At 41.7% G+C, this 272,320-nt stretch overlaps 8 protein-coding genes across 16 annotated transcripts; 2 read left to right on the top strand and 6 right to left on the bottom strand.

Moving 5' to 3' along the window:
• Positions 1–13,980: 13,980 nt before the first annotated feature.
• Ppil4 (peptidylprolyl isomerase like 4) lies at positions 13,981–45,045 on the bottom strand. 2 transcript variants are annotated; one of them, XM_090337971.1, is made up of 13 exons: positions 44,901–45,045; positions 41,131–41,198; positions 40,732–40,796; positions 39,438–39,555; positions 35,151–35,293; positions 34,151–34,247; positions 33,297–33,413; positions 31,818–31,942; positions 31,071–31,137; positions 28,639–28,750; positions 25,468–25,564; positions 20,155–20,302; positions 13,981–16,163 (listed from the first exon to the last, which is right to left on the bottom strand). In XM_090337971.1, the coding sequence occupies exons 1-13, from the start codon at positions 44,968–44,970 to the stop codon at positions 15,912–15,914; spliced, it is 1,479 nt and encodes a 492-aa protein (XP_090194097.1). In that variant the 5' UTR covers positions 44,971–45,045; the 3' UTR covers positions 13,981–15,911. The 2 variants fall into 2 exon arrangements, with proteins under 2 accessions (XP_090194097.1, XP_090194098.1); XM_090337972.1 differs by lacking the exon at positions 44,901–45,045 and adding an exon at positions 44,365–44,513.
• Positions 45,046–45,162: 117 nt separating this feature from the next.
• On the top strand, positions 45,163–60,531 carry Ginm1 (glycosylated integral membrane protein 1). 2 transcript variants are annotated; one of them, XM_090337977.1, is made up of 10 exons: positions 45,163–45,251; positions 45,429–45,625; positions 47,486–47,766; positions 48,854–48,913; positions 49,417–49,513; positions 50,694–50,836; positions 51,698–51,854; positions 53,296–53,426; positions 55,320–55,483; positions 59,363–60,531. In XM_090337977.1, the coding sequence occupies exons 3-10, from the start codon at positions 47,650–47,652 to the stop codon at positions 59,472–59,474; spliced, it is 981 nt and encodes a 326-aa protein (XP_090194103.1). In that variant the 5' UTR covers positions 45,163–45,251; positions 45,429–45,625; positions 47,486–47,649; the 3' UTR covers positions 59,475–60,531. The 2 variants fall into 2 exon arrangements, with proteins under 2 accessions (XP_090194103.1, XP_090194102.1); XM_090337976.1 differs by having other exon boundaries at positions 53,293–53,426.
• A 2,537-nt stretch (positions 60,532–63,068) lies between these two features.
• Katna1 (katanin catalytic subunit A1) lies at positions 63,069–89,841 on the bottom strand. Of its 2 annotated transcripts, none has more exons than XM_090337975.1 (11): positions 89,772–89,841; positions 82,855–83,029; positions 81,744–81,901; positions 79,334–79,514; positions 75,676–75,797; positions 72,921–73,026; positions 71,637–71,795; positions 66,182–66,308; positions 65,622–65,756; positions 65,240–65,366; positions 63,069–63,446 (listed from the first exon to the last, which is right to left on the bottom strand). In XM_090337975.1, the coding sequence occupies exons 2-11, from the start codon at positions 83,014–83,016 to the stop codon at positions 63,248–63,250; spliced, it is 1,476 nt and encodes a 491-aa protein (XP_090194101.1). In that variant the 5' UTR covers positions 83,017–83,029; positions 89,772–89,841; the 3' UTR covers positions 63,069–63,247. The 2 variants fall into 2 exon arrangements, with proteins under 2 accessions (XP_090194101.1, XP_090194100.1); XM_090337974.1 differs by lacking the exon at positions 89,772–89,841 and adding an exon at positions 89,559–89,705.
• A 6,765-nt stretch (positions 89,842–96,606) lies between these two features.
• Lats1 (large tumor suppressor kinase 1) lies at positions 96,607–128,273 on the bottom strand. Of its 2 annotated transcripts, XM_090337969.1 has the most exons (8): positions 127,899–128,273; positions 119,975–120,465; positions 115,886–116,033; positions 112,267–113,777; positions 109,359–109,941; positions 103,750–103,932; positions 103,450–103,556; positions 96,607–101,094 (listed from the first exon to the last, which is right to left on the bottom strand). In XM_090337969.1, exons 2-8 carry the CDS (start codon positions 120,320–120,322, stop codon positions 100,585–100,587), a joined length of 3,390 nt encoding a protein of 1,129 aa, XP_090194095.1. In that variant the 5' UTR covers positions 120,323–120,465; positions 127,899–128,273; the 3' UTR covers positions 96,607–100,584. The 2 variants fall into 2 exon arrangements, with proteins under 2 accessions (XP_090194095.1, XP_090194096.1); XM_090337970.1 differs by lacking the exons at positions 112,267–113,777; positions 119,975–120,465; positions 127,899–128,273 and having other exon boundaries at positions 115,886–115,904.
• Positions 128,274–132,392: 4,119 nt separating this feature from the next.
• Positions 132,393–148,316, bottom strand: Nup43 (nucleoporin 43). 2 transcript variants are annotated; one of them, XM_090337624.1, is made up of 8 exons: positions 148,149–148,316; positions 147,826–147,948; positions 145,920–145,997; positions 144,128–144,308; positions 142,831–142,966; positions 140,367–140,518; positions 137,421–137,543; positions 132,393–133,446 (listed from the first exon to the last, which is right to left on the bottom strand). In XM_090337624.1, the coding sequence occupies exons 1-8, from the start codon at positions 148,266–148,268 to the stop codon at positions 133,220–133,222; spliced, it is 1,140 nt and encodes a 379-aa protein (XP_090193750.1). In that variant the 5' UTR covers positions 148,269–148,316; the 3' UTR covers positions 132,393–133,219. The 2 variants fall into 2 exon arrangements, with proteins under 2 accessions (XP_090193750.1, XP_090193751.1); XM_090337625.1 differs by lacking the exon at positions 145,920–145,997.
• Positions 148,317–151,904: 3,588 nt separating this feature from the next.
• Positions 151,905–194,233, top strand: Pcmt1 (protein-L-isoaspartate (D-aspartate) O-methyltransferase). Of its 4 annotated transcripts, XR_016536459.1 has the most exons (10): positions 151,905–152,157; positions 167,687–167,791; positions 171,126–171,157; positions 177,862–177,966; positions 180,628–180,748; positions 182,960–183,045; positions 184,260–184,429; positions 190,099–190,179; positions 190,660–190,882; positions 194,101–194,233. XR_016536459.1 is itself a non-coding variant. In XM_090337978.1 (8 exons), the coding sequence occupies exons 1-8, from the start codon at positions 151,920–151,922 to the stop codon at positions 190,670–190,672; spliced, it is 870 nt and encodes a 289-aa protein (XP_090194104.1). In that variant the 5' UTR covers positions 151,905–151,919; the 3' UTR covers positions 190,673–191,460. The 4 variants fall into 4 exon arrangements, 2 of the variants coding, with proteins under 2 accessions (XP_090194104.1, XP_090194105.1); XR_016536458.1 differs by lacking the exon at positions 194,101–194,233 and having other exon boundaries at positions 190,660–191,460; XM_090337978.1 differs by lacking the exons at positions 190,099–190,179; positions 194,101–194,233 and having other exon boundaries at positions 190,660–191,460.
• A 920-nt stretch (positions 194,234–195,153) lies between these two features.
• On the bottom strand, positions 195,154–220,595 carry Lrp11 (LDL receptor related protein 11). The gene is made up of 7 exons (XM_090337967.1): positions 219,648–220,595; positions 213,983–214,140; positions 209,738–209,879; positions 206,642–206,767; positions 203,940–204,149; positions 198,396–198,488; positions 195,154–197,313 (listed from the first exon to the last, which is right to left on the bottom strand). Exons 1-7 carry the CDS (start codon positions 220,279–220,281, stop codon positions 197,159–197,161), a joined length of 1,518 nt encoding a protein of 505 aa, XP_090194093.1. The 5' UTR covers positions 220,282–220,595; the 3' UTR covers positions 195,154–197,158.
• A 2,948-nt stretch (positions 220,596–223,543) lies between these two features.
• Positions 223,544–240,632, bottom strand: LOC150059535 (UL16-binding protein 3-like). The gene is made up of 5 exons (XM_090337746.1): positions 240,443–240,632; positions 228,833–229,084; positions 228,075–228,350; positions 225,296–225,385; positions 223,544–224,170 (listed from the first exon to the last, which is right to left on the bottom strand). Exons 1-4 carry the CDS (start codon positions 240,630–240,632, stop codon positions 225,297–225,299), a joined length of 807 nt encoding a protein of 268 aa, XP_090193872.1. The 3' UTR covers positions 223,544–224,170; position 225,296.
• Between the last annotated feature and the right edge of the window lie 31,688 nt (positions 240,633–272,320).

Raw genomic sequence — 272,320 nt, 5'->3', positions numbered from 1 at the left:
TATGGGACTTACAGTCAGGGTCTGGGCTCTGAGCGTTTGTGCTCAAGGCTAGCCTCTACGACTTTGAACCATAGCTCTACTTCTGGTTTTGGAGTGGTTAATTGGAGATAGGAGTTAAGAGTCTCATGGACTTTGCTGCCCAGACTGGCTTCAAACCATGATCCTCAGATATCAGCCTCCTGAGTAGCTAGAATTACAGGTGTGACATCTTGGTGCATACATTCTGGCCTCCAGAATCTGATATAGCGGATCTCGTTGTGTCAACATCTAGCCTGTGTCATTTGTTCTGGAAGCCCTGGCAGATAAAATGAGCTCCTGGCTCACAAGGGAAAATGGGCCCGCTAATGGTGGACCCTAGCTAATCTCCGCACTCATTCATGTGGGTACTGATTATTTCAGTCTGGGAGAAAAGGACAGAAAGAAAGACAAAAGACAGTAACAGACTTTGGGACTGTGAAAGTATATTTGGTGAACTTTGTGGTTTGCATATCGCTTTCACACAAATTCTCTTGCTTCAACTTCCTTTACTCCTGGTGGGAGGACAGAGACAAGGGCTTGCCTTTCATGAGAGAGGAAACTGAGGCACAGAGCAGGGGAGAGTAAAGATGACAGCTTAGCAAGTGGTAGAGTCTGATAATTGGTAGGACCCCCACACACACAAGTAATCCATCACTTTGAGGTGCTCAGAATAGAAGCAACTGTTTGTTCTTCCAAAACTGGAAAACTCAAAAACAACTAGGTGACTTCTCTTTGGTCACAAAAGAACAGCTATGAGTCCATGCTTATTTTGTAACTGCATTCAGGTGTGACAGAAACAGGAGCATTTCTGAAATGAAAAAAGACGTGGGTGTGACCAGGGTTGGTCACAGAGTGGCTCCTTCTCAGAGGTGACTTTCAAAACGTTATGTGTGGGACAGGACAGCTGTTTTGTACAGAGAGCTATTTTCATACAAAGTTAGCAGGCTTTTTCTAGTTCAGACTCATTTGGTTTTTCTCCTTTAGAACTTTAAAGTCAACTTTGAGCCAGGGTTGGTGGTTCATGTCTACGATCCCCGCTACTCAGGAGACAAAGATCAAGAGGAGGGCAGTTTAAGGCTGGCCTGGAAGAACAGTTAGCAAACTCCTTAATAAACAGGTCAGGTGTAGTGAGTGGTTTGCCCCTGTAAACTTCTGGGCTAATGAGGCAAAAAGTATGAAACCGTATCTGAAAAATAACTAGAGGAAAGAAAGGATTGGGGGAGCAAGGCCTACCAAATACAAGACACTGAATTCAAACCCCCAAAACATCAGTAAATAAATAAAATCAACTTTGCTTTCTTTTAGAACAAATTCCCGCTGGGTATCAAGCCCTACCGGAATGGGATGCCCTTGAGCAGCAACACCCCAGCTGCTTGCTTCGCATTTCTATTTTTAAAACCTGAAAGTCTAAACAACTTCATCTCAGTGTTCTTCCTCAATCTTGACTGGAAGTCACCAGCAGCAACCATTAGTAATAAAATCTGAAAAAGGCCTCATGAGCTCACGAGATGGTCAGCACGCCAACTCTATACCCTTGGGCTGGCAGTCACGATGGCAGTCCCAGGGGAAGACTTTCTGATAGAGTTCAAAGTCAGAGGCCAAGGCTGGATGCCAGTGGCTCACGCCTATCATCCTAGCTACTGAGGAAGTGGACATCAAGTCCAGGAGACTCTTACCTCCACTAAACTACCAGAAAAGCTGGTAGTAAAGTTGTGGCTCAAGTGGTAGAGTGCTACACTTGAGCAAAAAGAAGCTCAGAGATAGCACTAGTCCCTGAGTTCAAGCCCCAGAACCAACACACACAACAACAACAAAGTCCAAAGTCAGAACCTACTTAATGGAACAGAAGCCAGGAAGGAGAAAAAAAGGGTTAGATAAGGAAATTACATTAGATGGACTCTTTTGAAATCAATCAGCCCAGGATGAAGACCCCAGGCCAAAAGTCTAGAAAATTCTGACTGGAAGATCCCCTGGGAAAGTAAGAAAGTAAAGGAAGGGAAGATTGGGGGAAGAACAGAGAACAGTGGCCATGCAGTATTTTCACCAGTGCACGAGTTCACAGAGACAAGACACTTCCTACAACATTGTCTCTGGAAATCCAGCTCCCCCCCCACCCCAAGTGGAAACTGGCCCTTCATTCCTCATGTGTGGGGAAAAATGGAGAAAAGTTTTCGTGACTTACCCAAGTTCCCAGAGCTACTCCAGAAGAGACCCACACTGCCTGTGACCTAGGCCAAGCGGCGTCTCCTAGTGACAGCCTGTGAAAGGCCTCAGAACAGGCCCCAAATGCACTGGTCACCTTGTCCCTGCCCCCGCCCCTGGCCCCTGGGGGGGGTGGGGGCTGCTCTGGGTGCCAGGTGCCTACTCCACAGAAAGCCACTGGGAGTGGACCGGCCGAGGAGAAAGGGCTCCTGGCTGTGGCTCACCAATTCAGCCATAAATTCCCCTCAAACCTCCAGCCCCCTTTCCCAGATGTCCTGTCTGCTTGATTTCTTTTTTTCCAGTTAAATGTACAGTCACAAAGAGATAATGATTTCAGTCTATGAGATTCCCATTTAAAAAAAAATTAAATGGGCCTGGAGCCAGTGGCTCACACATGTATTCCTAGCTACTCAGGGGGCTGAAATTTGAGGATTGTGGTTCAAAGCCAGACTGGACACTAAAGTCCACAAGACTCTTATCTCCAATAAACCACCAGAAACTAGAAGTAGCACTGTGGCTCAAAGTGGTAGAGTGCTAGCCTTGAACTGAAGAGCTCAGAGATGGTGTCCAGGCCCAGAGTTAAAGCCCCACAACTGACAAAATAACAACGATAATAATAATAGTAATAATATTATTTAAAATTGCGGTAAAATACAGAACATAGAGTTTTAATCACTTTCACTGTATAGTTCCAGAGTGTCAAGTGTGTTCACATAGCTAATATGGAGCTACGAAAGTTTATATCCCTTAACACCCCTCCTTTCCCCTGACCTCATCCCTGAGCCAAATCTCAGGTTCTGGAATCACCTTTCTACAGTCTCTAGGAATTCTTTTCTGTGTGCGCCATTCTGCAAGGCTTGAACTCAGAGAAGCCTGCTCTCTACTGGCTTCACTCATCTGGTTGGCATTCAACCACTTTAGCCACAGATCTAATTCTGACTTTTTGCTGGTTAATTGGAGATAAGACTTTTCTGCCTGGGCTGGCTTTGAACTATGGTCCTCAGATTCTCAGCCTCCTTGGCAGCCAGGATTATAAATGTGAGACACAGGGTCTGGCCTGACCACTCTTACCACCATGTATGAGTAGAATTATACAGCAGTTGTCCTTTAGTCATGGCTTATTTACTTGGCACAATGTCCTCAAGGTTCATCCATGTTGTAGCATATGTTGAAGTTCCTTTTTATCAAGGTTGAATAATATTCCTCTGGCTATATACTACACTACTACACACATTATATTTATCCATCCATTTATCGGTGGGCACTTGAGTTGTTTCTACTAATGGCTACTATGACAAGTGCTAGTAAGAACATGGCCCTTTGGGTTTTTTTTGTTTTTTGGGTTTTTTTTTTTTGCCAGTCATGGGGCCTGAGCAGTGTCCTTGGACTTGTCTGAAGGCTAGAGCTCTATCATTTGAGCCACAGCACCACTTCCAGCTTTTTTCTATGTATGTGGTACTGAAGAATCAAACCCAGGTCTTCATGCATGCTAGACAAACACTCTACCATTAGGCCAAACTCCCGGCCAATGACCCTTTGTTTTATTCTCACACTTGTCCCCTGGTCTTTTCTTCACTGCTGTGGGTCACTTAGGGTTACTAGGGGTCACAGATATTGACACTCTGGATCGTGCACGTCCCAGAGTGACACTACTATACATTCTGACCTACTTATACCAACTCATGTGTTGGCACTCCATGGTGGCACCATCTGGCCTTGAGAAAAGTCCACCATCTGAGGGTCAAAGTGGAGGTCTTTTATAACAGCAGAAAATTGCCCCAAATTATCTTTACCACAAACAGACAGAGACTTAGCTCACTTTCTTCATTATTCTACTCAGTGCCTGTGGAGCCCATCAGAGGATGGGATGTGGGGCCACTGCCAAGTGTCTCTGATCTGCACTAAAGGAGACCACGTCAGACTAATTAGGATATGTAGACCTGCAGTCACAGGGCAAAATGAAGTCTTCTTTTTTTTGGTCAAACTCTGGGCCTGGGTACTGTTCCTGAGCATTTCAGCTCAAGGCTACCACCCTATCCCTGGGCCTGGTCATTGTTTCTATGCTCTTCAGCTCAAGGCTACTGCCCTACCCCTTGAGCCACAACATCACTTCCGGTTTTCTAGTGGTTAATTGGAGATAAGAGTCTCATAGACTTTAGTGCCGTGCCTAAGCTGGCTTTGAACCACGATCCTCAGATCTCAGCCTCCTGAGTAGCTAGGATTACAGGTGTGAGCCACCATGCCTGGCTGGTAAAATGAATTCTGGCTTAAACTGAAGAGGTCACTCTTCCCCACCCCAACAAAATCCTGGCTAAATTTAGGGGAAAAGAAAAGTCAAGATGGCATCTAAAATTATTAAAGATTCTTGCCTTATTTATGGAACTCTTCAAATAATTTCAGGTTGGAGAAGTCAGTTTGTCCAGGAAAACCTTCCCTCCAGGACTGCTCTCTAATCTGCCCCCTCCCACCCTGAGGGTCCGCCTATTCCCTGCCACCCCATGGCGGAAGTCTGCAGTCCTGCCACATTGACTAATGGCCTGCAATGAGCACTCACCAGCTGGGAGTCTTCAGTGGATGCTTGCCTTCTGGTGAACGTTCTCCTGCCAGGGGCCCCAGGCCCCTGGCGGGTGGGGGTGAGGAGGCAAGGAGTCAGGGGAGGCTGCAGCTGGGGGAAACCAGCCAGCCTGGCACACTCCTGTAAGAAGCCACTTCCTGCACACAGAGTCACGTTTGGTTGTAAAGGTAGTTGGGCTTTGAGTTAAAAATAAAAGGGAAGGAAGCAAGCAACTGGCTGAGGACGGGAGGAGACGGGAGCATGAGTCACCAAACCAAAGTTCAGCAAGCACAGTAAATGCTCCTGAGAAGGTCAGTGTGGCCTCCATGACAAGCCCAAGAGAAAAGCGGGCAGAGATGGGCAATTCCTATGCCTGCCCGCGGCTGAGCAGGGCATCCATACGAGAAAGCCAGAACACCAATGTAGCATTATAGTGGATCTGCCAGTAACAACTGCCATTTGTCTACTACCTACAGCATTTATTTGATAGCTTGCATCAAAATATCCCAAGGGGAGGCTGGAGGAATGATTTAAATGAGCCTGCCAGGCAAGCGCAAGGTCCCTAGTTCACATCCCTATCGGTGCTTGCAAAGAAAAAAAAAAAAGTCATGAGCCAAAATGTCCCAAAGGAAACCGATTCCCATGAGAAGGCTAACGTAATTATCCTTTGACAAGTAGTGAGGCCACGTGTTGACATAGGGAGGCTCATCAGGAAACAACCAAGTCAGGATGGAAACCACTGACCCCCCGAAACAATGGACTCTCTGAGAAAGCTTTTAGTTTTCAAGAGAAGTATTTTTCTGGGGAGAAATGTGTGTTGGGTTGTTGAGTTATTGTTATATGATGTCTGGTCCTACAGAAGACACAGCAGGGGCCTCAAGTGCCCATCTGTCTCTGGCAGCCCCAGCAAACAGTATCGTCTACCTCACCTCAGTGGCATTTCCACCAGGAAGTAAACCAGCATCTTCCGGCAGCCATGCTGTCTAACTACATTAAGCCACAGACCTATGGAAGCACGCAGCCATCAGGCAGTGATGACCCCAGGTCAACTCCCCCACCCCACCCAACCCACCCCATGAGGGCCGAGGTGGCCTCCAGCCTCCTGGTCCACTGGCCCTTCTCCCTCTGCAAAATGGATGCTGGATCTGCTGTCCTGAGGTCACTTCTGAGGCCCCAACAGTGGTGGGACAGGGGTGCCTTCAGGAAGTGGCCTGGAGGTGCTCAGACAGGGGAGCACAGTGTGAGGGACACAACCTCACCAGGGAGGAAGCACGGACAGAGCATGTGACATAGGAGCTCTGGACACCAGGGACGGGCCAGGAACCTCTCCTGGGCCACTTGCCTCCTGCTACCTCCAGCATCAGTGGGATGTCATATAATCTGCCTCTTCCATGAGCTAAAACAGCTAAGCCAGAGTTGTTTATACTGCAGACAGGATGGGCCTAGGCATAGCACTACCTACTACTACTTGGCCCCAAAGGATCTGCCAGTAGTGGTGGAAGTCCCCCATTCTCTGGTCAGCCATTGCACATTCTGCCCACGTGATGCGTGATCTCCCTGGCAGCTAGTAAACTGCAGGATCTTTTCAAGTGGCTCCTACAATTTCCTTAAACTTCTCCCTCTTTTCCTTCCACTGCCCATTTTCCTATCATATAGACTTTCCCCTTTTGATCTGGATTAGCTTTATACTAAACCCTTATCATTTTGCACAGGCCATAAATCTAACATTGTAAATTTAGCTTCGTTACTAACACTTAGGGTCCTACAGACATTTTACTTTGGTGTAATCAAAAGAATTGATTTCTCCTTAATAATTTTCTTGTTAAAGAAATCCTTAAAGGATGAATAAACTCAGTATTTCAGGTGAAGAAGTCAACCCTCTAGGACATTCCAGGGAAAGTGAAATCTAGGCGTAGATTCAAGGCACAAGGAAACAGGACATGATGAGTCCTGTGATTGGCTATGGAGAAAGAACTAAGTCAGGAAGGATTTAAGTCTTTTTTTTTCTTTTTTAATTATCTTCACTTGATCCAGTGTGGTGATTTATGCCTGTAATTCCAGCAGCTACGAGGCTGAGGGCAGTACTAAAAAAGCATTTTTATCTACAATAAATTGAATTATTGTCACACACAAGTTGTTTCAGTAAGGTTTAGGAACAAAATTACTTTCCATTGCAGGCCATCAGACTGAAGCCAGAAGCTTGGGGAAATGGGCAGTCCCCTGATGCTAAAGGGCCCCAATGTCTAGGTCCGGCCTTGCTAAGACTGGCTAACCGTGCCTAGAAGAATCACAGACCTTCTCATCAACCAATGGGAAGGAAGCAATGATTCTCCAGGGTGGGACTCCCTATCAAGTGCTCTACTACAGAGCTACATCCTTTGCTGACTTCTGACTGCTGCAGAAGCTTTCCTTGATCTCTGCCTGCAATTTATCTCATAGAGTGAGTTGAATTGTGCCATCCCCCATACCAAAAATATGTTCCAATCCTAACCTTCCATAATCAGGGAGGTGATTGCAGAAATTCTAGTCTTCATAGATGTAACCAAGGGGAGATGCAGTCATACTGGGTTAGGGTTGGTCCTAAACCCAATGGTTGGTGTAATATATAAGAGAAAGAGAAAGAGATTTGGATAGAATGAAATTTACATGGGAACAGACATAGACAGGAGGATCAAGTGGTAAGAAAAGGAATGCAGCAGAAACTAGAAGGCAGTAAAGAAGGTTTCATCCCTAGGCCTTCAAAGGGAGCTGCAGAGAGCTGTGCAGAGAGCAGGATGCTTGAGGCCTCTGAGAGATTGAAGCAAGCTTCATGGTGAAATGCTTTGCATTATTTCTCACAGCACATGTGAGAGGAAAAGGCGGTGAATGTGTTTGGGCTTGTTCTCAAGAGTGAGAAATAGATAATTAACAGTGTAGTAATGCACACTGTCACCTGCTGAGACTGCAATGGAGTCCTTTTCTGCTTGTTGTGAGGTGCTCCCCTGCATGCCAGGTATGCAGCCATTTAACATGGGCTGGGGGCAGGGGGTGTGCTAAGATCATAATCTAGTGGTAGAGTACTCACCTAGCATGCACAAAGCCCTGGGTTCTATTCCTCAGTACCACATACACAGAAAAAGCCAGAAGTGGTGCTGTGGCTTAAGTGGCAGAGTGCTAGCCTTGAGCAAAAAGTTTTTAAGGACAGTGCCCAGGCCCTGAGTTCAAGCCACAGGACTGGCAAAAATAATAACTACGACAACAACATGGGCTGGCAATGTGGCTTAGTGGCAAAGTGCTTGCCTAGCATGCATGAAGCCTTGGGTTCGATTCCTCAGTACCATATAAACAGGAAAGGTCGAAAGCGGCTCTACAACTGAAGTGGAAGAGTGCTAGCCATGAGCAGAAAGAAGTACAGGGATAGTACCCAGGCCCTGAGTTCAAGGCCCAAGACTTGCAGAAAAATAAGTAAATATGTAAATAAATAAATGGTTCCCCAAGGGAACAGAGATCACCCTAACGTGGACCCTTATTAATAGTTCATGTGGGGAACAGGTAAGACTGAAGATGGTACCATCAACAAGAGGAACCGGTTGTTTGCTTTGAAAAGAACAGTTCTGAAAATGACGGGGTTCTCCACATTCTCATTTAACAACAGGAAGCAAAAGCTTCTCAAATTTTCCCATCAAAACAAGGTTTCATAGCAACAGCCACTGAAAGGTAGGCTTCTGTGATTTCAGTTTTACTCTCTTATGCACTCTTGGTGACTCAAACTAGAGGGGGAAGAAATGTCAAATTTAAGATTAAATGTTTTGTATGTATGATGAGTGGAAAAACAGACAAAATATACCAACCAGTAGCTAAAAAACAATTTATTTAAAAAAATTCTCAGAGTAGGATTGCTGAACCTATAACCTATGCAAAGGTTCTCTTTAACTTATTTATAAAGAACTGGGGCTAGAGGTGGAGAGTCTACCATAAACTATGAGGCCCTGACTTCACTCCCTAGTACATATATATATATATATATATATATATGTATGTATGTATATATGTATATATATATAGTGTGTATGCATACTCTAGTGCCACAATATATATACATGTGTACATATGTAGATATATATATATATATATATATATATATATATATACAATATATCTAGAGCTGAAAAGCTATAGGAAGGAAGATTAAACTTTACAGTGAGGTATAACTGGGTAAATTTGGGCTCAAAAATGCCATTACTGGGTCTTCAACTTAGGGCTCAAGCTTGACTTTATTCATAACTGTGCTCTACCACTACTTGAGCCTTGTCTCCAGCCTGGCATTTTGCTGGTTAATTAAAAATAGTCTTTCAGACTTTTCTGCTCAGACTAGCTTCAAATCACGACTCCCAGATCTCATCTTCTGAGTAGTTAGGATTATTGACAGGAGATACAACTATCTGGTCAAAATAACTGTGTGGGTGTGTGTGTATTCACTGTCCATGGTATACCCATTTCCCCTCTCCAATTCTAGCCAGACCGTAGAAAACATCACCGAAGTCTGGTGTGAGTTCACCAGGGGCTCGGGTGAGGCTCAGTGGTAGAATATGTGCATATGTATGCAAGATGTTGACTTCAATCAAAAGCAGAGAAAGAGTGAGTCTAAAATCTAGAGAAGCAAAACTGAAGGAATCAGAAAGCTGGGCTCTTTGCCCTAGGTGAACACAGTAGTTTGTAGAGCAAATCCTACACTGTATGTAATCAAGGCTCTCTGAGGAACACTTAGTTAAAATCACTCTTTTGATAAGTGTGCCTCCTGCTGCTACACATGTGCCTTTTTATATACCTTCTCATTAAGAACCGTGTTTTCCTGGAGAAGCTAGGTTCAGAATTTCTACCACTTTGACCCCCCCCCATTCTAATTAAACACAACTCTGTTATTTCTTCTCATTTTTCCTATCACATATAATTGACATTCCTCTTATTCATTCATTTTTTAGTTTAGAATAGGAAGGTCTATATTTCTACATTCATGTTAATGGTATCTTGCATAAAATAATTTTTTACACCATTGAGTTTGGAATTCGAAGTCTGGAAGCATGATCTTCCAATCTCAGCAGCTCTACTGTTCCTACTGAATAAGAGGAAAGGCAAACAAGCTCCACTGAGGGGTGAGAGAAAAGGGAATAGAAATGGTGAAAGAGGGGCAATGCTGTTTAAGAAAGGAATGGGGATAAAGGAGAGCGATGGAGAGCATGAGGCTGACTGGTGTATACTACATGCATGTAGGGAAATGTCACAATGAAACTCTCCCTTAAACAACTAATAAGAGATAGCAAAAATGTGAAGAAAAAAAGACAATCTAGCTATATGCTGCTTATGAGGCATATTAAAACATGCCATTCATCAATAATGTAAAAATAAAAGGAAAGCAGACATATACCAGATAAAAGATAAGCATCTGTTAATACATGAAAAATTCCCAGTAAAATGTATTAATCCAAATAAAAAAACAGAAAAATTAACAATTCTATAATTACTGAAATTTAGTCAACAGCATTTTTTTTTGTCGGTCATGGGGCTTGAACTCGGCCTGGGTGCTGTTGTTTTTGTTTTTGGGTTTTTTTTTTCCTGTATATGTGGTACCAAGGAATTGAACTTGGGTTTTCATGCATGCTAGGCAAGCACTCTACCACTAGGCCAAACTCACGGCCTCTCAACAGCATTTTTTTTTTTCACACATACAAAATACATCCCCAGCTGCATACTGGTGTCTCACGCCTATAATCCTGGATGCTCAGGAGGATGAGACCTGAGGATTGCAGTTCAAAGCCAGCTCAGGCTGGAAGCGGAACTGTGGCTCAAAGTGGTAGAATACCAGCCTTTGGCTAACGAGCTCAGCAACAGTACACCTAAACCCTAAGTTCAAGCCCCACAACCAACAAAAACAAAACAAAACAAAACAATAAGATCAGTAACAAAAAACATTCCAAGCTGGGAGCTGTTGGCTCACACCTATAATCCTAGCTCCTTAGGAGGCTGACATCTGAGGAGCGAGGTTCAAAGTCAGGCCAGGCACTAAAGTCTGTAAGACTCTTATCTCCAATTAACCACCAGAAAATGGTAGTGGCACTGTGGCTCAAATGATCGAGCACTAGCCTTGAGCTGAAGAACTCAAGGACAGTGCCCAGGCCCAATGTTCAAGCCCTATAACCAATAACAAAAGAATTCCAGATATGTAGTAGGTATATGCAGGTAGATCATAGTTCCAGGCCTGCACTAATAAAACATAAGATTCCAAGTAAAAAACATAACTAAAACACAAAGGGCTGAAGGTTTGACTCAAATCATAGAATATTACTCAAGGCTCTGAGTTCAAACCTCAGTACCAATTTCCCCCAAAGAGATGATTTTATAGCCAAGTTCTACCCACCTTTAAAGAAATGTTGACCTACATGTTTTCTCTAAATATCCAAGAAAAAGGATGGCTGAAAACATTTCCCAACTTATTATATAATCTGGACATCAAAATCAGGTAAGAGTAACACAAAAGAGAAAATTTACAGGCCAATTTCATCACTGTACTAGAAGTTATAGTCAATTCAAATAATTTTTCTACTCAAAAGTATATTGGAACGTTAGGCCAGTGAGTGCTACCGCAAATAGGTATATGGCAGATGCTTGGTATCTGTTTCCAAGGAGGATGCCACTGAGAAACACCTATGTGTACTCAGGATGCAGGGAATTCAGTGCTGGACTTTTCAGCCTAACTTGTTTTTCTCCAAAGGCAGTCCAAGTTCCACTAACAACAAAAAAAAAGAATGCTGGCTTCCCATTAATGTTACATGTTCACTTTATCACTTCACTTAAACACATCGATTTCTATCTTGCTTGGGGGTTACCACTTGCTTTCTGGGGAGGTTTATTCTCACAAATTAAGGGCAAGCAACCATGCAGCATATCACATTGATTTAACACAAGTGACAGTAACACAGGGCTGAGGGCTTGTTTGCACCCACTGAGCTGCAAAATACATGCATGGGAACTTAGAAATTTTGTTTTTAAATTTTCTTTTGATTTTTTTCGCTGTTTGATAAAAACTCTGTGTAATGCACCTGCAAATACGGCAGATTTATTATATATTTTTTAATTTTTAAAATAGGAAAGAAAGAAAACACACTAAATTGCAAATGCTACTATTATCCACCTAAAAGACCCCCAAATGCTACAAGATTTAAATATAAAAGCTTAGCAAGGGGCTAGGAATGTGGCTAGTGGTAGAGTACTTGCCTAGAATATAAGCCCTGGGTTCAATTCCTCAGTATCATATACACAGAAAAAGCTGGAAGTGGTTCTGTGGTTCAAGTGCTAAGACTGCTAGCCTGGAGCAAAAAAAAAAAACCTCAAAGATAGTGCCCAGGCCCTGAATTCAAGCCCCAGGACTGGCAAAAAAAAAAAAAAAAAAAAAAAAAAAAATTAGCAAATAGCTGAATACAAAGAGTCACTTAAACACATGCTCAAGTTCCAATTATAGTGTCCTCCCTCCCAAGAGAGAGAGCAGTATCAAAACTATAATTTCTTAGGTCAGTATACCAAAAACGGTGCTTTTACAAGGTGCCATTTACAATTCAACATTTTTAAAAGAAAAGAAACTAGAAATAAATCCAACAAAGAATATTTAGAAGCTTTATTAGGAAAATTCTAAGAACTCAATGGAGAGATATGATAAGGAATAAGAAGATTCAGTACTACAAAGAACTTCTTTTTCTTTAAAGTAATCGACTGTTCCAATACTCATACAATTAAAATCTCAACAGAATTCTTTGGGAAATGTTACAGTTTCATTTCCAAAGCTACAAAGAACAAAGAACCAAACCATTCCTAACAAAGAAACGGATGAAAGGACTCGTTTAAATATAAAAAGTTTTCTGTAAGCCACAGAAAGGCAGCCAACAGAATCACCAGCCCAAATTACATATACAAAACCTCGCATATGCCTGGGCACCAGTGGCTCATGCCTGAATCCTAGCTACTCAAGAGACTGACATCTGAGAATTGTGGTTCAAAACCAGCCTGGGCAGGAGACTCTGTAAGACTCTTAAATCAAAATAAACCACAAAAAAGGCAGAAGTGAAGTTATAGCTCAAGTGGTAGAACACTAACCTTGAACAAAAAAGCTGAGACATGCTCAGGTCCTGAATTTAAGCCCCAGGACCATCACAAAAAAACAAAAATGAAAACAAACAAACAAACAAAAAAACCCAAAACACCACTCCTTATGTACATTAGATAGAACTGCAGATGAACAGGGCTTTGGACATAAGTTTAAAAAGAAAGTAAATTTGGTAAGTGAAGTAAGCCAGACTCAAAGGAACATAGGCTCAATGGTTTTCCTCATTTGTCATAATCAATAGAAACCTTGGGCTCTCCTAGCAGATTTACAATAGAGCAAAAGGTAGATACAGTATGACGATAAATGAAAGGACCTCTAGGATATAGAAACAAAAGCCATATCATGAGTGATTGTTGTTCTTAATGTACTATGTTATCTCTCATCTCTTTTGCTGTCCCTTGGTTATCTCATATTGTTACAGTATTTTACCTTGTTATCTGATAAACTGTATATATGCTTATTTAGTTATTTGAAATAGGATAGGGAAGGGGGGAAAACAAGAGGAGGGGCGTGGGGTGGGGGGAGGGAGATGGGGACCAAGACATGAGAAAGGTTATCAAAGTTTGTGAAGTAATGCACCTTTTATCTGGTGAATATAATGTAACCCTTCTGTTAATTACAATAAAAACTATATAAAAAAAGAAAGTAAATTTGGATATACTTATCATGCCATATAACTATAAGCATAATATTCAATATGGACAAAAGATTTAAATGTGAATATATAAAGCTATATATTTTTTTAGAATATAGACTATAATCATTATTTCGGCCCAGATTTTTTTGGGGGGGGGGGCCAGTCCTGGGGATTGAGGTCCTGGGCATTGTCCTTGGACACATTTTACTCAAGGCTAACACACTGCTACTTGAGCCACGGTGTCAATTCTGGCTTTTTCTGTGTATGTGGAACCGAGGAATTGAACCCAGGGCTTAGTGTATGCTAGGAGAGCACTCTACCACTAGGCCAAACTCCCAGCCAATTATCCCAGATCTTGATGCTAGGCATCAAATCCAGGCTTGTGTACCTGCTAGGCAAACACTCAACCACTGAGCAATGCCCCTACCCATAGCACATTACAAAAAAGTTAAGTGGTGGCACACAACTGTAGTTCCAGCTCACAAGACATAAAGGCAAGAGGGCTTCAAATTTCTAGCCAGCTTAAGGTACAGGTCATGACCCTCTCAAAACAAACAAGAAGGAAAGAAATACATTTTCTATCTCAAATGTATAACCTAACTCTAATAAAAAAAAATACAGACCTTTTTTTTAAAAATAGGAAATACAGACTAGAGGACACCATCAAACTCGCATCAAATAATTTCAAAATGTAGAAATTACAATCCAATATTGAGGTGTGGGCAAGGTGGGAATCAATCAATAGAAGCAGACCCTACATAATACAGATGGCAAAGAGATGGCAGATCTGCTGTGCTACAGATGCTCCCCTTACCCTCTGCCAAGACAAAAAGAAGAGTAAAGCTGGAGTTTGTTAAGGAGAGAGAAAAAGGCCCAAACAGTTCTAAAGACTAAACATATATGTTGGGTGGCACAAAAAGATTAGTCCCTTCAAAGGAAGGCCATGAGTCACAGGAGAAAAATAAAAAGTTACAATGCTGAAGGAGCATCCATGTGCTGAGACAGTTTCCAGCAGCTAACTCACAAATAAGTGGAGCACCAGGTGGGGAGGAAGCAGCGCAGAGGGACAGAAAAACCTAATTGAAAGAATAAAGCCAGCTGGGCGCCACTAGCTCACACCTGTAACCTAGCTACTCGGGAGGCTAAGACCTGAGGATCACCGTTCAAAGCCAGCTCAGGCTAAGAGTCTACAAGACTCTTATTTCCAATTAACCACTAGGAAACCAGAAGTGGCGCAGTAGCTCAAGTGGTAGAGCGGTAGACTTGAGATGAAGAGCTCAGGGGCAGTGCCCAGGCCCAGAGTTCAAGCCCCATGACCACCAACACCACCACTCCGCCCCCGCAAATTAAAATGCCAAAAAACAAAATCCCAAACTTGATGAAAAACATAAATTTACAATGGAAAAAAACGGCATCAAGCCCATCCCAATCAAACTGTTTAACTCCAGTGACAAGGAAGAACATCACGACTCTAATTCTAGCAACTGGGAGGGTAAAGCAGGAGGATCTCTAACCTAAAGTCTGCCAGGATGACATAATCAGCCCTTATATCAAAAATACCAGAAAACAAAAAACAGCAACAAATCTACAAAAATCACTAACGTCTAAAACTGACAAGTGTTGGAGATGTGGCAAGAAGATCCACAGTGAAATATGGTAACTGATACAACCACTCTAGGGTGTGATTTGGCATTATCTTTTAAAGATAAAGAAACTTAAGCCATGTGACCAGGCAATCAATGCCAGACAGGATGCTCATAGTTTGCAATAACAAAAACAAACAAACAAAATGTCCATCAACAAAATCATGTAATACTTCATAACAATAAAAATAAAGTAAAAAAGAAAGTCTCAGGAGTAAAACATACATAATTTATATAAATTTCAAAAACATACAAAATTACCAACCCATTTGGGGATACATACATATGTTGAGAAACTAGAATAAGATCATAGAAAACATAAAATTCAAAATAATTATTACTTGAGAGAATAGAGAAGACTTCTAAAATATAGATGATATCCTACTTTTTTTAAATGACTGATGGGTACAGATATTTATATTTATTATTCTTTAAACCATATATACATGTTTATGTATTTTATAGTATGAAATATGGCATGTAAAAAAACAAAAGACATTGAAAATGAATTCTGCCACTTATGTGTAAAAACAAAATTAGTATTAAAAAAGGATACACAAAAACTGTTAGCTTTCAGTCAGAGCCCTATATTATCAATGTAAAAGGGCCATAATCCTAATATGAAAGAAAAACACAACAAGAAGCAGACTTAATAACTGCTTTCACATACATGTGGACATGCTTCTGGCTTCTTAAGTTAGGCAAGAGAGCAAACTCCACCTTTCATCTGTATTTAGATTTTTCTTTGTCTTTGGATTTCTTTGGACTTCTGCTTCGTTCTCTCTTCTTACTTCTTTCTCTCTCATGTGGATCCGTTTGGTACTTAGGTTTGTGGCTGTGGCTGTAGTGCCCATCCCTCTCTCGAGATCGGCTACGACTACGCTTCTGAGGCCGGTCTCTCTTCTCGCTTTTTTGTTTCTCCCAACAGGCTTCTTCTTCTTCATAGTGGCCAAACCCCATTTCCCTGTAGATATCCTGTCCAAGATATACAGAGTTACACATCAACCACTAAAACCATCACCCTATGGGGCTTGTTTAATAAAACCTAGCAAAGGCTACTGTCAGCAAATTGTTGTAACTCAAATGTGTTTTTGTTTTCTTATATAACCCAAGCTGGCCTTGAGTTCATAATCCTCCTGCCTCCGCCTCCTCAGTGCTGCAATTATAGATATGCACCATCACACCAAGCTTCAACTTTAAATATTAAGGTCACAAATTTCATAAACTAAAATACAAAATAGAGCAGGCACAATGGCTCATACCTGTAATTCCAGCTACTTGGAAAGTGAAAACAACAGCATGAATTAAAATCCTGGGCAAAAAGGCAGTAATCCTATCTCAACAAACAAACTGGGACTGGTTCATGCCTCTAATCCCAGCTACGTAGGAGGTAAAGGTAGGAAGTATCATGTTCTGAGGCCTCTGCAAGCAAAATTGGAGACCCAATCTGAAAAAACTAACTAAAAAGGGCTCTGGACATAGACTCAAATGATACAGCGCTTAAGTGGTAAAGTATCCAACTATAAGCAGAAAAAACTGAGGGAAGCCAAGAGAGGTGGCTCATGCCTATATTCCTAGCTACTCAGGAGGCTCAGATCTGAGGATCGCAGTTCAAAGCCACAGGGGCACTAAAGAACCTGAGACTCATCTCCATTTAACCAGTAGAAAATGGGAAGTGGGGCTGTGGTTCAGGGGTAGGGTGGTAGCCTTGAGCTAAAGAGCTCAGGTACAGCATCCAGCCCTGAGTTCAAGCCCCACGACCCATACAAAAAAAAAAAAAAAAAAAAAAGCACAAAGCACAAGATCTCACATTCACATCCAGTATGGGATGGGGGGAGGAAAGGAAGGATATGGGGCTAGGGATATAGCTCAGTGGTAAAGCCCTTACCCTTGCCTTCTATTCACACACGGGGAGAGGGGGGGATTGGAAATCTTGATTTTATTTATTTATTTTTGTCATCGTTGTGGAGCTTGAACTCTGGGCCTGGATGTTGTCCCTGGGAAATCTTATGTAATACTTGCTGCTTTTAAATAAAAGAAAATCAAGGAAGCTGAAAATCTGAAAAGGACTGAAACTTTCAAAGTATTCCATGCAAAGTAATTTTAGAAGTTATACAAACTTTGAAGGTAAACATAGCTGAGTTCAAATGGTCCTTTGTTAGATTAAATAGAAGATGAATGGAAGCATAGTTACATAAATCTTGAAAAGCAAGGAAGATGTAGCCCTATATATATTCAAAAGGAAAGATGGCTGGATAAAGCCAGTTAGAGTTGACCTGCTAATAATATTGTACGCACTAATACAGTGCTAAGAGCTTCAGTAGTACATTGCCCTCATTCTAGAAACAGGGGCCAAGACTTAAGATCTGCCTAGTTTAATATCATTATTTACTGATCAGTAACTTGATGAACAAAACTGAAAGTAAGGGGAGGAGTGGAACGAGGGTAAAAAATGATGAAAAGAGAGGGTAAAAAATGATGAAAAGAATGCCAACATCTAGTCAGATGCTGGTGGCTCATGCATGTAATCCTAGCTACTCAGGAGGCTGAGATCTAAAGATCACAGTCTGAAACCAGTGGGGGCAGGAAAGTCTACGAGACTCTTTATCTTCAAGCAGCTATTCAAAAAAAGCCAGAAGGGGAGGTATGGCTCAAGTGGAAAAGTTATATAGCCCTGAGCAAAAGGAGCTCAGGTACAGCATCCAGGCCCTCAGTTCAAGCCACAGGACTGGCATGACTTGACTGAATCTTATCTAAGATGAATGAAATAAATAAGGTCATTTCCAATATGGACTTTATATTTTATACACTTACATTATAAGATATGGTGAATAGCATAGCATGTAACTAAAAGGACAGACACACACCCACTTAAAGCAATTGACCCAGCAAAATATTTGCTATAAAGCAATTTAAAAGTCTAAATACTATCTTTGCTCAGGGCTTTGAATTTAAGTAGAAAATTCAACTAAAAAGAAAAAGAATTAAACCTAAGCACTAAAAGAACATTAAATCATTAAAGTGACAACAAGAATAGAGTGTCAGATTCTTCACATAGCAGGAAAAGTCCAGTGGAGAACTGATATCCAGAATGAGTATCTCCTGGACAAGAAACCAGCAGCTGAACACACCTATAACTTCAGTAAGACCCAACCCTCAACCACACAAAAATCACATTAGGTATTAAGACATGAGGTGGAAAAATTACACAGGTTTTCAAATTGAATCATAAGGCTTTCAAAAAAAAAATTAAAGAAATAAAACATCCTTAGGAAACTGGACTCACTCAGTAAAACACCAACAAATAGGAAAATATGATCTACACCTGAAATTTAGCTAGTACTAAAAATTTCCTTTAACTATTTTGTCTCTGCGACTAAGGATAATTAATGTAACCATGCAATTATTTAAAAAGTCCTGGGAGATATAAGAAACTATAGTTCAAAAGTTAGTGATTTGGGCCAGGAGTTTGGCCTAGTGGTAGAGTGTTTGCCTAGCACACACCAAGACCTGGGTTCAATTCCTCAGTACCACATACGTAGAAAAATGCTGGAAGTAGTGCTGTGGCTCAAGTGGTAGAGCTCTAGCCTTAAGAAAGCAGGCCGAGAGCTCAAGCTCGAATGGCAAAAACAAAAAACAAAACAAACACCAGCCTTAGAATTTTGTAGATTTCTGATTATCTCAAACACAGCACTGTTTATCTCAGGCCTGGACTTACTTTAGACTCTAGGTTGTAAAGGTGGGTAGAGAGCTATAGGTGAAAGCACATGAGGCAAGGACCATGGGTTTTTAATGAATATTTATAGGACCATGATAAAAAAACATTACAATAATTTTGAACTCAATATAATATAGAAATAAGGAGAAAGGAGAAACTCCTATACATCAATCACCATGGAATGCCAAGTATGGCTCCCTCCCTCCTCAACCTAAACCTACCCAAATCCTCATCCATTTAGATTCAGCTCAAGCGTGAGATAAAGTAAAAGTACAGGGCTGTAGCGTAATTTGCTTTTTATTTAACGGGAAGTCAAAACACAAGATAGATATTATTTCTTCCTGCTGGGCATTAATTGTTCATACCTGTAATCCTAGATATTCAAGAGCCTGAGATCTGAGGAACATGACTCAAAGTTAGCCCAGGCAAAAAGTTCTGGAAACTCAGTCTGGGAATGAGGCTCAGTAGTAGAGTGTTTGCCTAGCATGCATGAAACCCTGAGTTTGATTCCTCAGAACTATATTAACAGAAAAAGCTGGAAGTAACACTAGGCACAAGTAGTAGCCTTGAGCAAAAAAAAAGCTCAGTGCTCAGGCTCTGCATTCAAGCTCCAGGACTAGCCAAAAAAAAAAAAAAAAAAAAAAGTTCTATAAACTCCACCTGCAATTAACCAGCATTGCTGGACTGGACTGGTGGTGTGCTTCAAGTGGTAGAATAGCAGCTATGAGTGAAAAAGCTGAGAGTGCAAGCCCCAATCAAGGGAGGAAAGGAAGTAGGGAGGGAGAGAGTAAATAACTTCTTCTCCTTAAAATAAATTTACTTTAAGAAAATTTTAGAAAATTTTAGAAAATGCAAGATTCAGAACTTTGAGATGACTGCATTACCTATTAGTACTACATTTATTTCATATATTCAATACAAAGTGCATAAATGGTTTACAGATCACAAAAGTTCTAAGTGCTGCATACAAAACCAAAAACCAGTCTTCGATGGAAATAATGGGTACCCAACAGGTGGCAGATCACTCTTGTGTCACAATATGGAAATATGATTCATTAAGTTACTTTGAAAGCAATCTTTTTTATAGCTTACAATACATAGTTTTCAAAATTAAAGCCCATTAACTCTATGAAGCCATCCTATATTTTAGAGTTAGGAATTACTTCTCAGACCTGTCCCTTCTCTCCTATATTATACCTTTAAGATGCAACTTACAAAGGGACATCTACATAAAAATATTAAAAGTACCTGGTTAGTATTTCTGATTGGCATATAATCTTCATCTTCTTTTTCTTCAGAGCAGTGGCGTGTTTTTTTCTTGTGTTTTTTGCTTGTATGTGAGTGACTTGACTTCGAGTCTTCTGCCTGCTCATCGAGTATAAGATCATATTTTGCACTAAGGCAATTAGTTAAGGACAAATATAAAATGACAGAATAGAAATCAAAATGTAAAATCTGCTAGGCAAGGGAGATCATAAAGCTAAATGTAATTTTCAAAAGCAAACAGGATCTCAAAAGCAGAGAGTGCATATTTCTAAAACTAAGATATATTCTTTTATTATGTATATAGCAGAAAAAAAATAAAGAATCCTAATCTTATGCAGATAACAACTAGTAGGCAAAAAGAAAGGAGAAACACAGCATCCAAATAAAAATGCAAGCAGCATTAAGAAGTAAGGAAATATATTTGGCAATGACACGCACACACACACACACACTCCATCTTTTTAATATACAACCAGGCACTGGTAGCTCATGCTTGTAATCCTGGCTACTCAGGAGCTGAGATCTAAGAATTACAGTTCAAAGCCAATCCAAGTGGGTTGTATCTCAAAGTGGTAGAGTACAAGCTTTGAGCAAAAGAGCTCAAGGACAGTGCTTAGCCCCTGAGTTCAAGCCACATGACAAAAAAAAGGGAGGGGGTTATGTGTATGTGTCTATCTATATATTATACACAAGACACACACATACACAAAACTTTGGAATAGGAGAAAGCATAATACTATTAACAACCCTTGCTAAAAATAATCTCAACTTGTAAAATGGATTTTGAGGAAGGCTAACACAGGCTTGACCAGTAGTATTCAAAGGAAAGCATATGAGAAAACCCAAAACACAAGGAGCCATTTTTGCTGCAGGTGGGACTAAAACACAAACCACTTCCTTAAAACTCCTTTTCACAATACCACAGCTTAAGCTTTCCTCAGATCAACTAGGAAGATAAAGATACTGGCTAGCTCTCCACAAGATGACAGAAGGTGGTGGCTAGTCTCTCACAGCCTCTCATTATTACTCCATTCCCTCCAACTTCTTTTCCCCCTTTTGATTATGCCATCCTGTGTTATTCGATGTCCTTAAAACCAATCCAACATTTCAATCGGCATTTTTAGCATAGATAAAATAGGAAAAAGGAAGGTAGCTCAGTGGTAGGGTGTTTTCCTAGCATGTGCAAGAGCCTTATTTTATGAAATTCTCTTCTAATCATGTGTGTGAGAGAGGGGTAACTGAATTATGACTACTAGATTTTAAAAAATGATACAGTTGTCAGGAGTCTGGCCTAGTGGTGGAGTGCTTGCGTAGCATGCATGAAGACCCGGATTTGATTCCTTGGTACCACATACATAGAAAAGGCTGGAAGTGGTAGAACTCTAGCCTTGAGAAAGTCTAAGGACAGTGCTCAGGCTCTGAGTTCAAGCCCTAGGACTAGCCAAAAACAAAAAAAAAAGATACATTTTAGGAAGAAAAATAGTTTCAGTAAGTTGCCAAGGCTATCCTTGAGCAAGACTGGAACAATGCTCCTGCCTCATCCTCCCTCTGAGCAGCTGGGGCTTCAAGTGCACCTTCTGTCTCCTCCACTCTCTCCAATGGTAGATTTAAAGAAACCAGCACCTGATGCAGTCCTCTTCCATGCTGTATCTGAGTTGTAGCTTGAACTTTAGCGCCTATAGTGCTACTTAGGCTATTTCCTAACCTCTTGCTCCTACTATAAGTCTCATATCTCCTAACTGTACTTTTCTAAATACTCTTGACATAATTAATATCTCACATAATTACTTTATACTAGCTCCTCCCTCCTACTCCTGCAGTATAATGTAAACCCTGGGTAGGTAAGGACAGCAGCTTTCACTCTTAACCTGGGTATTTAGTATCCAATGAGGACATATGATTCTCTTTCTTCCTTGTTTACCAACCTTTTATGGCATAAAATCTCTCCAAAATCCTTCATATCGAAGGATTTCCTCCAGTTTCTTCACAGAGGTCTAAGCTCTTTCCAGCTGCTTGACCTTTCTCATTAATAATCTCCATTCACAGTAATTTTTCTTTCAAGATCAATAAAATGTATTCCCCCGATGCCTTTTCATTGACTTAGACATCCTCTGAATCCCTTCCCTTTGCCATAAATAATATAATACAGATATTACAAATGCCTCTTAAAATGAAGTCTGTTAACTACCAATATTCTGCCCATCATATTTGATAGTGGGTAGCAGTGCTTTGCACAAGGTCACATCCATTTTTTTTTTTTTTTTGCCAGTCCTGGGCTTGAGCTCAGAGCCTGACCACTGTCCTTGGACTTTCTCAAGGCTAGAGCTCTACCACTTGAGCCTCAGCACCACTTCCAGGATTTTTCTATGTATGTGGTACCGAGGAATGGAACCTGGGCCTCCGTGCATGCTAGGCAAGCACTCTACCACTAGGCCAAACTCCCGGCCCCTTCACATCCATTTTTTTACATCAACTTCAGAAGGCAAGAAAGCTTTACTGCTCAATATTAGCATTATGTGGTCATTCAGTTAGAATTTCATAAGCTCAGTTCCTAGAACAAATCATGTTAAGTGAGGTAAGCTAAGATCAGAGGGATAAACAGTACATGTTCTCCCTAACATGAGGAAGTTAGATCTAAAAATGCAATGGGACATGACAAATCATACAAAATTCTAGATACTCACATACAGTGAGATCAAAAGAAGATAGTCTTAGGAGAAAATCACAAAGGTGTAGTACCCAAGCACCTCTTCATATACATATAAAAGAAGATACATACCAAAATGAACCTCAAAGATGGAAACAAAGGACTTTTTTCTTAAATTATTTTTTTCTTTAAAAAAAAATAGTTCAGTTTCTCAGATGTTTCACTAACTCTATGTGGGCAGTGGAGCTAAAGCACATTTTCATCACTGCAGAAAGTTCTACTTAACAGTCCTAGGCTAGACAGACAAGATAGTGATTCCCAAATAAAGGAGCTTCTTAACATTTAGTACTCTTGGACTTAAGACATTTTGATACTGTAAAATTCAAATATTCTTTTTTCTGTTTGTTTTCTGAGGATAGAACCCAGAGTATGCTGCATGGAGGTAAGCATTCTATCACTGAGCTACACCTTAGTCCTACCGAGTCCTTCTCCTTAGCCTGAACTACACAGGGAGAAAGACAGCTTCTGATTTGTGCTCTACAACTGTACTTCCTTCAATTTTTTTTTTAAATTTAGGAGCAACATTTATTTTTTTATTATCTTTAAGTAGTGGTACAAAGGAGTTCCCATAAAAATGCAATGTATCTTGATCAGTGTCACTCTCTTGTAATTAATTCTCCTCCATCCCCCAGCCCCTCCCTCAATTTTCTTAATTTTGTAGAATAAGCATTTAATTTTATGATGTAATTCCTCTTATTTATCCCATACACTCTCCTTCTTCCAGTTGCACTTATTAGTGCTTAGGCTAAGTTTACCTAAAAAGATGGTAAGGTCCAGGATACTAGCTATTCAGAAAGTAGAGATTGGGAGAATTTTGAGGCCAGCCCCAGTATAACATTATCAAGTTTCCATCTGAACAAACAAGCAGGGCATGGTGGCACATGCCTGTCATCCCAGATATGTAAGAAGCTTAAGAAAGAGAATCTGAAGTTGGCCCCAGGTAAAAATCTGAGACACTGTGTGAAAAATAGCTAAAGCAATAAAAGAGCTGAGGATATGGTTCAAATGGTGCAGCACCTGCCTAGCAAGTACAAGGCCTTGAGTTCAAACTCCACTGTCACCAAAACCAAAATAGTTGGATAGAAACCCAAGTGTATTTCATCCCGAGCTTTTATGATTTTAAACTTCTAATCATATACCCCAATGTTGCTCTTTATAGATCAAATATCAGCTTGTGGGTCCAGCTGCCTGTGAAAACCTCTCCTTAGGCTGATGTCAGAATTCTTCAGACTTTATCTAGCTCTGCCTCACATGCTTTGTACATAGCAGACATGCAGCACAGATTAAAACAGGAATATATAAAGGTCAACTCGATACACATCTCTCCTTGATGAAATCTTTGAAAAAAAAAATGCCCATATAACATAGGAAGGGAAAGGCTCTGCAACAGCAACCGAAACTAGGAAACAAAGACACCATTTATCAGAAATTATCACCAAAGAAATAACCTCTGTACTGTGTGGAGTGATAGATTTATAATAGGAAAACTCATTTGAACAAATTGAAATGACATAATATGAACAGTATGCTTCACTGTTTCTTACTTGTCTCAGCTGAAAACTTGGAAGAACCTGAATTAAACAATAAAGGATATCTCTGTAATCCTATAAAAGTGAACCTTTAGGTAGATGCCAGTGGCTCATATCTGTAATGCCAGCTATTCAGGAGGTAGAAATCATGAAGACTATAGTTCAATGCCAGTTCAGCCAAAAACTTTGCAAGACTCCATCTCAATCTATGGCTTAGTGCAATAGTATGCAATACAAGTAGCTGAGTTCAGGAGAATCATGGTTCCAGATTAGCTTGGGCAAAATGGTTCATGAGACTCTTATTTCAACAGAAAGAGCTGAGTGCGGTGGTACATGCTTATCGTCCTAATTACAGTGGGAAGTGCAAACAGGAGGATCACAAGAGTTAGGCTCAGTATGAACCCAACAAACCTGTGCTGCTCAAATCACAATGTATTATGCAAAAAGACCCAACCTAATTTGTAACAAAGATCTACAGGGTTTTCCTATTTAGATAAGGAAGTTAGACACAAAAGAATGATTAGCAATAGGAGCTGCTGGTGGCTCATGCCTGTAATCCTACCTACTTAGGAGGCTGTGATCTGAGGATTGAAACCAGCCCAGATAGTAAAGTCTGTGAGACTCTAATCTCCAACTAATCACAGAAAAAGCCAGAAGGTATGCTAGCTTTGAGCGAAAAGGGACAGTGCCCAAGCCTCAGGATTGGGGGGAGGGGAGAAGATTAGCAGGAGGAAATTTATAATAACAAGTAACCTAGAACATTACTATATGCAGAAAAATCTTACCTGATAATCTTCTGGACATATGGTTAGTAGGATGGCACTTAACCCAAGAGCAAGAAGGTAAAGGATTTAAGCTAAAAAATTTTTTTCAAACCTAACTTTCTCTAGACTATAAGGCATAAGAAAAAGGGGAAAAAAAGTATGTGGGACATTGAAATGCAGAGGCAATCAACTCAGTTATTTCCTCATGATGACTGAGATTTAGGAACCTTGTCTTTAGAAAACATCACAGGACTGTACAATGCAAATGATGAACACACATTCTTGTTAAGGATACTCCTGTTTGGGCTTTACTTTATCTTTCAGAACCAAATTGGATGACTTGTCCTGCTCCTTTTCATACTCCTTAAAATCACTCTTCGTGTATTTCCCACCTATTTATTAAGGTAAAAACAAAAACAAATATCACATAATTAATCAGGAAAACTGCTACTTTGTAAATGGTACATACTGAGGGATTAAAAAAAGGAAATAGAGGGCCAAGAGTTTGGCCTAGTCGTAGAGTGCTTGCCTAGTATTCACGAAGACCCAGGTTAGATTCCTCGGTACTACATACAAAAAAGCCAGAAGTGGTGCTGTAGCTCAAGCAGTAGAGATCTAGCCTTGAGAAAGCCCAAGGACATTGCTCAGGCCCTGAGTTCAAGGCCCAGGAAAAAAAAAGAAAGGAAAGAGAAAAGAACAACAGCAGTTCAATTTCTATGAACATTTTAAGTGAAACCAGATATCCACTTTGCTAGGTTGTCATATGCTGCCACCTAATGACTTACGTAAACATTACATCAAATTTCAAATTAAGTCCATGAGAACATTAAGTCCAACAAAAAAACTGAAGATTTGATCAGTGGCTCAAACCAGCAATCCTAGCTCCTCATAAAACTAAGATGAGAGGATTGCAGCCCAGACAGTAAAGCCAGTGAAGCTCTTACCTCCAATTAACTGCCCAAACACTTGGAAGCAGAGCTGTGGTTCAATTGGTAGGGTACTAACCTTGAGTACAAGCTCAAGAATAGTGCCCAGGACCAGAGTTCAAGTTGCCCCAGGACTGGTACCAAAAACAAAAAACAAAAAATTAAAGAAAAAACAAAAAACAAAAAAACCAAAACCCAGAAACTTCATTAAAACCACAGGACATATAGAAATGAATGATATAAAAGGAAACAACCTAAAATTGCTAATAAAGGTTAATATTACACATGGATAATTACCAAAATGAAATTCTTTTAAAACACTGCATTAAAAAGGAAAAAATAATACTTGACTGCAGGGAGGATGCAGTTTAGCATATTTAGCCAGTTAAGAGATGTCTAGTAGTACCAAAAAAGAAAACAAAATTAACAATTTACATTAAAAAAAAAAGACTAATGCAGAGGTGTGGTGGTATACACCTTTAACAATACCTGCACTCAGGAAGCTGCAGCAGGAAGATGGAGAGTTCCAGATAAGTCTGCTCTATATTTATGAGACATCTCAAAAAATACCGCCCCCAAATAGGTATGATGGCACATATTATAATCCCAGCTACTTAAGAGGCATGAATAGAAGGATCCCAATCCACATCTAATACCAGTGGGGCCAAGCCCAAGATGCTACCTGGAAAATAACCTAAAAGCAAACAGGGCTCAATATAGTAGAGTGCTTATTTAGGAAATACAAGATTTTATACACAAACCCCAGCACTACCAAATAAATACATAAAAATTTTAAATAAAAGACAAAACATGGGCCGGGAGTTTGGCCTAGTGGTAGAGTGCTTGCCTAGCATGCATGAAGACCCAGGTTAGATTCCTCAGTACCACATACATAGAAAAAAACAAAAGTGGTGTTGTGGCTCAAGTGGCAGAGCACCAGCCTTGAGGAAAGGCCAACGACAGTGTCCAGGCCCTGAGTTCAAAGCCCCAGGACTGGCAAAAAAAAAAAGTCTCCCAGACTTTAGTGCCCGGACTGGCTTTGAACTTTTATCCTCAAATCTCAGCCTCCTGAGTAGCTAGGATTACAGACATGAGCCATTGCGCCTGGCTCTGTGGTTTTTTTTTTTTTTTTTTTTTTTTTTTGCCAGTCCTGGGCTTGAGCTCAGGGCCTGTGCACTGTCCTTGGAGTTTCTCAAGCCTAGAGCTCTACCACTTGACCCTCAGCACCACTTCTGGCTTTTTTTTTTTCCTATGTATGTGGTACCGAGGAATTGAACCTGGGTCTTCATGAATGCTAGGCAAGCACTCTACCACTAGGCCAAACTCCCGGCCCCGGTGTGGTTTCTTTTTTAAAGGAGGAAAACAATGTGTGTGCTTGTGTGTATTCAAAGAATGCATGTGAAAAGTGATATAGGAAAAGTAACAGGGCTGGAAGTGTAGTCTAGAGACAGAGTACTTACCTAGCATATACAAAGACCTGGGTTCAATTCCTTGATACTAGAAGTGGTGCTGTGGCTCAAGTGGTAGAATGCTAGCCTTGAAAAAGCTCAAATAGTACCTAGGCCCTGAGACTAGTCCCCAAGACTGACCCCCAAAAAAGTAACCATTGAATAGGCTACTTCCAACTATGAAATCAAGGAAACCTGTTGGGGGCACTATTTCTTAGAGAGAGGGACACAAGAATCTCAGATTTCAGCCTCCTCAGTAGCTAGAATTACAGGCATAAACCATCAGCACCCAGTCAAACTTTTTTTTTTTTTTAAGTTCTGCATCTTGAAAACTAAACTACCAGCTGGGTGCCAGTGAGTCACAACTATAATCCTAGCCACTTAAAAAGCTAAGATATGAGGATGGAGGTCTAAAGCCAGCCACTGGAAACCAACCCAGGCAGACAAATCCACAAGACTTTTTTTTTTTTTGGTTGGTCCTGGGACTTGAACTCTGGGCCTGAGCTCTGTCCCTGAGCTCTTCAGCTCAAGGCTAGCACTCTACCATGTTGAGACACAAAACCACTTCCAGTTTTCTTGTGGTTAATTAGAGATAAGAGTCTCATGGACTTTCATGGCAGGCTGGTTTTGAACCATGATCCTCAGACCTCAGCCCTTCTGAGTAGCTAGGATTATAGGTGTGAGCCACTGATGCCAGTATCCACAAGACTTTTATCTCAATTAACAAGCAAATGGCCAGAAGTGGAGGCATGACACAAGTAGAGTCAGCTATAAAGAAAAAGCTAAGCAAAAACATGACACTTGAGCCAGAGCATTAAATATGAGATAAATAAAACTACCATAAAGTCAAATTACTTTAAAACATATTATGTCTTACAGTAATTGTAAATAATTGTTAAACGCAGAAAATACAGGCATTTTTTTTATCCATTTAAAACACACATACATATACCTTAGAAACTAGATAGCATCCTAAAAAAAACATGGCAGGAATAGTATCTATTAACATTTCTCCTAATTAGCAATACTAGTCTAAGGGCATATGCAAGCATGCAAAGCAGGACAACAATAAAACAAGATAAATCAGCATACCTTTTCCTTTCCACTTAACCTTTGCAACAGACTGGCTAAAATCCACGTGTATTCTTCTGTCATCTATAAGTACATTATCCATTTTGAAGAATGCTTTTTCACAATCTTCTTCCTGATATAATTATAAAAACTCAAGCATTAACAAGGTATGGAAAATATATCTACAGCAAGAACGAATACTGAAAATACAATTTGTTGTTACAAAAATGAATATTGGAGTATTTACTGCATATATGGTCTGCTATCTCAGGTCTGATAACCATTCTGTTAGGTACTATCTAATGGAAAAACAGCAGCTTAGCACAATAGCAGCCCAAGGTCAGTTACACAGTAGGCACGGATCACAGACAGAATTGAGATAGCCTGATTGAAGTGCCACGTGAACTCCTTTTTATTCAAATCCAAAATAAGAGGAAGATCTGTGGGAAGGGAGACAAAGATGGTAATGGAGGGGCATTTATGAATGAAAGCCAATGATAGTATGTATATTGTGACCATATCACAATGAAATTATTTAAAACCATGTTGAAAATGAACTATAAACTTGTGAGCAGGGACGGGAGGGAAAACCTGGGAGAGAGCAAGGGAAGGAGTAACACTGTTCAAAAAGAAATGAACTCTTGGACTGGGAGCAAAGCCTAGTGGTAGAGTGCTTGCCTAGCACGCACGAAGCCCTGGGTTCAATTCCCTGGAACCACATACACAGAAAAAAACAGAAGTGGTGCTGTGGCTCAAGTGACAGAGTGCTATCCTTGAGCAAAAAGTGTCCAAGGACAGTGCCCAGGCCCTGAGATTAAGCCCCAGGATTGGCCAAAGAAAAAGCACTCTTCTTTTTGCCAGTTCTGGCTTGAACTAAGGTTCTGGGCACTGTCCTTGGGCTTTCTCAAGGCTAGAGCTCTACCACTTGAACCACAGCACCACTTCTAGCTTTTTCTACATATGTGGTAACCGAGGAATTGAACCCAGGTCTTTGTACATGCTAGGCAAGCACTCTACCACCAGTCCAAACTCCTGGCCCCAAGAAATACATTTATTACCTGACTTATATAACTATAGCTCCTCTGTACATCAACCTGTTTCTGCTGTTGCTATTAGTTGTGGGGCTTGAATTTAGGGCCTGAAGGCTGTCCACTGAGCTCTTTTTGCTCAAAGCTAGCACTCTACCACTTTGAACCACTTGGAGTTTTCTGGTATTCAACTGGTGATAAGGGTCCCATGGACTTTTCTGCCTGGGCTGGCTTCAAACTTCAAACCTCGATCCTCAGATCTCAACCTTCTGAGTTGCTAGGATTACAGGCGTGAGCCACTGTGTGCCACTGTACCACCGTTTTTTGGGGAGGGGTGAGGATTTGTTTTGTTTTGTTTTTCTCGATTGTGGATCTTGAACTCTGGGCCTAAGTGCTGTCCCTGAGCTATTCAGCTCAATGCTAGCACTCTACCACAGAAGCCACAGTGCCACTTCCGGTTTTCTGGTGGTTAATTGAAGATAAGAGTCTCACACAGAGTTTTATACCTGGACTGGCTTTGAACCAAGATCCTCAGATCTTAGCCTCCTGAGTACCTAGGATTACAGGCATGAGCCACCAACCTGGCTTGTATGGTTTTTTAAATGTTTTTTAAATGTTGTTATAAAGGTGTATAAATCAGGCACTAGTGGCTCACACCCGTAATGATAGCTACTCAGGAGACTGAGATTTGAGGATCAAGGTTCAAAGTCAGCCAGGGCACTCAAGGCCATGAGAGCCATATCCAATTAATCACTAGAAAAGGGGAAATAGTGCTGTGGCTCAAGGGGTAGGGAGGTAGTCTTGAGCTGAAGAGCTCAGGGACAGCACCCAGGCTCAGAGTTCAAACCCCATGACTCACAAAAAAAAAAACAAAAAAAAAAACACAAAAAAAACATACAAAAACAAACTAAAGCCAGGCATGGGCATAGTAGCTCACGCCTGTAATCCTAGCTACTCAAGAGGCTGAGATTTGAGGATCGGTTCAAAGCTAGCCTGGCATGAAAGTCTCTTATCTGAGACTCATCTCCAATTAACCACCAGAAAACTGGAAGTGGTGCAATGGCTCCAGGGATAGGGTGGTAACCTTGAACTGAAGAACTCAGGGACAAACGCCCAGGCCTAGAGTTAAAAGTTGCACAACTGACCGCCCCTGACCCCCCTCCCCCCGCAAAAAAAAAAAAAAAAAAAAACCTAAAGGAAAAATACCAAAATAAATAGGTAAATGAAAACCCAGACACTCAGGTAAGGAGGCATATACGTGTAATTCAAATTATCCAAAAGACTGAAGGAGAATCACCAGTTTGAGGTCAGCTTAAGCCACAAAAAGAGTAAAGCTCCATCACACACACACACACACACACACCAAAAAAAAAAAAACAAAAAAACCCAAAAACCATCAAACTGACAGACATATTTATGACATACCTTTTCAAATTCAATAAAAGCATAACAGAGGGACTCTCCTGTCTTCCAATCCCGGATAACTTCACAACTAAAAGGAAAAATTTTAAAGTGACTTGAAGAAAACAAACAATTCACTCACATTCTTCAAAACTGAAGAATAAAATAAGCTGGTTATTAAGAGCAAAGCTAATAATAGAGTGCCTTGCTAGATAAGCACTTACTTTCTCTCTTGCTTTCTCTCTTGAGCTCCTTTTCCTTTTCTCCTCCCTACATCCTTTCTCCTACTTTCCCTTCCCCTCCCCCTCCTTTTCCTTCTTCTTCCTTCTCCCTCTTCCTATCCCCCTATTACTAGAGCTCTCACACTCAGGGTCTAGGATCTCAGTTCAAAGTCAGTCCAGACAGAAAAATCCAGAGAGGCTCTAATCAGTAATTAACTAGTAAAGAGCCAAAAATGGAGAGCACCAGCCTTGAATGAAAAAGCTAAGGAGAAAGCAAGGGCCCCAGTTCAAACCCCATTACAGGCACAAAATAAAAACTTAAAAAAAAAGAAAATCACCCATCAGTACTAGGGGCATGGTTCAAGTGGTAGAGTACCTGCCTAGTAAGCCCAAGACACTGACTTCAAACTGTAATACAAAAGACAGACAGAGAGACAGAGAGAGACAGGGAGAGACAGGGAGAGACAGGGAGAGACAGAGAGAGACAGAGAATACCATTAACTCAAACACAGGTATTGCTAAAAAATTTCTCACTACTTGTAGGGATTACCTTCTTATTGGCCCAAATCTTGAGAATATGATTTCCAGATCCTCATCTGTGGTCACTGGATTCAGCTTACATACAAATAGCACATTTTCTGGAGGTTTAATATCTGCATCAGGTAGGTCTCCCACCTAAATGTTATATAAGCAGTGACATAAATAAATTCCTTTATTTAGCTTTCATTTAAAATACCTTATCTAAGTAGAGCATTTGCCTAGCAGGCCAGAGGTTCTGGGTCTGTTCCATAGCATGTAGGTGGGGAGAAACAGCATGGGAGAGGAGGCAAAAGTATATGCTTGCAGATGTGACATCTATGAAGGACTAGTATGCACTAGCACTTGGCTGTGGTACATAACCATAAACAAAGCATAAAGCAACAGAAGAAAAATCTAAAGCATATTTTAGAGTGCTCAATTTCAATCTAGGATTATTTTACCTTCTATTACTATTCTACTCTTAATCTCAATATTTAAGTAGCATGATGAAGAATTATTCTTTAACATACATAAAATTTAGTCTAATAAGCACTCTAAAACTGAGATGAATAGGGATAGGAACATGGTTCTAATGGCACAAAGCCTGCTTATCAGGCACAAAGCCCTAAGTTCAAACCCCAGTACCACTATGAAAAAAAGCCATATCAAACAATTAAAATTCAGTTAATAATCATAAATTAGATGCCCACTTTCCATTTTTAAAAAGACACTCAAAATGGAACCAGATTTGTTTTTTCTATATGGTTTTTTTTTTTCCTTCCTTGGTGTATTTTGTTTTGTGCCATTACTAGTGAGGGCTTTGAGCTCCCACTTGGTCTTTTTGATCACAACCCATACTTTACCACCTGAGCTACATCTCTACTTTCTGGTTTTTTACTGGTAAATTAAGAATCTCTTAGATTTATCTGCCTGGGCTGGCATTAAACTGAGCTGCTCAGATCTGAATAGCCAGAATTATAAGCATGAGCCCACTGATGCCAGACTTTATTTTCACGTTATGTGATATAAAACTTAATTCAAAAGAATTTCTCTTCAGACTATCACAAAAGCCAAAAGAGAGATTGAGAATAAGAATGTGTTAAATATGTTATAAACAAATACATGGGGCCGGGGGAGGAAAATAGGGACAAAAACATGAGAAGGGATAGCAATGATTATTAAGTAATGCATCTTCTATCTGGCGAATATAATGTAACCCTTCTATTAATTACAATAAAAAAAAATACTTGGGGCTGGGAACGTGGCTTAGTGGTAAGAGTGTTTGCCTAGCATGTACAAAGTCCTAGGTTTGATTCCTCAGAACCACCTAAACAGAAAAAGCCAGAAGTAGCTCTGTGGCTCCAGTGATAAAAGTGCTAGCCTTCAGCAAAAGAAGCTCAGGGACAGTGCCCAGGGTCAGGAGTGTTCAAGCCCCATGACTGGCAAAAATAAAATAAAATAAAATAATAAATAAATAAATAAAACCCTAGGCAAAGATAATTTATCTTACCATTTCTAAAAGAATAGCTTGTGTTTTGGCCTCTTTTTCTGCCTTTATTTCTTCTACTTCCTCAGCTGATCTCCCCTTGAAGTCATCAATTTCTTCATCTGCTCCTATTCGACCACTCTATAAGGCAGAAGTCATTGATATAAATATTTAAAAGAATACAATATAAGAGACACATGGAAGACACTGTGTTTTAGTTTTAGAAACATGTTAGAATATTCAGGAACTGAAACAAACATTAAACTGGTTCAAATTAATTCTACAATATTAGCCAGATTGTGCTTAGGACATACAAAACCAAAATAAATACTTATATAGACATTACCATTTTCCAACTAAGAGCTGAATGGAAAAGCTAATTTTAGAGTGAAGCACCCATCTCAATCATAAATTCAGCTATGACGAAACCTCAAAAGCAGAAATGTATACCTCAAAATATCTAGAAGAACAGTCTGTGCTATTCCACAGAAATTTCTGGGTACTGGCCAGGCTCCAGAAGATGCCCAGTTGAGAAGTATCCCCACATGATAACAGTTTAATTTGGCCTTGAATCTAGTCTCCCAATTAGGTTAGTTGATAATAAAATTTATCCAAAGGTGTTCATATAAGCTTCCAAAACTAAGAATGTTCATAGGACACAAACTAAGGAAAAGAAATTACAAAAACGACCACTTCTATAGAAGAGGAAAAAAAAACAAACTCTAAACTTGCACTAGTATAACTGAACAAGAAAATCATTATGAGGAATTTTGATAAACCCATGTAGACATTACTATTATGAAGAAATGAGTTTTAAAAGACCAGTAAGCCAACTCACATAGGTATTACTATTATGCATGTACATTCAATCTACTTACATCTAACTGTTCCCTTGTAGGTTCTGGTGATCGATCAGGAATTAATAAATCAGGAGGGTCATCAAATGGATCATCTAAAATCACTGTATGATTTATCCTTACAAAATAAACCAAAATCAAATGTTAGATTTAATTCATTTCAGAACCCATATCTTACCTTTATAGATTATAATACAACTTAAAAATTTCTATTGCTGGGCTGGGAGTTTGGCCTAGTGGTAGAGTGCTTGCCTAGCATGCAAGAAGACCCGGATTCGATTCCTCGGTACCCAACATACATAGCAAAAAGCCAGAAGTGGTGCTGAGGCTCAAGTGGTATAGTGCTAGCCTTGAGAAAGGCCAAGGACAGTGCTCAAGCCCTGAGCTCAAGCACATGACTGGCAAAAAAAAAAAAAAAAAAAAAAAATTTCTAGTGCCAAAGAACACTTATACATGTTATTACTGGGCTGTAGTATACTTTTATAATGAGTGCTACTATTTTTCATCATTTGATATTAAATTATTATTGTATATTACCTTAAGATCTGTCTAAATCTTAGTACTTCTGTCATATTTCTCAATATTCTGCCTTAAGCATTAATAGTCCTCTCAATATTAGCCAACTCTAAATGATTAGTACAAGTTTCCTTTTTATAAGAATTTTTATCGGGGGCCGGGAGTTTGGCCTAGTGGTAGAGTGCTTGCCTAGCATGCACAAAGACCCGGGTTCGATTCCTTGGTACCACATACTTAGAAAAAGCCAGAAGTGGTGCTGAGGCTCAAGTGGTAGAGTTCTATCCTTGAGAGAAAAAAATCCAAGGACAGTGCTCAGGCCCTGAGCTTACGCCTAGGACTGGCAAAAAAAAAAAAAAAAAAAAAAAGAATTTTTATCATTTGTATTAAATCGTATTTTGAAATTATGCATTATTCTACACATATCAGTTCCACCAATCCTCTACAAGTGACCCACCACAGTACTTAAACATTCTAGTATCTTCAAGATGGTAAATTGTGCTCATACCTGATATCTTGGTAAGGTACAAAATCTTTGTCAACAAAGGTCTCATTAATTTTCTTAACTATGTCCATGCCTTCTGTCACTTCACCAAACACTGTATGAACACCATCAAGATAATCCAGGTTTTCTCCTGTAGTAATAAGAAACTATATAGAAAGACACAACATAAATACAATTACAACTGAAAATCACTTAAGACTGTCAAAACAAGTGACTCTAGCTTTACTGCACCAATTCTTATACTTGTTACTAGAAGTAAGAGCTGTAGAATTCATTTATACAAACATCAATATGTACACAGAGGTCCCTAATTGTTTAAAAATACTTGAACAGAGCCAGGCACAGTGGCTCACATCTGTAATCTTGGGCTACTCAGGACACTGAGATCTAAGGATCTCAGTTCAAAGTCAGCCCGGGCACTAAAGTCTGTGAGACTCTTATCTCCAATTAACTACCAGAAAACCGGAAGTGGTGCTGTGGCTCAAGGGGTAAGGCAGTAGCCTTGAGCGGGACAGTGCCAAGGCCCAGAGTTCAAGCCTGATAACCGACCAAAAAAAAAAAAAAAAAAAGCTTGAACAAACTATAGCTCTATTTCTGAGCTGGTATAAGGATTGAACAATCAATGCCAGATACAAAGTATATGTTTTGTAGTAAGTAATAGATACTGGAAGGAAACAGGCTACACAGTGAACTGTGATGATAATGGATAACAGGATTATGGGTATTCATATTTTACTCTTTGCACTTCCTTTTTGGAATCACTCACAATGGCATAAGCCTGAAATTCTAGCTTCGTGGGAAGCAGATCTCGGGTGATTGCCATTAGAGGCCAGGACAAGCCTCAACTCCATCTTGATCAAAGGCTAGGTGTGGTTGTACGTGCCTGTTGTAGGGCAGTTATGGGGAAACACAATGGCAGGGTGTAGTGGCACACAACTCTTTTTGCCAGTGACATAGGAAAGCACAAATGTTAAGAAAAAGTGCAGTCTAGCCTGAGACACTATCTCAAAAAAACAACCAAGAATTATTTCTCACTGAATCAGAAAAGTCAATCCAAAAATTCATTTGGAGTCATAAAAGACCCTGAATAGTGAAAACAAATCTAAGTAAAAGAAGTAACACTGGATATATCACAGTAGCCGACTCTACATTATACTACACTGTCACAGAAACAAAACCAGACCTGAAGACCAACAGAACAAATATACAATTAATCAGTAAAAACCGAAGTAGCTGTGGCTCAATTGCAGAGTCCCAGCCTTGAACAAAAAAAAAGCTAAAAGACAGGGCTAGACAGGGCTATGTCCTGAGTTAATAAACCTCAGTGTTGGCACATACGCAAGTATGCATGCACAAGCACATGCCCACACGTGCATGCGCGCAAACACACACACACACACACACACACACACACACACACACACTATATATATATATATATATATATATATATATATATATATATATATATATCCTAACCACTAGGTGCTGGTGGCTCACACTTGGAGACTAAGATCTGAGGATCACAATTCAAGGCCTGCTGAGGCAGGGAAGTCCATAGGACTCTTATCTCCAATTAACCACCAGAGAAACAGAAGTGAAGCTGTGACTCAAAATGCTAAAGCAAAACACTTGAGCTAAAAATCTTAGGAGGGATGGGAATTTGGCCTAATGGTAGAGTACTAGCCTAGCATGCACGAGGAACCGGGTTTGATTCCTTGGTACCACATACATAGAAAAAAGCCAGAAGTGGTTCTGAGGCTCAAGTGGTAGAGCTCTAGCCTTGAGAAAAAAAACAAAAACAAAAACAAAAAAAACACAAGGACAGTGCTCAGGCCCTGAGCTCAAGCCCAGGACTGGCAAAAAAAAACTCAGGGATAGCACTCAGACCCTGAGTTCAAGCCCCACAACCAACCAAAAAATAAGTAAATAAACTCCAAAAGATTAAAGAACTCTAGGTAAGACCCACTACAAATATAGGGAAAACCTTAGAAGTTATAGACATATATTCTAAATAAGATTCTAACTTCCCAGTGGAAGAGAGCAAAGATTGACAAATGAAACTATATCAAACTAAACAGTTTCTATATAACAAAAGAAAGAACTGCCTGAACAAAAATAGAACCATGGAAGAAAATCTTTGTTCAACTGATAAAGGATTAATAACCAGAATATACAAATAACTCAAAAAAGTAAAACAGCTCTGTACTGGTGGCTCATGCCTGTAATCCTAGCTACTCAGATGCTGAGATCTGAGGATCCAGGTTCAAAGCCAGCCCAGGCATGAAAGTCCTTGAGACTCTCATCTCCAATTAACCACCAGAAAATGGGAAGTGGTGCTGGGGCTCAAGTGGTAGAGCGATAGCCTTGAGGTGAGAGCTCAGGGACAGTGCCCAGGCCTAGAGTTGAAGCCCCAAGATGACAAAAAAAAAAAAAAGGAGAACAGACATCAAATGAATAAACCAATTGATAATGGCAAGACACCTAAACAGACAATTCTCAGAAGAAATACATATGACCAACAGACACATGAAGAAATGTTCAGCATCCTTAGCTATGAAGGAAATGCAAATCAAAACCACAATAAGATTCCATTTCACCCCAGTGAAAAAGCTACCATCAAGAAAATATCAACAAATACTGGTGAAGACACAGGAATTGTAAAAACTGGTGAAAACTGTTGGGATTGTAAACTAGTATGACCATTATGGAAGTTAGTGTAGCAGTTCTTCCAGAAACTAAAAGTAGACCATCTTTATGATTCTACCATACTATTACCGTACATATACCTGAAGAATAAATCAATATATCACAAAGGCACCTGCGTATCTATGTTTATTGCAACACTGTTCACAATAATCAAAGGAATGAATCAGCCAAGGTACCCAAAAATAGATAAAGAAAATATGTATGTATAAGCACACATATGAATACACACACATGGAATATTACATAGCCATTTTTTCAAATGATGTCATTTGGAAAAAATGGATGGAATTAGAGGACAACATATTATGCACGACAAGACACACTCAAAAAACAAGATATGCATTGGGTTGGGAGGACAATGATGAAAGAAGTGACATCAGTCAAGATGCATTATACTTATGATTTGTTATATGAATTGTTGAATGGTAACTGTTTTACACAATTAAAGACAATTAAAATATAATTCAAAAGGATCGTATATTTAGATATATGTGAAAGCTAGATTTACATATTCATGAAGATGTATATACATATACTTATATAGCTATATACATAATTACATATACATGGATAAACAGAAAATATGTGTCTCACTAAGGGACTACCTAGGAAGAGAAGGGGAAAGAGAAAAAGAAAGATAAAGGATGAATAATTTTGAGATACACTGAAACTATATTTGAAAACATTAAGAATCTCAATGAGGGCCAGGAATGCAACCTAATGGTGTACAAAGCCCTGGGTTCAATTCCCTGGATCCACATACACAGAAAAAGCCAGAAGTGGCACCATGGCTCAAGTGGCAAAGTGCTAGCCTTGGGCAAAAAGTGCCCAGGCCCTGAGTTCAAGCCCCACGACTGGCAAAATACAACAATAAAATATGTTGAGATTGTTTTAGAAATGAGGGTTGGGAGGGTAAGGGAGAGTGACAGAATGGGATAGATTGAAGACTATATTACATACATGCATGGAAGTGCTCTGTTGCATAACTAATATATACCAATAATTTTTTTAAAAAGAACGAAAACTAGGGAAATAAGGCAAAAGACGACTAGGCATGGCTCAGGTGACTGCCTGCCTTACCACCATGAGACCCTGAGTTCACCCCTTTAAAAAAATATTATTCACAATGGGAAGTAGTTTACATTTAAGAGAACAAAATAATGTGTGTTGCATGTTTTCGTGCTAAAGCTTGCCCTCTACCACTGAACAACATCCCAGCTCCCCCCCCCCCTTTTTTTTTTTACCAGTCCTGGGCTTGAGCTCAGGGCCTGAGCACTGTCCTTGGATTTTTCTCAAGGCTAGAGCTCTGCCACTTGAGCCTCAGCACCACTTCCGGCTTTTTTTTTCTTCTATGTATGTGGAATTGAACCCAGGTCTTCGTGCATGCTAGGCAAGCGCTCAACCACTAAGCCAAACTCCTGGCCCCATCCCAGCCCTTTTAATACAGAAAAAAAGCAGTATATCTTTTTCCTCCTAATGCCTCTGCTGCATTCTTTTATCACTGAATAGTTCAAAAGGGTAATCTCATAGGTCCTTCTAGTCCATTTCTAAGCAAAGGTCCCCTTACACCCATTTCCTAACCTGAGATCCATGCTGACCACTGCCGTTGTTCACCATGGACACGGTGCCTTTCTTCTTGTGCTTAATTCTTGGCACTTTTTCTGCCTCAAAGAAGCTTGCTTGATCACCATATAGTTGGCTGAAAATGAAAAGTTACAAAAACATAAGTTCTCTCAAAATGAAATACAGGACTGAGAATGTGGCTTAATGGTAGAGTGCTTGCCTAGTACCCATGATGCCATGGGTTTGATTCCGCAGTACCACATAAACAGAAAGAACAGAAAGTAGCACTGAGGCTCAAGCAGTAGAGTACTAGCCTTGAGCAAAAGCAGCTCATGGACAGTGCCCAGGTCCTAAATCAAGCCCAGGACTGGCAAAAAGAAAGAAAGAAAAGAGAAAACAGTGATGCTATAACATAGATTTCTTTATAGAAATGCCTGTATGATTCAAAACACTTCTCTTGTGTGAACCACCAACACCAGCTTCACGCCTCTTTTTTGATATAGACAGTTATAGAAATGGTTTGGAAAAAACCCTACATTTGAATCATCTTTTAAATTGAGAACTGAATCTGAGCTGGTGGCACATGCCTATAATATCAGTACTTAAAAGGCTAATTCAGGAAAAACTGAGAGTTCCAGGCCATTCTATGCTACACTAAAGTAAAATAAAATAAAAGATTTAGCCACAAGCAGTTCTCTTCTTCCTTTAAATATAAGAGAACTAGCTGGGCACTGGTGGCTCATGCCTGTAATCCTAGCTACTCAAGACTGAGGATCACAGTTCAAAGCCAGCCTGAGCATAGAAGTCTATGAGACTCTTCTCTCCAATTAACCACCAAAAAAATCAGAAATGGAGCTGTGGCTAGAGTAGTAGAGGCCAGTCTTGAGTAAAAAAGCCAAAGGAGAATGCTTAGCTCAAATCAGTTCAAGCCCCAGTACTGCACCAAAACAACAAGAGCTCAGGGACAACGTCCAGGCCCAGAGTTCATGCCCCATGACCATTCAAAATAAGTACATACATACATACTTACATAAGTAAAATAAGAGAACTTTTTTAAAGCCAGGCACTTGGTGGCTTATGCCTGTAATCCTAGCTGCTCAGGAGGCTGAGATTTGAAGATCACAGTATGGAGCCACTAAGGCAGGAAAGTACATGAAATCCTTCTCTCCAATTAACCATCAAAAAGCTGGAAGTGGAGCTGTGGCTAAAGTGATAGAGGCCAGTCTTGAGCAAAAAAGCTAAAGGAGAATACTCAGCTCAAATCAGTTCACACCCCAGTACTGCACCAAAACAACAACAAAAAAGAACTTACCCAAAAATAGACTCTCCTCCACGGCCAGTCCCTGTAGGATCACCAGTTTGTATGATGAAATCCCTCTAAAATACAGTGTTGTTAATTCAGTTTGCTAAATGGCTATAAGAACAAAAAATATGAGGATGGGCGCAGTGGCACTGGCCTATAATCCTAGCTACTCAGGAGGCTCAGATCTGAGGATCAAGGTTCAAAACCAGCCAGGGAACAAAAGAACCTGAGACTCTTATCTCCAATTAACTTCTAAAAAACGGGAAGTGGGTCTTGGCTCAACGGTAAGGTGGTAGCCTTGAGCTGAAGAGCTCAGGGACAGGGCCCAGGCCGAATTCAAGCCCCATGACTCACAAAAAAATAAATAAATAAGAACAAAAAATATGAATAATATCTTCAACAACTCACCTGTACATTGTGAATAAGGCAATAGTTGTAATATTTCATTTTGCATAACTTCAAGAAATTCAAGCAGGCTAAAAGAAAGAAAAAAGAAAATTTATTATAGTAATCCACAAATTCAGTTTTACATAAATTAAAGCAGTTAATATGAAATAATCTCTCAATTCCTGTTTTTAAAAAAAATACTGATCGGGGCTGGGAGTTTGGCCTAGTGGTAGAGTGCTTGCCTAGCATGCACAAAGACCCAGGTTTGATTCCTCAGTACCACATACAGAGAAAAAGCCGGAAATGGTGCTGTGGCTCAAGTGGTAGAGGTCTAGCCTTGAGAAAGCCCATGGACAGCACTCAGGCCCTGAGTTCAAGCCCCAGGACCAGCAATATATATATTGATGTGACGATCATGGTTCAAAGCCAGCCCCAGCACTAAAGTCCATGAGACTCTTATTTCCAATTAACCACAAGAAAACCAGAAGTGGTGCTGTGGCTCAAGGGAGAGGGAGGTAGCCTTGAGCTGGAGAGCTCAGGGACAGTGCCCAGGCCCAGAGTCCAAGCCTCACAACAAAGAAACAAAATACTGAAAATGGCAAAAACAACCAAGTAGCAAAAGTTATAAAATAAATAAATGGACAATAAGCCTTAAAAAGACAACATATTTTAGATAGGGATGGGGATTCTGTGTGTGTGTGTGTGTGTGTGTGTGTGTGTGTGTACTTGTGTGTGTATACTTGTGCATGTGTACGTGCATACGCTACTCCTGGGGCTTAAACTCAGGGTCTGGGCACTCACTATCCCTGAGGTTTTTTGCACAACACTAGTGTTCCACCACTTGAGCCACAGCTCCACTTATGGCTTCTTTCTTTCTTTTAGTAGCTTACTGAAAAGAAGAGTTTCATGGACTTTCCTGCCCAGGAAAGCTTCAAACCAAGATCCTAAGATCTTAGCCTCCTGAGTAGCTAGAATTTCAGGCATGGGGTACTCATGTCCAGTTTTTTTTTTTTCCCAGTAGTCCTGGGGCTTGAACTGAGGGCCCAAGCACTGTCCTTGCACTTTCTCAAGCTCTACCACTTGAGCCACAGCACCACTTTCATCTTTTTTTCTGTGTATGTAGGAATTGAACCCAGGTCTTCAAGCATTCTAGGCAAGCACTCTACCACTAAGACAGACTCCTGGCCCAGCTTGTGAGTCTTTTGGTTTTTTTTTTTTTTTTTTTTTTGGCCAGTCCTGGGGCTTGAACTAAGGGCCTGAGCACTCTCCTTGGGTTTTCTCAAGACTAGTGCTCTACCACTTGAGCCACAGTACCATTTCGAGCTTTAATCTATGTATGTGGTGCCGAAGAATCAAACCTGAGTCTTCATGCATGCTGGGCAAGCACTCTACCACTAAGCCAAACTCCTGGCCCCCAGCTTGTGGGGTTTTAAACATATTTTTCCTTGGAATTTTTTGGACATCTGACCTAACAATGCAGGGTATTAACATTTTGGATAAGAATCATTTATTGATTGATTCATTTAATTAAAAGAAATATATATCAGAGCATTCAAATGAGAGATTGTTTCTAGCTTAGGAAATTCATGGAGGCTTACGGTAAACATTAAAAAAGCTAGACTGTATCACAGCCAGCATCACATGGCATACCATGAATATGTATAAAAATATGGGTGGAAAAAAAAAAGGCCAGTCACCAGTAGCTCATGCCTGTAGTTCTACCTACTTAGGAGACCCACAGCTGGGCGTACTGGTACACAAATGTCATTCCACACTATGAGGGAAGCTGAGACTGGGAGACTCAAGGCTCCAGGCCTGCAGGAAAGCCAGTGGGACTCCATCCCGTGAAGGGAAACTAGGCACAGAAGCAAGTGCCTGTCATCCCAGCAACTACAGGTAGACTAAATAGGTAGATTGCAGTCCAGGCACATGCTCAGGTAGTAAGATTTTATCCTAAATATACTAGTAAGACTACAGGGCTAGAGGTGTGGCCAGCAGTGGAAAGGGGCCAACCTAACAAGTAATGAGGCCCTGACATCACATCCAAGAAAATATAAGGCCCCGAGACTAAATCATTCAAAATCAAGAAAGAATGAAAACAGAAGAAACTACAAAAACAAAACCAAAAACCTGGCCAGGTGCTTGATTCTAATTTATATTACCACATTTAAAAATACTTATGACATAACAGGAATGTGTACATGATACTAAAGAATTATTAACGTGCAATAATGATTTGTGGTTTTGTGTAAATTTGAGGTATACACTGAACTAATCCGCACCCCCCCCCCCAACCAGGGTTTAAACTCAGAGCCTCTAATTCTGGTTCAGTTTGGTTGTTCATTGAGCTGGCATCTTACCACCTGAGCCACACCACCAAACTGGTTTCTCGAGATTATTTTAGAAACACAACCTCACAGAGCTTGGCGGGCTTGGAACTTGGGAGGCTCCGATCTCACTGTCTGGAGATGTTAGGATTTCAGACATGAGCCACTGGCCCCTGGCCTGAAGTAATTTTAGATTAAATAAATTTAGTGCAGGTGGGGGTATTAAAATGAAAAAGAAAACCCCACAAATGAACCAAAACAACAACAAAAAATAAAACAAGATTGGAAAAGTGTTGACAACTTCTAAATGAATAAATGAAGCTGGAAACAGGTATATCCATGACTCTCTCACCTGATGTGTGAGAGAGAGAGAGGAGAGAGAGAGGAGAGAGGAGAGAGAGGAGAGAGAGGAGAGAGAGGAGAGAGAGGAGAGAGAGGAGAGAGAGAGAGAGAGAGAGAGAGAGAGAGAGAGAGAGAGAGAGAGAGAGAGAGAGAGAGAGAGAGGGGGAGAGGGGGGAGAGGGGGAGAGGGGGAGAGGGGGAGAGGGGGAGAGGGGGAGAGGGGGAGAGGGGGAGAGGGGGAGAGGGGGAGAGGGGGAGAGAGGGAGGGAGGGAGGGAGGGAGGGAGGGAGGGAGAGAGAGAGAGAGAGAGAGAGAGAGAGAGAGAGAGAGAGAGAGAGAGAGAGAGAGAGAGAGAGAGAGGCGAGCTGCCTACTGTTGTCCCCCATTATGTCAAGCTTCAATCCCACTTTTTTAAAGCCTTCAAGGACGGATGGCTCACAGAGCACACGAGGCCTCACGGTATCTGACTGGGCTCAAACCCCACCGTTCCACCCTACACCCACTCCTGCCAACCATGACCAAAACTACTTTCCATTTCGAGAAAAACCCAAGCGGCCCCCTAAAAAACAAAACAACAACAACACAACCTTAATTCAACTCATCGGTGAAAGAGCGAGTTCCATAGGTTCCGTCTTTCCTGGCCGGGCTTCTCCCCACCCTCACTAGGAAATAATGACGCCCGTCTGTTTCCACAGCAACCTGCTCCGCTCCTCTCGCACCACGCGCAGTAAAGACAGGCTCTCGCTACGATCCGAACAGGAGACCCTTACGAGGAGGGCTCGGCCCGGGACCCGCAGGCTCTGCCCCAAGCGGCGTCCGCCTGCTTCCTTCCTCCACCCAGGCGGGACGAGGCGCCACGTACATCACCCTCCCAGCTTCCCCGCTCCCGGCTCGAGTGAAGGAAGCACGGGAAAGCCACAGCGATCACAGCACTCGATACACAGCCACCCGCCCCCCCACACACACACCCCTAAAGGCAACGAACGTTCGGACTCGAGTGAGGAGTGCTCACAAAACTTTCCGGAACCACAGTCCGATCATGGAACAGCCCGTGGCGGGCACCAGAACCTGGAGCCAAGGGCCACCCGGAGCGGCGCAGGGAAGGGCGGGGAGAGGGCCTCACCGCGCGGCCGCTCCTCCGTGTACAAGTCGATGACCACGTCGCCCAGAGTGGTCTCCAACAGAACCGCCATGGCGCCGGCTCCTCCACAGCTCCTCCACAGCCCGCCGGGGAGGAGCGGGTGACAGGCACGACGCCTCGTCGCTCACGCCTGACGTCAGCCTCCAGGCGACGCACGTTGGCGTCATGTCCGGCGCCCTCCGCGCGCTCTTCCGGAAACTCTCCCCGCTGGCCTGGTTAGTACCGCCCCCTAACTTCCGGCGGCTGCTGCCTGGGCGCGTACGTTTGAAATGAGGAGGACGGATGGGATTCTGCTGGAAACAGACTTCACCTTCCCCTGCTACCTTTTCTTGTGTTTGTACTTTGCAATCCTGCACAACATAGACTACTAAGTTAGGCTCTACGGAGCCATATGTGTCTTGTTTTTGGACATTCACTTCAGAGGGGGTGGAGTTTGAACTCAGGGCCGTGGGCCCTTGAGCACCTGCCGGGGTGGGTTGACTTTGTTTTGTTTTTTTGTTATTTTTCTAGGTACGCTCTCCTGCTTTTTTCTGGAACCATGATTCTTCTGATCTCCACCTTCTGAGTGGCTGGGACTAGAAGAGCCAGCATGCCAGGCCTAGATTCCAGAAGACTAAAACAAAGTGAAAAGGCAAATGGAAATAGAATCCAGAAGTGGTTCCGGCTTCCTTAATGACTTGGAAGAAATGATATAGAATACGCAAGAAGTTAGTTGAGCAAGTGAATTTCTTGGCTAAACCTTTTACTATACACTAGTGAGGGGAAAAAGCAGGCATGGGAAGGATGATAAAGGAAAAGGGATTTTAAAGGGAAATTGTAGCACTCTACCACTTGAGCGACACCTTCAGGTCTAGCTTTCTGCTGCTTAAATAAAACGTATCAGTTTTCTTTTAGGGCTGGCTCCAACCTACCATCATTAATATCTCAGCCTCCTAAGTAGCTTGGATTATAGGTTCAAGCCACCAGCATCTGTCTTGTAATTTTTTTTAATGTCAAAAGTTGTATATCAAAGATAGACTATGAATTAGGTGCTTATATCTCATACCTGTAAATCCTAGCTATACAGACTGAGATCCAAACTGTCGTGGTTTGAAACCGTCCAATGCAGAAAAATCCTCAAGACTCCATCTCCAAAATAACCCAGCAAAAAGACAGTCTGGTGGTTTGGCTCAAGTAATAGCGCCCCAGCCAAGCAAGCCCAGCAAGCATGAAGCCATGAATTCAAACCCCAGCAGAGCCAAAAAAGAATATAGTAGTTATTGTCTGAAAAGGTATGAAATCAGTATGAAGTCCTGTTAATAGAAAATGCCCCCTATTTTTTTTTTTTTTTTGCCAGTCCTAGGCTTGAGCTCAGGGCCTGAGCACTGTCCTTGGACTTTCTCAAGGCTAGAGCTCTACCACTTGGGCCTAGCACCACTTCTGGCTTTTTTTCTGTGTATGTGGTACCGAGGAATCGAACCTGGGTCTTCATGCATGCTAGGCAAGCACTTTAACCACTAGGCCAAACTCCCGGCCCCTGCCCCCAATTTTTTGATACCCTCTGCTCAGCCAGTTCCATAGAAGTCGAAATAAGTTGAAAGGTGGAAGATGTCTCTATAACTTCATTTTCATTTCAGACTAAGGTATTTCCTAGAAAGGCTCCTAGGACCTGAGGGATTAGCTTGTGTTGGAGGGCGAGGTCTTCAGGCAGCACCGTGGTTGGCTGACCAACTGACACATAAAGGCGTGGCTGGTCCCCTAGTTTGACAATACAATGAATTACAAAGGCGGGGCAACCAGGAATTTTGAAACTATGGGGGTCTCATTTGCAACCCAGACAATATTAAATTACAAACTTGGGTTCCCAGGGAGACCTCTGTAGTTTTTGTTTTGTGGTTTTCTTTTTTTCCAGGTCTGGGGCTTGAACTCAGGGCCTGAGCACTGTCCTTGGGCTTTCTCAAGGCTTGAGCTCTACCCTCTGATCCACAGCACCACTTCCAGCTTTTTCCATATATGTGGTATGGAGGAATCGAACCCTAGTCTTCGTGCATGCTAGGCAAGCATTCTACCAGTAGGCCAAACTCCTGGCCTCTCCATAGTTTTTTAAGTCGTTCTAGTCATTTCTATGAGCAGACAGGCATGGAAACTAAAAAAAATTCTGGAGATGTTAAGCAAAGTAACCCAGACTCAAACGATAATAAAGTTTTGTTTTGGGTTTCTTTTTTTTTCCCCTTGTGGACTCCAGAGGGAAAAAAATGAAAGTGGGTCTTTTGGGGAAGACGAGAGTGTAATGGGGGAATTAATAATGAGCAAAACACACTCAGGGTATATATGCAAGTGTCACAATGGTGCCGCATTATTTTGCAAGGAAAAGTAAAGATTTCCCATTAAATGTCAAATGTTTTATTTCTAACGAAGGCGTGTTCCGAAGTATTACCTCTGATTTCCATTTTGTAGAAGGACCGAGGCCAGCGGCCTTTGGGGGGGGGGGGGATCCTGGCTGCGCTGGGACTTCCTCTCCAGGGCTTGGGGTGGTGTAAACGCCGCCCCGAACCACCCCCAACCTTGACTCCGCCCCCTTTCTGCAGGTGGTGCGTGCGCAAGCAACTACGCCTGCGAAGCCTCTGGGAGTGTCCGGGCCCTTCCTGTGGCCACGCCCTTCCTGTGGCCACGCCCCTGGCGGTCCGCCCCGCCCCTGCCCTCGGGCCGGCTCCGCCCTTTCCTCCCCAGGCTCACAGCCCTGGTGTGGAAGATGGACCGGGCTTCGCAGAACGTGCTGGCCCTCCTGCGCCTGCTGTTCCTGGCGCTGCCGGCCGTCGGGTGGCTGACAACCGGAACTCCTTCGCCGCCTTCATCCGAAGCTCTGCAGGTAGAGGCGGCGGGCGGGGGGGGGCGATGCCGCCCCTCTGGGGGCCTGGTGGTCCGCAGGACACCGCCTCCCTCGTGCAGCCGCCACGGAGGTCTCGGGGTACTGGCCCCCCGGGAGGGAACGGGAATGGGGCGGCGTGGGAGGGAGAGGCGGGAAGGTAACCGAGGAGGACAGACCGGACCCCTCGACGAGTGGCCCATGGGCCATGAAACTTGAGGCGGTCTTAGTGGGGTCCAAACTGTTGCTCGTTCTGCTTGGGGTTGAATGTCAAAAACTACGCGATCGCCAGTGAGCCCGGGCTTTTGTAATGGCGCCTTCCTCGGCTACAGCCTGACACTTGGGGCCCAGAAATGTTTGTGTGCCGGGTAATGTGGAAGTTGCCCAACTGGAGAATGCTTTTCCAGGCTGTCAGAGCTGGCCTGGGGCGGGGGGGGGGGGGGAGGAGCGTGGAGGAAGCAGGGCGCCTTGCAGTGCAGCAGAGGCTGCAGTTCAGGACAGTCTCCACTTGGTCCTCGGGTGTAGAAGGAGGGGATGGCAGCCCATAGCCTTGGAACTCCGTTTGGCCCCTCTAGGGGCGGAGTCCAAAGTGTGGTTTCCACAATCCCACCAAGGTGGCACTGTAGCTAAGTGAAGTATGAATTGCATCACAACTGAAGGCTGCTCTTTTATGATAGCACTAACCTTTCTTCTGTGATATGATAGGGAAGAGTTTGAAATTTTTTTTCTTTTTTTTTTTCTCCAGTCCTGGGCTTGAGCTCAGGGCCTGAGCACTGTCCTTGGACTTTCTCAAGGCTAGAGCTCTACTACTTGAGCCTCAGCACCATTTCTGGCTTTTTTTTTCTATGTATGTCGTACCAAGGAATTGAACCCCGGTCTTCGTGCATGCTAGGCAAGCGCTCTACCACTAGGCCAAACTCCCAGCTCCTCAAATTTATTTTTATGTCAGTACTGGGGGTAGAACTCAGGGCCTTGACCTAGGTGTAACCTTTTTTTTACTCAATAAAAATTGTATTATAAAACAAACTTATTTGAGTTATTGTCAGTGTGTGATATGCATACTTGTTCAATTTATGTATCTATTTTTCAGGATGGTGTAAGAATTAATGTAACTATCCTGAAAGGTGATGGAGTGGTATTGAAAGAACAGGTTTGTCTCCTCTTGATTATGTTTTTACATTTAGCCAAATGGTATGCAATTTGCTTTAGTTATTCTCTTAGTCCACTTTTTGTTACTATAACAAAATGACAGAAAGCAGGCTTCTATTTAGCTTTCAGTTCATTGAGGAGGTTCAATGGCAAGTTGCTAGCATTAACTTCCTGGAAGGTGGCATTGCAATGGCAGGAGAGTAAGAACAGATTAACCTGTAAGAACAGATTATCTTGCCAAATAGGAATCCAGAGAGGGACTGGGTCCCTGAGTTCCTTTGAGGGCATGTTCCCAGTCACTAGGCCCGCATCCTAAAGGCTCAGTTGGAACACCTTAGGACCTCCACACTGAGGATCAGGCTTCCAGGACTGAACTTCTTGGAGGACAAACATCCTCACCACGGCACCTACAGCTCTGGCTTAGTAAGATAATATATATTGACATGAGAACTGTGTCATCATTTACGAACCATTGGAATTAATATATGTGCTGCTTTATTTTAGGTTGTTCTGAACATAACCTATGAGAGTGGAGAGGTATATGTAAATGATGTACCTGTAAATAGTGGTGTAAGCCGAGTAAACTGTCAAACATTGATAGGTAAGTAATACCAAACATTGATAGGTAAGTAATACCCAAGTCAAAATTTTCAAACTTTTTCCATTTTCTTCTAAATACTAAGTTAGTATTGGATGTTATATAGTTCCATCTTAAATAATATGTATCATTTCTATGGAATATGATATTTGTGCATTTTACATTACATTGGTTAGTGGCAAAATACGTTTTTTTATGGGACTGGCATGGATGGAATGATAGACATTCTGATAGTTGGTGTCACTGAAGATTCTGCATAGATGGATAGAAAGAGCCAAAATCTTAGACAAATGTAGAAAATAGAAAGTGAAGTGGCCAAGCACTGGTGGCTCACACCTGAAAAGGCTGAGATCTTAGGATCATGGTTTGAAGCCAGCCTCAGCAGACAAATCCAAGACTCTAACTTCCATTTAACCAGCAAAAAGCCAGAATTGAGTGTGTGGCTCCTATAGTACAGCATAAGCCTTGAGGGAGAAAGAAAAGGAATAGTGCAAGGCTCTGAGTTCAAGCCCACACACATACAGACAAAACAGCCCAGAAATGAGTATTGTTTCCCTTCTGTTAGGATTTTTCAATGGATGGAGGAATGTGCTTATTATTATAGAACATGGTATAGAACATGGTGGTTTTATGGCCTGCTTTGTACCTAGTTTGTGTTGGCTCCTTATTATCAACCTGAGGAAAAGGGTAGAGAAGATGTTGCTAGTGTATTGCTTCAGAGGAAATCTAAAAACCATCAAATAGTTCCTTTTTTAAATGACTGTAATCCATTGTAAGGACATGTCATTTTTGTTGTTGTTGGTGGTGTGAGACTTGACTCTGATCCTGGGCATTGTCCTTGAGCTCTTCAGCTCAAGACTACTGCCCTACCCCTTGAGCCACAGCACCACTTCTGGTCATTAATTGGAGATAAGAGTCTCACAGACTTTACGACCCTGGCTGACTTTGAACCTCGATCCTCCGATCTTAGCTTTCTGAGTAGCTAGAATTATAGTCGGGAGCCACCTTGTCCAGCTTAGTCTTTGTTTTTATAAATCTGAAAGTTATTAAGGTCAAGGATAAAGAAAGCCAACAAAACAACTTCTCTACTATCTTTTTCCACATAAATGTCATGAAAATAATCATTCAGTAACAGATTTGGTAGCACTTTTTGTTAAAGTTGTCACTGCTATTTTTTTTATAGTGAAGAACGAAAATTTGGAGGAAAAAGTCTATTTTGGAGTTGTCAGTGTCAGGATTTTAGTTCACCAGTGGCCTATGACATCCAGTTCCAATATGCAGCTAATTGTCATTCAAGAAGAGGTAGTAGAGGTTGATGGATGGCAGGTAAGATACTCTACTTGTTCACTGAGTATTATATGATACAGTTGAGTTTGTGCTGGGTATACATATACATCTTATTTTATTTGTTCTGACTTAAAGAAGATAACACAATATTGTCTATATCCAGTATTGTCTGTACATTTAGAATTCTCTTTACTTACTTTAGCATTTAGAAATTTATTAATTTTAAAAATTAATTTGTTATAAATTTCCCATATTTATATCACTTTAAAATGTCATTAACAAGCCAGGAGCTGGTGAATCACGCCTGTAATCCTAGCTACTTCAGGAGGCTGAGATCTGAGGATCACAGTTCAAAGCCAGCCCAAAGCCAGCTTGGGCTTGAAAGTTCATAAGACTCTTATCTCTAATTAACCACCAGAAAACTGGAAGTGGTGCTGTGGCTCAAGTGGTAAAGCACTAGCCTTGAGCTGAAGAGCTCAGGGACAGTGCCCAAGCCTAGAATTCAAGCCCCACAATCAAACCAAAAAACAAAACCAAAACAACAACAACAAAAAAACCATGAGCATCATTGAACAGAGAAAGTAAGAAAACATTAAATTTTGCTAGTACTTCAGCTAACATTTCCTCTTAGTCTCTCTATATAAATGTAATGGAACTGATATCAAGTGTAGTTGTGGTTTCCAGAAGAGTTCTAGCCTTGAGCAACAAGCTCCGGGAAAGTGCCCATGCCCTGAGTTCAAGCCCCACGACTGGCAAAAAAAAAAAAGGAATATGATTAAGGTTGCGAATTAAATGCCCTGGGGAAGTGAAGATGAATTATTGTCAGCACAGGACAGAACAAGGGTTTTAATTATAGAAGTCTGGGAAGAAAACTTAAGACATACTATTTTGCCTTCACAGGCTCAACAAAAGGATGTTACTGAAATTGATATTTTAGTGAAAAACCAAGGAATACTCAGACATTCAAACTATACCCTGCCTTTGGAAGAAAGCATGCTGTACTCTATGTCCCGAGACAGTGACATCTTAATTACCCTTCCCAACCTCTCCAAAAAAGGTAAATTGAAAGACTGTTATTTCAGATACAGAGAGCAGTGTATCTTTAGTAATTTTATATGCTTTTCTCCTTTTTACGATGCTGGAATTCAAACTCAGGCTTCCTACTTACTTTTAGCAGGCACTCTTCTACTTGAGTGTCACCCCCCCAGCCCTTATATATTCATTTTTTGTTTTGTGGGTTGTGGGGCTTCAACTTGGCCTGAGTGCTGTCCCTGAGCTTTTCAGGTCAAGGCTACCACCTTGTGAGGCAAGCCCCACTTCTCCTTTCTAGAGATTAATTGGAGATAAGGGTCTCAGGTCCTTTTGTGCCCAGGCTGGCTTTGAATCTTGATCCTCAGATCTCAGTCTCCTGAGTAGCTAGGATTACAGGTGTGAGTCATCCATGCAAAGCTATTTCAGAGCCCAGCTCCCTTATATAACTTTTTTTTTTTTTTTTTTGCCAGTCCTGGGTTTGAGCTCAGGGTCTGAGCACTGTCCTTGGACTTTCTCAAAACTAGAGCTCTACCACTTGAGCCTCAGTACCACTTCTGGCTTTTTTTCTATATATGTGGTACCTAGGAATTGAACCCGGGTCTTTGTGCATGCTAGGCAAGCACTCTACCACTAGGCCAAACTCCCGGCCCATAACTCTTAAGCTTTATAAGTTTTACATTGTTTATTAAATGTGCTCTCTGTCTAAATTACAGTTGTTTTGTGTGTAAATATATTTACATTAGACATATGAGAAGGGGTGTGGCTTATGGTAGAGCACTGGCCTAGCATGTGTGGGCCCCAATCAGTGTGTGATCAGCACTGATTGTGCAGTGACATGTGCAAGTATTTACGCAGTCTATTTTCTGAAACACTTCACAAAATATATAATAATGATACTATAGTGCTCGCTTCTTCAGCACACATACTAAAATTGGGAGCCATACACAGATTAGCATGACTTCTGCATGAGAATGTCATGCCAATTTCTGATCATTCTGTATTTAGGAAACAAAAAAGGACTTCTGTAGCTCCTTAAGAGGACTTAGTGTATGTCTCCCTTTTGATGGATAAGTTAAACAATAGGATCTTTTTAAAATTTTATTCTCCCATGGCAATATATCCTACCCTAAATGTAATTGCTGTAATCACCTTAGAACCAGTAGAGAAGCTGGGGGTGGTGGCTCACACCTATAACTCTAGTTACTTAGCAGGCTGAGATCTGAGGATTGTCGTTCAAAGCCAGTCCAGATACAAAAGTCCATGAAACTCTTATGTCCAATTTACCACTAGAAAACCAGAAGTGGAGCTGTGGCTCAAGGGGTAGGGCAGTAGCCTTGAGCTGAAGAGCTCAGGTACAATGCCTAGGCCCAGAGTTCAAGCCCCACGACTGACAGAAAAAAAAAAAAAGTAGAGAGCCTGAGACATGCTGGGAGCATATTGGTAACCATGTTTTTCCTCCTCAGTAGACAGTGTTAGTTTGCTGCAGACCACCAGCCAGTATCTTACCAGGAACATGGAAACCACTGTGGATGAAGATGCTTTACCTGGCAAATTACCCGAGACTCCTCTCAGAGCAGATCCTCCTTCCTCATACAAGGTAAATTAGGTATCCAGTGCTATCTTTATCTGGTGTTATTGTAAGCATTTCTGGTTATGGAGACAAAGATATTAACACTTAAAACAGGTGCAGTGCATGAAGATTAGATTAGAATTGTGGAGCATTAAGAATGAGCTCATTGTGATAGTGTGTGTATGTGTGTGTGTATGTTTTGGTTTTGTTTTTTTTTTAATGTTATTATAAAGGCAGTGTACAGTGGCATAACAATTACATAAGTCAGGTAAGAAGTATAGTGTGTGTGTGTGTGTCCACATGTATGGTGGTACTGGGGCTTGAACTCAGGGCTTCACTTCTAGCTTCAGTGATTTTACTCAAGACTGGTACTCTACCACTGGACTCACACCTCACCTCCCATGGTTTTAGTTTAATATATGCAGCTATTCCTATTTTCTCCTATACATTCCCATATATATATATACACACACACACACACACACACACACACATATATATTCCCATATATATCCGTATATTCACAATTTGATTTGGTTGGGAATCTTCAGTCCCAGAATTTTTTCCTCTACCTACATTTCTCTTTCCTTTGCTATTCCTACCTCAGTCTTCCTACCTCAGGATCTCATATGCTACTTTAGGCACAGTGATTAAAATAAGACATTTTAGACTCCTTACTGTCTAGGTTTGAAATAGGGTCTGCCATTTACTAGTTGTATGATTTTTGACTAATTACTTTAAGCTGTTTATCTGTGCTTTGTGCTCAATCTGTAAAGTATTCAATTAAGGTGATGTAAGGCTTCAATAAGATGTATATTACAGATAAACATGCAATGATAACTACTATATACTCACAGAATAGGCATGATAGTTCTACGAATGACTAGAAAGATAATCACACTTCAGAGAGTATTGAATATGGTTCCATCCTAGCTATGTCCCTTACCTTATTGAAGTGAGTAAGCTCTGTGATTCATCAACAGGAAGAAGTTCTAACATCCACATTATTTAGGGTTGCAGTAACCTATCTAGCCCCACCCTAACCTCCCGGAACACTGCCGAGTTTGCCTGTCTACCTCATGCCATCAGTGCCTCACTGCCTTTTTTTTTTTTTTTTTGCCAGTCCTGGGGCTTGAACTCAGGGCCTGGGCACTGTCCGTGGACACTTTTGGCTCAAGGCTAGCACTCTTCCACTTGAGCCACAGTGCTACTTCTGGCTTTTTCTATATTATGTTGTACAGAGGAATGGAACTCAGGGCTTCCTGCATGCTAGGGGAGCATTCTACTACTAGTCCACACTCTCTGGGGCCCTCAGCCTCACTCTTAAACTATGGAAACATTTTGTATACAATGAACCTCCCTGCCCCTCAAAGCTTCTACTAAGTTTGTCTTTCCCTTCCTTCTCATCCTCCCACTATGTGACAGTTGACTCTGGTCCATTTTATTTTTAATGGGCAAGCCTAACTAATCTCGCATCAGTTAGCATTTATTTTTAACTTAATGTGTAATTTGACAAGTGTAAGTTATTTCTATGCCTCTGCTTTTATAATATTTAAGATGGTAATGGGCCTCATTAAGAGATATTTTCACCCTTCCTGCTTTAGTCTCCTTAACTCTCATGAAGGTACATTTCAAATTAAAATGCACCTCTTTAAAATACACAAGTTATAGGATGGGCTTTTAGGATTCTCCACATCCCCCTCAGGAACTGGACCTCAGGAATGCAAGATACTCTACCACTGAATTATGATTTCTTCTCCCATCCCCAGTCCTGAAAGCATACTTTGTTTTAAGACACATGTAACTACCATCATATTCATGATTCAGAATATTTTCATCCCCCCAAAGCTAAAACATGAAGAAATGTCATGATTTCAAGTGTATGAGAGTTGCATAACTTCGTCACAACCCCTGTTTCAGGCAATGTGTCTGTGGATGGAAAAGTTCAGAAAAGACCTGTGCTTGTTCTGGGGCAAGATTTTCCCAGTGATCTTCATGCTTCTCAATGTTATGGTGGTTGGAGTTCTCGGAGCAGCTGGGATCATAACCATGTTAAAGGTGCTTTTCCCAGTTTCTGACTACAAGTAAGTGTTTCTTGTTTTTGGTATTTTAACTATTAAAATGTGAGTTATATTTACTATGTTTTGCAGTAGAATGTACAGTTGTTGGGAAGGTAAGAAAAAAGGGAGAAATAAAATAACACCTATTTTTTCTAGTACATAGATCAACTTTAAGAAAAGCCTCCTGAGTAGCTAGGATTATATTCTTATAGGGTACTATACCTAATGTTGGAACTGGTATTACTTGTAAAATCTCTTAAAATTTTAAATCTGTGCTGGCTCTATGTAAGCCCAAGGATCTTTGTACTGTTTGGAAACCATGGACTTGAAATCTTTTCCAGCAGTACACAAATCATTTTCCACCAAACTTGTTTTGTTAGTATTTTGAATCAATTCAAAACCGTATACAACTTAGTGTGTGTGTGTGTACTGGGGGCTTGAGCTCAGACCTGCATATCATCCTTTAGCTTTTGCACTGAAGGCTGGCACTCTGCCATTTGAGCCATTGCTGTTTTTGGCTTTTTGGTGTTTAATTGGAGATATGAATCAAAGACTTTCTTTTCCTGACTGGCTTCAAACCATAGTCCTCAGAACCCAGCTTCCTGAGACGCTAGGATTAGAGATGTGATACCTGGCTGAAATTCTGTTTTCTTAAACTTTTATTATTTTACTATCACTTCAGAATGTACATTAGAACTCTGGTTTTGTTTTCCAGAGGCATTTTTGTATTTTTGTTTTGTTTTGTGCTGGTCCTGGAGCTTGAATTCAGGGCCTGAGCCCTGAGATATATTTTTTTTTTTCCTAAAGGTTAGCACTCTACAATTGAGCCACAACTCCACTTCTAGCTTTTTTTTTTTTTTGCCAGTCCTGGGCTTAAGCTCAGGGTCTGAGCACTGTCCTTGGATTTTTCTCAAGGCTAGAACTCTACCACTTGAGCCTCAGCACCACTTCTGGCTTTTTCTAAGTATGTGGTACTGAGGAATCGAACCCATATCTTTGTGCATGCTAGGCAAGCACTCTACCACTAGGCCAAACTCCCGGCCACTTCCAGCTTTTTGATGGTCAGTTGGAGACAGTCTCAGGAAGTGGGGCATTAGTGACTCATACTCCTAAGAGGCTGTGTACCTTTTTATCTCCAATTTAACACCAGAAAACTGGAAGTAGAGTACTAGCCTTGACGAAAAAGCTCAGGAACAGCACATAGGCCCTGAATTCACTGTGACAGATGAAAACAAGTCTCAGGGACTTTCTTGCCCTAGCTGGCTTCAAACCATGACTATCAGATCTCAACTTCCCGAGTAGCTAAGAAGATTACAGCATGTTTTCAGAGAGATTTCTAGTTTGACTTCTTAATATAGTTAATTTCTTTATATATTAATTTATCCTTAGACTCTGTTCTACTTGTCTAATCTAATTCCAGCAACAATATTAATACTATTATTGATCTTATCTATCACTTAGTGGTGCTGCTGTTAAACATGGGGCCTGTTCCACACTAGGCAAGTACTCTATCACTAATGTGTATCCCTAGGATTTTTGTTTTGTTTTGTTTTTAACAAGGTTGAAGAGCCACAGGGTTCATAGGCATCTCACTAAAGACAAGGACAGAAAGCTGACTCAGCTGTAGAGTCAATGCCTGCTATTAGACATTTACATAACAAACAGTCCTAGAACGGTTTGAACACAGGCTATACTCACCTTGTTTTGTTCTAGAACAACTGACCTCTGTTGATGTCTTAAGAGTCACATCGAGTTTAAAATACACCATCTTGATTGAATTCAAGCCAGGTGCCAGTGGCTCATGCCTATGATCCTACTAAGTCTTCTACTAAGGAGACTGAGATCTGAGGATCACCATTCAAAGCCAGCCCAAGCAGGAAAAACTATGGAGAAAAAGCTGAGAGTAGCACTGTAGCTCAAGTGGTAGAGCACTAACTAGCCTTGAGCACAAAGAGGCTCAGAGACAGTTTCCAGGCCAAGTTCAAGCCCCAAGACTGCCTAAATAAATAAATAATGAATTTAATAGAAATACCTGTTCTCTGGCCAGATATTTTAATGGGAAAATGAAAAAAGGAATGGAGTCTAAGGATCTAAGATTATGTTTTGGTGGATGGAGAATACTAGAAAGTTGCTTGAGATGTCTTTTTGCCAAACCTATGAAATCAAGGACCAAAAATGTACTGAAGATCTAGGCTTAACCTGTGCTTTCATTTCCCATACTATCAAGGCAATAAAGTACCTGTGGTTAAAGAATTTGGGGCTTGCCAGGCGCCAGTGGCTCATGCCTATAATCTTAGCTACTCAGAAGGCTGGGATCTAAGGATCATGATTTGAAGCCAGCCCAGACATAAAAGTCTCCATGAGACTCTTATCTCCAATTAACCCCTCAAAAACCAGAAGTGGTGCAGTGGCTTAAGGTGGTAGAGCACTAGCCATGAGCAAAAAGAACTCAGGGACAGTGCTCAGGCCAAGTGCAAGTCCCATGACCAACCAGAAAAAAAAAAAAAGAAAGAAAAAGAAAAAAATGGGGGGGCTTAACATGTAAAGTGAAAATCCCTTTGTACAACTACTTAAAATATTTTTTTTTACTATCACAACAAATAAATAAGTAACTTTGGGCTCCATTGGCACAACCATTAAAAACAGTGAAGCAAAAGCATCTATTGAATGAAAACAACCCAGAAGCCCTATAATAGATGAATGGATCCAAAAATGGTGTCATCTATATACAATGGAATTTTACACAGCCATTAGAAAGGATAAAATAGTGGTATTCTCAGGGAAATGGGTGGAACTAGAACAAATCACGTTGAGCAAGGTAAGACAGAGAGACAAACAGTCCCCTGTTCTTCCTGATATGCAGATATTAGATTTAAAATGCAAGGAGATATAACAAAGTATACAGGATTCTAAATGTCCATACACAGTGAGACCAAAAGAGAGCAGTCTTAGGACAAAAGCACCAACCTAGCTGGGCACGGTGGCTCACGCCTGTAGTCCTAGCTACTCAGGAGGCTGAGATCTGAGGATCAAGGTTCAAAGCCTGCCTGGGCACAAAAGGACCTGAGACTCTTATCTCCAATTTACCTCTAGAAAACAGGAAAGTGGGGCTTGACTCAAGGGAAGGGTGGTAGCCTTGAGCTGAAGAGCTCAGGGACAGCACCCAGGCCAAGTTCAAGCCCACAGGAAAAAGAAGAAAAGCGGGCCAGGAGTTTGGCCTAGTGGTAAGTGCTTGCCTAGCATGCATGAAGACCCGGGTTCGATTCCTCGGTACCACATACATAGCAAAAAGCCGGAAGTGGTGCTGAGGCTCAAGTGGTAGAGTGCTAGCCTTGAGAAAATCCAAGGACAGTGCTCAAGCCCTGAGCCCAAGCCCAGGACTGGCAAAAAAAAAAAAAAAAAAGAAAAAAGAAAAGAAGAAAAGCATCAACCTTCATATGTATATAAAATAATTTACATACTGAAAGGAACTCCAAAGATAACAAAAGACCTTTTCTTAACTTGGCTTATCATTTTCTGATGATGACTGTACTATTCTCCGTAGTCTTTACATCATATACAAGTGTATGCATGTGCACATTTGAGGGAAGGTGGGGGAGAGCACAGAGACTGAAAAGCAGGTGAAAATTACAGCAGCTGCACTGGACATTGATGAAAGTGAACCATGCAACTCATGGGTGAGATGAGAGGGAGGGAATAATCGAATGAGGGAACAGATGATACTAAGCAAAAGGAAAGAAATGTACTTATCACCTGACCTATATAAAGGTAACCCATTATACAGAAAATTAAAAAATACTCTAACCCAATATATAACTAATATTTGAAGTAGTCCTAATCTTTTATACCAAGCAATTAAAGAAATATATAATTTTGGTTAATAATTATAATCTTCTATTTCAGAGGTATTCTTAAAGTGGATAAAGTGAATGTTGTACCAGTGACAGCTATCAACGTCTATTTAGACGTCTCTGAGAACAAAGCAGAAAAGCTTGAATATAAAACATGTATTTAAAATACTATCTCAAATCATGGATTCTGAACTACTCTCTCCAAACTTGCCACTTGAATATAAATTTCTTCAAATCATTGTCAGTTTTTTCGTAAAGAAATTACCAAACTCCTAAATCTGCCTGCAAATTGACCTGCACACTGCCAAGTTACAGTTGGCCTTTTTGTAGGAGGGCTGATGTTCCGATGAAATATTAAAGAAAAGTTAAGTGGAAGATCGATGAGGAGATTCTGAAATCACTGGAAAGAATTAAAAGGTGAGCCAGAGTGCCATGTGCCAATAACTTTCCAAGGTGCCTTGACTAAGGAAATTACGTCCACTTAATTAACTGTAAAATTTTATAAAAAGCACTTTATGAAAATTTAATTTAAAAGCTCAAGAACTTAACACTTATTTTTTTATTCAGTACCATGTGCCTTCCTATTAAGCATGTGACAGTATAAAATTACTGAGGGTATTGTGATTTGCCTGTATCTTGTACAAGATCACTTTATCTTTAATGCCCCAGGACTTAAACGTTGTAGTGATATGTTCTCAATATAAAATAAAGTTGTTTTTGTTTTGTTTTGTTTTGTTTACAGAAAACAAGTTTTAGGGGCCTGGAGTTTGGCCCAGTGGTCGAGTGCTTGCCTAGCATGCATGAAGACCTGGGTTCGATTCCTCCGTACCACATACATAGAAAAAAGCCAGAAATGGTGCAGTACCTTATGTGGTAGATCTCTAGCCTTGAAAAAACCTAAGGACAGTGCTCAGGCCCTGAGCTCAAGCCCAGAACTAGTAAAAAAAAAAAAAAAGTTATAAATTACAAAATATATTACATCAAAATTTTGCCCAGTTGAGAAATATACAGACATACAGATATAGGATAATGTAATTTGTTTCACTCACAATAGCTGACACCAACAAAAGGCTAACATCAGCAAGTCTGTCATTATGGAATTAATGTGCTTTCTTGAAACTGTGGTCCTAGATATAATGTTGTTTATAAGTGTTTACCTTTTTTTTGTCTGTTCCTATGTTTTCCTTTTGACCTGAATATATGTAACTTACCATTACTCAATGCAATGCTTCTTATTTTGTTTCATTAAGACAATTTTTATGCATCCTGTAATTGCAGTATTTAGTAAGCTGAGGTGGAATGATCAAAAGAGGCTAGCCCCAGCTACATAGTAAAAGTGTCCATTTGAAAACACAATTTAAAATCTTACATCATTTTATAATTGGTATCCAAAAAAAGTAGTAGCTGGGGCTGAGAATGTGGCTTAGTGGTAGAGTGCTTGCCTGGCATGCATGAAGCCCTGGGTTTGATTCTTCATTGCCATGTAAACAGAAAGGGCCAGAAATGGTGCTGTGGCTCAAGTGGCAGAGTGCTAGCCTTGAACAAAACACAGCTCAGGAACAGTGCCCAGGCCCTGAATTCAAGCCCCAGGACTGGCAAAAAAAAAAAAAAAGTACTGGTTGATGTATATGTACTGAGCCTTGAACTCAGTTCCTGCTTGGCTTCTTTGCTCAAGGCTAGTACTCTACCACTTGAATCACAACTCTACTTCCGGCTTTTTTCGATTAATTGAAGGTAAGAGTGTCTCAAATTTGTCTGTTCAGGCTGACTTTGAACCATGATTCTTAGATCTTAAGCTACTGGGATAGCTAGAAGCGTGGGCCTTGCTGGTTTTTTAAACAGCTATATTTAAGCAAAATAGATACAACCAAGGGGAGGAAGGATATCAATTGTGAGACCGAAAGAGGGTATTTCATGTTGCCTTTTTGGTTGTAGCAAGCACTTGCCATGGAAATGTTCTGTTCTCCATACTGCAAAATAACTAATGAGGGCTGGAAGTTTGGCCTAGTGGTTAAAGTGCTTGCCTAGCATGCATGAAGACCCGGGTTCGATTCCTTGGTACCACATACATAGAAAAAAGCCGGAAGTGGTGCTGAGGCTCAAGTGGTAGAGCTCTAGCCTTGAAAAAGTCCAAGGACAGTGCTCAGGCCCTGAGCTCAAGCCCAGGACTGGCAAAAAAAACCAAAAAAACAAAAAAAAAACTAATGAATGGTACCCTCAGGGAACTAAGTCCAGTCTAGACTACATAGTGAGAACATCTCTAAAAACTAAGAAAAGCATAAGAGAAAAACAATAAAGTCTTTAGCAGTAAATGTTTCTTCATACCCTTCCTTATTCTCTATATTATTAGAAAGCAACAGTTCTAAGATTATGATCTTATTTCATCCATTAATCCTAAACTTACAAATTCAAATCAGAAGAAAACTTGAGACCACACCATCTGTTGGAGAGGATGGGCTCTGCATTCTGCAGATTTTATATCCCATCTTCTTTCCTTTCCAGAAAAACTTGGACCACAGCAAGCAAAGAACCAGTCTCCTTGAGTCTGTTTTCTTTTCTGTGGTTAGGAAACAAGAACTTGTTTTCCTTTTTTTTTGGGGGGGGGGGGGGAGGCAGTCCTGGGGTTTGAACTCAGGACCTGGGCACTGTCCTTAGCCACTTTTTGCTTAAGGCTAGCACTCTGCCACTTGTGCCACAGCACCCCTTGCAATTTTTCTGTGTATGTGGTACCAAGGAATCAAACCCAGGGTTTTATGCATGCTAGGTGACACTCTACCACTAGGCTACACTCCTTGCCCAAGAAGTTGTTTTCTTGAATACATGGGAATCTTACCTAAAATGTATACCATTAACTTGTATTTCATTTACTACCTCTCATTAGGAATTTTCCTTTTCTTCCTTTTGGTATGCCAAAAGAAAGCTTCATGCTTGCCAAGCAGGTTCTCTTTCATTTAAACCCATACACCAGGCCATTTAGTAACTACTTTAAAATTTTTTTATACTACGGGTTGGTATGTTTGGCTATCCCCACTATTATAAATGGATAGTTTGCCTACAGTGTGATATAATACATATTTGTGCACAGCACAACCTCTTATATAGGCAGAATACTCAGACAAGACTGGACCTATTTTCCTTCTTTAAATTCACACTGAAGTGAAGATTCTTACTTTACCAGAAAGACAGGGAAGCTACCATGACACCATGTAGGAAGGAGGGATGGGAATCTGTGCTTTATTTAGTAATTTTCAATTAAAAATGAGACAGCTTGAGCGGGGAGTGTGGCCTAGTAGTAGAGTGCTTGCCTAGCATGCACGAAGGCCCGGGGTTCAATTCCTCAGTGCCGCATACATAGAAAAAGCCGGTAGTGGTGCTGTGGCTCAAGTGGTAGAGTCCTATCTTTTTTTTTTTTTTTTGCCAGTCCTGGGCTTGAGCTCCATGGCTGAGCACTGCCCTTGGATTTTCTCAAGGCTAGAGCTCTACCACTTGACTCTCAGCACCGCTTCCGGCTTTTTCTATGTATGTGGTACTGAGGAATTGACCCGGGTCTTCATGCATGCTAGGCAAGCACTCTACCACTAAGCCAAACTCCTGGCCCTTGAGTCCTATCTTTGAGAAAGCCCAAGGACAGTGCGCATGCCCTGGGTTCAAGCCCCAGGACTGGTCAAAAAAAAAAAAGACACAGAGTAAACACATCATCTGTGTTCTAACCCCTGATCACTGACATGGAAATCAAGCAGTGCTAAAAGTAAAACAAATTTACTGCTTAAAAAATTGCCTTTATTCAGAATCATAAGAAATTTTTAAATGTTACCATTATGAAAGTTTAAAAAAATATAGCCCTCAAAAAAAAATATAGCCTTCAGTGCAATGAAACACTACATTTAATTTTTCAGAGAAAGGTTTTAAGGCAGGTTTCTCACGTACATGTGAGACGTCAACATGATCCAAACTCAAATATCCATTTCTCATATCTCTCGATGTCTGCAGCAGATACTGACTTAGACACCTTTTTTAAAGCCATTTCAAAATCCTCCATAGTTGTAGGCATGTGCATTTCTTCTCTTGAAAGATTTCGGATTTCTTCTGGGGTCAGACCCTCAATACGCCTTCTCATTGCCATCAAAGATGCATCCCTATGTTTTAAGTTAAAAAAAAGCCACAAACATTATTATTTTGACAGTCTTGGGGCTTGAACTCAGGGCCTGAGCACTGTCCTTGGGCTTTCTCAAGGCTAGCGCACTATCATTAGAGCCATAGCACCACTTCCAGTTTTTTCTATGTATGTGGTACCAAGGAATCAAACCTGCGTCTTTGTGCATGCTAGGCACACTCTACCAGTAGGCTAAATTTGCGTCCCCACAAGCTTGTTATTTTGATTGAACAAAAATTATGTATATATTATAAGTGACAGATAAAAGAGAGAATTAGAAAATTAGATATTTTCTGTAAATGAAGGAAAGATAAATAGCTGGGAGTGGTAGCTGTGTGTGAAGTAAAGAACAGGAGGACCCTGGTTTGAGGCTAGCAAAAGTAAAAACATTACAAAGAGCAAGCTGGGTATGGTAGTCACTATAGTCCCAGCTATGCTGCAGATGTAAGTAGGAGGATCTGGGTCCAAAGGCCCGAGCAAAAAGTAAGAATCTATAAGAAAAAAAGAACAAGTACAATTGTACAGGGCTGGGAGTTTGGCCTAGTGGTTGAGTACTTACCTAGCATGCACGAAGACCTGGGCTCAATTCCTCGGTACCACATACACAGAAAAAGCTAGAAGTGGTGCTGTGATCCAAGTGGTAGACCCTTGATAAAGCCCAAGAACAGTGCTTAGGCCCTAAGTTCAAGCCCAGGACTGGCCAAAAAAGAAAAGAAGTGCAATTGTACAGCAATTGCCTAGCAAGCTCAAGGATCTGAGTTCAATATTCATACCATTAGAAAAATGATATATGATCGAGTTAGGTGATTTCTCCTTTGCCTCACCTACTATGTAACTAATGAGTAGCAAGGCATGTAATCCCTGAGTGCTGTAATCCCTAAGTCCAGTGCACTCAAGCATGTCTTCCCTTTATGTCTCATCTTTAACTGTAGCTACCACGTTTGACAAGGGACAGTGCACAAGTTCTCTGACCTAGTGCTCAGTTCATGTTAGAGACAGGAAGCTAGCTACTAGTGTTAAGAGGCTTTTGCCAAGGTTTAGATTAGGAAAAGCTAGTTGAGTCAACGAGACTAGAGACAGTTTTTGTTTCTTCTGTTCCCATTACATTAGATATGCTCACTGCACACAAGACTGTACTACTGTGCTCTGTGGATACGCTAGTGTACTAAAGTCATTATCCAAATAACAGTAAAGTGTTCTTCACAGTCATCCAAATAACTTTAAATCAAAGATAATTCTCTTTTGCCCAAATTGTTCTAATATTACCTCCATGAACACACAGCTTTCAAATAAACTACAGACACTTTACTCACATTCAAGATAATCAAATATCTTACCAGCACCTGCAACCCTAACTGATAGCCTACAACATGGACTTTTGTGTGTGTGTGTCGGGGAGGAGGGAGGGGGGAGGGGGGGACAAAGGGCTTGAACTCTGGGCCTGGGCAGGTTAACTGAACATAAGAGTCTCGGGTCCTTTTGTGCCTGGGATGGCTTTGATTTTTGATCCTCAGATCTCAGCCACCTGAGTAGCTGGGATTACAGGTGTCAGCCACTATGCCTGACTTGGACCTTTTTTTTTTGAATTTTAAGACAGAGCTTCATCATGTAGCCAACCTATCCTTAGACTCCAAATCCTCTTGTCTCAACTTCCTGAGTGCTAGGCTACAGGAATAAACCACCATTCCTGGCTTTGTTCTTTATCTTATTGTTGTATAAAAATTTTGTAGTCGAAGTTTAGACTCACAAAATGTTTAGCTGCCACATAAAACATACCTGCACACATTGGTAATGTCCGCACCTGAATAGCCCTCCATGTTTTCAGCTATACTTGTGAGGTTTACATCATCAGCCAGTTCCAGCTCACGCAGACTTATTCGTAGTAACTCTTCCCTGCCTTTTGCTAATAGAAACACATTTTAAAGTGTAAGTCATCAACATAAACACAAGTATATTTTTTTCTTCAAGTCTATTATGTGTAATTTATTTTCCGATGTTTAGAACTCATTTATTTAAAATGTCAAGCACTATATTTCTTCCTGCACTTTCAATTACTTAGTAATACAAGAAATGCCAGCCTACATTTGTCTTTTCAAGGAAGGATTATTACCACAAATGGATTAACAGGAACTTCTGGACAAGATTTAGATGATGATACCTGATGGTAGAGGAATATAGATTCGTTTTTCAAGACGTCTTCTTAAAGCCTCATCTATGTCCCAGGGAAAATTTGTAGCTGCCAGAACCATAACCATCTTGGAAGGGTCATCATTTTCAGAGGCACCTCCAACACCTGAAATGAAGAGCAACGAGAGATATTACAGATATGTCCATCTATAATCAAGGAAAAAGGAGAAAAAGGAGTGTTTGTAGTATATAAGGAGTCAAGATAGATTTAATCAAATCAGTAGCTCAATTTAACTTTTCTCAAATACATACACAACCTTTCCTAAGGCCAACTTATCTGCATGCATTTCTCCTTCAATTCCATGGCTCAAAATGAGACCAGTGCTCAAGGATATCCTAAGTTTGACCATAATATCTCATGTGTCACTACTGTCAGTGTACCAAATTTACTTGCATCATTTTCTAGGCACTCTGTGATCCATCTGGAGTTATGAACACTGATTAAAAGCACTGGACAGGTTACACTTGGCATAGAGAAGAACACACTACCCTCCCACCCCAGGGTCAATCCATACAGAGATTTGTATCTACCATCCATCTGAACCAGCAGCTCTGCTTTCACTCTTCTACTAGCTTCATGCTCCTCAGAAGTCCCTCGGCGACTGCAAATGGAATCTATCTCATCAATAAATATGGTGGCTGGAGAATAAAATCGAGCCTAAAGAATGAAAACATGCAATCTCAGGTTGTTTACCTCAACTTAGAAACACAATGGGTTACTCCTTAGTGTCTGGAGCAGGGCACTGGTGGCTCACACCTATAATCCTAACTACACAGGGAGGCTGAGATCTGAGAATCATGGTTCAAAGGCCCCAACAGGAAAGTCTGTAGGATTATCTCCAATCGACTACTCAGAAAAAGTTGGAAGTAGCACTGCGGCTCAAAGTGGTAAAGCAATATAGTATTGGATGAAAAAGCTAAGCAACAGCACCTAGGCCATGGGTTCAAGCCGCACACCTAAAAGAAAGGAAGGGAATGGGAAGGGAAGGGAAGAAAGCAAGTGGCTAGAAAAGCTACTTTGCTCTTCCTCTCTTGCCCCAATAATGAGGAACAAGGAAAGAACTAGAACCGCTAAAGTACAGCTTCTCATGCAGATTTATATTTACAGATGATAGGACAATTTGCTTCTTCCAACTGTGGGAGGAGAAGCCTCACAGATATTGGTAAGTGTTCTAAAGCTCTATAAAAAATTCTAATCAGGGGCCGGGAGTTTGGCCTAGTGGTTAAAGTGCTTGCCTAGCATGCATGAAGACCCGGGTTTGATTCCTCGGTACCACATATGTAGAAAAAAGCCGGAAGTGGTGCTGAGGCTCAAGTGGTAGAGCTCTAGCCTTGAGAAAGTTCAAGGACAGTGCTCAGGCCCTGAGCTCAAGCCCAGGACTGGCAAAAAAAAATTCTAATCAAACTTTTTTTTTTAATTTGCCTGTCAGTCCTTGGGCTTGAACTCAGGCCTGGAAGTAACCTTGAACTTTTTATCTCAAGGCAATCACTTAGAGTCACAGTTCTATTTCCTGTCTGGGCTGGCTTGATTTCAGGATCCTCAGATCTCAGCCTCCTGGGTAGCTAGGCTATACAGTTAACTAGAAGAGTCAAATATATGTGTAAATAGGTTTTAGATAATTCACATGTCAACAAAGTTCACAGTATATTCACAGCGTGTCACATAACTAGCAGACCATTTTCATTGCCCTAATGAGATAACCCATATTCTATCCTGCACACATAAGAATGAACTGTCTATGGATCTATGTATTTTACATAAATGGAATCATAAAATAAATGTCCTTTTGTATCTGGTTTCTTTGATTTAGCATGTTCTTACTGTAGCATGTACTTCATTGCTGTTACTGTTTTGCCAGTCCTGGGGCTTGAATTCTGGGCCTGAGTGTTATCCCTAAGCTTCTTTGGCAAAAGGCTAGTGTTCTACCACCTAAGCCACAGCACCACTTTGGATTTTTCTAAGTAGTTTATTGAAGATAGTCCCACAAACTTTCCTGCTTTGGCTGGCATTGAACCAGGATCCTCATTTTAACCTCCTGAGTAGCTAGGAGTACAGGTGTGAGCCACTGGCACCTGACTTGTTAATTCTTTTTTATGGCTAAATAAGATCCCTTAAGTTTGTTTTGCACAACTGCATTTCTTTTCTTTTTTATTTTGTAAGGCATGGACTTGAACTTGGCCTAGGCACTGTCCTTGTGCTCTTTAGCTCAAAGCTGCCACCCTATCCTTGAGCAAATCCCCACTTCCTGTTTGCTTGTTTTTCTAGAGGTTAATTGGAGATAAGAGTCTCAGGTCCTTTTGTGCCCGATGGCTTTGAACCTTGATCCTCAGAGCTCAGCCTCCTGAGTAGTTAGGATTACAGGCGTGAGCCACCACGCCCCGCTCAACTGCATTTCTTGCTCAAAATAACGCAGATTAATCTGACCCATTAACACAAGTTGACCTATTAATCAACTGACAGCTCTTAGCTAAAACTCGGCAGTATCACCCTTCTCTTGAAGACATTATGGAAAGTTGCTACAGTAACTGGAGTTTATTGTGAATCATTATAAAAACAAACATTGAGAGCTAGGGAATCAAAACACAAGGACATTCAAACCGAAAAAAACGATCAGAATGTCTAGAAAACAACTTAGATGAACAAAAAGCATTTCAAAAGTCCACAGAGGCAAGTGAACATGAGACATGAACATATAGTCATAACAGGTGTATCAATTCTTTATTAGTATCAACTGTACAAAGTAATGGATTTCACTATGACACACTCATGCACACAGTACTTTGGTCATATTCACACTTCCATTACCTTCATTTGTTCCCCTACCCTTAGCCTATCAATTCTTGGAGCTATGAAGTATCCTTAGAGTCCCTTCAGAGGAAATAATTGAAAAACTCCTTCTAAACTATGGATTAAGTTTTACTTTAATGGAAAAAATTAAATGTTTAAATCTTACTCTCTTTTTCTAGTTGAAATTTGGAATTCTAAGTCTTCAATTCTCTCCAAATTCAGTTTGGTTTCTGTTTTAAGACAGTGTCTCATTGCTCACATCAGCTGACTTCATATCTGTGATTGATCCTGTGTCTCAGCCCCACTAAGCTTAGTTTAATTGCTTTTTGTCCAAGTCTGGGGACCTAGCTCTTTTGCTCAAGGCTGGCCCTCTACCAGTAGAGCTACTGCTTCACTTTTTTGGTGGTTAATTGGAGGTAAGACTTTCCTGCCCAGGCTGGTTTCGAACTGCATTCCTTAGACCTCAGTCTCCTAGGTAGCTCGGATTATAGGCATGAGCCACTGGTGCTCAGCCAACTGCATTTTGAATAAGGGAGTCATTACTTCAGTTTTACGTACCATGTATACATTTTTTATTCTTGGGCTGGGAATGTGGCTTAATGGTTGAGTGCTTGCCTAGAATGTATAAAGCCCTGGGTTTAATTCCTCAGTATCACATAAAAACAGAAAATGCCACCAGTGGTGCTGTGGCTCAAGTGGCAGAGTGTAATAGCCTTGAACAAAAAAACTCAGGTACAGTGCCTAGGCCCTGAGTTCAAGCTGCAGGATTGGCCAACAACAAAAAAAATTATTATTCTGAAGACATGGAGATAATGAATTTTCATCCAAGAAAATTCTTAAGATTATAGCTAGGAACCATCTACCAAAATAATTCATATCAACAAAAACTAAATTTCAGGGGCCAGAAGTTTAGCCTAGTGGTAGAGTGCTTGCCTCACATGCATGAAGACCTGGATTTGATTCCTTGGTACCATATACATAAAAATAAAAGAGCTGGAAGTGGTGCTGTGGCTCAAGTGGTAGAGCTCAAGCCTTGAGAAAAGCTCATGGACAGTGCTCAGGCCCTGAGTCCAAGCTCCAGGACTGGGAAAAATAAAAAAATAAAAATAAAAGCTAAATTTCAGTTTGTTGCCAGACTGCACCAAAATAAGATTAATTTTTTTCAAGTACTGAGAATATAATGGTTTCAGTACAGACAACATGATATATACCAAGTTGGCTTGGACTGACAGGGTTTCTGACAATCAAAAGATCTTGACAATGGGGTGCAGTGGCTCATGCCTGTAATCCTAGCTACTTAGGAGGCTGAGATCTGAGGATCAAGGTTCAAAGCCAGCCAGGGCACTAAAGGACTCTTATGTCTAATTAACCTCTAGAAAACTGGGATGTGAGGCTTGGCTCAAGGATAGGGTGGTAGCCTTGAGCTGAACAGCTTAGGACAGCGCCCAGGCCAAATTCAAGGCCCATGACCCCCCCTCCAAAAAAAAAAAAAATCTTGACAAAACAAAAAAATTAGATGATTACATCTTTTGTGTATGCTTGTTACCATGTCCTGTGGAACCTTCAAACTATTCACAAAATTTAAGCAGTTGCATTTAAAACATATCGGCTTCAGTAGTAGTTCAGCATTCACACAGAAGCAAATTGACAGAGGTACCACCTATGTCATGCCATTAGTGCTCAGGTATACAACGCAAAGTACAGACTGCTGAGGAATTGTGATTTACTCCTTAACAATGGTTAAATGTGTTCTCTGGAGGCTCCAGGAAAGCCAGTAAAAGTGTTGTCTCTTTCGAAACCTCACTATAAAAAATATCCAACTAGGGATACAGCTCATGTTTAACTTGCTAAGGCCCTCAAAACAAAGAAGAAGAAAAAAACTCATAGTAGGTGGGACACCTTTTCCTACAGAAAGTATTTTCAGTAATATCAATCCCTATGGAAATCTAGGGCTATATTTAGAAAATATACCAAATGTTTCTTAAGAGGTAATACTAGTAAGACTTTGTGACTCACTTTGCATTAAACAGGGAACTAGCTTGTTTTACCTAACATTTCACAGGCAAACTGTTTATTAATGGCCTTTCAGAGCAAGCAGGGCTCAGAAAAGGGGAGGATAATAGACTATTGATAAGCTATTGAAAATCTGTCTACTGGCTTATAACTTGTCCAAGAGGAAGGAGAAAGAAAATGAGACCTGAAATAGAAGCTTTTTTAGAAATAGATAACCCAAATGAAGAATTTAGTTCCCTTCTTTTACTCTGCATGTAGGAAGGACAGTCTGACAAGAGTATTAGCACTATTCACTACAATTAGTCCATGTCTTTGTCACTACATGATAGTGTTACTCTGTTCTAATACAAAGACACTTCTTAGAGGAATCACTGAAATCATCAAGGACCATTACCTATCTGCAGTATAAAAGGTGGTTGAATTTAATCCAAATGACTACTAGAAATTAGAAATTACATTTTTACTACTGATGCATTTGTGGGGTAAAATGAAAAAACTCAAAATAAGATGCAAAGTCATTTGTATTGTGGTCTGGAGGTGATCTAAATTCCACAACTACTTGTGATTCTCCTCTTTGGGCGATTACAGCATTGTATCTACCATATCATAACTAAGCTTACTTAAAAACATAGTAAGTTCAGACCCACAGGTATTAGCAATTAGTAACGCCACCCCCCCCCCTCTCTCTTTGTGCGACATGGGGCTTGAAGTCAGCCTGGGCGCTGTCTCTGAGCCTGTCAGCTCCAGGCTATCACGTTACCCCTGGGCCTGGGCATTGTTCTTGAGCTCTTCAGCTCAAGTTCCTCATGTTTATAAAGTATGCTGACTTCAGGGGCACAGGACTCACTCAAATAGAATGTCATCCTGCCTGGCCAACATTCTGGAAAAAGTTCCATTAAAACTCTTTCCTCAGCCAAGAGTTTGGCCTAGTGGGAGAGTGCTTGCCTAGCATGTATAAAGACCTGGGTTCGATTCCTCAGTACCACATATACATAGAAAAAGCCAGAAATGATGCTGTGGCTCAAGTGGTAGAGCTCTAGCCTTGAGAAAGCCCAAGGACTGGGCTCAGGCCCTGTGTTCAAGGCCCAGGACTGGCAAGAAAAAAACAAAACAAAACAAAACAAAACCTCTTCCTTCCCCTTATAGAGGCAATGAATCACTCTCAGAGCAGCCTCACACACTTACCATTTCAAACAGAAGACGAACAAGCTTCTCAGACTCCCCTCTGTATTTGGAAGTCAGAGTTGATGATGAAACATTGAAGAATGTTGTCTTACACTCCGTAGCCACTGCTTTAGCAAGGAGAGTCTTTCCTGTTCCAGGTGGACCAACCATCAACACTCCCTGTTGGGAATATACTAATGTAAGCCATTCTTCTTTTGGGGGATGTGCCTCTAAATGGGAACACTACCACTTGAACCATGCCTCCAGCCTTTTGCTGCCATAATGACTTTTTAACTTTTTCTAGGTATGATCCTGGGGTTCTAACTTAAGACCTCATACTTGCTAGATGGACACTCTACTATCTGAGTCATGCCCCAGCCCATCATTTTTACTTTAGCTGTTTTATGGTTAGACTAGTCCAGGCTAGTCTGGGTTATTAGTACCTCTGGATATATTACCTACGAATCTTTTTGATCTGATAAAAAGAAATTATGGCTGGGCATGGTGGCTCACACCTGTAATCCTAGCTACTCAGAAGGCTGAGATCTGAGGATCAAGGTTCAAAGCTCAAGGGTAGGGCAGTAGCCTTGATCTGAAGAGGTCAAGGACAGTGCCCAGGTCGAGCTCAAGCCCCATGCTCCACAAAAAAAAAAAAAAAAATTTGTCTCAAAAACTATTTGGAGGGCCGGGAGTTTGGCCTAGTGGTAGAGTGCTTGCCTAGCATGCACTAAGACCCGGGTTCAATTCCTTGGTACAACATACATAGAAAAAAGCCAGAAGTGTTGCTGAGGCTCAAGTGGTTGCGCTCTCTAGCCTTGAGGAAGTCCAAAGACAGTGCTCAGGCCCTGAGCTCAACCCAGAACTGGCAAAAAAAAAAGAAAGAAAGAAAAAAAAAAAAACCCAGAAGTGGTGCTGAGGCTCAAGTGGTAGAGTTCTAGACTTGAGGAAAAATCCAAGAACAGTCCTCAAGCCCTGAGCTTAAGCCCAGGACTGGCAAAAAAAAAAAAAATATTTGGAACTACAATACTCCCATCTTAGTCTTCACACAAGATAGGATTACAGACAGACAGCACCGCATGTAGCTTACACAACTTTTTGTTTTTTGACCAGCTGGCCTTCAACCACAATCTCCCAATCTCTACCTTTCAAATAGCTGAGATTTGAGGTATGTGCCGTCATGTACTCTTCAAATGGTTTTTGAGGCAAACAAAACAAAACACACACATTTAAATTTATTTTCCTTATTCTGCTTTCCCAAATATGAAGAAATTGTTTACTCAAGTGGTATCTAAGATTAAGACTTACTTTCCATGGCCTCCTAATGCCCTTAAAGAATTCTGGCATCCACATCGGTAACACCACAGCTTCCTTAAGCAACTTCTTAGCTTCTACTAAGTCAGCAATATCATCCCTGAAAGAGAAGATACTTTATCAACTAAGATTGTAAGTTACATATTTGACCCTATTTTGTGTTCTCTTAAGAACCACTGCCTCTATGATTTATACTGCTGACAGAATGTGCCTCTTTGAGTATTAGTGAAGCACAACACTGTGGTGTAACCAACCATGCACCATGCCCTCCAGTATACACCAAGAGCCATACCTCTGCCTGCAGTTCTTGGCAATAATGATGTTCAACTTAGTTCATGAGAACATGAACCTAATACACATCCTTCTCCTTTTGTTTCTGCGCCCGCGTCCCCCCCCTCCCCCCGCCCCCCGTAGTATTGGGATTGGAATTAAGGGCCTTCTGTTCATTTGGTTAGTGTTCTACCAGCTAAGCCAGGGCTCCTGCCCTGCTTTCAGCTAACCCCGGAGCATTTCAGAGTCAGCATTTTGGACAAGGCATTTTCAACATATATTACCTTAGCGTCTCATTTTAAACTCTTGCTCTTATGATGCTAATTCTATAATCCTCATGATTTAGAAATCTTTCAAAAATGAAGAAGAGTAAGATTACAAAGCAAAGATAGAAACTCTTTTGTTGCTGGTTTATTTATTTTTTTGGGTGGTGGGGGGGGGGGTTGTCACTGGTCCTGTGGCTTGAACTCAGGGCCTGGGCACTGTCCTGGAGAACTTTTGCTCAAGGTAGGCTCTCTACTGTTCAAGCCACAGCTTCACTTCTGGATTTTTGGTAGTTAATTTAGAGATGAGTCTTACACATTTTCTTGCCCAGTCTAGCTTTGAACCATTATTCTCAGATCTCAACCTTCTGAGTAGCTAGGATTATAGGCATGAGCCATTACTGCCTAACTGAAACTCTTAAGAGATAAATACTGAAGCTAAAACTCACTAATTAGAATGAAGTCACCTTAACCATTAGAATACTACTACTGACATGTGTGGCAATTGTGTTGCAAAAATGTTTCATTGTTGGGCTGGGAAGGTAGCTTAGAATTAAGAGTGCTTGCCTAGCATGCATGAAGCCCTGGGTTCAATTGTTCATTATCACATAAACTGTTAGCCTTGAGCAAAAAGAAGCTCAGAGATAGTGCCTCCCTGAGTTCAAGCCCCAGGAATGTCAAGAATAAATGAATTTTTTTAAAAAGGCAAAGGATAGTACACAGGCCCTGAGTTCCAGCCCTACTACCATCACACACACACACACACACACACACACACACACACACACACACACACATAAAAAATTTAAAAAAAAGAGGGCCGTGAGTTTGCCTAGTGGTAGAGTGCTGCTTGCCTAGCATACAGGAAGACCCGGGTTTGATTCTTCAGTACTACCTACAAAGAAAAGTCAGAAGTGGTGCTGTTGCTCAACTGGTAGAGCGCTAGCCTTGAGAAAAAAAGCCCAAGGACAGTACTTAGGCCCCAAGTTCAAGCACCAGGACTGGCAAAAAAAAAAAAAAAAAAAAAAAAAAGGAAGGAAGGAAGGAATTAATTAAGCCTGGCATCAGTAGCTCACACCTGTAATCCTAGCTACTCAGGAGGCTGAGATCTGAGGATCACAGTACAAAGCCAGTAAGGCACCAAAAGTCTATGAGACTTTTTTTTTGGGGGGGGGGGGGCGCGGAATTGGGGCTTGAACCTCTGGGCCTGGGCGTTGTTCCTGAACTCTTCAGCTTAAGGCTACTGCCCTACCTGTGAGCCATAGCCCCACTTTCCATTTTCTAATGATTCTCAAGGCTTTGTAGTCTTTGTAGTGCCCGGGCTAGTTTTGAACCTCCATCCTCAGATCTCAGCCTCCTGAGTAGCTAGCGCCTGGCTTCCATTAGACTCTTATCTGCAATTAACCACCAGAAAACTGGAAGTGGCACTGTGGCTCAAGTGGTAGAGTGCTAGCCTTGAGCTGAAAAGCTCAGGGAAGAGTTTCATTGTGTAATTATGAAATATCAAAAACTTCTCAAATGTAACTCACAACTAATGAGTTATCATTAATGTTTTAATACAATATACTTTATGGCAAAATTAGGTTTTTAAATGCATTTTGAAAGGTTACACATCTGATTAAACATCATATTAAAATGCTGACAATCAGTGCTCAAATAGGAAATAAACTGCTATCAGAAGTTATAAACAAGTAACATGAATACATAAAAATCACTACTTATTTTTTTTCACCAAAGGCTGTCCCCAAAAAAAGATAAAATTTGTGCTACTAGGCCTGGGAATTTGGCCTAATGGCAGAGTGCTTACCTAGAATGTATGAAGACCCAGATTAGATTCCTTGGTAAAACATACATAGAAAGAAAAAGCCAGAAATGGTGCTGTGGCTCAAGTGACAGAGCTTTAGCCTTGAGAAAGCCTAAGGACAGCGCTCAGCGGCCCCTGAGTTCAAGCCCCAGGATTGGCAAGAAAATAAATAAAATAAAATAAAATCATGGTCTTATTGCCATTTTGTGTATAATTTATTAATTAAAAGGAAAAAAAAAAACTCAGGGAAACAGGAAGACCTGAGGGAAAATGTGGTTTTCTATGCTGTTCTGCACAGACTCCAGAGTCCAGTTCTGTCCTCAAAGACAGATCTTTAGTACACAATCATATTTGCTTCATTTTCTATCTCCAAAAGCATAATCATACCCAGTTATTTTGTAATATAACTTACCACCGGATATTGGGATTCTGAGAAATTATATCTCTTTCCAAAGCTTCTACTAAGTCCTTGTCATATCCTGTGCTATCAAATTTGTTTGTCTCTGGTTCAGTAACTGCAGCAGGTGATTTGTTCTGTCAGGAGAAAAAAAAAAAATCAAGAGCTTTGATTCCTTGAAAACTTGGTGAATCAGAATTAAAATGGGACTCACTTTTTTTTTTATTTTGGTTGGGCATGGTCCCTGAGCTCTTCAGCTCAAAGGCTACGACCCTACCCCTTGAGCCACAGCCCCACTTCCCATTTTCTAGATTTTAATTGGAGATAAGAGTCTCAGGTTCTTCTGTGCCTGGGCTGCCTTTGAACCTTGATCCTCAGATCTCAGCCTCCTGAGTAGCTAGGATGACAGGTGGTGAGCCACCTGCCTGGCTGGGACTCACTTTTTTGCTTTTGCTTTTGTAATTTGAACTCAGGGCTTCTCAACTGTTTGGCTGACACCCTATCACTTGAACAATACCTACTGTTTGCTAACTATTCTGGAGATGGAGTTTTGTAGACTTTTCTGCCTGGACTAGCTTCAAACTCTAATCCTTGGGATTTTAGCCTCCTGAGTAGCTAGGATTATAGAGATAAGCCAATAGCACCTGGTCTTACTAATTTTGAGATAGTCTACTGTGTAACACAGTTTAACTTCAAACAATCCTCCGACCTCAGCCTCCTTAGTTTAGAGATTATAGATATACTGCTATACCCAACTAGGAAAAAGAATTCTACTGAAAGCAGACTTTTTTCTTCAGAAACCAGAGTCCAGTAGGAAGTGGTACAGTATTTTCCACGTGTTCAAAGAAAAGAGGTAAAAGAAAAGCCAAAATAATTAAAAATTAACTTTTTTTTGGTCAGCTGTAGGGTTTGAACTCTGGGCCTGGATGTTGTCCCTGAGCTCTTCAGCTTAAGGCTACCACACTACCCCTGAAACCATACTGCCACTTCTGGTTTTCTGGAGGGTAACTGGAGATAAAAGACCCATGGACTTTTAGTGCGCGGGCTGGCTTTTAACCATGACCCTCAGATCTCAGTCTCCTGAGAAGATAGGATACAGGCCAGAGCCACCTCATGCAGCCAAAAAAAAAAAAAAAAAAAAATTAAAGAAAAGAGCTATCAACTCAGACTTACATAGACATCAAAAATATCATTTATGAGCCAGCTGCCGGTGGCTCATATCTACAATCCTAGCTACTCACAAGGCTGGGATCTGAGGTCTGTGATTTGAAGTAAGCCCAGGCAGTAAAATCTTATTTCCAATAAATTACTCAGAAAAAGCTTAAAGAGGCACTGTAGCTCACTAGTCTTGAGCACAAAGAGGCTCAGAGACAGTACTCAGGACCTGAATTCAAGCCTCAGGACCAGAAAAAAAAAATCCTTTAGGTATATATAGGAAATCAAAGCATTCTTAGATGAAAGAAAAGTTTAAAAAGGCTTGTTTTCAGGGACTAGATGTGAAAAGATGGCTTAAAAGTTCTCTAAACAGGGGCCAGGAATTTGGCCTAGTGGTAAGAGTGCTTTCTAGTGGAGACATCTGTCACACACTACCTTGAAGAAGTAATCCAACTGTTCACCAGTAAGGAAAAACATCCTACACATTCTTATGTGATATACTGAAGAGAACATCATGAGTAATGATATCCCTACCAAAATACAAAACCTTAGTCTAGCCATGAGGACGCATCTAGAGTACAACTATACACGTGGTAAAACTAAATAAAAATACATGGGATATACTCCTCTTGAGACTTCGCTATAAAATGTAATGAATCTATCTGTCTATGTTATATTTTGTGTATGTTTCAGTTTAGCTTTTACACTCAAGGCTAGTGCTCTATCACTTCAGTCAGCTTCCCACTCCTAGCTTTTTTGCTAATTAAGTGGAGATTAAGATTGCAACTTCTCATCAAAATCTTCAGATCTCAGCCTCCTGACAAGCTAAGAAAACAGATGTGAAGCACTAATGCTGGGCTAAATCAAAATATAAAGTTAAAAATAGCATCCAGGGGCCAAGCACCAGTGGCTTATGCCTGTAATTGTAACTATTCAGGATGCTGAGATCTGAGACTGCAATTCAAAGCCAGCTCAGGACAGTCCATGAGACTCTTATCTCCAATAAACTACTTAGAAAAAGCTGGAAGTGGCACTGTGACTCAAGTGGTAAGAGTGCTAATCTTGAGCAAAAGAAGCTCAGGGATGGGATGGGAGTTTAGCCTAGCAGTAGAGTGCCTAGCATGCATGAAGCCTGGATTCAATTCCTTCGTTATCACGTACACAGAAAAAGCTGGAAGTGGTGCTGGCTCAAGTGGTAGAGCACTAGCCTTGAGAAGGCTCAAGGACAGTGCCCAGGCCCTGAGTTTCAAGCTTCAGGACTGGCAAAAAAAAAAAAAAAAGAGGGGCCAGGAGTTTGCCCTAGTAGTAAGAGTGCCTGACTAGCATGCACAAAGACCCCAGCTTCAATTCCTTGGTACCACATAGATAGAAAAAGCCAGAAGTGGTTCTGTGGCTCAAGTGGTAGAGCTCTAGCCTTGAGAAAGCCCAAGGACAGTGTTCAGGTCCTGAGTTTAAGCCCTGGGAGGAGGAGGAGTAGGAGGAGTAGGAGGAAGAAGAGGAGGAAGAGGAGGAGGAGGAGGAGGAGGAGGAGGAGGAGGAGGAGGAGGAGGAGGAAGAGAAGGAAGAGGAGGAGGAGGAAGAGGAGGAGGAGGAGGAGGAAGAGGAGGAGAGGGAGGAGGAGAAGGGGGAGGAGAGGGAGAGGAAAAGGAAGAGGAAAGGAAGAGGAAGGAGAGGAAGAGGAGGAAGAGGAAGAAGAGGAGGAAGAGGAGGAAGAGGAAGAAGAGGAGGAAGAGGAAGAAGAGGAAGAAGAGGAGGAAGAGGAGGAAGAGGAGGAGAGGGAGGAGGAGAAGGGGGAGGAGAGGGAGAGGAAAAGGAAGAGGAAAGGAAGAGGAAGGAGAGGAAGAGGAGGAAGAGGAAGAAGAGGAGGAAGAGGAGGAAGAGGAAGAAGAGGAGGAAGAGGAAGAAGAGGAAGAAGAGGAGGAAGAGGAGAAAGAGGAAGAAGAGGAGGAAGAGGAGGAAGAGGAGGAGGAGGAAGAAGAAGAAGAAGAAGAAGAAGAAGAAGAAGAAGAAGAAGAAGAAGGAAGAAGAGGAGGAAGAGGAAGAAGAGGAGGAAGAGGAGGAGGAGGAGGAGGAGGAGGAGGAGGAAGAAGAAGAAGAAGAAGAAGAGGGAAGAAGAGGAAGAGGAGGACGAGGAGGATGAGGAGAAGAAGGGAAGAAGGAGGAGGAGGAAGAAAAAGAGGAGGAAGAAGAGGAGGAGGACCAGGAAGAAGAAGAAGAAAGAACAGTAGCAGCAGCAACAGCTGCTGCTCAGGATTAGGAACAGTGCTCAGGTCCTGCACTCAAAGCCCTGGCCAGGATCAATACCACAAAAAAACCCCAAAACAACAACAAAAACACCACCAAAAATGTATTGAGAAAAATTCTAGTGTAGGTGCAGCTCAGGGAAACTGATTACCAAATCTTGATGATCACCTGATCTTAAGTATTTGTAATCTTCATTGTTTCTAATTTAGCTACTTTTTAAGCATTTTTAAGACTACAAAGAAACTTTGCATCAATGAAAATCAGGAACATTTACCTTTTCCTCTCTTCCTTTATTCTGTTCTTTCTTTTCACGACAACGAACAGCTTTCCCTCTGTCACTGTGATGATTTTGTGCAGATGGACGGTGAGCTCTGACAGCTGTGCTTGGGCGGTTACTATGCGGTTTAGTGTCGCTATACTGAGGAGACTGACGTTTTCTAGGTCCCGGAGAAGGTCTGAACATGAAATCATTAAAATCATGATTACATTTTGCAGTTGAGTCAAATACAGATGAAGGCAAAAACTGAACACAAACCAGAACTCTACAAACTTCAAGGTGATGAAATCTAAAATTTATATCTGACATAGCTGCTGTGGTAATTTAGTAAGAGGAGGGCAGTATAGTTGTAGTTCAGAAATAATTAGTCACTTCTACTTGGAAAAACGTTGTACATCAAAGAAGTATTAGTTTGATTATTAGAAAACAAAGAACAATTACCAAAGAAGAGTTTTCTAAAAAAAAATCATAAAAATGCTGAATTTTATATTTATCCATTGGTATATGCAATTTGGTGTTATTTAAGTATCATAATTGTCATGTTTCAATAAATACTGTAATCATTTTCTTTTTTAACAATCTAATAAATATTTAAAATATATAATAGTCATATGTCTCTCAGATTCTCAATGGATTAAAGATCAAAAATGTGGTATATATACACAGTGGAATTTTACTCATCCATTAGAAGGAGTTTGACATCATTTATAAATAAATTATTAGATCAGAAAAAACATTTTGCTAAGTGAAGTCATCCAAGAGGAGTACACTTATAATTTTTCTCATAGGTGAAGTACAACAACTTTATAATGTACAAGTACACACAGGATGTGTGCAAGTGCACATGAATGCATTAACCAATATCATGATATTTGCATAGGACAATTCTAGTTGTATAATTCCTCAGAAAAACTCATAGTCACAAATGATGCCAGTGAAACACCAACACTTGAAACTTGTTGGATGAAGTCAAAAGAAGGTGAGTAGAGGAATGAAGAGGAAAGGAAAGAGAATACAATCACAATATTCACTGCATAGCCAATAAATTGAGAAGATTAAGGGATAGAGTTGGATTAGGAGGGATGGAGAGAATGATGAAAGAGGAAGCATCAGTCAATTTGTTGAATGATAACTCCTTTGTATAACTATTTAAAGATAAAAGTATTAAGAAGATAGAATAATAAGCATAAATACATATATACATATATATTACACATAAAATATATCTGTATAATTCACTGGAGATATACTGAGAATGCACACAGTGGAGGTATTTAGAGACAGCTGTAGAAGCCACAGTTTGATACCTTAGAGAAGCCCCCAGCTATAAGTCCTTGAGGCCAAGTCAATATTCTATAACTTTTTTTAATTAATTTTTCCGCTCGAGCCTGGCCATGTCCTTGAGCTTTCTCAAGGCTAGTGCTCTATCACTTGAGCCACAACACCACTTCTGGCGTTTTCTGTGTATGTGGTACCGAGGAATCAAACCCAGGGCTTCATGAATGCTAGGCAAGCACAGTCTACCACTAGGACACATTCCTGGCCCCTCTTTTCTTTTTTTTCTTCTTTTTTTTTTTTTTAACTGTATTTTACTATAGGGATGATGTATTAAGGGGTTAGTTACATTCATCAAGTAGTGGGTATATTACTTCTTGAACATCAATACCACTTCCCATGTTTTTCTCCCATTTCCCTCCCTTTTAATCATTTCCTATAAGAAAAAAAAATTATGTAAAACTGGATACTATTGTCTCTTACCTGTAATCCTAGCTACTTAGGAGGCTAAGATCTGAGGATCTCAGTTTGAAGCCAGCCCATGCAGAAAAGTCCTGTGAGACTCTTATCTCCAATAAACTACTCAATAAAGGTGGATGTGATACACTAGCTCAAGTGATAAGAGTACTAGCCTTGAGCACAAAGCAGCTCAGGAAAAGCGTCCAGGCCTAGGGTTCGAGGCCCAGGACCAGCCCCCACCCCCCCTCCTTCCTCCCAAAAAGATGGAAGTGCTTATGGACACTTTAAAGATTTTGTGGAAGGTATTTGTGTGTGTGCGTGTGTGTGTGTATACAAATATATATATATGTATATATATGCATATATATGTCCCCTGTTCTATGGCAGAATTCAGATCTCCAACATTAACTGGACTAATAATGGGCCATTATTTCCACTACTTCCTGCTTAAGCACAAGACTGTATATACAATAAAATTTTATTTCTTGGAATAGGTCACAAAGTCATGTGACATACAATAATTGTTCAAATAAAAAGAGGAAGTGGCAAGGAAGGAAAGAAGAAAAGATAGTAGGACATTTCAGTAAATACTTTCCTCTCTGCCATCCAGTTCTGATCTATATGACCATTGCTATCAATTCCCCAGTAATTGTCCTAAAATATCCTCACTTACCTTCGTTCAACAGGTACAGGCAAAGACCAGACTTCTCCTTCAGAAGCCGGAAGCTCATGCTGTGCAGCTTTCAAGGGAGTACTATCTAGTTTAAAGCTCTCAAGTGTTTTCATGATATCCTTTACATGTTTAGCTTCCACATTTATTTCCTGCCAAACCTGGTTTCAAAGAGTAAAGCTCTTTAGATTTCTTTAATATATATCAGCTAAGATTAAACTAGAGTTATTTATTAAAGATGTCAGAAAATTCTATTTTGATATCAGATACAGATACCTACTAAAATACACGCATATGTTCGGTCAAATGTTTAATAATGGTAATTCTTTGTTTATAACTGAAAAATTAATTCGAATAAAACAAGTTAAAAATAACAGTGACTTACAGCTCTTAAATTGCATAACAAATTGAAAAGTTTGTCCAGTGTGATGGTATTATGGCTGCAATCCAAATCAATACTCACATTGCTGGGACAAAACAAGAACTTGCGTAAAATCTACACCCCAACCCCATACAAAAAAAGAAAGGAGCTGACGTTGGTCGCTCCTAGCTGCTCAGGAGGCTGAGATCTGAGGATCATGGTATGAAGCCAGTCTGGGCAGGAAAGTCCAGGAGATGCTTATCTTTAATAAATACACCTGTAATCCTAGCTACTTGAGAGGCTAAATTCTGAAAATTGAGGTTAGGAAGTCAGCCTAATCAGAAAACTCTAAGAAGCTCCATCTCCAATTAACCAACAAAAAAGCTAGGCTGGCTCAAGCTAGGTATGGCTCAAATAATAGAACATAGCTTAAGCTCATGTTATTCAGCGAAAATCTGACAGTATGAGCACAAGGCCCTGAGTTTAAGCCCTGGTATGGGGACACATACATGCATGCATCTGAAGGCGCAGGGACGTGCTCTCTCTCATACACAGTTATCAAACTGAGATAACTAGAATAGAGCTCATAATACTCTTGAATAAAAAGGACTGTTAATAAGGTTCAAACAATACTGTATACAAATCCAAGTGATAAATCATACACCTCTGTGCATATATGAAACATGAATGATGGAACTAAATCTTCTCATAAATGCTTATGACATTAAAATATACAATAGACATGGTTCTTACCTGTTGCCATTTCTGCTGGAGGTATGTATCTTTGACTGAGTACAGATACTTGTTCATTTGGTCAAGGACGCCCTGATAATACACCATTGCAGAGTCATAGTTTCCCAGCAATGCATATTCACGAGCCAATTTTACATTCTCACTAATCATAAGTAGACTCATACTCCACTGTACACTACAAAAGAAGGGAAACATTTTAACATACATAGAAATACATACCAGAAAAAAATTTTTTTTCAAAGTAGACCTTTCAGAGCTTCTTCAAGGAACCCATAGCCACACAGGACATTTTCTGCTTCTAGATATATAGCATTTCTATTCCTTTTTTTTTTTTTTTTTTTTTTTTTTTTGCCAGTTCTGGGCTTGAGCTCAGGGCCTGAGCACTGTCCTTGGATTTTTCTCAAGTAGAACTCTTCCACTTGAACCTCAGCACCACTTCTGGCTTTTTATAAGTATGTGGTACCAAGGAATTGAACCTGGCTCTTCGTGCATGCTAGGCAAGCATTCTACCACTAGGCCAAACTCCCGGTCCCGCATTTCTATTTCTTAAAGAAATGTTTATTTTAATTCTCTCAGTCACCTATCTTCTGAATTTCTAAGTTCAAAATAAATGTTTCCTCAGGTAAAGTCCTCTAGTATGATTTTCACCTTCAAGTATGTTTATAGTTACTCTATATTTATAGTCTTATCTCTACTATACTAAGTTTTTAGTCTAATTCCTAATCATCTACCGTGAGTTTTCAAGTCAAAACTCATTTTTATACCTGACTACTGCAGCCTCTGGGCTGCATCAACTAAGTTTTTTGTTTTTTAACTTTTCCAGAATTTCAATTTTATTTTTCACAGGATTTCTGTCTTTAATAAATTCCTTTCATATCCTGCATTTGTCTTATTTCATTCACCTAAAAAAATTTATATTCTCTTGGAATTAATTCAGGTTTTAAAAAGTGTTTCCTTTTTAATTTCACTGATTAGTCTTATAATCATTCTTTTTATTCCTTGAGACTTTATTCACTTCTTATCATTACAGTCTATGACATGGAATTGTTGGCTTTTGCAGAAGTTGTCTCTTTTTTTTCATATTTCTGTTTCTGCACTGGAATTTGCATATCTAAGGCCACGTCAATGATAGAAAGTTTAAATCATTTGTAGTATTTTAGTCCTTTAGCTGAAGTATGGCAGGATGAGTAGTCACAGGATAAATGTACAGTTTCTTGCCAGTGGAGTGGGAAAAGATGAATAGTTAAGTATCTGTCCATGTGTTTACAGAAACAGGCCCACTCTGTAGTATCAGGTATTTTTTTAATTGTCCATCTAGTTTTCTTCTTCAGAGAAAAAGCTTTTTTGTCTAGTGGCTTTGATCACAATCTTCCTATTAACATTTTTAAAATTTATATTTTTCCCTTCCCAGGTAGCTAGGATAACAGTGACATGCCATTGTGCCCAGCTTTTTTTTTCTTTTGTTTTTAATTGGTTGAGATGGAATCTTGTTAACTTTTTGAGGCCAGGCTGCTTCAAACTTCAACCTTCCTAATCTCTGATTCCTAAGCACCTAGGACTTGACATTTTAATACAAATTTTATTAACATTATAAAACCAATGCTGGATTCTAGATGTAGTTTTAGAGAGAATGTAAATAAGCAGAATGCATATGTATTTTGAAATAGAAAAATCTTGGTTAAAAGACATTGGTCAGGGGCCAGGAGTTTGGCCTAATGGTAGAGTGCTTGCCTAGCATGCACGAAGACTTAGGTTTGGTTTTTCAGTACCTCATACTTAGAAAAAAGCCAGAAGTGGTGCTGCAGCTCAAGTGGTAGAGTTCTAGCCTTGAGAAAGCCCAAGGACAGTGCTCAGGCCTTGAACTCAAGGCCCAGGACTGGTTAAAAAAAAAAAAAAAAAAAGACATTGGTCAAAGCTGGGAGCGATGGCTCATGCCTATAATCCTAGTTACTCAGGAGGCTGAGATCTGAGGATCGTGGTTCAAAGCCAGCCTGGGCATGAAAGTCCATGAGACTCTCATCTCCAATTAACTACCTGAAAACTGGAAGTGATGCTGTGGCTCAAGGGGTAGGGTAGTAGTCTTGAGCTGAAGAGCTCAGGGACAGTGCTGAGGCCCAGAGTTCAAGCCCTACAACTGACCAAAAAAAAAAAAAAAAAAAATAAGACATTGGTCAAATCCTTTAATTTTTTAAGCCTGTTTTTAAATCAATAAAATTAAGATATTAAAACTTCTACAAATTTCATAGTAAATAAAGTACCTGGTACCAAGTGTGTGACAGCACACACTTATAATCTGAGCATCTAGGAACTCCAGGTCAGAGTACATGGTGCTACCACCCTACTTGGCAAAGAGCAAGTCTTCAATAAATGTTAAGTTTATCCTTTGTGAAACTGTTTACACATGAGAAGCTTGTCTCATCTTTGTAGTTAGAATGCTATGGCTATGTGATTATGGATATAAATATAGTGCGGAAAGTAGGTTCTTTCTTTTTCTCACCAAGTTCTGGGGCTTAAACTCAGGAACCAGGGCTGTCCCTGAGCTTCTTTTGCTCAAGGCCTGTATCCTTGTGAAGAGGGTTGTTTGCCTTTCTTTTTTTTTTTTTTTTAAATCGTGGGGGGGGGGGGGTGCCAGTGTGGGGCTTGAACTCAGGGTCTAGCACTGTCCCTTAGCTTTTTCACTCCAGGCTGGCAGGCTACCACTTGAGCCACAGCCCTACTTCTGGAATCTCATGCACTCTGCTGCCTAGGAGGCCTTCTAACCTCCATCCTCACATCTCCACCTCCTGAGCAGCTACAGGTCTTAAGGTTTTGTCTTAACCACAAAGACAAGCCTGGTTCATTTCCTCCCCTGAACACTCAAATTCCCTGATCATCAGCACATCCTTATCAAGATCATTTCCCGATTAATTCCATCTGCTCTGAAGCCATCCTTGCCCCAGCAGGACACTACTTTGGCCAACAGTGTTAGAAGTATGCATAGAAATCTTGATTACTTGAGTTAGGTGCTTCTAGTAGGATCTTTTGGCTCTTGGGATTTTATTTAGAGGTAGATTATTTAGATTTCTTTTTTTTTTTTCCCCTCTTGGTCCTGTGCTTTCTTTTTTTTTTTTATTGTAATTAGTAAAAGGGTTACATGATATTTGCCAGATAGAAGGTGCATTAATTCACATACATTGATACCCTTTCACATGTCTTGGTACCCATTACCCTCCCCCCCATATTTAGATTTCTTATAGTGTAAAATAAGAACACTAACTGTAATAAGTACAAATACTAAATTTACAGTAAACAGTATGCTTAAACAACTGACCAGTGGTTTACTGACCCAACAGACTTGATTAATCCTCCCATTGGGGAAGAATTGAATCTTTTTCTTCTGACTTTTTGCTGGTTGTAAAGGAATGATAAATGTTTTCCTTGTTTAGTAGTTAAACATAGAACTTAGGTATATAGATCACTTTTTGGAATGTTTTTGTATTGAAACCTAATAAAACTTTTAACATGTAAAAAAAAAGTATATAGAGAATCTGGCTGGGCTTAAAGATGAGGCTTCTCTTTCTTTTTCTCTTTTACTTAATAGATTCCTTCCAAACCTGTCTTCTCTTGCTTGAACTTTAAAAAATAAAAAAGATTACATTTAATTATTACATATATATATATGTGATCTTCACTTTTTTTTAATAGTCATGATTCCAGCTTCTTTAAAGCCTATGTGTTTGACCTTCCCATTTTAATCACATAAAGTTGCTTAAGAGCCAAAGAGCTGAAATTTTCCTAAGAAATACAAATGTAAAAATCAGTCCAAGGCCACATCCTAAGAAAAGACCGGAAAAACCCTTGGCTATCAAAGAAACAATGTGTTTGCAGATATAATATCAAAGTACTCTTAGTTCACCACATGCTAGAGAAAAATACTTCTTTCAGTTGAGTGCTGAAGGCCCCTGCCTGTAATCCTACCTATTTGAGAAGCTGAGATCTATGGATCCCTCCCTGTCTGAAGAAGTCCTGGGGCTTAAACTCAGGAACCAGGCCTGTCCCTGAGCTTCTTTTGCTCAAGGCCCATATCCTACTACTTGAGCCACAGATCCATTGCTTGTTTTGAGGATAGCAATGATTACAGTTGTGGCTATGAGAATAAAATAAAAGCAAATCCAAAGCAGCGGTGATTGAGCTACTGGGGTTACTTGTTAACAGATGATATATTCCATTTACTAAGTCAAATCCTCAGTTAAATAGTGAAGAGGGTTGTTTGCCTTTCTTTCTTTTTTTTTTTAATTGGGGGGGAAGGGGAGAATGTTAGTCCTGGAGCTTGAACTCAGGGTCCAGCACTGTACCTTAGCTTTTCCACTCCAGGCTGGCACTCTACCACTTGAGCTCTACTTCAAGCCCCAGGACTGGCAAAAACAAAATAATACATGAAATTCTTGAAATGTAGTGGAAAATAGTCTCTATCATTCCAGGTTTTTTTTTGTTTTGTTTTTGTTTGCTATAAAAGAAAGAAGAAACAAGGGCCGAGAGTTTGGCCTAGTGGTAGAGTGCTTGACTAGCATGCACGAAGACCCAGGTTTGATTCCTCCCCACCAGTACCACATGCATAGAAAAAAGCCAGAAGTGGTGCTGTGTCTCAAGTGGTAGAGCTCTAGCCTTGAGAAAGTCCACGGCCTGTGCTCAGTCCCTGAGCACAAGCCCAGGACGGGCAAAAAAAAAAAAAGAAGAAAAAAAAAAAGAAAGAAAGAAAAAAAACAAGCCTAGAATATTATTAAAGTACAAATCCTCCTTCCTACCAAAAAAAAAAAAATCTGCTTCACTGTTGGAAACCTAAAAATGTTTAACAAATAGTTATCTAAAATTTTTATTTTAAAAGTTAATCATAAAACCCAACCATGTGGACAAGTCGCTGGTGGCTCACACCTGTAATCCTATCTACTCAGGAGGCTGAGATACCAAGATTGAGGTTCAAAGCCAGCTTGGGCTTATCTCCAATAAACTACCCAAAAAAAATGGGAAGTGGCGTAGGGGCTCATGTCCTGAAGCACAAGCCTTGAGCCCAAAGGGGTTTCACAACATTGCCCAGGACCTGAGTTCAAGCCCCAGGACAGGCAAAAAACAAAACAAAACAATCATGCACTGGTCAAGACTATATACTTAGGAGGTGGGGATCAGAAGTGTGGAGGTTTGGGCTGGAAGTTTGGCCTAGTGGTAGAGTGCTTGCCTAGCATGCATGAAGACCCAGGTTTGGTTCCTTGATACCACATACACAGAAAAGCTGGAAGTGGTGCTGTGGATCGAGAGGCAGAGCACAAGCCTTGAGGAAAGCCAAATGACAGGGCTCAGTCCCTGAGTTCAGTCCCCAGGACTGGCAAAAAATAAATAAAGTGTGGAAGTTTTGGACCAGTCTCAGCAAAAAGTTTTGAGACACCCATCTAAACAAACAAGCTGGGCGCAGTGGTGAGCACCTGTAATTCCAGCTATTGGGATGGTCCCAGGCTGATCTCAAAGGGAATATTAGACCCCAAAATTACTTAAGCAAAAAGGACTGGGGGTAGGATTCAAGGGGTAGAGTCTCTTCCTAGCAAGCTTGAACCCCTGAATTCAAATCCCAGTATTGCCCAAAACAAGCAAGCAAAAAATAACCTTGCAACCTCCTGAAGGTATTACAGTAAAATACCCCGAGTAACTTTTAAGGTAGCAATAGGCTGAAGGCAATTTTCAAGGTGATCATCTCTGGGATATGAAAACTAGATTCTAATTTACATAAAGGATACAGAATCCCTTCAAGGATATCCACAGCAGGTCTATTGCTGAATTTATAAAACGTATTTGTTTTTGAATAGTAGATGGCACAGAGCTTTATATAACTCTTCATGGTCTAATCACGTTGAAAGTTGATGAGCAAGCACTGCTTTTGTTTTTTAAGGCAATGATGTAGGCTTCCGTTGCCAATGTTAGCATGCAACAGTTTGCTCATTATATCCCGGTATTAGAATTTATTGATTCCAAACATAATATTTAGAAAACAGGACTGGAGAGTGAGACACTGAAGCCTACCAACACATGACAAGCGTATTTCTCAACGCCTGACGAGTGCCATTGTGACTCTGTGTGGGCCAAGATGCACACATCCTAAAATATCAGCAATATTTCCAGCACGGGCTGAAGTTCTGATTTTTTTTTTGATGGGGAAGATACAAAGAAAGGGAACGTGGCGATGCTACCAAAAGTTAGGAGTTAACATAAAACGGCACTTGGCTGTGGAGAGCGAACTAGTTTATTCAGTAAGCGCTGGAGGCACGGATCACGATAGAGTCTACGGGGGCCTCCACTTAACCCTAGGAGGCAAAAGCTGCGAGCAGGTGTGTGTGTATGCGGGTGGGGGGGCTCCATACGGCCCCCCATCCAGACAATAAATAGGGCCCAGCAGCCTCGCGGGGACGTGACATCTCACCAACCCCACAGGCTGCCCAGAGAGCTTTCGGGACGGATTCGAGGAAGGACCGGCCAAGAGGACAAGACTCCCACAGGTGGAGGGGCAGTGCCCCCCCGCTCCGGCCGCGCAGGACCGAGGGACTCTGTCCCCTGAGCCTCAGGGGCCGGCGACAACAGCAAGGGCCGGGCACCGGCTAGGGCAGTCGGCACGGCGGGCTCTACCACCACATCGAGGTCCCCGGCCGGCCGCCATCCGGGCCGGATCCCACAGCACTCACCTATGGAGGCCGAGACGCCTCGGGAAGCCGCCCACGGCCGGGTGGAGGAACAGAGCCGAGCTGGGCTTCGGGCGGAAGGGAAGGACGGCCGGCCCAGCCTCCACCACCCGTTCTCACTCGCCGCCCCAGCACTGAGGGTTCCAACCCACAACCCCCCACCCCCCCTACCTCCCGGCGCCACCACAGCTCCGGGAGATTTGAAGTCAAACCCACCCGAGCGACTTCCGGTGACGGGGACAGCCTCCGCCACTCAGGCGCACGCAGGGCGACGCCCCGGGAACGAGCACGTCAGGCGGCGTGAGCGCGCGGCTAGAGGCGAAGGGCGGAGCCTGCCGAGGGCGTGGTCCTTGGGGGGCGTGGTCGGTGTCGGAGGGGCGCGCTTGCGCACTTCGCCCTACCTCCTAAGCCCGCTAACGTGGATGAGTAGAAGGCTAAAGGAGCAGCACCACGCTGTGTCTGTCATCGCAGGTGCCTTCCGCTTTTCCTCCCTCCGCTAGACTTCCGCCTGACTCCTCAGGGGTTTGGAAGTCCGAGTCTGTGTAACAGGTGAGTGTCAAGGGTCAAATCATCCGTTTATGACACATCGTGTTTTAGAATCTAGTAGTCAGACTTGGTCAGCTGCTGCCAATGCCGCGGCATACCAGGAATCAAATAAACGAAGATGCTGGGACACGCTACGGCTGCTACCGCACGACCCCTTGAGCCAAAGCCCCACTACCTGTTTTCTACAGGGAATTGGAGATAAGAGTCTCACGGTCTTTAGTGCCCGGGATGGCTTTGAACCACGATCCTCAGGTCTCAGCCTCCTGCGTAGCTAGGATTACAGGCGTGAGCCACCACACCCGACATGGTGATAACCTCCTGACATTGAAGTATCACCTAAAGTAGAAAATAAGGGCCGGGAGTCTGGCCTAGTGATTAAAGTGCTTGCCTAGCATGCATGAAGACCCGGGTTCGATTCCTTGGTACCACATACTTAGAAAAAAAAAACCGGAAGTGGTGCTGAGGCTCAAGTGGTAGAGCTCTAGCCTTGAGAAAGTCCAAGGACAGTGCTCAGGCCCTGAGCTCAAGCCCAGGACTGGCAAAAAATAAATAAATAAATAAAGTAGAAAATAATAGTTTGGCTGTAGTGGATATGAACTCTTTATGTTAAGGATAAAGAAACTTACAATCAAATTTTGGAATCAAAAAACTTCGGGGGCCGGGAGTTTGGCCTAGTAGTAGAGTGCTTGCCTAGCATGCACGAAGACCCGGGTTCGACTCCTCAGTATCACATAGATAGAAAAAGCCAGAAATGGTGCTGAGGCTCAAGTGGTAGAGCTCTAGCCTTGAGAAAGCCCAAGGACAGTGCTCAGGCCCTGAGTTCAAGCCCCAGGATTGGCAAAAAACAAACAAAAAAACAGGTGCAGTGGCTCAAGGGGTAGGGCGGTAGCCTTGAGCTGAATTGCTCAGGGACAGACAGCACCCAGGCCCAGAATCCAAGCCTTATGACAGACAAAAAAAGAAAAAACTTAGGGAAAATTCAAGAGAGGTAAAAATTAATTACCCTAATTAGCAAAATTCACCTTCTATATGTATATAAAGTGGGGTGGGGTGTTGCCAGTTCTGGGCCTTGAACTCAGGGCCTGGGCACTGTCCTTGGGCTTTCTCAAGGGTAGAGCCACAGCACCACTTCTGTAGTACCGAGGAATCGAACCCAGGTCTCTGTGCTTGCTAGGCAAGCACCCTACCACTAGGCTAAACTCCCAACCCATATATAAAGTTTAAAATGTGAAATTAAGATATGAAGTTTAAAAACATCCCAAAGGACACAGAATAGATGGGTATATCATGGCTCCATTTCTAGGAAATTGTAGGAAAGGTGAATATAATCAATATAATAATCAATATAATAAACAACCTATATGCACACACGATAAGGAGGCAAAATTCAGGAGTTGAATGAGAGTAAATTGAATGAGAGACAGAAAGAAATATGGGGGGAGTTTTTTAAAAATTTTAATTAGCATGCATTGGTTATACAACAGGATTTCATTGTAACATTGTGAGTACATTTGTATTCAAATTAAAGTCACTCCCCCCCTATACTCTCCCTTATCCCATTTCTCCTATCTAACATCCCTGTTTAATGTGATCATTTACAAAAAACATTAAACGTATTTCATTGTTTTATTGTCATACATGCAAAAATTAGCGATCCCCATCCTCATCTACCCTCTTCCAGAACCTTCCCTCTTTTGCTGGTACCCACCCTCCTAATATAGCCAGTCTTATTTTTCTGCCGTTCAATTCATGTGTATAATAAGTACATCAAGAGTTTCACTGTGGCATTTCACATGTGAATGCTTTGCATATGTTTCTTTCTCCACCCCCACAATTCCCCTATTGATTAATACCTCTCATTAAGATTCCGTATGCCCCTTCATACATAATTGTAATATATTTTAAAGTTATTTACTCTCCATTGTTCTTTTCTTTCACCCTTTCCCACATCTACAAGCTAATCCCTTAGTGTTAGTATAATGTTCTATCTATCTATGCATGTGCACATACATGTATGCATGTATTTGTGTGTAAATACATAGTTTATATGTGTGTACAAACAGATTTCAGGATTTTATAGTTTTAATTGTATATGTCCTTTACCATGGATCAAGTTAACATGTAGGTATTTTACTGTGTTGATGTTATTTTGAATGACATTGTAGAAAGGTACTAAGTTTTGTTCTTTTGTTTTTTAATTGTTGGGATAATGTATAGAGGAATTACAGTTACATTCATCAGGTAGTAGGTGCATTACTTCTCACACATTGATACCCCTTGCTACTAGATTTTGAATGTTGATTTTATATCTTCTATGTTTCTGGAGGTCTTTGTCAAGTCTAGTTTTTTTGTGTGTGAAACATGGAAAATATAGGATCATTTTATTTGCAAATAGGAGTAGTTTGACCTCTTCCTTTCCTATTTGAATCCCTCCCACCCTTTTTTTTTTTTTTTTTTTGACAGTCACGGGGCTTGCCCTCTGGACTTGGAAGCTGTCCCTGAGCCCTTCAGCTCAATGTTAGCACTCTACCACTTGAACCACAGTGCCATTTCCAAATCCCTTAATTTCTTTCTCCTATTTTATTGCTCTTGCTAGCAATTTTATGACAATATTTTTAACAGTAGGGAGAGTGGGCCGGGAGTTTGGCCTAGTGGTAGAGTGCTTGCCTAGAATGCATGTCGACCCAGGTTCGATTTCTCGGTACCACATACATAGCAAAAAGCTGGAAGTGGTGCTGTGGCTCAAATGGTAGAGTTCTAGCCTTGAGAAAGCCCAAGGGCAGTGCTCAGGCCCTGAGTTCCTTCCCCATGACTGGCAAAAAAGAAAAAAAGAGTAGGGAAGAGTGACTCTTAGGAGACATTGTTTTCTCCCTATGGATATGATGTTGGCTATAGATTTGTCATGCATAGTCTTAAACTCAGGTTCATTCTCTCTATTCCTAATTTCTTCAGAGCTTCTATATAAAAAGGATGTTGAATTTTCTCACTTTTTCTGTTATCAGTTGAGATGATTGTGATTTTTTTGCTATGTTGCACTTTTACCCCACCTAGCACTCTACTCTTTGAACTATGTCTTCAGTCCAGCTTTTGCTTACTCAGGTGACTTTGAACGTTGATCCTCAGATCTCAGCCTCCTGAAAACTGAGGGTAACAGGTGTTAGCTACTGGGACCCAGTGTTTTTTATAAAAATGTTTGTCAAACAATTCTAATATCTGCGGGATGAAAACAACTTAATCATAGTTTATGATCTTTTTAATGTGATGTTAAATCAGTTTGAGAAGCATTGGCATTACTTCTTCTACAAAGGTCTGAAAGAATTTGTCATGAATCTTATCAGGTCCTGGGCTTTTCTTTATTGGAAAACTTTTATTACTTTTTCTTTCTTTCCTTTTTTTTTTTTTTGTGGGTCATAGGGCTTGAACCCTGGGCCTGGATGCTGTCCCTGAGCTCTTCAGCTCAAGGCTACTATGCTACCCTTGAGCCACAGCCCCACTTTCCGGTAAGAGTCTCTCAGTCGTTTGTGCCCTGGCTGGCTTTGAACTATGATCTAGGATCTCAGCCTCCGGAGTAGCTAGAATTACAGGCATGAGCCACTGTGTCAGGCACTTTTGTTACTTTTTAAAATCTCATCTTTATTTAAGTGGTTTATATCTTCTTTGTTTAATTTTAGTAGGTCAATTGTATCTAGAAACTGTAAATAATTTTTTTAAAAATCTTAATTTCTGCCCTAATCTTTTTTTTTTTTTTTTTGCCAGTCCTGGGCTTGAGCTCAGGGCCTGAGCACTATCCGGGGACTTTCTCAAGGCTAGAACTCTATCACTTGAGCCTCAGTACCACTTCCGGCTTTTTCTATATATGTGGTACCAAGGAATCGAACCTGAGTCTTCGTGCATGCTAGGCAAGCACTTTAACCACTAGGCCAAACTCCCGGCCTGCCCTAATCTTTTTTATTAGCATATCTTTGTTGTATAAGTGGGTCTCATTATGACATCCCTACATATGTAAACAATGTATACTAATCCACTACTGTCACACTATCCTGATTTTCCTGACCCTGGTTAAAACCACTTCAACAAGTTTCAATATTCTATTTTCATAGGTGCAGAGAACATAGACCACAACTGTCCTCATTCATATTGTTTCTATTTGTGAACTTTGGCTTTTTCTTGTTCCTGGCTTTCTAGAAGTTTGAGGTGGACTGCTGAAAAGAATGTGTACTGTACAGCTGCAGGATGGAATACTCTGTAGATTTCTAAGTCCATTTGGGGTCCTATGGTGTCATTTAGTTGAGGTTTCTTTGTTGATTGTTTGGGGTTATGACTTTTTTCTTGATGAGTGGGTTATTGAAGTCTCCCACTGGGGTCTATCAGTGCATGTAAATCCAGAAATGCTTGTTAAATTATTCTAGAAATTCCACTGTTTGGTGTCTGTGTTCACTGTATTTCTTTACATAGATAATTCCTTGTCGTAATATGAAATTATGTTTGTCTCTTCTGATTTTAGTTGGAAGTCTATCAAATTTAAATATAGCAACTTGTGTCCACTTTTGTAGCTTCTCTCTTTTTTTCTTTTTTGCTACTCCTGGGCTTGAGCTCAGGGCCTGAGCACTGTCCTTGGACTTTCTCAAGGCTAGAGCTCTACCACTTCAGCCTCCGCACCACTTCCAGCTTTTTTCTATATATGTGGTACCAAGGAATCAAACCCAGCTCTTCGTGCATGCTAGGCGAGCACTTTAACCACTAGGCCAAACTCCCGGCCCACACTTTTTTTTTTGCCAGTCCAGGGCTTGAGCTCAGGAGCTGAGCACTGTCCTTGGACCTTCTCAAGGCAAGAGCTCTACCACTTGAGGCTCAGCACCACTTCTGGCTTTTTGCTATGTATGTGGTACCGAGGAATTGAACCTGGGCCTTTGTGCATGCTAGGCAAGCACTCTACCACTAGGCCAAACTCCCGGCCCCTACTACACTTTTTGACTGGAAACCTGAGACCATTAATAGTCAATATTAATATTGAAAGATATGCTAAATAGCCTAGTCTTTTGATACCTGCTTTCCATTCTTCCTTTGCTAATTTTCTCATCTAGGAGTTTTTTCTTTCCTGTTTTCTATTTTCTCCTTCTGTAGGTAGGATTCCTTGGCTTCTTTTGCTGATTTAGTAGTTTTGTTTTTTTTTTTTTTTGGCAGTCAATCTTGGTCCTAACTGGCCATGTTCCTAAAAGAATTGATAATGGGAGAAAAAAAGCAGCCTTGTTATTAGTCAACTCTTCTAGGAGTTAGGCTCTCAGAAGACTATTTTAAACTTTGTTTTTCCAAACTCAGGGGAAACAACTCAATTCAGATTCTGAATCCAGACAAATGTCCAGGTTATCTAACTATATCCTATTCCTGCAGTAAAGAAAAAACTAGACACTGGGAACAGTGGTGGTTCTTCACACACATTAAGCATCTTCTCAACCCTGAATACATAAAATTATATTTGGGGATGGGGGTTGGCATAGCAAAATACAGAAACAACTTTAAGCATGACAACCGTGGGTGCACAATGTAGTAAAAGAAGTGGGAGGGAAGCGGTAGCATTGTCCAAAAAGGAATATACTATTCACCTGACTTATAAAACATTTTTTTCATCAACTATATAGTAGCCTAATGCAGACCAAATACAAGGTATTCCAAAAGAACAAAAAGACATGAAGATAATGGTAATGCTTGAGATGAGACATAGCATTTACTTATGTTGACATGAATTTATATTTCATGTGCTAGATTGCAAAGGACATCATGACAACTTTGTAACTTGTAAAAATTTAAATTATTCACATAATACTAAATGGAGTTTAATAATGAAGAGGTTTTAATTTGGGAATATGAAGGAAGCCTTATTAGATTCATATTAGATAAAAGAAAACATTTTACTGGGTTACACTAAATTTTTTTCCCTTAAGCTAGTTACTATCAGATATTTTCCCTACATCAAAATGTAGTCATAAATTTTCAGAGATAAAGAGTAAAATTAATTTAAAATTTAAAATTTTTTTAAAAAAATCATCGTACTGTGGGGCCTGGAGTTGGGCCTAATGGTAGAGTGCTTGCCTAGCATTCATGACATCCTGGGTTCAATTCCTTGGTACCACATGCACAGAAAAAACTGAAAGTGGTGTTGTGGATCAAAGTGGTAGAACACTAGCCTTGAGAAAGTTCAAGCCCAGTGCTCAGGCCCACAGTTCAAGCCCAAGAACTGAAAAAAAAAAATAAATCAACATACTTAAGTAGCTTAAATGTCTATTTTCTGCTGGGTGTCAGTAATCCTAGTTACTTAGAGACTAAGATCTGAAGGTCGAGGTCTGAAGTCAGCCTAGGCAGGAAACTGTGAGATTTGTATCCCCAATTAACACCCCCCATCCCCCGCAGTGGCCAACTAGTAGCCTTGAGTAAAAAGTCAGGCCAGAGCATGAGGGACTAAGCTCAAGCCCTAGTACTGACACCAAAAAAAGAAAATCAATTTCCCTCCCATAATTAAAGGATCTGAATTTTATTTTTTATTATCCCAGCGAATGTTACACTAGAGGAAATTATTGGGAAAATAAAAACAGACTCATTAAAAACAGATTGATTACTCTCTATTACATTCAGAAGTATGCCAAAAAAAAACCTGTTATATTGCAAAGTTGTAAATCCTTTCCTAACAAAGCATTATTTTATAAAACTGTAGTGTTGTCATTGATTGCATTTTAATACAAAATACTTATATACACAATACAATATAAAAGTAAACCTTGTAGTGCCTTCCACAAAAGATATATTAAGGCGCTTTACAAATATATCAATATGTTGACCCGAATTACTTTTTGCTTTAGATTAAAACAAACAGGCTAAATGTTTCACTTTAAATACCAAAGGAATTCTTTTTTAATTAAAGAAAAATGTCTAAAGTACCTTGGGTAACAGCAGCAGCAATATCTAAAGATCCTCCCACTGTATTCTCTACGTTCTAACATAATAAGTCAGAATAAAACATTTTCACTCACAGTTTTGCACTTTGCAACAGCAGAAGGTAATAACTTTTTAAAAAAGTCAATCTCAAAGTGACTTCTTAGTCATACATTCTAGTTTCTATTACAAATGAGAAGGTAGAAAAGATACAGCAATAGGGCCTGCCTTAGAATGTCACTGGACAATACGTAACAGTATCTACAATTACATAATTATAGAACATATTTTATAAATACTATTGATATGCATATAAAAAGGGTAATTATAAGAAAGACAGCAAGATTTTAAATGAGAAATTTTCTTTTAAAAAGAAAACGTTGAGGAAATGGTGCTGTGGCTCAAAGTGGTAGAGTGCTAGCCTTGAGCTGAAGAGCTTAGGGGCAGCGTCCAGGCCCAGAGTTCAAGCCCCATAACTAACAACAACAAAAAATCAGAGCCAGTATATTTACTTCACTTGAGAGTATCTCAATTTTTTAAAATGTTGTTCTTGTTGATCCTGAACTCAGGACCTGGGCACTGTCCTTGGACATTTCTTGCTCAAGGCTAGCACTCTGCCATTTGAGCCACAGCACCACTTTTCAATTTTTCTGTATATGTGGTTCCAGGGAATTGAACCCAGGGCTTCGTGCATGCCATGCTCCCAGCTGCTTGCCTTTTTAAATCAGCAAGCACCAGATAATATGCTGGAAGAACTGGATACAGCTGGGGAATGACAGCTGACAAGTATATCCAAACTACTAAAACTGCAGATACCTATGGCTCATATACTGCTTATATGGTCAAAGGAAGTGTAAAGGGCTACAAAATTGTGTTTCGTAAGGAAAATACACTATTGCTTTTGTGAGGGAGTCAGCACCTTAGTTTTCCCTTAATGTAAATGTAACAAAGTTGGTATTCTACTGCATTGCACCATAGGCCAGACAATTTAAACAAATCTGACTGAAAAAGTTCAAATAAGAGGGATATCAGGGGGCGCTGGTGTCTCATGCCTGTAATCCTAGCTGCTCAGGAAGTAGAAATCTGAGGATTGAGGTTCAAAGCCATCCCAGGCAGGAAAGTCTGTGAGACTCTTAACTCCAATTAAACATCAGAAAACCGGAAGTGGCACTGTGGCTTAAATGGTAGAGTGCTAGCCTTGAGCTGAAGAACCGAGGGACAGTGCCCCATGACAGACAAAAAAAAAGAAAAAAGGGTCATCTTCTAAATGTTGAATGCCAAGCTAAAATTCTTTGTTTTGTATAATTTTTTTACAGGACTAATACTCCATGAGTAAAAATTTTATGATAGTACATTTATTTTTATGATTTTAATTAGAACTTTCAGAAATATTTCTGTATCAAGCCTGAAATGAGCCCAAAGAGCACAACGGTGTTCAAATCACTTAGTGCTGTGCCAGCACTTACAGGATCATTTTACCATGTGCTACAGAGCTTTCCCACCACAGATTGTCAGTATCTGAGTACTAATCAGTAAATTAAAAGAATTAGTTTAAGATACTGATTTTCTTACAGGACAGAGTTCCTTAAGAGACTATGACAGCCCTGAATTGCTTCAAACTGCAGATTTTATGTGTATGTGTTGATATGCATGATTTCCTGGGATCAGAGCCTTTAGTACACTGTCCAAAGAACCAGTAACATCAAATGCTGACTGCTACAAGCTGAGCACTGACAGGGTACAATCTGGCAGGAACCGTTGCTTTACCTTCAATTTTACTGCCACATGGTTTCCATTAGCTTTTATGAAGAAAGCTAAAATTTTGAAAAACCTAAGTTGGTTTTCTGTTTTGTTTTGGTGGATCACAGGGCTTGAACTCGGCCTGGGAGCTGTCCCTGAGCCCCACTTCCCAGGTTCTAGAGGTTAAATGGAGGTAAGTGTCAAGTTCTTTAGTGCCTAGGCTGGCTTTGAACCATGATCCTCAGACTGCAGCCTCCTGAGAAGCTAGGATTACGGGTGTGAGCCACCGCACCCTGCTAAAACCTAAGCAATTTGTAAAACTAATGAAGCTTAAGAAAAGGAAATGAGGGGCTGGGAGTTTACCCTAGTGGTAGAGTGCCTGCCTAGCATGCACGAAGGCCCGGGTTCGATTCCTCCATACCATATACATAGAAAAAAAAGCTGGAAGTGGTGCTGAGGCTCAAGTGGTAGAGCTCTAGCCTTGAGAAAGTCCAAGGACAGTGCTCTGGCTCTGAGCTCAAGCCCAGACTGGCACAAAAAAAAAAGGGAAGTAAGATACAAACCTGCAGTAAGTTCAGACTAGAGCCTCATACCCCTTTAGACAATAACCTCTATGTATTTTGGTATGGAACCACAATTCCTCCTTAGAATCTAAGCATATAAAAGGGCACATCCAGAAACTTTTTTAAAAGAGAGGTCCTGAATTTTCTAAGACCACTATGTAACTTTTCCTTATTAGCAGTAGCCATTTCAATTAAGTTAGCAGTTATTTCCCATCAATTAACCTATCCTTAGGTAAAACACTGCCAAATAGCCACACTTTTTTTTGTCAGTAACTATTTGAAAGAGGAAGTCTACAGCATTAATAACATATCATGACTAGTCTTTTTTCTTTTATTGCAGTGCTGAGGATTGAACCCAGGACCTTGTGCATGCTAGGCAAGTATTCTATTAACTGAGTTATCCCTAGCTCCTTGAAAAACTATTAAGTGAATATCAAAAATAATTGCTAACTAAAACTGTCTATACACTGAATATGTCTACTAAGCATAGAAACATTTTCTTAATTCAATGTAAAAACATGAAAGACCTTAACTTTTAATATTTGAAAATATGACTTATGGCAACTTTGTTCCCTTTGAAAAACTGGAAGCAGCTTTAAGATCAACATGGAGACACAATTAGTAGTGCTATGGCTTATTTTAAAGCCAGTCATAACTGAGAAGAAACTAGGAGATTAAATATTTTGGGGGAGGAGGGATGATGAACACTTCACTCTGTATTTAGTTTCAGGATGTGACTTATACAGATTATCATTAGCCTGGAAACACCCTCCAAAATGATGGCTTAATTTTTTAAGCTTTTTTTTTGTACCAAAAATAATGTTACAGGAGAACAAAAACTCTGGGAATATGGGTATGTTTCATATTTGGTTAAAGCAAGATAAACTGTCTTTCAAAAAATTTCAAAAACTCTTGAATTTTAAAATTATTTAGTATATATACAAATAGATACCAGGCTTCTCCTTTTAAACACAATACTATTTTTAAGTACTTTAAGTACCAAAAACTGACTACAATATTCAATTCATAACTTACTTTCCTTATAACAGTTCTTTTCTAAATTACTGATTAAAAGGGGTGGAATAAATTAACATTTTAAAAGGAGTTCCTATAATTTAGGAAAATAAAAATATTGTACACAGAGCGCACATACATAGCTCTGACACATTTGCATACATTTATTCTCAAAAACTTCAAAAAATTCCTGTATTCAAGCCTTTTTGCAAATCTTCATTACCATTTTTCCTAATATGTTAAACATAAACTAGGTCACGATTTTTTATCTCTGAGCCTGTATGTTGATCATCTTCATCAGACTGTTGCTCTGAGCCTTGTGAATTAATATATTCATATTCAATAGGCTTTGGGTAATTATATGGGTAGCCATTGTCATCGAAAAACCTCCGAAAAGTAAATTCATAGAAGGCATGTTCAGGGTGTTTTCCATTTTTGTACCATCCATTGAGAGTATCATTTACATTTTCTTCCTCATTATCTTCACTCCACAACTTATCAGGATCAACAGGGTCAAAATTTGATGTATCTGTTGGGTGTGTGATTTTGGGAATATATGAAGCAGATTGCTGTCGCAGATCACTGGAGAAATCTATTGTTTTAAAAAATGGATGAGCTTTTATTTCATCAGCACCATTCTTCCCTAAGCGGTCTTCTGGTCCTCGGCAAAGTTTGATAATCAGATCAGATGCTTCAGGACTTAATTTGGCTTGTGGTGGAATGTGGAGAGAAGTCTGCCAATTGATAACCTTTAAAGAAAAGTTTTTTTAAAAAAATTAGCTACAAGTACCACAACACAAACTAACAAACAGTAAAACTGCTAGGAAGAGAGGAAAACTAAAATTTCTTTAGAGTTTTATACCACAAGTCTTATTGGACTACTTAAAAATAATTTGTGTGTTATTTTGCCACTCTAGACTATTAATAATGAATCACTGCTGAAATGTAACTATTCTCATCTTCTTTCTTTTCAGCTAACAAATGTATATGTCCTGAGACTATCAATATGTTTTTAACCACCTCTGTTAATCCTTCTAGTTAAAAACTGCTACTTTCATTACCACTGCCACTCTGCCTCTCCAGCATCATATTTACTTCTACTATAGTATTTCTAATACTTATTTTGCATGTATACTCATACTGGAGCTTGAACTCGAGTCTCAAACTCACTTGGCTTTCTTGTTCACCACTGGTACTCTACCACTTAAATCACTCCTCCAGTCTAGCATTTCGCTAGTTAATTGGAGATAGTCTTTCAAAGACTTTTCTGCCCAAGCTGGCTTTGAACTACAATCTTTACTGACTTGTTTCCTTACTAGTGAGAGTTCTTTATATATTTGATTATATTTCTAGTAGAGTGAAAATCCTTCTTTCCTCTTCTTTTCTCTCTTTTCTTCTCCCACATATACAAATGTACTTACATATACATATACATATACATATATACAGAAATATATACATATGTTGTTAAAAGAATATAATATGCAAGCTTGATAGAATGTGCTATCAGCTGGGTAACACTATAAAACATTCTAGCTGAGTGTTGGTGGTTCATGTTTGTAATCCTACTACTCAAGAGGCTAAGATTCAGAAGACAGTAGTTCAAAGCCAGTCGGAAAAGTCTGTAACACCTCATCTCCAAAACAACAAAAACAGAGCTGGAGGCCTGGCTCAAATTGTAGACCACCAGCCAGGCAAGCAAACCAATCAAGTGCAAGGTCCAGTACTAAAATATGTTTAAAAATATTAAATGCAATGACAAGAGGTAATTACACCTTGGGGTTAGGCTTTAGAAGAAATATTAAAATACTCAAAGATTAAGAATAACAGGGATTCAAAAAGAAGGCTGGGTACTGGTGGCTCATGCTTGTAATCCTACTCAGAAAGCTAAGATCTGAGAATGGCAGTAACAAAGCCAGCCCAGGCAGAAACATCCAAGAGACTATCTCTAACTAACTAAGAAGTTGGACTGGAGGCTTAGCTCAAATGGTATAATGCCATCTATGAGCGAAAAAGCTAAAAAAACAGTGTGAGGTTCAAAAATTCTGATACCAGTACACACACACATACCACACACACACACACACACACACACACACACACACACACACACACACACACAATTAGCATTCATACTAGCTGGTCCTGAACTTTTTTTTTTTTTTTTTGCCAGTCCTGGGCTTAAGCTCAGGGCTTGAGCACTGTCCTTGGATTTTTCTCAAGGCTAGAGCTCCACCACTTGAGCCTCAGCACCACTTCCGGCTTTTTCTAAGTATATGGTACCAAGGAATCGAACCCGGGTCTTTGTGCATGCTAGGCAAGCACTCTACCACTAGACCAAACTCCCGGCCCCCTGAACTTTTTTCTTTTTCTTTTTGCTACTCCTGGGGCTTGAACTCTGGGCCTGAGTGCTGTCTCTGAGCTCCTTTTTGCTCAAGGCTAGTTCTCTACCCGTAGAGCCACACCTCCACGTCCAGCCCTTTCTACAAGTTATTGGAGAAAACAGTCACAGACTTTCATGCCCAGGCTAGCTTTGTACCACAATCCTCCAATCTCGGCTTCTTGAGTACCTAGGACTATAGATGTGAGCACTAGAGCCTGGTTTGGCCTTTAACCTCTTAGGCAGCTGAGATCACAGGCTTATATTGCCATGTCTAGCTTTCAAATTCAGCCTTTAATTTCTCTATGTGAAATACAGATTGAACATCCCTAATCCCCAAATCCAAAATGGGAAATGCTCTAAAATACAAAACTTTTGGAGTGTTGATATAATGGTTCTGATTCTATACTTCATAATAATCAGAGTCAAAAAATGACACAAGGCCCTCTACTGTAAAAAGTAAAATAAGATACAAAAAAAAGGTACATTAAAATATTGCTTTGTGTCTAAGGGACCTATGAAACATAAATGGGTTTCATGTTTAGACTTGGGTCTCGTCACTAATATTATACGCAAATATTCAAAATCTGAAAAAATGTGGAACACTTCAAACCTTGTATATTTTACATAAATATACATAGAAGTGCTATTGTTGTGCATTACATAAATGTCTCTGGCTCAGGAACTTTGTGAAAATTCTTTTGGTATAGATTTTATGCCTTACCTTCATTTGTGTTTCTAACGGTGTTTGTGCCAAGAAAGGAGGTTGTCCCACCAACATTTCAAAAAGAATAACACCAACACTCCACCAATCACATAACTGTGTATATCCTAAGGTAAGATATCAAAACTACAGTTATTTATAAGCACTCTTTAAATATGCTCAGAATTCATAAATCAACATTAAGCGACCAATTTATATTGTCAACTCAGTACTTTTATTATTAACTTGAAAAATAAGGCATAAAGTATAAGTTTTGACTAATCTAAATGCCTAGTAAGATTATATGAGACTAAATCTTACCTGTTCGTAGCAATACTTCAGGTGCAATATAATTGGGAGTCCCAACCAAAGAATGTGCTAGGCATCGCTGGTGCTGGCGTGCAGCTCTCCGCTCTAGGGGCTTTAGTCTATCTCCACATCGACAGTTTGATGGATCACCCCATTCATTACTGAAATCCATGCTATCCTGCCGTGGATGATCACCTGTAAACAGGAAAACTTAAATAAAAGCAACAAGGACAAAAACGAAACTTAAAGTCTGGCCAGGTGCGGTAGCCTACCTACTCAGGAGGCTGAGATCTGAGGATCAAGGTTCAAAGCCAGCCCAGGCACAAAAAAAAAAACAAAAAAAAAAAACCTCTAGAAAACGGGAAGTGGGGCTTGGCTCAAGGGTAGAGTGGTAGCCTTGAGCTGAAGAGCTCAGGGACAGTGCCCAGGCCAAGTTCAAGCCCCATGTCCCACAAAAAAATCGATCAATTAATCAATCAATGGAATAAAGAAACTTAGTCTGTTAAGCTTCTGAAAATGATTTAGAGTGGATAATATTTCCCACCATGAGAAATTAAAACCTAAAGTATGCCAAATTGCTCATGATGCTTATTACTAACTGCTTTCTGAGATATAAAGACAGTAACTTTTACACTACACTTAGTAATTTACTCAGTGTTACTGGATAATAATGTAAAACATGGACTGGTAAACAATGTAATTCATACTGCTTTATTTCTCTGGACAAATTTTCAAATAAAATTTGATGTGTTTTAATTCACTCAACTGACAATAAAGACAAGGTGGTTAACTCAAGCAGCTTATACTCTAACATGAAAATATAACAAATAAATACTCATGTAAGAAACAACAGTGAAAATGGGTATTGGGTGCCAGTAGTTCATGTCTGCATTTCTACTCAAGAGGCTGAGATCTGTGATAGTGGTTTGAAGCCAGCCTGGACAGGAAAGTCTGTGAGACTCATGAGACTTTTTTTTTTTTGCTAGTTTTGGGGCTTTTTCAAGGCGAGCGCTCTACCACTTGAGCCACAACGCCACTTCTGGCTTTTTCTGTGTATGTAGTACCAAAGAATCAAACCCAGGTCTTCATGTATGGTAGGCAAGCACTCTACCACTAGGCCAAACTCCTAGCCCTAGTGAGACTCTTATTTCCAATTAAACACCAGAAAATCTCAAGAAGTGGCTCAGAGTGGTAGAGTGGGGGTCAGGAGTTTGGCCTATTGGTAGAGTGCTTGCCTAGCATGCACAAAGACCTGGGTTTGATTCCTTGGTACCACATACACAGAAAAAGCCAAAAGTGGTGCTGTGGCTCAATTGGTAGAGCTCTAGCCTTGAAAAAAACCAAAGATAATGCTCAGGCCCTGAGGTTCAAGCCCTAGGATTGGCAAAAAAAAAAAAAAAAAAAAAAAAAAAAAAAAAAAAAGTGGTAGAGTGCTAGTCTTGAGCAAGAACTTGGGATAGCAACCAGGGCTCCAAGTTTAAGCCCAACAACCAACCAACCAAAAAAAAAAAACAAAAAAAAACCTGAAGGTGGGACTGCAGGTAAGTAGTTTAATGGTAGAATGCATGTCTGAGGAGACACCATCTTTTTAAACAAAGAACGGGTGGTAGGAGAGAACAGAATGAAGAGAAAATTCCTGACCTTCTGAAGCTGTGGGCTTAGACTGGATGAACTACTAGGATTGTAGAGGAAGACAGATTTCAAACCTGTGGCATGCTGTCCCAAGAAACTAGGTGCTCCTTCTAACTTAGGAAGATAATAAAATAAATTTAATTTGCTCATTTTTCAAAAAGAAACAAGCTACTCAGGAGGCAAAGACTGAGCATTGAAGTTCAAAGCCAGCTCAGTTCATGAGTCTTTTATCTCCAAATAACCACCATAAATCCAAAAGCAGAACTTTGGCTCAAGTGATAAGAAAGAAAAAACAAAAAGCTCAGGAACAGCACTCAAGCCCCGAGTTCAAGCCCCATGACCAGCACCAAAGGGAAAAAACAAAAACAAAAACAAACCAATAACAAACAAAAGAAACAGGGAATTCTCCTCCTCAGAAAACAGGTAATGAAACAAGTATAACTAGATAGCTACATAACATTGGGTGGCCAGGGAAGTGTAACTACAATGGTGGTATTTGCTAAGATATAAAAAACAAGGACAAAAATCCTAGCTACTCAGGAACCTGAGATCTAAGGGTCAAGGTTCAAAGCCAGCCCAGGCACTAAAAAGCCCATGAGACTCTAATCTCCAATTAATCACTAGAAAACCGGAAGTGGGGCTGTGGCTCAAGGGGTAGGATGATAGCCTTGAGCTGAAGAGCTCAGGGACAGCGCCTAAGCCTAGGGTCAAAGCGCCACAACCCACTAAAAAAAAAAAGTCTCACAGGGCTAGGAGTTTGGCCTAGTGGTAGAGTGCTTGCCTAGCATGCACGAAGACCCGGGTTCGATTCCTCGGTGCCACATACATAGCATAAAGCCGGAAGTGGTGCTGAGGCTCAAGTGGTAGAGCCCTAGCCTTGAGAAAATCCAGGGACAGTGCTCAAGCCCTGAGCCCAAGCCCAGGACTGGAAAAAAAAAAAAAAAAAGTCTCACAGACCTTTCCTGCCTAGACTGGCTTCAAACTGCAAGCCTCCGATTACAGTTTAAGCCCTAGGACTGGCAAAAAAGAAAAAAAAAAATCAAAATAGTGAAATACAAGTTTTTTAAATGGAATAACTTGAAAAAACATAAATAAAACCAATATAGAAGCATACATAAAGAATTATTTTTAAAGTAAGTTTCAAGAATAGGCAAAATGAAGTATTATGTAGGAATATATACTTATATGACAAAAAACGAAGAGAAAGTTCTGCAATGGGGATCTTTGAAAAAAAAAGTGATGGCTTAGGGGCTTCTAAAATACTCTTAACTCATGCATGTGGGATTTAATTTGAAAATTATTTTTAAGCCAGATACCAGTAGTTCCAGATACACACATGTACATGTGTACATCTGTACATGTACAGATACACACTGCATGTTGTACATCTCATGTACAGTATGTACTGTACAGATAACATGTTCCAGATACTACACACACACACACACACACACACACACACACACACACACACACACACACACACACACACACACTGTATCTGGAGATTATAGGTACCTCAAATCCTTAGCTACTCAGGAGGTTGAGACCATAAAAGCGAAGGAAAAAAAAAAAAAAAGACTAAGAAATTCCATCTCCAGTTAGCCAGCAAAAATCCAGAACTGAGCAGGCTGCTGGTGGCTCATGCCTATAATCCTAGCTACTTAGGAGGCTGTGATATGACGATAAAAATTTGAAGCCAGCCCAGGGAAGATCCTCCCCAAGATTCATCTCCAATAAGCTACTCAAAAGGCACTGTGGCTCAAGTGATGGCGTGCTAACCTTGAGCAAAAGAAGCTTAGGGACAACACCCAGGTCCAAAGAGTTCAAGCCCCAGGATTGGCAAAACAACATCAATCAAAAATCTATAACTAGGGCCCAGGAGTTTAGCCTAGTGGTAAAGTGCTTGCCTACCATGCACAAAGACCTGAGTTCAATTCCTTGATACCACATACATAGAAAAAAAAATGTAACTAGCCCACCAGCGCAGGCACTAAAAAGTACAAGACTCTTACCTCCAATCTCTAGAAAATGGGAAATGGGGCTGTGGGGTAGTAGGGGGTAGCTGAAGAGCTTAGGGACAGTGCCCAGGCCCATAGTTCAACCCCCATGACTGACAAAAAAAAATGATAATAAATCCAGAACTAATGGTATGATTCAAGTGGTAGTATGTCAGCTGTAAACAGGCAAGCCCAGTGAGTATGTTAGACCTTAAGTTCAAGCACCATTCCCTGCACATAAATATACACATTAACTTTTTTAAAGATGCCTTACACTTCAAAACAACTAAATTTTATAAAGAAGCTAACTCAAGCTGGGTGCGGTGGCTCACGCCTATGATCCTAGTTATTCAGGAGGCTGAGATCTGAGAATCAAGGTTCAAAGCCAGCCTGGACACAAAAAAAAACCTCTAAAAAACAGGAAGTGGGACTTGGCTCAAGGGTAGGGCAATAGCCTTGAGCTGAAGAGCTCAGGGACAGTGCTTAGGCCAAGCTCAAGTCCCAGAACCCAAAAAGAAAAAAAAAAAACACCTAACTTGAGGTGCTTGGCAGAATGCCTCAAATGGTAGGCTGATTATTTTGAAGGTGTGATGCCCTGAGTTCAAAGCTAGTAAGGTCAAAACAAAACAAAAAATGCAAAACATAAAGTCATTTTTAAAAATGTTAATAGGGTAGAAGCTGTTCAGCCTTTTTTATGTTATTTTGTTCCATTGTAGCTCTTTTACCGCGCCCCCCCCCCACTTTTCTAATGATTGATTTACAAAAGAAAGCAAGCTGCTCAGAAGGCCCTGAAAGTGGAGGAGGGGTCACCAAAAGTCTGGATCATCTGGGACCCTTGAATAGGAACCCAGAAGTACTTCTTGTGTGGAAGGGTCCCTGATTTCTCCCTCATAGCACCATCCCCTCCTCCTTTGGCCATGTTGATGGTGAAGGTAAGAACTTTCAGCCCATTTCTCACTGGAGAAGAAAACTCATCTGGCTTTGCAGAGAAAGGTTCCCCCTTACGCTCACAGTACATTACTACCATGAGCTCTAGGATATCACATGTAAAAGAACAAAAAAAAGGGCCGGGAGTTTGGCCTAGTGGTTAAAGTGCTTGCCTAGCATGCATGAAGACCCGGGTTCGATTCCTCGGTACCACATACATAGAAAAAAGCCGGAAGTGGTGCTGAGGCTCAAGTGGTAGAGCTCTAGCCTTGAGAAAGTCCAAGGACAGTGCTCAGGCCCTGAGCTCAAGCACAGGACTGGCCAAAAAAAAAAAAAAAAAAAAAAGTAAAATACTTGAATGAGCTTGTATTATAACAGTATTATTGAGAGCATCTGCATTCCAGGCTAAAGTGATTCATTCATTATTCTACTCCTCCTTTACTCTGTAATTTGTGGTAATTATGCTTTTCTTTTTAATACAAACAATGCATAAAAATAAAAACTTGAAAAGGCAAAAAAAACGTTCATAGTACTGAGCACAGAAATTGAAGAGAAAGTTCAAATATTTATTTATTTTGACATTTGCAAAATAGTGCTTCTTTATTCTAAGCACAAAAATGTTAGGAAATAACTACCAGAAAATTGGAAATGGTGCTATGACTCAAAGTAGTAGAGCACTGTCCTAGAACAAAAAAACTCAAGAGACAAGGGAGGGAAAGCAGGAGAAAATAAAGGGGGGAACATTGTTGGAAAAGTAATGTACTCATTGCCTTACTTATGTAATTGTAACCCTTCTGTACATCACCTTTACAATAAAATAAAATTAAAAAAAAAAAAAAAACTCAGAGACAATGCCCAGGCCCTGACTTCAATTCCCATGAGCGACAATAAATAAATAAATAAATGTTAATATTTAGAAAGTTAAACACATTCACATTCTTTCATTTTATAAATCTGTAAGTTTTTTATCCAACAGTAATTATACTATCATAACTTTTACTTAAGTTTTATTGCATAAATAACATTACTGTGAACTAAAATAATTTGTGTAAATTTACTTACCACTCTGGTAGTACTTGGAATCATGTGTCCATCTGAACCCAGTGCAGAGGCCAAAGTCAGTCAATTTAATATGACCATCACGATCAATCAAAATGTTATCAGGTTTAATATCTCTATGAATAAAACCCATTTTATGAACACTTTCAACTGCACAGGTAAGTTCTGCTATGTAGAATCGTGCCAGGTTTTCTGGAAAGATGCCCATTCTGATTAACAGGCTCATCATATCACCCCCAGGAATATAGTCCATTACAAAATATAAATTGTCTTTATCTTGGAATGAATAATATAAGCGAACTACCCATTCATTGTCAGCTTCAGCCAGGATATCTCTTTCAGCTTTAACATGAGCAACTTGATTTCGAAGTAAAACATCTTTCTTTCGAAGAGTTTTTGTTGCATACAAAGCCTTAGTATCTACTTTTCTTGCTAGACAGACTTCACCAAATGCTCCTATTCCTAATGTTTTTATCTTCACAAACATAGATTTGTCCATTTTAGCCCTTTTAAGACGGATGTAATTAGACTCTTTCTGGCAAAGCATCTTTCTCATCTGATCCTGGGCATCTTGAGATAATCCAACCTAGGTAAATAAACTACATGTTAAATGAGGAATTTCCTTCTTCAATATTGAATAATGAGAAATAGCTCAGAAAAAAAAATCAGGCATTTACTTAAATGTTAAATGCATAATCAGTTCTTAATAAAGCTGTTAGAAATCTAGAATGTATTTCAGAGAAAATTAATGATCAAAACGACAGTTTAAGAAATAGTTAAAAGGATGTAAAAAAGTGAACACAGGTGCAGACTTAGCTATGGAGAGCAAGAAAAATCAGTCGTCAGCATTCTAATCTTCTCTAAAGCACTAAAAACAAAGTTTTACAATATGCAATGAAACAAATGTCTGTTAACATGCATTCTTAGTTCTCCATGCAATCACCCAAATTATAGGATTAGATAGCCTTCATTAAATCCTCCTTTTTGTGGAATACCTAGGCCTCAAATATCCTTTCCCTCATTTTATCTTTTATAAAAAGAAATTCTTCCAGCCCTAAGCTAAAAAAAAAAAAAAAAGATGTATTAGGAACAACAAAAGAATGCTTCCTCTAATTAACTCTTTTCTCATTCTTAAGAAATACACAAGTCATAATAGTCTTTTCTTCTTTTTCCTTCTATCTTTCCTATAGCACTAAAGTATGTGGGACTCAGCCCACCACTAACACAAAACACAAAGAGTAGTCATCAGTGTCACTTACGAAAAAAAAGTAGACTAAAAACAAACATCACCCTCTAAGTAAATACGGAATACCTAAATTTATAAAGGAGGAACTTTTTTGGCTAATAAGTAATTTACTAATGAGAAAATGTACTAAATAGAAAAGAAATTCAATCGGAAAAGTAGGGTCTCTAACTTCAGAAATGCAAGACTATTTCAAATCTAGCAACTTCATGCTTCTGTTAGGATGCACATCTGCATGCAAAGATCTTTTAAGGAAGGGGCATGCCAAACTTAGAACTATTTCTCTTAAAAATCTTACTTGCCTACACAGTAATGGAGGCTACAGAAGTCAGCAAAGCTTCCAACACCATAAAAGTTTAAACCAGCTATTAGTGGAAGTGAAGAGGAAAAAGGAAAAATAAACTAAGAAAAATACATATAGACGGACTTTAGTAAGAAATTCTAAGATCTACACTATAAATAAACAATGGAGGATTACCGTGATATTTCTTGTCTAGCAATTCTATTTATAGTAAGAAAAACAATACTGTACTGTAAAATCAGACTTGGAAGAAAAAAAAATTAAAAGAACAGTTCAAGTTTCTGAAGTTTAATCACAAGTTTGAGCTTCTTAGATTTTTGGGTAGTGGACTAAGATTAGTATTCAAACCTTTAAATGCTAAGCATATGGTAAAAATGATGATGCTGGTTTTATTATAATATGTAATAGAGATCTGTGTGGAATTATAACAGATCAATCTATTTACTTGTTCTGACTTCTTTTTGAGTATACTCTGACTAAAATTTACAAGTATAAAGAAACATTTTTTTTAAGTATATCAAGAAATGAGATAGCCAGGTGCAGTGGCTCACACCTATAATCCTAGTTACTCAGGAGCCTGAGATCTGAGGATTACAGTTCAAAGCCAGCCTGGGCACTAAAGAACAGTGAGACTCTTATCTCCAATTAACCACTAGAAAACCGGAAGTAGACCTGTGGCTCAAGGGCGAGCCTTGAGCTGAAGAGCTCTGGAACAGCCCTCAGGCCCAGAGTTCAAGCCCCATGACACAGGTATTTCTAGCTGATTGTTTTGGGCCCCTAGAAGGTGACCATAGCATCTGGATCATTAGGTTTTTTCACCAAGCACTCTACCATTTGAGCCACAACTCCACTTTTCAACTAGTTATTTGGAAGTAAGTCTCTTAGATCTGTCTGTCTGGACTAGCTTCAAAATGTGATTCTAAGATCTCAGCCTAAAAAGTAGCTATGATTATAGTCATAAACCAGTGGTGCCCAGATTCTAGCTGATTGCTAAATGTTGTAATAGATAATACAGAGCAAATAACCTTTCTTCCAATTTCCATGTAAGATGACTATATATACCTAATATTTACATTATAAATTTATGTTTATTACTAGAACATTTAGTTTTACGTGGAGAGATCCCATACTAAATTATAATTCCACACTAAATTATATTTTTCTTGACTTTCTTGAACTTTATTTCAGAAAACTCTGAGTAAATCTTGAAATACTTATTGAAATACTTATATAAAATGCTAAAATCAGCTTCATTTAATGGATGGCAACATTACATTTATAAGAAGAAAAACACTAGAACAGTATTTTTAAATAAACGACAAGGAAACATGATCAAGTGTAAAAATAGATATTTTAAAAGGTTTTACCCGCATCATTTCATTCTCTAATTGTTTTTTACGATGGAGACGTTGCTGATGAGATTTGAGGACATTTTCTACATGTTGCTCCATAAAAAATTTAAATGCCTGGGGAGAATAGCTCTGAATACGAGATTCCCTTCGTTCTTCATCTTTCTTGTTTTTCCTAACAGTGATAGGTGAGGTTGTAATCTGTTTCTTTTCTTTATCACCATTATCAACATTTTCAAAATTCTTCTCACTCTCATCTTCCTTGGGCAAGCCAGTCTGGTCCTCTTTGCAAGATTTATTGATTGATTCATATGGAGGAATAGATGGGTTTTGGTGTAATAAGTGTTTTGGATAAGGTGGTGGTGGACCTTGATAATTTGGTGCTTCAGCCACAGATGGCTTGACTGTTATATTTGAAGTGGTACCTTCAGAAAAAGGGCTGGGTTGAACAGTCTGAATTGGTTGTGGTATCCAGGAAGGATGAGTAGGTGCTAAAGCAGTTTGTAGTTCTGGCTTTAATACACGCATGCTTTTCACAGGCTGTTGAATAGGAGCTGGTGTGATTGCAGTGACTGTGGTAGCTGAAGGTTGAGAATTGGCAGAGTGACTTGTTCTATTTCCTAATGGGTTATTAAAAGAATTTGACCTCACTGGTATGTTAGGTTGCCATGTAGGAATTTCATGCCCGCTGCTGGGGGATGACTGGGCAGGAGCAGATGATGACTGAGGCCAAGTTGTTTGCAGTCCAGGTACATTAATGTTATAGAGTTCCATGTTATGACTATTTCTATTTGGCACCATCATAGATTGAGGAATATTTCCATTAGTATATGATGTAGGAGCAACAGATCCTCCTGTTTGTAAAGCGCAAGGGTTTTGTCCATTAGCTGGGGTCAGAGGATATGGAGGGGGTGGCTGCCGACTAACAGAGACAGTAGGAGCAACATTCTGGTGTATCATGAAGTCAGTTTGACCACCATTCTGAATTCCAGGTCTCACAGGTGGAAAGCTGTATTTGTTAGAACTCTGCATGATGATTGGCTGTCTGCCAAGAGGAACGGAATTAATGCCTCTCTGTCCCTGGTTAGGAGGATTCATGGGGGAAGTGGTCAGGGGCGGTGGAGGATAGCTCTCCTGCCATGCCCCAGGTGGAACAGGGGAGATACGGGAGATCACATACTCCATATTTCCAGAATAGCGCTTTGTCTGAGAGTTTGGTTCCCATGCTGGGGGAGGTGGAGTTGTACCTCGTGGAGGGGGAGTCTGGCCTCTTGGGGGTGGTGGAGGAGTGACACTCCTTACTTGAGGTGGTGGTGGGGGGTTCACCCTTTGACCATTGCTTGGATGAGATTGAACAAATGCTGTAATACCAGATCCAGACAAGGGTCTTCCTGCATCTGTCTGTGAGCTGGGGCTTTCAGAACGATAGGCCACGTTTTCTCCTAGAGGTTGACCATGTCTCTGAGGAACTAAGGATTCTTTAGAACCTTTCCAGCTTTGTTTGCGGTTAATTGAATGTTGCACACTCCCTATAGTGATAAAAGAGAAAAATCACGTTTTTAAACCCTTATTTTTGAAAACTTTAGCCTGGCCTTCTGATACTACTAAATGGTAATTCCACTTTAAGAAATCTTAAGAATAGGAATATGTTAAAGAGACTGATTGTACAACATGTTGACTATGGTTAGTAATAATGTATACTTAAAAACTAAGAAAGTAGATTGATTTTGAGACAGGATCTTGTTAAGTAGACTTGGCAGGCCTCAAATTCATTATCCTCCAGCCTCGTCTCTCAAATGCTAAGATTTTGCGCATGTACTCCATTAAAACTGGTTCTTTTTTTTGGTAGGTTATGGGGCTTGAACTGGGCCTGGCCATTGACCCCAAGCTCTTCAGGTCAAGGCTACCGCCTTACCCTTGAGCCAACCCCCACTTCCCTGCTTTCTAGAGGTTAACTGGAGATAAGAGTCTCAGTCCTTTTGTACCCAGACTGGCTTTGAACCTGGATCCTCAGATCTCAACCTCCTGAATAGCTAGGATTACAGGCGTAAGCCACTGCCATCCAGTCCATCACACCTGGTTCTAAGAGAGTAGACTATTATCATTATTTGCATGTGTATGTGTGTGCGCTCATGCACGTGTGCGCATGCTGGTCCTGGGACTTATACTCAGGCTCTGGGTACGGTCCCTGACCTTTCTTTTTGATGAAGGCTAGCACTCTACTACCTGGGTCACAGTTCCACTTAATGCTTTTTCTGGTAACTTCTTGGAAAGATGAGTCTCACAGACCTTCTTTCCAGGCTACCTTCCAGCTACCATCCTTAGCCTCCTGAGTAGGAGAGTGGATTTTTCTTTCCTGCTGATCTTAGGGCTCGAACTCAGGGCCTGAGTGCTGCCCCTGAGCTTTTATGCTTAAGGCTAGCACTTTTACCACTTGAGCCACAGTTTCACTTACATGATTTTGGTGGTTAAATGGAGATAAGGAACTTCATGAATTTTCCTGCCCAGGTTAACTTTGAACCTTGATCTTCAGATCTCAGCTTCCTGACTAAATAGGATTAGATGTGTAAAATATCAATACCCAGCAGGAGAGTGCTTCTTTTTTAACTGTTCCTATCTCCTATCCAAAGTGAAATGGTATGTGTTAACTAGATTAAGTGCAAAACCAAAGAAAGAAAAATAAATTTTCAGTAAATGGTTTTATTTTTCAACTTTATTTTTGACGTGATAGATGCTCATAACTCAAACTTACAAAGCAAATAAGGGTCCCTTAATCTATCATTTTCCTTGTCATTAGTGAGATACATGAGACATACAAGTTAGATATACATTTTCTATAGATAGTGTTATGCCCAATGTTATTTGTTCCTGTTTGTCAGTCACAGTGCTTGAACTCAGGGCCTAGGCACTGTGTCTGTGCTATTTTTCTCAAGGCTAGTGCCCTAACACTTTTAGCAACAGTTCCACTTCAGTTTTTTCTTTTTCTTCTTCTTCTTTTTTTTTTTTTTTTTGCCTTTTTTTGCCTTTTTTTGCCACTCCTGGGGCTTGAGTTTAGCGCCTGAGCCCTGTTCTTGGATTTTCTCAAGGCTAGAGTCCTACCACTTGACCCTCAGCACCACTTCTGGTTTGTTTTCTATGTATGTGGTATGGAGGAATTGAACCCAGGTCTTCGTGCATGCTAGGCAAAGCACTCTATACCACTAGGCCAAACTCCTGGGCATTCTTTTTTTCCTGGCCAGTCCTGTGGACTGAACTCAGCCCTTGGGCTTTCCTCAAGGCTCGTGCTCTACCACTTGAGCCACAGGACCACTTCCAGCTTTTATGTATGTTGTACCAAGTAATCAAACCTGGGTCTTCATGCATGCTAGGCAAGCACACTACTACTAGGCCAAACTCCCGGCCCCTCCACTTCAGTTTTCTGTGGTTAATTCAAAGTAAAAGTCTTATGGACTTTCCCGCCCCAGCTGACTTTGAACTGAGACCCTCAGATCTCAGACTCATGAATAGTTAGGATTGCAGGTATGAACCGCCAGTAGTGGCATGCTGCTAGTAATTTCTAAGGCCAAAGATTTGATATAGTCAGTGTTGTAAAACTATACTGCAAGAGATTATAAAAAAAAAGTGTCTGATGAATCACCTGTTTTCATGCTGGCATTAACAGGTCTGGCAGCTGCTGCAGCCATCTGCTCCCGCCGAGGATCTTGATAACTCATTTTACTAATGCATTCAATTGCTGCTTCTATACTTCTGTTATTAGTTTTTTGAAGAGCTTGTATAACCATATCCTGATATAAAATTTTAAAAAATACAAAATTTAAGTAGTATAGTTAGTAGGCAGGAAGGAACAGGACCTTAAACTACAATATTAACATCATGTTTATAACTACGACAAACAAAAACAAATTTTAAAAAATCAGTGTCAATACTTGGCATTTACCCAATTGTCCAGAAACAAGGACATACTAAATCCCCTAGCACAACGATGTTCATTGCAGCACTATTTACCATAGCAAAGATATGGAACCAACCCAGATGCCCCTCAGGTGATGAGTGGATCAACAAGATGTGGTCTTCATACACAATGGAATTCTATGCTGCTGTCAGAAAGAACGACATTGCTCCATTTGTAAGGAAATGGAAAGACTTAGAAAAAATCATATTAAGTGAAGTAAGCCAGACTCAAAGGAACATGGGCTCAATGGTTTCTCCTATTTGTCATAATCAGTAGAAACCTTGGGCTCTCCTAGCAGAGATTTACAGTAGACTAAAACCTAGATACATAAGGCCATATAGTATGACACTAAATGAAAGGACCTCCAGGATATAGAAACAAAAGCCATATAATGAATGATTGTTGTCCTTAATGTACTATGTTATCTCCCATCTCTTTCGCTGTCCTTTGGTTATCTCATATTGTTACAGTATTTCACCTTGTTATTTGATATATTGTATATATGCATATTTGGTTATTTGAAATAGGATAGGGAAGGGGGGAAAACAAGATGAGGGGCAGGGGTGGTGGGAGGGAAATGGGAACCAAGACATGAGAAAGGGTATCAATGTTTGTGAAGTAATGCACCTTCTATCTGGTGAATATCATGTAACCCTTCTATTAATTACAATAAAAGATATATGAAAAAAAAAAGAAAGGAAAAAAAATCAGTGTCAAACTACTAAAGAAAACAAAAATCCTGAAATCTTTTATTTCTTTTTTTGGTTAGTCATGGAGCCTAGGACTGGGCACTATCCCTAAGCTCTTCAGCTCAAGGCTACTGACCTACCCCTGGAACCACAGTACCACTTTGGTTTTCTAGTGTGGTTAATTGGAGATCAGGGTCTCATGGACTTAAGTGCCCTGGCTGACTTTGAACTCCGATCCTCAGATCTCAGCCTCCTGAGTAGCTAGGATTACAAGCTCCTTTAGTTTCTTTAATATTCTCACATTTATATAACACATTACACACATTACATTCTATTGTGGGGCTTGAACTCAGGTCCTGAGCACTGTCCCTGAGCTTGTTTTGCTTGATCAAGGCTAACACTATACCACTTGGGCCACACTGCCATTTCTGGCTTTTTTTGTTTATGTGGTACTGAGGAATTGAACCTAGGGTTTCATGTATGCTAGGTAAGCACTCTACCACTAAGCCATATTCCCAGTTCTTCATTCTTATATAAACATAAATTAGCTACCACTAAGCCACATTCCCAGTTCTTCATTTTTATATAAACATAAATTAGCAAATTATTTTAAAACAAAAACAAAAACCTAGCTGGGTACTGGTGGATCATGCCTATGATCCTAGCTACTCAGTAGGCTGAGATCTGAGAATCATAATTCAAAGTCAGCCCAAGCAAAAAGTCTGTGAGACTCTTATCTCCAATTAACCATCAGAAAACTAGAAGTGGTGCTAAAAGTCTAAAAGTAGTAGAATGTCAGCCTTAGTAAAAAGAGCTCAGGGATAGTGCACAAGCCCTGAGTTCAAGCTCCACAATCAACCACAAAAACAAAAACAAAAACAAAAACTATTCCACTCATGGTACTGGAAATGAGCTGGATGAGGTGGTTCATGCTGATAATCATAGCCAATTAGAAGAATGAGATCAAGAGAATCGTGGTTCAAGGAAAAAAGCTCATAAGATCCCTTCATCTCAACTAATTAAAAACTGAGTAGGGTGGTGTGTACCCATCATTCTAGCTAACCAAGAAATAAATAGCAAGACAGAAGCCCAGCATAGTCCATGCTAAAAGATATTACATGAAAAATAACAAAAACAATAAATTGCTGAAAGTACTAAAGAGTGGAAGAGTTTACACCCAGTACTATTCCCTCTCCAAAAAAATCCTGGAAATTACTTTTGTATCATTAAAACATTTTATTAAGTATAGAGGCCGGGAGTTTGGCCTAGTGGTAGAGTGCGTTGTAAGACCCAGGTTCAATTCCTCAGTACCACATACAAAGAAAAAAGCCAGAAGTGGTGCTGTGGCTCAAGTGGTAGAGTGCTAGCCTTGAGAAAAGCCCAACGACAGCGCTCAGGCCCTGGGTTCAAGCCCCAGGACTGGCAAAAAAAAATTATTAAGTATAATACTGCTTCTGTATACCAGGAAGAAAGCTATATAGTTCTAGATTTTTTTTGGAGGGGTGAGGAGTTCTGGTACCAGGGTTTGAACTCAGGGCCTAAGGCACAGTCCCTTAGTGTTTTTGCTCAGCCACACTACCAGCTTCTTTGGTGGTTAACTAAAAACAAGTCCTCATGTACTTCACTTCCTGGACCTCAAACCATGATCCTCAGATCCTCTTGAGTTACTAGGATTACAGGTGTTAACCACCTGTACCCACCAGCACCCAGCTACAGTTTTGGTTTTCCCCACTTCCTTCCCCACCCCAATACAGCTTTGATTTTTAATCTTCTTAGAGTTCACATTTCTGGAAACTATTCAGGGTCATAAGTATGGGGAAAATAATGTGGAAATGGGCCGGGTAGCACGCACAAAGACCCAGGTTCAATTCCTCGGTACCACATTCATAGAAAAAAGCTGGAAGTGGTGATGTGGCTCACGTGATAGAGCTCTAGCCTTAAGAAGGCCCAAGGATAGTGTTCAGGCACCGAGTTCAAGCCCCAGAACTGACCAAAAAAAAACCCCTCAGATTATATATTATTTTGTGATGAAGACTTTAAGAAGTTAGATAGCATGGTAGAGCTAAGAGAATTTGGAATCACACTCACCTAAGATTGAGTTCCAGCACCTCCACTTTAAAATTGTGTGAACTATGGTAAGTTATTTAACATTTCAGATCCTCAGTTTCTTAAACTGAGGCTAGGCATGTGAAAATATGTGGATTAAATGCAAAAACATGTATAGCATATAGACACAGTGCCTAGGGTTCAAATGTTGGCTTTCTCTACTCCTTTATGTTATATGTAAACATAAAACTGTATACTACCATGCAAGGCATATACAGACATGTATTTCCCAAGAAGGAGGCATTACTTACTTGTCATACAGGATTTAATATTTCATTTAAAAGTGAGAAATGGTTAGAAAAGGTGACAGGATGAATAGACTAGTAACATGATTGTCCTACATAAAAAAACTGAAGATGACATGAGATCAACCACAGAAAAGGTGAGGTAGGAACAAAGTCCTTTTTCCTTTTCTTGAAAAAGTTACTGATTTTAATGACTCATGTATTCTCTCGTGTAAAAATTAGATCTAATATACAAATATACAGGATAACACAGTGTTATATTGCATGTATACAAAAGCAAATTTCTAATGGATGGTATACATAAGGAGTCCAACAGTATAATTTCCTTGAATAACTAACAAACTGCTCAACAAAATGACTATTAGCTGAAACATGTTTGGGGTAGGGGTTAACAACAGTGCCAATCTGAGCCACATAGTGTTCATGTCTGAGGTATACAGGAAGACTGTCTGTGACCACCACAAAACAAGGAAGCAGCAGCCTTGAACATGATACCACCAATAAAGAAAGGAATAACGTAAGATTTATGAAATGCTATAAAAACTTGGTAAGAACCAGTGGCACAGTACCTAGTAAGTGTGGGGGCCTGAGTTCAAGCCTCACTACCAAATGAATGAATGAATGACTTAATATGCTTGGTTTGTAGAAGCTTCAAAATAAAAGAACCACTGGAGCCTAAAAAGTATAATACGGAACAGGGTAAGAATACTTTCTATGTCTTTAAAAGTTCTTACCTCATCAAATCCAGCAGCCTGCAAATCTTGAAACATCTGTGGATTAACTTCTGAAGTACTCCTAGAAGAACTTGTTTCATTTGCAAATGGGAGTAGAGAGTTTCGGATTTCTTGTAGGGCTTTATGATGTGTCCCAAATTTGGGTGGATTTCTCACCTGGCGAGGATCTTCAGCTGACATTTTGCTCACACCATGTTCAGCTTTAGCAGCATCTGATGGCTTGGACAAATTCCTAAGGGATTCCCGAATTTCTTGCAACATTTGTCTGCTACTGCCAGTGTAGTTACTGGCAGGAAAGGTCTTAGGCCTCATTTGTCTATATCCCTCTGGCTTTTCACTCCTCTTCATGAAAACATCTATATATGTGACCCACACAGCAGATTTTTATGGGTGCTTCTTGAAAGACTTACAGCTTCTTCTTGAGCACAAGTGAAAACGATCCTTTGATAAAGTTCACAGGAATGGTAAAGTTCTTTATAAGTCAAATAACCCTAAAAAAGAAAATAAAAGTATAAAGTCCTTTTCAAATTAAAATACTAATAATTTTCAGAAAGGGTTTGGTATAATGGAATCCAGGCTACCCAAAATTTGCAATCTTCCCAACTCAACCACTACCAGCCTAGTTATGATGCAGTTCTATCTACAAGGTATTCTTAAGGAAAATTTCAAAAATTAAAAAATAGAAGAACAAGTTGCAAAACTTCTTTAAAACTAAGCATGGTAGTACATGCTTGCAACCCAGCATGGGGAAGCTAAGGCAGGAGATCCTAAGTTCAAACTCAGCAAATTCTACCTAGCAAACTCAAGGATAGCCTGGGATACATAGAGCCTACCTTAAAAAATAAAAAAAATAGGTATAAAATGAACCTATTTTCTGTTTTTGTTGTTGTTGTTGTTGTTGTTGTTTTTTGCCAGTCCTGGGCTTGAGCTCAGGGCCTGAGCACTGTCTTTGGACTTTCTCAAGGCTAGAGCTCTACCACTTGAGCCTCAGCACCATTTCTGGCTTTTTTCTATGTATGTGGTACTGAGGAATCAAACCTAGGTGCATGCTAGGCAAGCACTCTACCGCTAAGCCAAAATCCTGACCCCTATTTTCTGTTCTAAAATCATAGTGATGGCTATACAGCTCTGTAAATATATACTTGAAATGAGTAAAATTTAGATATATAAATCATATTACCATTCAAACTTTTATTATTGCAATAAAATATATAACATAAAATGTCTCTCCTTGTTTTATTGTTATTTGTTGTTTTTTTGCTTGGCCTTGGCAAAACCTGTGCTTCATACTTCCATGTGGCTGGTATAACAGGCATGTGCTATGAAACACACCTTGAAATTTGTCCCCATCCCCAACACATTTTTTGTGCTAGTTCTGGGGCTTGAACTCAGGCTTATGTGCTGTCCCAGAACATTTTTGCTCAAGGATGGCACTCTACTATCTGAGCCACATCTCACGAACATTCTTGTCCAGATAGTTTTGAACTACTATCCTTAAGAAGCTAAGATCTGAGGATGGTAGTAAGAAGTCAGCCTAAGCTTTTAGAAAAGTGTGTGAGAGTCTTATCTCCAATTAACCACCACAAAGCCGTAAGTGGAGCTGTGGCCAACGTGGTAGAGTTCCAGTATTGAGTGAAAAAGCTAAGGGACAGTGCCCAGGCTGAGTTCAACTCTCAGTACTGACATAAGACAGCAAGAGAGAAAGACTTAAAATATAAGGTAACGGAAGGGAAAGCAATGTAGTAATGGAGGCAGAGACTGCAATGAAACCAAGGAATGCTGGCAGTCAACAGAAGCTGAAAATAGTAAGGATCTCCTAGTACTTATTATGTTTCTGAAGGGAGAGTACCCTTACTTTATTTTGTATTTCTGGCCTCAAGAACTATAAGACGATTAAGTTATAATTTTACCCACCAAATTTGCAATTATTTGTTACATATGTCACAAGATACTAATGTAATATAACCGGTATCAATTCTGAATAACATATACTATTAGCCTAAATAATGATAAAAATGACACCCCATTCTTTTACATAATCATATGCATTATTTACAAGATTATGTAATATTGCCCAAAGTTACCTTAGTTATTAACTTTTTATTCTCCAGAAAACAATCTTTTCTGTTCTTTTTAGTGCTAGTCTTGAGCTTGAACTCAGGGCCTGGACACTGTCCCTGAGCTTCTTCTGCTCAAGGCTAGCGCTCTACTACTTAAGCCATAGCTTCACTTCTGGGATTTTGGTGGTTACTGGATAAGAGACTTAAGGACTTTCCTGGGCTGGCTGGCTTCAAACCGCTATCCTCAGATCTCTGCCTCTCTGGTAGCTAGGATTACAGGCATGAGCCACTGGCACCCAGCTCACAATACTTTCCATTTTGTCAGTAACAAGGTTTCAACTCGGGGTCTTGCACTTGCTCTTGATCTACTTACGCCACATCACCAGCCCTTTTTACTTATTTTTCAGATACCCAGTTTTGAATGGAAGTAGCTTAAATGATTCTGTGTTGCTCCAACTCTTTCCTATTTCAGTGATGACAAAGCAGGTCATGTTTTAAGATGGTGGCTTTGTAACACAGAAAGAGTGTGGACCTGTAAGCCACTGGATAAAGACCCTACTTAACACCCACAGGACTGCATGTAACAGAAAGATTGTAATGTCTTTCCCAGACTCCTTCATTAAAGCCGAGGTCCCTAGTTGGTGGCACTGTGGGAGAAATGGCACTGTGGCTCAAAGTGGTAGAGCATTAGCCTTAAGCAAAAAAGATCAGAACAAGGCCTAGGTCCTAAATCCAAGCCTCAAGACAGACAAAAAGAGAAAAAGAAAAAAAAAAAAAAAAAAAAAAAAAAAAAAGAAAAGAAAAAGCCCAGCACCAGTGCACTGCTCATGCCTGTGATCCTAACTACTGAGGAGACTAAACTCTGAGGATCATAGTTTAAAACCAAAACCAGCCAGGACAAGAAAGTCCTAGAGACATTTATCTCCAATTAACCACCAGAAAACCAGAAGTAGTGCTTTGGCTCAAAGTGGTAGAGCACTAGCCTTGAGCTCTTGAAGAGCTCAGAGACACTACACAAGCCCAGAATTCAAGTCCCACAACTAACAACAAAAGTGGGGTGGAGGAGGGAGAGAGGTGTATTTCAGGACACTTTAAGAAGTAGGGGCCTATTAGAGGAAGTGAATTACTGGGGGGAGTGCCTGTGTGAACTACATCTTGCTCCAAGTCCTTCACATCTCTTTCTGATTCTGGATGGGCTATATTGTGAAACCATCTTTAAAAAAAAAACAAAAAACTAAAACTAAAAAGCTGCGGGCTATGAATGTGACTTCGTGGTAGAATGCTTGCCTAGCATGCATGAAGCCCTGGGTTCAATTCATCAGTACTACAGTGGCACTGTGGTTCAAGTGGGAGAGCGCTAACTTTGAGCAAAAGAAGCTCAAGGACAGTGTCCAGACCCTGAGTTCGATCCCCAGGACTGGTAAAAAACAAAACAAAAATAAGGCTACATAAATTGGGTGCCAGTAGCTCATGCATGTAATCTTAGCTATTCAGAATGCTGAGATCTGAGGATAGCAGTTCAGAGCTAGCCCAGGCAAGAAAGTCTGTGAGACTCTTACTCCAATTAACCACCAGAAAACCAGAAGTGGAGTTATAGCTCAAAGTGGTAGAATACTAGCCTTGAGTGGAAAAAACTCAAGGACAATTCCCAGGCCATGAGTTCAGGCCCAAAACAAAACAACAAAAATTGCGTATATTATGTAGCTCAGATGATAATGCAAAGGTGTTTGTTTATTGTTAGTTCCTAGTACTTGAATTCAGGACCTGGGCACTGTCCTTGAGCTTCTTTTGTTCAAGGCTAGCACTTTAAGACTTGATCCACAGTGCCACTTCCAGCTTTTTCTGTTTATGTGGTACTGAGGAATTGAACCCACGGCTTCATGCATGCTAGGCAAGCACTTTACTACTAAGTCACATTCCCAGCCCAACAAAGTTGTTTAAAGACTATGCATCCTGAGCATTTGCAGGTTTTCCTCAATGGTGGTCTCCTTCCAACCATAAACTTGCACATACCAAGGGCCTACTGTATTTGATATACCAGACTTCTTAATAGCTGGATCCTACTCCTGCTTCTGTAGGATAAAACATTGTAAAGATAAAACATTGTAGCCAAATGGTTGTAGATTATATTATAACCCTAGCTATTTGGAAGACAGAACAGGAGGACTTTGGACCATAGCCATAGGCTAGCCTGGACAAGAAGCCCACAGACTCCTTTTTAATCAATAGCTGGATGCACTGGCACATGCCAGTCAACCTAAGCTATATAGGAGGCTGAGACTGGAGGATCCAGTTCCAAGACAGCCTAGATAAAAAAGTCTTTAAGGGGCCAGGAGTTTAGCCTAGTGGTAGAGTGCTTGCCTAGCATGCACTAAGACCCGGGTTCAATTCCTCGGTACCACATACTTAGAAAAAGCCAGAAGTGGTGCTGTGGCTCAAGTGGCAGAGCTCTAGCCTTGAGAAAGTCCAAGGACAGTGCTCAGGCCCTGAGCTCAAGCCCAGGACTGGCAAAACAAAAACAAAAACAAAACAAAACAAAAAAACCACCAAATCCCATGGGGCCGGGAGTTTGGCCTAGTGGTTAAAGTGCTTGCCTAGCATGCATGAAGACCCAGGTTCGATTCCTCGGTACCACATATATAGAAAAAGCCGGAAGTGGTGCTGAGGCTCAAAGTGGTAGAGCTCTAGCCTTGAGAAAGTCCAAGGACAGTGCTCAAACCCTGAGCTCAAGCCCAGGACTGGCAAAAAAAAAAAAAAAAAAAAAAACCACCAAATCCCTCATACATTTCACACACAAACCCCTATAAGTATGTGTATATAGGTGGCACATGTACATACATATATATATATATATGGAAGAAAATACATAGTTTTGATACTTACTCTTGTATACTAATTTATAATCATGTCAATGAAGTATGACCAACAATGGCATTATCATTTTTTTCTTTTTTGCAAGTACTGGGGTTTGAATTCAAGATTTCAGGCTTTCTTGGCTTGCTCAGCTTTACCACTTGAGTTACACTTCTAACACTGCTTTTTTACTGGTTATTTTGGAGATGGAGTCCTGCAGACATTTCTGCCCCTGATGGCTAAGGGGAAACACCTGGCTCTGAGTTCTAGCCACAGTATTAGTACATACATGGACACTTATGCAACCCCTACAATTTTTTCTTTAAAAAAATATTGTACCATTATATAATAAAATTTCAAAGTGTTACTTGGGTTGATTTAAACATATAAAAAGTTATGAGAATGTGGGTTTTTTTTTTTTTTTTTTTTTGCCAGTTCTGGGGCTTGAACTCAAGGCCTAGCACTAGCACTCTGCCACTTGAGCCACAGCACCAGTACGGCTTTCTCTGTATACGTGGTTCCAGGAAATAGGACCCAAGGCTTCGTGCATGCTACCACTAGGCAGTGCTCCCAGCCCCTCCCCTGAGAACATGTGTTTGTTTCATAGTAGTACAGTATAACTTTAATTGTTGAGAGTGATATTCACAAATCTCTACACACTGACATTTTTTGCATTTATTTTCTAAGAAACAACTGATCAAAAGTAAAAAAGGCTGAACCTGGTGATGTATGTTTGCAATCCTAGCTACTTAGAAGGCTGAGGCAGGAGGATGTCAGATTTGAGATCAGTCTGGGCCTCAAACTAAGCAAGACCTTGTCTTTAAAAAAAAAGGGGGGGGGGCAGGAGTTTGGCCTAGTGGTAGAGTGCTTGCCTAGCATATACTAAGACCCAGGTTCGATTCCTCGGTACCACATACATAGAAAAAAGCAAGGAATGGTGCTGTGGCTCAAGTGGTAGAGCTCTAGCCTTGAGAAAGTCCAATAACAGTGCTCAGGCCCTGAGCCCAAACCCAGGACTGGCAAAAAAATAAATAAATAAAATAAAATGGGCAGGGAGTTTGGCCTAGTGGTAGAGTGCTTGCCTAGCATGCACGAAGACTGAGGTTCAATTCCTCAGACCACATACATAGAAAAGCCAGAAGTGGTGCTGTGGCTTAAGTGGTAGAGCACCAACCTTGAGGAAAAAACCCAAGACAGTGCTCTGAGTTAAAGCCCCAGGACTGACAAAAGACAACAACAAAGACTCAGGGCTATAGCTCAATGTTAGAGCATGCATAAGGCCAAGTGATACTGGGGGGGAGGGGGGGAGGAAGCAATCTTTTGTTTTGTTGTTGGGTGGTGGTGGATTGAACTCCGGGGCTGGGCACTGTCCCTGAGCTCTTCAGCTCAAGACTACATAACTCTACCACTTGAGCCACAGCACCACTTTACCGTTTTCTAGTGGTTAATTGTAGATACATCTCCTTTGTGCAATTCTCAGATCTCAGCTTCCTGAGCAGCTAGGATTACAGGCCGGAGCCACTGGCACCTAGCAAAGCAATCATTATCTTCCTGCAGAAAAATGACCATTTCTACCAATAGTGTTGTTCAGTGAACAATGCACAAAAGTTGCCCCCTAATATGAATATCACATCTAAAAAAAAAAAACAACCAGATTAGAAACTGTTCCAAGACTAAATGTATACAATGTATATATTTGTGACACAAATGTACAGAAAGGACTAACAGTGGGGGGGGGGGAACAACTGATCCTGAAGAATAAAAGCCAGGTTTCATACATTAAAAAACAAAATGTAGTAGCAGAAGTATTTTGTAATTATTTTGGAGAGCAACAAGGCACACTCAATCAACAGACACAAAAAGAATGTGTTTTTCCCAAACCGGTGCCACGATCTAGTTTCTTGCCAAAGCAGCCTGTCAGAGGAATACAATGCTGCTTCTTTTACTGCAAAATCAGTCAAATTCCTCCAGAGCCCAAGGGAATCAACTAACCTATTTTTTACCAGACTGTGTATTTAAAGGTGAAGAAACAAGCTTAGGTAATATAACCACAAATGCAGGTAACTTAGCAGAGATAAGTATCTGACACTCATTCCAAGCATAATGTCCCACCTCGTCTTCCTCAAAGAGGAAAACTGATACAATTTAACTTGCAACCAGCAGTCCATAAAAAGTCTTAACGTTTCACGATCTCAGCCATTCAAATCCATTTCCAAAACTGAAGTGACAATTTACTGTACCTGAGACTTACATATGGCTCCCTGGATTTATGAGACACTTCTAGTATCTATTCTAAAGGCCATATCTGACATATGAGTGGATATTCAATTCTGCTGCTCCCTTACAAAATGACTTTCAACTGAATGAAGGTTAAAAGAATGAAGTCGCCCAAGAGTCATCCAGATTCTCTTTCAAGTTCCGATGAATAACGTGCCTCTAATTCTTTCCGTATTTACCCTACACGTACTCCACAAAGACACGTCCATTTCCCTCACCCCTTCCAGCTACGAACTGTGACCTAACACACCACAAAGGACTGGAAAGAGGATTCCGGGAGATCTTCAGTCACACCCAGGATTCAGGCCCCACTGGGGGCGATCCCAAGACCTGTGGGAGTTCTTTTCCTGCGTTTTCCCTTTCCTCCCCACTGGGCCGGCGCGGGTGGGGGTGGGGGGAGGAGAGGGGGGGCAGACCGGCGGCGCGAGGCCGCCGGGGAGAGGCAGGCTGGCTTTCGTGCGGGCGCCCCGCTCGTCCGAGGCCGAGGAGCCCCGGGCTCTCCCCGCGGCCTGGGCGCGGCCCACCTTCACTTCCCCGAGGCAGGGCTCAGCTGGGGTCACCGCCGCCGGCCGCCGAGTCGGGCCTGGACGCGGCCGGCTCGGCCCGCCCGTCCACCGCGGCCCCTGGACCCCCGCCAGCGGGGATGGGCGTGGGCCCCGGCGGCCTCCGCCCCGCCGACTCGGCTCTGAAAGGGAGAGCGAGAGCCCCACCCGCTCCGCCAGGTCCCGACCTACCTGCGGGAACCAGCGGGGCTCCTGGACCGCGGCCACGGCCCCGGGGCAGGTGCGGAGGCCGGTCCCAGAGCCCCGCAGTTACCCCTGAGGGCTTTGGGGTAGGCCCGGGCGGGGAGAGACGCCGGGGAGGGGGTCGGGGGGGCCGACCGCGGCCCTTCGCGGGGACCGGGCTCTCCCCTCAGCACCAGGCCTCCGCCTCCGCCGCCATTTTGCCTTCCACTCCGTGTCGCCGCCGCTGCCGCCGCACTCCGCTGCAGGTTTCCCGGATGTGGGCATTTCCCGGCGTCGCTTGCGCGGGGGCCCGACGACTGGGGGCTTCGGGCCGCCAGGCTGCGGGGAGCCGGCACCCCGTGTGCAGCCTCCGGCCCGGGCCGCTCGTTCGCTGCCCGCCCCCCCCCCCCGAGCGTGGGTGGGCGTCGCCCCACGTCGCTCCCTCCCGCCGCCCCCTCGACGTGACTCGATCGCGGCAGAGACGTTCCCCCGCCCCGACTGGCCGCGGCGCGTGCGAGGCCGTCCACCGAGCCTTGCCTGGGGGGGCGAGCGAGGGCCGAGGCGCCGGGACCCGGGACTCGGCCTAGGGCTTAGGCCCTCGCCGGGGCCCGGCCGGGAGCCTAGGCTGGCCGGTGCAAAGGTCCGGCAGCAGAATCCGCGGCGCGAGGGGTTTCCTTGTTGTTAAATAGGGATCCTTGGCTCTGTGGAGTTTGCTTGCGCTGCCCGTCTCTGTTGGTTGGTTTGGCTTTTGTTTTTACTGGGGCGGGGAAAGACCGGAGACAAAATCTTCCTACATGAAGATCCTCCAGCCTCGGCCGCCTGAGATTTACCGGCCTGGACACCTACGCACATTTCGCCTCCAGAATGTGTGCGTGTGTAGATGTAGATATGTAGCTATTACAGAACGTGCAGTAGACATTGTAGATATTATTACAGACATGGCGGAATATACAGTAGATAGGTACTAGATACTTCCTTTTAGTTTTCTACTGCAGCACTATAAAAATTTTAAACACGAAAGGTTATTTTATCTGAGGTGTATGATTACATTCAGGCCTGGGGCTGTGGTTCAACCTGTAATCTCAGTTTTTCGGAAGGTTAGGACTGCAGGTCCTAGTCAGTCCAGGCGGAAAAGTCCAGGAGACTGTCTCTGCTCAACCAGTAAAATGCTGGACTGGAAATAGTGGAACACAGTCAAGGGCTAGGAATGGGGCACAGTTCAAGCCCCGGCCCCAGCACCAAAGGACACTTGCTTGCAATTTTATATTCCACAAGCAAGTTCAGAATTTGTAGGATACAGCCCAAGCCGAGTAGCCAACATCCCCTAAACGTTTTTGGTTTTTTTCAACTTAAGTAACTGAGTAATCCTACAGGGACATTTTCAGCCCTCGAACTCAATATCTAAATCTAGGTTTTCAGGCCTGCTTGCTCTGCTCAAGAAGAATTATGTTTACAAGTGCATAGAACTCCCAGAATGTGTCCTGACTCACCAATCCACCGAACTTCTTCATAAAGCTGTTTCTTTTTTTAAATCAAAACTTCATTAACATTGTTTTTTTTTTTTATTTTTATTTCTTTGTGGGGCATGGGGCATGAACTCTGGACCTGGGCACTGTCCCTGAGCTCTTCAGCTCAAGTCTACCACCCTACCCATGGGCTTAGGCATTGTCCCTGCGCTCTTCAGCTCAGGGCTACTTACCACCCTATCCCTGAGCCTCAGCCGAGTGATTAATTGGAGATAAGAGTCTTCTAGACTTTAGTGCCCAGGCTGGAGGGCTGGCTTTCAATCGAGATTCTCAGATCTCAGCCTCCTGAGTAGCTAGGATTACAGGCATGAGCCACCACGCTGTGCTTAACACTGAGTTTTTACATCATATTTCAAATGTCATGTTCTACAAGCAAGTATACAAGAAAAAAAACTATGCAATCAATGGCACATAAGTTTAAGAATATAATTAAAATTAAGCTGAGTCTTTGTATGTCATAGATATATATCAATCTATATGTCAAGCTATACCTATAGTATACCCCGTCATAGACCTATATGGCCAGATATATTTATATCTCCAAATTCACATCAAGGACCTGGAGTACCAAAGTATTGAGTCATTGATCTTGTATTATTTAAATCTAAAACCCACATATCAAGGAGACCATGCACCGTTTGTTCCTTTGGTCTTTGCTTATCTCACTCAACATGATTTGCTCTAGTTCCACCCACTTCCCAGCAAAAGCCATTATTTTATCTTGTCTGGTGGCTATGTAGAATTCCATTGTACATATGTACCACATTTTTGTACCCATTCATCTGTAGTGGGGCATCTGGGTTGTTTCCATCGCTTGGCTATTGTGAATAGTACAGAGATAAACATGGCTGTGCAGGTGTCCTTATATCCTGGGTTATGATGTTCAGGATAGATACCTTAGGAGTGGTATGGCTGGGTGGTAGGAAAGGTCTATGTTTAGTTTTTCAAGGTACCTCCCAACTTCCTTCCAGAGTGGTTGTACTAGTTCACATTCCCACCAGCACTTAAAGCTATTTAAAGGAAAGTATATCTATAAACAGTTATTTTGGAAATGCCTAGCTAATTCAGGAAACTAAATGAATTGTTCTTTATAGGTCTGGGAGGTGTACTGCTGCGAGGTAGAAAAGAAGAAAGGAAAATTAGAGAAAAAGTAGGTGGGGGTGGTAACGAAAGATGAAGTGTGTACTTCCTGTGGGTAATGTCTAGGGATTAGTAACCAGTGCTGCTAGTCCTCACATTTGAAGATCTGTATTGCTGCGATGGAAATCTTTGGATAGGCTTCAATAGAAAGTCCAAAGGAGTTGTTAGTTCTTTCCTGTACTGATATGAACATAAGAACAAGTATGTGAAAAGCAAAACTCAACTGTATGAACTCCAGAATATGAAAAATGTGACCAAAGAATATAAAAAGTAAGGATTAGCCAGGCTGCGGTCTAGCCACATTGGACTAGCCAGGCTAACGCCTGTAATCTTAGCTATGCAAGAAGCTAAGAGCTGAGGATCAAGGTTCAAAGCCACGCTGAGCAGGACAGAAAAGCACATGAGACACTTGTCCCATTTAAGTACCAAAAAAGCCCAGAGTGGTGGCTCAAGTGGCAGAGCACTAGCACTGAGCAAAAAAGCTTAGTGACAACACCTCAGGCTCTGAGTTCAAACCACAGGACCAGAACCAAAAAAAAAAAAAAAAAAAAGAAAAAGAAAAAAGAAAAATCACTTAAAAATAGGAGTCACTCAAGAAAGGCTAGGAAGGCAAACTTGCCTAAAGACTATTTGAAAAGACTGGGAAGGCTTTTCCTAAAATAAGCCACTAAGCATAGTTTTAAGCAATAATATAGGAGAGGAATTAAAATATTTGTGGTTTCTTGGGGCCGGGAGTTTGGCCTAGTGGTACAGTGCTTGCCTAGCATGCACGAACACCCAGGTTTGATTCCTCGGTACCACATACATAGAAAAAAGCCGGAAGTGGTGCTGAGGCTCAAGTGGTAGAGTGCTAGCTTTGAGAAAGTCAAAGGACAGTGCTCAAGCGCTTAGTCCAAGCCCAGGACTGGCAAAAAATAAATTAATTAAAAAAATATATATACGTATATATATATTTGTGGTCTCTGAGATAAAACAAACGAAAGCAAATTTCAGTTGCACTAAACTAAAATCCCTAGTTAAAATATTTAATACAAATTCAAGTGTAAGTAATATTGGTGATTGGCTCTTCTCAGGCTCATATGTATTACTTTTCTTAGTTTGGCTTATTTTGCTTAATATGATCAATTTTTAGTTCCATCCATTTTCTTGAAAATATTTCAATTTTTTATGGTTGAATAGTATTGCAGTATGTGAGAAAAAAACATTGGTTCAAAGTGACAAGATAACTATTGTTAAATAATCATATCTACAAAAATCATATCTGTGATATATTTTCATTTTTATTTAAAAATGTACAGGCAGAAGTTAGAACTCAGTAGTATTAGGCCAGGAGTTTGGCCTAATGATAGAGTGCTTGCCTAGCGTGCATGAAAACCTGGGTTCCTCCATACCATACATAGAAAAAAGGTAGAAGTGGTGCTATGGCTCAAGCGGTAGAGCTCTAGCCTTGAGAAAGCCCAAGGACAGTGTTTAGGCCCTGAGTTCAAGCCCCAGAACTGGCAAAAAACAAAACAAAAAAACCCAGTAATATTTTGTCGAGTATGCAAGAGGCCTTGAGCTCAACCCCAGCACTGCAGGAAAAAAAAAAAAATGTACCAACAGGGTGATGGATAGAGAAGCATAAAAAGAATACTGCCTCTGGGTTTGTAAGTACTGAAATTTTTTTCTTTTGCCTGTATTTGCTGTACTGAATGATTTTTTAACGTCTTAAACAATTAGTCCCAACACTAAACCTATACAGATTAAAATTTTCTATCAATATTCTTTCCAAATTCTTCAGATGTCATGAGTAATTATCTTACTTGGCAGTTCAGTGTGGGGACTGAACCAAGGTTACTAAGCATGGCAAACATGTCACTGAACTATCTTCCAAGTCCAGTTACTAAGGCTTTTTAATCAAATATTTTGAGCTATGTAAATATTTTCAAAAAGTAGAATATAAGCCAGGTGTGGTGGCTCACACCTGTAATCCTAGTTACTCAAGAGGCTGAGATCTAAGTATCACAGTTCGAAGCCAAGACAGGAAGAAAGTCTACATGACTCTTCTCTATTGATAAACTTTTGAGAAAAAGCCAGAAAGGGCACTGTAGTGCTTTTGCTCAAGCACTAGCTTGAGCACCAGCAAAAAAGGAAAAGAAAGAAAAAGAAGTAGCTCAGAGACAGAACTCAGGCCCTGAGTTCAAGCCTCAGAATGAACACAAAAAGAAAAGGAGGAAAGGAGGGAGGGAAGAGAAAGGCAAATGGACTGGCAATTATAATTCAGAGTTAGAATGCTTGCCTCCTAGGCCCAGAGTTCAGTCCCCAGTAATACATTAAAAAAAGAAAAAGATCTTAATAATGAATGTCACTAGGGATGGCATACTCCAAATATAAGAACCCATTGATGGTTTGACAGTGTTAAATACCAAAACATGAAAAATGAAAGAACTGGTTCCATCAGCTGTAAGTCTGCCGGAGGGCAGTGTGTTACCAGCACAAGGATCATTCTGATGCATTTCCTTGTGCTCCAAGGTTTTTAGCAAGTGGTGTAGAAGAATCCAAAAATGAAAGTCAAAACTGGGCATCAACATTAACAATGATTTACTAATGCTTCTGCCACAAATACTGACTTTCCTGATAATAAAATTTTGTACAATGGAATGCAAAAGGCTAACTGCAGTACTTTCAGGAAAAGAGTTGTCTGGTGACATAAATTGCTTCTGCATCTGTTCCACACACAAGACAAGGACCTAAAACATCCAAACTGTTCACAGACAGAGTCCGGCTGGGCAGCAAGCTTGTGATCTCAATTCGGTCTTTTGCAGGATCAGTGCTAAGCCAGGAACTTGTGAGAGAGTGGTGAACCATAGCCTGGTTACTAATGTTGTGAGACAGAAAAGTACTGGTTCTTCCTAGGAGGAAAAAAAAGGAAAGGGAAAAAGAGCTTTTAAAACTGTTTTTTTGGGGGTGGTGGTGGTGGTGGGTATATGTATGCCAGATCCTAGGCTGAAGTTTTTCAGCTCAAGGCTAGCACTCTACCACTTAAGCTAAGTCATACTTTCACTTCTGCCATTTTGTAGTTAACTGAAGATAATTGTATTGGTTACTTGGTTCTGACGGCTCACACTGGTAATCCTTAATGGTAGGAGGCTAATATCAGAGGACAAGGTTCAAAGAGCTCAGGGCCAGTGTCCAGGCCCTGAGTTCAAGCCCTTAAACCTACAATCAACAACAACAAAAGTCAATTGAGAAAGCCGGCACGGTGGCTCATACCTGTAATCCTAGCTAATCAGGAGGCTGAGATGTGAAGATCGAAGTTCAAAGCCAGCCTGGACACTAAAGAATCTGAGACTCCAATTAACTGCTAGAAAATGGGAACTGGGATTGTGACTCCAGGGCTAGGAGCTGTGGAGTTCAGGGACAATACCCAGGCCCAGCATTCAAGCCTCGTGACAAAAAAAAATAATAAATAAATAAACTGAGAATATGAAGCCCAATTGGGATCCTCAAATCTCAGCCTTCTGAGTAGCTAGGATTACAGGGCCTGGCCTTACATTTAACTTTTTAACAGTATATAATATCATTTCTTATAATAGTAAACACAAAAACAATTTCAATTCCAGGTTGTTTCCATTTTCAAACCTTAAAATTAGATGTATACAATGTTCCACAGTCCTGATTTTTCTAGAATTTTAGGTGAATGTTAGGGGACTCAACACAACTCTAGACCCTTTTCCTTTTTTTGGTAAGTCATGGAACTTGAACTTTGGGCCTGCGCGCCATCCTATCCCTTGAGCCACAGCACCACTTCCAGTTTTCTGGTGGTTACTGGAGATAAGAGTCTCACAGACTTTAGTGCTCGGGCGGGCACTGAACTGTGATCCTCAGATCTTAGCCTCCTGAGTAGCTGAGGGGATTACAGGTGTGAGCCACCACCCCCACTTTCTCCAGACCCACTTTCTCCAGAATTCTTCTAGTGTTTCAGAACATTATCCTCCATTTTTTAGTCATTCCTACATTTTTACATTGCCCTGGAATGCTGTGCAAATTAACACACTGATTGAGTGTCCTTTGGCCTCAATGTTTGGGCTCAGAAAGAAGTATTTGGATTTTTGAAATATTTGCATAGACATAATGAGCTATCTTAAGGGTAAGACCTGAGTCTAAATATGAAATTAATGTTGCCCACACACCAAATACACACATCCTGAAGGCAATTTTTTTTTCCAGTCCTGGGGTTTGAACTCAGGGCCTGAGCACTGTCTTTGGGCTTTCTCAAGGCTACCACTTCAGCCACAGCACCACTTCCAGATTTTTCTGTATATGTGGTACCTAGGAATTGAACCTAGGGCTTCATGATCCTAGGTAGGAACTCTACTAGGCCATACCCCCAGCCCTGCCTGAAAGTAATTTTATACAAGTTTTAATGTACCTAGGTTTTGAGTACCCCATCACATAAGGTTGGTTGTCTAATTTTTTATTTGTGGTGTCTTGTAAAAACTTAAAGGAGTTCCAGATTTGGAACATTTGGTTTCCAGATTTCCAGATTAAGAATGCCAAAGTATATTAATAGAATACAGCTTCTACTTTCCTCAGCCCTCTCCAATAGTGTACTTTCCAGAGCAGCCAATAATTCTTTTTTTTTTTTTTTTTTGGCCAGTCCTGGGCCTTGAACTCAGGGCCTGGGCACTGTCATTGGGCTTTTCTTTTTTTTTTTTTTTTGCCAGTCCTGGGCTTGAGCTCAGGGCCTGAACACTGTCCTTGGACTTTCTCAAGGCTAGAGCTCTACCACTTGAGCCTCAGCACCACTTCTGGCTTTTTTCTATGTATGTGGTACTGAGGAATCGAACCCGGGTCTTCATGCATGCTAGGCGAGCACTTTAAGCACTAGGCCAAACTCCCGGCCCCTGTCATTGGGCTTTTCTGAAGGCCAAAGCTCTACCAATTGAGCCACAACACCACTTCCGACTTTTTCTATGTATGTGGTACCAAGGAATAAAACAGGGTCTTAGTGCATGCTGAGCAAGCACTCTACCAGTAGGCCAAACTCCTGGCCCCAGCCAGTAATTCGTAGAACTACTGGTTGGACGGTACTGTATCCTTGTTCAAAATCCTGAGACCATCCTATCAGAAAGGATACAATCTTGTCTTACGGCCTACCAACTCCTACCGGATCTGTGGGCTCCACTACTAGTCCTTACCTCCTACTCCTCGCCTTCACTGCGGGCTGACCTGTAGCCTGTGGCTGGTGTGTTCCTCCTACCTCAGGCCCTCTGTCTGGGATGCATTCAGGTGATTCGTACCTTCACTTCGTGCAGGTATCTGCCCAAATGTTATTTCTGCTAAGAAGAATGTGTCTGAATAACCTCTAGCACAGCTCTCCTCTCCGTCTTTTCTGTTATGTTTTGTGGTGCTGGTGGTCAAATCCAACTTGAATGTTAGCAAGAGCTTTACTACTGCGCTCTCCCTCCAGTCCTCTGCCTTTAGTCTCCATCCTCCTACTGGCTTTATGCTTCCTCACAGTAGGCAGTAGTGCATTTGCTGTGCTTTTTCCCTTGCATATTTTACCCATTTCCTATGCTTCATTATGTGCCGTAGGGGGTAGGAATCTGAAAACTCCATTTCCCAGGTACCTCTGTCATCTGTCATCAGATGGCCTTGCAAGGAGAGGCACTACTGGTGGAGGACTGCAAAGAGAAGGACAGAAGCAGCCCTTCCTACTGGCAATGACAATATAGGAAGTACTTAAGTAGAAAGCTGTTGAACCAGAAGCAACTTGAGCAGCATTTATAGGTCCTTTATAAGACATATTAACTGTACTGCCATTTCTTGATTTTTACTCTCTTAATACGCTCTCTTTTTTTGAAAGATTTTATTAACACCGATTTTTAAATCATATTTCAAATGTCATGTTTAACAAACATGGTGGCATGAGCCACCATGCCCAGCAAATTTTTGCCATTTTTTCATGTTAAAATTATAAAAATGTGGGGCCGGGAGTTTGGCCTAGTGGTAGAGTGCTTGCCTAGCATGCACGAAGAGGTGGGTTCAATTCCTCAGTACCACATACATAGCAAAAAGCCAGAAGTGGTGCTGTGGCTCAAGTGGTAGAGCCCTAGCCTTGAGAAAATCCAGGAACAGTACTGCTCAGGCCCTGAGCCCAAGCCCAGGACTGGCAAAAAAAAAAAAAAAAAAAAAAAAAAAAAAAATATATATATATATATATATATATATATATATATATATATATATATATATATGTGGTAGCATGGTAGCACACACCTATAATCTCAGCAATGAGGAGTTTGAGGCATAGGATGTGGAGTTTAAAGCCAACCTGGGATATAAAGTAAATTGAAGACCAGTCTGACATAATGAAACTTAAGCTTCAAAAAAACCAAGAACTTTGGATGCAGCACAATGCTTGCCTAACATGTGAAAAGCCCTAGATTCAATCTTTTTTTTTTTTTTTTTTTTTGCCAGTCCTGGGCTTGAGCTCAGGGCCTGAGCACTGTCCTTGGACTTTCTCAAGGCTAGAGCTCTACCACTTGAGCCTCAGCACCACTTCTGGCTTTTTTCTATGTATGTGGTACCGAGGAATTGAACCCGGATCTTCATGCATGCTAGGCAAGCACTTTAACCACTAGGCCAAACTCCCGGCCCCTCTTTTTTTTTTTTTCTTTTGCCAGTCCAGGGCTTGAGCTCAGGGCCAGAACATTGTCCTTGGGCTTTCTCAAGGAGAAGAGTTCTACCACTTGAGCCACAGAACCATTTCCGGCTTTTTTTAATACATGATACTGAGAAATTAAACCTGTGTCTCGTACTACAAAAAAGAAGAAAAAGTAGCAAACTAGGACCAAGAAAAATATTGATTAAGATACTTTACCTTGGTGAAAGAGCGAAGACTTTTCGGGTGCATCTGTGGAGGCATCCCAGTGCCAGAGGGATCCATCTTCAGAACAAGTAAACAAATGATCTGGGTTGGATGGGTGAAAGTGAACTTCCCACACTATGAGATAAAAAGTGAGAAACTTATTCCTATCCAGATTAAGCAAGCAACATCAAAACCTTATCTCTAGGTCTCATTGCCAGTATCGTCCATCATGTGCCTACAAGTTGATTTAAAAAGGCTTCAAAATTAAAGAAAAGATAATATAACTAAGCCAGGTGCCTGCTGGTGGCTAATATCTGTAACCCTAGCAAGTCAAGAGGCTGAGATCCGAGGATCACCATTTAAAGCCAGCCTAGGCAGAAAAATCCAAGACTCTCCTACCTCCAATAAACTACTCAGAAAAAGCCAGAACTGGCACTATGGCTCAAGTGATAGAGCGTAAGCCTTGAGCAAGAAGAAATTTGAGAATAGTGCCCAAGCCCCAGGTTCAAGCCCCAAGACAGGCAAAATAAAAAAGGATATAACTATCAGAAAAAAGTCAAGTAAATCTACTTGTGGACTGAGCCAAAAAATTAAGTAAAACTAGTTGCTAAGTTAAGCGACTTAACCTATCACACTATTTACAGAAAAGAATGAGCATGAGACTGCATTGAAAATATTTCTTTTATTGAAATTGGTGTCTTTCAATTCCTGGGTCCCTAGTGAATGTTCTATTACTGGAAAGACTGAGAGGCCACAAATGAGTTTGTTTTTGTTTTGTTTTTTTGGGGGGGACTTGAATTCTAGGCCTGGGTGCTGTCCCTGTGTTCTTCAGCTCAAGGCTACTGTCCTACCCCCTGAACCACAGCACTACTTCCACTTTTCTGGTGGTTAATTGGAGATAAGAGTTTTACAGACCTTAGTGCCAGCTGGCTTTGAACTGTGATCCTCAAATCTCAGCCTCCTGAGTAGCTAAGATTACAGATGTGAGCCCCTGAACTTGGTCATAAATGAGTTTCTAAGAGTAAAGATTCAGTACTGGCTCATGCCAAACTATGGGTACTCATGCCAAATATCATAGAAATAGCAATTCATTTCTAGCACACCAAAACCTACAAATCTTCTAAGAAGTGGGTCCAGTATCAGATATAGGCATTTAAAAAGCCCCATTAGGATTGCCATTCTATCCCCATCCTGGCTCTATATGTTAAGGGAACTCTGGTTGTTCATAGACACCTGGCAGCCCGTATACCTAGGAAGTTATTTGAGCATGCACAGTGAACAGGGGGTCTGAACAATGGTTCTGTGACTCTGGGCTATGTCACCTTAAAGAATCAGTGTAGATGGCTTTAGGCATAGCTCAAGTGGTAGGGCACTAGCTCAGTAAGTGTGACGCTGAGTTCAATTCCCAGTACCACCACCACCACACACAAAAAAAGCTGTAAAGAAAATGCTTGAAGTATGCATGCTGTCAGGGATAGACGACATATATCTGCATAATGGCAATCTTCAATTTGACAGCCACCACAATTAAATACCATGCTATAAACCATAAAAATGCCACCTTCCTGGGACCAGGAGTTTGGCCTAGTGGTGGAGCGCTTGCCCAGCATGCGTGAAGTCCAAGGTTCGATTCCTTGGTACGACATACATAGAAAAAGCCAGAAGTAGTGCTGTGACTAAAGTGGTAGAGCTCTAGTCCTGAGAAAGTGCAAAGATAGTGCTCAGGACCTGAGTTCAAGCCCTGGGACTGGCAAAAAAAAAAAAAAATTACTTTTCTGAGAAGAACATCTTCTGAAGGAGTTTCCAGAAAATCATATTGTATAATTAAAAAATAAGGAGGGGGGGGCCGGGAGTTTGGCCTAGTGGTAGAGTGCTTGCCTAGCATGCATGAAGACCTGGGTTCAATTCCTCGGTACCCCACATACATAGCAAAAAGCCAGAAGTGGTGCTGAGGCTCAAGTGGTAGAGTTCTAGCCTTGAGAAAGTCCAAGGACAGTGCTCAGGCCCTGAGCTCAAGCCCAGAACTGGCAAAAAAACCCAAACAAACAAACAAAAAAAAAAAATAAGGAGGGGTTGGGAATGCATTTATTTTGCTAAGGTTTTATCATATAAAAATATTACAACAGAAACCAATTTTTTAGGTACAACAATCTGATAACATGCATTACAGGTAAACATTCTGGCATAGCTACTCTACTTCTAAAAACATTGTCCTAAGGAAATAAGTGCATAGAAAGGTGGGCACAGATGGCTAGTGCCTAAAGTCCTAAATACTCTGGAGGCTAAGACCTCAAGATCATGATTTGAAGCCAGCCATAGCAGGAAAGTCCACGAGACTCTCATCTCCAATTAAGTGCCAAAAATTGCAGGATATGGAACTATAAAGTGGTAGAACACTAGCCTTGAGCAAAAAAGCTCCGAGACAGCACTCCGGTCTGGGTTCAAGCCCGACAACTGACAAAAATAAATGAATATATATATATATATGTATTATATATGTGAAAGTGCATAGAGACAAACATCAAACTGTATTGCTTAGTTTCTGGATATAATACTAAAAAAGTTAAAGGTAAAATAAAAAAAATATTTAATTATTTAAAAGAGATTATTTAAATATAATTCAGACATTAATGATGATGATGTTAAAAGGATCTCCATGTCTGGAAACACAAAGTTAATTATCCCTATATGTCATATAACTACCACCTAATAAAAACTTGTGTTCCTAGACCAGGAGCTTGATCTACTGGTAGAGTACTTGCCTAGCATGCACAAAGGCCTGGGTTCGACTCCTTGGTACCACATACATAGAAAAAAGCTGGAAGTGGTGCTATGGCTGAAGTGGTAGAGCTCTAGCCTTGAGAAAGCCCAAGGGCAGTGCTCAGGCCCTGAGCTCAAGCCCAGAACTGGCCAAAACAACAACAGCAACAACAAAACTTGTGTTTCCATAGTACTTACTCTCAGCTTCATGTGCCTTCAGCAGAGATACAGGCATAGTACCTTGTCGAACATCCCAAATACTCAACATCCCATCCTGGCCCCCGGTAGCCACAACATGTTGCTGGTTAGGATGTCTGTCCACACAGTGGAGTGGCACGCGATCACCAGTCCTTTTTGCAAAAGATATAACCATATCAAATATGTAGTAAAGTACAATTCATCCTTGCATAACTAAGAAACATTTCTATTCTACTAAATATATAATTGTGTAGTAGTTAGAGCTATGAAATGATGCCCTGAAACTAACTGCATTGACTATATTTATAATTAGTAGAGAATCAAGAGCCAAAACTAGTCTCTCTTCCATTTAGAAACACAGGAAATAGAATAACCTACTAGTGCAGGTGTCAGTGGTTCTTACCTATTATCCTAGCTGCTCATAAAGCTGAAATCTGAGACTGCAGTTCCCAGCCAGCCTGGGCAGACAAGTTGTTAAGACTCTTATGGCCAATAAATTACCAGAAAAGCTGGAAGTGGCGCTGTGGCTCAAGTGGTAGAGTATTAGCCCTAAGCAAAAGAAGCTTGGGGACATTGCCCAGGATCAGGGAAAAACAAAACAAACAAAACTACTGGTAAGATGTACAAAACATATTACCATTTCTTTCTTTCTTTTTTTTGGCTTGGTCCTGGGGCTTGAACTCAGGGACTGAGTGCTGTTACTGAGCTAGTGCTCTATCACTTGAGCCATTGTACCATTCTCACATTTCCATTTCTAAGGCTGAAAAGTATGCATTAACTATGCCATCTTATTTACATCTTATTTTGCCTCAGTACCCCAGGTAGCTGGGAATATAGGTATATGTCATCATGCCCAGGTACTTATATCTTATTTAATGCTTAGTTTATTTTTTTATTTAATTATTTATTTAGTCAGTCTTGGGTCTTGAACTCTGGGTTTCAGTGCTGTTCCTGAACTCTTCAGCTCAAGTATAGCGCTCTACCACTTGAGCCACAGCACCACTTCCAGTTTTCTGGTGGTTAATTGGAGATAAGAGTCCCACGGATGGGCCAGGAGTTTGGCCTAATGGTAGAGTGCTTGCCTAGCATGCACGAATACCCGGGTTCGATTCCTTGGTACCACATACATAGAAAAAAGCTGGAAGTGGTGCTGAGGCTCAAGTGGTAGAGCTCTAGCCTTGAGAAAGTCCAAGGACAGTGCTCAGGCCCCGAGCCCAAGCCCAAGCCTGGCAAAAAAAAAAAAAAAAAAGAGTCCCACGGACTGGCTTTGAACCACAATCCTCAGATTTCAGCCTCCTGAGCAGCTAGGATTACAGGCCAGGCACCAACGCCTGGCTTAATGCTTAGTTTATATAGTTTTTACTTTTACACATTCTATTTCTTTGTAATGTTTTAAGACAGGGTCATGGTATATAACCCAGGTTGGCATAGGGCTCATGGTTCTCCTGCCTCTGCCTGTGGAGTGCTGGGATTACAGGAGCATGTCATTTTGCCTGGACAATCTAACATATTCTGCTTACTCTTCCTTCCTTCCTTCCTTCCTTTCTTCCTTCCTTCCTTCCTTCCTCTTTCTCTTCCTTCCTTCCTTCATTCCTTTCTTACCCTGGGGCTTGAACTCAGGGCCTGGGTATTACCCTTGGGCTTTCTCAAGGCTATCACTCTATCACCTGAGCCACAGCACCACTTCAGGCTTTTAATGTGTATGTGGTACCAAGGAATTGAACCTAAGGCTTCATGCATTGTAGGCAAGCACTCTACTTTTTTAAAGAGAAATATGAAGGTTAAACACCTTGAAAAGGAGAACTCTGATTAGAAAAAGGTATCTTGAAATGTATTTTATCCTCAAATCACTTCAGAGTTTATTTCACTCACTAACAAGACAATCCTTTGAGGAACAGAGATATTTTCCATTAAATAATGTAAACTTTACTAGTACCAGTATAAAAGCTAAAATAACTTCAAAGAGAAAAAGACTTTGCATATAATAATTTTTTTTTTTTTTTTTGCCAGTCCTGGGCTTGAGCTCAGGGCCTGAGCACTGTCCTTGGACTTTCTCAAGGTTAGAGCTCTACCATTTGAGCCTCAGCACTATTTTCCGGCTTTTTTCTATGTATGTGGTACCGAGGAATCGAACCCAGGTCTTCATGCATGCTAGGCAAGCACTCTACCACTAGGCCAAACTCCCGGCCCCTATAATAAATACTTATTACATGTGAATCATAGTAGTTTTAAGCCCAGCATATTATATTTGCTTTATCAAAGTTAAACATTTAAAGTAGTAAATGATTTGACAGTCAGTTGTACTAAACAAGTGAATCAATTAATTTTATGTTACAAATTTTAAGTCAAAACTTACAGTATATGGGCTGGGATGTGCCTCAGTGGCAAATTACTCACCTAGCAAGTACAACATCCTCGATTCAATCCCCAGTACCAAAATAGAAAAGACAAAAAAAACACTTACAGTGATAATATCTGAGAGGGCTCATTTCCTTGCTGTCTGAAATCCCATATTTTTAACTGTCCAATTGAATTTACTGTAAGAATTTCAGGCGTTCGAAGGAAGGTTACAGCATGAAGTGTACTGCTATCTGCATTGTCTACAAGTTAAGAAGTAATGGGAGTTAACAGGTCTCTTCTCACCTAAGAGTATATGAAATTGAAATTTTACAAATGAGAATTTAGCTGGGAATTGGTGGCTACTCATAGCTACTCAAGTGGCTTGAGATTTGAAGATCACATTTTGAAGCCAATTGGGGAAGGAAAGTCTATGAGATCCAATTAAGCACAAAAGGCGAGAAATGGAGCTGTGGCTCAACTAATAGAATGCCAGCCTAAAGTGCAAAAGCTAGCCAGCACCCAGGCCCTAGGAGTGAGAAAGAAAGAAAAGAAAGGAAAGAAAAAAAGAAAGGAAGAGAAAAAAAGAAAGAAGGAGATTGATTTAAATCAGTACAGGCTTACAAACATTCATCTGATAGAAAAATACCAGGTACACCTGAACTATTGCTTAATAGAGGATTTTTTCTTTTTATTATTTCCTTGTGTGTATTTGTGCAAGTATTGGGATTCTGAACACAGGGCCTGGGTGCTGTCCTTTAGCTTTTTCACTCAAAGCTGACACTCCACTACTTGAGCACAGCTCTACTTTGGGCAATTTAATAGTTAATTGCTCCTGCGCAGGCTGGCTTGGAATCACATCTTCCAATCTCAGCCTCCTAGGTAGCTAAGATTACAGGAATCAGTCCTTTCTTTCTTCCTTTTTAATTATTTTTTGTCAGTCCAGAGTTTAAATTCAGGGTCTCATGCTTACTCAGCTAGCTTACTCAGTTGGTGGTCTACTACTTGAACCATACCTCCAACTTGGCTTTTTGCTGGTTATCTTTTTTTTTTGCTAGTCATGGGGCTTGCACTCAGGGCCTGAGCACTGTCCTTGGCCTTTTCTCAAGACTAGCACTCTGCCACCTGAGTCACAGCACCACTTCCAGCTTTTTCTATGAATTAAACCTGGGTCTGAGTACATGCTAGGCAAGCACTTTTACCACTAGGCCAAACTCCTGGCCCCACTGCTGGTTATCTTTGGAAAGAGTCTCATAGGCTTTTCTGTCCACACTGGCTTTGAACTGCAATACCCAGGACTCAGGTTCCTGAGTAGCTACAACTTCAGGCATGCGCTTTATATACGCTTATATACAACACTTAGCATTTTCTATGTTTACTTGGCAAAAGTATTCAATTACTACGTGAAGGATGATTCCTCTTACCTATAGTCCTTACAGCTTCCTTGTGATCAACTCTGAAGAGATTTATTCGACCGTCTTCTCCAACTGTGACAATTTCTGGGTTGTCACACACAACCCCTGTGCATGGTGCACTGCTATAGGAAGGACTGCCAGGACCTGTGTGGTAGTGAGCCGCTGGCCACTGTTGGCTGACTGACAACGTCTAGGCATCAGAAAGAAGAGTACTAGTAATCAAAACAAAGTTCTAGAGAACTATCATTTTATATCACCATTCTAAAAAATAATTCGCTTCTTTCCTGTGTACCTTACAAGTATCAATGCCTAGAAATTACTTCCCGTTAGACTTCCAGGATTATTGTTCAATAATATTCTGTATGACTTTTAGCTATGAGGTAGTTCATAAGCAACACTTTACATTCTTGTGAGAATGAGCCTGGAAATAAACTTGTGTATCTTTTGCTAAGTTTTTTTCTTTTTCTACATCAAGAGAAATAGTTAAGATCTGGAAATACTTGGTTAGTTTATTGATTTTTTTGTTGTTGTTGTTGTTGTTTTGGGTTTTTTTATCTGTTGTGGGGCTTGGACTCTGGACCTGGGTGCCCTACCCCTGGGCCTGGGTGTGGATCCTGAGCAATTCAGCTCAAGGATACCCCCCTACCCCTTGGTCCACAGTGCCACGTCTGGTTTTTTCTAGTGGTTAAGAGTCTCAAGGTCTTTAGTGCCCAGCTGACTTTGAACTGGGCTGGCTTTGAACCATGATTCTCAGATCTCAGCCTCCTGAGAAGCTAGGATTATAGGAATAAGCCACTGCGCCCAGCAGTTTATTGGACTTTATTTCATCAGTCATAGGGCTTGAACTCCCACCCTGGGTGTTGCTCAAAGGTAGCACTTTACCACCTTGAGCCACAGTACCACTTCTAGTGTTCTAGTGGTTAACTGGAGGTAAGAGTCATGGACTTTCCTGCCCAGGCTGATCTTGAACCATGATGCTCAGATCTTACCCTCTTGAGTAGCTAGAATTCCAGGCGTAAGCCACCAACAGCCATCCTATTAGGAGACTTTTAGTTCCCAAACCTAGTAAGCACTAAAATTTAAAACTGAATTACTAGCAAGGGCTTTTTTTTTTTTTTTAAACAAATTGCTCTCACCACCATGGTCTGAAGGTCAGCACACAAGAAAAACTTTAGCATACAAGAAGAACTCTGCCTTGAGGTAGTGGATCTTATTTTTTAATGAAGACCTGGGTTCTAAGCAAACTACCTGTTCCTGTTTCACTCACAGTACCTGAGCTAGATGATGCTCTTTTTTCAAAATACTAAACACTTTAAAAGGAAGAGTTGTTAGAAGATTACCCATCAGAATACCATATTTTTAGATCTAATTAACAGAATGTGTTTAAGGGATGTCTAATTCCATTAAAGCACACAGAAACATGGCTCTACACTCACCTGCCAAAAAGTGGAGAATAGGGGCCAGGGGTTATAGCTAGCTCAGTAATACAATATGCACATTAGAAACCCTGGGTTTAATTCTTAGCACACCGACACTGACACCTAAACAAGTAGGCAACATTTTACCCCTTCCTTATTATAAAAGCTGGGTCATATTTGGTCTTGAACTCATTAGCTTAAGAAATCATCCTGCCTCCCCCAGACTACTGTACGGAGTACCTGGTTCTACAGAAACATACTATCCCAGCTACCTTAAAGTTTAAATACCACAGAAGTTTCTGTAATTATTAAGCGCAGTCTTCTTTAAACCTTCCTAAAAACAATTAAAATATAATCTTACATTTGAAATTGGAGTTTTTTACCTGATTATTTGGATGGTGAAGGAAAACAGTTACACATCCTGTTGATGAAGCAGCCACAATTCTTTCCTGGTCAAAAAACTGAACAGAAAATTCCTGCTTGTTATAGATTTAAAGACTCAGAAATATGAGCAAGGAAAAAGTCCTTATATTTTTTTCAACTCAGTTATGAGCAAACCCTGTAACAATTTAAGAGATCAGAGAGCCTAAAAATATCAAACAAAATGTATAAACAGACTTCAAAATAAAAATTTTCATAAAAATAAAAATATTTTCGGGCTGGGAGTTTGACCTAGTGGTAGAGTGCTTGCTCAGCATGCACAAAGACCTGGGTTCAATTTCTCCATACCATATACACAGAAAAGCTGGGACGTGGTGCTGTAGCTCACATGGTAGAGTGCTAACCTTGAGGAAAGCTGACAGTACTCAGGCCCTGAGTCCAAGCCCCAGGACTGGGAAAAAAAAGAAGTATTTTCATAAATAATAGTTTGTTTTTTCCCTCTTTCTATTTTTGTATATTGGAGTTTGTACACTGAGGCCTTGAGCTACCTTATCACCTGAGCCATACTGCAAACCTTTCTCTTTTGGTAGTTATTTTAAAGATGGAGTCTGCTCAGCCTCTTGGAGGTAGTTAGGATTACAAATGTGTGCCACTGGTACCTGGCGAAAATAGTAACTCTTTTTTTCCCCAGACTATATTTATTAAAGTGATTTATCAAAGAGATGTTCCCAGAAGAGAGGCCACATAGCAATTCTGGAGTGTGAATTACACCTCAGTGTTGAGATTAGGGAACTGGTTTTTATAGCCATCAGTCTTTGGCTAAGTTGCATCTGAGTGTGTACATGCATGTATACATATGCATCCTCACATGTATGTATATTCCTGTGCACATGTATGCAAATTCAGGTATTTGGGGCTATTCCAGATCAAAATCAATGCAGGTGCAGTAGTTCAAACACAACTCTGGGAAGCTGAGCTTCAGAAAATCCATCAAGTCTGGAGAATGAGATTCTATAAGAATTCTAGTGATTCTCGACAAAGAGCCTCCATTCCTCTGTGTGTCTGTGTGTGTGTGTGTGTGTGTGTGTGTGTGTGTGTGTGTGTCCATGTCCATGTCCATGTGCAGATGCAGGAGTAAAGCACCTGCCTAGCAAGTGAGGTCCTGGGATTATCCACAGTGGGAGACTGGGGGTGGAGGTGAGGTAAAACTAAACTTCATTTATAGACATACAATCTCTGTCTCCCAAACCATGACTTGGCATGAAGGAGATGAACCTTTTTTTTAATTTGCCAGTTCTGCCAGCCACGGTGATTCATACCTCTAATCCTAAGGAGGCTGAGATCTGAGGATCAAGGTTGAAAGTCAGCCTGGGCACTAAAGAACCTGAGACTCTTATCTCCAATTAATCACTAGAAAATGGGGCTGTGGCTCAAGGGATAGGCTGGTAACCTTGAGCTGAAGAGCTCAGGGACAGCGCCCAGGCCCAGAGTTCAAGCCCCATGACCCACAAAAAAGAAAAAAAAAATGTTGCCAGTCCTGAGGTTTGATGAACTCAGGGTCTGGGCACTGTCCCTGAGCTTCTTTTTGCTCAAGGCCAGCACCCCTCTACCGCTTGAGCCACAGCTCCACTTCTGGCCTTTTATTTTTATGTAGTACTGAGGAACAGAACCCAGGCCTGTCATGCATTCTAGGCAAGCACTGTACCACTAAAGCCACATTCCCAGCCCAGGACAAATAAATTTTAAAACTAGGACTAATTCTACATCCTCCTTCCCAGTCTCAATTCTACCGCTAGGTGGCTACATGACTTTTTTTTTTTTTTTTTTTTTTGGCAAAACCAGCCTTAAAGGAAGGTATCCTGTATCTCTATCTGAGAAACTTCACTTTCGGGCCCATGACAGATTTACCTGTAAGTCCATGACATCACCATGGTGTCTGATATCACACAGTAACTGATGATCTCCCTCAAAGCCCCCGTCCGAATCCACGTTTCCAAAATCGCCAATAGACCACAGGGAGACGTAATTGTCCTGCAAAGCGGAAATTTTCCTCTTGAGAAGGTCTCGGAAAGTAACCCTTGTATGGCTGCTTCACAGCCTCTCACTCCCCCCGGGGAAGAGCCGAGGCTACCACTCGGGTCCCCAGACCTTACTACAGAGAACACAATGGAGACCCGGGGAGTCCGCGCGCGCACTGCCCGGGGCGGAACCGGACCACGCAGCCGGTATACCTCATTGTCCCAAGAGCCCGTGGCGAACGTCTCCGCAGTCTGCAGGCTTCCGGGCGGCACCGGTCGCCAGCGGGTTTTGCTGATTTTCTGGGACACAAATTTGGCGTAAATATCCTCCATGCCGAAAGCAGCCGGAGCAGACCCAGCAAGAAGCGCAGCGCGCGCCCCTCAGCCCCGCCCCTTCCCGCTGAGTCCTGATTGGATGAGCGGAGACGGTGGCTGCCCAGGGCCAATCTTCCGTGCCGGAACGGGGCAGGGAACGGGGGGCGGGGTAGGAGGAGGAAACTCCTGAATCTGTAAAGCTGGTTTATTCACTGTGGCTAGAGCGCCAAGCCCTGAGACACTATATCCTACTTGTTGCAGTCCGCAAAATTAGTATGGGAACAGTAATAATACGTTTGATAATGCAATAATTACGCAGTGGAAGAGAACATTATAAGAGAAAGAAAAAACAATCTGAGACAAAACACTTCATTGCACAAAAAAGACAATTTATAATCTTTAAGTTAGACTTGGGGAGTGTAGCTTAGTGGTAAGCAGTGGCCCAGTTTGTAGGAGGTTCTGGGGCTAATCCCCAACCAACTGGGAGTTCCTAACAAGAAGAGATCCCTAAGTTCTAAGGAAGTACTTTCACAAAGGAACAAGCCTATTATCCCCAAACTCTTTCTCTTTATTTCCAAATTATCTGCTTCAAAGTTGATCCACATTTTCAGAGCCTGGAGTTGGAATTGGGAGACTTCTAGTTTTTGTTTCATCACGGATCCTTGCTTATAACCTTGGTTGATTTATTTCTGTAATTGAGCTTGGTGATGTCTAAGATGGAACAGGCCAGGAATCCATTCTCTACACTTCTGTACTATTGTTAAACTTGAACATGAAAAATATGATTTATTCCAGGAAATGGAAGCATGGTTTTTGTTGTTATTGCTGCTATTAGTGGTAGTGTTTGTGCTTTGGATTTTACAGGGAGCAAAGGCAAGAGTGCAGAAAGGGAGGGAGGAAGTGTAAACAAATATAATCATTCAGCATACACTATGTGGAAAACAACCTAATCAACTTGTGGGCTAGGATAGGAGGAGGAAACTAGAGGAAAGCAAAGGAAGCAGTGACATTGTCCAAAAAAGCAAATAAATAGTGACCCCTCTATATATCTTAATATTAGCCATAAAACTGTATTTAAAAAGAAAAGACACTTATACATCCATCCCTCTCTAGTTTTCAGAATATTTTCCATCCTTGAATGATCAGATGAGTACCTTTCTGCACTTTTCAATTTAAAAAAATTATTTTTTCATTGTTGAGGTAATGTATAGTGTACTTTTTACATTTTGTCCATCGTGGGACTTGAACTCAGGTCCTGGCTGCTGTCCCTGAGCTCTTAAACTCAAGGCTAGTATTCTACCACTTTGAGCCACAGTGCTACTTCCAGTTTTCTGGTGGTTGATTGTACATAAGAGTCTCACAGACTTTCCTGTCCAGGCTGGCTTTGAACCGTGATCTTCAGATCTTAGCTTCCTGAATAGCTAAGATTACAACTGTGAGCCTTCAGCACCTGGCTTTGCACTTTTTTTTTTAATGATCCCAGCCAGTACTTGGTATCTACACCACTAATTACACTATATTTTGCCCTCTGTTATGTATATTCTTTTGTGGCAGACTTGCTGTTACTATGTGTACCTTAATCCATGGCATGATTCATTCATCATTTCAGTTTCTGTACACCACGGTATTTACCACTATGTGTTGCTTCTGTACAAGGGGGGTCATCATAGTTATTTTAAATTGATAGCACCACTCATAGTGAGAGTGAGTACTTCTTGTAAAAGAAATCCATCTGGAGCAAGAAGTTGTCCATTTCCTGTTAAGAGGGTGGGTTTTATTCATAACTCAGCAGGAAGACTTTTATTGAAATAGGTACCTTACAACATTACCAACTAGGCCATCCTGGCATGCTTATCTATCTGTTTGGCGTAAGTTTATTCAAGAGCTGGCCAAATGTATACAGAACAATCTCAAATCTACCTCAAAATAGGATTTGGGGATATTTCTGATCTGAGGGGGTGGGGAAAGATGATGGATAACACTTAACTGTCTCATCATGACCCTTGTGACTTATGAGAGGTGCTAGACACAGGCAACTAAAAGCAAGTAACTAAGGCTAAATGAAAGACATGATGGAAAAACAAGTAACTCTAATAATAGGTGCAGTTTGGACAGCATATTCAGGAACTAGGAGCAGATGACTTAGTTTGATTTTTCTTTGCTGTCCAGATAATTAGGAGAGATGGGATAAAGAACTACCATGGATTAGAGCTCCAAACACTCAATTTTATTCTTATGTAACAATGATGTTTTTTTGCCAGTACTGATGGTGCACAAGTGTAATTCCAGCACTGGAGAGGCAAAGGCTCAAGGGTTCAAGTGTGATAACGCAGAAATCCTGTTTCAAGCAAAATCAAAACAACAAAAACACAAACCAGGGGCTGGGAGTTTGGCCTAGTGGTAGAGTGTTTGCCTACCATGCACGAAGACCCAGGTTTGATTCCTCAGTACCACATACATAGAAAAAAAGCCGGAAATGGTGCTGTGGCTCACGTGGTAGAGCTCTAGCCTTCAGAAATGTCCAAGGCCAGCGCTCAGGCTCTGAGTTCAAGCCCCAGGACTGGACAACACACACACACACACACACACACAGTTTCCCATCTACTTTCCTTTTACGGTGATGGAGAGAAAAAAAAAAGTAGGTAAGGTGTATTTCAGATTGGAAGTAGGTTGCGTGACAAGTTTTGCTAAGCCCTAGAATTTCGAAGTTGCCGTTGACATACATAAGAGAGATGTTTCCACGTAGCTTTGCTTCCTCTGTAGAGTGTACTGTAGTGGTGGTAGCTGGATTCTGTCAGCCTCAGCTCCGGTTAGCAGTGGGCAGTCTGGCTGTGACCGGCAGCATTCCGCATCCGCTGCTCGGCTCAGGATCTTGCACGGTGGATGGTAGGAGGGCTGATGCCTGGTCTCAGAGTAGCATTGGCCAGGTTCGTCGAGCTGAAAACGCATGCTTGGTGTAGGGAGAATGGCATATTCCGCCACTGGGCGCTGTGTGATTCTATAACCAGTTGTAGCTCTTTTCTTTTCTTTTCTTTTTTAACACTTGTCTGGTTTTAAATGAGCAAACCACAAGACCACTCGGCCCACCCCCATGCCACGGGATTCTTCCACGATGAATCTGCTCTTTAAGAGCTGAAATTCAACCACGGCCCCAGTGTCTACGTAACCAAGGAGGGAGATGCTAGTTTCAAAGCCAGAGGCCCGGGGCCTCGGGTGGGGCGGGGAGCCCGATTCCGGCTCCATCGCCCGCCACCCCCGACTCCATCCGACCCAAATATGAGCCCTCGGGGTTGGGTGAGGCAGGGCGGAGGCAGCCCACCGTCTAACAATCTGGACAGCCATAGGAGCAGCCCCGCCGCTCGCAACAGCTGACCCGACGGCGGCTGCGGGGCCGCCCGGGCCTCCCGCCGCGGTGCTGGGCAGCCCGGGCTGCGGCCAGGAGCCGGACGCACCGCGCCAGGCACCCCCAGGCCTGGCCTCGGGACCACCGACATCTTCCGAGAGAGGGACGCGGAGGCGCGGACCCAGCCCAGCCTCTCCCTGCGGTCGCTCCCGGCCAAGGACCGCACCGCCGCGGGGACTCAGGCTCCCCCGCCCCTCCACCCCCGGGCTCCGCCCGGCCGCACCCCAGGCCGCGCGGCGTCACAGAGCGCATGCGTGCCGCGGGGGATGCCGGGAGCGCGCAGTGGCGGCAGCGGCGGCAGCGGCGGCGACGGCAGTAACAGCGGTGACTTCGGCGGGGACGCCAGCGGGGCGGTGACCGCGTGGGAGGTGGTCTCACTCTTGGGGAAACTCTTGGGCACCGTCGCCGCGCTGAAGGTGGTTCTGTACCTGCTCCGGGTGTGCCTAGCGATGGCCTGGAAATCCGGCGGCGCCAGCCACTCGGAGCTAATCCACAATCTCCGCAGTAAGTGCCACCCCCGCCGGGGTTGGCCGGTTGGGGCGGGCTGGGCCTGGACTGGGTCCCCCCCTCGGGCCGTCCGGAACGTTCTGTCCGCACCCCCGGCGCCTGTCGGAGGGCCTGGGTGCACGGTTGCACCGGTCGTCCGGAACGGCGTGCGCTTGCAGCCGCCACCCCCAGGACCTATCACCAGCGGGCGATGTGGAGGGCGCAGGGGCGAGGACCGGCCAGGGGCCGCAGCTCGGCGGGCCCGGGGCCGCGGTGTCCCGGCGGGCCCGCGGGGACCCGGCGCGGCGCGGGTGGTGGAGCTGTCCGGGAGTTCGCGGTCCTTGGGGTGAGGGGCGTGCCTCGGTGTGCGGAGGTGCGGACTTGGGAGCTGGGACCGAGGGCGCCGCTGCCACGGCCCCCCTGCGTTTTCTCACCCTCCTCCTCCCCAGTCGATTCCTCCCCAGCTTTCGGTCCTACGCAGCCTCCCCCGCCCTGGGCTTTTTCCTCTGGGGGGAGATGCCATCGGCTGATACGGGGGAAGGGAGAGAGGTAGAGGAGAGTGTTGTTACTGCGGATGCTAGGAGACAGTTCTTGGGCGGCTGTCCAGTGGAAAGCTGCTTGGGGGGCGGAGGGAGAGAACCGCAGGAGGGTGCTGTCCCCGAGATACCTGTACCTCTGGAGCCTTCGGAGGCCCTGGGTCCGGCAAACGATTGCCTTGCTTGCCTGTGCGGAGCGTTCTGACTTTTTCCGGACCACCATGGGCTTTAAAAGCCTTGTGTGGAGGTGTAGTTGTATCATTCTCCAAAAAAGTTGTGTTCCTTCCTTGTGGGGAGACAAGTGCTGTGTCACTTTCTTCTCGAAACTGAAATGTAGTGCGCACTGTCTGGTTGGGACTCCAGAAGGAGCAAAGCCCATAATAACACACCCTGTTCACAATGTATAGCTCTTGCCCACCAACTACTCAAATAATAAAATCCTGCCATTTTAAAATGGTCCAGTGTGTTTTGGCTTTTCAGGTGTTTGTCTTTATCTCTCTACTCTTAATCTGTAATCTTCTTGAGGTCTGAGACCATTACAAAATTGAATCGTCTCAAATAACTCAATACTCAATTTCTTTATTCGCTGTGGCTAAGTGTCCACTTACATCTATGCTGGGGATACAAAACGTGAATGACAGAATTAGACAGGACTATTTGGCATTTGATATTCATCATTAAGCCTTTTATGAAAATATTTAAAAAGTGGAAATTGTGTCTAGTAATTGGTACAATAAATTGTCTTAATTTCTTCATTTAATAACGCAAAACAAGGAAATATGTTTAGATGTCAAAATTTGTTCAATCATTGCCAATCATTGGAAAGAAATTTCGTTGGAAAAGAATTATAAACTGAGCAGGAAATGTGACTTAAATTCTTTTGGATTGCACACACTCAGTATGTTGTAAATATTTTAATGAAATTTCTTAACATTATCTAAGTTACTGTTGTATATAGTACACAGCGTTCTATATGTGAATTGTGACTAAGTACTTTTCCACCAGTAGGGTTATCACAATAGACACTTGGCAGGGGGGAAAATGTGTAACCTATCAGGATCTTAAGTTGCTCCTTCTGGGCCAATTTGTGGTAAGCCAAGACTGGATCTTTTCCTGGTGGTTTTTACTTTAGTGTATTGCTGTTCTTAACTGAAATTTCTATGGCTGTTTTTCTGTCAGCAAAAATTAATAAGGAGTATTTAATATATGTGGATGTTGATGTTGCATTTACTGAGTTTTATACTGTTTTATGATTGGAAAGAGGAAATTAGAATATTCAAGTTGGGCAGACTCTTATGTAACACTTGTGCAACTTTAAACTTGCTGAAGTAATTCTAGCTAATAGATTTATTTTTTATTTATTAGTTTATCATAAAGGAAATGTTTGAGCCCTGTGTGATGGTACATAACTGTAATTTCAGCACTTGGAAGATTGAGGCAGATAGATCGTAAGTTGCAGGTCAGCTTTGGCTACATGTGAGATGTCTCAAAAATAAAATAACACAACTACCCATGTAAAAAATTGACACACAATTTGAAAAAAAATCTTTTCTCATTCTTTCTTGTTCTTCCTAAGTCTCCTCTGTCCCACAAACAGGGTTTGTTTTTCCTCCTAGTTTCATTGAAATAACTTAGAGCTGTGGTCAAACTTGGGGAGGAGTATGGTAGCAGGAGTATTTGGTGTGTGTGTGTGTGTGTGTGTGTGTGTGTGTGTGTGTGTGTGTTTAGAGCAGGCTCATCTAAACCAGGGGCTTTGTGGAAGGTTAACACTTTTGTTTTAGACAGGGGCTCACTATATAGGCCAGGTTGGCCTCTCATAGTCCTTCTGTCTCAGTGGTATTATAGATGTATACCACTTACCTAGTGTAGATTAACTCTTAGCTAATGGCTGTACTGGCCACTTACTCCTCCAAACAGTTCTGTCTCTCTTTCTCTCTGTCTCTGTCTCTGTCCCCTCCCCCCTCTTTTTTTTTTTTTTTTTTTGGTAGCTTATGGGGCTTGAACTCTGGGCCTGGGCGCCGTCTCTGAGCTCTTCAGCTCAAGGCTACCACCCTACCCCTTGAGCCACAGCACCACTTCTGGTTTTCTAGAGGTTAATTGGAGATAAGAGTTTCACAGACTTTCATGCCTGGTTTGGCTTTGAACTGCAATCCTCAGATCTCAGCTTCCTGAGTAGCTAGGATTACAGGCGTGAGCCACCTTGCCCAGCTTCTCTCATTTTTTTTTAAATCCACTGCCCTTAGACATCAGATATTTCTACTTACTTTTTCATTTCTTATAACTTTGCATATATAATGTTTGTAGGACTTGACTTGAATCAGGGCTGGGATATTGTCCCTCTGCTGTTTTTTGCTTGGGCTCCTCTACCATTTGAGCTACAGCTCACTTCTGGCTTTTTGGTAGTTATTGGAGATAAGAATCTCAGACTTTAGCATCCTGAGTAGCTAGGATTACAGGCATGAGACACTGGTGCCCAGCCAATCAAATGATACTTGAGTGCCATTTTTTCTTTTTTTTCAGATAAGGCCTGATTATGTTGGCCATATATTCTTGGCTCAGACAACTTATTTGGGGTCAATTTTGGAAGTTTTAGACCATAATCGATTGGCCCTATAAAAAGGAACACAGATGAGAAGTGCGTAACAGGACAAAACTCCTCACCTATGGCCATGAAGTGAAAGAACAACCAAGGATTCAGAAATCCCATTCTAGGGCATGACCCCATGGCCTAAAGACCTCTTGCCCTGTTACACATTGCCTGGCTTTCCACGCTTTCTTTTGAAATTTCAGAGGGCTCCGTCATGATTCTATAACTTGCCTTCTACAGGTCTGTGTAACTTGTATATCAATGGATAATAACAAGGTCTGCCATAAGCAGAACTATCTATACCTGTACCCACTGGAACAGCAGAGGTAGCAACCTCTGAGAGCCTTAATAGCTGTGTATAGTATGACTACCCAAATAGTTATGGTCCAGGACTCTGCCTTAGAAAGTCTTCTATTTATACATATCAGCCTGTGATTAGTGGGGTCAGATGATTGCTGAGATGCCTGCCTGTTGTTAGGTGCTAGCACTTGGCTTCTTTTTTTTTTTTGGCTGGGGTTGAGGAGGGGAGGGAGGGGGGTTGATCATGGAGCTTGAACTCTGGGCCTGGGCCTATCTGTGAGCCACCCTAACCCTTGAGCCACAGCGCTGCTCCTGTTTTCTAATGGTTAATTGGAGATAAGAGTCTCATGGTCTTTAGTGCTCCGGCCAGTTTGAACCTCAATCCTCAGATGCCAGCCTTCTGAATAGCTAGGATTACAGGTGTGAGCCACTGGGCTTGGCTTGTACTTTTTATTTTTTAAATTTTAGTCTATGTTTGACTCTGTTGCTTTAGATCTGTTACCTTAGGAAAAGGTAGCTTCCCATGAGCTAAGACTTCCACTAGGCTTGACCTCTTAAAAGTTTCTACCACTTTGCAGTAGGCCAAGCTAGGGATCAACCCTTTAACAAACACAGGGGCTTTTGGAAGGACGTTCAAGACAAGGTTCTTTGTTCACACTTGATGTGATTGCAGCTGGTGTCTGGCACATTGCCACAATTTTCTTCCTTTCATATCCATTCTGACCGTTATACTGATTTGATTTCCCTTGGGTACCGCTTTCTATTATATCAGATTTCTGCTTGGGCTTCTTGATGCTTGCTTTATCAAATGTAAGCATCTCTGACTTTTAGGCTCTTTGTGCGTTAGCATATGCGTTGTGTGTGTGTGTGTGCATGTGCGTGCCTGTGCGCAAGTGTGTGTACATGTATTCACATATGCATGCACATGGGTGCCAGTACCAAAACTTGTACTCGGGGCCTTGCATTCCTGCTTGGCTTTTTTAGTCCTAGCTGGTCGTCTACCACTGGCTTTTTTTCTGGTTAACTGGAGATAGCCTAGGCTGACTTCAAACCATGATCCTCTAGGCCTCAGCTTTCTCAGTAGCTAGGATCACAGGTAGGAGCCAACTCTGGTGCTTCTGGTGCTGGCTACTTTCAGGGTTTTCTTCCCCCCCCCCCTCTCTCTCTCTTTCTTTGTGGTTTAGGCAGCCTGTGGACTGATTCTTATTTTTATGCCTTGTGCACAGGGTAGATGTTTGGCTGCTATAACAAAGACCAAAATAAAAAACGTCTTAGAGCTGGGCATGGGGGCTCATGCCTATAATCCTAACTACTCCGGAGGTTGAGATCTGAGGATCAAGGTTCAAAGCCAGCCCTGGCACAAAAGGACCTGAGACTCTTATCTCCAATTAACCTCTAGAAAATGGGAAGTGGGACTTGGCTCAAGGGTAGGGCTGTAGCCTTGAGCTGAAGAGCTCAGGGACAATGCCCAGGCTGAGTTCAAGCCCCATGACCCACCAAAAGGAAAAAAAAAAAAAACGTCTTATAACAGGGCACTGGCAGCTCATGCCTGCAATCCTACCTACTCAGGAGACAGAGATCTGAGGATCATGGTTTGAATCCAGCCAGTGCAGGAAAGTGCAGGAGTCTCTTATCTCCCATTAACCACCAGAAAAGCCAGAAGTGGTGCTGTGGTTCAAAGTGATGGAGCATTAGCTTTGAGCAAAAACTACTCAGGGACATTCTTTCCATGGCATCGAACACATAGGTTCCTTCTCTCATTGCCCTATTCTTTCTCTTGTTAACAAGGTTAAAGATAGTACCTTATTTCCACATTCTAGCCTGAGGAAGGAAAATGAGAAAGAGGAAGGGAAGATACCCATATTTTTATAGAAACATGATCTAAAAGTTGGATGTGCATGGTCTATTGGCAAGAAGTTAATTGCAAGTGTAATTGTCAGAATGCTGAAGAATATGCCTTTCTGCCCCCCCTCCTCCTCAGTCCTGGGCTTGAGCTCAGGGCCTGAGCACTGTCCTTGGACTTTCTCAAGGCTAGTTCTCTACCATATGAGCCTCAACGTCACTTCTGGCTTTTTTCTATGTATGTGGTACCAAGGAATCGAACCCGGGTCTTTGTGCATGCTAGGCAAGCACTGTACCACTAGGCCAAACTCCTGGCCTCTTTTTCTTTTCTTTTCTCTTTTTTTTTTTTTTGCCAGTCCTGGGCTTGAGCTCAAGGCTTGAGCACTGTCCTTGGACTTCTCAAGGCTAGAGCTCTACCACTTGAGCCTCAGCACCACTTCTGGCTTTTTGCTATATATGTGGGGTACCGAGGAGTCGAACCCGGGTCTTCATGCATGCTAGGCAAGCACTTTAACCACTAGGCCAAACTCCCAGCCCCTCTCTTTTCTTTTCTTCCTTCCTTCCTTCCATCTTTCTTTCTTTCTTTTTCTTTCATCCTTTCTTTCACAACACTTCTGGGGCTGGGAGTGTAGCATGCTTGCTTATCATACACAAAGCCCTGGCTTTGATTCCTCAGTACTACATGCATAAAAAAAGCTGGAAGTGTTGAAGTGTTACTGTGAACCAAGTGATAGAGTGCTTGCCTTGAGCAAGGGAAATGCAGTGACAGTGTTCACCCAGCCCTGAGTTTAATCCCCAGGACTAGCAGAGCGAGAGCGAGAGAGAGCGAGAGAGAAGAGAGAGAGAGAGAGAGAGAGAGAGAGAGAGAGAGAGAGAGAGAGAGAGAGAGAGAGCGAGAGAGAGAGAGAGAGAGAGAGAGAGAGCGCGCGCGCGCAAGCGAGAGAGAACGAGAATATCCTAACGTAACCCAAGCTGACCTAAAATCTGTAATCTTCCTACTTCAACCTCCTGAGTGCTAGAATGACAGGCTTGTGCTTCCCTGCCTAGTGTGCACTCAGTTAAAAGTCTGGAAAACTGGAAGACTTTTAACTTGCACTGGAAGAAAAGAAGTCTGCTACATCTTGCTATGTATGTAGTATAGAAAATGTATATAATATGTGAACATCACATAGTAAGATATATGTATACTATACTTACTATATGTGAAATGGGAAAAGGAAATAACATTCAGTCAAGGAGCGAGTGTGTACATGTGTGTGCACACACATAGTTAAAAGGTAAAAAGATGATGTAACTATAACTCCTCTATGCATCACCTTTATAACAGTAATTTTTTTTGTCAGTCGTGGGACTTGAACTTGGGGCCTGGACGCTATTCCTGAGCTCTTTTGCTCAAGGCCAGCACACTCATATCTCAACCTCTTGAATAGCTAGGCTTATAGGCTTGAGCCACCGGTGCCTGGTTTAAAATTTTAAAAAGGTTAAAAAAGACGTATAATGAAAAAGTTTCCATTCTTCCTATTGCTGAAATTTATTCACTTTTAACTGTTTCTGGTTCTTCTAGTGGTTACATTTGTATCTCTAAATCACATGCTTGAGTTCTTTCATATTTTATTACTTTGAACATCAGCTGCTAATCTGTCAAAATGGAAGAGTGTACATTACAAACTTCCTTTACCTTATAGTTATAACTTTTGGTATCTGCTTTGTGATTACCTTCTTTTTTTAATGGTGCTGGAGTTAGAACTTAGGCTCTTCAGTGTGTAAGGAAGATGATTCACCACCTTTGTATCTTTGATTTACATACTTCTCCTTTATTTCTTGGTCCACAATTTATAAACTGATACTTGACTCCTCCAATTTTGTTGGTAGTGTTGATCGTGGGGTTTGAACTCTGGGCCTGGGCATTGCCCCTGAGCTCTTCAGTTCAAGGCTACCGCTCTGCTACTTGAGCCACAGAACCACTTCTGGTTTTCTGGTGGTTAATTGGTGATAAGAGTCTTACAGTCTTTAGTGTCTGAGCTGGCTTTGAACTGAGATCCTCAAGTCTGAGTCTCCTGAGTAGCTAGGATTATAGGCATGAACCACAAACTCAGCTTTTTAAAAGTGACTCTTGAATAGTGTTTTCTTTTTTGCCAGTTCCAGGGCTTGAACTCAGGGCGTGGGCACTGTCCTTGGGCTTTCTCAAGGCTAGTGTTCTACCACTTAAGCAACAGCACCACTTCTGGCTTTTTTGTGTGTGTATGTGGTACTGAGGAATCAAACCCAGGGCTTTGTGCATACTAGGCAAGCATTCTTACTACTAGGTCACACTTGAATAATATTTTCTTTTTCTTGAATTTGACTTACGTTTTGTGCCTCTCTTCACCACTCAAGTCAGGAGGGAAATCATAGATCTCTGTAACATGATTCTCTTTTTCTAAAAAAATTGTTGGGGTAATGTATAGAGGGGTTACAGTTACATTCGCTAAGTAGTGGGTACATTACTTCTCACACATTGATACCCCTTCTCATGTTTTTGTCCCCATTTCCCTCCTCCTGTAACATGATTATTTTCTCAAGGGTTTTTTTTTTTTGGTTTTATTTTGTTTTTTACTTGGATCATAGTGTAAATTCTGTTCCATTTACCTTTGAGAATCATACTAGTTTCTAATTTGGATCAATTGCATATTTGGACCAACATTAGCCATTGTTATATTATTTTCTGAAACAGATTGAATATGGGTGGTTCTCAAGCTGTTCTCTATTTCTGAAAGCCTAATGGCAATTGCATAGTAACCTCTAATTAAGCTATACATGCAAAGTAAACATAAAGTTACTTTACCTTTTTATGGAAATATTTCAGGGCACTGACAGTTACATATGACACAGATTACCAAAAATGGGGAGATAATGTAATAACTTAGTAAATATAATTTGGCATGGATATCTTTCAAAATGTAGAACCTTGAGCAAAATTTTTGGAACCCCCAGTAACCAAATAAAATTTTACTTTGAACCAGGCTCTGTTGGCTTAAGGGTGTAATTCTACCTACCCAGGATATTGAGAACTGCATAGTGGTGGCTTGGAGCCAATCTAGGGTGAGAGGTCTGTATGAAACAATCTCTGGGGCTGGGTGCTAGTGGCTCATGCCTGTAATCCTAGCTCTTCAGGAGGCTGAGATCTGAAGATTGCCATTCAAAGCCAGCTTGGGCAGTAAAGTCTGTGTGAGTCTCTCATCTCTAATTAACCACCAGAAAACTGGAAGTGGCACTGTGGCTCAAGGGAAAGGGTGGTAGCCTAGAGCTGAAGAGCTCAGGGACAGCATCCAGGCCCAGAGTTCAAGTCTCATGACTGACCAAAAAAAAAAAATCTCTTAGGGATGTATGAGGGGGCGTGGAAACAATCTCCAGTTAACCTGTAAAAGGCTAGACTGGAGGCATGGCTCAAACTTTAGAGTGCCAGCCAAGCAGTCAAGCTAAGCTAAATAAGCAAGCATTAGACTTCTGCGTTTAAACCTCAGTACTAGGGGAGAAAAAAATCAGCATATATGCAGTACTAGAGTTTGAACTTAGGGCTCGTTCTTGGTGGGCAGTCAACTCTGCCACTTGAGCCTCAGGCCTCCCACACTCTTTCGCTTTTAGTGCTTCTGTTACCTTTCAAATAGGATCTTGCTTTTTCCCATGTCATCCTAGGCTGTGATCATTTTATTTATATTTCCCCCTCTGGCTGAGATGGCAGGTGCATGGCACCTACATCCAGGTTTTTATTGGTCAAGATGGGCTATCACTAATTTTTGCTTGGCCTAGCCTAGAACCTTGATCCTCTTGAAGTCTGCTCCACATAGGCCTGCTGCAGGTGTGAACCACTGTCCCCACTCTGTACTGTGTGTGTGCATGTACATGTGTACATGTAGTGGTCTTGGATCTTGAACTCAAGGCCTGGGTACTACCCCTGAACTTTTTTTTTTTCTTTTTCCTCAAAGCTAGTACTCTACCATGTGAGCCACAGCCCCATTTCTGGCTTTTTAGTAGTTAATTGGTAATAAAAGAGTCCCATGAAGTTTTCCTGCCTAAACTGGCTTTAAATTATGATCCTCAGATCTCTGCCTCCTTAGCCAGGATTACAGATGTGAGCCATTGGCATCTGGCTTTTTCAAGCATGCTATTAAGAATACTTTAATATTTTAGTAATTTCCATATATATATCTATATATATAAGAAGAGAGTCAAAGGAATTCACAAGTTGATTTTATATATATATATATATATACACATCTAGCTTGAGGAAAAGGATCTCTTTAGTTGATTTTTGATTTTTGCAATGGGAAATAACATTTGCTTTGAGCAAATGTTACCTTTAAGCTTACTTTTAAGTATCTCTATAGAGAAAAGTTAGTAACTTGAATATAATGGTTTTAAAAATGGATGAACATAATTGGAAGTATTGGATTAGGTTGCTTAACCTGAGAAAAAGTTAAGGCTCAGGTCACTTTCAGATGTGTAAAAGAAAGATGGACTGGATGGAAAATTTGTGGGTTTTTTTTTTTTTTTTTTTTGCCAACCTGGGGCTTGAACTCAGAGCCTGAGCACTATCCTTGGACTTTCTCAAAGCTAGAGCTCTACCACTTGAGCCATAGCACCACTTCCGGTTTTTTTTTATATGTGTATGGTACCAAGGAATCGAACCTGTCTTCATGCGTCCTAGCAAGCACTCTACCACTAGGCCAAACTCCCAGCCTCATCATTTTTTTTGAGGCTCTAGGGAGCAACTTCTTTTTTGTTGTTGTTGTTGCTGTGGGGCTTGGACTCTGGGCCTGGGTGCTCAGCCAGAACTCTTCAACTCAAGGCTACCACCCTATCCCTGGAGCCACAGTGCCATTTCGATTTTCTAGTGGTTAATTGAAGTTAAGAGTCTTATTGTCTTCAGTGCCCAGGCTGGCTTTGAACCGAGATCCTCAGATATCAGCCTCCTGAGTAGCTAGGATTACAGGGGTGAGCCACCACACCCGGCTAAGGAGCAAAATTTAAATACCAAGTTAGTAGGGTTTTTTGTTGTTGTTGTTGTTTGTTTGTTTATATGCCAGTCCTGGGGCTTTTTCTATGTATGTGGTACTGAGGAATCGAACCCCGGTCTTTGTGCATGCTACACAAGCAGTCTACCACTCGGCCAAACTCCCGGCCCCAGATTTTTTTTTTTAAAGGGGATTTACTTTATTTTAACACGGACATTTTCTGATTATCTTCAGGGTCTGAATTTGGAAAGGACCGTTTTTGGAGCTAAAATGAACCATATTAATGCAACTTCCAGTAGAGCCCATGGTACCAGTTTATGAAGAAGTTATAACTTGATGGCTGTAAGGCCCCTTGTGGCCTTGAGAGGGCATGAATCACCCCTGTGGAATTTGAATTGGTGTCAGGCAAATGAGCCACTCAAAAAATTACTTTGGGAAACGAATTAATAGGGTTCTTTTTGAAAATGTTAGTAGCAGTAGTAAAATTGTCAGGAGTGAGATGTTTCAGTTTAAGTGTCTCTAGCCTTTATTCTGTGATCTTGAACTACTTAATCCACTAGTCTTTAACTTCAGTTTTGTAATATGTAAAGTAAAATAATAGTGCCTACTTTCTAGACTGGTTAAAGACAAATTTAAGCCTATTTTTGGTTTATATCCTAACAGATTATTTGTGTAGAATGCTTAGGACTGTGTCCGGTTCAGGGTAAACTTCAGTAAAGATTATCTCTATTATTGTTTCTCTGCTTTTAAACTTAAAAAAAAAATGCTTCCACTTTAGTTTCAATAACTATATAGTGAAAGTTTCCATGTATATATAAAATTTTCTTTGGGGGTTAATTTATCCAAAATTATATTTTAAAATGGAACAAGTATATGTTTGTCTTTGCCAGTCTATGACTATTTTAAATCCGCCTCCCCCCCTTTTTTTCCCAGTCCTGGGGCTTGAACTCAGAGCCTGAACACTGTCCTTGGACACTTTTTGCTCAAGACTAGCGCTCTGCAGCTTACACCACAGCACCACTTCCAGCTTTTTCTGATTATCTGGTACCAAGGAATTGAACACAGGGCTTTGCGCATGCTAGGCAAACACTCCTATTACTAGGCTACAGTCCTGGCCTTAAATCCTATTTTTGTTGTTGTTGTTGTTATTCAAGAGGTTTATAATTTGTCTTTTATAGTGTCCATAGTTCACCTTTTTCTGGACTTTTACTAGCTTGTCTATCAGTATTAAGCACTACCCTTTGATTCCTCCTATGACCTCTACAAAAGCTACTGATCTCATTCTCCATTTTACCTCTTTCCCTCTTCCTGTTGTTCCTAGTTACGTTTTTTCTACTCATAGAATTCCATCAGTATCCCTGTTCTTTTTTTGGGGGGGGGGCAGGGGGAGGTCATGGGGTTGGAACTGGGCCTGGGTGCTGTTCCTGAGCTCTTAGCTCAAGGCTACCACCTTACTCTTTTTTTTTTTTTAATTCTTTTTGCCAGTTGTGGGGCTTGAACTCAGGGCCTGAGGACTGACCTTGGACTTTTCTCAAGGCTAGAGCTCTACCACTTGAGCCACAGTGGTACCGAGGAATCAAACCTGAGTCTTCGAGCATGCTAGGCAAGCACTCTACCACTAGGCCAAACTCCCCGCCCCACACTTGCCATTTTCTAGAGATTAATTGGAGATAAGAGTCTCATGGCTTGTAGTGCTCGGCTTATAGTGCCTGAGCTGGCTTTGAACCTTGATCCTCAGATCTCAGCCTCCTGAGTAGCTAGGATTACAGGCATGAGCCACTTGTGTGCCTGGCTTTTTTTTTTTTTCAAGTCCTAGGGCTTGAACTCAGGGCCTGGGTGGGTACTGTTGCTGAGCTTCTGTTGTTCAAGGCTAGCATTTGAGCCAGAGTGCCAAATCCAGCTTTTTTCATTTATGTGGTACTGAGAAATCAAACTTAGGGCTTCATGCATGTTAGGCAAGCACTCTACTACTAAGCCACATTCCCAGCTATCCCTGTTCTTACTTTAATATTTGCTCTACAGTTGGATGTGTCCTTAGCTTCTGTGTCCTGCTCATCTCTTGTTAACATAAACCTTGCTTTCTAGATCGTTAATTCAGGAAAGACTTGTGTATGCAGTATTACTCTGAGTTCTTGTACATTTAAAACATTATTTTCCACTGTATCTTTGGTATTTAAAAGACGGCTTGGTTGGAAGTAAAATTCTTGATTTATACTTTAAAAAAAAAATCAGGGCCGGGAGTTTGGCCTAGTGGTTAAAGTGCTTGCCTAGCATGCATGAAGACCCGGGTTCAATTCCTCGGTACCACATACATAGAAAAAAGCCGGAAGTGGTTCTGAGGCTCAAGTGGTAGAGCTCTAGCCTTGAGAAAATCCAAGGACAGGGCTCAGGCCCTGAGCTCAAGCCCAGGACTGGCCAAAAATAAATAAATAAATAAAATAAAAATCTAAAAAAAAAAAAATAAAAAAAATCAGCTTTAGGAGCTAAATGCCATGGCTCAAGCCTAACCCCTCGCTTTTGGGGAGACAGAGGCTGGGGAATATTCAAAGAAGACTAGCCCAGGCATGAAAGTTTGTGATAAGCCAGGCTCCTGTGGCCCATACCTGTGATCCTAGCCACTCAGCAGGCGGAGATCTGAGGATCAAACTTTAAAGCCAGTCCAGCCAGCAAAGTCCATGAGACTTTTATCTCCACTGAACTACAGAAAAAGTTGGAAGTGGTGCTACGCCTCAAGTGGTAGAGCACTAACCTTGAGCACAAAGGGGCTCAGGACAGGACCTAGGTCCTGACTTTAGGGCCTGCAGCCTGAGAGCCTGCCAGCCCCAGAACAAACAATCAAACAAACACTGGTTGTTGTTGTTTGTGGGTCATGGGGCTTGAACTCAGCCTGGATGCTATTCCTGAGCTCTTCAGCTCTAGGCTGCCACTCTACCCCTGGGCCTGGTCATTGTCCTTGAGCTCTTCAGCTCAAGGCTACAACCCTACCTTCGAGCTAAGCCCCACTTCCCATTTTCAAAAGTTAGAGATAAGAATCTCAGATCATTTTGTGTCCTGGCTGGCTTTGAACCTTGATCCTTAGATCTCAGCCTCCTGAGTAGCTAGGATTACAGGCGTGAGCCACCGCGCCTGGCCAAAAACATTTTTTGTGAGACTCCAATGGTTGAATGTAGTGGCAGCATCCTGTTATATCTTCTATGGGGTAAGCACAGTGGCTGGCTGGGCACAGTGGGGCATACATCTCATCTCCAGCAGCATGGAGAAGCACAAGTAGGAGTATCACAACCAGGCTGTATAAAAGTAAGACCTTACCTCAAAAATAACCATTGGACTGGGAGCCAGTTGCTGATGCCTGTAATCTCAGCTACTCTGGAGGCTCAGATCTGAGGATCGTGGGTGGAGGCCAGCCAAGGCAGGAAAATCCATGAGACCCTTATATCCAGTTATCAGCCAGAAAACTGGAAGTGGCACTATGACTCAGGTGTAGAGCACTAGCCTTGAGGAAAAAACAAAAACAAAAAACAAGGACAGTATCCAGCCCCTGAGTTCAAGCCCCATGACTGACAACATTGGAGAAGCTAGAAGCATGGATCCAGTGGGAGAGTGCCTGCCTACCTTGCAAGATTGAAGCCCTGAGTACAGCTGTAAAAAAGAACCCAAACCAAAACCAACACAGCTTTACTGGTCTAATTTACATAAATTGCACTAATTTGAAAACTGCAGTTTGAAAAATTTGACGTAGTGTGTTACTACCATTCTTAAGCAGCAAATAGCTCAGAGGTTAGATCTGGCCTGCTGCCCCATTTTCCGATAGAGAAACCTTTTGCTGTATATTATTTGTAGCTGTTCTTGTGGTACAGTAGCAGAGTCGAGTAGTTGTAATTGCAACTATGTGGCCCACAAAGTCTAAAATGTTTACTTTTTTTCCCATTACATAAGCTTGTTTACACTCTGCTTAAGAAAGCTATTCTCTTCTTTTGACTGCCATCCTGATTGCCAACCTTTTCCCACTGTTCTCTTGACTTTTCTAGAATTTTATATAAGTTATCATACAGTGCGTGTTCTCATCTCTGCATCAGCTTCCTTCCACTGGTACTGGGATTTGAACTCACAGCCTCACACTCTTTCTGCACTCTGCGGGTGTCCTATCATTTAAGCCATGCTTCTAGTCTGGCATTCTTTTTACTTGGAGATGGAATCTTGAGGACTTTTCTGCCCAAGCTATTAGGTTACATTTATATAAATAATGAATTGTATGTTGAGTGTTTGTGGGTCAAGGAGGTTTAGATCTGGACAACTTCAGTTTGAAACCAGCCTGGGAAAAATAGTCTGCTAGACTCTATCTATAATTAGCTGGCAAAATACTGTACCAGAGGCCTGGCTCAGTAGTGGACTGCTAGCTCTGAGCAAGAAAGCTGAGAACAGGAGACCTGGAGTTCAAGCTCCATTAAGCAACAAGACAAAACAAACCAACAATTGTAGGGGACCTTGTTTTCTTTGAAAGTACACACTTCTCTTGGACTCTGTAACAATATATCTTCTGCCAGGTCTTTATCCTGCCATTGTGGCTTTGAAGGTTTTCGTTTTTTTTTTATTTTTGTTTGTTTGTTTTTTGCCAGTCATGGGGCTTGAACTCAGGGCCTGAGCACTATTCTTGGACTTTTCTCAAGGCTTGTGCTCAACCACTTGGACCACAGCACTACTTCCAGCTTTTTTCTATGTATGTGGTACCAAGGAATTGAACCCAGGTCTTTGTGCATGCTAGGCAAGCACTCTACCACTAGGCCAAACTCCTGGCCCGGTTGTTGTTTTGCACATCACTTAATTGTTGTCTTTGTTTTTTCTTCTCTATTCTTCCCTTGCTACTTTAAATTGACTTACATTATTTTAATTGCCATTTGTGTAGATAGAAACCTGTATTTCTAACTTAGATCTCTTTCCTGAACTTTTATCCAGTTGTCTTGATCGCTGAGTGCCTTCACTTGTGTGATCCATAGCACCTAGTTAAACCAATAACTTATCCTTAACTGGAGTGTCTCACATTCTTGAGTAACCTCTGCATTGCAATTGTTACTCCCACTGCCATCCCCAAATCCCGTTACCCAGGTATAGATTGTCTAGTAAAGGTCACATATCCTTTTACATTTCTCCCTCCTGTCATCATTAAAGTTACTACCACTCAGACCACTGCAGTGACTTCCAGTCCAGTCTCTACAGTGCAGCCACAGCAATAATTATAGAACACACCAGATGTAATTCTTTGGTTGAAATAGTTACTTCATTTATTTCAGAAAATGGAATCATCAAGACAGAGAAAGTATTTGAAGTGATGCTGGCCACTGACCGCTCCCACTATGCAAAATGTAACCCTTATATGGATTCTCCACAATCAATAGGTAAGCTTCAGAGTCTAGAAAATGTCATACTTTTGTTCATTGACCCTATAATTTTTTTTTTTTTTGCCAATTCTGGGGTTTCAGTTCAGGGCTTGAGCACTGTCCTTGGGCTTTCTCAAGACTAGAGCTCTACAACTTGAGCCACAGCACCACTTCTGGCCTTTTCTATGTATGTAGTACTGAAGAATTGAACTCGGGACTTCATGCATGCTAGGCAAGCACTCTACCACTAGGCCAAACTTCCAGGCCTACCCTATAATTTTTATTATTAGAAAAACAGAAGCCAAGTACTGGTGGCTCACACTTATTATTCTCACTACTTAGAAGGCTGAGATCTGAAGATATCAGTTGGTGCCAGTCTTAAGTGAAAAAGATAAGGTATAGCACCCAGTCTTTGAGTTCACATCCTAGTACACACAGACACACTTATGGAAATAAAAGGAAAACTGAAAATGTGAATTTTATGGTTCAGTAAATTTCAAAATCCCAATGTATCCATTTTAATACAATGATATACCCCTTTTCTTTCCTTCCTTCTTTCTTTCTTTCTTTTTTGGTCAGTTATGGGACTAGAACTCTTGACCTGGGTGTTGTCTCTGAGCTCTTCAGCTCAAGGCTACCCCTCTATCCCTTGAGCACAGTGCCACTTCCATTTTTCTGGTGAGTAATTGGAAATGAGAGTCTCATGGACTTTTTAGTGCCCGGGCTGTTTTGAACTGCAATCCTCAAATCTCAGCCTCCTGAGTAGCTAGAATTATAGGCCTGAGCCACTGTGCCCAGCCAATGATGCACCTTTTTCTGTGTTTTCAGAAAATGGATATCATGAATAAAGAATTGTTAGGCTGTTTTAATTTTTAAAAAAATGAATGCAAGCCAGGTGGGTGGCTCACCCCTGAAATCCTACCTACTCAGGAGGCTGAGATCTGAGGATTGCAGTTCAAAACCAGCCTACACACTAAAGAACTAGAGACTCCAATTAATCACAAGAAAATGGGAAGTGGGGCTGCGGCTCGGATAGGCTGGTAGCCTTGAGCTGAAGAGCTCAGGGACTGTGCCCAGGTGCAGAGGTCAAGCCTCAGGACCCCCCCCCCAAAAAAAAAAGTCGAGTGTTGACTTTTCATATTAGCATTGATATATATATATAGAGAGATAGATATAGATATCTATCTCTCTCTCTCTCTCTCTCTATATATATATTTTTTTTTTTTTTTTGCCAGCCTGTGGCTTGAGCTCAGGGCCTGGACACTGTCCTTGTGTTTTATCAAGGCTAGAGCTCTACCACTTGAGCCACTTCATCACTTCTTACTTTTTCTATGTATGTGGTACCGAGGAATCAACCCAGGTCTTCATGCATGCTAGTCAAGCACTCTACCATTGGGTCAAACTCCTGGCCCTAGCATTGATTTTTAAAATCAATATTTAAAGGAAGTCAGTATAACTGAGGTATGATTTTCTGCTTTACTTGTCCTGATTTTTTGGCTTTTATTTGTTTTTAGAAAGTTCCGTATTTAACTCCTCCTCCTGAAGCAGGTTTTGCTGAACGGCTGAGCCTTGGCAGTGGGCGCCTTTGAGGCTTAGAAGTGCCTCAGGATTCTATGGGCCAGCTGCCATGCTGTCTTCTTTTGAAGCACTGTGACAGTCAGCAAGAAGATCCTGGGGAGCTTCTGAACCCCGAAGGCACCTGCTACCACCGCTCAGTGAAAACTGCTTCAGAGGCAGAAGCAGGTAAATAAGTCTTGAGAAAGTAACTTTGAAAGGAAAGTCACTAAAAGCTAAAGGCCATTAAACCACATCGTGAGTTAGTATGATAACATGAAGAAGTTCATTGTAACTTTTCATGTCTTCAGCTAGTTTGGCTGTCTAGTTTTTTTTTTTTTTTTTAAGTTGTCAGAAATTAAACTTTATGCAAAAATTTTGTCTACATATTGTACGTGAAATTTTTTTGACAAATCTGATGAAAGAAGAAAAATAAGTAAAAACAATTACGATAGAAATCCTTCCCAAATGTACATGATACAAGCCTATATAAATAGCTTCTTAGGAGGCTGAGTCTGAGAATTGTGAAAACCTGTGTGGTTAAAAGGAAAAAAGAAATTCCTTCTTAGGTAGCAGTACAAGAGGGGACATTTTTGGAAATGGGGAATTGGGGTTGGTGGGCACCCGAGGGCTAAGAGAAGGTGAGTGAGGATGAGGATGACCCACAAAGCTTGTTTCCATGAAAAACAGGACAAACCAGCCAAATATATAATTTTTTTTTTTTAACTCTTCAGCTCACTGCTACCGATCTTACCCCTTCAGCCACAGATCCACTTCCCATTTTCTAGTGGTTAATTGGAGATGAAGAGTCTCAAGTGCTTTCGTGCCTGGGCTGGCTTTGAACCGTGGTCCTTAGATCTCAGCCTCCTGAGTAGCTAGGATTACAGGTGTGAGCCACTGTGCCTGGCAAAAAAAATTTTTTAAAGGAGAATGTGGCTGGGGTCCAGTGGCTTGCACCTGTAATCCTAGCTACTCAGAAGGCTGATGTTTGAGTGTCATGATTTGAAGCCAGCCTGTGCAGGAGAGTTCATGCAAGACTTATATCTAGTAACACTACTCAAAAAAAGCCAGAAGTAGGGTCAGGAGTTTGGCCTAGTGGTAGAGTGCTTGCCTAGTATGCATGAAGACCTGGGTTCGATTCCTCAGTACCACATACATAGAAAAAAGGCTAGAAGTGGTGCTGTGGCTCAAGTGGTAGAGGTCTAGCCTTGAGAAAGCCTAAGGACAGTGCTCAGGCCCTGAGTTCAAGGCCCAGGACTGGCAAAAATAAATAAGTAAGTAAGTAAGGTCTGGGGTTTGCAGTTCGAAGCCAACCCAGGCAAAAAAGTCTGGGGGAGTCTTATCTCCAATAAACCATTCAGAAAAAGCCACAACTAGCATTAAGGGTCAGTCAATGATGGAGGCCCAGGGACAGTATCCAGGCCGAGAGTTTAAGCCTCAGGACCAGCAAAAAAATAAAATAAAAATATAAAGAGAATGTGATGGCAGAGAGTGACCAGAGGGGAAAAGATGATTAGAATATATTCATACCGTGCATGGAAATGTCACAATGAACCTCCCTTGTACAATTAAGCTAATAAAAGCAAAAATCAAACAAACTGAGGTGACTACTGTAGATGTACACATTAGCCTTTGGCATGATGTTATTTTCTGATTTGTCAGTTCGCTAATGTTTATATTTTTGAGATAAAAAACTATTTTGTAAGAAACAATGTATGGGAGTTAGAAAAGGAGTGCATAAATATTTGGTATAATTTCGCAGCTGAGTGTGTCAGTAGTTTTTTTTCTTGTTTTGCAGGTTTCCAAGCAACAATCAGCGCTCCACACATGGTAAGTTCAGTTTGCTCACTTGATTATAAACTGACCAACTTTTCCTCTATGATTATTTCTTGGGTGAAAAAGACTTCAAGAAAATTAAAAATTTTAATATTAGTTCTTTTATCTGTAAATTAAAGTAGTAATGTACCATTATTTTATGCATTGTATTTGGGAATTATAGAAACTGTCATTGAAGCTTGTGATGTCTGCCAGAATCAGTGACATTTAAAAATTGAACAGGACAGATTATTTAGTGATAAGCTCATTAAAGGAGTGGATATTTTAAATAGTACATGACCATAAATAATATAGAAATGTCAAGTTGAGTATTTCACTTTTTTTGTTTTTGGTACCAGTTCTGGCACTTGAATTTAAGACCTAGATCTTGAGCTTTTGTGCTTTCAAAAGCTAGTGTTCTACCACTAGCCTCAGTTGCAGCTTTTTGGTAGTCAATTTGAGATGAGTATCATGGACTTTCCTGACAGAGGTGGTTTTGAACTTCAATCCTTAGATTTCTATAGCTAGGATTACAGGCATGAGCCACCAGTCCCCAGCCTGTATTTCATATTTTATTCAAAAAAAATCCTGAGGGCATGCTTAAGTATGAAGCCATACAACTTTGACAAGGAGCTATACTAAGTGATTTAGCACTTTTAGTCTGTTGGGGGAATATTTATTTATTTATGCATGCCTTAGTGCTATTCCTGAACTTTTTTGTTCAGGGCTGGCACTCTTACTAGAACCACATCTCTATCTCTGGCATTTTGGAGGTTAATTGGAAGTAAGAGTTTTAGAGACTTTTCTGCTCAGGTTAGCTTTAAACCATGATCTTCAGATCTCACCTCCTGAGTAGGGAGTATTTCAGGGATGAGATGCCTATCCTCCTGTTAACCACCCAAAAGCTAGAAGAGAGCTGTGGCTCAAAGTGGTAGAGGGCAAACCTTGAGCACAGAAAAGGCTCAAGGACAGTACCCAGACCCTGAGTTCAAAAAGCACCAGGACCAGTAACAAAAAACTTTATTCTAAAAATACTATCTGTATAGTTACAAACTTTGCCCTAAAAATGCTATGTATATATTTAATAAACTGATATTAAACAAAAAATAGCACTTAATAAAATAAAAAACAAATGGCTTTTTAAAAATTTTTTGGCCAGTCCTGGGCCTTAAACTCGGGGCCTGAGCACTGTCCTTGGACTTTCTCAAGGCTAGAGCTCTACCACTTGAGCCACAGCACTATTTCCAGCTTTTTTCTGTACATGTGGTACCGAGGAATTGAACCTGGGTGTTTGTGTATGCTAGGCAAGCACTCTTACCACTAGGCCAAACTCCCGGCCCAAACAAATGACTTTTAAACACATTTCTAAATTATTTATTGCCAGTCCTAGGATTTGAACTCTGGGCTTGGGCACTGTTCTTGAACTTTCTCAAAATTAGCACTCTACCACTTGAGGCACTGCATTGCTTCTGGCTTTTTCTGTATATGTGGTACTGAGGAATGGCACCCAGGGTTTTGTGCATGCTAGGCAAGCACTCTATTGTTAGTCTAAGCTGCCGATCCCTGCTTCCAAATTTTTGATGGTCAGGTGAAGAGTCTCGGGCATTTTACCTGAGGTATATTTGAACTACTCTCCTACTTAAGCTTTCCATGTAGCTGAGATGACAGGCGTAAGCTAGCAAACCCAGCTTTTATTTATGGTTTTTTTTTGGGGGGGGGTGAGTGGTTGTGGGGCTTAAACTCAGGGCCTGGTCACTATCCCTGAGCTTTTTGTGCTCAAGACTAGCACTTTGATAGAACAAGGGAAGGGGTGACATGACATTGTCCAAAAAGAAATGTACTCCTTGCCTGACTTATATAATTGTAATCCCTGTGTTTATCACGTTTATAAGAACAATAAAAAATTGGAGGGGACTGGGAATATGACTTAGTGGTAGAAAATTAAAAATTAAAAAAAAATTAAAAGACTATAGCATTCTACCATTTGGAGCCGTAGCTTTACTTCCAGTTTTCTGGTGGTTAATTAGAGATAAGAGTCTTGCGGAAGTCAGGCATCCAAGTCAGGCATCCGTGGCTCACGCCCATAATCATAGCTACATAGGAGGCTGAGATCTCAGGATCGCAGTAAATAGTCTTGCTAACTTCCCTCCCTTGGCTGGATTTAAACCTTGATCCTCAGATCTCAGCTTCCAGAGCAGCTAGGATTACAGGCCTAAGTCTCCACCAGCACTTGGCAACTCAGTCCTGGAGCTTGAACTCAACTTGAGCACTGTCCCTGGACTCTCTCAAGGCTAGAGCTCTACCTCTTGAGCCACAGCACTACTTCTGGCCTTTTCTATGTATGTGGTTCCAAGGAATGGCATGGCACGGCACAGTATAAACAGATGATAAATGTATGTAAGGAAAAAAATATTTGTGGCATTTTCAAATTTTCTGTGGGTTTGGATTTTTCATATCTTAAAAAAAGAATCTTTAGCTGGGAGTGGGTGGCTCACACCTGGGTCTTCGTACATGCCAGGCAAGCACGCTGCCACAAGGACATGCTCCTGGCCTAGGCACAGCTTTTTTGTTGTCGTTCAGATATTATCTAACTTTTTTGTCTGAGATTACCATTAACCATGATGTTCTAGATCTCCAATTCCTGAGTAGCTGGGATTATAGATGTAAGCTATTGTTTCAAGCCATGAAAGCTTACAGAAAAGCAGAAGAATGTCAGTTAATATATGTAGGAGGAATAATAAAACACTTAGTTGTTTGTCATGGGGCCTTTTGCTCAGGGTTAGTGCTCCACTTTGAGTCATTGTGCTACTTGTACTTTTGGGGTGGTTGTAAGAGTCTCATGAGGACTTTTCTGTTGGGGCTAGCTTCAAACTGCAATCCTCAGTTCTTATCCACCTCAGTAGCTAGGATTATAGGAGTGAACCACTGTCACCCGGCTAAAATGACTTTTTAATCACCAAAGCCATTAAGGAGAATGTTGGAAAACAAAAATATTTATGAGATTTCAAGCTTTTCTCTCTCTTATTCATAAAAATAATGCCTTGAAAATAATGTGATCTATTGGTCACCTCCTTTCCTGAGTGGCTGCATGTAACTAGTGTCTAGTAGTAGTAGATTGACCCAGCATACACCTCCTGATGGGCTAAAGGGGGAAGCACCCAGCAAGAGCCGTGTAATCCTCTTGTAAAAGTCTTTACACGAGTCTCACCCCAAGGAAATAGACATATGTAGAATGTAGATCACTGCAACAACAATTGGACTGGACTCTTAAAGTAGTCAGTCTTCTGAAGCACAGAACGGAGGTGGAGGAGGAGAGTTGAAGGAAGATATTCTTGTTTGCCAACTGTATGAACCTTTAAAAGGAATGAGAAAAACATCTGCAAAGACTATTTTGAGGACAACTGAGGAACCTGCACATGGAATGTAGGTACTTTGCTAGAGTGGTAGAGATGATATGGATCTGAGGTAAGTGTTGTGAAGAAAGAGGCCCCCTTTTTTTTTTTTTTTTTTTTTTTTGCAGATTTGGTTTTTTTGGCAGGTGTGTGCTGCAGTGTGTAGGAGGAGAGTATGATAGCCACAGTCTATTTTTAGAAGGTTTGGTAAAACAGCATGGCACAGTATAAACAGATGGTAAATGTATGTGCGGGGGGAAAAAACATCCTTGTGGCATTTCCAAATTTTCTGTGGGTTTGGATTTTTTATAACTTAAAAAGATAATCTTTAGCTGGGAGTGGGTAGCTCACACCTGTAATCCTACATACTCAGGAGGCTGAGAGTTGAGGATTACAGTTCGAAGCCAGCTTGGGCGAGAAAAGCCTGTGAAACTCTTACCTCCAGCTAATCAGCAAAACAAAACAAAAAGCCAGAAATGGAGCAGTAGCTCAGATGGTAGGGGGAAAAAAAGCTTGGGACAGTCCCAGGCCCTGAGTTCAAGCCTTAGGACAGGCACAAAGGAAAAAAAAATTAAATTCTGTTAGATTTTAAACTTAGAAGTGAGCATAGATTATACAGAAAAGGATTAGCTGTAGCTAGAAAACTATGAAAGTAGCTAGTTGAAGCCTTGACATTTTAAAGCTCAGTGGAACTTTTTTTTTTGCCAGTCCTGGGCTTGAGCTCAGGGCCTGAGCACTGTCCTTGGGCTTTCTCAAGGTTAGAGCTCTACCACTTGAGCCTCAGCACTATTTCTGGCTTTTTTCTATGTTTGTGGTACCAAGGAATCGAACCTGGGTCTTTGTGCATGCTAGGCAAGCACTCTACCACTAGGCCAAACTCCGGCCCTCAGTGGAACTTTTAATCTTAACATGCCCATTTTTTTTGGGGGGGGGGGACTGGTCGTGGGGCTTGAATTCTGGGCCTGGGCGCTGTCCTTGAGCTCTTCAGCTCAAGGTTACCACCCTACCCCTGGAGCCACAGCCCCACTTCTCATTTTCTAGTAGTTAATTGGAGATAAGAGTCTCACAGACTTTAGTGCCCAGGCTGGCTTTGAACCATGATCCTCAGATCTCAGCCTCCTGAGTAGCTAGTATTTCAGGCATTAACCATCATGCCCAGCAACATGTCCATTTTTTTTTTTTTTTTTTTTTGCCAGTCCTGGGCTTGAGCTCAGGGCCTGAGCACTGTCCTTGGACTTTCTCAAGGCTAGAGCTCTACCACTTGAGCCTCAGCACCACTTCGGGCTTTTTTCTATGTATGTGGTACCAAGGAATCGAACCCGGGTCTTCATGCATGCTAGGCAAGCACTTTAACCACTAGGCCAAATTCCCGGCCATGTCCATTTTGTTTAACGTACAGGAAAGTAAAACAGGTTCATTGGGAGAGTGTGTACCAGCAGGAGTGAGGAAGCTAACCAAAGCATGAACGAAGATGAATGTGTTGAACTTGTGCTGAAATGGTTTTGAGGCCGAAAGTGGGATGGGGAAGACTAATAGAGTAGATGAGGTTGATCACATTTATGCATATGTAGAATTGTCAGTCCTGGCCCTTGAACTCAGGGCCTGAGCACTGTCCTTGGGCTTTCTCAAGGCTAGAGCTCTACTACTTGAGCCATAGCACCATTTCTGGGTTTTTTTTTTTTTTTACTATGTATGTGGTACCGAGGAATTGAACCCCGGTCTTTGGGCATGCTAGGCAAGAACTCTACCACTAGGCTAAACTCCTGGCCCCTGTATACCATTTTTAAATTTGATTAAAAACGTTTATTTAGTACCCATAGTACTAAAAAGTGTATTCATGAGTTTCCTTTGAAACTCAGTACAGTCCATACCTTGGACAAGTTCCTTCTGTCTTTCTTTCTAGATATTATGGGTGTTAACTTTGTTTCCTAGATTATTTTTATTTTTTTATACTCTAATGCTTATTATTACTAGAAATTTCTAAACTTTTAGCAGATACTGAAAGTATAATATTCCAGCCTAATTACTTTAATATAGGTATCAAACACTAATCGCAGAAGTCTATGATGTCATACTAATCAATTAGTATTCCTTAATACTTTACTGAGTCCATTTCTACTTTGCAGATGTTTCTTTTTTTTTTTTTTGCCACTCCTGGGACTTGAACTCAAGGGCACTATCCCTGAGGTGTTTTTTTGTTTTTGTTTTTTTTCCCCTAAAAAAAAAGCCAGTGGTAGAATGTGCTATGGCTCAAGTGGTAGAATGCTAGCTTTAAGCAAAATGCTCAGGGACAGAGCTCAGATCCTAAGTCCAAGCCTGAGGGCTGGGCACTGATGACTCCCACCTGTAATCTTAGCTACTCAGAAGGCTGAGATCTGAGGATTGCAGTTCAAAGCCAACCTGGGCAAGAAAAGTCCCTGAGACTTTTTTTTTTGCCAGTCCTGGGCTTGAACTCACGACCTGAGCTCTGTCCTTGGGCTTTCTCAAGGCTAGATCTCTACCACTTGAGCCATAGCACCATTTCCAGCTTTTATGTGGTACTGAGGAATCAAACCTGGGTCTTTGTGCATGCTAGGCAAGCACTCTACCACTAGGCCAGACTCCCGGCTTCCCAGAGACTCATATCCAATTAACCACCAGAAAACCGGAAGTGGTAGGGCAGTATCCTTGAGCTGATGAGCTCAGGGACAGAGCCCAGGCCTAGAGTTCAAGTTCCACAACTAACAAACAAAAATAGTAAGTGAAAATGCTGTTTAAGGATTGATATGAATGATGATTCAAAGTAGGATAAAAGAAAAATGCATGTGTGTTTGCTCAGTATACATAGAACGATTTTTTTTTTTATTTTAAAGAAACCACAAGAAATTGGAAAGATTGGATGCCTTAGAGGCTGAACCTGGATAAGTGGGAGATGCGAATAGGATTGGGCTTTTCACTGTAAATCTTTTTTTTTTTAATTGTAATTAGTAAAAGGGTTACATGATATTTGCCAGATAGAAGGTGCATTAATTCACATACATTGATACCCTTTCACATGTCTTGGTACCCATTTCCCTCCCCCCTGTAAATCTTTTTATATGGTTTTGTCTTTCAATTTTAATTTACTATAGATATCTAAAATTATTGGACCCATTTCCCTAAATGTAAGAATTGTAATCAAACATAGAGAATTTTCTTATTTAATTCATAAGTGAATGCTTAAATTTGTTTGTCTTCATATAGGATACTAGTAGAAAAATTAGAAAGTTGGCACCTTTCTTGTTGGTATTGTGTGCATAATGTTCAGTGTTAGAAAGAATGAATACTTGAATTGCTTTCTTTTGGCAGCATGCCTATGCACTAGAACTCCTTTTCGATCAATTGCACGAAGGCGCTAAAGCTCTGGATGTAGGATCTGGAAGTGGAATCCTCACTGCATGTTTTGCACGCATGGTAAGAGTTTTTGCATTCTAATTCCGACAGAAGCATATTATGGGTTTTGTTCTATTAAGATAGCAATTGGAGCCAGGTACTGGTAGCTTGTGCCTATAATCTATCTGTTTGGGAAGCTGGGATCTGAGGATCTTGGTTTGAAGTCAACCCAGGTAACAAAGTCTATGAGTCTCTATCTTCAGTTAACAAGCAAAAATGCCAGATTAAAAGCAGGACTCAAGAGTGGAGTATTAGCCATGAGGGAAACAGACTGAAAATAGACAAAATAGAGGGAAATAGACAAAGCACAGACTTCAGATCTCAGTGCAAAGACAAAATAGAGGGAAATAGATAAAGCATAGAGTTCAGATCTCAAAGTATAGAGTTCAGATCTCAGAGCACACACACAGACACACACATACACTCACAAGTGATGGCAATTAGATCTTGGATCACTTAGGATTTTGTTATTGTTGTAAGTGACATAATATTTAACCCCAAATGGCAAAGTTGAAATGAAATTACTTAGGTTACATAACAGAAGAGTCTTATGTCCTAGATGTAATTGACAGTGTCTTTCACTGGGTCTTGCTGTGCTTCTTTGTTCCTCCATCTTAGCTTTATTATCAGACAGGCTCTATCTCTGTGCTCTTACATGGCATCCAAATTACATTTGTCTTGCAGAAAAGAATGGGTGTGGTTTATAGAATCTCCTACCAGGTTTATTATGAATGAAGCCCCACCTTCTTTTACATTGAAAGAATGCCTTGCTTGCATTACCCAAGGCTTGTCTGGTAAATGATTATCCAGAATATAAACACAGTAAAGGTTCTTCTGTGCTCAGATAATCCATCAGGTTGGTTATGCAAGTTGAGCTTTCCTCAAGGTTAGAGCTCTACCACTTGGGCCACATCACCACTTACAGCTTTTTCTATGTATGTGGTATTGAGGAATCGAACCTGGGTCCTTGTGCATGCTAAGCAAGCACTATACCACTAGGCCGAACGCCTTGCCAGGTTATGGGAAATCTTGTGTCTTCAAGCCAGATTAGAAGATTCTGGTCTAGTTGAGATTCATGAATCTTGAACTAGAATCCATGTAATTTGCCATAAATATATAATTTGTAGACTCATAGTCTGTGAACTCTAGAGAGAACTGAAAATTTATCTTTTTAGGTTTTACATTGCTGTATCCTGAGCATCTAGAATAGCACCCAACATATAATGATGTTTTACTTACTTCCTTTCAGGTATTTGTTTTGTAGAGGTCATATCCTTTCTACTGAATATTTTTTTTTTCTCCTTCCTCCTTCCATCTCTCCCTCCTTCCCCCTCCTTTTTTTTTTTTGCCAATTTGAACTCAGGTCCTGAGTTGTGTTTTCTCAAGGCTAGAGCTCTACCACTAGAGTCACAGTACCACTTCTGGCTTTTTTCTATGTATGTGGTACCGAGGAATCGAATCCCCGTCTTTGTGCATGCTAGGCAAGCACTCTACCTCTAGGCCAAACACCTGGCCCCGTTCCTTTCTCTCTCTTTTTTTTTTTTTGCCAGTCTTGGGCTTGAGCTCAGGGCCTGAGCATTGTCCTTGGACTTTCTCAAGGCTAGAGCTCTACCACTTGAGCCTCAGCACCACTTCCAGCTTTTTTCTATGTATGTGGTACCGAGGAATCGAACCCGGGTCTTCATGCATGCTAGGGAAGCACTTTAACCACTAGGCCAAACTCCCGGCCCCTCCTTTCTCTTTTGGGGGGAGACAGTTGGGGCTTGAACTCAGGGCCTGGACATTGTCCTTGGACACTTTGCTCAATGCTAGAACTCTGCCGCCTGAGCCATAATACCACTTCTATCTTTTTCTGTGTATGTGGTACCAAGGAATGGCACCCAGGGCATTGTGCATGCTAGGCAAGCCCTCTACCACTAGGCCATGCTCCTGGCCCTCTTCCTTTCTTCCTTCCTTCTTCCCCCCCTCCCTATTTTTTTTGCCAGTCTTGAGCTTGAAGTCAGGGCCTGGGCATTGTCCTAGGGCTTTTCACTCAAGGCTTTTTACCACTTGAGCCACAGTACCACTTCCAGCTTTTCTATGTACGTGGTACTGAGGAATCAGACTCTGGTCTTCATGCATGCTAGGCAAACACTCTACCACTAGGCCAAACTCCCAGCTCTTCTTTCCTTTTTTTGTGCCAGTCCTGGAGCTTGAACTCAGGGCCTGTTGCTCTCTCTGAGCCTTTTCGCTCTAAGCTAGTACCCTACCACTTGAGCTACAGCATCATTTCTGGCTTTTTGCTGGTTAATTGAAGATAAGTGTCTTATACCCTTTCCTATGGTGGCTGGCTTAGAACCGTAACTCTCAGCTCTCAGCCTCCTGAGTGGCTGGGATTATAGGCATGAGCCACTGGCACCTGGCTAGAATATGAGTTTAAGGACTCTTAAACTTAGTGGTATTGGGTTTTGAACTCAGGACCCCATACTTACTAGGCTGGCACTCTGCCACTTGAACCACACTGGCCTTACTTTTTCCTAGTTATTTTAGATAGTGTCTTGTGAACTTCTTTGCCTGGGCAGGCCTGAAACCATGATTCTCCAGATCTCAGCTTTTTTGAGTAGTTAGGTATGAGCCACAATACCTAGCTTAAAACAAACAAATTTAGCTCAGTATAATCTTAAATTATTTTCTCTTTCACAGGTTGGTCATAGTGGAAAAGTCATAGGAATTGATCACATTAAAGAGCTAGTAGATGACTCAATAAATAATGTTCGAAAGGACGATTCAACACTGTTGTCTTCAGGAAGAGTGCAGCTAGTTGGTGAGTATTAAAAAAAAGAAAGTTTATTTTCCAGAGAATTTTGCTATTTTTAGTAGATTGTGTACAAACTGAATAATACTGAGGTAGTATCCTTTTATACTTAATTTGAGTGCTAGATGAAAAAAAATAATTATTTTTTGCCTGCCTAGTATGTGATACAGAGGAATTGAACCCGGGTCTTCGTGCATGGGAAGCAAGCACTCTATCACTAGGCCAAACTCCTGGCCCCTGTGCCTGGCTTTTTTTTTTTTTTTTTTGCCAGTCAGGGCTTGAGCACTGTCCTTGGACTTTCTCAAGGCTAGCACTCTACCACTTGAGCCTCAGCACCACTTCCGGCTTTTTGCTATGTATGTGGGGTACCAAGGAATCGAACCCGAGTCTTCGTGCATGCTAGGCAAGCACTCTAGCACTAGGCCAAACTCCTGGACCCCTGTGCCCGGCTTTTTTTTTTTTTTTTTTTTAAATTTTTTAAAAATTTTAATTAATAGAAGGGTTACAGTTATATTCGCCAGATAGGAGGTGCATTACTTCACATACATTGACACCACTTCCATGTTTTTGTCCCTATTTCCTTCCCCCACCCTTTTTTTCCAGTCCTGGATTTGGGCTTAGGACCTGAGCACTGTCCTTGGTCTTTGTTTTTTGTTTTTTTTTTTGCCAGTCCTGGGCTTGAGCTCAGGGCCTGAGCACTGTCCTTGGACTTTCTCAAGGCTAGAGCTCTACCACTTAGCCTCAGCACCACTTCCAGCTTTTTTCTATGAATGTGGTACCGAGAAATCGAACCCGGGTCTTCGTGCATGCTAGGCAAGCACTCTACCACTAGGCCAAACTCCCAGCCCAAATTCTTCTTCTTTTTTTAAAATTAATTTATTAGCATTGATTTTTACATCATATTTCAAATGACATATTTAACAAACAAGTATTCAAGAAGGGAATCTATATACAATTACTGGCACTTAGATTTTAGAACATAATTAAAATTAGGCTGAGGGTTTATATGTCATAAATACATATTAACCTATGTAATAAAACATTATGTTTATTGAGTTATAAATGTTTATGTAGTTGTGTTTATATTTCCAATACCATGTCCATAGCATTGGGTACGCAAATACTGAGTCCTCGCTCTGGTACTATGTGGATCTAATAGCCACATATTAAGGATACCATGCACCTTTTGTTCCTATGGTCTTGACTTATCTCACTCAACATGATTCGCTCTAGCTTCATTCACTTCCCTGCGAATGCCATTATTTTATCTTGTCTGTTGGCTATGTAGAATTCCATTGTATATATATACCACATTTTTTTGTATCCATCTGCAGTAGGACATCTGGATTGTTTCCATTGCCTGGCTATTGTAAATAGTGCAGAGAAAAACATAGTCGAGCAGGTGTCCTTATCATATCCTGGGTTATGATGTTCAGGGTAGATGCCCAGGTGTGGTATGGCAGGATCATAGGGAAGGTCTATTTTCAGTTCTTTAAGAAACCTCCACACTGCTTTCCAGAGTGGCTGAACTTGCTTACAATTCCACCAGCAGTGCAGTAGGGTTCCTTTTTCTCCACAACCCTGCCAGCATCTGTCATTGTCTGAGTTCAAAATCTTGGCCATTCTTATTGGGCAAATTCTTCTTTTTATCTTTTTTTTTTTTTTTTTTTTGCCAGTCTTGGGCTTGAGCTCAGGGCCTGAGCACTGTCCTTGGACTTTCTCAAGGCTAGAGCTCTACCACTTGAGCCTCAGCACCACTTCCGGCTTTTTTCTATGTATGTGGTACCAAGGAATCGAACCTGGGTCTTTATGCATGCTAGGCAAGCACTTTAACCACTAGGCCAAACTCCCGGCCCAAATTCTTCTTTTTAATGTAATCACATTTACTAATTTTTCCCAGTGTTGTGTAGCTTCTGAGTAGCTAGGATTACAGGTCTGAGCCACTGGTGCCCCAGTGCTTTCCATGTCCTGTTTATACCTACCCAGTCATAATAATATGTTTTTATGCTATTTCTTTACATTTGATCTTTTCATGTTTAAGTCTTTGATCTTCCTGTCATTAATTTTTGTGTACATTATGGAAGTAAGAGTTTGTCTTATTTTTTCCATGCTTGTTCCATTTATTTTAAATTCTTCCTCTTTCTCAACCTCCTATACTGTTTATATACCTTACACAAGATTTGCTCTGCACCTGTTTTAGCACATCCGTTTATTTTTCAGTGGGTGATGGAAGAATGGGATATGCTGAAGAAGCTCCTTACGATGCCATTCACGTGGGAGCTGCTGCTCCAGTTGTGCCCCAGGCAGTGAGTTGGTGGTTTTCTTTCCTTTTTTCTTTGTTCTTTTTTGGGATGGGGGATCACGGGGCTTGAACTTCGGGGCCTGAGCACTGTCCCTGAGCGCTTTAGCTCAAGGCTACCATCCCTACCCCTGGAGCTACAGCCCCACTTCCCGTTTTCTAGAGGTTAATTGGAGATATTGGAAATAAGAGTCTCGTGGTCTTTAGTGCCTGGGCTGGCTTTGAACCATATCCTCAGATCTCAGCCTCCTGAGTAGCTAGGATTACAGGTGTGAGCCACCATGCCCAGTGGCAGTTGGTGGTTTTCTACTTGTGTTTTATTCAACTAACACTCAACAGATTTATATAGAAAGTGATGTGTGGATGCTGTTTAGAATGTATTCCGGATTTTATTTTATGTCCTTTAGTTAATTCTGTGATAGTTTATCATGGCAGCATCAAGGAGACTTCCCTTCCCTTAGCTCCAGTTGTGTCCTTTATTCATCAACAATATGATAATAAATTCTTGTTGATTTTCTGTACTTTCCTTCCTCCCCTCTCCAAACGGACACACAGGTTTTAGGATTTTCAGCTTTATCTGGAGAGGATAATGCTGTGTCATGTGACCTAGTTCAAACCTGTTGAGCATTGAAGTTGTAGGGTACTCCATTAGGTGCTGAGGCACAGTAATGAATGAGTCGCAGTTTGTACCCTCAAGTAACTTAGAGTTTAATAGATGCTGAGAGTTTAAAGATGCTGAGAGGTAAATGAGTAAGTAGGCCGTTGATAAAACACTTCAAAATATATAACTTGGCCCTCTTCCAGTCCTCAACCAACCCAATCAAGTGTCTTTGTTAAAACCTTCTTTTAGTTCTGCCTCTTTTAGTTCTGCCTCTATACATATCATTAGCTGCTATGTCAAAATAGTCAATGATTTTTTTAACATACTAAGTGCGGGTTCTGTATTCTTGTATTTAATCAATAGTAGGTAGAAAAAGTATATAGGATGATGTGCATAGGTTATCTGCAAATACTGTGCCAGTTATCTAAGGGACTTGAGCTACTCCTGTGGAATTTGGCATCCTCGAGCAGTCCTAGAACCAGTGCCCCAAGGTACTAAGGAGTGACTAATGGGAGTTTCTGCCTTCTGCTCATGGACCCTGAGCTTCTTTACAGTGATGTCAGATAACGAGTAACACACAATCAGTGCATTGATGTCTGTTTCTTTTTCTCTTCTTTTAGCTGATAGACCAGTTAAAGCCTGGTGGAAGATTGATATTGCCAGTGGGTCCAGCAGGTGGAAACCAAATGTTGGAGCAGTATGACAAGTTACAAGATGGCAGTGTCAAAATGAAGCCTTTGATGGGGGTGATTTATGTGCCTTTAACAGATAAGGAAAAGCAGTGGTCCAGGTGGAAGTGATTTTCTCTTCTGCTCTTTCTTCTTCCACACTTACAAGGTGAAAGGGTGTGGATTTTAAGACAATAGACTGCAAAGGGCTGTTTTTGCTTTTTGGTTGCCATCTTCATGCTACTCCATCAAAATATCAACAATCCATTGCATTAAACTTGTGAAACAATTTGCATGGTCTGCCCTTCTTTCAGATTAACTCTTCTTTGGGAATGGGTGGATGAAACTTGATTGGCACAAACGTGCTTTTTGGGTTTTTTTTTGTTTGTCATGGGGCTTGAACTCTGGGCCTGGACGCTGTCCCTGGGCTCTTCAGCTAAAGGCTGCCTCCCTATCCCCGGGTCTAGGCATTGTCCCTGAACTCTTCAGCTCATGTCTATGGCCCTGGCCCTGGAGCCACAGCCCCACTTCCTGTTTTCTAGTGGTTAATTGGAGATAAGAGTCTCATGTTCTTTAGTGCCTGGGCTGGCTTTGAACCGCGATCTTCAGATCTCAGTCTCCTGAGTAGCTAGGATTATAGGCGTGAGCCACTGCACCTGGCATGTACTTGTTTTTTAAGAGATTTTCAGCTGCAGATCAGTGTCTTCTATAAGGATATTTTCTTGATCAGGCATGCTGTATTTGTTCTTAGAAGAGGCTGACATTTCCCGCTTCATTCAATCTCATTGTACCATTGTTACAAGGTTCAAGAAGGAGAAAGACACAGTTGTCCCACTTTTCAAAAGGTCAGAATCCCAGAGAGGATATTCTATCTTTTGGCTTGATTTCTTTCTTAGTTCATTCATCCATTGTTTCAGAACCACCAAAAGGAGCAAATGTCAGTCCTCTCCACAGACCAGGCCATCTGATTTTTAGCTTGTTCTGTTTACTTTCCTGGGGAAGGGAGGGATTCTATAGCAGATCCAGTGTGTCCCCACGTGTCAATCCCCACCCAGAGGGCCAGCAGCATGCAGCACTTCACTTCCTTTGCATAGCATGGCTCATTGTGAATCTAGTGCCTGCTTTTGTTGTCTGAGTCCTCTTCCCCTTCCCCTTGCTGAGAGGAAAGGAAGTCGTTATAACAGCTCTCTCAGTTGCAAAGTTACTGGGTATCGGAGGTATGCACACCATGTTCATTAGTGTTTTACTTTTGTGTGTGTATGTGCCTGTCCTGGGGCTTGAACTCAGGGCCTGGATGCTGTCTCAGAGCATTTGTGCTTAGCATTCATGCTGTATCACTTGAGACACAGCTTCCACTTCCAGCTTATTTTGGGTGGTTTGCTCTGAACTGGGATCCTCAAATCTCAGGCTCCTAAGTAGCTAGGATACAAACGTGAGCCACTGGCACCTGCATAGATTTTACTTTTAACTAAATGGCTGCATTGCTGCAAGGCCTTTCTATAAGGAATTGTATTTTCTTTTTTGCCTTGTGCAGTATTAGGTATTTTCTTGGATTTGTAGCCTGGAACACAGCTACCCTTTAGAAAATAATTTGAAGAATAGTTGATCACTTCACTTAGAATCAGATGTAGTTATGAGCAACTATTTACAACCTTCGCTTCACTTCTAGCATGCTTACAACATTACAAAACTGCTAGGTGCCATTGGCTCACAACTATAATGCTAGCAGCTCAAGAGAGCTATTTAGAGGATCTTGGTTCAAGACATTTTTTTTCTTCATAAAGTGATTTCCTCTTTTCTCCAATTACAGATTTAGGCTTTCCCCAAACCTGCATCCATCCATTAAAATCAAGCTTTGTGTTATGAAATCCAATTTTTTATTTTTATTTTTTGCCAGTCCTGGGTTTGAACTCAGAGTCTGAGCACTGTCCTTGGACTTTCTCAAGGCTAGAGCTCCACCAGTTGAGCCTCAGCACCACTTCTGGCTTTTTTTCTATATATGTGGTACCGAGGAATTGAACCCGGGTCTTTGTGCGTGCTAGGAAAGCACTCTACCACTAGGCCAAACTCCTGGCCTCATTTTTTTTTTCAAAATGGGCCTCACACATGGTGGATATGTGCTTTACCACTTATCAACATCCTCGGATCTAGAATAACTTTTATTGATGAATTTTAAATACTTCTAAATATTTACACATACATCTGTTTTGGGGCCTTTGGACTTTAAGAGAAAGAGGTTAATTTGCTTGTCGGCATCATTAGAAACCATACTTTACCTATACTTTTAACAGTCCAGCTTCATCTGTGGTAGATTTTTCTGCCTATTCAAATGCATTTTTATATATCCACAGATGTGTTTCTGGTTATAAAAATGCTGGAATTTTAAAGAATATAAAGATAAAACAATGTATAGAAAATAGCTAAAAACACACCTGTAATCCTAGCTACTCAGGAAGCTGAGATCCGAGGACCGTGGTCCAAAGTCAGGCTGGGCACTAAAGTCCATGAGACTCTTATCTCCAATTAGCCACTAGAAAACTGGAATTGGTGCTGTGGCTCTAGGGTAGAGCCTTGAGTTGAAGAGTTCAGGGACAGTGCCCAGGCCCAGAGTCCAAGCCCCAGGACTGACAAAAAAGAAAAAATAGCTAAAAAATATCTGCCACATTATGACATTACTGGGGACTGAATGTTGCATAAAATACAACAGTTAATTTTAAAGTTTGTGTGTGTGTGTGTGTGTCTACACAAACAGGTTTGTGTTTAGTAAGGGTCCAGGCAAGAATATACTCAGGGGTTTGAAGTAAAATTAATGCAGAATCCTTTCAAAAAGAAATATGAGGAAAGTGAAGGATGAAGACTGAAAGACATTAGCATGCTCAGGGGACACCATGGGAATAAGTGTGTGCAAGTTGTTTTATTCACTTGGCAGCAAGGTTTTCTTTTTACCTTTCACTAAACTACTAAATACAGTCTGTAGTTTCTTTTTCTTCATTTTTTCTTCTGTAGTCATACTGGGGTTTCAATTTTAGGCCTTTTGCTTTCACTTGTTTTCTTGCTTAAGACTGGTGCTCTACTGCTTGAACTACATATTCATTTGTTTTTTGTTGGTTAATTGGAGATCAGAGTCTCACAGAGGACCAGGAGTGCTTGCTTAGCATGCACGAAGTCCTAGGTTCCATTCCTTGGTTCCACAAACTCAGAAAACTCAGGGGTACATGGCTCAAGTGGTCTAGTGCTAGCTTTGAGAAAGCTCAAGGATAGTGCCTATGCTCTGAGTTCGAGCCCCAGGACTGGCCAAACTAAATAGTCACAGATTCTTTACCTGGGTGGAATTTGAACCTGAATCCTTAGATTAGCCTTCTCTGTAGTTAAGATTGTGAAGCTGGCCAAAATAATTTCAATGGAGAAGATATTTAGAAATTCTGTACTATGTTGGAATTTATTTGTAATGTCTTTTAATGCTTTGAACAAGTAAATATTTTAAAAACAATATATAATATCTTCATACTTTAAAAAGACACAGTTGAATTTATTTTGCTTCATAAATAGAATAGGTTGTGTGTGTGTGTGTGTGTGTGTGTGTGTGTGTGTGTGTATCATGAGCTTGAACTCTGGGCCTGGGCACTGTCCCTGAGCTCTTTAGCTCAAGGTTGCCACCCTACCCCTGTGCCTGGGCATTGTCCCTGAGCTCTGCAGCTCAAGGCTACTGCCCTACTCTTGAGCCAGAGCCCTACTTCCTTTTTCTAGTGATTAGTTGGGGACAAGAGTCTCAGGATCTTTAGTGCCTTTTAGTAGAAGCTTTGAACCACTATCCCCAGATCTCAGCCTCCTGAGTGGCTAGAATTACAGGTGTGAACCACCACCCCTAGCCTTTTTTTGTTTCTGGTTTTTTTGTTTTTGTTTTTGTTTTTTTTTGTTGTCAGTCATGGGATTTGAACCGAAATATTTTAGTGATTACATTAGTTTAGGTAAATGCTGTTGTGTGAGTTATTTTATCAGAAGACTTACGGAAAGTAATCAGAAAGATAATTTGTCCTTTAAAAGATAACTTTGTTCCTAACATACTTGAATTTTTAATACTAAAGGATTTCATGAGAGAAAAGTGATTTTTAAAAATACTACTTGCGGCCAAGTGCCAGTGACTCATGCCTGCAACCCTAGCTAATCAAGAGGTTGGGATCTAAGGACTGGATAACAGTTTGAAGGCAGCCTGGGCAAGAAAATCTGTGAGTCTCTCTAATTACCACCCAAAAAGCTGGAAGTAGAGCTGTTTGTCAAATGGAAAATTGCTAGCTTTGAACAATAACAACAAAAATACTTAGAGAATGCACCCTGACCCTGATTTCAAGCCCTCCCCAACCCCCTCTCTTGGACTCAGGCCCTGGATGTTCTTGAGCCTCTGTGCTCCAGGACAGCATTCTACCCCTTGAGACACAGAGCCACTTCCAGCTTTTTGTGTTTATGTGATACAGAGGAATTGAACCCAGGGCTTCATGTATGCTAGGCAAGCACTCTACCACTAAGCACCAAACACAAATTCTTATACTATTTATACAATTCAGCTTTTAAGAAAAGGCATATTATGTGGTAATTCCTTAATATACCACTTACCTATAACAGAAATTCTTTTTCTTCAGGGACCATACTGGTCCTTGAACTCGGCCTGGGCCCTATCCCTGAGCCTCTTTGTGTTCGAGGTTATTGCTCTTAACATTTAAGCCACAGCACCATTCTGGCTTTTTAAAGTAGCTCATTGAAGATGAGTCTCACAGGGACTTTCTGCTTCCTGAGTAGTTAGGATTATGGCTGTGAGCCACTGGTTATAAATTCTCCATTTTAGTTATATTCAAATTTAACAGTTTTCTCAAAACATTTCATCTTAATTCTATCCTTTTTTTTGTCAGTTGTGGGACTTGAACTCTGGGCCTGGGCATTTTTCCTGGGTTTTTCAGTTCAAGATTACTGCCCTACCCCTTTAGCCACAGTACCACTTCCATTTCTTTTTGTTTTTGTTCAGTCATGGGGCTTGAACTCAGGGCTAGAGTGCTGTCCCTGAGTTCTTTATGCTCAAGGCTAGTGCTCTAGCACTTTAGTTTTTCTGGTGGTTAATTGGAGATAAGCATCTCACAAGCTTTCCATTCTGGGCTGGCTTTGAACTATAATCCTCAAATCTTAGTCTCTTGATTAGCTAGGATTACAAGTGTGAGCCACTTTAATTCTGATTAGGACAGTTAAGTTAGACAAATTAGTGCAAGGAGTGCCTCCAGTTCTTCTTAAGCCATCAGTTACTGCCACTTTCCCACATTTCTCATGTTCTCATGCCCCTTTTTTGTCTCTACATAATATGTAATTTTCTTTTTCTTTCTTTTTTTTTTTTTTTGGTGGGTCATGGTGCTTGAACTCTGGTCTTGGGCACTGCCTCTGAGTTCTTAAGCTCAAAGCTACCGTCCTGCCCCTTGAGCTACAGCCCCACTTCCCTAGTGATTAATTGGACATAAGAGTCTCACAGACTTTTGTGCTTTTCAGTGCCCTGGCTGGTTTTGAACAGAAATCCTTAGATCTCAGCCTCCTGAGTAGCTAGGATTACAGGCATGAATCACTGCACCTGGCTTTAGTACTTGAGTTTTTAATAATTTTTTTTTGGGGGGGGGTCACTCAAATTGCCTTTGAAAGTGCTTTTGGAGTTTCTGGTAGTTTTATTTTTTCACATTTAGTGGCTCTGTTAAGGTAGGATTGATATGCCATACAATTTTAGGCTGAGTTTTTATTCCTTCCTTCCTCTCACTGGCAGTTGCTGGCACAGTGCTGCACCTGGCTGAGCGAATGGTTTCTTTTGGAGCTGATAAAGCTGCCTTATGAAATCACCTGACAGGTATATTATACCTACAGATGATGCATTTCCTCCAGAGAGTTTGGGTTGAGATGAACCCATTCCACAATCGGTAATAGACACTTCATGGGAAAATTTTTTTTTTGACCTAGTTTTATGAATGTAAATCATTTGAAGTCTAAATATTCAAATCATTTTACCAAAAGAAGTATTGTCAAGATGATCCTAAAAAGGCATTTTTTTCTGCTTTTTTTTTTTGATCTTGAAGGAAAAATTTTAAATCTTTAGAACTAAATATAGAACTCAGTGTCTTCAGGTTTTATACTTCCTTTTGGAGTAGCATTGAAGATGTCTAGAATTTTGCTTTGAGTTTGAATTGTTTGTGCTTTTAATTTATTGCTTGGGGATCAGTGCAATTTTTTACTGACAAGTATTCTATCTAAGCTATCAAAGCCACATTTATTTGTTTATTTGTTTATTTGTATATAATTCTGGCTTACATTTTTCTCTTTTCTTCTCCAGGGATGAATTATAAAAGCAACATCAGCTTGACTGATCTACAATATTACAGAGGAGTGCTCATCTCAGTCCTTAAAGCTTTTGGAAATCAACAGCATCACAGCTTGTTTTGGACTTTGTTACACTCTTATTTTCAGCATGAAAATGTGTGGTTTTGTAAGGTTTTCTAATTCTTCAAAGAGGCACAGAACCAAACTGGTTGTAGGAAAGCAGCAGAGTATAATTAGTGAGTAATTCCTTTAATATGCCCACATTTTACTATAATAATATTAAAAGAAAGGGTTCTGCAAAGTGGAAAGCTTAGTTTATGAATTTATTTTGAGGAGTGGCTTTTCTTTTGTTGGACATTTAATTCTGTTCCAGTATTAATTTATCAGATTTCTTTTGTGCATCAGATAACAATTATCACAAGTTAAGATTCTTGATACTTGGGTGTCTGTTAGATGCTACTAAGAAACTAGAGATGAGCTTTCCCTTTAAAGCTTTTGATGTGTTGTCATAGAATAGCATGTTGTAGATACAATCAGCTGCTTTGTTACCTTAAAACTGGGCATTTGTAAATATTGAAACTTAAGCAGATGTCAGGTGATGTCCTGTAAACATTTCACTGTTCAGATTGGACATAACTGACATAGTTTTTCCTTTCTCTAAAAATGACAGGAGACTTAAGGCTCAGTCCTTTTTTTGTTTCTAGTTTGCTGCTGATAATGTATATGAATTTAACATGCTGTGTAAGCTGCGTGCTAGTTTCTGCACAGTTTATACGTGCTGCTTTGCCAAATAAAGGAAAAAGCAAAAGACGCATTGGTGGTGTTTGAATCTAGAAGGAAGACACAGACTACTACTAAGATCACCAAGGAAACACCGTTCATCTGCTGTGTTCCTTTGTGAAGGCTGAGCAGATAGACATCACTGGTCCATCAGCATATCATGGACTGTGACTAGATTTCTTCATGGCAAAGATTATACTTCACTATTTCTCTCTGGCCTGCTTTACCCAGAGTTCCTCCTCAGTGGCTGTACAGTAAGGAAGTGCTGAATGTATGTAATAAACATAGCAAAATTCACCTCAAGGATATAGAGATTTATTATGATGGCTGTAAAATGTGTTTCTGAGGAAACAGTGACCTTTTCGGATCTTGCTCATATGTTGGGTATTACACATCTTGGGAGAAGTTCTTAGTTTTCGTAAAGGTTCCAGAGCTTCGGTAAACACTGAGCTTTCCTTGAGCAGAAGGCACTCCCCAGCCAAGCCCTCTGATGTTTCCAAGTACACACAGTTATGCTGACGAGGAGATGCGCTCCTAAACAGTCCGCAGTTATTTTTTATTTTTTTTATTTTTTGCCAGTCCTGGGCTTGAGCTCAGGGCCTGAGCACTGTCCTTGGGCTTTCTCAAGGTTAGAGCTCTACCACTTGAGCCTCAGCACCATTTCTGGCTTTTTTCTATGTATGTGGTACCGAGGAATTGAAACCGGGTCTTCGTGCATGCTAGGCAAGCAAGCACTCTACCACTAGGCCAAACTCCCAGCCCCTATTTTTTAAAAAGTTCTTTTAAAGACTTTGAAAACCTTACGTGGACATGCGTTACACAGTGTGTCTTCTTGGGTAAGGTTTTAAACATAGGAAACTAACATTATTTGACACCTGAAATACTATTACTAGTTTCAGTCTGCTCCTATTTATTGTTTCTAAAGCCCATCAGTGAACCTTCATGTTAGGACGCAGTATCATTTGAGGCATTAGTGAAGGTCAAATGTTTAAAAGATTAAATTGTGAAATTCATACACTGTTCTGGGTAATTGGTGGTCAACACCAACATTTTACTATCTGTAAATCCCTGTTAGGCTTTGGGTATAGAAAAAGGCCCTTTAGTCTCAAGGAATCTGCAATCTAGTAGAGGAGATGCTTTGTAAATACAAGACAAATGGCTCCCAATTGGCATAGAAAATACTATGTTTTGAGACATGCTATGTTCAGCCATTGTTCTTGGACTTCACATTTTTATGAAGTAACATAAAGATACAGAACATATAACAAATTTTAAGGAAGAATCACTAAAATGAAAATAAGAGCTGAATTCATGATTATTGATTGGAAATAAATCTTTAGTGTTTAGTATTGATAATTTATAAAATATGTTAGCATTTTATTTTCCCTAATAGATATTCCTTTATAGTAAGTGACAATAATGAAAATATTCTGAAAAGTTCTAGGTCAGTGAGATCTATTCAAACAAAAAATATTTTTTGTTTTGTTTTTTTATTAAAAAATTTATTAACATTGACTTTTATATCATATTTCAAATGTCATGTTAAAAAATATTTTTATGGGGGCCGGGAGTTTGGCCTAGTGGTAGAGTGCTTGCCTAGCATGCATGAAGACCCAGGTTCAATTCTTTGGTACCACATAGAAAAAAGCCAGAAGTGGTGCTGAGGCTCAAGTGGTAGAGCTCTAGCCTTGAGAAAGTCCAAGGATAGTGCCCAGGCCCTGAGTTCAAGGCCCGGGACTGGCAAAAAAAAAAAAAAAATATGGGCCTGAATTTATCAAGGCCCTGAGTTCAATTCCCAGAAATACCCGGAAAAAAAAAAAAAGTAAAGGCCGTAACTAGTGAAAACATTTTTTTTTTGTCCGTCACAGGGCTTAAACTCAGCTTGAGCGCTGTCCCTGAGCTCTTCAATTTAAGTCTCTACCACTTGAGCCACAGCCTTACTTCTGGTTTTCTGGTGATTAATTGGAGATAAAAGTCACAGACTTTGTGTCTAGGCTGGCTTTGATTACAGGTGTAAGCCACCAGCGCCCAGCTTAGTGAAAACTTACAGAAACCTTAGTGAAGAAATTTAATTTCTACTGAAGTTCTCAACTCTTTCCCAGGCAATAACATAGATCAAGCAAATATTTAAAATCTCTTTGTCTGATAACTGCCACTGTTCAAATAAATACCCAAACACCCAAAGCCTAAACTTAAAATGTACCTAAAGTACCTTAAAAGTGGATTCCATCAATGAATTCTAATCAATGGATTCTAAAATAGAAAAATAATTTAGGAATAACAATAGTCCTACAGTTTTTGAAGCTATTAATGGTAGTAATGATTATGAGCCAGGAAATCACTTCATAGTTGTTTTGTTTACTTTTCTTTAGATAGGTGCTTCTGGCTTTCAGCTAAATGTTACCAGATTTCCCAGTAGTTGGCTGTAGTGATAAAATGACTCATGCGAGCAACAGCACTAATAGGATAAATCAATAGCAAAATGGGTGATTTTAAAAAATGCTTAAAATTAAGTTTCATAGGCTAATAAGTTATTTTAAATAAGTGCTAAAATTCTTGCAGCATGTAAATCACTATTTTATACAATGTATTGTGTTCCTAAATAACTATATTTAGTAAGACAAATAAGTACTGACTGGATTTCAGTTGTATCTGTCTGGATTTCTACCAACAGTTTTCAGAAAGATGAGTGTTTTGCCCCTACTGTACTTGAGTGTCCATCAAAGGATCCCACTTGAAGAAAACTGGCCCAAGGAAATTTTTGTCTGCATACTGTACTATATATAATAAAGTGGAATTCAGTAATCCAACAAATTCTTCATCCTAATTCTTCTAATAAGTAGTTGTTGGGTCCCCATCCTGGGATTCATCTTTTTACCTGATTTTGTGTTGTGTCCTGACTCTCTTGTGGCCTTGGTAGGAGACAAAAGTATCTATTACTCCATTGAGTTCCCATGGTGCTGCACTGCGTTAGTGAATCTTGGCAGCCTCTGATAGCTGTTTTTTTTAACTAGTCTCCCTTCCTTTCTTTCTCTTTCAACGGGAGAGGATATTGAAGCACTGCTTCCAGAGAATTCTCACTTCCATGGGATTCTGTAGGACAGGCATTACACATACAAGTAGATGGTCTATGACACTTAAGGACATTTTAAGTGCAAGAGGGCTTTGGCCACCTGGAGACATTTGCACTCAAATTTTCACCCCTTACTTGACTGGTTCCTCAAAGAGTCAAATTCCATAGAAAAATTTATTTTGCTAATATTTCTTTTTGGTCTTGAACTCAGGGCCTGGATAGGCACTGTCCATGAGAACTTTCACTCAAGGCTAATACTCTGTGTGTAGACACTGAAACAGCACCACTTCTGGTTGTCTCGATCCCAAATCTCAGCCTCCTGAGTAGCTAGGATACAGGCGTGAGCCACCACACCCAGCTTAACATTTGTTTTATTTTTGGTTTTTTTTTTTTTAAAGGCTTTATATGTAGTACAATTACACACACACACACACACACACACACACACACACACACACACACACACACACACACACACACTTGGCAGAATAAAGGATTGAATACCCAGGCCAAGGCCTCTTGCTTCCCAGGCAAGTGCTCTACTATTTGAGTTATACCTCCAACACTTACGCTTTTGAGATAGGATCTTAATAAGCTTAATAATCCTGTCTCTGCCTCCCTGAGCAGCTGGGAATTGAGGCATGAACCACTATAACCCTACTCAGCTCTAGTTTATTTTATATGGCTTCAGGAAAACAATCATCCATTTCTCCCTTTGTAAAATATAGTTGGTATGATTAAATCCAAATAGTACAGTTAACATTTCAGTCAACATTAGCAACTTAGGATTTACACTAAAAGATTTTTTAAAAGGTGGAAGAAGAAAATACACTTTATTAAAGGAATACTGTTTACATATGGAACATTAAGTATTTAACATAGCAATACCAAGTGGTATTAATTTCTTCATATATAAAATGTACTGAGAGATGCATGCCTTAAGAGTTTTTATTGGCTATGGCTATAGGTGACATCCTCCTAGATAAAAATTACACAGCATCACAGATATAGATTCCCTTAACTTCATTTCTCTCAATCTGTCATCAATACATTTAAATCGCTGTTAAACTCTAAACATTTAATAATAAAAAGGACAGAGTTTCTTAGGAAACAAAAATGATATTCAATTTGGCTTTCTAGAGCTAATTTTCTACTTGTTTATGTATTTCAGACTTTCTGCCACCAAAATCAAGCCCCTTGCTCAAGAAGCAGATTAGGCTGTTTTTCAAGTGCACTGAAACATTTTCCACTTATATAAAAATAAATAGGAATATGTGACAACCCACTACCACACTACATATACCATTCAGGAGAATAACTTCTAGTGTAATTTGCTGTTCTGCGCCCACAAATTTAAAAAGGGCAAGGGCTAAATTAGGTGCTAGTTTTCTATAAGGATAATTTTTGCAAAACTTCTGGAAAACTCAAGTCTGATGTTTAGCTGATTGCACATTATGACATTTTTAAAAATTAAAACTGATAGGGCTGGGAGTTTGGCCTAGTGGTAGAGTGCTTGCCTAGCTACCATACACAAAGACCGGGGTTCGATTCCTTGGTAACCACATACATAGAAAAAAAAAGCTGGAGGTGATGCTGAGGCTCACGTGATAGAGCTCTAGCCTTGAGAAAAGTTCAAGGACAGTGCTCAGACCCTGAGCTCAAACCCAGAACTGGCAAAAACAAAACAAAAAATTAAAACTGATAAAGGCTGGGATGTAGCTCAGTGGCAGAGCACTTGCCACACACAAATCCCTGGCTCATGCCAGCAGTTCAAATAATGAGCCAGTACTTAAACATGGCAACATGCTTTACAGAAGCTATGCCCGGAAGTCTAATGTTCAGTTTTGGAGTTTGCCTTTTTCTCTTTTATCAAAGACTTGTGGTGAGAACCAGTAACTACACACATGAGTGGTGTGTCCTGGACACAAGGCTATGTTGACCAACTAGAACTAATGGTAATTGTCTTCTTGCACACTTAGCCACAGCTGTTTCTATCAAAAGTTCTGGTTCGCCAGGTTCTCTGCTCCTATCTTCATCTCCCACCTTACTTCATAGCCATCTTAGAGCCATTCCTAATCCGAAATGTGCTTTTCTGTAAGCATCAGCCTAAGATGGCAGCCACCACATGAGACAATGTCAGAGGCACTGGGAAACACATACATTACTTTACCTGTTCAGAAAGTGTACAGCAAAGGTACTCTGTTGTCTCTGGCATAACCTCATTTTCCGTTTCATAAATCTATTTTCAGCAACATTTTGGGGGGAGAAAGAAAGAGCCTGGAAACTTAAAGCAGAAGAAGCCCCAGAACCTGGGGAAGCTTCCTAGGGGTTGGGGGTGGGGGCGCAGTGGTGGTGGTTCTCAACAAAACACTGCCATCCTGAGGTTGTGTTGAAATACCAACTTTTCTATCTCAGCAGACTACATACTTCTTTTCCAGGGACAGACTAGTAAATCGAGAATTAAGATAGTAAAAGTCTTTAATCACATGAATTCTTTCTAAATCTCAAAATACTTCACCTACTTCCTAAAGGAAATCTATAATAAAGAAAGGTTTGTGACTTAAAGAATCTTGCAAGAGGTCGTAAATGGCAGAGTCCAACATAATTGTAAATTGTAAATAAAACATGTCTTTGCCCTAAGCTATTTAAAGTACAGTTATCATAAATACATCCCATTTATGAGGTAGTCAGATTCCTCAGATGTAATGGGACGAGCTTTCTTAAGTTTCTGTTTCACCAGTCGTAATCGGCAAACAACCATGAGAAGCAGCGAAGCAGTGATTGCCAAACCCAATGCCAGAGGCAGTACTGCACCTGTGAAAGGTTAGAAACAGAGGGTAACTCAGTGACTGACAGTAGCCTAAGAACTGATGTGCACCTTGTACTATTTAATCTGAACAATTCAAATTGGTACCAGTATTACCACCATTGTACCAATTAAGACACACAAGGTGGTTCAGTAATTTGTCCTTAAGTGTTTGGCTTGTAAGTCATAGGTTTAGTCTGAAACCTATGGCTTCGTTTGTTTGCTAGTCTTGGGGCTTGAACTCGGGGCGTGGGCACTATCCTTGGGCCTTCTCAATGCTAGCACTCTACCACTTGAGCCATAGCACCACTTCCAGCTTTTTCTGTGTATGTGGTACTGTGGAATTGAACCCAGGGCCTCATGCATACTAGGCAAGCACTCTACCACTAGGCCATGCTCCTGGCTCCAACCAACAAAATTCTAGTCAGACAACTGAGATTTAAGATTTTATAGCCCCTTCTAAGACACCTTAACAGAACTCTCAGTAACCAGCTGAAGTGATTAGTTATGTATATTCTGCTAGTATGGATGGAAAAACACATTCAGAACACTTAACAACTAAAACATATGCGAGCTGATTGCAACACATGGCTATAATATGGGAGCAAGAGGAAGCTGGCTTCACTCTGGATGCTGATGAGGACACAGACCCATAAGAGCCATCATTCAAACATGAGCCAGGCAGTGCACTAACTGCCTTACAGAAGGGAGCCAGCAGTTCTCCCCAACAGCTCCATGAAGCAGGAATAGTTATTATCCTCATCTGACCTCACCAATGAGTAAATGGAGATCCAGAGAGATAATAACCTGCACCAGGTCATCAAGTTTAGTGGTGGAACCAGTACTTGAACTGTGGCAGCTGACCCCAGAATCTGGTCTTAACCATTACACAGGTGTGTGGCTTTTCCCATAGAATGTCAACCCCTAGAAAGGCATATGAAAGAAAAAGCTGAGGTCTATGGATGGAAGTCAACTGTCAAGAGCACCAAGATCATTGTTTTTTTAGTGGCTTTACCTGTTATCTTCAACTAGGCACTGTGGCTCTGCAGGTGTCACTACTCTGCAATGCACTTCAAACAGTTACTATTACCTATTTCTGGGGGTGGGTGTTCCTCTCTTCCATGATCGCTCTTGGACTCAAAAATATAACTTTCTTGTTTTTGCTTCTTCCTTGAGGAGCTATCTGTGAAAAATAAACATAAGCCGAAGGGATATTAGAAAGTTCAGGAAATAAACCAAGTGTGGTGGCTTACATCTATAATCCCAGCTATTTGGGAAGATGAGATTGGGAGGACAGCAGTTCAAGGCCAGAGTGTCAGAAAAGTTCACCTCACCTAAACCCACAGCTAGATGTGGTGGTGTGTGCACCAGTTATTCCAAATTTCATGAGAAGCTGAGATTGGAAAATTTATGGTTTCAGGTGAGCTCAGAAGACTCCATCTCAATGGAAGACTCAAATGGGGTAGTAGACATTTCTCAGCTATGATAGGAAGCCCAAATCAAAGGATAATAAATAAATTCAGCTTTATTAAAACTCATTTCTCTGGTGCCAGTGGCTTATGACTAAGATCTTAGATATTCAAGAGGCTGAGATCTGAGGATCAAGATAAGTCTATGGACTCTTATCTTCAATTAACCACTCAAAACCAAGAAGTGTGGTGCTGTGGCTAAAAGTGATAGTGTGCTAGCTTTGAGCAACAATCTCAGAGACAGCACTCAGCCCTGACTTCAAGTCCTACCACACACACACACACACACACACACACACACACACACACACACACACAAAAGAACCCTCTTTCCCCCCCATTCCCCCTAAAAAACCCTCATTATCTTGTCCTGCCTTTGTCCACTTAGCTAGAGGTGGAAGAAATTTTTATCATAGATAAATATTAGTCCTTCAATTATTATTATTATTATTATTATTATTATTATTATTTTTTGCCAGTCCTGGGCTTAAGCTCAGAGCCTGAGCACTGTCCTTGGATTTTTCTCAAGGCGAGAGCTCTACCACTTGAGCCTCAGCACCACTTCTGGCTTTGTCTAAGTATGTGGTACTAAGGAATCGAACCCGGGTCTTCATGCATGCTAGGCAAGCACTCTACCACGAGGCCCGGCCATAGTCCTTCAATTCTAAAGCTAATCATTTCCTTTTTTTTTTTGGCCAGTCCCTGGGGCTTGAACTCTAGGCTTAAACACCGAGGAATCAAACCTGGGTCTTTGTGCATGCTAGGCAAGCACTCTACCATCACTAGGCCAAACTCCCAGTCCCTCATTCACTTTTTTTTCCCACATTTGTTTCACTCATAGGATTTCTGTCATGTGGAACCCTGAGCTGTGCCTTCGGAGTGAAAGGCTACACATTTGCTGCACTCATAAGCCTTCACTGTGTGTGGGTACCCTGATGCCAACCGAGTTTTCTTCTAGGAGTTTCTTCTTTTACGGTTGCTTAGGTGTCATGTCTATGTGAAGGACATTGCACATTTGTTCCATTCATACGGTTTCTCTCTTGTATGTCATCTCCGATGATTACTAAGGCTTTCCTGTGGATGAGAGAGTTTCTACATTCATAACATTCATAAGGTTTATCTGTTTGTCTCTTCTGATGGTCGGCAAGGTCTGCCTTCTTGGTGAAAGGTTTTCTAAATTAATGATGTAAGTTTTCTCTCCTGTGTGTACTCTGAGAATTAGTAAGGTTTGCCTTCTGAGTGAAAAACACTTCACATTCATTACAATTCATAAAGTTTCTGTCTTGTGTTTGTTCTGGTGATTATTAAGGATTGTTTTCCAGCTGAAAGACTTTCCTTGTCTGTTACATTGATAAAACGTTTCTCTTGTGTGTGTGTTCTCTGAGCCAGAGGGAGGCATGTCTTCATTCTGAAAGACTTTCCACACCTGTTACATTGATAATGTTTCTCTCCAGTGTGTGTTTTCTGATGGGCATTAAGTGCTGACTTGTGGGCAAAAAACTTTCCACACCTCTTACATTCGTAAGGTTTCTCTCCTGAGTGTGTTCTCTGATGCAAAGTGAGGTATGACTTCATTCTGAAAGACTTTTGACATTTCTTACATTGATATGGTTTCTCTCCTGTGTGTGTTCTCCGATGGAGAGTAAGGTCTGTTTTCCTGGTGAAAGACTTTCCACACCTGTTACATGTATATGATTTCTCTCCTGTGTGTATTCTGTGCTGGGTAGTAAGGTATGCCTTCAGGGAGAAGGACTTTCCACATACTTTTCCATTGATTTTAATTAAGGCCTACCTCCTGGGTGAAAGAATTTCCATGATTGTTGCATTCATATGGTTTCTTTTTTTTTTTTTTTTTTTTTGCCAGTCCTGGGCTTGAGCTCAGGGCCTGAGCACTGTCTTTGGACTTTCTCAAGTCTAGAGCTCTACCACTTGAGCCTCAGCACCACTTCCGGCTTTTTTTCTATGTATGTGGTACCAAGGAATTGAACCCGGGTCTTTGTGCATGCTAGGCAAGCACTTTAACCACTAGGCCAAATTCCCAGCCTCATATGGTTTCTTTTTTGTATGAATTCTCTAGTGTCTCCTAAGAGCTGATTTCTGGGTGTATGTTTTTCCACATCTAGTACATTCAGTTTTGTTTTTTTTTCCCTCTCTGAACTACTGCTTGGGTACTGTGAGTAGACTTATCATAGTCGTCTCTATGCTGGTTATGGTTATTGTTAGAGTCTCCCACAAAAACCCAATTCTGCTTAAAAAATATGCTGTCTGAGTTTAATACCTTCCCTTCTTCACCATATTCAAAATACTTCAGCTCATCAGAACACTCAAATTTTGGTCTAAAATGCTCTGAATATCTGAAGGATTCTTCAACTACAGGAGGCACACCTGGCCTAGATGCAGCCCGTACGTCGTCAGGCTCACTGTAAAGCAGCGTGTTCTGACACTCACTGGATCTTCAGTCTTCATCACTAAGGAATCCAGATGATTCCTACTCAGCTCTGCCTTACATTTTGAACTCACATCAAATGTTCTCACTAATCTCCCTTTCTTCCACTGTATAACTATTGGTGACCGCTACTTCACATAGACGTCCAACTGCATTTTCCTGGCAGATTGTAATTATGTCCTCCATTTCTTGGATATCTGTAAAATTATTTTCTGAGACTTCTCATATCCATGGTTCTGCACGTGGCTCCAGCTTTACAATCAAGATAGGTTTAGGAAAAGGATGCCCCAACGAAACCAGGTTGCTGTAGTTCCCCAGCTTTACATCTCTATACAGGGTCCTCTGAGCAATGTTTAGGTCCTGCCACTCCTCACAACTGAAGTCCACAGTCACGTCTCCAAATAACACCACCTCCTGCTACAATACAGAATATAGTTGGAAAGTGCATCAAATATTTCTTAATAAAATTTTCATTTATGTTCAGCCATGTTATCCTAGCTGTTCAACAGGCTGAGATCTGAGGATCATGGTTCCCCTCATTCACTTTTTGATCAGACATATCTAAGATGTCTCAGTTGGACTTTCAGGGCTTTCCTTGTCACCCTCTGTTCTACTAAGCACTGTTCACTTTGAGATGTCAGGGTGTCCCGGTTAAGTAATTTTTTTCATACATTTATTATTGTAATTAATAGAAGGGTTACATGATATTTGCAGATAGATGGTGCATTAATTCCCATACATTGATACCTCTTCACATGTCTTGGTCCCCATTTCCCTGCTCCCTACCCCCACCCCTCATCCTGTTTTCCCCCCTTCCCTATCCAACTTCAAATATCCAAATACAAATATATCCGATATATCAGGTAACAATATGAGATAACCAAGGGACAGCAAAAGAGATGAGAGATAACATAGTACATTAAGGACAACAATCATTCATTATATGGCTTATGTTTCTATATCCTAGAGGTCCTTTCATTTAGCGTCATACTATGTGGCCTTTTGTATCAAGGTTTTGCTCTATTGCAGATCTCTGCTAGTAGAGCCCAAGGCTTCTACTGATTATGACAAATGAGGGAAACCATTGAGCCTAAGTTCCTTTGAGTCTGGCTTACTTCACTTAATCTGATTTTTTCTAAGTCTTTCCATTTCCTAGCAAATGGGGCGATGTCATTCTTTCTGACAGCAGCGTAGAGTAATTGAAATCCTTCTTTCCCTCTTACTGAAGTTTTTCCTTGCTATTCTTCAGAATGCCTCTGAGTTTCCTGTCCACCCCACAGCCAGCTCACAAAGCTATTTTAACTCAATTCCTTCTAAAATCACAAGAAAAACATCAATAATAATAAATATAGTGAATTCAGCCTGGATTATACTCATCTTTGTATCATAAAGTATAATTTCTTTTTCAGTTTGATAGAGGGGCTCTGAAATGCTAAAGTGCCTACAGCTGGTTGAAAATCATAATACGGCCCTCCATAGATAGGGCCCAGGCCTACGTACTCCAGCGCTATGGGCCTCCTCTTCTTGACCTTCCAATGTCCTCACTGTGGGTCTTTGTGTGGTCTAACCTCTTCCTGTCTCTGCACTAGGAATGCACAGTGAGTCTGGAGTCACAGCTTAAGTGGTAGAATGGCTGTCTAGCAAGCACCAGGCCTCAGATCAAGCCCTGATATTAACAACTAATGCATTTTACCACGTTTTTTTTCATGGATGAAGGCAAGACAAAAACATCACTCAGGACAGATGGAGCTCAGTGATAAGAGCTGTGGTTACCCCATACATGACACGTAGCATCCCTCCCTACCCCCCAAAAAAGCCTGGAATGGAAATTACTCAGATAAAAGAATTTAATGGGGCTGGGGTGCGGCTCAGTAGTAATGTGTGGGGCCTGTATTTTATCCTTAGCGTGTGCACGTGCGTACACACACACACACATACGCACACACACACAATATGAATCTAAACATGGACATAATTTTTTCATTAGCCCTTAGACAATACAGCCTAACAATACAGTCTAAATTGTTAGACTGTATTTACATCATATTTACATTGTATTAAACAATATAAGTAATCTAAAATGATTTAAAGTATATAGGAAGATGTGTACAGGACACATACAAATCACATGACATTTTATGTAGGGGACTTAGGTATCTCATGGGTCTTAAAACTTTCCTCTGGCAAAAAACAAGGTAGGACTGTATTTAGTATGTGCTCCCTTCTATGAATTAGCAGGAGTTTTTCTTTATTTCCAAGTCCTTCCTTCCTTCCTTCCTTCCTTCCTTCCTTCCTTCCTTCCTTCCTTCCTTCTTTCCTTCCTTCCTTCCTTCCCTCCCTCTCTCACTCCCTCCCTCCCTCCCTCCTCTTTCCTCTTTCTTTCTTGCTAGTACAAAGACTGAACTCAGAGCCTTGAGCTTGCTTACTCGAGTGGCATTCTCCACTTACATTATGCCTCCAGTCTGGCTCTTTGGTGGTTATAAAATTCTCAAGGATGTTTATTATGCACAAGCTGACTTCAAACCTCAATCCTCTAGAACTCAGCCTCTTGAGTAGCTAGGATTACAAGTGTAAGCTATTACCGAATGCCTCAAATTCCTCAGCTCAATTCTTTCTTTTGGAACTACTTCCTTACCACTCTTCAAGCATGAACTGAATTTTGAGCCCTGTGTAACGATGGAAACATGGCTCTTCAGGGGCAGCCGCCGTGATTCCTTACCTGGCACCATGGGGTTGACGTCATTTTCTGAGCCCATGGAGGAGGAATGATTCTTCTCTGTGTCTGACAAAGTAGCTGGCTGGTTCGGGGTAGTGGCTCTCTGTGACTTTTCCACCCAGGAGTTCTCCCTGGCATCTTGACTCTGCCCCATGGGTCCTGGCTGGGCAGGACTTGCTGCTGTGTGCATTACCATTTTGCGGTCAAGGCCCACTGCAGAAGGGAAGAGCTCAGTTAGTTTCTACATTTCTTTTCTGAACTTTAATTAAAATCTCTACATTTGCAGGTACTTTAAAATTATGAATTTGTGAGACTAATAACCTGCCCAGTGAAGACAAGCCAGAGCCCTATAAAAGAAGTATCCTAGTTTTTAATGGATAACCTGTTCTCTTTTCTTCCAGTAATTAGCTTTTCAAACATTGCATAAAGAAATGGGCAACAAATCTTAGAGACTTTTTGTACTTCCTCAAACTAGTACTTGTTTTTTTTTTTTTTTTTTGCCAGTCGTGGGCTTGAGCTCAGGGCCTGAGCACTGTCCTTGGACTTTCTCAAGGCTAGAGCTCTACCACTTGAGCCTCAGCACCACTTCCGGCTTTTTTTCCTGTATGTGGTACCGAGGAATCGAACCCGGGTCTTCATGCATGCTAGGCAAGCACTTTAACCACTAGGCCAAACTCCCAGCCCCTAGTACTTCGTTTTTTTGTTTGTTTGTTTGTTTTTGGCCAGTCCTAGGCCTTGAACTCTGGGCCTGAGCACTGTCTTTGGACTTTCTCAAGGCTAGAGCTCTACCACTTGAGCCACAGCACCATTTCTGGCTTTTTTCTATGTATCTGGTACCGAGGAATTGAACCTGGGTCTTTGTGCATGCTAGGCATGCACTCTACCACTAGGCCAAACTCCCAACCCTTTATTTAACTTCTTACTGAGGCTTTTTTTTTTTAATCTTGTAACTCGATAGGCAAGTGTTCTACCAATTGAACCATACCATCAGCCATTTGTTTTCTGTTTTTCAGATAAGGTCTAGAGCTTGGCCTGAGATAGACCTTGGACCCTGAGCCACTACCTCTACCTTCCCCACACTGGAATTGTAAGTGGCTATTTTCAGTGCATTTGTGGATGTGACAATGCAAGACTGCCAGCTACAATTTAGTCACACCCTAACATGTCAGAAATACTCTTTAAAATGTATAAACCATGCTGGGCATCTTGCCACTACTTACAATCCCAGCACTTGGTGGGAGGCTGGGATGATCTTGGGAAACCAGTTTGGGCTACACACTGAGACCCCATCTGAAAAAAAGTTGTCAGAGACTGAGGCATGGACCAAATGAAAGCATGCCTATGCAGCAAGTCTGGAGTTCAAACAAAGTACTACCAAAACAGAAAAAAAGCAATGTTACAAGTGGAAATGAGACTCAAGTGGTGCAACACCAATGCTGAGTCAAAAAGCAAAAGAATAGTGCCAGTCCCTGAGTTCAAGCCCCAGTCCTGGCACGCATGCATGCACTCATGCACACACACATATATGCCTACACAAATGAATGTTAATTCACTTCATTTTGGGGGGTAGAGAGGTGTTCTGGTACCATGGTTTCAACCTCATTCAACTTGAAGTTCTCCTTTGATTTGTGCAATTCCACTTGAGCCACACCTCCAGTCTGGCATTTTCTGGTTAATCAGAGATAGAGTCTCTCAGACTTTTCTGCCCAAGATGGCTTTGAACCATGATCCTCTAATTTCAGTCTCATGGGATTAGAGCTGGGAATATAGGCATAAGCCACTGATACCTGCCTCACTTCTATTATTATTATTATTATTATTATTATTATTATTATTATTATTATTATTGTACCAGTCCTGGGGCTTGAACTCAGGTCCTGGATGCTATCCCTGAGCTTTTTTGCTCAAGGCTAGTATTCTACCACTTGAGTCACAGCCCTACTATTGGCTTTTTGCTGATAATTAGAAGTAAAATTCTCACAGACTTTTCTGCCCAGGCTGGCTTTGAGCTTGACTTCTCATGTATCAGCCTCCTTGGTAGCTGAGATTAAAGGCATAAGCCAAAGGTACCTGGCATTCACTCCAATTTTATTTTATTATTTTGAAAGATTTTATTAACACCAATTTTTACATCATATTTCACTCCAATTTTTAAAAATGCTTATGTTACACAGTAGTATTTTTAGGATGGAAAATTTAAAAAAAAAACATGCAATACTAAAATTTGACATTTGCAATTCAGACTAGACTTAAGTCAATTCCCATTTAAGGCATGTCCTTTTTTCTTTTCTTTTTGCCAGTCCTGGGTCTTGAACTCAGGGCCTGGGCACTATTTTTGGGACTTCTCAAGGCTAGCACTCTTCTACTTGAGCCACAGCACCACTTCCAGCTTTTTTCTGTGTATGTGATATGAAGGAATTGAACCCAGAGCTTGATGCATGCTAGGCGAGCACTCTACCACTGGGCCACACTCCCGGGCACCCTGCCCCCTTTTCTTTTCTTCTTTCCTTTCCTTTCCCTTTCTTCCTTCCTTCCTTTCCTTTCCTTCCCTCCCTCCCTCCCTCCCTCCCTCCCTCCCTCCCTCCCTCCCTTCCTTCCTTCCTTTCTTTCTTTCTTTTCAATGTAAAGTTAGATATAAAGCCAGACAGAGGAAGAGCACAGACATGGCCCTGCCCTCCTGAGTGATGACGCCATTGCTCACTCACGGTTTTGGCAGAAGGCTTCGTCAGACCCATCTGGACACTGTGGCACGCCATCACAAGCCAGGGTGATGTCGATGCAGCAGCCGTCATCGCAGAAGAAGTGGTAGCGTGAGCAAATGGTCAGGCATCCTGTTTGTAAACCAGTCTCAAGTCACAGGAGTGCAGGAAAATTAAGACCCACTGTGTCCAGTTGTAGACGCTAGGGGAAGGGGAACACGCATTTGGGTAAAGTGACGGGGATAAGGAGGAAACCTAACAGAGCTGGAGCAATGGTTCTGGAAAGGTTTGAGGGTGTCTTTTTGAACTCCTAACTAAACTCAGGGCTCTCTGTCTAAGGCCTGTTCTTCAAGCCTACGATGTTGAGAGGGACAGGAGTGGCCCCTGTGGCTGCTTTGTGCTCATGCTATCTGCGGTGTCCATTCCTTCCCCATCACACCCAGTCCTCTGCCTCAGGCCATTTATTTTTCCTCAGTGGACCGCCTAACATTAACCACACCACTTGGCTGGCTATGTTATATATATAGTTGGTCGTGTGGCTTGAAAGGCTGGTGCTTTACTACTTTGAACCCCTCTTCACTTCCAGTTTTCTGGTGGTTAATTGGAGATGAATCTCACAGACTTTTTTATCCAGGCAGGTTTTGAACCTCAGTCCTCAGATCTCAGACTCCTAGGATTACAGGCATAAACCATCACACCTGGTTTGACTATGTTTTAATAGAGACATAATTTCACACATATAGTTGATCCTCTTGTGTCCTAAATAGTTGTTTTTACCTGATCAGTTTTCTATTATTGAATCCTTTTTGTTGCCTACCATCACACACTTGGTGCTATCAAGAAACAATCTATAGCTACTAACTGAATGAACTTCAAGAGATGATGGCATTTTCTCTTTTAAAGCTCTTGACAGTTTTTACTTTGAAGTGTAATTCATAAGAATTAAAATCTCTCTGTCTCTCTCTCCCCAAAGTCTGTTATGTAACTTAGGCAGATCGCAAATTCTGTGTATCTCAGGTGGGCCTTTAAATCTTGATCCTTCCCAAGTGCTGGGATTTCAGGACTTTACCACTTACCCTGCTATTTTCCCCTACTTGATTAAGCCAACTTTACTAGACTTAGTTAAAATCAGGTGACTTTCTGACCTTAGTAATGCAGATGAAAGCTATACAGATTCAACTGGTTCATAATGAGCCCACAATTATACAGATTCATTTCCCTCAGGAACATGGGAGAATGGCAAATTATGTGAAATTTCATAGATGATGGATGAGCAGAGTTCACACATTCAAATGGTTTCTTAAACATGTTATTGAAAAGTAATTAAATTAAGAAGTTAGAAAAGAATCTATGTTTAAGGCAATTTTAAGATAGTATAGGGGCTGGGAAGTTGGCCTAGTGATAGAGTGCTTGCCTAGCATGCAAAAAACCCTGGTTTGTTTCCTCAGCACCATATACATAGAAAAGCTGGAAGTGGTGCTGTGGCTTGAATGGTAGAGCGCTAGCCTTGAAGAAAGCCCAAGAATAATGATCTGGCCCCAAGTTCAGGCTCCAGGACTCACAAAAACAAAACAAAACAAAACAAAAAATAACTTGGGCTGCAAAGCCATCTCTAGCCACCAGGTTGAGTCAGGAGAAAGAGCAAAGGAAATTGACCATCAAGCAAGAGTCAGTCCCTACAAATTAAATCCAGTAGCTCAAGATGTAAGATTCAATGCCTCATGCCTGTAATCCTAGCTACTCAGGAGGCTGAGATGAGGATTGAGGTTCAAAGCCAGCCCAGGCACTAAAGTCTGTGAGACGCTTATCTCTAATTAACCACCAAAAACCTGGAAGTGGTGCTGTGGCTCAGTGTGTTAAGAGTGGTAGCCTTGAGCTGATAGAGCTCAGAGACAGAGCCCAGGTTCAGAGTTCAAGCCCCACAACCAAAAAAAAAAAAATTCAATTTTCTTTTTTCCTGTGGTAAAAATACATTGTGCATCTCTGAAAGATCTTATTTGGAGACCACAATCTAGGTCACATTGAAAATACTTCTTAATTGCATTTTTTTCTCTCTTATGAGTTTTGAAATGACTTACTATATTGGCAATGGAATGTACATACTATCTGTCTTCCTTCTATCCTGCGGCAAGCTTTTCCTTTCCCCTCATATTTTATTGTAAATTGACAAATAATAGAATATAGTATGGAATATAATGTGTATATATGCATACATTGTAGAAAGACTAAATCAAACTATTTTTTTGTGGCCGGAACATTTAAAATTTACTCTTCTAGTATTTAAAAATATGCATTAATATTATTTTTTATTTTTTTGTGGGTCATGGGACTTGAACTCTGGGCCTGGGCGATGTCCTTGAGCTCTTCAACTCAAGGCTACCACCCTACCTCTGAGCCATAGCCCCACGTTTTATAGTGATTAACTGGAGATAAGAGTCTCACTGTTATTTAATGCCTAGGCTGGCTCTGAACCATGACCCTCAAATCTCAGCCTTCTGAGTAGCTAGGATTATAGGCATGAGTCACCACACCCAGCTAAATATGCATTATTTTTAACCAAAGTCACCAGGCTGTGTAATAGGTCCCTAAACCTACTGTTTCAAATGACTAAAACCAATCTACATGCTACCTTTATGGACTGGAGCTATGTTTTTGTTTTGTACTGGGGCTTGAACTCAGTATTTTTTGCTCACTCAGCTTGCTTGTTCAGGGCTAGCACTCTATTGCTTGAGCCATGCTTCTATCTGGCTTCAAAGCTTGATCCTGGGACTGAGCTGCCTAGAGTTATAAGTGTGAATCATCATTGTCCAGCCTAAAACTTCTTTTTTTTTTGGCCAGTCCTGGGCCTTGAACTCAGGGCCTGAGCACTGTCCTTGGGCTTTCTCAAAGCTAGCTTTTTTTCTATGTATGTGGTACCGAGGAATCAAACCTGGGTCTTAATGCATGCTAGGCAAGCACTCTACCACTAGGCCAAACTCACGGCCCTGGAACTTCTCTTCTGTACTATATATTAGCAAAATCTCTCATTCCGTGGAACACATAGACTATAAAATGCCAACCCATCACTGTCTGTGCAGATGGCTATTTTGAGACTCTCCTTACCTCCTGGGGAGTAGGTCCTGGCACGCACAGCCACTGACACATTGTCGGAGCTTCTCTGACCCACAGTGTCGGTCACCGTCAGCTGGAAGGTGTACTCCCCTTCCTGCAGGTGGGACAGCTTCAGTGTTCCTGGCTGAGGCACCTGACATACCAATGGAGAGATCATGTTTGGTGAGGGTACAGGGTCCATGCCCTCCTGAAATGAAAGTCAGGTCATGCCTGCAGCAGTGCTCTGACCTGCGTCTCTTCTCCAGATCCAGTGCGGCTAAATGCCAAATCCCAGGCCATTTCCACCGTTATCTGAGCTGGCCTTATCCTTGACTGACAAGCCCTTCATCATCCTTAGCAGCCTCTGTTCTAAACCTGTGCCCTCTCCCCTAGCTCGATACTCCATGTGAAGTCCCTTCCTCCTCCACAGGTGACCTGGAATGCTTCAAGGAGAAACCCAGGACCATGGTTATGGCTGCACCACACATACCCTCTTGGGCATGTCCCTGTACCTACTGCTTCCTCCTGGTACTTATCACCATGTCCCTGGATCCATCACCTCATCTCTATATGTCATGTCTCAGTACCCATCGCCATGTCGTGTACCCATCCCTCCTGTGCTACAGGCCTGTCCCTCCTTCTACTCCCTGACTTTCCTTTTATGATTTTCAGAACACTGATCTACTGATTGTTTTTCTCATTGCCCTGGCCCCAAATATAAATAAAGCAAGCAAAACTCTTCCCTTTACGCTTTGTGCTGCTGGGGAATGGAGCTCTAGGCCCCAGCCCCATCTGAGTCAGTGGGCCTGGAATCTACACTCCACAAGTGCTCTCACTCTCTCCATAGGCTGCTCCTTAGTTCAAGGTGTGTGGTTGACAATACCAGTTGTTTTTATAGACTATACAGTACCATACTCTTACATCTCCTTGCAGCACAGCCACAACGAGTGACCAGGACAAGGGACAATATGGCTCAAAAAGAGTGGAAACAGAGAGAAGTAGTCAGATTCTAGGTTGCTTTTAAGGTAGAGTCAACAGAATCTGAAGAAAGCAGGACTTTGTAAATGCAATCCTGAGGTCTCAAACCAGTTCTCTCGTCTCACTGCAACTTACTCACTTAAAACCCTGATCTACTCTGCTGGTTCGTGGGCTGACTTTACTCCCCCCTCCCCACTCCCGCTCAGTCTGAAGTTTTAACTCAGTTGAGTCACACACCTATCCCTTCAGGCTGCCCTTCCAGGTCAGTGTCTTGTTCCCAGAATCACTTGCCTCAACACTCTAGGCTCTTCTGAAGCTATCCTATTGTCTTTACACCTTCTCTGTCTCTGCTTACCCTTTTTTTTGTATGTGTGCCAGACCTTGAACTCAAGGTCTGGGCACTGTCCCTGAACTTTGGTGCTCAAGGTTAGTGCTGTTATCACTTGAGCCACAGCTCCACTTTAGCATTTTTTGGTAGGGCATGGGGCTTGAACTCGGCCTGGGCATTGTCCCTGAGCTCTTCAGCTCAAGGCTACAACCCTACCCTTGAGCCAAGCCCCACTTCCCCTTTTCTAGAGGTTAATTGGAGATAAAAGTTTCAGGTCCTTTTGTGCCCAGACTGGCTTTGAACCTTGATCCTCAGATCTCAGCCTCCTGAGAGGCTAGGGTTACAGGCGTGAGCCACCAGTGCCCAGGTTTCTGCTACCCCTTTTGTATTTGAGTAGTCACTAAAGCAGTCCTGTCTGATACATTATTTTCCCAATTTGGCTGTGTTTTACAGTAATCTAACAATATGGCAGTTAATAGAGCTTAATATCTTTTTGAAATAAACAACAAAGGACAGGCAGCCTTCTTTGCCAGCTTCTGAGCTGAAAGCTATTTGCCCTCCCTGTTGTACACCTGGCTAGGGAATTGGGTCAGCTGTTGATGGTACAACAGTCAGTCTTAAAAGGCTCCCAAAAATCCCTAGTTTGGCCATTCCTTTATAAATATATCCAAGAAATTAAAAATCATACGCACCCTATTCAGTACCCTATGTGCAATTCATCACTTACAGAATAAAACTTTTAGTAGTAAGTAAGAAAAGCTAGAAAATGATGACAGTATATTCCAGAAGTACCAATAAAAATTAGTGTCTATCCCAAGAGAGCTCTCTAGACCAATGGCTTGGTTATACATTTTTCTGATAAGCCTTAATTATTTAAATTCTAATTAAGCTATATTAATAATTCTGAAAGTACAAATGATAACAAATATGACAAATGACAATCCAAGTTCAAATGATTCCTATTGTTGATAAAGACCAAAAGGCTGAGTTGGAAGGAGGGCAAACAGAAGGTGGTACACTTGCATCCAATAAATCAATTCCACAAACAAGGAGAGGGGAGGCCAGCATGAAAGCAGTCAGGTAGAAAGGTAAAACAGGTCGCTAATGGAAGATAAAGGAGTCCTGCTAATGGAAAACCAGCATAATCTTACTGTGTGATGCAGTTACTAATATAATGACTATAACACAGGAATTAATAGAAGATACCAGCATGTGGATCACAAGGTAACACTGCATCATGAATATGCATAAAGATGGGATTCCATCAGGGCTCAAACCTGAACAAGTATATGGGATAATCTAAGCAAATCCAGATAATACTGGACAGTGGATGGTCTGAAAATAAATTTAAGGGCTTTGTCCAAGAATATGATATGTTTAGCTGAGCACCAGTGTTTCCTGTCTATAATCCTAGCTATTCAGGAAGATGAGATCTAAGAATCTCAGATCAAAGCCAGCTTGGACAGGCAGTTCCTAGACAAATGGCTCATTTCCACCCATAGCAAATCCAGCTCTGTCCAGATGATCCAGACAAAGACAACAAGCAAATGAGCGGGAATACCCTGTCTCTCATTTCCTAGCACTTTGGCTGTAAGCAGGCCTAACCACGAGATATAATATTTATTTTTTGGATCATGTGAAGACTGTGTTCATTCCATTCTTATTCCATTCTTCTTTTTTCCCTTTGGTGGTGGTCCTGAGGCTTGAATTCAGAGTCTGGGTCCCTGAGCTTCAATTGTGTTCAAGGCTAGTGCTCTACCACTTGAACCACAGTACCACTTCTGGCTTTTTCTGAGTGGTTTATTGGAGGTAAGTGTGTCACGGACTTTCTTGCCCAAGCTGTTTTAGAACCACAATGCTCAGGTTTCAGTTTCTTAATTATGATTATTACAGGCATGAGCACCAATGCCTGGCAGTTATTTCCTTCTTTATATTTCTTTCTCTCTCTCCTTCTCTTCCACCCCCCCATTTTTTTTTCTCCTGGTGATACTAGAGTCTGAATGTACGGCCTGGTGTTTGCTAGGCCAGACCTCTATCATCTGAGTTTCCCTCACAGCCCTTTTCTGCTTTAATTATTTTTCCAATAGGATTTCATGGTTTTTCCTGGCTATCCTAAACCACATCCTTCTATTTGCATCTCTGATATGGCTGGGATGACAAGAATATACCAGAATGTAGCACTACAGACAATTTATTGGTTAAGATGAAGTCTCATTAACTTTCTGTCTGAACTGGTGTCAAATTGGTCCTTTTGACCTCTGCCTTCCAAGAAGCTGGAATTAAATGTGTGAACCACTGTGCCCATAAAGTGTTTTGTTAAGAAAAAAACAAGAGCCAGGCTCGGTGGCTCATTTTGTAATCCAAGCTACTCAGGAGGCTGAGATTTGAGGATTGAGGTTCAAAGCCAGACCAGGCACTAAAGACTGTGAGACTCTTATCTCCAGTTATCCATTAGAAAACTGGAAGTGGTGCTGTGGCTCAAAGGGTAGGGCAATAGCCTTGAGCTGAATCGCTCAGGGACAGAGCCCAGGCCCAGAGTTCAAGCCCCATGACCGACAAACAACAACAATAAGGCAAATTTATAAAAGAGAATCACTGAGTGTAAAAAAGTAGATTTACGGGCTGGGAATTTGGCCTAGTGGTAGAGTGCTTGCCTAGCATGCATGAAGACCCGGGTTCGATTCCTCAGTACCATATACATAGAAAAAAGCCAGAAATGGTGCTGAGGCTCAAGTGGTAAAGCTCTAGCCTTGAGAAAAGTCCAAGGACAGTGCTCAGGCCCTGAGCAAAAAAAAAAAAAAAGTAGATTTACAAAACAGCCCTTTTTGGACAACTTTATGCTTTCTCTATGTCACTTCTGCTTACTTACAGGAGTTCGGTGAATATGAATGGAAGAGCATTACAAAAGATTACCTCCCACAAACACCAGTGTTCACTAGCAAGGAAATTACCTTCATGTCCACTGATGAGTCTCCCTGCAACAGCACCCACTCGTACTTGACGATGGCATGGTCATCTGTGCTCTCTCGGCCATCCAAAATCACCCCGTCTGTGGGCAGATGCAAAATCACATCCTTCCCAGCCTTGCTAAGTGGAGGCATGTCCTCATCTATGGAAGGAAATAAGAGAGATGATTTCCTGTTTTCTTTATGAGGAGAGTTATCTTGTGGTTGATTAGATTTGGTCTAGAAAAAAACTCAAGAGAATGGACATTCAGTGGAATTTGTATCATATTTTCAATGTTTTGTTTTTACATCAACAAACAAAATAGGAATATATAATGACTATGGAATTTAGCCACGATACATATGGAAGGATGAAGTGCTGGCTATTAGCAGTAGTTATGGATTCCATGAGGGGAATAAGACAATGTGCAAATATAGAGCAGCACCTTTATTGTCTGAGCAAATTTTATACATGATTTTAGTTCAAAGGTCTATTAAATAGATTTTTAAAAAAGAAACCTTGAAGATCCTTAGTAAAAACAAATTCAATTCTCATAGTATTTTTCTTTTCCTATTATAAAAATATATTCAATAGAATATATTCAATAAATGGGAAACTTTACATTTGGAACATTAAGTCAAACTTGGATCCATACTAAATAAAGTCCATATAGAAATTCTCTAGAAAAAAACTCAAACATAGGCCAATAGTCTCCCTCATTTGTCATAATCAGTAGAAACCTTGGGCTCTCCTAGCAGAGATTTACAATAGAACAAAATCTAGAGACATTAGGCCAAACTGTATGACACTAAATGTAAGGGCCTCCAGGATAAGGAAACAAAAGCCATATAATGAGTGCCTGTGGTCCTTAATGTACTATGATATGGCTCATCTCTTTTGCCATCCCTTGATTATCTCATATTGTTACAATTTTTCACCTTGTTCTCTGATATATTTTATATGTGCTTAATTGGTTATTTGAAATTGGATAGGGAAGGGGAGAAATCAAGGTAAGCGGGAGGAGGGTGGGAGGGAAATGGGGACCATGTCATGAGAAAGGGTATCAATGTTTGTGAAAACATTCACCTTCTATCTGGTGAATATAATGTATCATTAATAATTAATCACAATAAAAATTATTTAAAAATACCAGCAGATAGAGCCATAAAAATCCAAATTAAAAACAGTCTTGAGGGTAGGAGAAAAATATCAGTAAAGCACAAATAAATAAATAAATGAATAAAAATAAAGAAATTCTCTGGAATCTAGCTTTTCATCCAGGAAAATACAAGAGATGTAGAGCTTCTATACTGAATTTTTCTAACAGAAGCAGCACCAAACTCCTCCTGGAATGTCCTGAGTCCACAAAGCATGCATCTATTTATTTACCTTTGATCTAGAATGGTACTAAATAAGGCTAGAGGGAGTAAGCTTTTTTTTTTCTCTCTCTCTCTCTTGAGACAAGGGCTCATTATATAACACAGGCTGGCCTCGAAATTCAGATCTTCTTGCTTCAGCCACCCACCTGCTGAGATTACAGGACCACACCCACATGCTTGGCCAATGGATATGTATTTATCAAGAACATGAGCCTCAATTTACAAAATGTTTTGGATGTTGCTTGTTCTCTAAGTGCCCATGTAATAAATGCTTTGTTCCTATGGTTGCATTAGGGGGAGGATGCATAACCTTTGTGAGTGTGTTGAGTTCAAAGATTTAACATGGATGAGACCGAGAGTTTGGCCTAGTGGTAGAGTACTTGCTTAGCATGAATGAAGACCCGGGTTTGATTCCTCGGTACCACATACATAGAAAAAGCTGGAAGTGGTGCTGTGGCTCAAGTGGTAGAGTTCTAGCCTTGAGAAAGCCCAAGGACAGTGCTCATGCCCTGAGTTCAAGCCCCAGGACTGGCAAATAAATAAAAAAAATTTTAAAAAGATTTAACATGGAAGATCAGTAAGTGCTAAAATACTTGATACAATACAAAATAAAATAATTCTGCTTCTCCTGGAAGGAAAATAAAATCTCATTGTAGTAAGTAAAATCACTTATTGTTTAGGGGAGCTTTAAGATATGATCTATGAACTAAATACTGGTGTTTCACATCTGTAATCCTAGCTACGGAGGAGGCTGGAATATGATGATTGTGATTCAGTCCTCAGAGTCCATAAACTACTCTGTGGTTCAAATGGCATAGTGCTAGCCTTGAGGCAAAAAGAAGCTCAGGGATAGCACTTAGGCCCTGAGTACAAGTCCCAGGATCGGCATGAACACACACATGCACATGCACATGCACACACACACACGCGCACACACACACACACACACACACACACACACACACACACAAATGATCTATGAACCTAGGGAAATCTTCCTATCCTCTAAATTGTTCTGTGATTTATCTGAAATAACCAAGTTCATTTCCATGATCAGTTCATGTCCAGGCTAATTACACTGCAAAATATTTGAAATAGGCTACAGTTTATCTACCTAAAAGCAGCCCTTATATAAACAAACAACAAGAAAAGGAATCTGCTACCATTAAAGAAAAGCTGACTTGCTAAAGAAGATAAACATAACTGATTTCATTGTAAAAATGTAATAAACTTAGGGTCAATAGTGTGGTAACACTGGTTTCTTCTGAAAGTACAAACACAGGTGGTAAGACCTATAGAGGTGAAATAAGATTCTCACAAAATTAGACTGAGTACATCCAAGTAGAATTCTAGCTGGAGAAAAGTGAGACACACACAATGCACTGGTGTGAACACAGCCTGAAAAGAGTTCTGGGTCTGCACTGTGTGTTATGGACACAGAGCAGCCTGTGAAATCAGAAGAGATTTACCTCTACTGGTAAACGCCATCATGTGTTTTTGGCTTATTTTATTTTTATTTTTTCATATATTTTTATTGTAATTAATAGAAGGGTTACATTATATTCACCAGATAGAAGGTGCATTCATTCACATACATTGATACCCTTTCTCATGTCTTGGTCCCCATTTCCCTCCCCCCCACGCCCACCCCTCATCTTGTTTTCCCCAGTTCCCTATCCAATTTCAAATAACCAAATACAAATATATCTGATATATCAGATAACAAAGTGAGATACTGTAACAATATAAGATGATCAAGGGACAGCAAAAGAGATAAGAGATAACATAGTACATTAAGGACAACAATCACTCATTATATGGCTTTTGTTTCTAGATCCTAGAGGTCCTTTCATTTAGCATCATTCTATATGGTCTTATGTATCTAGGTTTTGCTCTATTGCAAATCTCTGCTAGGAGAGTCCAAGGTTTCTACCGATTATGACAAATGAGGGAAACCATTGAGCCTATGTTCTTTGATTCTGGCTTACTTCACTTAATATGATTTTTTTCTAAGTTTTTCTATTTCCGAACAAATAGGGCGATGTCATTCTTTCTGACAGCAGCGTAGAATTCCATTGTGTATAAACACCACATCTTGTTGATCCACTCATCAACTGAGGGGCATCTGGGTTGGTTCCATATCTCTGCTATGGTAAATAGTGCTGCAATGAACATGGTTGTTCTAGTGGATTTAGTATGTCCTTGTTTCTGGACAATTGGGTAAATGCCAAGTAGTGGAATTGCTGGGTCATAAGGGAGCTCTATGTTTAGTCTTTTGAGGAACTGCCTTATTTTTATTTTTGTAATATTTGAGGCCCTGTACTTGTTAGGCAAGCACTATATCATTTGAGCCACACCTCCAACCCCCATCATTTGTTTATGAATTACAAAACTCTGAAAAAACTTACCTTAGATCCCACTATAATTATCACCATTTTTGGTATGTCCTTCCTGTTCTGGTTTTTGTTCACATGACTCTATCATCTATAATTGCAATTGCTGCCAATTATTGGATGAGTTCTTTGCTACATGTTTTCATAGGTATAACCTCACTTAATTGGCACTAAGAGCCTCAGAGGTAGGTATTGTGATCTGCACATAACTAATGAGGAATCTAGTCTCTAAGAGGCAAAGTTAGTTTCCTACAATCACACATACAAGTAGTGAAAAATAATCAGCTCAGATGTGGTCTAGGTATTTCTAACTTAAAGGCTTTTTCCAGTATGCTCTGAGACACTCCAAGTGTATTCTAGATGTTTTCCATGTATATATTTATTCACACATCCTAGAGCTGCACATGTAATTACTTAAACTTTACAACTGTCATTTTAATATCCTAATAAATAATTTTGCTCACACTTTTTCTCTAGCATGGGGCATTTTCCTGAAAAAAAAAAAGTTCTGGAAGAATGGAAGATGGGGGGGAGGGGATTGGGGATTTAAACAGTCTTTTTTTTTTTTTTTTTTTTTTGCCAGTCCTGGGCTTGAGCTCAGGGCCTGAGCACTGTCCTTGGACTTTGTCAAGACTGGAGCTCTACCACCTGAGCCTCAGCACCACTTCCAGCTTTTTTCTATGTATGTGGTACCGAGAAATCGAACCTGGGTCTTCATTCATGCTAGGCAAGCACTATACCACTAGGCCAAACTCAACGGCCCAGGATTTAAACATTCTTATTTTCATTCCAATTCAAGTCCCTTCTTTTTCTCTTTTTCACGTTCTATCAAACTGACCAGTAAGTTTCCTTCCCATTTTTGTCTGAAGAATTAAGTGCAGACAGACCGAATCGAGAGTCAGGAGAGCCATGCCAAGAAACAGGGTGAGTGACCCCTGATCTAGCTCTCTTCTGCTCTTGCAAAATTAGCTGATGCAAACCCTACCTTACCTATGAGACTAAACTCTCTCTTCTCTGAGCTAATGTGCTCTCTTTAAAAAATCAGATTTCTACCTATCTTCTCAGGCCAATCCCTCCACGTCTCCCAATCACCACCCAAAAGAAAAGGAAAGAAAAGAAAAGTAACAGCTCACTGTGCCTGCTTTGCTCTGTTTACTAGCCTATCCCAGGAGCCATCCCAAATGTTAGGACCCACCTAGCCAAAGGAACCCCATTTTTTTTTAACTGAGCAGCCATTCTGTTGGTTATGTATTAAACTCGATCTGCTCACAAGTAACTAACCTAGTCTATAAAGAAATCACTTCAGAAAAACAAGCACAGAAAGCCAGAAAGTCCGGTATGCCAGTCCCTGATGACAGAGCTCCGAAGACAGGGGCAGCCAGACCAGGTAGAGACATCCAATCAGTATATGCAGTCCCTTTAACTGCAAAGGAATGTGAGCCCTGCCTTTGTCCTGTTAAACTGCATGCCTAATCTGACTAGGGTAATAAGCTAGTTTAAGCAACCACTATAGGGTCAATTATGACTTCATTAGCTGCATGCATATAGCCTAACATGACCATGCAACCTTCCTGTGTGTGTTACAATCATATTGGCCACATGCGTGGGGCAGGCTTAACCTTATGGCCTGGGCCCTATAAAAGTTAGCCTGTAAGACTGGATGGGGTCTCTCTATGGAGACGGCCCTGGAGGGTCAGGATGATTCTCGATGTTGGGCGCAGAATAAAGCTTTCTTTGACTTTTCGCTTTTGTGTCAGTCTCCTTCCCTTGAACCTTTTGGATCCTAACACCTAAGACGGAGAAATCAGCCACCAATGGGGCTCTTTTGGATGGGCACAACGAAACCAGCATGCGTGGGTCCCCTAGATGGTTGGAAAAGTGCAAAGACCAGCGCTTACCCAGGGCGGGCGGGGCCCAGGCAGTGGCCTTGGCAGGAGCCGAGGCTTCCAGGTCCCCCAGATCCGGGGCGCGGCTGAGGCTGTAGCTGCTGTAGCCTCGATGCAGCGCAAACTTGCAAACGCTGCGGCCGTGCGCGGTGCAGTTGAAGAGGTAGCAGCGAAGCGCGGAGGCCGGGGCCGTGGGCCGCCGGGGCCGCTCCACCACCGCCACGGAGCAGCGCGGCTCGGAGCAGCAGGACGTCACGCACTGCCGCCAGTCCCGCACGGCCGCCGGTGCCCTCAGGAAGCTGGCGCCCGCCGCGATCGAGTCCTTGGTGCGGATGATGGCGTCCGCCATGGCGCTGTAGCCGTCGCCGCCCGGACCCGGGCAGCCCTCTCGCGGGCCGCCTCCGCGCAGCTCCAGCTCCAGCTCTTCCTGCGGCCTCTCCTGCTGCAGCTGCCGGCGGAAGTCCTCCAGCAGCTGCTCCACGCCCGACAGCTGCGCGTGCAGCTCGGACAGCGGCGCTGGCGGGGCCCCGGCGGTGCGGACGCTAGGCAGCCACAGGCAGAGCAGCAGCAGCAGCCCGCGCAGCGCCCCGAGACGCCGCGGCCGCCGGCGCCCCGAGCGCGCGTCCTCCCGGGCGGCGCAGACCATGGCGGCCGATCCCTGGGGACCGCAGCCGGCGGAGGCTGGACAAGCGGGTGGGAGGACGGGAGGTGGTCGAGCGAGGGCCTGGACGCCGGGCCTCGGCGGGGCGCTAGGCCCCAGCTTCAGAGCGCGGCGCCCCGGAAGTCCGGCTGCCACCCTGAGGCTGCGTGTGCACGGAAGCCACCGACTGCCACAGCCTCGGGAGACATGGCGGGCCGGGTCTGGTACCTCTCCTCACTCTTCCTGGAGGCTGGCCTGCGCCCTTCCACTCTCTGCTCAGAGCGCAGGGTAGCTGGCGGCCATGGCGTGGATCAGCACTGGGCCGGTGAACAGCGGTCGCCCGGGGCGGGGCTTTGGGCCGAGGGGCGGGGCCTTGCCCGGGTCTCGGCGTGGCCGGGTCCTCCCGCCCCGCCCAGGCAAGCAGAGAACGGGCACTGCAAACAGGCAACAAACAGGACACCCCCAAAGTGGAGGTTGTCTGCCCCCAAACGACCACCTTTCCCAGCCTGGGAAACCTTTCAGGCAGGTCTGGGAAAGCGCTGTGCGTTTCAGTTGGAAAGACGCATTCATTCTGAGGCTAGACTCCAGGGGACAGAGTTGAGGCTACCCACAGGAAAGGTTTTTACTTAGAAAACAGCTGTAGGGCCCGGAGTTTGACCTAGTGGGAGAGTGCTTGCCTAGCATACATGAAGACCCTCGGTGCCACCTACATGGAAAAAAAAGCTGGAAATGGTGCTGTGGTTCATTTGGCAGACCACTAGCCTTGAGGGGAAAAAAAAAGCACAAGGATAGTGCTCAGGCCCTGTGTTCAAGCCCCAGGACTGGCAATATATATATATATACACACACATATATATGTATATATGTATATATGTATATATGTATGTATATGTATATATATATATATATATATATATATGGCAAGCAAGGAAACAGCTGTAAAGACTATGGAAAAGAATAGATGGAATTGAGCACTTCGGCTTCCCCCACCCCCAGATGCAGAATTACAAGTACAGGGACACTCAGTGGAGGACTTAAACTGTTTTCAAGTGTCTGTGGTGAATGCAGATGTGTTCTGTTCTCTCTGGAATTCCACACATGGCTTTTTAGCAGACTTTTCTGCCCAGGCTGGCTTTGATTTAGGTTACAGGTGTGAGCTACCCAGTACCAGATTAAGTCGTGTACTTTGCATTGAGGACACATCTTGACTGTGTGTTTCTCAACATTACCAATTCAAGATGGTATCATTATGGCTTTAACTTGTGATAATCACAAGTTAGTCTCCCAGGAAGTAAAAACAAATGGCTAGTAGTATTTGAAACAGACAAGCCTGGAATAAGTGAATAGATAGGGAGCACCCCAACCAGATCTGTTCTGCTCTCAGGCCTATGTATCTGAGGCTTGTGATGAAGATAGGATCATCGATCATCTGGGGCAGCTGTGTGGCTAAACAGAACATAGGCAATTGTTGGCACTGTGTTTTTGTGCAATGTTTCAATCTCTATATCCCATTTGTCCAAAGCAAGACAGGGAAAACGCTAAATTCTCTAGCATGACTAGCATCTAGGACAAATAGTGCTAGTGAATGTGGGACTTGGGGATGCCACCCTCATGCACCTCTCCTTGGTTGACTCTGCTCACTGCCAGTGCCTTATTTTCTACATTTCTGACATCTCCAGCTTCCTGGGCTCTCCAGCAAAGCTTAGACTTCCTCTCAGGGCTTCATGCATTATCTTTTTAGGGGCTGAATGTAGGAATTCTGATTCCAGCTACACACTGTCTTGCCTCCCTGACCTTTCTTTGAAATCTTAGTAGAAGCCTCTATGATCCCATAACTTTCTTGCAGTCTATATGCCTGCAAAAACATCTCCATTCTTTGAACCTCTCATTTTTTCTCAGCTCTTACCTTTTAACATCTTTTGATCATGTCTTCTATCCCTCTTTTATCCCCATTTTACCTCTATCTCCTTTCCTCTCACAACTTTGACTGAAGCTTGTTGGCCTTTCCCTATTTCTGCTATGTCTGCAATATAAACCCTGATATCAACACTTGAGGATCTTTGCCACCTTTCCCTTCTTCCCTCCCTCCAACCCTCGCTTCCTCTTCTATACTAGTACCTGGTGTTCCTTAATTCTCTGTCAAAACCAAAAGCCCTGTGGACTTTTGAATATTGACTTCTACTCCTTGACCCCTGTGGATTCAGTGACCTCTTCGGAAATCTTGAACATGTCCTAGATCAAATTTTAGTCAGATAAGCAATGCTCTTCTGAAGCAGAGATGTTTTTTCCATGTTGTAATAAAAATGACATCCAGAGGAGTTACAATTATGGGAGTCAGGTAAAGAATACATTTATTTTAAACACTGTTATATTGTACTTTCCCTCCCATCTCCACCCACAAGTTAAGAAGTTCATTTTCTACATACACAGATGCTTTTAGAACTGGAATTCTTGAAGTGTTTTTTCACCATTTCAGGTTTGTGAACCCATCTTATGGTAGGTTTGAGCTTGTGCAGCTCAGCTTTAAAGCAGGGTGATTGTAGAGCTGCATACTACCAAAAGTGATCCACACAGTAAATGCAAACCTTATCATAATACCAAAGATATTATTCATGTAACTAAATACATCTTCACATTCATTTGTAAGTATAAAATATTCCAAATGACAAAGAGCTAGAGCTGGGCACTGGTAGCTAGAACCTAGTATTCTAGTTACTCAGGAGCCTGGGATCTGAGAATCAAGATTTGAAGCCAGGCTGGATAGGAAAGTCTGTGAGAATCTTACTCTAATTAGCTGCCAAAGAACCAGCAGCAGAGCAATGGCTCAAGTGGTAGAGGGTTATACTCTTTTTTTTTATGTAGATTTTTTTTATTGTAATTAGTAAAAGGGTTACATGATATTTGCCAGATAGAAGGTGCATTAATTCACATACATTGATACCCTTTCACATGTCTTGGTACCCATTTCCCCCCCCCCTCACCCGTCTTGGTTAGAGGGTTATACTCTTGAACACAAAATCTCAGAGGAAATGTCCAGATCCTGAGTTTAAGCCCTGAGTTTAAAAACAAACTAAAAAAGAGCAATGCTAGAGAAATAGCTGATATCAAAATATTAATACTAAATCACTTGCAGAAATAGCATGATTTAGAATAAAATAATTTAGAATATTTAAAAAAAAGAAATAGCATGATATAATAGATACAGAGGCACCATATATATATATATATATATATATATATATATATATATATCCATAGCTAGGCAGATAGTCAAATAGACAGATAGATATGAACATAAATATACACATATAGACACACACATATCCATATAAGTTTTCAAGTCTACCATGCAAATATCAGTTATAATACCCAGGTGTTATTCAGAGATTCAAGTATTCAAGTATAACCAACCAATACAGAAGGTAGAATCTGTTGTACTTTTTGAGATTTCTTGTTCAAAGCTATTAGGAGCCCAACCCCATCATTTAGCAACAGGAGAAAATGGCCTAACCTGTTAAGAAAATGCTGAGTAAAAATAACACAGAATAGAATAAAAGGCCTGAGGTGTTGAAGTTATAGTCTTTCCTTGGCTCTTTGAGTCTCAGCAGGACAGGAAAGGCGTGTGGTGAAGAGAGTTAAAGCACCAGTCAGAAGAGTCTGACTTACAATGGGCTAATGGTGTTCCTAGAACAGGAAAAGATGTCCCTGAGGTCCTTTTTCTCAAAGCTAGCACTCTCCCACTTGAGCTACAAAGCCATTTCCAACTTTTTCTGTGATTAATTGGAGATGAATCTCATGGGCTTTCCACTCCACTGGCTTTGAACCTCCGTCTTCAGATGTCATTTCGGGCCTTTTATTCCATCTGGTGTGACTTTGGCATTTGGCATTCTTCAATCTTTATAATCAAACAAAGAAACGAACTTATTATTTCAAGTTCCTGAGTGATCTTTCTTATCTCGGAGCTCCCCCTCACTGTCATGTGTCTCCTTGGCGCCCATCACTTCTCATTCTTATAGCTGTTTTCACTTCCTCCTTTTTTTTTTTTTTTTGCCATATCCCAGATTCAGCTCCAGGGCCTCTTACGGATTGTAGTGCTCAAGCCTGACTGATTGGCTCCCTGACTTAGGCTCTGCTCTACGGGGTGGCTAGACCATAGAGAAGGATCTGCTTCCTGGTTCTCTTGACATTAAAGAGGGCTGCAAACAGACACCCCCCATTTTCTCTCAACCTCTACTTAACCACAAAGCTCTGACATCATAGTCCTGTCTCTACCTCATGTATTCCTGGTCAGCTCAGCTGGGGAAGCACTTGATACCAGCCACAGCATAATCTCTATCTGTGGAATTAACTGCTCTGAAGAGAGCTGGTTCAGGATCTAACACCTATAGCAGGCTGGATGTCAGGATCAGTGTCTCAGGGCTGAGCCTGGATTCTCAGGGTATCCAGAGATTTGGCTTCCTTCTGGCTTAATCCTGGGCCAACTTGACTTTTAACTTCCTACCTCAACTGCCGGACCTAACACCACATTCCATTAGAGTGTGGCCCTGAACTTCTGCTTCCAAGCTGGGTCAGTTGCCTAGCTTGGAAATGAGACATTGACTAGCCTCCCTCCTCTTCACATCAAGTACAGAGCTCCCATTCTGTTATCACTCAAATTTGGATAGTTTCCATTTTTTTTAATGTTCCTACTGTTTCCACACAAGTATTAGCAGGCACTCCCAATTAGGCATCTGGTCTGAAGGAGGCTAATTTTGCTAAACTCATTTAGGATCGAAAGGAATATCTTGACAGAGGTCTCATCCCTTTCCCACAGGTCTGTGACAGGAAACATTTCTGATATCATCACTGGGCAGGCCCAAGATATTGCTATCAAGTGCTAGGATGTGTGTCCTGTCAGAAGATTCAGTTGAGGGACAGAGGTAGGACACCAGGATTTCACTTTCATGTCCTCACTCTTCACCCATCTGCCCCTTTCCTCCCTTTAAATTTTGTCCAAAGATCTGTTAACTCACAGTCTCACCTTAGTAGACGAATAAGATGGCAAAGGCGAGGAGTATCAGGTAATAGCTGCTGAGTGTGTTCCTTGAGGATCTGTTTGGAGTTGGTGGATCTGAAATGGAAACATGAAGGTCAGTTCTTTTTTTTTTTTTTTGCCAGTCCTGGGCTTGAGCTCAGGGCCTGAGCACTGTCCTTGGACTTTCTCAAGGCTAGAACTCTACCACTTGAGCCTCAGCACCACTTCCGGCTTTTTTCTATGTATGTGGTACCGAGGAATTGAACCCGGGTCTTCATGCATGCTAGGCAAGCACTTTAACCACTAGGCCAAACTCCCGGCCCCAAAGGTCAGTTCTTGTCTAGTTTCCAAATCATTTTTTGTGCCAGTCCTGGGGCTTGAATTCAGGGTCTGAGCACTGTCCTTGGGCTTTCTCAAGGCTAGAGCTCTACCACTTGAGCCTCAGCACCACTTCCGGCTTTTTTCTATGTATGTGGTACCGAGGAATTGAACCCGGGTCTTCATGCATGCTAGGCAAGCACTTTAACCACTAGGCCAAACTCCCGGCCCCGAAGGTCAGTTCTTGTCTAGTTTCCAAATCATTTTTTGTGCCAGTCCTGGGGCTTGAATTCAGGGTCTGAGCACTGTCCTTGGGCTTTCTCAAGGGTAGAGCTCTACCACTTAAACCACAGCACCACTTCCAGCTTTTTTCTATGTATGTGGTACTGAGGAATCGATCCCCAGTCTTCATACATGCTAGGCTAGCACTCTATCACTAGGTCACACTCCCAGCTTCTAGTCAGATCCAAATCTTAAAAGTGACAGGTCTAGCTTCTGCTGCCTCAAGTAACTTAGCAATATGTACCATTCTATCCTGCTATTATCTGCTGAGAGAGAGAGAGAAGACTGCTTTCTGTTCTTAAGGAGCTCACGGGAGAAGCCAGAGTGAGAATGTAACTTATCTTGTCTGCTGGCAGAAGAGGAGGTGAGCCATGAAAATTGTGGTAGAGGTGAGCCTCAGGAGCTGGCATGGGAGTAAGTTCTTTAAATTTTTAAAAAAATTTTATTGTAGGCCAGAGTTTGGCCTAGTGGTAGAGTGCTTGCCTAGCATGCACAAAGATTCAGGTTTGATTCCTCAGTACCACATACATAGAAAAAAGCCAGAAGTGGTGCTGAGACTCAAGTGGTAGAGCCCTAGCCTTGAGAAAGTCCAAGGACAATCCTATAAGGCTCTGAACTCTTACCTAGGACTGGAAAAAAAATATTGTAAAGGTGATGTAAAGAGGGGTTACAGTTACAAAAGTCATGTAATGACCTATAATACATCAGACAAAGGCTTAATACCCAATATCTACAGGGAACTCAAGAAACTAATCCCCCCCAAACCCAACAAACCAATTGCTAAATGGGCAAGGGAGCTAAAGAGAGACTTATCAAAAGAAGAGGTTAAAATGGCAGAAAAACATATGAGAAAATGCTTATCATCTATGGTCATAAAAGAAACGCAAATAAAAGCAACCCTAAGATACCACCTTACCCCAATCAGAATGGTGAACATTTTGAACTCAGACAATGACAAATGCTGGCAGGGATGTGGAAAAAGAGGAAACCTACTGAATTGCTGGTGGAATGTAAAGTAGTTCAGCCATTCTGGAAAGCAATTTGGAGTTTCCTCAAAAAACAAAAACAAAAACAGGCCTTCCATATGACCCAGCCATACCACTCCTGGGCATCTACTCTGAGCATCATAACCGAGGGTATGATAAGGACACCTTATCATGGCACAGCCATGTTCATCTCTGCACTATTCACAATAGCCAAGTAATGGAAACAACCCAGATGGCCCATTACAGATGAATGGATACAAGAAATGTGGTACATATATACAATGGAATTGTACATAGACCAGACAAGATAAAATAATGGCACTTGCTTGGAAGCAGATAAGACTAAAGCAAATCATGTTGCGTGAGATAAGCCAAGATTAAAGGAACAAAAGGCACATGGTCTCCTTGATATGTGGATATTAGATCTAAAGAATACAAGATCGATGACTCAATGCTTAGGTACTCTGGTCATTGACATGAATTTGGAGATATAAATATATCTATATAGACATATAAGTCTATGATAAGATATATATTCTATAGTAAGTTATATAGACATATATTGATATATTATATGGATTGATATGTATCCATGACATACAAAGACTAAGATGAATTTTAATTATGTGCTTAAGTTTATATGCCAGTAATTGCATATAGAGTTTTTTCTTGAATACTTATTTGTAGAACATGACATTTGAAATATAAAAACTCGGTGTTAATAAAAACTTTTAATAATAAAAAGTAAGGCAATGAGTACATTTCTTTTCAAATAGTGTTACCCCCTCCCTCATTTTTTCTCCTGCTTTCCCTCCCCCCATGGAAGGTTGTTCTGAAAGCTTTGTAGAAATGGGTCAGTTAATGGGATGAGAGTGTGGCCTAGTGGTACAGTGCTTGCCTAACATGCGTGAAGACTGAGGTTTGATTCCTTAGTAACACATACACAGAAAAAGCCAGAAGTGGGAAGGAGAATGATGCCTGCAGTGTGGGGACCATTGAGCCATCACAGTAAATGGAGAAAAAGGGTGACATTGATCAAAACGAGTGTGTGCAGTGAGAATGAGATGTCAAGGAGATAAGACAAGAGATGGGAATATTATACCTCTGGCCATGAGTGATTACTTACACATGCACACAACACACACACACACACACACACACACACACACACACACACACACATACTCCTGCCAATTTACCTGTGGGCTGCAGCATTTCTGCCCAGGGACCCAAAAACTGCTTCAACCAGCTTGTACAGTCTCCTTCTAAGGTCCTGTAGAAGAAGTTGGTCATAGATGTCTTCTCTTCCAAAATGTTTTTTATCCAGCTGGATTCAAGATGGTCCTCTGTCCATTGATGGCTTTTGGAGTCAAAGTGGAGGAATATCTGCCCATTGTAGCTAAACTGACAGGACCCGTTGATTTTTCCGTTGCCATCAGATTCACAAGTCATTCTGCCCATTAGGGTGTGGGGATCTGGTCATGGGAAAGGGATGGAAAGAGATCAGACTCTCGTCTTGACAAATCCATTCCTTTTCTTCCTTCCCTCCTTCTTCTCCTCCCTCCTTCTTTCTTCCTGGTACTGAGTCTTGAACCCATGACCTCCCTCTCTAGCTTGACTTCCTCTCATCTCACCTCATGGCTAGTGCTTTATCTCTTGGGCTAAATCTCTAGCCCAGCATTTTGCCAATTAATTGGAGATAGTCTCTCAGGCTTTTCTGTTGGGGCTATCTTCAAACTGACATGCTCAAATCTTAGCCTCTGAAGTAGCTAGAATTATAGGCATGATCCATCAGTGTCCAGTCTTTTCCCCCTTGTATCTGTTCTGCCCTCTATTTTCCACATTACAGCCTTAACGCTGTACTTCTTGGATGGAATCAACATCCAGCTGTTGTTTTTACACAAATGTAATGAATTCCCTTTATCTACTACAATACCTGCTCCCATTTGGAACTTACACTTGGCTGTAGCATCCCCCAATTTATTGGGAGGAGGTAGTCGTTGGAGCATGTCTCCCACCTGTTTCAGAATTTCAGGTTGCTCTGTCCAAGCTTTGGCTTCACTCACTTTCTTCCCCAGTGGACCCACAGGTATGCACGTGCCAGTGCTACTGTTGTAGTAAAGGAATGTTTGTTGGTCCACTTGACCATGTGCTTCATACCACCGCTGGCCCCAAACAGTAGTGATATTATAGGAAAGAGTATGAGCATCTGTGAGGAAGAAGGACATAGAATGATGTTGGGAGCCAGAGTGGAATCAAACTGTACCTTGACTTGCATCAGATGATGGCTTTATTGTCTTATTGTTTTCTGGCCCTATTCTATGTAAATGACCTGAGAATTACCATATGAATGTAACACCTGGAGGTTCCCTGGGTCTGGAGGAGGGAATAAGGGGGAGTGGAAAATAAACGCGGCAGTCTCGGCAGTCTTTACCTGGACTGCGGACATCCCGGACCCGGTGTGTCTGTCTCTCTTCTATTTCTTGCTAGTCCTTGCCCCCGATTTCAGGAACCCCAATCTGCGAACCCTGGTTTGCTGCCGGTTGGCCCCGGCATCTGGCGCCCGAACAGGGACCCTGAAAATCTGGGACGAAGGTGAAGGACCCCTCCCTGTGGTGAGTAACACATCGTAGGACTATTAAGAGAGTGTATAGTCAGGAGTAAAAATTATGGGTCAAGTTAATAGCCATAGGTCATATGTACCGATCTTAACAGGCCTACTTGAAGCCCATGGAACGTGGGTGGAAAAAGGGGTGCTTCGGAGCTTCCTACAGTTTGTCGAGGAGGCATGCCCGAGGTTTATAGAGGAGGAATTCCAAAAAACCTGGCAGCAGATGGGAAAAAGAATTCAAGAATATTATAATGTATATGGCCCCGAAAAGACCCCAGTAGAGGCTATTGATGTATGGAATATAGTAAGTGAATGCATAGATCCTCTACATGAAAATGCTGAACTTAATCTTGAATTAAGGGAACTTTATGAGTTAAAGGACCCTTCTGAAAAACCTGAGGCTGAGCCATACGCCGCAGCCCAAGAGAGTCTAAGTGAGATCTTGAAAAGGGAACAACAACCAGTAGATATTGAGTATCAGATTTCAGGTTTGAATATCAAGGAGGAAAGTTATGATGAGTCAATGGAGGGCCGGGTGGCTACGATAGAGAAGAAGTTAGAAGAAATGCTACATTTTCTATCGAAAATGGGGATGGAGCAGAGAGCCCCCCCAGAAGTAGGAAAGAAAGATGACCCTCAGGCCACTATGGTGTCTGATTCTAAACCTTACCCCTCACACCCACCGCCTCCGGCTGCAGCCTTACGGCCTTTTAGGCAAGCCTAAAGGCCCTAGCAACAAGTCCCTTTTAACAGGCACTACAACCAGGCACAGTGCATCGCAATTAAACCTGACTCAGGCTGCTAGAGAGAGGGAAGATATTTCAGGGCCTCGATGCTTCCCTAGTTTAGTTGATCATGATGAACAAGTATACCATCAACCTGTTCCTGTTAAACTATTACAGGATTTAAAGAGTGCCTGCTCCCAATATGGGCCAACTGCCCCTTTTACTCAAGTAATATTGGAGGCCGCATGTGCTGGTATTGCATGCCCAAATGACTGGAAGCGGCTTGCCAGAGCATGCCTTAGTGCAGGAGAGTACTTATTATGGGAGACAGAGTTCACTGCACAGTGTCGGGCTAAAATTGAAACAAATAGGTCTAAGAACCTGCCTTACACTGTTGATCAGTTGTTAGGAGAGGGAACCTATAAAAACACCGAAGATCAATTGGGTTATGCAAAGGAGGCCTATTTGCAAATAAATGCTGCGGCAAAAGAGGCTTGGAAAAGGTTACGCAATTCCAATCATACAAAAAATGTAGTAGAAGTTAAACAGGGACCGAATGAACCTTATCTAGAATTCTTGTCTCGATTAATGGAGACTGCAGACCGCCTAGTACAAGATGAGAATGCAAGGAGGATTATAGTTAGACACATAGCCTATGAAAATGCCAACGCCGCCTGTCAGGCGGCTATAGACCCCATAGGAATAAGGGAGGAATCACGGACTTTATTTCACTGTGTGCTGATATTGGACCCTCCCATGTACAAGGCCTTACTTTAGCCACCACTCCTCAAGGAAAGACTGTTACTGAGTTTCTAAAATATAGAGGTCAGCGGCATTCTTGGGATGCTAGACCCCCAGGGCGTTGCTTTTCTTGTGGACAAATAGGACATTGGATGACGCAATGCCCACGCCAGGCCAGGCAAAAGAGAGAAAAATCACCTGGCACATGTCCACGCTGTGGTAAAGGGAAGCACTGGGCTAATGATTGCAAGTCAGCAACAAATCGCAATGGCCGCCCGTTTTTGGGAAACTGGAGAAGGGGCCAGCCCCTGGCCCCGCAAAACCATGGGGCAGTCCCTCCCTCTTCTCGGCCACAAGTGCATCTTCTAACAACCCCCCAAGATCAGTCTCCAGCCTCCTCCGTGCCACCCCAGGCAGTGCAGGATTGGACCTCTGTTCCTCCACCTGCTCAGTATTGACCCCAGAGATGGGGACACAAGCTCTCCCCACGGGGGTCTTCGGCCCCATTCCCCCGGGAGTGGCTGGATTGCTGTTAGGGTGAAGTAGCTCAGCCCTTAAAGGGATACAGATTACACCTGGCAAAATTGACTAGGATTTTACTGGAGAAATCAAAGTTATGGCCTCTGCCCCGAAACACGTGGTATCGATCCCAGCCGGTCAAAAATTAGCACAACTAATACTTGTGCCTTTACCTCCCGGGGAGACTGCTAATTCCCCATATGGACAGAGAGGATTTAGATCTTCTGATATCTATTGGGTACAAAGCATAAAACAAGAGAGGCCTGAGATGACTATATTTATACAAGAAAAGCCCTTTAAAGGAATATTAGACACTGGAGCAGATGTGTCTGTGATATCTAAAAAACATTGGCCAGCCCAATGGCCCCTGACAACCTCTATGACTTCCCTACAGGGGGTTGGGCAAGCAACTGACCCACAGCAGAGCAGTGCAATCCTTGTTTGGAGAGATGAGGAAGGGCACTCTGGTCATTTTCAGCCATTTGTCTTGGATCATCTGCCAATTAATTTATGGGGTCGTGATATCATGGAAAAAATGGGAGTGTATATGTGTAGTCCTAGTGCTGCGGTCACTAAGCAGTTACTTGATCAAGGCCTCCTCCCCTTTAGGGGACTAGGCTGAGCAGCACAGGGGGAGCTAGAGCCACTCCAACCCCACTCTCACCCTACGAGACAAGGATTAGGGTATTCTTTAACGGGGGCTGTAGTTTGTCCTGCCCCTCATGCTGATCCCATAAATTGGCTCTCTGAAGAACCGGTATGGGTCGAACAGTGGCCTCTTTCTCTAGAAAAGATCATTGCAGTTCAGCAGCTGGTACAGGAACAGCTGGACTTGGGACATGTGGCCCCTTCTAACTCTCCATGGAATTCTCCAATTTTTGTTATAAAGAAAAAGTCAGGTAAATGGAGGCTGTTACAGGATTTGAGAAAGGTGAACGCAACAATGGAACTGATGGGGGCCCTACAGCCTGGCTTGCCTTCACCCATGGCAATCCCAAAGGATACTTATAAGATTATTATAGATTTGAAGGATTGTTTCTATACTATACCCCTGGCGCCTCAAGACTGTAAGCGCTTTGCCTTCAGCATCCCCTCTGTTAATTTTAAAGAACCCATGAAGCGATATCACTGGCTTGTGCTTCCACAGGGCATGGCAAATAGCCCAACTTTATGTCAAAGTTTTGTAGCTAGAGCCATTTCTTCCACTCGTGAAAAATTTTCTTCTGTTTATATTGTTCATTATATGGATGACATCTTGTTGGCTTGTTCTGACCCTATCGTCGTACGACAAGCCTTTGGACAACTAAAGCAAGATCTGAGCCTCTTTGGCCTTATAATAGCAGCTGAAAAGGTTCAGGAACACCCCCCTTTTACATATCTAGGCCATATATTAGGCCCACACTATTTTAAAAGCCAAAAAATACAATTAAAAACTTCACACTTAAGAACTCTTCATGATTTTCAGCAATTCTTAGGAGATATAAATTGGCTTCGGCCTTATCTAAAGCTCTCCACAGGAGAGTTAAAACCCCTCTTTGATCACTTAAAAGGAGATACCAACCCTACATCCTTGCGCGAATTAAATCCTGACGCCAGGAGGGCCATCCAAATTGTAGAAAAGGCAATTTCCCAGCAACAAGTGACCTATTGTGACTATTCTAAACCATGGGGAGTTTACATTTTAGCTACTTCTCACTCCCCAACTGCTGTATTGTGGCAGGATGGCCCACTTTTATGGCTTTATCTACCATCAACACCCGGCAAAGTGCTGACCCCCTACTACGAATTGGTAGCTAATCTGATACATATGTGCCGAGTGGATTCCCGTAAATATTTAGGTCAGGAATCTCATTTTATATGTGTCCCATATAATCTACAACAACAAGTTGGCTATTCGCCCATTGCGATCCTTGGGCCATTGCTTGGGCCAATTATACGGGAAAAATTTTGCATCACTACCTGTCTAACAAACTTCTCCAATTTGCTGCGTGTCATACGTTTCTATTTCCTTCCATAGTACAGGCCTCGCCTTTATCTTCTGCCGCTTTGGTATTTACAGATGGATTCTCTAATGGAATGGCTGCTTTGACCATCACTGGGAAAACTCAATCTTGGGTTACGGGTTTTTCCTCCGCCCAAGAGGTGGAATTAGAGGCTGTTTTACAAGCACTCGTCCTGTTACAAGACGAGCCCTTTAACTTATACTCAGACAGTCAATATGTAATTCGTGCTCTTCAAGTCATAGAAACTGTTCCCTTTATTGGAACTACTAACTCCAATATCCAGACTCAATTTCGCCAAGTACAAACTTTGCTTTGTTCTCGCAACCACCCCTTTAAGTGAGGGCAATGCGGTTACTGACTCCGCCACCAGAGTTTACTTAACTCAGGTTGAACTTGCTAAGCAGTCACATGCCATCCACCATCAAAACAGTCGAGCCTTGCGCCGACAGTTTAAATTATCTAGAGAAGCAGCACGACAAATAGTTAAGACTTGCTCCAACTGTGTCCCTTTTTCACCAGCCCCCCATTTAGGTATAAATCCACGAGGACTGCTTTCTAATCACATTTGGCAGATGGATGTCACACATGTTCCATCATTTGGCCGATTAAAATATGTTCATGTTACTGTAGATACTTATTCTAATTTTATCTTGGCCACCCCCCTTGCTGGGGAAGCCACTAAACATTGTATTTCTCACTGCATTCGATGCTTTGCTGAGATGGGGATTCCCTCGCAAATAAAAACAGATAATGGCCCTGGCTATGCAAGCCGAGCATTTCAATCCTTCTGCCATTCCTATAATATCACTCATATTACAGGCATTCCTTACAATCCTCAAGGTCAAGGCATCGTGCAGAGAGCTAATGGATTATTAAAACATCAAATTGCTAAAATACAGAAAGGAGAGTCATATCCTGCTACCCCTGTGAATATACTTAATCATGCCTTATTTGTTTTAAATTTTTTGAATTTGGATTCAAATAATTTATCTGCTGCTCAGCGATTCTGGGAAAAAAGAGAGCAGCATGCTTTTGCCTTAGTAAAGTGGAAGAATCCCCTAACTGGTGCTTGGCATGGACCCGATCCTGTTCTAATTTGGGGTCGAGGGCATGTATGTGTTTTTTCACAAGGAGAAAATGACGCCCGCTGGCTGCCTGAACGCTGCGTTCGGATCGTGGAGAGTGACAGTGGCCATCCAAGCAGCGACTCACTGGGCCTACACCCCCAACCCTCCAGTGGTGCATCCTGCAACGTGGGAAGGACCTGAGTTATTTGTGCATGTCAATCGGGACTGCTACTGATCCACTTGTTCCACACATTCATATGAGCTGTGTTTCTCCTCCTTTTACTATTATGTAGGGACCTTTTAACATATTCATTGACTCTACACAATTTAATATGTGACATTATTTTGTCTTTACCAGCCCTCTTCTTTTTTTTTTTTTTTTTTTTGCCAGTTCTGGGCTTGAGCTCAGGGCCTGAGCACTGTCCTTGGACTTTCTCAAGGCTAGAGCTCTACCACTTGAGCCTCAGCACCACTTCCGGCTTTTTTCTATGTATGTGGTACCGAGGAATCGAACCCGGGTCTTCGTGCATGCTAGGCAAGCACTTTAACCACTAGGCCAAACTCCCGGCCCCACCAGCCCTCTTCTTAATAACCTTTTTTGTAAAAGATGCCCAGGTGAAAAGCAAAGGCCTCCAGAGGTAAGTAGAAGTCGGCCGACCCCCTTGTATGTCTGCGTTTTATTTTATTTTATTTTATTTTTGTTTGTTTGTTTGAAAAGGTGCACTGTGGGCCTAAAACAGAGGCCTGGGTGGTCAAGGGACACCTTGACCGCCCTCCCCTTCTGAGTTTCTTGTCGATAACAAGGCATACCTGAGAGTCCCACCAGCAAGACATGTCTAAATCTAAAAATAACTGTTTGGTGAAAACATTCGAGCTCATGTTTTTTTTTGTGTGTTAAGTGTATCTGATTGAGTCCAATTTTCTTGTTATATGTCAATGTCTGATTATTTAAAAGTCTCCGTTTCTCTGTCCTGTTCGTGTTACATATTTTTCCTTGTCCAGTTTTGACTTTAAAATTGGTACCAATTCTAAGTATGGATCCTTACGGTTTTTCTGTGCGTACTCAACACACATCCTTGTTATTTATTTGAACATTTCTGGTCCTAGCATGGCCACTCCCCCATGTCTGCAGTTGTAACAAGCCCTGGAAAAATAAATTCCAGCCAAGTTGCCTTGCAAAAAGTTTTGTTTTGAACCTGGTTCTCACCTGTAAGAGTAAAATTGGCAAAACTCTCTTGACACAAACTTCCAGAAATTGAATGGCTGATATTAATTTTGCGTGCTTTATGATCTTTGAGTATGAATGTGTGTGAATGAGTGAGTGAACATGTTCAAGGTTAAATTGTCAGCATGCTGTATAAAACAATGGATAAATTTATACTTAAACACAAAGACAATTGGGTAAATCTAAGCTTAAAACTTCAACAAAAATATTAGGTTTGAATGTTTTACAATGTCTCAAAGAATTATTGTATTGTCTTAAAGAAAAACTGGTAAATATTTTTCTAGATCCTGAAATCTGCATTTTATTGCAGGACATACAGCTGTTTACATTGTAAACATTGTATCCTGTTCAGCACAGAGGTGTTAGGGAATTTGGGATTTATTACTTTAAGTTAAAGTTTGGAAACATGTATTAGAGATTTAAATGTAAAATTGTTCATTAACGTCAGAAACTTTGCCTGTCCTTTCTTGCAAACTGATACTAGAAATCTGATGGTAAAATGTGGATAATGTGATTAGTATTTTAAAGGAATGTTTAAAGGTTTATCTCCATGCTATTGGGTGTATTTTAAAAAGGAGAGGAAACTAAGTCCAGACTTAGACTTTTGGTGCACTGATGTCTATAGTTCTTGAATTAGGGAAAAACTGTTATTTGAGTTTAAACTGTTGTTGGAGTTCTAGACAGTAATCTAAACTGCAAAAGAGCCCTTTTTTCTAAAAGGCAAGAGGAGTGCCTTGGGCCTTAGGGGGCCTGAAGGCAGAAGGAGTTCTTTGTGCCCTTAAAGGTTTTTCAATTGCAAATAAAGGCTAAGGTGTTAATTGTTTAAGCCAGTATCAGTAAAAGTTATTAAGAACATTGGAAATGGGTTTCTAAACAATATTTGAAAGTGAAGTTGTCTTAAATGTTTAAAGAAAGAGATAAAAGGAAAATTAGGACTACCAAAGTAATTGCTTAATTGCTATTTCAGCTTGCTCTTGTAAGTTACCTTATAGCAACTTCCAGCTAGCCCATGGAGAAGGACAGCAATCCTTATTCAGATGTAACTTTGGCTTTTACCAGGTTCTAGGTAAGCTCATGCTAGGGACTATTTCTGTGTTGACCACCTTGTTGCTTTAATTGGAGTAACGTGGCCTTTTGTAGGACTCATTGATCTGAAAGCCTCAGCTTTGAGCCTGCCCGGGCAAAGCAAAGTCCCTGTGAGACTGTGGTGTCTAATCTGCCAGCAGGATGCTGGGACAGAGTTGCTTTGGAGCTTGAAGTGGCAGAGTGCTAGCTCTGAGCTGAAAAGCTGGGGGGAAGCACTCAAGCACCAAGCTCGGGACTCATAGTGGTAGGGTGCTAGCCTTGAGCTGGAGAGCTGAGAGACAGTGCCCACGCCCCGAGTTCAAGTACAGCAACCAACAAAGTGAAATGCCAATGGCATGTTTATCCCTGTGTGGAGAGACACTACTGGGACACGAAAGCCTCTGCTTGGATGGCAGAGATGGTGTCAGATCTTAGTCACTTGTGCTTGGCCAATCAAATTAATCAGAGCCGGGAGGTCATAGAATAGTTTGTAAGCATGCCTTACTAATGCCTGTGCCTTTCATAACTGGGCAGGAACTTGTCTATCTTCTGTGATAGTGGGTAGTTTAAAGTCCTAATTGAGCGAAATTTTTATTTTTTATTTTTGACACCAGCCACAAATTCAGGAAAAGTTTGTGGATCTGAGGCTTGTGTCTCTATTAATCTGTTTAGATCTGACAACTGAAGCATTGTTAAGGTTGCAGAAATTTAGTTCCCCAGACAATCAAGAAAAAGCCTTTGCAAATGGGTGCTATGTAAGCTACACTATTGTAGCCAAAGATGGTTTGTGCAGTTGTTAAATGTCAAATATGATCTCTAGTTTGGAGTAAATTATTGTTCCTAATATCTAATCCTTGTAACCCCTTGATAAAACAGGCTAGGCTTCTTAAGGTCCCTGGTCAAGCAAAGAGACAACACCCCTGAGTCAGCTTGAAGAAGTCACAGAAGTTGAATCTCCGCCCATCAATCCCCGTTAGACCAAGGGACCAAAGTCATTTTTGGAAAATGTGACAGGATAAATTAGGGGTATAGAAAAGAGTAAAAATTGCACTTGTGTTTCTTTTAAAATAAAAAACGGGGGATATGTTGGGAGCCAGAGTGGAATCAAACTGTACCTTGACTTGCATCAGATGATGGTTTTATTGTCTTATTGTTTTCTGGCCCTATTCTATGTAAATGACCTGAGAATTACCATATGAATGTAACACCTGGAGGTTCCCTGGGTCTGGAGGAGGGAATAAGGGGGAGTGGAAAATAAACGCGGCAGTCTCGGCAGTCTTTACCTGGACTGCGGACATCCCGGACCCGGTGTGTCTGTCTCTCTTCTATTTCTTGCTAGTCCTTGCCCCCGATTTCAGGAACCCCAATCTGCGAACCCTGGTTTGCTGCCGGTTGGCCCCGGCAGAATGAGGTTTAAGATAAAGAGCAAGAAACCTGGAGACAACCACTCCCTCACGACTGTGACACCAAGAAAATCCTTCAGGAAGTTTGAGCTGGCAAAAAGAATAAATTAATTAAAATCTCTCCTGAGCCCTTTTCTGTAGTAGTAACATGCAGATGCTTCTCCATTGCTTGAGGAGGAAGAGAGGCTCCTGCCTGCCAAGAAAGCACCTATTTCTAGACCTCATCCACCAATCCTCTCCCACAGGCAGATACCTGTGTTCATAAGCAGGTGGTTTTGCATGAAAATGTCAGGTAACCCCTCTGCATACACCTTGACAATAAAAGAAATTTAAAAAATTTCGGACAAGGGCATAGGCAGAATGGACAGAATATGAGATGTGTCTAGAAACATATCAAGTCCATTCTGCTCCATGGGAAAACATAGAGGACTGCTGCTCACCAAGCATACAAAGAAGAGCTATGAGCAAAGTGCTTATATTGTCAAAAGATCAGTGAAACTGAACACCTAAGACTAGGGCTGGTGATAGGGAAGGGTGGGCAGTAAAGTCCTAATAGAAAGGCCCTAAATGGAGTGCTCAGGGAGGGGACAATGGTCCATATAATTAGAATGGTGGCTGCAGCCTGGGACCTGCTCTCCAGAGGGCTCTATTACCCCAGGGTACTAGAACCCAAGATTTCTCCAGACCGCACACATATCATGAACCCAGACAGGACTAATTAGTCCTGCATAGGACTGATTAAGACAAAATCTACAGCTCAGGAAACCGAGGCTGCTATTCTAAGAAAAGCTGGCTCCTGTGCCAGGTTTCCAAAAGGGAGCTACTTCTCAAACACACCCTGAGTCATTTCTCAAGTGGAGATCAGTTTCAAAGGAGGAGGAACTTCAACCCTCCATCATGACATGGGGCTTTCTGACTCATTGCACAGTCCTCATGTACTGAAGGTCCAGGGGGACCTTCAGGAAGAAACTTTCCACAGCTGCCAAGAATACCAACATTGTAACTACTTAAGGCTCTATTCTTATAATTTCTGAAGGTGCCCCCCAGATAACTCATGAATGACTAATGTCTCTGTACCTGCCACTAGGGCCCTGTGCCTAGACTAGCCTGTGACTCCAAGCAATGGTGCAGTGTGGTCACCTCATTGGTGGCTCACACCTGTGGCTTCATGATGTGTCTGCTTATATGAACCAAAGAACCCACTGGACAGCAAAGGAGGATGCAATGATCCCAAACAAAGGGGACTGTTCCCTCCTGTCACTTCTGGGCCACCCAAAGCCATTTGGACACCGTGGAGGAAGATGAGCTCCTCCACCAACAGGGAAACCTTGATATACTCAAATCTAAGTTCAGAAGACTAGAGGTGTCTCTGGACACCAGAAGACTAGAGTGTGCCCATGACTCACTCCTGTCATCCTAGCCACTCAGGGGGCTGACATCTGAGAATCAAATTATGACAAGCCTGGGCAGGAAAGTCCATGAGAGTCCATTTCCAATTACTCAAAAAAAAGAAAAAAAGCTGGAAGCGGTGCTATGGCTCAAGTGGTGGAGTGCCAGCCATGAGCAAAAGGAGCTTAGGGAGAATGCCCAGGCCCAGAGTTCAAGCCTCACGACCAGCCAAATAAATAAATATTTTTTTAAAGGGAGAAGGAAGTTCAAAAGCAAAGTCCGCTGGGGATACTTGGGGGTTGTGCGTGTCTAAGTAAGAAGACCAGTTTGGGGTGTGTGCCAGATCACAATGGTGATGATTCCAGTATCACCTACAGGAAGTCAATGGCGAGCGCTGTTTTTTTTTTTTTTTTTTTTTTTGCCAGTGCTGGGCTTGAGCTCAGGGCCTGAGCACTGTCCTCGGACTTTCTCAAGGCTAGAGCTCTACCACTTGAGCCTCAGCACCACTTCCGGCTTTTTTCTATGTATGTGGTACCGAGGAATCGAACCCGGGTCTTCATGCATGCTAGGCAAGCACTTTAACCACTAGGCCAAACTCCTGGCCTTGTTTTTTTTTTTTTTCTGTTATTTATTTCCACTTTTCTGGCCAGCTGCTGGGGACCGGGCAGGGTGGGGGTGGCAGAGCGGCGTGTAGATCCGCTCCAGGGGTCCCGGAATGGGTGGGAGGGGCTAGGTGTGGGGGGATTGGGGTGGGGGCGCGGCGCCGCCCCGCCCGAAAGCCCGGCTCCCCGAGATCCCGGGGGCTGGATCTCAACTCACCTGCCGTTTCCGAGGCGATCAGCCCGCAGATCAGCCACAGAATCCAAGTGCACCGTGGGGCGGGTCCCGAGCCTCCCGCGAGCGCAGAGCCTGGAAATGCCAACAGAGGTTCATGAACTTTCAGGACAGCGGGCGGATGCCTCCGGACGCCCCGCGCCACCGCCCCCTTCTCCCCCTCACTCGTGATCATCCAGGTGCCCCCCTCCCCTCGTTACCTTTCTGCAGATTCCTCTTCATTCCGGAAGAGATGGGATTCCTTTTCTAGAGAACTGACCCGAGGGCGCGCGGCTTCCCAGCCAAGAGATCACGGAGGAGGCGGCGTGTAGGAGATCTGGCACCCGCTGTCTCCCGCCCGGGCCCGGGAGATCGATCCCTGCTGCACGGTCTTGGCCAGGGCGCCGGCCCCGCCCCCGGTCCCGCCCCCGGCCCCGCCTCCTGCCGCGAGATTGCTGCACGGTCTCTGCCCGGCCCCCGGCCCAGTCCCCGGCCCCACCTCCGGCCGCGAGATCCCTGCCGCACGATCTCGGCCCCGCCCCGGCCCAGTCCCCGGCCCCGCCTCCGGCCGCGAGATCCCTGCCGCACGATCTCGGCCCCGCCCCGGCCCAGTCCCCGGCCCCGCCTCCGGCCGCGAGATCTCTGCCGCACCATCTCGGCCCGGCCTCCATCGAGGTCTCTGCGTCAGATGGACTAAGATACTCAGGGTTACGAAGCGAGGCGGGGTGAGAGAGAGGGAGAGAGGGAGAGAGGAGAGCTAGAGGGCGGTCTCGGCGGAGCGTTTGGACGGCCCCTTCTCCCGCCATCCGATGAAGAGCAGCCCCACCCTTCCCGCCTCCCCGCCGGCTCGCTCCTCGAGGCTCCCCTCGAAGTCGTCTCCTGTGGGCAGGAGCAGAGCCGTCGCATCCCCCTCCTCTCCGAGGTCATCATGGAACTAATTCGCTGACTGATCTACGGCCGCGCCCGCGCGTCCCGCTCGAACGCCTCCGCCGTCCCGGGCCCGCTGAGCCCTCCTCTCCCCCCTGATCCCGCGCGCCCACGGGGGTGGAGTGGTAACGGCCCCCCTCCCCATCACCCCGCCGCACCACCGCGAAGCGTACAGCTCTGCGGGAGCGGAGGAGGAGGGGGAGGAGGTGGTGGTGGTCCCAGTAGTGGGACTTGAGTTCTGGGCCTTGGTGTTGTCCTGAGCTGTCAGTTCAAGGCTAGGATACTATTGTTCATTATAGTTTTGAAATGCATAAAGTAACACAGTCTCTTGCATATAGATTTGTCACACATACTGTAATATATACCCACACCTCTCTACAGCTACACACCTACCATTTATCTCTATTTCTGTATCTGTGTACATAGTCACGAGAAAAGGAAGTAAGGTTAATAGTAATTTTAATTTTTTTGTGGGTTGTGAGGCTTGAACTCTGGGTGTGAGGCTTGAACTCTGGGCCTGGGTGTGGTCCCTGAGCTCATCAGCTCAAGGCTAGGGCTCTAACACTTGAGCCACAGCACCACTTCCGGTTTTCTAGTGGTTAATTGGAGATAAGAGTCTCAACAGACTTTGGTGTCCAGGCTGGCTTTGAATCATGATCCTCAGATCTCAGCCTTCTGAGTAGCTAGGATTGCAGGCATGAGCCGCTGGAGTCTGGCTAGTGATTTTAATTTTAAACAAAGATGCTAGAATTAATGTGGTTGTAAAAATGCTGTTTGTGTAGCATGGAGTATGTGTCTTCTTTACCTCTCAAAGACTTCCTTTGTGGTTATTGTTGGTTGTGGGGCTCAAACTCAGTGCCTAGATGCTGTCCCTGAGCTTTTTTGCTCAGGGCATAGTGTTCTACCACATTGAGCCACCACTCTACTTCTGCTTTTCTGGTGACTAACTGGAGATAAGAGTCTCATGGACTTTTCCTGTCCAGGCTGGCTTTGAACCATGATCCTCAGATCTCGGCCTCCTGAGTAGGTAGGATTAGAGGTGTGAGCTACCAGCATCCAGCTTCAAAGACTTTCTTCCTCTGTAAAACAGGTATAAAGAGAATAAATCCCTCAACTTTGGGAGGCTCACATGAGATGCGGTATATAATAGACTTAACATAGTACCTGTGATTATTGCCTTAGTCAGCTACAGCTCTGTGATGAGATAGCTGAGGCTGGAGATGGTGAATGCAATTCATTTCATACTTTGGAAGTTCACTGAACTCTATGTATGTGGTACTGAGGAATCATGCATGCTAGGCAAGCACTCTGCCACTAGGCCAAACTCCCAATCCCCTAACCCCTCCCCTATTGTTCATATTTTTAATGAAGTTTTACAATCCTAATTTGTCTCTATATGATGCCTGAAAAGAAACATCATAAAACTACCGGGAGATCCTTCAAACATGAAAGAGGCCAATGACTGGTTGCTAAATTTAAAACGAACACCAGAGGGCATTTTAGTTAAAGAAGAAAGTAAGGCTGATTCAGGGAGGGAGCGACTATGGAAACCAAGATGGAAAATGTCAGTCTACCTTCAATTACCTTTAGTATGGAGTGTGATTGTGTGTGTGTGTGTGTGTGTGTGTGTGTGTGACCTTCATCTGAGTTGTCATCATAAAGCTTAAAGGGTTATACTAATAAAACAAAAATGTAACAAAAAACCTACATTTCTTTATTGCCATGAATTATTCGGCAATCAAAAGTGTATCCACAGTTTTAGTTAATTGGTGAATGAGAAAAAGTTGAGTAAAAACTTTCACACCACTTAGGAGAGACAAATAAGTTTGGCCTTTGTGGAAGTAGACCCAAAGTGACTGCAATCTCAAGGAAAATTTGGGCTCAAAGAATTGTATATTGGAACTTCAATAAATGTCATATATATATATTTCCTCAGTTAACATAATTTTTGGGGGGAGAGGAAACAACTATCTTTATGCAAATGACATTTTGTAATATAATAAATGACCTGCTGGTTCAGAAATCATGAAAATCTAGGCAACCAAAGCTTCTCCTAGCCTTGAGAAAGCCCAAGGACAGCGCTCAGGCTCTGAGTTAAAGCCCCAGGGCTGCAAAAAAAAAAATTGCCAATGAGTAGGAGTACTGATGACTAAATAATGGAATAATGTCTCATATGTAAATTCCTCATCATTGCCTTTGTATTGCTACCCTAAAAAGCCACAGTGTGGTGTTTGTTAAGCTGTTTACAGGTGTATAACTTTGGATAGACAGTTCTTCACCTGACACTTGATTGATCCTCTTCTAGGGAACAGGTGGGTCCCAGGCCAGGCTGGAGAGCAAGTAACTCGGAAGTCTGCCCTATCATGGAGCACATATAAATGTAAAGATCAGTATTAGTTTTTTTCTGCATGTGATTTTATACTTGTTTTTTTGGGACCCAAGTATAGGTCTTTAGGATACAGGGATGGAGATTTTCTAGATGTGCATTGCACCTGACATTTGCTGTGGAGTGAAAAGGAGAATAAGAAACCACAATGTAGCCTACAGCATTGCCCTAGAGAGTTCATTGAGTAATACATATGTGTAGGATGAGCTTACATTATGCTATGTTAAAAGAAATGGCAGAGGGCTGGGAGTTTGGCCTAGTGGTAGAGTGCTTGCCTAGCATGCACGAAGACCCAGGTTCGATTCTGGACCGGAAGTGGTGCTGAGGCTCAAGTGGTAGAGTTCTAGCCTTGAGAAAAATCCAAGGACAGTCCTCAGGCCCTGAGCTCAAGCCCAGGACTGGCAAAAAAAAAAAAAAAAAAAAAAAAAAAATGGCAGAAATGGAGGGGTGGCTCAAATGGTAGAGCACTGGCCTTGAGCAAAAAAGCCAAGTAAGAGCAAGAGGCCCTGAATATTATGAGTCCCCACCACACACACACACACAGGCACGCACGCACGCACACACGCGTCATTTAAATTATAGAACAACATGTAGATCTGTTCATGACTTTATTTTCTAGTAAGCACAAAGAGCTTCAGAGAAATTACTCTCTTGCAGAAGACTGCTTTGGGCTAGGTATTTGAGTAGTTGTAGTTAGGAGTAAAACAAATGTTCAATCATGCCCTTCTGCCAGTAATACTATTTTAGGAGAAATATTTAAAGATCAGAACCTTGCTTAACCATCTCACATCCAGAAAAACCAAAAGCCAAAGAGAAACCTTGATTTATGCTGAAAATTACCTTTCTATATGTTCAATTTAGCAATGGTGTTTCTTCATAGTCAAATTAGAAAAGTCAGAGAAGGTGTGGTTTAACGGCCCTAGGATGGTGCATGACAATAGTCTCTGCTCTGTTTCTAACCAATTTGGGATTCATGCAGGAGATCTGATGGCTCACACAGTTTCTCAGCAATAGAGAAATGTATTTAAAGAGAAAGAGCTGAGTGCTGGTAGCCCATGCCTGTAATTCTAGCTACTCAGAAGGCTAAGATCTGAGGATTAATGTGCAAAGTTAGACTCAGACAGAAAAATTTGTGAGATTCTTCTCCCCAATTAACTAGCTAAAAGCCAGAAGTGGAGCTGTAGCTCAAGTAGTAGAGCACAGCCTGGAGTGCAAAAAGCCAAGGAAGAGCATAAGGCCTTGTGTTCACGTCATGGTACCCATACAAGGGGAGAGGGGAGAGGGGAGAAAGAAGGGGAGAGAGGAGAGAGGAAGAGGGAGGAAAGCAAGAAAGCAGGCAATCTAAATAGTTATCCTACCTTATCAAGGTGCTAAGAAGATCAAATCAGGTAACATGTAAAGGAATTTGAAGTGCTGGATAACGAGAGCCTAGAGTTGAATAAACTGTGCAAGATAGACGTAGCTGCTAAACAAGTGGAATAGAGAAGTTGGCTTTTTTTTTTCCCTCCATGGCCTGTGGTTGGTGAGTTAACAAACTACTCCCACTGTTAAATTTTGCTTTATTCTTTGGCTAGAAGTTCCGTCTTCATCCTGGATCATGAGTGCTAGAAATGCACGTTGCAGGCTAAGGGGAATAGGTAAGAGCTGCAAAGTCTCTAAATGTATCCACCCTTGTCAGGAAATGCAAACCTGCTGGCGCAGTCTCTGTTAGTGCTGCGTGGGTTCCATGTTCTGCTCACCATTTTCTCCCTAACCTTCTCAAGAATTGTCACTGGCATGGCATCAAGAACGTGAAGTCTTTCTTCACTTTCTCCCAACTCGTAGTCCAGACACTGAGGCTTCGAATCGTAAAGTGCTTTACTTTTGCATCTGACTATCCACCAGATTTCCTCATCCTCCTGCTTGACCTCCACTCCTGTTTAGGACACAACTTTGGGTTATGTGTCTCAAGAGATCACCAGCTTAGCAATTCTCTCCTGGGTGCTCTAGTGACGAGGCTGCAGAGTTTCCTCCAGTGTTTGTGCCTCTGTCTCCTCTGATAGACTGAGAGTACCATGAGGGCTGTACATGAAATATGGTAGAAAATTATGAAGAGCCAACTAAGTGATGGAGGGGAAGAAAAACATTTAAGAGTAAGAAGTCCTCAGGTAAATAAGAAGTCATCTTGGTTTATGATCCCCTAGAATTTAAGAGTCTGTTAAGAGTCTTGGTCTCCACCCAGCTAGTTGGAGCTTGGAGATCACTAAGACAGCATTTAGAAAGAAGAATATGGATCCTGCTTGCTCTTAACCCAGCCAACCCAAGCTTCACAGTGGAAAGCATCTTGGTGGATCAGTGTCTTAGGAGGAAAACACACAATTTAAGGAGGACTCAATGAGTTTAAAGCCAGCTCATTTATCAGCAATTGCTTTCAGCCTCCTGTAATGAACTGCATACTAATGAATTCCAAGTGCTCTTTAGAAAGTCAGCAAATATTCTACAAGCTGTGCTGATCGGAGGGAAGATTTGACCTTCTTCCAGAGTTCTCTCCTCGCATGACATAAAGGAACTAGGAGTGGGAAGAGGCGGTCTCTGAAAAGGCTGAGAAACACTTGCACGGGGAGGCTGGCTCTCTAGGTCAGTTGGGGTCTTTCTGTGGCTTTTCACTTGCTGCCACAGGTCAGCAGAGAAGAGCACAGTTTGCATCTGTAACTTCAGCTGCTAGCAACAGTCTAGGAGAGAAAGTCACTTGAATGATTTTGAGGTGGGGGCTCTCTCTATTGTCAAACTGGCACTGTTCCAAGTGAGTTTAATTAAAAAAAAAAGTATGGGAAGATTTGCATCTATCCTACCCAGCACAGAGAATCCCCTGCTCCAGTTATTTTTTACTAGTAGCTCTAATGGCACAGTGAAAAAAAAACTGGCATATAACCATTGTAGAATTGGCTCATGATTAAGTGGAAAGTATACATTTCAGATTTGGGGTGTGTGTGTGTGTGTGTGTGTGTGTGTGTGTGTGTGATGTACTTTTTATTTTTCAGTGTTGTTGGGTTTTGAACTCAGGGCCTTACACTTTCTAGGCAGGTGTTGTATCACTTACCTACACTACCAATCTATGTTTATTCATTTAATTGAATTTGGAAGAAGAAAGGTCTGGAATCCTCCTGCTCTACACAGCAATAAATGAAAAGCAGGAATGAGTGTCTTGGATTCCAAGAGCCTGGAATTCTGGGTGAGTAAATTTCTGGACACTGTGTGTTAGTCCCCTAGGAAGAACACTTAATTCCCATGTAGACACTTAATTCCCATGTATAGCATCCTTTCTGATAGAAAGCAAGTTACAGGTTATAAGAAATGTCTTCCAAATGTACCAAATTTCCTTCCTTCCTTTCTTCCTTCATTCCTTTCTCCCTCTTCCTCTCTCCTTTCCTGTCAATTTCCTCTCCTCTCTCCCTGTCTACCTCTCTCTCCCTCTCCCTCCCTCCCTCCTACCCTCCCTCCCAGTCCTGGTGCTTGAACTCAAGGCCTGGACACTGTCCCTGAGCTTCTTTTGCTCAAGATTAGCACCATACCACTTGTGACACATTGCTACTTTCAGCTTTTTCTCTTTATGTGATACTGAACTGAATTCAACTTTATGTGAAATTGAACCCAGGGCTCCATGAATGCTAGGCAAGCACTCTACCACTAAGCCACATTCCCACCCCACAAATTTCTTTTTTTTTTTTTTTTTTTTGCCAGTCTTGGGCTTGGGCTCAGGGCCTGAGCACTGTCCTTGGACTTTCTCAAGGTTAGGGCTCTACCACTTAAGCCTCAGCACCACTTCCGGCTTTTTTCTATGTATGTGGTATGGAGGAATTGAACCTGGGTCTTTGTGCATGCTAGGCAAGCACTCTACCAGTAGGCCAAACTCCCGACCCCACAAATTTCTTTCTTTTGTTTGAAAGATCAGTCTGGACTGAGAGAATGGATAAATTGTTTATTTACTTATTTATTTTGTTATGAAACTAATTGGACTAAAAATCTCTCACCTTCTGTAGTGACTTTCTTCCTGGCAAATGCTTTAGGACTTGTCTCTTTTTACCATGTGAGCTCTGATTATCCATTTCACCTTTCCTATAGCAAATTGGGTGATAATTTAATTCTTGCTGAGTACAGATAGACTAGGAGAAAAACAGCATCAGAAGGGGAGTGACTGTCCCTAGGGCACTATTGCTAGGTGCTTTTAGACAAGTCACTTGATATTGCCAGCTCAAGCTTGCTAGATAGCAACAGAGTGATTGAAGCAAGACTTCACTCAACTCCAGAAGTCTGTCACCATGTATCAGCAGAGTTGTATAGTTGAATCTCTACAGAGAGGAATTACTGTTCTGAAATTACTATCCATTCAATTATGTTTTTGATATATGTTATCAAGGACAGGACCTTTGGAGCTAGTGTTTTGAAAAAGACTAATACTGTTACAAATTGTTTTTCAAAAACAGATTTCCCTTGAGTAGCAATGGATATTTTGTAACAATTGCTGAGTATTTGTTTACTTTCAATTTCCTTTTGGACATGCTGCTAGCAAGTTATTTTATTTCTAAGACAGTGTCATAGACTTTATCATACCTTTGACATTAGAAATATAAGCATAAACACTATCTTAGTTGATGGATAGGCAAATTGTCATTGTCTTAATTTAATAGTGAGGTCTTCTGAACAAAGAAGAGGGGCATTAGGTATGTTAAAAGGAAAGGAAGATGCAGTTTTACTTTTCTCAGTCGATGGGAATAACTACCCTATGCATCCTGTAGTTTCTCTATGTCAATTTGAGCTATCATATATTTCTACCAAATTACTTTCTAGCTTCCAAAACAAATCAAGCATGATGCTCAGGGGACTGAAAAAAAAAAGCCCATTTCTGTGCTGTTTTCTTTGGCAAATAGGATTATTTCGCTCCAGGCTGGAGAAGGGTTTATGTGAATTTGATGTGTCAAGATTGTCCCATGTTCTGGGAATGACCCTCCCCTCCCTTGCCCAAGGCCCAGGTACTAGGAATCAAAAACACATGCTCCCGGAACTAGTCCGGACTTGAACCCCAGGTGGCAACAGCCCAATACTCAGTGGTTAGACACCTGAGCTCTGACCAATCCTGAATGACCAGTGGTTCGAAGTTACCAAGCAGCCAATCAGGTGATTGTAGCTATGGAATTCCCCTAAAATTTGTTTGTATAAAAGCTGTGTAAAACCTTTGTTCGGGGCCTCTTAGCGTTGCCAGCTATGGGTACGCGGAGGTCCGAGTTCGAACTTGTAATAAACAACCCTTGCTTCTTTGCTTTGACTGTGACCTTTGGTGGTTCTTTCGGGATCCTAGGAATTCGGGTACAACATTTGGTGCATTGGCCGGGAACCCCCAAGCCCACCCAGACGCCTAGTCAACGGGTCATGGAAAAACCGCGGTAAATCGGCCGGCTTCGTTTGTCTCTGTGTATTCTGTATTGTCTGTGAATCTGTTAATCTGGGTTGCCTGCGGGTTTTGTATCTGGGTGGATGAAGAGTCCTGGGGGGTGCACTATAGAACTGTTGACTGGCCGGTGGGAGACGTCCCTGGACCCCATGTGGGGCTCTGGGGCTGTCTGGATTAAGAAATAATAGCCCGTCTGGTCAGGCAGGATTTAGCCCGAAGCGCACTTGTGGTCTGTGTTTCTGTTCATTCCATGTATTTCTGTTTGTCTTTTGATTCGGGCATTTCCCTCCGAGATGGGTCAAACACAGACTGCCCGCTTCCTCTCCTAATTTTCAGGATGTTAGAAGCAGGGGTTTTGACTTGAGTAAGGATAAACTAATTGCCCTTTGTAATCCGGAGTGGCCGACCTTTGATGTTGGATGGCCCCCAGAGGGCACTTTCAGCCTCCCCATAACACTTAGGAAGGTAAGGGAAAAGATCTTTCTACCAGAACGGTCTGGCCACCCTGATCAGATTCCTTACATTCTTGTTTGGCAGGATCTAGTAGAGGACCCCTGCCTGGCTATCTCCCTTTCTTCCTCAACTAGTGATGTCTTGGCCCTGCCCCAGGCTGATGCCTCCCCCCACCACCCAAGCCCTCAGCTCCCCTTTACTTGGTCCTGGCTGACAGTACAGACCTCCTACTCTTTGAACCCCCTCCATATTTTCCTCCTCCTTTCAATCCACAACTTCCTATGCCAGCAGGAAGAGCAGAGGCGCCTTCCCTGGACAAGGTGGAGGTGAAAGTGGCTGCCCTGATCGCCGCAAGAGAAATCAAGGAGGACGCGGGGACGTGCCCAACGAGCGGCGAGCCTGTGCCTTCCCGACTTCACAGTGGCCCTCCCGTTGCGTGAAATTGGTTTTCCAGGTGACACTGGGAATCTTAGGTTCCAGTATTGGCATTTCTCCACCAGTGACCTCAACAATTGAAAAACCCAAAATGCTCATTTTGCTGATAACCCCAAAGATCTGATCTTTCTTCTAGACAGTGTTATGTTCACTCACCAGCCCACCTGAGGTAACCTATTTAGGGCACCTACTGAGAGGAGGGCAGAGGTGGCTAACTGCCGCCCACAAAGAGACAGTGCTCCGCATCCCTAGACCACAATCACAACGACAGGTGCGGGAATTTTGGGGGACAGCCGGATTTTGCCAGCTGTGGATTTCTGGATTTGTGGAACTGGCCAAGCCCCTGTACTTGGCCACTAAGGATCAGCAACCCTTTTGCTGGACAGAGGAAGCTGAACAGGCTTTCCAACAAATAAAGGCAGCTTTACTGTCTGCCCCAGCCTTGGGACTCCTGGATGTTCTCAAACCCTTCCAGTTATTTGTGGATGAGCGAAAGGAGTTCTGACTCAACATCTGGGTCCCTGGAGACGACCCGTCGCTTATCTAGCTAAAAAGCTTGACTCCATTGCAGCCGGATGGCCTCCCTGCCTCCGAATGATTGTGGCCACAGCACTGATGGTAAAGGATGCAAATAAGTTGACCCTGGGGCAAGAGTTACAGGTCACAACACCTCATGTTATCGAGGGCATTCTCAAACAGCCCCCAGACCAATGGCTCAGTAACGCCCGGCTCATTCATTATAAACCCTCTCAAGATTCTCTTCCAGCCTCCAACTGCCCTTAACCCAGCCTCGCTACTGCCCGATCCAGACCTGGAAGCCCCACTTTATGACTGTGCTGAGGTTTTGGCCCAAGTGCATGGAGTAAGAGAGGATTTGCAAGATAGGCCTCTGCCAGATGCGGAGATTGTCTGGTTCACCGATGGAAGCAGCTTTATGCATCAAGGCCAGAGGTTTGTGGGAGCTGCAGTAGTCTCAGAGACTGAAGTAATCTGGGCTGAGTCCCTGCCTGCAGGAACGTCAGCACAAAGAGCGGAACTGGTGGCTTTAACCCAAGCTCTAAGACTGGGTAAGGACAAAAGACTGACAATTTATACAGACAGTCGGTATGCCTTTGCCACCGCCCACATACACGGGATAATATACAGAGAGGGGCCTCCTCACAGCAGAAGGAAAGACTATCAAAAATAAGGAGGACATATTGGCACTCCTGCCTGCTCTTTGGGAACCAAAGAAATTGGCAACAGTCCATTGCCCAGGACACCAGAAACCTATAGATCTAGTGTCCAGGGGCAATCATCTGGCTGACCAGACTGCCCGGGAGGTGGCCTTATCTCCAGCCCCAGCTCTAGCCCTCCAGCTCCCTGATCCAGGACCCAGAGCCTTACCACCGATCCCAGGGTATACGGAGGAAGACTTGCAATGGATTGGGAAACTACCTATGGCCCAGCCCCTCGATGGATGGTGGAGAGATTCCAGGAGTCACATAGTACTCCCGGAAAAATTAGGGACGAAGGTGCTACAAAAAAATTCATCATTGGGGCCGGGAGTTTGGCCTAGTGGTTAAAGTGCTTGCCTAGCATGCATGAAGACCCGGGTTCGATTCCTCGGTACCACATACATAGAAAAAAAAAAGCCAGAAGTGGTGTTGAGGCTCAAGTGGTAGAGCTGTTGCCTTGAGAAAGTCCAAGGACAGTGCTCAGGCCCTGAGCTCAAGCCCAGAACTGGCAAAAAAAATAAAAAAACAGAGAGAGAGAGAGAGAGAGAGAGAGAGAGAGAGAGAGAGAGAGAGAGAGAGAGAGAGAGAGAGAGAGAGAGAGGGAGGGAGAGGGAGAGAGGAGAAAAAAAGGAAAAAGAAAAAAAATTCATCATAGTACTCATCTGGGAGCCAGAAAGATGCAAGACTTAATAAGACAAACCGGACCACGCGATTAAGGAGGCAGCCATCAAAATCGATCAGATTATCTCAGGATGCAGAGTATGTCAGCTAAACAATGCAGGGAGAAATCAGCAAAATCCAGGGGCAAGGCAGCAAGGGGACAAGCCAGGAGCCTATTGGGAAGTTGACTTTACTGAAATAAAACCAGGGAGGGATGGATATAAGTAGCTAATAGTTTTTGTAGATACTTTCTCAGGATGGGTCAAGGCCTTCCCCACAAAAGGGGAAACTGCACAGATAGTGGCCAAGAAGATAGCTGAGGACATCTTACCCAGGTATGGCTTTCCATTGGTTCGGGCAATGGACCTGCATTTGTCTCGAAGGTAAGTCAGGGACTGGCTTCCATACTTGGGGCAGATTGGAAATTACATTGTGCCTACAGACTCCAAAGTTCAGGACAGGTAGAGAGAATGAATAGAATGTTAAGAGACCCTAACTAAATTGACCATGGAGACTGGCGCAAACTGGGTAGCTCTTCTCTCCTATCTCTGTTCAGGGTTCGAAACTCCCCTTTTAAAGTAGGACCTACCCCCTATGACAACTTGGAAGATCTGCCTTAGCTGGACCCTTAGGCCCTTGTGTGATTAATACCATAACTAACTTATTAATGTAAAGATAGATCCAAGATTGGCTCTAAAAGTATCATGGGAAAGAGGGGAATGTTGTGCCAAGATTGTCCCATGTTCTGGGAATGACCCCCTCCCCCCTTGCCCAAGGCTATGTTCTAGGAATCAAAAACACATGTTCCCAGAACTAGCCTGGACTTGAACCCCAGGTGGTAACAGCCCAACGCCCAGCGGTTAGACACCTGAGCTCTGACCAGTCCTGAACGACCAGTGGTTCGAAGTTACCAAGCAGCCAATCAGGTGATTGTAACTATGGAAGTCCCCTAAAACTTGTTTGTATAAAAGCTGTGTAAAACCTTTGTTTGGGGCCTCTTAGCATTGCCAGCTACAGGTACGTGGAGGTCCGAGTTCGAACTTGTAATAAACAACCCTTGCTTCTTTGCTTTGACTGTGGCCTCTTTTCGGGGTCCTAGGAATTTGGGTACAACAAATTCACTTTTTTAGGAGGGGTCATGGGGCTTGAACTCAGCCTGGGCACTGACCCTGAGTTCTTCAGCTTAAGGCTATCACCTTACCCCTGGGCCTGGATGCTGTCCCTAAGCTTTTCAGCTCAAGGTTACTGCCCTACCCCTGAAGCCTCAGCCCCACTTCCCATTTAATTGGAGGTAAAAGTCTCTGGTCCTTTTGTGCCTGGGCTGGCTTTGAACCTCGATCCTCAGATCTCAGCCTCCTGACTAGTTAGCATTACAGGTGTGAACCACCTGTATTTTAGATCTAGCTTGTACAAATGAGAGAAAATGTGTACCACTTATCTCTCAGAGCTTACCCTCTTTAACATGGTTTGTTCTAGGTCCATCCATTTCCTTGCAAATGACATAATTTTAATGAATTCACTTTTTGTGAGCCCATCTTCACTGATGTATGACTGATAGAATGACAGAATCTTTCAGAGTGTTAGCAACATTAACCTGCCCACAGCTAACCAGCTGGTAGGATATAACCAGAGCAATAGGAAAAGACATCTTCCAGGGATATTTGTTTACTTGTTTTTATTTTTTATATTTGCCAGTTCTGGTGCTTGAACTCAGGTCCTTGAGCTTTCTTTTGCTTAAGGCCAGCACTCTACCATTTGAGTCACAGTACCACTTCTGGCTTCTTCTGTGTATGTGGTACTGAGGATCAAACTCAGGGCTTCATGCCTGCTAGGCAAGCACTCCCACTAGCCATACCCCTGGCCCAAGGGATATTTTTTGTGTGTGTGCCATTCCTAGGGCTTGAACTCAGGGTTTTAGCTCTGTCCCTGTGTTTCTTCTTGCTTGAGGCTAGTGTTCTACCATTGAGTCACAGCACTACTTCCATCTTTTTCTGAGTAGTTTATTGGAGATAAGAGTCCTGATGGATGGACTTTCCTGCGGGGCTTACTTTGAATCATGATCCTTAGATCTCAGCCTCCTGAGTAAATAGGCTTACAGGCATGAGCCACCAGCACCCAGCAAGGGATCATTTTTTTCCATATTTTTTATTGTAATTAATAGGGTTACATTATATTCACCAGATAGAAGGTGCATTACTTCACATACATTGATACCCTTTCTCATGTCTTGGTCCCCATTTCCCTCCCTCCACCCCATCCCTCATCTTGTTTTCTCTCCTTCCCTATCCAATTTCAAATAACTAAATAAGCATATATCCAACATATCAGATAACAAAGTAAAATACTGTAACAATATGAGATAACCAAGAGACAGCAAAAGAGGTGAGAGATAACACAGTACATTAAAGACAACAATCACTCATTATATGGCTTTTGTTTCTCTATCAGGAGGTCCTTTCATTTAGCATCATTCTATATGGCCTTATGTATCTAGATTTTGCTCTATTGTAAATCTCTGCTAGGAGAGCCTAAGGTTTCTCCTGATTATGACAAATGAGGGAAGCCATTGAGCTTGTGTTCGAAGGGATCATTTTTTTTTTCATGTGTGTGTGTTGGTTGCAGGACTTGAACTTGGGGCCTGAATGTTGTTGCTGAGCTTCTCCTGCTCAAGCCTAGTGCTTATCCACTTAAAGCACAGTGCCACTTCTGGTTTTCTGATGGCTAATTGGCCATAAGAGTCTCACAGACTTCCCCTTGGTGGGCTGGCTTTGAACCATGTTCTTCAGATCTTCCTCAGTAGCTAGGATGACAGTTGTGAGCCACCAGCACGAGCAGGGGAGTGGTTTTTAAAATGTGATGCATAGGAAACTGAAGGCTAAGTGAGACAAGGACTGTGGATCTGGGCAGAGCGAAGCTGCCAGGGCATCACTGTGTGTAGGGAGGGCGGGCCCGTAAAGGCTGGTTTGCCCATAAACCTTGGCCCATAAACCTGCATCAGAGCTGCCTTTGGTCTGGGAAGAACAGAGGTGTATGGAAGCTTCTAGGACACCGACCACACTCCTGTCCCAAGGGGGCACAGTCACCCCCCTGTCCTCTGCAAACCAGACTTCTGTTTGTGTGACTCTTTCCATGGGAACCGCTTGACTTGCCTTGTGTTGCAGGTTTCTCGGGAAACTTTATTTGTTCTACTCCTTAAGTAAGAAAGCAGATGCAGCCGGGAGTTTGGCCTAGTGGCGGAGCGCTTGCCTAGCATGCACAAAGACTGGGGTTCTATTCCTTGGTACCACATACATAGAAAAAAGCTGGAAGTGGTGTTGTTGCTCAAGTGGTAGAGCTCTAACCCTGAGAAAGTCCAAGGACAGTGCTCAGGTCCTGAGTTCAAGCCCAGGACTGGCAAAGAAAAAAAAAAAGAGAAAGCAGATGCAGGAAAGTGAACTGTTGTATTCAAAGGACATGCTACTTTGTACCCGAAGTCAGATTTGAATCTAGATCACCTGACATCTCATGGAATGTACTGACTCTACTACACCTATGACTTCTGAGCAAAATTCTCAGAGTATCTATAACGTGTGTGTGTGTGTGTGTGTGTGTGTGTGTGTGTCTATGTGTGTCTATCCTTTTCCATGATTAAACTGTGACCTTGCTGCTAGTTACATGGCTTGTAACTAGTAGTGAAGATTCATTCAGGGATTGGATGATAAGCCTAGGTCCTGTGTTCACAAGGAAGCAAGTAGCTAGCATGGAATACTGTTTTGATCAGTTTGAGCTACTCAGCAGCTAGCCATGGCTAGGCTGTGTGTGGAACAAAGGAGCTACGTCATCAGTAGGAGAGGGGCAGAAAGGGTAAGAGGGACTCAGCTCAATCTACCCAAGAGGCTACTTGCCAACAGATTATTTCTCTGCTTCTCAGAGATGATGTCCCTTGTTTGTCACTGGAAATCCCATAGATACAATTGGCAAGAGGCTGAATTAGGATTCATCTGGAGTCTTTCAGATCATTATTCATCAGCATTCCCCCAAAGTTACCCAAGTGATTGCCAAATCCACAATTGAAGGCTTCATGAGAATTTGATTTACAAGAGATCAATGATTAAATAGTCATAGATCCTATCTACCTATCTATCTATCTATCTATCTATCTATCTATCTATCTATCTATCTATCTATCTATCATCTATCAGTCATCTGTGTATTTATCTATATTATCTATTTCTGTCTATATGATCTATGTCTAAATTGATTTCTCAACAAGTTGTCACAAAAGGAATTGATTCATCCTCTAATTGCTGTCATTTTTAGGGAAGTACAGCTGAAGCGATGACCAAGTGGTTGTAAGTGTAGGAGGTAATAGGTAGTATCCTGGTTTATTTGTGCTGATACGCCAAATGCCACCAGATAATTTATAAACAATAGAAATTCCTCACAGTTCTGGAGGACAGGAAGTCCTCTGAGCCAAGGTCCAGATAGTCAATGCTCAGTAAGGGGCTTCCTACAATGTCTTCACATGGTAGATGGCTGCCAGACAAAAAGATATGAAACATTTTCCTTCAGGCTTATTGAAGCCTTCACTCATTCTTTGGCAGATGAATGAAACCCTCAAAGTTTAATCATGAATTTGGGGAGCATTGAGACCACAGCATGTAGACCAGAGAAGTGAAATATTCATTAATAAATAACACTGGTTATGGAGTCAGACAGATGCGATTTCAATTTCAATTCTTTAATGACCTTGGTGATCCTGAGTTATCTTCTTTGAACCTCATCTATTGAACAGAGTGAGTAATCTCTATTTCACAGAAACTCCAAATAGTATGTGTAAAATGTCTAGCCCAGTGGCTCATGGGAAGCACTAAGGAAATGGAAGATGATTCCTACTTTAGGACATTGGCTAGCTCAGTCCTCATGACAGAGCTAGTAGATGGGTCCTTGTTTGTATTCCTCAATAACTTTAGGAATCTTATTTGTTGGCATATTGTCTTATACTCTCCTAAAAGGGAATGAAGTAAGGAAGAGGGAGCATTAAGATAAACAAGAAGCCAGACAGATCTTGCTAGAAAGTCCCATGTGTCTGATGGATCTTCTTGTTGGTCTGTTTTCAGATGAACAGTTTTAGTCAATAGTTCATTTGATCCATTCATTTTATTTGTCATAGTGCCTAGGAAATCTAAATTAAAAGAAAGTCTGTTGGTCTGGACGTCTAGCCAAATGATAGAGTTGGTGGTATGGTTCAAATAATAGAGCATCTGGCTACCTTGGTTTGGTTGTATTACTGCCAGACTCTTGGTATCCAGGCGCATGCTCTGTCCAGGGACGGCCCACAATGATGTCATGATGTATGTTAGTATTTTAGTATACATTATGGAGGTAGACACCTGGAATTTGCAAAGGATTTTCCTAGACTGTGCTGTCTGGATGTGAAGGAATGAAACCCAAACCTAAATTTTTGGTCACAGTCTTATGTTCATACATTCTTTCCTCATTTCTGGATCTCTGACCATGAGCCTGAAGCTGGGTTGGCACTGGGAACCAATGTCTTGGCTGTGGTTCCTAGTTAGGATGGATTTTGCCATCTTGCCTGGGGCAACTCCTTTTATTGGGGTTGAGGGGGAGATTCAATGAATAATTCATTCAGACCCCAGTCTGAAGAATGAATGGTTGTATTCAGGTAATGGTTGTATTGGTAATTTTCTTTGGAAGCCAACCAATTTTGGGTCTCTGTTTCCATTTGCCCATGAACTTCCTAGTTAACTTGTTGGAAAAGGTGGAAAGTATTAAGCCCCTCCCCCACAGAGGATGCCAGGAGTTTGGGACTCCCTGATTCCATGGCACCCTTTGGTCTGGAAATGGGGAGGAGAGGGAGATGCCCCTACATTATTGGTGCTTTGCTATTTGTCTTCCTTATTTCTACATTTACTTTCATTAGTTAAAAAAAAAGAAGCTGGGTGTCACTGGCTCATGCCTATAATCCTAGCTACTCAGAAGGCTGACATCTGAGGGCTGCGCTTCAAAGCCAGCCTAGGCAGGAAAGTTCGTGAGACTCTTATCTTCAATTAATCACCAAAGGAAAAAAAGTCAGAAATGGCACTGTGGCTCAAGTAGTAGAGCACTAGCCTTGAGTGCAAAGAGGCTCAGGGACAGGGCCTAGGCCCTGAGTTCGAGCCCCCCAAAGGACAAAAATATAATCATACCTAGTGGTAACTAATATCTCTCTTTCTCTCTCTCCTCTCCTCTTCTCTCTGTCTCTGTCTGTCTGTCTGTCTGTCTGTCTCTCTCTCTCTGTACTGGAGGTACTTTACTTGTATGCTTGCTAGGCAGGCATTCTGCAGCCTTAGTCATAGCCCCAGCCTTTTTTATTTTGGTTATTTTCTGAGTTAGGACCTTTCATTTATTCCTGAGCTCATCTGGACCACAATCCTTCTATTTATGCTTCCCAGGTAGCTAGAATATCAGATCCATGCCACTCACTCAGCTACTGGTTAGCTGCAGTTGGCATCTGTAGGGTATCCAAGCATTGCTTCCTTTGGAGAATATTGCTTTTCTAGGCACACAGCTCCTCTCTTCTTACAACCTAGCAGGCAGTGGGGCCTAGCGTCGACATTTCAGTGTTGAGGAAGCTCCTCCCATTCTTGGAGCCTTGCTGAGGAGTGGTTTCCTCTGTAACAGAAGGTCTTTGAGCTAGTTCCTTGCAGTTCAATTCCTCCCTTTGTGGGTTTTGTGTTTCCTACTGGTATTTCTGTTGGGATGTTCACAATTTCTTTGATGCATGTTATAACAAATTAGTGATGGATTAAAAGATACATCCTTGGGCTAGAAACAAAGATTACGCAAATAAACAAAAGAATATGTCACCGTAACTGGTGGGTGATATTGGGAGGGAGGACTTTAAGTGAATGATTCCTTTATTTCCTGGCTTAGAGAAGATAGGTCTAATTATTCCAGAAAGATAAAACTTCATAGGCTTAAAAAAAAAACTGCCTAGAGACAGAGGTGTCTTGGTTGCTAGAACTGTATGAAACAGGTGATTGTTTGTTTGTATTAGCTAATTCAAATTCTATGCCTAAGTTCATTTTTATTTATTTATTTTTTTGGTACTGTGGCTTGAACATGAGGACTGTTCATTTCCAGCCAGAAGCTCTACTCCTGAGCTACTTCACTAGCCTTTTTTACATTGGTTATTTTTGACATAGGGTATTACATTAGTCTGGGGCCAGCCTGGATTGTGTATTACATTAGTCAGGATAGCCTGTATTGTTATCCTCCCTCCTATTTATGCATCTTCAAGTTGCCATTGTGCAGTTTCACTAACTTTTTCTTCTCTGGGCTGGCTTCTAACTTTGAATACTCCATCTCCATCTCCCAAAAAGCTAGGATTATAGGCTTGAGCCACAGCACTCTACTTGAGTTCACCTCTAAATATATATCCCTGAGGGAGCAAAGGACCAAGAGTCCGCAGCTTAGTTGAGAATGCTGTTATTGTCATGGGAAGAGGGACTGTAGAGGAGGAAAGGATTTTCCTAAAGAGATAAGGAAGCTCAAGGCCGGAGAAAATGGAGTGCTAAATTAGTCCTTCAAAAACCATGACCAATCTGTGGTGGCTCCCGCCTGTAATCCTAGCTACTGGGGAGGCTGAGATCTGAGGATCAAGGTTCAAAGCCAGCCTAGGCACAAAAGGACCTGTGACTCTTACATCCAATTAACTCTAGAAAATGGGAAGTGGAGCTTGGCTTAAGGGTAGGGTTGTAGCTTTGAGCTGAAGAGCTCAGGGATAGTGCCCAGGCCAGTTCAAGCCCCTTGACCCACAAACAAACAAAAACACCAGAAAAAAAATCATGACCATAAGAAATTTTGGAACCTCTGAAAATATGCTGTGTTTGCTTCACCGATGCCAGATTCCTTGTGTGTTACAGGGGTTACAATTACCTATGTCAAGTAATGAGTGTATTTCCTTTTGAACAGTGTTACCCACTTTCTCATTCTCTCCTAGTTTTTCCCTCCCAACTTCCAACTATAATCTTTTAAAGAAAGTCTCTGGCATCGTTTTAATACTTCTTAGATTAATATGTAGTTAAAAACTGACATTGATTATTTCTAGAATAGCAGTAACTGAAACGGCAAGAGACAAAACCACGGGTAAGGTGGGAAGAATACTAGAGAGATTGAAAGCTGCTGATTCAGCTTATAACATGTAAACAATGTAGTGTAGTGATGTAGCTTCCTTCCTTCCTCCCTCCCTCCCCCCTCCCCCTCCCTCCCCCCTCCCTCTTTCTTTCTTTCTTTCTTTCTTTCTTTCTTTCTTTCTTTCTTTCTTTTCTTTTCTTTTCTTTTCTTTTCTTTTCTTTTCTTTTCTCTTTCTTTCTTTCTTTCTTTCTTTCTTTCTTTCTTTTCTTTTCTTTCTTTCTTTCTTTCTTTCTTTCTTTCTTTCTTTCTTTCTTTCTTTCTTTCTTTCTTTCTTTCTTTCTTTTTCTGTTGGTCATGGGGCTTGAACTTGACCTGGACGCTGTCCCAGAACTCTTCAGCTCAAGGCTGTCACCCTACCCCTGGGCCTGAGCTTTGTCTCTGACCTCTTCAGCTCAAGGCTACCACCCTACCCTTGAGCCAAGCCCCACTTCCCCGTTTCCTAGAGGTTAATTGGAGATAAGAGTCTCAGGTATTTTTGTGCCTAGGCTGGCTTTGAACCTTGATCCTCAGATCTCAGCCTCCCGAGTAGCTAGGATTACAGGCTTGAGCCACTGGCACCACCGGCTAACAGCTAACGAAGATTTCTTATGACCCAGCTCAGGTGTTATGAAAGGCAAGTCAGGTCAGATAAATCACTCCCAGAATGGAGGAGGCAACTCATAAACATGGACCAGTGTGTAAGACCAGGAACTAAGTGCTGAATTGCATGGGATGGAATGAGAGGCTATCAGGAAATTCTGTTACCAAACTGGTTAGTTCTGATCTCTAGATGTACTGTTGTGGGAGTCCATTGTGGGGAAAATTCTAAGCAGGACTCCCACTTCACTCTGTATTTTATAACTGTGATCAACACTGTATCTTACCTATTTGTTTATCTGCTTTTCCTAAAGTGTTATGATGAGAAAATTTTGTTAGCTGCTTAGCATTTCCCTGAAATTCCAATCATGATGCACCTTCTCTTATTATTCTGTCTCTTGCTATATATCTATACTTGTATCTATCTACCTACATGCATAATGTGCATGATATATATGTACTATATATTATGCAAAAACTCCAATCATATCTGCCTGCTTTTGCTTACTTTACACAATTTAATTTTAACTTGTCCTTTCGAATGCTGGTAGCCCTCAGACTGCACATGGCAAATGAAAGTGATTGTCATCCTGAATTAATGGTGGCTCAGAGAAAATGATCCTATACTTACAGCCTCCTGTCAGTATTTACTGTATGACACCGAGATTCATTTTATTTTAATTAAGACCAGCACTGGTGTCTCAATTTCTTTAATGAGTGCCAGGTTAAATCTACAATGTATTTCCCAGCTGTGAATAGATTTCATTCTTGTTAACATTTGTATTTTTCTCATGCCAGACTTCCTTTCTTTCTGTTAGGGATATTTTCCCTTTTATTTCATGTTGGGAAAATGAACTTGTTGGTTCTTTCAAAAACTGAGGCTGGGCACCAGTGGCTCAAGCTTATAACCCTAGGTACCTGGAGGCTGAGCACTGAGGATCATCATTCAAAGCAAGCCAGGGCAGGAAAGTCTTTAAGACTCTTGCCTCGAATGAACCAGCAAAAAGCCAGAAGAAGAGCTGTAGCTCAAATGTTAGAATGCTATCCTTGCCCCTTTTACATTGCAGAGGTAGATTTTTTTTTTCTTTTGGTTAGTCATGGGGCTTGAACTCTGGGCCTGGGCTCTGTTCCTGAGCTCTACAGCTCAAGGCTACCACTCTACCACATGAGCCACAGTACCACTTCAGTTTTCTGGTGGTTAACTGAAGGTAAGAGTTTCACTGACTTTAGTGCCCCACCTGGCTTTGAGCCATGTTCCTCAGATCTCAGCCTCCTGAGTAGCTAGGATTACAGGAGTGAGCCATACAGTTAGATTTTTCAGTAATTAAAAGTTACAAGGCAGAGGGAGAAAGATGGCGCTGAAGCAATAGAATCCCAGCTGAGCTCCCATAAAAAGAGAGAATTGGGGAATGCCAATTATCTTTTTTTTTTTTTTTGGGCCTGTCCTAGGCTTGAGCTCAGGGTCTGAACACTGTCATTGAGCTTTCTCAAGACTAGAGCTCTACCACTTGAGCCACAACACCACTTTCTATGTATGTGGTACCAAGGAATCAAACACGGTCTTTGTGCATGCTAGGCAAGCACTCTACCTCTAGGCCAAACTCCCGGCCCACCAACCATCTTAAGAAATCAACAGCTACAAATTTAAGAAGCAATAGAGCAGTATACAAGCAGGAGAAGAAGCACAGATAAAGCTTATATCCGACAATCTCAGAGAATCTGAAATTCGAGGACCCCTTCCCCACCTGTCGCAGCAGAGCCTCAGAGCTGCAAAGGGGGTGGGTGCTGAGCCAGGAAGCCTGGAACTCCAGCCAGCTGCAGAATCCAGACATGGGAATCTCACACAGCCTGGGCTCGGCAGCACAGATAGCGGCTGACATCAGAGGGGAGAGGAATGACCCTCCCACACTACAGGGCAGCCAAATCCCCCATGAGTAAGTAGCCCACTGGGATTCCCCCAAACCTACTGGGAAAGCAGAGCTTAACTTACCCCAGATTCCTCTCAATATCATCCAAGAGAGACTGGCAAGTGTAGGGGGGCAAGGAATTCAGAATCCTGTCCCTTCCCCTAACTGCCCCCTCCCCCAGGGCATTGGCTAGAGACTGACAGGAGGGTGCTAAGACCCAGCACCCCAACAAAGGGTGTGGAGGTGTCCCTGCTCCCACCTACCCAACAGCCTCCTCCCTCAGGCACTGAAACTGAGAGGTGTTAAGACCTTGTGTTCCAACAGCCGGTGGGGATGTGTGCTTGAATGAGCCAAAACTTGTTGGGGTGCTCACTCCTGGGAGCCTCTGGCAATCCAACACGGGGCTGGGAGCCTCCCAGCTGAGTCACAGAAAGACTCACAGCCAAAAAGGGCCATGTTCGTCCAGTGGAAATTGGGTGTACACTGCCCTAGTACGGAAAAACTTAAAGAGCAGAGATAGCAACCCTGAAACACAGTGGGGGAACAGGACGGCAGACCAACAAGGGCTGAGCTTGCGAGAAATAGAAGCATACTTAATATGTGGATATTAGATTCAAAGAGTACAAGAGCGATGACTCAATATTTGGGTACCCAAGGTTATAGACATGTACTTATATAAACATAACTACATAGACATAAAAATCTATGATGGGCTAAATACTCTATAGACATAATGTTTTATTACATAGATTAATATGTATCTATGACATATAAACCCTCACCTTAATTTTAATTATGTTCTAAAATCTATGTGCCAGTGATTGTATATAGAGATTCCCTTCTTGAATACTTATTAAACATGACATTTGAAATATGATGTAAAAATCAATGTTAATAAAATCTTTAAAAAGCCACAAGGATCAACAGCGTCTGCTACAGCGCATTCAGGGTCACTTAGGATTTCACATCATTTGAACAGGTTAGAATCTGCACCCTGACAACTGACACAAGACGGTTTTAAGTGGTTTGAAGAAATTCTTATCATTTCTGAAGTCTGAAGAACCAGGAGGATCCAGTTCCTTCGAGCCTCCCTGAGGATAACAGCTTACACCAGGCAAACGTGGGCACAAACCTCTCTGTCCTGATGTTCTAGCGTGCAAGGCCTAGGGTTGGCTATTTACCCTTCCAGCTGTGCCTTCTCCTTCCCAGCCTCCAGGGATGCCTGCTCAGATTGGCTCCAGGTAACAGTGCAAGGATAGCAAGGAATGCTGTCCAGCTCCTTTTCTTATTCATGGTTCTTTGCAATCAGGTTCTTTGCAAATCCATCCCACGGCCCCACCTTAATGACAACCATGGCGACTTTATTATGAAAATCCAGAGAGTACTTTCTCGAGCATGGAATTCACCAAACAGAAACCTACAATGAGAACTCTGAGCAAATTCTTCAAGTGTTTGCTCTCGGAAGCTCAAGGCAACCAACTCTGCAAACTCTGTTGGGTAGCTAATAAATGGGGCTGCCAGTCGGGAAATTGGTACTGCTTGCCTTGGAGAGACCTTAGAGTTGCCTGGCTAACTGATTCTACATCAAACCATGAGGTGCTATCTGCTCTTGTTGGAGAATTCATCCATTTCTCCTGTTAATTTGTCCTGGATGAAAACCCTCTGAGTTACAGGAAACATTTCCCTTCTCTGCAGTGGAATGTCTTCATAGGTGATACTTGGTGGACAGTGTTTGTAATGTAGAGAGAACTGTATTAGTCTGCTTTCTGTTACTATAACACAATGCCTGAAGCTAGAGTTTTTCAAGGAAAGAAGTTTAGGTTTTCTTTTCTTTTTGCTTTTTTTTTTTAAGTTGTAATTTATGGTTCACAGTTCTGTCAAATAGCAAGGGCTGCACCTGCTCATGGCTTTCTTGCTGGCAAGATCCCAAGGCAGAACAATACATCACATAATTAGAGAGGGAGAATGTGGTCTCTCTTTTTGTCCTTTGTCCTATAACTCTATTATGCTGAGTGCTGGTGGCTCATGCCTGCAATCCAAGCTACTCAGGAGACTGACATCTGAGGATTAAGGTTCAAAACCAGCCCAGGTAAGAAAATCTGTAAGACTCTTATCCAATTAACTACTAGAAAACTGGAAGTGACATTATGACTCAAAGTGGTAGCATGCTACCCTTGAGCAAGAGAGCCCGGCCTAAGAGTTCTAGCCCTACATACTCCCAAACAAACAAACAAACAACAACAAGTAGAGTACTTGCCTTCCATGCATGAAGTCCTGGATTCAATTTCTCAGTACCACATAAACAGAAAAACCTAGAAGTGGCACTGTGGCTCAAGTTGAAGAATGCTAGCCTTGAGCAAAAGAAGCTCAGGGACAGTGCCTAGGCCCTGAGTCCAGGCCCCAGGACGGACAACAACAAACAGTAACAAAAACAAAAACTAAACTAAAATAAAAAATCTACCAGAATTCAATCACAAGAGCTCTACCTTAATGACCTTCTTAATCACTTTCTAAATACCATGATCAGGTTAAATTTTACATTCTTAGTATTTTGTGATGTGGATACCCTCAAACTACATCCAAACCACAAACTAGGATCAGCTTACCTGTCGGGGTCTTTCGTCCCCAGTCCCTCTCGATCAGCAGGAGGGATAGGGAGAACACGCCCTGACCAGGATGAGCGGAGAAAGGAGAGGGCCCACTGACGGCCCGCACCCAGCCCTCCCTCGCCGGAGGGCAATCAGACATATCAGGGAGACCCATCCAGGCAGGAACTCTAACTCTCCCCAAACACCCTACTCAGGAAGTCCCTCTGGATAATATCGGGTGCCAGAGCCTATCAGCACAAATGTGGGCAGGACAGGGAGGTCCACCTGTTTACCCTCACTATAGGTCTCAGCAGAGAGTGATAACCAAAAATTGCACCTCACCTCATGCCTCTTGCCTCTTGCACCTTGCCTTGTTGCCCCTTGCCTCAAAGCCGTTAACACCTGTGTGTTGCCTTGCATCTCAGCAGAAAGTAATTATGGATGATATAGCTCAGAGTTAGACATGGCATTACTCGGCTCCCAGCATCTCCCCCGTCTTTATTTTAGAAAAAAGAAAAAAAACCTAGGGGGGCCGGGAGTTTGGCCTAGTGGTTAAAGTGCTTGCCTAACATGCATGAAGACCCCGGTTCGATTCCTTGGTACCACAGACATAGAAAAAAGCTGGAAGTGGTGCTGAGGCTCAAGTGGTAGAGCTCTAGCCTTGAGAAAGTCCAAAGACAGTGCTCAGGCCCTGAGCTCAAGCCCAGGACTGGCAAAAAAAAAAAAGAAAGAAAAAGAAAAAACCTAGGATATGTGGGGCTACCATCATATCAGATCGACTGTGCCTGTCTTAGGTGTCTCCAAGCTTGTTATTCTTCTTACCCGTCATGGGATCACCAAGTCCTTTTTACTTGGTTCCTGTCTTAGGTTGATAGGCTAACAGCTGGGACTTACCCATCTTTGACTTCCAGCCATCCATTTAAGCAAGCCAGACCTGAGGGGATGCACCTGTTTCCATGGCAGCAAACACCTGTCTTATTAGCATTCGCTGTTTAGGTTGACTTTGTATTATTTCCCTTGGGAGTCTTCTAATTTCCCCCCCCCTTTTGTTTTAAAAACAACAATTTTAATGACTGATGTGCACGCTGTACTGTCCCTTGCCCTTCTTGCACATCTGTTACTGCTGTCTCCCATGTCTCTAATTTATCCTATCTCACTTTCCAAAAATGACTCTGGTCTCTTCCTTTTAAGGGGGTTGATGGGCAAAGATCCATTTTCTGTAACTTCTTCAAGCTTATTCAGGGGCATTGTTTCTATACTTAGCTAGGGACCCTAAAAAGCTTAGCCTGTTTTACCAAGGGGTTGCCAGGATTACATATCATGAGAGAAATTTTAAAACATTTAACAATTGCACAGGCCTTTTCTTTGGCTACAATAGTGTAACTTGCTTAAACAAATTCACATTTAAATTTCTGATTCTTATCTCCAGACTTTAACTCAAGGAAACAAATTCCAAATTCCCTAATGCTAGGCTAAACAGGATACAATGTTTACAATGTAAACAGCTCTATGCATTACAATACCAGATTTTTTAAATGCAGATTTTAGAATCTTTAGAAAAATCATTTTAACCAGTTCCTCTTTAAAACAATACAATAATCCTTTGAGACTTTGGAAACATTCAACTATGGGCAGTGGCCCCCTATCTTGCAATTCTGCCCCCCCCTCCCAGCACAGGCTTTCTAAATCACTACCATTTAATCCTTCCTCTTTCTCAAGTATTTCTCCAAGTGTCTCTGTGCTTCTTTCCACCTGTTCTTTAACTATTTGTTTGGATGAAAGCAAGCACTTCCGTATAAGTTGCCACATAGTTTAGACTTAGATTTACCCAATTGCCTTTGTGTTTCAAGTATAAAGTCATCCATTATTTTACATAGCATGCTGACAATTTAACCTTGAACATGTTCACTCACACCCATTCACACACAAATTCATACTCAAAGATCTTAAAGCGCTCAAAATTAATATCGGCCAATCATTTTCTGGAAGTTTTTCTTCCAATTTTTTCCATGCAGCCAGCAACCGTGGCTTCTTTTACTGCAGTACCATTAGCTTTAAGTAACTTTTTTTCATATATTGTTTATTGTAATTAATAGAAGGGTTACATTATATTCACCAGATAGAAGGTGCATTACTTCACAAATATTGAAACCCTTTCTCATGTCATGGTCCCCATTTCCCTCCCCTCCTCCCCCTGCACAACTTGATTTCCCCCCTACTCTCTTCTATTTCAAATAACCAACTAAGCACATATAAAATATATCAGATAACAAGGTGAAATATTGTAACAATATGAGATAACCAAGGGACAGTAAAAGAGATGAGAGATAACATAGTACGTTAAGGACAACAATCAACAAGATGTGGTATTTATACACAATGGAATACTATGCTGCTGTAAGAAAAAATGATATTGCCCCATTTGTAAGGAAATGGAAAGATTTAGAAAAAAATCATATTAAGTGAAGTAAGCCAGACTCAAAGGAACATAGGCTCAATGGTTTCCCTCATCTGATATAATCAGTAGAAACCTTGGGCTCTCCTAGCAGAGATTCACAATAGAACAAATTCTAGATAAATAAGGCCATATAGTATGATGCTAAATATAAGGACCTCCAGGATAAAGAAACAAAAGCTATTGGCCATTCTTATTTCTTATTCAGAGAAGTTTCTCTTTAAGTCTTTAGCCCACTTATTAATGAGGTTGTTTGTTTGAGTATTTGATTTAGTGGGGGTGTTAATTTTTTGAGCTCTAAGTAAATTTAGATATGGGACCCTTGTCTGTTGTATAGCTAGTAAAGATCTTCTCCCAAGCTGTGAGCTTTCTATTTATCTTGCTAGCCCTGTCCTTTGCCATGTAGAGACTCTGCAATTTAATGAAATCCTATTTATCCAGCCATTCGTTGATTTGTTGTGTTTCTGGGCCTTTATTTAAGAGGTTTCGACCTGTGGCACAGCCTTTTAATTGCTATTCATAACTCATCACAATCTGGCTCCAACTTGTGATTTTCAACTTGTCCCTATAAAATAGTTATTCTCTTCCTATTAAAGTGGTCTGCTAATTTTGTAAAATGTTCTATAAGTTTGTAAAAATTAGTTTGACTTTTCATCATGTGGTTAAACTCATTTCTTATTCTAATGCAGTTTTCACTTCAATACTCAGTTTAAAGTTCTACTTACAAATGTTTTCTACTTACAAATGTTTCCGGTCTCTGGATTTTTGCACCCTTTGTACCATAGAGACTTGCCTATGTAAATAATTGGCTAGTTCAGGAATTAGGAGTTGAAGTTCTGAATAACCACATAACAGAAATTTAGTGCTAGAAAGTATTGATTTCAAGTTGAGAATGCTAATGTGTGAGAAAATTACCTTACACTGTGTTTTAGCCCGCTTCTTCCTAGTCAATGCTACACCACTTCTTAGCTTTAAGTAACTCTTTTATGACTCTAACCATCCAGTTCTTAGAAACTTCTGAGCCCCTTATTCCGGTTCTTTTTCCGAACCCATTATTGCCTCGCCCTGGCCAGAGACTTCCGCGAGGTTCCTCAGTGTTACCCCATGGGGCTGAAGTGACCTGCCAGGACACCGCGGACTGGGAATGATCCTTGCAAGTCTTACTTGTCTTGCCCAACATACTGTTGGAACACCTGGCTGCTTCTGCGGTGTTCACCTTTTTAATCATGCTTTGACACAGCTGCAGCTTCTTTGTCTTCTTTCTCCTTAGCGTTGGGAGGAGTTTTGGGTTTTTCTTTTTTCTTAATTTTTTCCTTATGGGTTGCCTTCTTTATGGGGTTTTCTTTTTCTTTCTTTTTGTGAGCAACTTTAGTTTGTATTTTCCTTTCAGGTTTCTCTGGTCTTTGAGGAGTTTTTCTTACTTCTTTGACTTTGCAGGTAGTTGATTCCCTTTCCCCTGTTTACCACCTTCCACTTCTTTCATAATCTTCTCTTCAGTTTTTTCTTTAGCCTTAGCTTTCTTCTTGTGTTTTCTTCATTTCTGGTTTTTCTTTTTCTTTTTCTTTGTCCCTCTCTTTCTCCTGTCTTCCTCCCTGTCTTTTTCTTTTTCCCTGTGAGCAACTTCAGCCTGCATTTTCCCTTCAGGTTTCCCTGGCCTCTCAGCAGAAAGTAATTACCTACAATATAGCTTAAAGTTAGACATGGCATTACTTGGCCCCCAGCACTTACCCTCACAACAAACAAGGCTACAGACTTCTTCCTTTTGTTGTTGTTGCTGTTGTGGGTCACAGGGCTTGAACTCAGGGCCTAGGCACTATCCCTGAGTTGGTTTTTGCTCAAGGCTAGCACTCTACCACTTTGAGGCATAGCTTCACTTCTGTTTTAGAGATAGAGTCTTAATGACTTTTCTGCTCATGCTGGCTTTGAAGCTGGATCCTTATAGCTCAGGTTCTTGAGTAGCTAGGATTACAGGTGTGAGCCACTGGTGCCTGCTTACGGATGTCTTTTGTTTTGCCCATAGTTCTCTTCTTAAATTTTTATTTTCCAATATTAAAACAAGAGATTTTGTACCTTGAGCAGCCTAGAATCCCAAAAATCTAGCATATGAGGCCTAGTGTCCCATGCAGTTTTCAGGCCATAGGCTTGTGAAAGCATTCTAGGGAAATGAGAAGCCGCTAGGCCCATGGGCAATTGATGTTTTTAGCTCAAGATGGCAGAGAGCCAGAACCAGTATTCTCAGCTCAGGACTCATATACCTAGAATCAAAAGAAAATGACAAACCCATGCTTAAATAAATATGGTTTCGCAATGAAGCCATGTCAACACTTCTGATCAACTAGAGCTGTATAGCTTAGGAAGTCCCTCAGAGGTCCAGGGCAAATGAGAGCTTGCTGGGGAGGTGGTTGGAAGAGCTCAGAGCCTGTCTCTAGGGCCTGTGGATGGTGCTGTGACTGGACACTCAAGGTTTGGAAGGGCCTCTTGGTTCAGTGCCCTTTGAATTGTTGTTTTCCTCTCCATTTCATTAATTTCTGTTCTGATTTTTATCTTTTTTTCTCTCCTATTCATTTGAAGTTTGGCTTATTCTTTTATAAGAATTTGAAGTGCATCACTGAATTTATTTGCGATCTTTTGTTATTTTTATTTTTTGGTCAATGTGGGACTTGAACTCAGGGCCTGGGCACTATACTTGAGTTCTTCTGCTTAAGGTTAGCACGCTACCATTTTGAGCCACAGCTCAACTTTTTTTTTTTTTTTTGCCAGTCTTGGGCTTGAGCTCAGGGGCCTGAGCACTGTCCTTGGACTTTCTCAAGGCTAGAGCTCTACCACTTGAGCCTCAGCACCACTTCCAGCTTTTTTCTATGTATGTGGTACCAAGGAATCGAACCTTGGTCTTTGTGCATGCTAGGCAAGCATTCTACTACTAGGCCGAACTCCTGGCCTCTCCACTTTTAGAGTTCAGATGGTTAATTGGAGATAAGTATCTCATGGCTTTTCATGCCTGGGCTGGCTTTGAACCATGATCCTCAAAGCTTAGCTTCCTGAGATCTTACTGGCATGAGCCACTGGTGCCAAGCTTCTTTTTGCCCCAATGATTGATCTCTTGATTAGTGTGGGATATTAAAGGCACCTATTATATGTCCCTTAATGTCTACTAATGTATGTCTAGTAGTGTTTCTTGGATGAAATTATGTACACTAGCATGCAGTCCATATATATTTACAATCTTTATATTTTCTTGATGGAATGTTTCCTTTCCTGTTTCTTTCTATTTTTGGCTTGAAGTCTGTCATGTCAGGTATGACTCTAGCAATTTCTGTTTGCATTTGGATTCTGTTTACTCATAATAGAATTTTCTTTTTAATGTATTTTGTTTTTTATTGCTGGGGTAATGTAAAGAGGGGTTACAGTTACATTCTCCAGATAGTAGGTGCATTACTTCTCACACATTGATACCCCTTTTCATGGTTTTTGTCCCCATTCCCTCTCCCTACCCCTCTCAATCATCTTGTTTTTCCCCTTTCCCTTTCCTATTTCAAATAAACAAAGAAACATATATACATTATACCAGACAACAAAGTCAGATACAGTAACAATATGAAATTAACCAAAGGGCAACAAAAGAGAAGAGAAATAACACAGTACATTAAGAACAACAATCACACAAGATAAAGCTCTTGTTTCCATATCCTAGAGATCCTTTCATTTAGTCTCATCCTATATGACCTTATGTATATAGGCTTTGTAATCCTCTGCTAGGAGAGTCCTAGATGTGTACTAATTATTAAAAAATGAGGGAAAACATTGAACCTATGTTCCTTTATGTCTGGCTTACTTCACTTAATATGATTTTTTTCTAAATCATTCCATTTCCTTACAAATGGGGCAATGTCATTCTTTCTGATTGCAGCATAGAATTTCATTGTGTGTAAGTACCACATCTTGTTGATCCAATCATCTACTAAGGAGCATCTGGGTTGGTTCTATATCTTTGCTATGTTAACTAGTGCTGCAATGAACATCATTGTGCTAGTGGCTTAGAATGTCCTTGTTTCTGGACTTTTGGGTATATGCCAAGCAGTGGGACTGCTGGGTCATAGAGAAATTCTATGTTTAGTCTTTTGAGGAAATGCCATACTGCTTTCCATAGTGGTTGAATGAGTTTACACTCCCACCAACAGTGTGGTAGTGATTCCTCCTTGCCACATCCCTGCCAGCATCTGTTGCTCTTAGATTTCTTGCTCATGGCCATTCTACCTGGAGTGAGGTGGAATTTCAGAGGTGTTTGATTAGCATTTTTTATGGCCAGAAATGTTGAGCATTTCGTCATGTGTCTATAGGGCATTCTTATTTCCTCTTCTGAGAAATCTCTCTTTAAATCTTTAGCCCATCTTTTAATGGGATGGTTGTTTCTTTGAAGATTTGTTTTGGAGAGATTCAATTTTTTTAGCTGTAGATATACTTTAGATATGAGGTCTTGTCTGTTGTACGGCTAGTGAAGATCTTCTCCCACTCTGTGGGCTTTCTGTTTAACTTGCTAGCTATGTCCTTTGCCATTCAGAAAATCTGCAGTTTAATGCAGTCCCATTTGTCCAAACTTTCTTTAATTTGTTGCGTTTCTGGGTCTTTATTAAGAAAGTTTCAACCTGTGCCAAGGACACCTAGTGTATCTCCTAG

The sequence above is a fragment of the Megascapheus bottae genome, chromosome 8 (assembly GCF_031878675.1).
Source record: "Megascapheus bottae isolate mThoBot1 chromosome 8, mThoBot2.hap1, whole genome shotgun sequence".
Taxonomy (NCBI): Eukaryota; Metazoa; Chordata; class Mammalia; order Rodentia; family Geomyidae; genus Megascapheus; species Megascapheus bottae.
The sequence above is the reverse complement of the archived record's forward strand: the minus strand, read 5'-3'. Positions and strand labels throughout refer to the sequence as shown.

Excerpts from the sequence above, each read along its gene's own strand:
- Ppil4 (XM_090337971.1), bottom strand. The coding sequence starts at position 44,970 with ATGGCGGTTCTGTTGGAGACCACTCTGGGCGACGTGGTCATCGACTTG. Across the intron at positions 40,797-41,130 it reads GCCTTATTCACAATGTACAG|AGGGATTTCATCATACAAAC; the intron begins GTGAGTTGTTGA and ends ACTGTATTTTAG. Across the intron at positions 20,303-25,467 it reads AAAGTAAAGCCCAAACAGGA|TGCAAAATATGATCTTATAC; the intron begins GTATCCTTAACA and ends TAATTGCCTTAG.
- Ginm1 (XM_090337976.1), top strand. The coding sequence starts at position 47,650 with ATGGACCGGGCTTCGCAGAACGTGCTGGCCCTCCTGCGCCTGCTGTTC. Across the intron at positions 47,767-48,853 it reads CTTCATCCGAAGCTCTGCAG|GATGGTGTAAGAATTAATGT; the intron begins GTAGAGGCGGCG and ends TCTATTTTTCAG. Across the intron at positions 49,514-50,693 it reads AAACTGTCAAACATTGATAG|TGAAGAACGAAAATTTGGAG; the intron begins GTAAGTAATACC and ends TTTTTTTTATAG.
- Katna1 (XM_090337975.1), bottom strand. The coding sequence starts at position 83,016 with ATGAGTCTACTTATGATTAGTGAGAATGTAAAATTGGCTCGTGAATAT. Across the intron at positions 65,757-66,181 it reads GCTGCTGGTTCAGATGGATG|GTGTTGGAGGTGCCTCTGAA; the intron begins GTAGATACAAAT and ends TCTTCATTTCAG. Across the intron at positions 63,447-65,239 it reads GACATTACCAATGTGTGCAG|GGATGCATCTTTGATGGCAA; the intron begins GTATGTTTTATG and ends CTTAAAACATAG.
- Lats1 (XM_090337969.1), bottom strand. The coding sequence starts at position 120,322 with ATGAAGAGGAGTGAAAAGCCAGAGGGATATAGACAAATGAGGCCTAAG. Across the intron at positions 113,778-115,885 it reads TAATGCCAGCATGAAAACAG|GGAGTGTGCAACATTCAATT; the intron begins GTGATTCATCAG and ends TTATCACTATAG. Across the intron at positions 103,557-103,749 it reads TGAAGTATTGCTACGAACAG|GATATACACAGTTATGTGAT; the intron begins GTAAGATTTAGT and ends ATCTTACCTTAG.
- Nup43 (XM_090337624.1), bottom strand. The coding sequence starts at position 148,268 with ATGGAGGATATTTACGCCAAATTTGTGTCCCAGAAAATCAGCAAAACC. Across the intron at positions 142,967-144,127 it reads GGAAGCTGTAAGGACTATAG|ACAATGCAGATAGCAGTACA; the intron begins GTAAGAGGAATC and ends CTTAACTTGTAG. Across the intron at positions 140,519-142,830 it reads CCCTCTCAGATATTATCACT|GACTGGTGATCGCGTGCCAC; the intron begins GTAAGTGTTTTT and ends TTTTGCAAAAAG.
- Pcmt1 (XM_090337978.1), top strand. The coding sequence starts at position 151,920 with ATGCCGGGAGCGCGCAGTGGCGGCAGCGGCGGCAGCGGCGGCGACGGC. Across the intron at positions 171,158-177,861 it reads CAATCAGCGCTCCACACATG|CATGCCTATGCACTAGAACT; the intron begins GTAAGTTCAGTT and ends TTCTTTTGGCAG. Across the intron at positions 177,967-180,627 it reads CTGCATGTTTTGCACGCATG|GTTGGTCATAGTGGAAAAGT; the intron begins GTAAGAGTTTTT and ends TCTCTTTCACAG.
- Lrp11 (XM_090337967.1), bottom strand. The coding sequence starts at position 220,281 with ATGGTCTGCGCCGCCCGGGAGGACGCGCGCTCGGGGCGCCGGCGGCCG. Across the intron at positions 209,880-213,982 it reads ACTCATCAGTGGACATGAAG|GTGCCTCAGCCAGGAACACT; the intron begins GTAATTTCCTTG and ends TTGGTATGTCAG. Across the intron at positions 198,489-203,939 it reads CGTCAACCCCATGGTGCCAG|ATAGCTCCTCAAGGAAGAAG; the intron begins GTAAGGAATCAC and ends TATTTTTCACAG.
- LOC150059535 (XM_090337746.1), bottom strand. The coding sequence starts at position 240,632 with ATGATCACGAGTGAGGGGGAGAAGGGGGCGGTGGCGCGGGGCGTCCGG. Across the intron at positions 228,351-228,832 it reads GGGGGATGCTACAGCCAAGT|ATCCCCACACCCTAATGGGC; the intron begins GTAAGTTCCAAA and ends TCCCATGACCAG. Across the intron at positions 225,386-228,074 it reads AGAAATGCTGCAGCCCACAG|ATCCACCAACTCCAAACAGA; the intron begins GTAAATTGGCAG and ends TTTCCATTTCAG.